Consider the following 283,369-nt stretch of genomic DNA (forward strand, 5'->3'; position numbering starts at 1 on the left):
CAAACTTAGTTGGTCTCTAAGGAGCTACTGGAAGGAAGTTTTCTATTTTATTTTAATTTTTTTTATACCCTAACGCTATAAATCCAATGTGCCCACACTCAGCAGCGGTGGAGGATTATTGTGCAGAGGATGAAGAAGTTCATGATGAACTTAGGACCCTGATAAATAGTGGGCAGGTTCCCTTTCCTGTGGGAAACCACTTTTTATAAAAAGTAAACCCCACAGTTCAACCGTATTCTAAGATAATGCTGCTTCATTAACGTTGATTAAGGGTTAGGAAAGGCTGATGATGCATTACCATTATTTAACATTATTTCATTTGCCTTTCCTAAAAATTTGCAACATAGGGAGGGCAGGAGATAATGTACAAGATGTTTAAATAAGAGCAGGTGCTAATTGATATGTGTAATATTATTTTGTTCTCTTCCTAGAAAACAAATAGGATTTTCTCTCCGCCACCCCTGGTTGGAAAAAAAATTGGAGAAGGCTGTCAAAATTCTGGTGGGCCATGTCCAATGGGAATGATGAAGTATTTAATTACATGGAGTGTGAAGGGAGAGAGGATAAACCACTTGAAAGTATGGAGTGGGGAAAGAACTTCACTGACAGTGGAAAACTTAGAATTCATCAACGGACTCACACGGGGGAGAAACCATTTGAATGCATGGATTGTGGAAAGAGCTTCAATCAGAGTGGACACCTTAGAATTCATCAACGGAGTCACACCGGGGAGAAACCATTTAAATGCATGGAGTGTGGAAAGAGCTTCAGTCAGAGTGGACACCTGAATTTACATCATCAGATTCACATGGGGGAGAAACCATTTAAATGCATGGAGTGTGGAAAGAGCTTCAGTCAGAGTGGAGATCTTAGAAAACATCAACGGACTCACACGGGGGAGAAACCATTTAAATGCATGGAGTGTGGAAAGAGCTTCACTGACAGTGGAAAACTTAGAATTCATCAACGGACTCACACGGGGGAGAAACCATTTAAATGCATGGAGTGTGGAAAGAGCTTCAGTCAGAGTGGAAACCTTAGATTTCATCAACGGACTCACACGGGGGAGAAACCATTTAAATGCATGGACTGTGGAAAGTGCTTCAGTCAGAGTGGAAACCTTAGAATACATCAACGGACTCACACGGGGGAGAAAGCATTTCAATGCATGGAGTGTGGAAAGAGCTACAGTGAGAGTGGACACCTTAGATTTCATCAACGGACTCACACGGGGGAGAAACCATTTAAATGCATGGACTGTGGAAAGTGCTTCAGTCAGAGTGGACACCTTAGAATTCATCAACGGACTCACACGGGAGAGAAACCATTTCAATGCATGGAGTGTGGAAAGAGCTTCAGTCAGAGTGGACACCTTAGAATACATCAACGGACTCACACGGGGGAGAAAGCATTTAAATGCATGGAGTGTGGAAAGAGCTTCAGTCACAGTGGACACCTTAGAATCCATCAACGGAGTCACATGGGGTGAAACCATTTAAATGCATGGAGTGTGGAAAGAGCTTCAGTCAGAGTGGAGTTCTTACAAAACATCAACAAAATCATACTGTGGAGAAACAGTATAAGTCCTAGGGAAGTGGACAGAGGTTCAGTTGAAGTGGAAGTCTTACAAACCATCCAAAGACTGAGGGGTAAGAGCTGTTAGAGTGGAAACTACAAGCCATGAATTAACTCAAAGCTAAGAAATGGTTTAAATAGAAGGAGTGTAGATTCTGCTTTGGTTATTATGGAACACTTTTTAATGTGTAGAACCTCTTTCTCTCTGAGTTGACTCTTTCACATCAATAACAGGAAATCAGTCTTAAATGCATGCAGTGTATTTGAGCTTCTGTTGTTTGTATGTAACATTGTCTAGACATGTTTTTAAAGTAATGATGGTAACATTTCACAGTAGTAAGCATAATATAATATTTAATGTACTTTTTGATAGGGGGGAGTGTGTGAGTCTGGAGTGTTGCTTCTGAATGAGGATTAACTGAGAGTGAGCTGGTTTTGGCGTTTGGTGGAGGGAGTTGGAAATGTTTGTGTCTGGGAATGGAGAGTTGCACAAAGTGGAGCTGAGACTGGTGGTGTTGCTTTGGAAGCAGAGTTAGATTAGTATTATAGGAACAGCAGCATAACTCCCACTGTTATAATTGCAATAATGGAACCATGAAGACACAGAAAGACTGAAAGCACCTACTTATATGCCCAAGGTAATCTTGAAACCCTCATCTATTATTTTGATTTATAGATATAGTGTGCATAGATATATTTGGTGATAGGAAAAATAAAATGGGTATTTAGTGGCATAACGAGGAAAGGCTCTGTTCCCAACTGCATGTCTTGCATGAGGAAGGAAGAGGTCACAGGGAAGAAGGGGCCCTACGAGAGCATCTCAAAGAAATGTGCCGGTCCCCCGGGGCACGGTGACACAAGTGCGTGTAGAAGGCTATCCCCAAAATGACACAGGGGAGAAACAATATGGATGAGTATAATGTGGAAGGAGGTTCAGGCAAGTCTGAAACCGAGAGTGCTAGGGGTCAATTTCCTCCATATCCACCAGTTGCCCCAAGGCAGGAGCCACCTCTGGGCACTCAGGATGGAAAGCCTCCCTCCACCTTTGAAACTGGACATGCTCCTAGGGTAGTGGTGCTGAACCTTTTAGAGACCAAGTACCCAAACTGCAATGCAAAACCCACTTGTTTATCACAAAGCGCCAACGCGGCAATTCTACCTGTATATCTATTTTTCCCTTGTTTGTTTCACATTTCTTCTTTATGACTACTGTTTTAATAAATAATCCTTCATAAAAGTTCTTGCATTACATTCTTCATTAATCTTTCCATTGATATGTAATGTTATGGTATAACTTAGTGCTTTTTTTTCTTTAAAAAAAACAAAAACGTTTAGGGGGTACTCAAATTTTGACTCAATAAAATCACCACCGGGGGAGGGGATCAATACAGTTCAAATTGGGAAAAATAAATACAGTGGTATGTCAGTTTTCGAACAGCTTAGTTCTCAAACTACTTGGAACCTAAATAAAAAAATTCCTTCCAGTAGCACTTTCGAGACCAACTAAGTTTGTCATTGGTCTGAGCTTTCGTGTGCATGCACACTTCTTCAGATACACTGAAACAGAAGTCACCAGAGCCTTATATATAGTGAGAGGGTGGGGAGGGGTATTACTCAGAAGGGTGGTGGGAATGGGTGATTGGCTGATAGGTGTGGTAAACCTGTTGATGACTGTTAACGTCTGCGGTTGGTATTACAGGAAAAAGCAATGGGTGAGATGGCTAGAATGAGATAAGAATCCAATATCTCTATTCAGACCAGGTCTCTCCGTGGTTTTAAGTTTGGTAATAAGTTGCAATTCAGCAACTTCTCTTTCCAGTCTATTTCTGAAATTCTTTTGTAATAAGACAGCTACTTTGAGATCTTGTATAGAATGTCCTGGGAGATTGAAGTGCTCTCCTACTGGTTTCTCTGTCTTGTGATTCCTGATGTCAGGATGTTCAGTGTATCTGAAGAAGTGTGCATGCACATGAAAGCTCATACCAATGACAAACTTAGTTGGTCTCTAAGGTGCTACTGGAAGGAATTTCTTTATTTTGTTTCGACTACGTCAGACCAACACGGCTACCTACCTGTACCTAGTACTTGGAACCTGAACACTTCGAACTCAGAAATGAGTGTTCCAGTTTTGGAACTTTCTTCAGAAGTTGAACGTGCTCTGTTCTGTGTATAACTTTGGTTTTGAGTGCCACAATTCTGTTTTCCGGGCCGGGCAGCAAGCAAGCACCCTAGGGATGTTACCCCCATCGAAAGTGCTCCTGAACAGGCTGCCTTCAGCTCCCCCAACCCACAAGGCTGGCTTCATCTCTGCCCTGCAAAAAGTATCTTGCAATGCAACCATTGGGAGGAGTTCCCACCCTCCCATCAGCCCTTTCCCCACTCTTCTGATCAGAAGAAGGAACGGGCAGGGCCGGTGCTAGGGTTTTTTGCACCCTTGGCGAGATCACCTTCTGGCGCCCCCCCCCAAGCCAATCATATTTCAAACACAGATGTTTGAACACAGAATGAAAAGCACAGAATTTGAAATTGTTGGTTTATTTTTTAAAAATTGTGAAAACAAGTCATAAAACAATTTCTGATTTATTTTCTCAAACAGAACACAGTTTTAGCAGCATATATTATAATTAATAATAATAATGGCTTAAAATATAGGAATATGTAACTTGGACATCTCTCTTTTCCACCCTCCTGAGGGGAGGAAAAACTTCATTCAAATATGTCCTGAATTGAGAGACAGTATGTTAGTTATGACTAATAATAATAATAATAATAATAATAATAATAATAATAGTGGCTAATGAATATAGTATATAAAATAGAAGCCTGTTTCCCCCTCTCATGAGATGAGCTTCCTTCAAATGTGCCCTAAATACACAGCATGTATGTGTCTGTTATAATTATTACTACAGATGCACACAAGAGCAGCTAATAAATAGGAATATATTAAATAGAAACCTATCTTCCCCCTCCTGAGGGGAGTAAAGCTTCCTTCAATCATGTATGTAAGTGTGTCTGCTGTGATTATTATTAGACACACACATTACTAATAATGTTCATATAGAAATATTTATACTTTGCTTTCCCCCAAGGGAAGCTTCCTTTAAATGCATCCTAAATAGGGAGGCAGTGTATATATAAAGAAAAGCTATTTTTTTAAAAATGATAATCCTAAAATGCAATTATTTGTGAGGGGTGGCATTACATTCGCCGCATACCATGTACGTATCTGTTGTTCTGAATAAAAATAGGCACAGGGAAACCTGCAAAGGGGGTGGCTTTACATTCGCCACATACTTTATACATACCGTATATACGTGAGTATAAGCCGACCCGAATATAAGCCGAGGCACCTAATTTTACCTCAAAAAACTGGGAAAACTTACTGACCTGAGTGCAGCTACTGGTACTGCACTGTCAGTGTCAACTTTGGGTATTTTCACACCTGAGGTTTTTCTTACTTTTAATTGTTTTATAGCCTGCTTTTCAGCTTCAAAACAAGCTCCTCAATGTGAGAAACAAAAAAGTTAAGAACTACTGTACTTATACAAAAATAAATTACCTAAAACAAAAATCATAAACAAAAAATTTTAGAGAAGCAAATCTATACATGCACTGGTAGTCATTAAAGTACCACAAGACTGTGGCTTTCATGAACCATTTCATCAGCTGCATGGCAAGCTGTTATGAGAGGCAGATATAAGAAAAAACAAAATAAGGGGTGCTACCGGTATTACAAATTCAGACTGGAAAGACTAGTAATGCAAGATGTACGGTAAGTGTTACTTTGCAGGGCACAACTTCAATTCAAGATCCACATTTTCCAAAAAAGTTATCTGAGTGGTCTCTGAATTCCTGCATTGCAGGGGGTTGGACTAGATGTCTGCAGGGCCCCTTCCAACTCTATGATTCTATAGTCGTGCCATCTATGATTCTGTGTCATTGACTGAACCTGGGACTTTCTGTGTACAAAGCATGTGTTCTACCACTGAGTTGTAAACCTCCCCCCTTTTATTTTTAAAATCCTGTTGCATTAATACTGTCACAGCTGTGTAAAGCAGCCTTTGTCAACCTGGTGCCCTCCAAGGGACTTTGAATCAGCACCAACCAGCAAGAGATTTATTGTATTGAAGTATGTATTGAAGGGGGAGAGAGCTGATATTGCAGCTATAGAACAGAAGCAAGCAAAAAAGGAGGGTGAATGAAAGAACAGTGCTCAAGAATGTGAGGGGTAGGTTTATATTGTAGCAGAGCAGAAAGAAGAACTGATTCAAGCACCAGTTCTGACATGGAGGGGGGAGGGGGACAAGCAAAGTCTCTCTCTCTGTGTGTGTGTGTGAGAGAGAGAGAGAGAGTGGCAAAGGGGGGCGGAGAGAAGAAGGATGCAATGAGGATGGGGGGGATAGAAGAAAAGGAGGACCAAGTTTGAGAGGGAAACACCGTGAGGGGGGGGGAGTGAGGCGAAAACTGAAAATCCTAAAAGGAATTTGGGGGGAGGAGGAGTGGGGAAAGAGAGAGAAGCATGGGGAAAGGGGGGGGGAGAAAATAAAAGAGAAAAGTCACTATCAGGTTTGGATTGGAAAACAGCCTTGCATCCTGTCGAATACACTTCAAATGGTAGATCTTGTTAAAGGAAACCACTTTTTAAATCATTCAAACAAAAGGTCAGAACACTCCAACATTTAATTGTTATTTCCTCCGTCCTGTCATCAAAAGGGGACAGGGAAAAGGACCTTATACATTTTATGAATAACAGACGGGACTCTTAAGACTGTATTCAGCTCCGGACTTCAAAGGCGCTATGCTAATCTGGGTTTACACTTTCAATTGACACTCTCAATTGGGGGAGATCAGATAAGACAATAGGTGTGCATTCCAAACCCGCTGGTGTTACAATGGAGTGATCAACGAAAAGCAGCCAGCAAGGAGGCTTTACTTTAACAATTAATATAAAATTGAGATTTTAACCGATTCACAAAATTCCAGTGCCAGCTCCCCTCTGCTACACAGGACTCATAAATAAAGCAAACCAAGAGCACTCAACCACCCTCCTACCCCTCTTTCCTTGGGGTGAGAGAAGAGCCCCCACCCCTTACACACCTCTCCAGCTCGACCCTGTTAGCATAACTGCAGAAGACCTGGGCCACCAAGCCCCCCCCCCAAGCCTCTGCCGGGTGTCTTCTGCCTCCGGTAGCCAGCTGTAACATGATCCAGGCTCCTTGGAGTCTGGACACGTTATCTGCAGAGTCCATTCCAGCGGTCAGCGTGATTTTGCAGCAGCAAGAAAGCAGACTCGAGAGAAGTCCTTGCATATTTACAAGCGTTTATTCTAAAGCATCTCAGAAGATAGACCAATCGTGTCTGTCTCCATCAGCAAAGCAAAAGCAAGAGAACTAACATTACAATAGTACAACAAACAGAAGTATACATCATGTGACATATTCAACATCCTCTTCCAAGCCTGTTCCTGTTTAAGGTGGAACAGAATCTACTATGAAATCCTAACAGTCCCCACCTCCGCCTCTCAAGCAGGAGAGGCAGCAGCAGCAGTTTCTCACAGCCACGCCCACCTCTCTCTTTCCCAGCAAGCGCGTCTCTTTAACCCCATCAGGGCTGGGCTGTCCGTGCCTCCGCCACCCAACTCTTCCAGCCTTGGCAAATCCACCATTTCGGAGCCAGCCAGTGGGAAGCCCCGATGGGGTTAAAGAGGCAAAAAGGGGACCGGGAGCAGAGTTGCAGCAGCAGCCAGTGCCTCGTCGGCTCTCTTTGCCCTGCAAGGCAGTGCTTCACTGTGCCCTGCAGGGAAGTGCCTCTGCAGCAGCAAACAGCAGCAGGAGCAAAAGCGGCGGCAGAGAGAGCATTTGCGAGCGGGGAGACACACCAGCGCCCCCTCCATTTCGGCGCCCTAGGCAACCGCCTAGTTGCTTAAATACACGCACCGGCCCTGCTGACATCAATACCAGGGAAGATTCTAGAGCAGACCAGTAAGCAAACGGTCTGTGAGCACCTAGAAAGCAATGCTGTGATCACTAAAAGTCAGCATGGGTTTCTGAAAAATAGGTCATGTCAGACTAATCTGATCTCATTTTTTGACAGAATTACAAGCCTGGTAGATGAAGGGAATGCTGTGGATATAGCCTATCTTGATTTCAGCAAGGCCTTTGACAAGGTGCCCCATGATATTCTTGTAAAGAAACTGGTAAAATGCGAGCTAAACAATGCTACCATTCAGTGGATTTGTAACTGGCTGACTGACTGAACCCACAAGGTGCTCATCAATGGCTCCTTCATCCTGGAGAGAAGTGACTAGTGGGGGTGCCACAGGGTTCTGTCTTGGGCCCAGTCTTATTCAACATCTTTATCAATGACTTGGATGATGGGCTTGAGGGCATCCTGAGCAAGTTTGCAGATGACACCAAATTGGGAGGGGTGGCTAATACCCCAGAGGACAGGATCACACTTCAAAATGACCTTAACAGATTAGACAACTGGGCCAAAGCAAACAAGATGAATTTTAACAAGGAGAAATGTAAAGTACTACACTTGGGCAAAACAAAAAATGAAAGGCACAAATACAGGATGGGTGACACCTGGCTTGAGAGCAGTACATGTGAAAAGGATCTAGGAGTCTTGGTAGACCACAAACTTGACATGAGTCAACAGTGTGATGCAGCAGCTAAAAAAGCCAATGCAATTCTGGGCTGCAATTCTGTATAGCATCTAGATCAAGGGAAGTAATAGTACCACTGTATTCCGCTCTGGTCAGACCTCACCTGAAATACTGTGTCCAGTTCTGGGCACCTCAGTTCAAGAAGGATACTGACAAGCTGGAACGTGTCCAGAGGAGGGCAACCAAAATGGTCAAAGGCCTGGAAACAATGCCTTACGAGGAACGGCATTCAAGGATTTCATATGGAGGAGGGAGAAAGGTTGTTTTCTGCTGCTCCAGAGAAGCGGACCCGGAGCAATGGATTCAAACTACAAGAAAGAAGCTTCCATTAGGAAGAACTTCCTGACAGTAAGAGCTGTTCGACAGTGGAATTTGCTACCAAGGAGAGTGGTGGAGTCTCCTTTTGGGGGGTCTTTAAGCGGAGGCTTGACAGCCATCTGTCAGGAATGCTTTGATGGTGTTTCCTGCTTGGCAGGGGGTTGGACTGGATGGCCCTTGTGGTCTCTCCCAACTATATGATTATATGATTCTATGCCTGCAAAGGGGGTCCCCACGAGGGCCCCTATCCCCAAGCAGGACTGGGTTTGAACCAAGCCCTCAAATCCGCTGCCCCTCGCAACACCCCCCCTCTGGGCACAGGAGACGGCCATCTGGTACGCAGGCTGAGACCCTACCTGCCCGCAGTCTGTCTCGTCAGTGTGGTTCATGCTCTAGTTATTACCCGCTTGGACTACTGCAGTGACGTCTACATGGGGCTACCTTTAAGGTGACCTGGAAACTGCAATTAATCCAGAATGTGGCAGCTAGACCGTTGACTGGGAGTGGCTGCCCGGACCATATAACACCGGTCCTGAGAGATCTGCATTGGCTCCCAGTACGTTTCCGAGCACAATTCTAAGTGTTGGTGCTGACCTTTAAAGCTCTAAATGGCCTCCGTCCTGTATACCTGAAGGAGCGTCTCCACTCCCATTGTTTAGCACAGACACTGAGATCTAGCAGTTCTCTCCCTGCAAGAAGTGAGGTTACAGGGAACCGGACAGAGGGCCTTCTTGGTAGTGGCGTCCACCCTGTGGAACACCCTCCCACCATCTGAAGGGAAGTTTTTAAATATTTAATGCTGTATAAATATATGCTATCAGGGACCCAGGTGGCGCTGTGGGTTAAACCACAGAGTCTAGGGCTTGCTGATCAGAAGGTCGGCGGTTCGAATCCCTGCAACGGGGTGAGCTCCCGTTGCTCGGTCCCAGCTCCTGCCAACTTAGCAGTTCGAAAGCATGTCAAAGTGCAAGTAGATAAATAGGTACCGCTTCGGCGGGAAGGTAAACGGCGTTTCTGTGCGCTGCTCTGGTTTGCCAGAAGCAGCTTTGTCATGCTGGCCACATGACCCGGAAGCTGTCTGCAGACAAACGCCGGCTCCCTCAGCCTATATAGCGAGATGAGCGCCGCAACCCCAGATGGTCAGGGGCCCCTTTACCTTTACCTAAATATATGTTATGTATAGTGCTGAAATTGTATGGTAACTGTAAGGGGCAGGGCTTATAGAGAACACCCCCCCCTCATCAGAAGCAGCCCATCTCCCAGCAGTCAGGAAAGCAAAGGGTCGGATGGGGAAAGTCAGGAGACGGAAAGGGAGTGCCAGACCTCTGGCAACATCCAAGAGCCCCTGCTCCACAGGCAGGAAGAGAGGGAGAGGGAAAGAGAGGACAGGAATCAGGCAGACCGCAGACCCTTCCCATAGCTGCCAAGTTTTCGCTTTTCTCGCGAGGAAGCCTATTCAGCATAAGGGAAAATCCCTGTAAAAAAGGGATAACTTGGCAGCTATGACCCTTCCCCCCCCCCCGACACCGGAATTTAGGAGGAGGAGAAAAGGGAGGAGGTTCCCGAGGCTTTTATGTTGGTCCAAATCGCGGAAGGGGGCAGTGCCGGATTCTGATTCGGAATGAGGAGACATGAAACCAGCAGCTCGCTACACTGTAAATAATGTGCACTAATAAAAACTTCTGAAAGACAAGCATGTGGAAGGTCGTTACTCAGGAGTAGTCACAACAACCCTGACAGTAACTAATAGGTAATATGAAATAAATACAGTCATATCTCGGGTTAAGTACGCTTCAGGTTGAGTACTTTCAGGTTAAGTACTCCGCGGACCCGGAAGTGTATTCTTCCGGGTTCCGCCACACACGCATCCGCAGAAGCGATCTGCGTGCTTCGCCCATGCACAAAAGTGCTCTATCGGCGCTTCGCACACGCGCGGTATTGGTGCTTGGGTTCCTGGGTGCAAATGGCACCCCGGAACCAATTAAGTACTTAACCCGAGGTACCACTGTGAATATTAATTTTTTTCATCTATAATACTGTCTTATTTATTTTATAGTACAGTACATTGATTATTGCCTTCATTATATGGATCAATGGTCTCGTTAGACAGTAAAATGCGTGGTAAATTGCTGTTTTAGGGGCTGTTTTTCATCGCCTGGAACGGATTAATCCACTTTCCATTACTTTCAACGGGAAAGTTCACTTCAGGTTAAGAACGCTTCAGGTTAAGTACAGACTTCTGGACCCAATTAAGTACTTAACCTGAGGTACCACTGCAAATAAATAAATAAATAAATAGGAGGGAGCAGACTTTAGAAATGGATCCAGGAAAAGTGACCCAGAGAGGTTTTGTAGGCAAAAGGAAAAGAGTGGAAGATTGGTTGGAAAACGAACACATAGGTTCCTGCTGCCTCTTGCATGTAAAACGAGCACTTCACCATTTGAGCTGATTGCCCAGCAGAACACCATCCAAAAGTATCCCCAAGAAGGAGACAGAACTTAGATGCCCTGCCCCTAATTGTGACAACCTGGGCTCGGTTACATCAATGCTGGAACAACACCACAAACAAACAAAAGCAAGCAGTGACAACCCACAGCTGAGATAATATCTGAAACAATGATCTCTCCAGAATCTGTGAGTTAAAACTGGAGGGCAATCCCCCGTATGCATTTGCAAAGCTAAACTTGGAAGTTACACATCAAACGTTGCTGCTGTTGTTTAGTTGTTTAGTCATGTCTGACTCTTCGTGACCCCCATGGACCAGAGCACGCCAGGCACTCCTGTCTTCCACTGCCTCCCGCAGTTTGGTCAAACTCATGTTCGTAGCTTCGAGAACACTGTCCAACCATCTCGTTCTCTGTCGTCCCCTTCTCCTTGTGCCCTCCATCTTTCCCAACATCAGGGTCTTTTACAAGGATTCTTCTCTTCTCATGAGGTGTCCAAAGTATTGCAGCCTCAGCTTCACGATCTGTCCTTCCAGTGAGCACTCAGGGCTGATTTCCTTCAGGATGGATAGGTTTGATCTTCTTGCAGTCCGTGGGACTCCCAAGAGTCTCCTCCAGCACCAGAATTCAAAAGCATCAATTCTTCGGTGATCTTTGGCCATTGGAGTAGTGGTGGCCAAGGACTGCACCCCAAAGTGTAGGATAAGGCTTGATTTTTAAGCAGTTTGTGGGTGCAATGACAGCGGCCACTCAGGGTGCAGAACTAAATAATAGTTCTGGTTGCATTTAGATGCCTCCGGTGCAAAATGGGCTCAGCTGCTTAGCAACTGGGTAGAACGACAGAAGATCACCCCAGCTCGGGTTTCCTTTTAACTGAATAAAAGACAGTAACAGGTCCACTATTTGTTAGCTGCAGTTGTGCTCTACATTTCTGCCAGGGTCTGGCCTGATCTGTGGGGTTCACCTTATCTGCTTGTGGCTCAATAAAGCTTGCCAAGTTTTTTTCCTTCCCGGATGCAGTTTGTTTTATTCGGCCACGTCTGCAAGCATGCAGAAAACAACCAAAGGAGGCTGGAAAAGGAACAGGGCCGAGGCTCAGTTGGGGAATTCAGGATTCGATCCTCCTACCTCTCGCATGCCAAGCGAGTGCTCTACCACTTGGGCTAATTCCTCAGCTGTCCAGCAGAGCCAGCCCACAGCACAAGATACAAGATGAGGCTGTTCTTCTGTCTGAGCTAATTCCCTGGCTGTCCAGCTTTGCAATATCCCTGAAAGTGGGCACAGGCCAGTTTCTGTACAGCAGGCACGTCCAACAGGTAGATTCAGGGGCGTAGCCAGGATCAAAACTAGGGGGGGGGGCAAGCCATGCTCGTTCAGGGGCGGGGCCAAGGCACAGAAGGGGAGGGGCCACAAAGTGGGCGTGGCTAAAGGGCCAACAGGCCTGATGACATCGTGGCGGTGGCAGCAGCGGCCACCTTGTGCTTCTGGGGCTGGTAGCGTTGGCGGCTACCCTGCTTGGCTGGAGAGGACGGGAGGGTCGGGCAGGCGAGAGGGGGTGGCAGGGCGGGCAAGGGCGAGGCAAGACACGGCCGCAGCCACGACGGCTCCGAGGCGTTGCTGCATATCAGCATAATATTTGAACCATGGTTCAAGCCCCACCTTAGGAAAAAAATCCTGCATTGCAGCGGGTTGGACTAGATGACCCTTGTGGTCCCTTCCGACTACAATTCTACGATTCTATTGATATATTACCATACCATATGCATCGTTCTGCTTTCTTGAATTGTCCTACTCCTAGGCATAGCAGCCAACTCCTAGAGGCCTAGGTGCCTCCCCCCCCCAATTACTGGTAAATACCGTATTTGAAAGAGTCATCCCCCCATGTTGATGGGCTTTCTATGTGGGGCTTATCTGCCCCCCCATATTTTATTAAGGATGGAAGAGGGAGGGAAGGAAGGAAGAAATAGAGAGAGAGATAACTCATATTTGTGGGTGTCTCTGGATGACGCTGTGATGCTGGAACTCTGCAGCAAGAGGACGGGAGGGTCGGGCAGGCGAGAGGGGGTGGCAGGGCGGGCGAGGGCGAGGCAAGGCATGGCCGCAGCCACGACGGCTCCGAGGCGTTGCTGCATATCAGCATAATATTTGAACCATGGTTCAAGCCCCACCTTAGGAAAAAAATCCTGCATTGCAGCGGGTTGGACTAGATGACCCTTGTGGTCCCTTCCGACTACAATTCTACGATTCTATTGATATATTACCATACCATATGCATCGTTCTGCTTTCTTGAATTGTCCTACTCCTAGGCATAGCACCTAGAGGCCTAGGTGCCTCCCCCCCCCCAATTACTGGTAAATACCGTATTTGAAAGAGTCATCCCCCCATGTTGATGGGCTTTCTATGTGGGGCTTATCTGCCCCCCCCCGTATTTTTTTAAGGATGGAAGAGGGAGGGAAGGAAGGAAGAAATAGAGAGAGGGATAACTCATATTTGTGGGTGCCTCTGGGTGACGCTGTGATGCTGGAACGCTGCATGTACAGGAGCCTTGTAAGCAGCTTTCTCTCTGCTTGATTTACAGCAGGCACGTCCAACAGGTAGATTGTGATCTACCAGTAGATCACTGGATGTCTGTGGTAGATCACTGGTAGGTCACTGGCACCCCTAAAAAAAGCTCACCCAAAATTTTCCTCCTCCCTCAAAAAAGTTGAACTATGACCTGAAGCCCTAAACAAAAATGGGCCTCCCTCCCTCCTAAAAGAAGCTCAACAAGTTTGACCTAAACCCCCCAAAACAGGGCTTCCCTTCCTTTAAAAAAAACTCAACAGCTTTGACCTGAACCCCCCAAAAGGGGGTAGATCACCCCCAGTTTTAAACTATGAGTAGATCAGAGTCTCTTGGGAGGTGGCCACCCCTGATTTACAGTATACAGATGCAGGAGGAGGGGCAGACTGGAACACCAATGCTTTTTATAAACATCACTGTGTCTGTCAAAGCTACAGCCCCCCCTTTCTTATTCACTTCTTTTTAGCCTTGCAGAGCCACCTATTCAAATTGAATCCTCTGAGTCTGCACCCTCATTAAATCGCCAATAGAACTCTTAATGCTCCTGAATGCTCATTAACAACTCCCACTTAAGAACAATAGGGTGAAATGGTCAGCTATCGAATCTTGCCTGGGGATATATGCTCCATTGTCTTAACTGCTTAACTACTGGTAGCCACTTTGCTTTATTTATTTGATGTATTTTTGTTACTGCTGTGTCCCCCCCCTCCCAGCAAGCGGAGACTTAGCTGCTCTTGCTAAAGCAAAGCCCTTTCCACTTCAGTTTTTGGAGGGGAAAAGTGCTGGTTATGGTCTGTAAAATACATTATTTTTTTTTGCTTCTAGGGGGGGGCAGCTGCCCCCTCCTGCCCCCCCTGCCTACGCCCATGGGTAGATTGTGATCTACCAGTAGATCACTGGATGTCTGTGGTAGATCACTGGTAGGTCACTGGCACCCCTAAAAAAAAGGTCACCCAAAATTTTCCTCCTCCCTAAAAAAAGTTGAACTATGACCTGAAGCCCTAAACAAAATTGGGCCTCCCTCCCTCCTAAAAGAAGCTCAACAAGTTTGACCTAACCCCCCCAAAACAGGGCTTCCCTTCCTTAAAAAAACTCAACAGCTTTGACCTGAACCCCCCCCCCCCACAAGGGGGTAGATCACTCCCAGTTTTAAACTCTGTGAGTAGATCAGAGTCTCTTGGGAGGTGGCCACCCCTGCTGTACAGAATATGACCTGAAGATGCTTTGCTCTATGCACGGCAAAAGGGAGAAATTAAGAGTCTTGACTGGAGAATGCGGGCATCGATCCCGCTACCTCTCGCATGCTAAGCGAGCGCTCTACCATTTGAGCTAATTCCACAGCTGCCCAGGAGAACCACCTCACAGTATCCTGAGTACAGGTGAGACCCAAGGTACAACTGCTCTTTGGTTTGAGTTAAATCCCCTGGCTGCCCAGACCCCACGATATCCCAAGAAAGGAAGCAGGGACCTGAAATGCTGTGGAGAACGTGAGCTGAAAAGGCGCTGCTCTAGGTTCAGCAAAAGCAAAAAGGAGCAGAAGCTGGCCTGGAGAATGCGGGCATCGATCCCGCTACCTCTCGCATGCTAAGCGAGCGCTCTACCATTTGAGCTAATTCCCCAACTGTATGGCTTCAGTGGCTCAGACATACAGAAAGAGATACGACAAAGGAAAGTGGTTCAGGGAGGCTTCTGTTTTGTCTAAAAGGAGATAAAGCCAAAAGCATGCAGATTCTCTTGGCAGACCCAACAAGGATAACATGGAAGCTAAAGAGGCACGGCAGCAGATAAGCAAAGAAGCGGCAGTAGCTGGCTGATGACACTTCAGCATTTATGCAAAAGACAATATGCTTGGGCTGAGGAGTTAGGCCAAACTTTGGCTCCTGATGATCCTGGCCAAGGGACAGCCTGTGCATGAGGCGAGGGGAAGCCATTCACCTCTGGATCCACCCCCACCCTCTTCCTGACCCCACCATGGCTTCTCCCATTGCTGACACAGCACTCCTACCCTCGCTGCTGTGCCCACAGCACCTTTCCTGCCACCATCCTGTAGCTGACACAAGATAATGCCACCAAGGCAACTATCTGTAAACAAACAATAAAGGTCCATCAAAATATCAAAAGTAGTTTCTTTCCCAAATTGGTTTTTATCTTAAACAATTGCAAACGCAGAAGAGTTCGCTATATAAACAGTGGTCATTGCATCACCGCCCTGTCCATTGTTTTATTGTGGGCACAATGACGGGGGCAGGGAGGAGGTGGGGCAGGGCCCCAGATCTGCAGAGGGGCATTGGCAGCTTGGCAGGGGCAGTGTTGGGATGATTCACTTACAGCAGCCAAACATCTCAGACTGGCTCTCATCCTGGCTGGACTCCTCGCTGCTGTCTTTCTGCAATTTGTGGTGGTGGTGCCTGAGCAGAACGGATAGCAGGTTCCTCCACCATGTCCAACCAGTCCATGATGAGAACTGAACTTTGGTCCGTTCCATTCCCTAAAAATGCTAACTAGGTTCACCACTTAAAACAAATCTCCAGGTTAATGTAAAAACTGCCTACTTCTCTGCATTTCTGTTTTCCACCTACCAAGGAACCCAACCCAATGTGCTTCACACATTCCAATTTCCTTCTTGCCATCAGTCCCAAGTGAAACTTGAAGAAGACTGCATCGTGCCTAACAGAGTCTCATTGGAATGACTGCTACCTCCACCCACATAGCACTGCCAGTGTGAAGTTACACATGGAATGCACTCTCTGATATAGCTTAGGGTGTGCTATAGACTGGCCCATGTCAAAGCCAAGTGGATGTGTCTTGAAGCCGGTACAGTCATACCTTGGCTGTCGAACGGAATCCATTTCGGAAATCTGTTCGACTTCTGAAAAAGTTCGACAACCAAGGTGTGGCTTCCGATTGGCTGCAGGAGCTTCCTGCACTCAATCAGAAGCCGTGCCAGATGTTCGGCTTCTGAAAATCGTTCGAAAACCGGAACACTCACTTCCGGTTTTTGATTGTTCAGGAGCTGAAACGTTTGAGTCGCAAAGCATTCGAGATCCACGGTACGACTGTACTGAAATAGGTTGTTCGCTGCCTTGAGGCATAAAGAAATTGAGCATACCCTACGATCTGCCACTAGATGGCAGAAGAAGATAGTTTTATCATAAAGTGAGTACTTCAGATACATTTCAGAAAATCTGTAAAGCAAACTCCATAGTGTGCCCATAAGATTGTTGAGCTACACAGAGTGTTTTCCGTCCTCAATAAAGTAGCAATTTCTCTAGCCTTGGTGAAGGATTATCCAGTCTCAGCATTGTGGAGTCCAATCTATCAACATCAGTTTTTGTTGAAATATTCTTAAGGCAAGTGTTATCCAACTCTTTCCAGTTACAGGTAGGTAGACCCAGGTGGCGCTGTGGGTTAAACCACAGAGTCTAGGGTTGCTGATCAGAAGGTCGGTGGTTCGAATCCCTGCAACGGGGTGAGCTCCCGTTGCTCGGTCCCAGTCCTGCCCACCTAGCAGTTCGAAAGCACATCAAAGTGCAAGTAGATAAATAGGGACCGCTCCGGCAGGAAAGTAAACGGCATTTCCATGCGCTGCTCTGGTTCGCCAGAAGCAGCTTTCTCATGCTGGCCACATGACCTGGAAGCTGTCTGCGGACAAACGCCGGCTCCCTCGGCCTATAGAGTGAGATGAGCGCCGCAACCCCAGAGTCGGACACGACTGGACCTGATGGTCAGGGGCCCCTTTACCTTTACCTTTAGCCGTGTTGGTCTGCCGTAGTTGAAACAAAATAAAAAAAATTCCTTCCAGTAGCACCTTAGAGACCAACTAAGTTTGTCATTGGTATGAGCTTTCGGGTATGCACACGAAAGCTCATACCAATGGCAAATTTAGTTGGTCTCTAAGGTGCTACTGGAAGGAATTTTGTTCCAACTCTTTCCAGTACACTTCCCCACCTGTCTGCAAAAAAAAGGGTAAAATTTTGGAGGCAAGAGGGTTTGTTGTGCGAGGCCTTCTGATTAACTATAACTCTGAAGCCTGAAATACGTGATTGAAACCACCAAAAAATAATGGCAGTCTAGACGTGCCCCTGATCTCCCCACCCCACCCCTTTTGGAGCCGCAACGATTGAACATGGAATGAGAAACACCAGTGACGACTTGCCATTTCTTTCTGCTGCGAATCACAAGTGGGGTGTGTGCTTTTGTTTGGTCACTGTGAGAGCAGGTTGTTGGACGAGGTGGTTGTTGGCCTGATTCAGAAGAACCCCAAGGTTCTAATGTTTATTCCCATTGAGCAGACCTGTGATTCAGTTTCTGTGCTTCCCCCCCCCAAAAAAAATTGCATTCCCAAGGCATCTCTAATGCATTCTTGGGGCACATTCCTTGTGAGTTCCTGATCAGAGCAGTCTTCTTCTGTTCTGGCTTGACAGCTGAAACGGCAGATATGAATCAAACACTGGTTCACCTGTCAGTCTTGGCCCCTTTGTTTTGTTTCAGGCAGGCTGTTTGTGTTTTTAAAAGCATCAGGTGTACATTTAATTTTTCCAAGTGCAAGCCCATTCCAAGCGTAGTGGGGGGGGGTGAGGGAGAGACGGTCATGGTAGCATCACAGTTAACGGACAATCAGTGCTGTGCACAGCAGGTGCCCATAGTAAGCTTGCAGAACCAGGTTTCTTTGACTCAGAACTCAACTCTCGGGAGCAAAGGTATATTTTGTAGAGGTGAGGAGCCTTTTTCAGCCCTTGTTCAGATGCATTCGCTTCTGGGCACTTTTCTAAAGGCCACACGGTAGGCTGGACCAGGGGCAAAAGTAGGCAGAACAAGAAGTGTGGGTTAGAAGGCATCTCAAGGCAGCCCTGTTTAGGGAAGCTTTTAATGTTTGATGGATTTCTGTATTTTACTGTTTTGTTGGAAGCCGCCCAGAGTGGCTGGGGGAACCTGGCCAGATGAGCGGGGTATAAATAAATTATTATTATTATTATTATTATTATTATTATTATTATTATTATTATTATTATTTACCTTTGTGCAATATATGACTTTCTGGTCTGGTGTTGTTATCTGAATCAATTTTGTGTTGGTGAAATCTTTGATCTTCGCAGGTGTTTATGTGCTTTTATATTCCTGTAGTACGGGGATTAGAGGGAGGACAATGAAAGCGGACTCTGCATGCCCTTTTAGCCGCTGAGAGACTTAGACTTCAAGCCTGGAAGTGTCAGGGACTGGCTGGATGAGGAAGAGAGGTGGAATCTGCCCAACCAAGCCCCCCCCCCCAAGGTGCAGAGGAGAAGGATTTCGAGGCTGGGGATTGGTGATGGGACACTGGCCACACCTCAGAGGAGGGGACGAGCTGGGAAGTGGTAGAAGCAGGGCTCTTGGGGGATAGTGAAAAGACAAGACAGCATGAAGGGGTTTCTAGTTTGGATGCAGCAGGCACTGAGGAGGGAAAGCCTGCAGAACCACTCTGACAGCTTCTCCGCTGACAGCTTGCTGGCCCCCTCTACTCCAAGAACGAGGCATTTATTGCATGTTGCCAGGGTCAGGCAGACACAGAGCGAATCCCTTGGAGCTTGCTGTCTAGAAGAAGAGCACAGAGGGAGGGGCCGGACACAAAGGGCTAGGGAGTGGAAGAGGAGCTACACGTCAGCCCAAAGAACTGCTTCATTAAGGCACGATTACTCTTTAGAAGTCCCTGTGTGTTCTTTGTCCTGATTCCCTTAATAAAGAAACTAGCTGCAAGTCAACCAAGTGTTCCCCTCTCTTTCTCTGACCTGCGAACAGCCGGCTTGCCTTGTCAGCTCCTTGACAGGAAGGATAAATACCCCCACCTTCTACAACACAATGGTCTGGAGACCTCATGGCCTCCTCCCCCCGCCGCCCCCTAGCCTTGGTGAGACAATTGCCTCAGGCGGCAGGCTGGGACAGCTGGAAACCATGGCAGAATCGGCGGCCCCCGTAACATGCCAATCACCACCACCACCTGCTCCTCTCTGGCCTCCTTTTTGCTCCCTCCAGAGTGTCGGGGCTACCCTGTCTCAGGAAAAGGCAAGGGAGACAGGGCAGGCAATGGCAAGGGGGTGCCATATTCCACTTTGCCTCAAGCGACACACCTCTACTCCTGAAGTGGATTCGGCCATTGAAATTATAACGAAGATTATAATTCTTGTTCAGGGGGTGGCCTACCGTGCTGTCGTTCCTGTCAAGGCCTTTCAGCAGGCAGGCGGGGAACACCAGTGAGTCACCTGTTAAGCCATTGTAAAAACTTCTCTTAGCCACAGGTGATACTCCCCAGCCAGAACAAAGGCCTTTCGGAGGGCAGGCATTGTTTCTAGAAACATTCACCCAGTTGCATCAAGGAGAGCAATTGTGACAACCTGGGCTCGGTTACATCATTGCTGGAACAACACCACAAACAAACAAAACCAAGCAGCGACAACCCACAGCTGAGATAATATCTGGAACAATGATCTCTCCAGAACCTGTGAGTTAAAACTGGAGGGCAACCCCCCGTATGTATTTGCAAAGCTAAACTTGAAGTTACACATCAAACATTGCTGTTGTTGTTTAGTCGTTCAGTCGTGTCCGACTCTTCGTGACTCCATGGACCATAGCACGCCAGGCACTCCTGTTTTAAACTGCCTCCTGCAGTTTGGTCAAACTCATGTTCGTAGCTTCGAGAACACTGCCCAACCATCTCATCCCCTTCTCCTTGTGCCCTCCATCTTTCTCAACATCGGGGTCTTTTCCAGGGAGTCTTCTCTTCTCATGAGGTGGCCAAAGTATTGGGGCCTCAGCTTCACGATCTGTCCTTCCAGTGAGCACTCAGGGCTGATTTCCTTCAGAATGGATAGGTTTGATCTTCTTGCAGTCCATGGGACTCTCAAGAGTCTCCTCCAGCACCATAATTCAAAAGCATCAATTCTTCGGCGATCAGCCTTCTTTATGGTCCAGCTCTCACTTCCATACATCACTACTGGGGAAACCATAGCTTTAACTATACGGACCTTTGTTGGCAAGGTGATGTCTTTGCTTTTTAAGATGCTGTCTAGGTTTGTCATTGTTTTTCTCCCAAGAAGCAGGCGTCTTTTAATTTCATGACTGCTGTCACCATCTGCATCAAACATACCCTACAACATTCCTCCCCACCCTGGGAACTCACCCTCCTTGAACTTTCCAGTGTGTGTGTGTGTGTGTGTGTGTGTGTGTGTGTGTGTGTCCCTGGCAAAGCATTTCCTATCATAAGAATGGCGAGTGCCACCACCAACACATCGACGGGACACAGCACACATGCCCTTTGTCATCCAGAGAAAACCCCTTAATCCCTTCTTTTTCATTCTTTATCTTTGGTAGATTTACCAAGTGACTTGGAAACTACAATTAATCTAGAATGCGGCTGCCAGACAAGTGACTGCTGGGAGCGACTGCCGGAATCACATAACACTAGTTCCCAGTATGTTTCCGAGCAGGATTCAAAGTGTTGGTCCTGACTTTCAAAGCCTTAAATGGCCTCATCCCAGTATACTTGAAGAGCATCTCCACCCCTGTTATTCAACCCAGACACTGAGCTCCAGCTCCAAGGGTCTTTTGGCGGTCCCCTAATTGGGAAATTATTAATGTTTGATGTTTTGTGGTGTTTTTAAATTTTGCTGGAAGCTGCCCAGAGTGGCTGAGGCAACCCAGTCAGATGGGCAGCATATAAATAATAAAAGCAATTTTAAAAAATTATAGTATGCACCTTGTCCTCATGGGGACAGTACGTGCTAATGGAGAGGGGCCTTTGGCTTATTCCAGAAGGCTTTTCTTGTGTCTATAGAGGTAGGAGTTGTTGTTCTGTTGATAATAGGCGCATGCCAGACTTAGCCATAGGTCACATGTCCTGTACTGCTACGAAATCAGTGGGAAGAAATCAGCTGGACTAGATGGGCCTGTGGCCTTGAACCACCTGTCTCATGCCCTTAATCACACCTGCAAAATAGCAGCAGCCTGGAAGTGGCCAAAGTGTGCTTAATAGAGTATTGGTAGTAAGTGTCAGGAGATTGTGATTTCAAAGCCCATCAGTGGACCTTAGAGACTCTGAAAAGAAAAGGAGGAAGAAAGACCCTTTGAAGCTGAAGTTAACCAACATCTCAGATGTAGACTGTGGCCACAAACTGGATGTGTTAATCTATAACTGCATAAAGTAAAAAGGTAAAGGGACCCCTGACCATTAGGTCCAGTCGCGGACGGCTCTGGGGTTGCGGCGCTCATCTTGCTTTATTGGCCGAGGGAGCCGGCGTACAGCTGTGGCCAGCATGACTAAGCCGCGTCTGGCAAACCAGAGCAGCACATGGAAATGCCGTTTACCTTCCCACCGGAGCAGTACCTATTTATCTACTTGCACTTTGAAGTGCTTTTGAACTGCTCTGTTGGCAGGAGCTGGGACCGAGCAATGGGAGCTCACCTCGTCGTGGGGATTCGAACTGTCGACCTTCTGATTGGCAGGCCCTACGCATAGTTGCCAAGTACCCCGTTTCCCCCGGGAAACCCTGTTTTTACTTACCTTTCCCCGGTGGTCCCCCGTATCACTCCGTCTCCCGTTTTTCTCCGTTATTTTCTCTGGCGGCCATTTCCCCCCCTGATTTGCCCTTCTATGGGCACAAAAAAGTGCATAGACGCGACTTCCGGTGTTGGCGGCGGCCATTTTTGGTGCCCATAGATGGGCGGGGCAGCACCGGAAGTTGCGTCAACGCACTTCCGGTCATGCGTAGAAGCTACTTTTGAAGCTGGCGGCTGCCATTTTTGGTGTGCATAGAAGGGCAAAGCGACACCGGAAGTTACGTCGACGCAACTTCCGGTGTCACACAGCTGCCGGTCCCGGATTCTGCAGTCCGGGACTTGGAAGGTAAGGCCCTACACCCTGTGGTTTAACCCACTGCATAAAGTAGTGCCTTGCAAAAAAGAAAGAAAGAAAAAGAAGCAAAGCCCTGTCCAGGATGGATTAAGAGAACTGTGGAAATGCAACAGCACGATGTTATCCTTCCACATTTCTGAATCGTTGTCTCAATGGAGGGAGAGGCCTGTAGGAACTCCCCGGAAGAAAACAAAGGGTTTCCTTTGTTTTTCCATGGATAACTGCCCTGGCAGAGAAAGGCGGGTGCGGGGGATACGGTACGCACCGGGTGTCAGCAGCGAGGGCGGGTGACATCGCTGTGCCACCACCCCTTGCTTGTTGTGCAAGTGGCGCCCCCGGACACTCGCTGCATGGGCGGCAGGCCACTAGGGTTGATGCTGCCACAGGCTGCTAGTGGTGCCCCCCCCCGACGCTCGTTACACAGGTGGCTAGCAGCACCCCTCCCAACGCTCGCAGTGCAGGTGGCATGCAGCTAGGGACACTTGCCATGCGGGCAGCTAGCCCTGCCCCCGTGGGCCAGCTAGCCCCACCCCTGGATCACTACAAAGGTGCAGGTAGGTATTGAGATATTAGATACTTAGACACTTAGGCATTTCTAAGTACACCCCATCAGTTCTGTTAAGAAACTGGGTTGGCACGATGCCATTATTATTATTATTATTATTATTATTATTACCCCGCCCATCTGGCTGGGTTTCCCCCGCCACTCTGGGCGGCTTCCAACAAATAACAAAATACATTAAAATATCACAGATTAAAAACTTCCCTAAACAGGGCTGCCTTTAGGTGTTTTCTAAATGTCAGGTAGTTGTTTATCTCCTTGACCTCCGATGGAAGGGCGTTCCACAGGGCGGGTGCCACTACCGAGAAGGCCCTCTGCCTGGTTCCCTGAAGCTTTGCTTCTCGCAGTGAGGGAACCGCCAGAAGGCCCTCAGCGCTGGACCTCAGTGTCCAGGCTGAACAATGGGGGTGGAGACGCTCCTTCAGGTATATAGGACCAAGGCCGTTTAGGGCTTTAAAGGTCAGCACCAACACTTTGAATGTGCTTAGAAAGCTATTTCAGCAAGGGAGCTTCGACAGAACTGCCGGTTCAAATATATAAAAGGATGTCATATAGAGGAGGGAGAAAGATTGTTTTTTGCTGCTCCAGAGAAGCGGACACGGAGCAACGGATTCAAACTACAAGAAAGAAAATTCCACCTAAACATTAGGAAGAACTTCCTGACAGTAAGAGCTGTTCGGCAGTGGAATTTGCTGCCAAGGAGTGTGGTGGAGTCTCCTTCTTTGGAGGTCTTTAAGCAGAGGCTTGACAGCCATCTGTCAGGAATGCTTTGATGGTGTTTCCTGCTTGGCAGGGGGTTGGACTGGATGGCCCTTGTGGTCTCTTCCAACTCTATGATTCTATGATTCCATGAAAAGCGGAGGCGACACAGAAATGCAAATCCCTTGACTGAGGGATATTGATTGGCATAGCTGGAGTAAAACGTTTTATTTGCACAGCCAACGCTCAGGGGTTTAGGTGGAAGAACCAACTGGTTTTTGTTCCCTCCGTTCATAATTTTTCCAATCTTAAATTCGGTTCTTCACATTTCTGCAGCCATTTGTGTTGTTGTGTGTGTGTTTGTGTGTTTAAAAAAATCCTCACGAAAATTCACCAACATTTGACACGAATTCCTCCCAACACACGCGCACGCATGCGCGCACACATACACACACACACACACACAAAAACATATTGCTAAATGTGATTTTGACTAATGTACACATTTTTGCCAGCGGTTTTCCCTAACACAACGCATTGTGTGTGTGTGATTTTTCTGAATAATGCTTTTTGTAGGGTGGGGTCGGGTAACAGGCACTGGGGATGAGTTTATGGAATCAGCGTTGGCGAGCAACTAGCACTGCAAAAAGGTGGGTAAGTGAAGATTTCAAAAGACAACTGTGTTTCAGCCTGCATATTGTTTCAGAAAAGGTGATACCGTTGGCTTCAGCCGAGACCTGAATCAAATTGCTTACTCACTGAGCTCAGTAATGATGGGAGTTGGGGAGTGTCTGGCCTTTAAGACAGTCCTGAGGCCACACCCCTTCCTTAGCCATGCCTCTTCCCCCCTGCCTTGTCACCATCCTTTAGTATTTCTGCCTGGCTGGACTTTGTCCTTTCGCTCTGATCCTGCCTCTTCCTTGCCTGGATGGAGGATAGAGAGAAATCTGTGTAAGAAGAGGTGCATCTAGGGTCCCCCGAGCCATTAACAAGGATCTGCCTCGGTGCCCCCCTCCTGAAAAAAAAACATTTTCCCCACTTTGATCTTGCTATGACAGTGAGGGTGCATCGCGACACACATATACAGTACATAATACACACCAGCAGTTAGCCTTCATACTGCCTTGCTGTTTCTGTAATATGTATTAGATTTATTTACAGTGGTACCTCTTGTTACGAACTTAATTCGTTCCAGAGGTCCGTTCTTAACCTGAGGTACCACTTTAGCTAATGGGGCCTCCTGCCGCCATGCGATTTCTGTTCTCATCCTGAGGTAAAGTTCTTAACCCGATATACAGTGGTACCTCGGTTTAAGTACACAATTGGTTCCGGAAGTCTGTACTTAACCTGAAGCGTACTTAACCTGAAGCGAACTTTCCCATTGAAAGTAATGGAAAGTGGACTAATCCGTTCCAGACGGATCCGCGGAGTACTCAATCTGAAGCGTACTTAACCCGAAGTATGGGTGTAATTGGTTCTGGAAGTCCATACTTAAACTGAAGCGTACTTAACCTGAAGCGAACTTTCCCATGGAAAGTAATGTGGATTAATCCGTTCCAGATGGGTCTGCGGAGTACTTAAACTGAAAATACTCAAACCGAAGCATACTTAAACCGAGGTATGACTGTACTACTTCTGGGTTAGCAGAGTCTGTAACCCAAAGTGTTTGTAACCTGAGGTGTTTGTAACCCGAGGTACCACTGTACAGTGGTACTTCGGTTTATGAACACAATTGGTTCCAGAAGTCTGTTCATAAACTGAAGCGTTCATAAACTGAAGCGAACTTCCCCATTGAAAGTAATGGAAAGTGGATTAATCTGTTCCAGACGGTCCGTGTAGTGCTTAAACTGAAGCGTTCATAAACTGAAGCGAACTTTCCCATTGAAAGTAATGGAAAGTGGATTAATCCATTCCAGATGGGTCCGCAGCGTTCGTAAACCGAAAATTCGTAAACCGAGGTGTTCATAAACCGAGGTTCCACTGTTTTTGTTTTTTATCTTATATTTTGGAAATGTACATCCACGTGTTTTTTTCTTTAACTTTTTTTGGGGGGCCCTAAGCTATAGCTTGTTTAGCTTATACGAAAATCTGGCATTGGCTGCAATGTTTCACCTCTTGCAGCATCGCAACAACTACCTGCCAAATATCAAGCAGGTGATATGATTGCACCAGGTGTTGCTCGGTCCAATGACTGACAAGCAGTCATGGGATAGAGGGTGGCTTTGGACACCGTGGAAGGAGAGGGTGGCCTGCGTGTCTTGCTTTGCAGAGGACGTTCCTCTAATTTGAAGGACTGGCAGTCCTCCATTTGAAAGAGGTTCCGTCCAAGGCCAGCTCAAAAAAAACCATAAGAATGAGGCGGGCTCTTTTAGAGTCACCCAATGAGATTTTGCCACATAGCATGGTAAATGTTTGCGATTTTGTGAGGACAAGTTATTCCCATAAGAACTGCTTAGAGGTTTTGACAATAAATAAGTATACAAATTTTAAAAACAGATTTTTAAATATAAGATTGACGTGCAGTTTAATAGGCAGCTTTCCATTTAAAAATAACGTATATTTTGAACTGCTTGTTTTATGTATACTTGACTCATTTTTTCAGGTCAACTTGTATTTGTCTCCTGACTTTTACTGAAAATCTTGGTGTGTATTCTTATTGTTTGTTTAAACTGATTAGCAATTTCGTGTGTGGGTGTGTGTGCCTGCCATAAGAAGGGAGAACACAGCTGGAGTGGGCAGGCACACAAGCCAGAAGCTCACATGAGATTTACAGTCGTACCTTGGTTCTTTTTATTATTATTATTATTAATTTTTATTGTTTTCATTTAGATACTCAAAACAAATGTGTACAACATCAATGTTTGATACATGTAAAAAATAAAGAAAAGCATACAAGTGTATAGGTAAAGGTAAAGGGACCCCTGACCATTAGGTCCAGTCGTGACCGACTCTGGGGTTGCGCGCTCATCTCGCATTATTGGCCGAGGGAGCCGGCGTATAGCTTCCAGGTCATGTGGCCAGCATGACAAAGCTGCTTCTGGCAAACCAGAGCAGCACATGGAAACATGGAAACGCCGTTTACCTTCCCGCTATAGCGGTTCCTATTTATCTACTTGCATTTTGATGTGCTTTCGAACTGCTAGGTTGGCAGGAGCTGGGACCGAGCAACGGGACCTCACCCCGTCACAGGGATTCGAACCGCCAACCTTCTGATCAGCAAGCCCTAGGCTCAGTGGTTTAGCCCACAGCGCCACCTGGGTCCCTACAAGTGTATACACATCTTAAATAAAATCAATTTACAAAACAAAACTTGTGTCGTATCCTATTTGCCTCTCTTTTCTTTCCTCTAAACTTCTTCTTGTTCGCTTGTTCTTTCGAACTGGACTTCCTCCTATTTCTCTCTTGGTTTTGTTTTTCCTCTTACCATTTTCGGTGCCATACTATTTCTTGCCTGTCCTTGTCCTACATCAGTTTTCATCTGTTTTTACATCTACTTTTCATATTTTTTACATATAATTTTACATATATTTATATGACGAAGGCTAAATAATTCTTCGTTGTATTTTCTAAATAATTCTACTGGTGTTTTTTATATTTTAACATATTCCTTCAGGTATTCCGCAAACTTGATCTATTCCTTTTGGTACCTTTGTTCTTTTTGATCTCTTAGTCTTCCTGTCATCCTTGCCAACTCTAGATATTCTATCATTTTCTCCCTCCATTCGTCTACATTTGGGATCTCTGGTGTCTTCCACCTTTGGGCCAAGATGACTCTCGCTGCGGTGGTGGCGTACATGAAAAGTTTATGGTCCTCCTTTTTAATCTCCCTTCCCAATATACCCAACAACATTTCTTCTGGTTTCTTTGGGAAAGTATAATGCAATAACCTTTTTAATTCATTATATATTGATTCCCAATAAACCTTTACCTTGTCACACGTCCACCAAGTACCTTGGTTCTTGAATGGAATCTGTTCCGGAAGTCCATTTGACTTCCGAAAACGTTCAGAAACCAAGGCGCGGTTTCCAGTTGGCTGCAGGAGCTTCCTGCAGCCAATCGGAAGCTGCATAAGCCACGATGGATGTTCGGCTTCCAAAAAACGTTTGCAAACCAGAACGATCACTTGTGGGTTTGCAGCGTTCGGGAGCCAAAACGTTCAAGTTACAAGGCGTTCCAGAACCAAGATACAACTGTACTTCCATTTAAATTATAGTAACTGGGCCAGGTTCAACTAACTGGTCCTGTTCGCAGGAAGTCACATGAGGGGGTCTTCTAGAGCCACAAGGCTTTCCCCCACATCTCTCCCCCCCCCCATGCCGCCCACACCTCAGCAAATTGTCTTGGAGGGGGTTGGCAGAACCCCGTCCCCTCAGAACAGAATGGGGTGGGTGGGAGAAAAGGGGAGATACTGCCATTGGGGAATGCTGAAATACTCCACAGGTGAACATTTCTAGCAACGTGATGTTGAATTCCTCCTGGCGTTTCTAAAGTCACATCTATATGTAAAAATTAGCAGTGCTATTTTTGATAAATAAAAACAAAATGTGGTCCTGGTACTCACATATTGATGACTGTCGTAGTTGCCAGCACGTAAAGGCTGCCACGGGCAACAAAAAAGGAAGAGGTGCTGGTAATCTGAACTGGTGAGCATTGCCACAAAAAAAAAAGCCCCGTAAATTAGCACAGGTAAATTTTACGCAAATAGTTGTTCTCGTTTTGGTGAAGCATTTCTTCTTTTCCGGTGACGTATAACTCTTGGCTGTTGTGAGCCAACTTTTTCTTTTTCCTTTTTAAAAAAAGAATCCTTACCTGCATCCCAGGAGTTTCTACAATTATAGGGTGTTTCCTAATCTCCCCTTTTAAAGCAAAATGCTTGAGAGAGTGATCTCTGTCTAAAGCAGGATTTCCTGGGTGATAGTTTATCTAATCCCCTTTCAGCTTGCCTTATAGCCCAGATTGGGGATCAAAGCTGTGTTGGTCACTCTTGTGGGCCATCTTTTCCTGCACCTCTCAGCAACTTTTACTGATGATTCCCTATATAGCCCACCTTTCATAGAATCATAGAATCGTAGAGTTGGAAGAGACCACAAGGGCCATCCAGTCCAACCCCCTGCCAAGCAGGAAACACCATCAAAGCATTCTTGACATATGCCTGTCAAGCCTCTGTTTAAAGACCTTAAAGAAGGAGACTCTACCACACTCCTTGGTAGCAAATTCCACTGCCGAACAGCTCTTACTGTCAGGAAGTTCTTCCTAATGTTTAGGTGGAATCTTCTTTCTTGTAGTTTGAATCCATTGCTCCGTGCCCGCTTCTCTGGAGCAGCAGAAAACAATCTTTCTCCCTCCTCTATATGACATCCTTTTATATATTTGAACATGGCTATCATATCACCCCTTAACCTTCTCTTCTCCAGGCTAAACATACCCAGCTCCCTAAGCCGTTCCTCATAAGGCATCGTTTCCAGGCCTTTGACCATTTTGGTTGCCCTCTTCTGGACATGTTCCAGCTTGTCAGTATCCTTCTTGAACTGTGGTGCCCAGAACTGGACACAGTACTCCAGGTGAGGTCTGACCAGAGCAGAATACAGTGGTACTATTACTTCCCTTGAACAGGATGCTATACTCCTATTGATGCAGCCCAGAATTGCATTGGCTTTTTTAGCTGCTGCATCACACTGTTGACTCATGTCAAGTTTGTGGTCTACCAAGACTCCTATATCCTTTTCACATGTACTGCTCTCAAGCCAAGTGTCTCCCATCCTGTATTTGTGCCTTTCATTATTTTTTTTTGCCCAAGTGTAGTACTTTACATTTCTCCTTGTTAAAATTAATCTTGTTTGCTTTGGCCCAGTTGTCTAATCTGTTAAGGTCATTTTGAAGTGTGATCCTGTCCTCTGGGTTATTAGCCACCCCTCCCAATTTGGTGTCATCTGCAAACTTGCTCAGGATGCCCTCAAGCCAAGTCATTGATAAAGATGTTGAATAAGACTGGGCGCAAGACAGAACCCTGTGGCACCCCACTGCTGCGCTCTTGCTCCCCCCCAAACTGCTTTTTGGGGTGGGAGCAAGGTGTGGGTCACGTGATTCGTCCAGGAGCACATCCAGGAAGATCAGAAAGCTCAGAAGATCAGACGATCAGAAAGAAGATCAGAAAGGTCAGAAAAAGTTGGACACAAACAAGATGGAGGTACCATTGTCAGCGGGGAAAATTGACCAGATTGAGAAACTTGGAGGTACAAGGAAATTCAGCCTTGGGTGTGGATTTTGCAAAAAGAAGATGTTAAGAATTTCTCTGCTGGATCAGGCCAAATGCATACCCTCCAACATTTCTCCGATGAAAATAGGAGTATCCTATTACTACTGCTGCTGCTACTACTACCGTACTACTACTACTACTACTACAGTGGTACCTCGGTTTTTGAACATCTCTGTTGACGAACGTTTCAGTTTTTGAATGTCATAAACATGGAAGTAAATGCTTCAGTTTTTTAACACTTTTCAGAAGTCGAACATGCCGCGCAGATTCCGTATTGAGTTTTCCATATTATATTGAGGCTTCCGTATTGAGTTTTCGGTTTTCGAACATTTCGGAACTCGAACCGTCTTCCAGAACGGATGGTGTTCGAAAACCGAGGTACCGCTGTATTATTATTATTATTATTATTATTATTATTATTATTATTATACTCTGCCCATCTGACTGGGTTGCTCCAGACATTCTGGACAGCTTCCAACATATATAAAAACATAATAAAACATTAAACATTAACAAACTTCCCTTTACAGGGCTGCCTTCAGATGTCTTCTAAAGGTTGAATAGTTATCTCCTTGGCTTGGGGGCCTCATAACTCCATACCCTCCAACGTTTCTCCGATGAAAATACGAACATCCTAAGGCAGTGATGGTGAACCTATGACATGCATGTCAGACATGACACGCAGAGCCCTCACTGCTGGCACGCGCACCATTGGCCCATGTTGTTGTTGTCCCCCCCCCATTTGTTCTCCCGCTCCTCCTACAGCTTGCCTCCGCTAGAGCTTGTCTCCGCTGTTAAAACCCGGATCCTTTTTTGTTGTTGTTGTTGCTGGTAGCCAGAGATTGGTTTTTTAACCCTTTCTGTGCTGTTTTTCTGGCGCTTTGGCAGACTATGATTGGGTGTAACAGCATTCATTTTTTAACCCGTTCTGTGCTGGGTTTTTTGGCGCTTTGGCAGACTATGTCGGTGCTGTGTGTTAGTTCCAGGGAAGGTATTATTCATCATTTATTTCTGTTCTCTTTCCCCCCAAAATGCGCAGCAGCTTTGGGGCACCCCCCAAAAAAACCTCCAAAACTTTGATCAGCAGCTCCCCCCAAAAGCTCAACAACTCTGGGCACTTTGTGATAAATAAGGGTTTTTTGGTTTGGTTAAATAATTAGTTTTTGGTTTATTAAATACAGTTATATATTACAATTATACATTTTTGTTATTTAAACTATAAATATTGTGAAATTATGGTTTTTTTCTCGAAGTGACACACCACCCGAGTTATGCTCAGTTTTTTGGTGAATTTTGACACACCAAGCTCAAAAGGTTGCCCATCACTGTCCTAAGGAAAAGTGGGACATTCTGGGATCAAAGCAGAAACTGGGATGGCTTCTGTAAATTCAGGACTGACCCTGGAAAATGGGGACACTTGGAAGGTCTGCAAAGACCCATCTAATCCAGCACCCTGTTCTCCACTTTGACCTCCCAAGTGCCTATTAGGACACTTGCAGAAAATGGCCGCCTCCACTACAACCCCGCCCCCAACCTGATGCTCCTGTTTGTGAGGGGGACAGGATGACTCTACAAAAATGTATGGGGGGCATATTCAGCCCTGCTGTAGTTCAAACACCCCAATAGTTTGGGTGTTCCTTGGCTCTGTTGGTAACCTGGGGTGTCTGCCCTGCCGTGGGAGTCACTTCGCTTGGGCAATAAGATGTCACAAGCCTTTGTTCCCTTTAAGCCCAAAATAATGAGGGGGGGGGTGTTGAGAAATGGCTAATTAGTCGTGCCCACATAAAAAACAAACTGAAATCGTCACTCCTTTGGCACAGATTTTATTCCTCTCAGTACACAGGCATAGTTATCTCCATGCCCTTCACCCATTTCCCCAAAACTTAGTCCCCTCACAGTCTTAATGAAGCCCCTCCATGCTGACTCAAGGGACCCACTCGAGAGCTCGAGAGGAATCCCCCTCGATCCCTAAGTCCAAGCCTTGAGCTCTTCCAGTCTGAGCTTTGGGTCATTGAGAACATATCGACTGGGGCTGATGGGAGCTGTGGGCCTACACGCCGACATTTTGTGTCCCTACAAGAAAGAAGATTCCACCTAAACATTAGGAAGAACTTCCTGACAGTAAGAGCTGTTCGACAGTGGAATTTGCTGCCAAGGAGTGTGGTGGAGTCTCCTTCTTTGGAGGTCTTTAAGCAGAGGCTTGACAGGCATATGTCAAGAATGCTTTGATGGTGTTTCCTGCTTGGCAGGGGGTTGGACTGGATGGCCCTTGTGGTCTCTTCCAACTCTATGATTCTATGATTCTTAATCTAGCCTCTTCCCCACCACAAGGCCCGCAGAGGCACTCTGGTGTGGCCCTTTGAGAGGGCCATCGCACCATCCCAATAGTCAAAGGGATGCGGCAGGGCAAAGGGACTTCATCCTGGCAAGTCCCTGGCAATGTCAGAGCGATCCCAGAAGGTGCTCTGACACTCGTCAGCAGGGTCGGGCGCAACCCTACTGACTCGCGCCAGGGTGCCAGTCTTAAACACAGCATTCCGGGATCCAAACAGAAGCTGGGATTGACTTCTTTTTTTCTGGGATGTCCCGGTTAAAACGAGACAATTTTTTTTGGGGGGGGATTTATGGCTATGGGTGGTCCCAAGTTGGCGAAGGCTATACTAAGTAAGACATAAATAATCTTTTGGGAATTATAGGGACAGAACTACCTAAACTGTATGGAAATTTACAGCAGCAAGAATGCTACCCGCCCCAAAATGGAAAGAAACAAACGAAGGATGGACACAAAAACTTATGGGATATGCAGAAATAGCAAAACTTAACCGGAAGAATAAGAAATAAGAAATCAAGATAACAAACTTTTAAAATAAAAGAATGGAAATGGTTTGTTGAATATTTACAGATAAATTGCAAACAGATAAAAACATTGGCAGGATTATTGTAATAACCTGCAGTTTCATAAGAGTATATATATATTAAAGTAGATAATTTAAAGAAGATAATTAAATGAGCAAATTAAATGAATTTGGATATGCAGAAGAGATAGATAGATAGATAGATAGATAGAGGACCCCAGAAAGAGGGGGAAGAAAGTCAAGCTTTGAAATGTTAAAATGATTGTAAAACTAATGAAATGTATAAATTTGAAATGTATAAATAAAAACTTTTTTAAAAGACATAAATAATTCACACCCGTGCATACTTAAATCCCTGTCCATACCAAAACTCGAGATGAGCATGGAAACTCTGGCAAACCGTGACGGTTTCACAAGACGGGGAGTGCTCTGCACGTTGTTAATTAAAAGCAGCTTAAAATAGCACAAAAGAAAAGCAGAAGTTGGAAAACAATCCAGAACATGCAAAATAAATAAATAAATTACTTGAGGTTGGCAAAAAAAAAAAAATCTCTCCAAGGCTCATGTGATGCACACCTGCTGAGAGAGGGTGTCTCATCACATGCTTGCTTGGCCACTGCAGAACTCAACACCAAGATGCAAGGGGTGTGTCTGGCACAATAAACTAACCTCCACCCACTGTCAGCTTGAAGACACTGAGGTTGTGACAGAGGACTGCCGCTGCAATATATAGGGCTGTCATGATTCAGCTCCAGCCCGTGTAGCAACAGATCTGTGGCTGGCATTTTTCGCAGCTCCCCAAGAGGTGTCGTTTTCTACCTGTCTGCCTTCCAGTTGCCTCCGTTGTGAATATTTCGGGGCTATGGCCGGGAGAGCTGCCGCTGCCTTGCTTATCACAGCATCCATCTTGCAAATAGGTAAGAAGCACGGGGAGGTGGAATGTGCTTGGACCAGACTTGCACACCCGACTGCAGCTGTGGGCATTGCTTATTTCCAATGAGGGTCTGTGAACTGCAAGGTTGGCAGGTCATTTAGGGGGAACCTTAGGATCGGTGTGTGTGTGTGTGTGTGCGCAAAGGCAGTTAGCCTCTCTAACTGGTCCTCTTCCCAGACCACAGCTTGACACCCCCTCGCTAACCCTGGTACTCACTCTTCTTGAGTGGCTGGGCTCTGATCATGCTTTCTGCTTGCCTGGATGGGAGATAAAGACGGGGATGTGAGAGTGTGCAGAGACTAGCCTACTGCACAATAATGGTTCAGTTTTGGCAAAAGATTCCTGCATCTCAGGGGGTTAGACTAGATGATCCTTGTGGTCCCTTCCAACTCCACAGTCCTGTTGTTGTTGTTGTTGTTGTTTAGTCGTTTAGTTGTGTCCAACTCTTCGTGACCCCATAGCACGCCAGGCACTCCAGTCTTCCACTGCCTCCCGCAGTTTGGTCAAACTCATGTTGGTAGCTTTGAGAACACTGTCCAACCACCTCGTCCTCTGTCGTCCCCTTCTCCTTCTGCCCTCAATCTTTCCCAGCATCAGGGTCTTTTCCAAGGATTCTTCTCTTCTCATGAAGTGGCCAAAGTATTGGAGCCTCAGCTTCACAATCTGTCCTTCCAGTGAGCACCCAGGGTTGATTTCCTTCAGAATGGATAGGTTTGATCTTCTTGCAGTCCATGGGACTCTCAAGAGTCTCCTCCAGCACCATAATTCAAAAGCATCCATTCTTCGGTGATCAGCCTTCTTTATGGTCCAGCTCTCACTTCCAGCCCAGCCCTCACTTCCTATGAATCTATAAATATATGTATTTACATATGTTGCTCAGCCCACTTTTTTAAAAAAAATATTTGATTTTTCAGCTTAAAATTTTTCAGACATAAAGCATAAAGCAAGATTCCAAGGAATCTCCTGGACTTCCATCCTCCCCTATGTGGGTCCTATTATTAACCAGTTCCTCCCGCATCTTTTATGACAATCCAAACCCTTTACTTCTTCCTTTATGCTCAGAGTCAACCTTAAAGTACAAGTGATATTCCAATCCTACTAACAATTTTAACTGTTCACAGTGGTCTTTAAGATACGTTATAATTTTTCTCCATCCCTTATTAAAATTTTGGTATTCCTGATTTCTGACTCTTCCAGTCATTTTAGCCATTTCAGCATAGTCCATCAACTTCACCTGCCATTCTTCTATGGTAGGAACTTTACCTTCTTTCCATCTTTGGGCCAGTAACATCTGTGCAGCCCGTGGTCGCATACATACATAAATAGTCTTTTCTGCTCCTTTGGGATTTCGGCACCTAAACCCACTTTGGCCCTCTGGCCATGTCAACCACGAGCATGTCTTCCACCCCCCTCCAAGTCATTGCGAACATCCGAAGGACCTATAGAAAATGTGTGCAGGAATATTTCTCCCTGGAGATCTGGTTTAAGAGAGTCCTTGAACTGTTGCCTGGCTGGAGTGAGTCTGCTGCTTCCCTCTCCTTAAAAGAGGATGGGACAAATTTATAGAGGAGGGTGAAAGGTTGTTTTCTGCTGCTCCAGAGAAGCGGACACGGAGCAATGGATTCAAACTACAAGAAAGAAGCTTCCACCTAAACATTAGGAAGAACTCCCTGACAGTAAGAGCTGTTCAACAGTGGAATTTGCTGCCAAGAAGTGTGGTGGAGTCTCCTTCTTTGGAGGTCTTTAAGCAGAGGCTTGACAGGCATATGTCAAGGATGCTTTGATGGTGTTTCCTGCTTGGCAGGGGGTTGGACTGGATGGCCCTTGTGGTCTCTTCCAACTCTATGATTCTATGATTCTAAGGCTATTGATGGCTACTTGCCATGATGGCTGTGCTCTGAATGCTTCTGAATAGCAGCTTCTGGAAACCAGAGGAGGGGAGAGGGCTCTTCTTGGGCTCAGATCCTGCTTGCTGGCTTCCAATGGACATCTGGTTAACCACTGTCAGAAAAGGATACTGTGCAAAAATGAGCCTCTGGCCTGATCCAGCAGCCTCTTCTTTTTTTTAAAAAAATATATTTTATTAATTTTCCAATTAAAACCAATTATATCACATTCATTATTTCAAATTATACACATATATATATCAATCAAACCGAATGTTATGCCAAATCGTCTAAAGAATTTTTTATTTGGGTTCCCATGCTTCAAGAAATTGGGGATTCCTCGCAACCGTCCACTGCCGTCTTTTTTCTAAAGTTCAAATCGTCCTCCAAGTTCATAATAATCCAGATCTTCCCCTTACAGTCACATAGATGTTTTCCACTTTCAACCGATTGTTTCCCAGCTGCTGAGATAAATATCAAACAAGGTTTCACAAATGTTCTTTCTCCTGTGTGGGTTAATCAGTCCAGCCTCCCCATAAATCTTCTTAGTCTGGAGCTCCCTGTTGCGTCGAAGCAGCGCCATCTTAAAAAGCTCAAATCACTTTCGTTTTCTCTCATAGCCATGAAGATTAACGATCTTTATAAAATTTACAGCTTTTCCAGGCAGAAGACCCAAACATCAAACCATAAACTCTTGGTAAATTAATGGATCTCCTTGCCCTATAGCTGAACTTAGCTTCAGGTCGCTGCTCCAATTCAAAGTGCGTCACAGCTCATAAATCCTCCGAACGCGTCCAGGACTCCTTCCGTCCGACTAGGGGGGGGGGCTTTTCTCATCGGCAACTCCACATCTTTAAAAAATATGCTCAGTAACAACAGTTTATAAAGTTCAACTCACACAGTCTTTTGCTTCTCTTTCACTCCAAACAAGCCAGGACATCGCGTCTGGGAAGGTACGAAGTAACTCATATGAATAAAAATAAAAAAAAACTCAATTCCCTTATCGCTCCGTCCCCATCAATCCTTCTTCCAGATGATATACAGCCTTTAACTCCTCTCCCTCAGCAGCATAGATTTCTCAGCAGTAAACAGCGCTTCTTCCCCTCCTTCTGAAGTATGTCCATAGATTTAAGCCTAATTATCTTCTTTAACCATGGAAATCCCCGCCATGCAGATTAGCGTCCGGGAGTCCTGGCCCTCGTAAGTGCTTTTCAGCCCAAGCTCCCCCCACTCCATAAACAGTCGGAGTGGGTCTGGGGGCATCGCGGGCCAGCGGCCCCTCTCCGTAACCCCCGGAGAGGATAGGGGGTTGCCATTTACTCCCCTAGCAACCGCCAAATTCCTTACGAAGGTCAGAGGGATGGAAAACAGGTCCGCCATTCCTGCCGGCGGAAACCGGAACCTTTTGTATTTTTATTGTTCGGCTCCTTTTGTATGATAAAGTGGCTATGACATGAATGCTAGAAGCCTCAGACAAGAGAGGGGAGTTTTGCACTTTCCCTGCCTTCCACTTTTTCAATTGCAACGCTCCTCAATCTGATCTCACCACCACCCTCTTGGGGAGGGTGATTCCCCCCCCCCCGGGAGCATCGAGGAAAGAGAGAAAACGCATCACCCCAGATGAGGACACATATTTGCGCATGACCGTTAGCAAATGCAAATTTAGAAATACCACTGGTCCTGCTAGCTAGGGTTGATGGGGAGTGCAGTCCGACAGCAGCTGGGGACCCAAGTTGGAGAACTTTGTGTGGGTCTCTGTGTGTGTTGGGTGCGGGCAGGGGTATTTATAACATTTTAAACAAAGGATTTCAATTTTAACCAATCGTGTGCATCATTATCTCATTTCATGTTCAATACGCATGCGCAATAAGCATTGCTAACTAAACTCTGGTTCTCACCGTGACCTGTTACATTGTGTTAGTATGCATGTTGGGAACCTGTGTTACGTGTAGCCATTTGTACCATGTACCAACTTATGTTCCAGCTTATGAGCTGTATCTTTGTGATTGATGTATTAGCCGTCCTTCTGTCCCAGTGGGGGGGACGGCATCTTGCCAAATCATCAGTTTCTTAAAGCAGCGGGTTACCATAACCTCTCTATTAGAAACATAACCAAGGATTTATAGGGGTTCACATTATCACATTCATTATGGCCCTTTGGGCCACTACCACATTGGGGGCTTGGGGTCCCCTCAGTATCTGGGGGCAAGGAGCCAGGTCCCCTGAATATTGAGGGGGTGGAGGAGGGCAGGTCTGGCCTTTCCAATGTGGGAAGATTCGAAGTGCACTGTGTTCTTCAGCAAGATCGTGCCGGAGGGTTGGATCTTCAGCACTCTGCCCTCTGAGGAGCCCTGAGTGCCTTTCCTGTGCCCCCTACCTTGAGAGAGAGGGACAGATAAAGAGAAGGGGTTGGTTTTTTAAAAAGAAGCTAAGTAGCTTCAAAGAACAAGCACTTCAGCCCAGACATATACAAATTGCACAACCACAAGGAAGTCGCCCAAAAAGAACCGGCAGGCAGGCGTCAGGGTGAGGTGAGTGGCAGTGTGATTTAACTCGTCCCTCCCCAGGGAGATCTCAGAGCACAAGAATCTTGCTCAAGCACTCCTTCGGGTGCTAAAGAAAACCAAGGTGTGTACGTGTGGGGTCAGCCGAGGTCATTCCCAAGGGCCCCACCCCTGACATCTGCGTAGTCAGGTTTCGAGTATGAAAAGAGATGACGTTGCTTCTCCCGGGCGCACAATCCTGTCATCGGGGTGAATGGGGTATCCCAGATCTAGCAGGGAGGAAGACCTGGGGTGACCTTCAGTTTTTAGGTGTGCAAGCTCTGCACAAATGGGGGCGTTTGAACTTGAAGAGCTCCCGAGTGGGGCTAAAGAACACTGTTGATCTCTCTTCATTTGCACCCAAACACTGTTGATCTCTCTTCATTTGTACCCAAATAAAGGCCTAGATGGGGATGAAGAGAGAGACCTGTTGGGTCCCCGGATGAGATCAGATTCTGGATGAGATCAGATTCTGTCTATCTCATCTTGTTTCCCACTATGGCCAAACAGGAGTTTCTGGGGAAACCAAGAAGGAGGCTTCGATTTTTTTTTTTTTTGCTTGTTGCTGTTATGAGCCTTACAGAATTACAGTTCCCCCTCCCCAATATTAAAATCTGTGGTACAGATGTGTCTGTAGAGGCTCGACTTCCTCTCTGGGCAGAATCCAAGGGGAAACTTAAAGGGGAAGCTGGTTGGGATGGTCAGTGCTTTGAGCTCAGCACTGGGTTTCACTTCTTCATTTCACAAAACGTAGGTGCCACGCGAAAAGAACCTCAAAGCGGTTTGCAAGCTCGCATCTCTGTGTAGATCGAGCCAAACATCACAAAGGCAGGAGCACCCTCCCCCACAACCTTTGTTCTAAGGAACCCAGACCCTGAAGGCATGTGCTGGGGCCACGAAGGTTTCTCCACACATGAAAGGCAGGGTCACAGCATGATTCTCCCTCTTTCCTCACTTTAGCCCTGGGCCAAAACATCACCGAGCCACGAATGGGGCTCCATTGCTACAAATGCGACTTCGACCGACCCTGTCCAACCTCAGAGATGAGCGTGACCTGCAATGAAGGAGAGAGCTGCAGCACCATCAGAGGACATTCAGGTTAGTGCCACTGTCCCAGGGATGGGCTTCCCTCCCTTCAGCCTCCAGCCAGGAAGCTCATTGCAGCCGTGGCCTGCCCGGAGGTGGCGTGGGGCTTCATGGGTACCCTGCAGGCCAGTCCAAATGTCTACCCCAGTTGGCAGACTGGCAGGAGGCGGAGGCAGGAGGCAGGAGAGAGGCATGGCCACCGCCCAGGCACGTCCTAGCAGGCCCTCTCCCCGGCTCCCTGTCCTTCCCTGCCTGCTGCCGGGGGTCCCTGGGTCCCAGAGTCTGGCCTGGTCTTGTTGTCTCTGGCAGGGGCCAGCAACTGTGGAGGTGCTTGCTTTCTTGCTCGGCATGCTGCTCTCCCCGCACGGTTGCGGAAGCAGTCCAGGCCCATGGCGAATGGGCAAGGAAGGAGGGAGGCGGGCAAGGGGCGATCCCAGTGCAGCCTCTCTGCAGGCATCGGGGGAATTTACCCGTCAAGGGCCGCATCAGCCGATCGAACTCTGCCCTGTGTGGGCGGGCATTCAAGCTGGCTCCAGAGGAGGGAACACTTCAGCAGTGTCGGTGGTTTGCCTGCCCCGGGCGCTGGCAGCCCATGCTATGCCACTGCCTCTGTGTTCCCCAGTAACTACCATACAGTATATATACTGCCTCTGCTGCTGGAGTTCATAGAGAGAGCGCTGTCTTGTGTCTAAATCCCCTTTTCTGAGCCAGCCTCTGTGAAATCCCTTTTTAAAGATGGGGATTAGGCAAGACCTGTGCTTGCATTCTGGGTGCCGTGCAATGATCTCATTCCCACCACCACCACCACCCCGGGCTTCGTCTCTCACAGTGACATTTCTGGCTACAACAGGCTTAACATGCCTATGTGCTCCCATTATGATCATCAGTATCTATCAGCCCTGGCACATCCTGCTGATCCTCAACCTCTGTAGGAATATAGGTACTGTCTTATATTGACAGGTAGGTAGCCATGTTGTTCTGCCGTAGTCCAAAAAAAATAAAATCCTTCCAGTAGCACCTTAGAGACAAACTAAGTTTGTCATTGGTATGAGCTATCGTGTGAATGCACACTTCTTCAGATGCACACGAAAGCTCATACCAATGACAAGCTTAGCTGGTCTCTAAGGTGCTACTGGAAGAAATTTGTTTGTTTTGTTTTGTCTTATATTGAGTGAGACAACTGGTCCATCTAGCTCAGCACTGCCTACACAGACCGGCGGCAGCTTTCTGGGATTTCAGGCAGGACTCTCCTCCAACCTGGAGATGCCGGGGATTGAACCCGCAGCCTTCTGCTTGCAAGGCAGGTGTTCTGCCACTGAGCTGCAGCCCTTGTAACTTTGCACCTGCTTGCTCCTTGCAGATTATAAAGTCCACGAATCCATCTACGGGAAGGGCTGCGTCTCCGCCAGGAAGTGCAGCGGCCTGGACAGAATCAGCTACTCCAACAACCCTTTCCGCGTCACCTACTCCTGCTGCAACACCGACTACTGCAACGGCGGCTTCTCTGGGGCACCCCGCCTCCCCTTGGTCTGTGTGGGCACTGTCTTGACCATGCTGCTTGCCTACCTCTTGTGAGACACAGAACCTGCCTGCCCTGTAAGGATACTGACCCACTCAGTGACTGGCTCCTCTTGCGCATGTCTCCTTCCGCATCCAAACAGCCAAGGCCCTGTTTCTCGTAATGGACGCCATGCCGTCCTTTCATATCTACAATGTCGCTCCCGGTTTATATCTCTGCCTTAGCTTCTGGCCTACAAATTAGCCCACTAAACTGCCACAAACCAGCTCGTTTATTATCTCCATACCAGAAGTGATCTGTCAAGTTTCCTACAGATACAGGAAACTGCTGCTCGTCCGCCTCGCTTCTCTCTCCAGCCACTGGCCGTGGCTCCGCAGGGCTTCTGGCAGCCAGTCCCGATCCTATTTATTTTATTTATTGACAGAGATCAAAACCGCTTCACGGCCAAAAGTAATTGATATCCGGACCACCTGCAGATGTTTTCCTGCCGAGTTATGGCCGCTGCCCTAACATTGACATGACAGTGAGTTGGTTTGGTGCTGCCCCCTGGTGTGCAGTTCCTGAAGTGCTGCATATCACACAAGTGTCCGTCCGTCCGTCCTTTTGTGTGGGATTTGCAAGCTACTTTTCCCCAAACAAAAGATTTTGGGAGAACTTCTTAGAACCTCACAAGGTGATCAGATTTCATGACATAGCACAGTAGTTAAGGCTGCAATCCCAGGCATGCTTTCTTGAAAGCAAACCCCATTCAATTCATTGGGACTTTCTTTCGAGTAGCCTAAACATGCGTAGGATCAGGCTGAAAGAGCCGCAAAACTTTCTGGTTCAAATGTGGCCTCGGCTAGGAATGCGGAATGTGGAACTTGGAATAATCAGGTCCCTATTCTCTAGCACTCTCTGGCTGGCACCATCTCTAGGGGGCCCCACATTTTTTTTCTGTGGGTGCCAGGCCTCCACCCCCTGCCACGACTGCTGCCCGCCACCTCTGTGGCCGCCTCTGCACACCACCCGCCGTGGCAGTGGCGGGGCCTGAGCACTAGAGGTAAGGCAGTAGGTGGTTGTGGGGGGTGGCGTGCGGAGGCAGAGGCCCCCGTCCAGTCACTGCCACAGCAGCAAAACACGAGCACTGTGCCATCATGACAGCATGGCATGATGTGACATCATGACGTCACGTCATGCCATCATGATAGGCACAGTGCACGTGTTCTGGCATCTCGTCACGTCACAACATTATTATGGCACCGCGGGGCGCACACCGAAACCACAATGTGGAGCCCAATGTCGGTGCCCCTGCTGATTGGCAACATGGAAATGATAATAATACTGACCTGCTTTACAGGTCAGGGCTGTTTGCAAAAGGGCTTTCAAACAGCCCCACACCGAGCTTTGACTGTGCGTGCCTGTTCCCAGCAGAAGAACAGGAATGTCACACCAAACCTAACCCCCACTGGCCGGTTGATGAGCGGGGAACTAAATCCTGCCCAGTTTGACTGCACCAACAAGTGCTCAGCTGTGAAACCGGTCCGTGCAGTCAACGCAGGATCAAACCCTGTCCCATCAGCTGGCGTCACCCCCTCATTGGAGGCGAAGGTAGGCATGGTTTATTTAAAATACCCTTATGGGCCAAATCCCCCACCCTAACAGGCCAAGGCTGGCCCATGAACTGGAGGTTGTTACCCACCCCTTGTTTAAACACAGATTACTACATAGGGTTAGCCTATATCGCAGGCTCTCACCAGCACAACCGTGCAAGGGAGTTGTTTTTCCTTCCCAGATTGCAATCCTTCACAAGCTCTTAGACATGTCCAGAGCTTTAAAGAAAGAAAAAACTTTCTCAAAATTGTTTTGCCTATGTCTACACCACTAGTCTTCAAAAATACAGTTATTATAATACTGTAGAAACGACGTCTCCTGCGAACAGACTGCTGGTGCACTAAAAAAAGATTGTGTATGTTTCTGTTTGTCTATCTACAATTCCCAATTAAAACATTAAAAATGTTCCTTGCAAGTATTGTTTTGCTTGAAGGGACCCATGTGAGCCTGAGAGCATGATTCTTTTGCCAGCAACAAGAACAAGTTCAAAGGAGCGGCATGAAGAGGTGCGAGGAGGAAATTCAGTTCAGTTCACATTTAAAGGCAGACATGCCCAAGTCACACTTTCCGAGACAATGTGCGAACCAAACCACAGCCACCCTTCAATATTTGCACCCCTATGAATTGTGCAGTGCAGTTCTCCAGCCAAGCAGTGTGCACAAATGACGCATATGTGAGAGAAAAATGCATAAATTACCCAGGTGGCGCTGTGGGTTAAACCACTGCGCCTAGGGCTTGCTGATCAGAAGGTCAGCGGTTTGAATCCCTGTGACGGGGTGAGCTCCCGTTGCTCGGTCCCAGCTCCTGCCAACCTAGCAGTTTGAAAGCACGTCAAAATGCAAGTAGATAAATAGGAACCGCAACAGCGGGAAGGTAAACGGCGTTTCCATTTGCTGCTCTGGTTCGCCAGAAGTGGCTTTGTCATGCTGGCCACATGACCTGGAAGCTATACGCCGGCTCCCTCGGCCAATAATGAGAGATGAGCACCGCAACCCCAGAGTCGGTCACGACTGGACCTAATGGTCAGGGGTCCCTTTACCTTTACCTAATCGCAAGGGATGCTTTGCAAAGTGTAGATGAATTTTCATGAAGACTTTTCTTTTCTTTCACAACCACTGAGCATGTGAAAACGAGGCACGACTTTAAGATAAGGTTACCTACTAGAAGAGTTTTTTCAATGAATCCGGGGATACTTTTCAACTTCAGTCGGAATGATAGTAGAAGTAGAAGAAGAGTTTGGATTTGATATCCCGCTATATCACTACCCTAAGGAGTCTCAAAGCGGCTAACAATCTCCTTTCCCTTCCTCTCCCACAACAAACACTCTGTGAGGTGAGTGGGGCTGAGAGACTTCAGAGAAGTGTGACTTGCCCAATGTCACCCAGCAGCTGCATGTGGAGGAGCGGAGACGCGAACCCGATTCCCCAGATTATGAGTCTACCGCTCTTAACCACTACACCACACTGGAAATGATTTGTAAATCCGGGGACTGTCCCCAGGAAATGGGGATGTCTGGTAACATTATTTTAAGACGGGGGGAAAATGAGAAACAGAGAGAAACATAGGTTGAGAGATTTGCACACTCCACACACACACACACTCACACCTCTGAGGTAGAAAATCCCACAAGCACCTCCTCTCTTCCTCCCTGCCAGTGAAAAGGCAACAATCTTTTGCCCTCTCAGAACGAACCATCTGAGGCAATTGCCTGTCACTGTCTAATGGTACGGCAAGCTCTTGGGTTGGAAGCAATTCCAAGCACATGGCCTTCCCCTAGAGAATCGTGGGAGCTGTCCTTTCTGAAGCGGGCTGGTCGTTGTGGCTGTGTGAGGGGCAAACACCCAGGCAGCACAAATGTTCATAGATTCCAGAATGAGGTGCTGGGACACTGTCGCTGCTGTTGTTTTAAATAAGTTTTACTCGATCCTCATTTCACAAAGAAACAATAAACAACAAATATGTCAACAACTGCAGAGAGAGGGGTCAGGATTGTCCCAGCAGTGTATCTCAAGTTATGGGTCTTTTCAGAGGTGAGTCAAAGGAAGGTGAAGTCCATGTTGGGACATTGTTGTTCTTTTGACTATCTCTTTGCAAAGGGGACCTGAAGTTTCACATATGATGAAGTTTCTTCTGGAACTGTGCATTATACTCCCTGCCATTACGTTAACACTGCTGATGTGGTTTCTGTTTTCCTTTGGGTGTCTAGATGTTTTTGCTACTGTTGATTTAAGCACTTACCCCTCCTTTTCTGAGCTGAAAAGTGCCCTACACCCCTCGTATTACTAGCAGAACACGTTTCTGCCACCACATTCTGAGCACATTACCTGTCTCTGTAGGATTTTTGTGCTTATATTCATTCCCGGGTGAGATTGTTAACACCCTTCTTCTTGTAGTCACATGCACAGCTGCATTTTGGATGTCCATGGCCGGCATCTCTCATCGCCCTCTTACATAAGATGAACTTTTCTCACAAGTTGTGAGAAAAACAGTTGGCAACTGTCCTATTCCAACCTTCAGCAATCTTATGAACTTAGAGGAAGGTATAGGCAATGGAGGCTTCAGGACTCAAACTGTCTCCTTCGGTGGATGATGGAATTTGCAGGATCCCATTCCCACCAACTCTGAGGCTGGGCTGAATCCCATGTCCTGGGGGGTGAGAGGGGAGCTGTCCAGCAATAGGAAGGGAGCTGTACAGACAAGAGTGGGGGGACAATGCTCTTGGGTGGTTGACCAGAAGGGATCTGACAGGTATACCTGATTCTGACAGGTAAAGGTAAAGGGACCCCTGATCATTAGGTCCAGTCATGGACGACTCTGGGGTTGTGGCGCTCATATCGCTTTACTGGCCAAGGGAGCCGGCATACAGCTTTCGGGTCATGTGGCCAGCATGACTGAGCCGCTTCTGGCGAACCAGAGCAGTGCACGGAAACGCCGTTTACCTTCCTGCCGGAGCAGTACTTATTTATCTATTTGCACTTTGACGTGCTTACGAACTGCTGGGTTGGCAGGAGCTGGGACCGAACAACGGGAGCTCACCCCGTCATGGGGATTCGAACCACCGACCTTCTGATCAGCAAGCCCTAGGCTCTGTGGTTTAACCAACAGCGCAACCCGCATCCCTTTTCTGACAGGTATACTAAGCTAAACCTGGCATATACCTGAAGGAGTGTCTCCACTCCCATCGTTCAGCCCAGACACTGAGGTACAGTCTGAGAGCCTTCTGGCAGTTCCCTCACTGCAAGAAGTGAGGTCTTTTCATTCACCCAACCCTTTCAAGCAACTAGCACATTTAAACAAACCAAATAATCTCAGAAAAGCTGTGTTTTGTTTTACGGGTCTGCTAACGGATAGTAATGCCTCTGCCCCCCCCCCCCAAAGTATTTTAAAAATCAAAAGTGTTATCTTGCTTGTTGTTGCTTTTGTTTACTCTTTTGTATATTCACTTGCATTTTAACATTGCATATAAGTCACACACACACACACACACACACACACACACACACACACACATTATTATTAAATTTTCTGTTTTGCAATTTAGAATATTCATTTAAACAACCTGAAAATATCAATGACTTCCCTTCTTCTACCAGACTTTTAGGAGACATCTGAAGGCAGCCCTGTTTAGGGAAGCTTTCAATGTTTAATAGAATATTGTATTTTAATGTTTTGTTGGAAGCCGCCCAGAGTGGCTGGGGAAACCCAGCCAGATGGGCGGGGTATAAATAAATACATAATAAAATTATTATTATTATTATTATTATTATTATTATTATTATTTGGTTCATTTTGCGTAACATAAATCCATGCATATTTTACATAAACCAAACCACTAAATATTCCATTATTACATCCACCAAAACATATTTACACTGTTGAATTTATCGTAATGCTGCCAAGCGTTTTCAGCTGTATAAATTTTCCCCCCATATGTTCAATTAAAGGTAAAAGTATTGAAAAAATGAAAGTGTTATGTTGCTTGTTGTTGTTCTTGTTTACCCTTTTGAGTACCTAGAAAGAAACTCTGTGATCACTAAAAGTCAGCATGGGTTTCTGAAAAATAAGTCATGTCAGACTAATCTGATCTCATTTTTTGACAGAATTACAAGCCTGGTAGATGAAGGGAATGCTGTGGATGTAGCCTATCTTGATTTCAGCAAGGCCTTTGACAAGGTGCCCCATGATATTCTTGTAAAGAAGCTGGTAAAATGCGGGCAAGACAATGTTACCATTCAGTGAATTTGTAACTGGCTGGCTGACCGGACCCAAAGGGTGCTCATCAATGGCTCCTCCTCATCCTGGAGAGTAGTGACTAGTGGGGTGCCACAGGGTTCTGTCTTGGGCCCAGTCTTATTCAACATCTTTATCAATGACTTGGATGATGGGCTTGAGGGCATCCTGAGCAAGTTTGCAGACAACACCAAATTGGGAGGGGTGGCTAATACCCCAGAGGACAGGATCACACTTCAAAATGACCTTAACAGATTAGACAACTGGGCCAAAGCAAACAAGATGAATTTTAACAAGGAGAAATGTAAAGTACTACACTTGGGCAAAAAAAATATGAAAGGCACAAATACAGGATGAGGGACACCTGGCTTGAGAGCAGTACATGTGAAAAGGATCTAGGAGTCCTGGTAGACCACAAACTTGACATGAGTCAGCAGTGTGATGCAGCAGCTAAAAAAGCCAATGCAATTCTGGGCTGCATCCATAGGAGTATAGCATCTAGATCAAGGGATAGGAGTATAGCATCTCAGTGGCAGGGGGGGGGATGAGGGGGGAGGAAGGAGGGGGGAGGTCAAACCCAGCTTAAAATGGACCCCTTTGTTCCCCAATACCCATGGGTCTCAGTGGTGGCAGAGGTGGGCTTGTGGGTGGAGGGAAAATGAAGGGACAGAGTTTATGTTGTATATTTTGTATGTGTTTTCTTTTTCTAAAAATTAATAAAAATTATTTAAAAAAAAATAGTACCACTGTATTCTGCTCTGGTCAGACCTCACCTGGAGTACTGTGTCCAGCACTGGGCACCACAGTTCAAGAAGGATACTGACAAGCTGGAACGTGTCCAGAAGAGGGCAACCAAAATGGTCAAAGGCCTGGAAATGATGCCTTATGAGGAACGGCTTAGGGAGCTGGGCATGTTTAGCCTGGAGAAGAGAAGGTTGAGGGGTGATATGATAGCCATGTTCAAATATATAAGAGGATGTCATATAGAGGAGGGAGAAAGGTTGTTTTCTGCTGCTCCAGAGAAGCGGACACGGAGCAATGGATTCAAACTACAAGAAAGAAGATTCCACCTAAACATTAGCAAGAACTTCCTGACAGTAAGAGCTGTTCGGCAGTGGAATTTGCTACCAAGGAGTGTGGTGGAGTCGCCTTCTTTGGAGGTCTTTAAGCAGAGGCTTGACAGGTATATGTCAAGAATGCTTTGATGGTGTTTCCTGCTCGGCAGGGGGTTGGACTGGATGGCCCTTGTGGTCTCTTCCAACTCTACGATTCTATGATTCTATTCTATGATTCTAATTCATTAGTTTATTTATTTATTTAAGCACAATGCATTTTGCAGTGAGAATGGCTGCTGAGCTCAGTTCGTGCTTGCTGCCTTCCCACGATATGGTAGATGTGACAGTGTAGGTGGAGCCCTAGACAGAAGTTGGGATGGTAAGGGAGAACAGAGTGTGAAACGGCCTTGCTGATAGCTCAAAGCACCTCCACAGGGTGTGCGGATCTTGCTGGTGAGAACAGGCAACTTATTGCCACTGAATGAGGTAGCTGAGAACAGTATGGCACACCCTGCTCGGGGACGACGACGGACAACAGTAGATTTTAGCCCTCTGTCATGGATGCTTGCGTTCAGATTCCTGCATTGCAGGGGGTTGGACTAGATGACCCTCAGGGTCCCTTCCAACTCCACAGTTCTATGATTTTATGCCTAGCAACAGCTTTTTAGGGGTTTCAGGCAGGGTCTGGAGATGCCAGGGATCAAACCTGGGACCTTCTGTGTGTGGAGCAAATGCTCTACCGCTCAGCCATCGCCCTTCCCCTAAAATCCATACATTTCCATGTATGTAAGCATGCCAAAAGTTCAGCCACGGCTTCTTCTTGCGGCAGCTTTCGCAAGCGGCTTGAGCAAGGTGTCTGGACAGGCCTGGTCACTCAGATTGCTTCAGAAACGATTGCATCAAGCACAGCTGCTGTTTCTGGGTATGCAGCGTCTCTTCCAAGTTGTGCATCTTTCCCTGTTCCCCAAGCAGTTTCATTCAGAGGGGCTCTGAGAAAACAGGCCTGGGGTCCTCGTCCAGTTTAAATCACCATTGAGCAAATCTTTTGCTGCTCCCATGCCTTGCCTTCAGTCTAGCACGCCATGTATGAGAAAGTGGGATAATAATAATAATAATAATAATAATAATAATAATAATAATATTTATACCCCGCCCATCTGGCTAGGTTTCCCCAGCCACTCTGGGCGGCTTCCAACCAAACATTACAAACAGTATAGCATCAAACATTAAAAACTTCCCTAAACAGGGCCGCCTTCAGTTGTCTTCTAAAAGTAAAATAGTTGCTTATTGCCTTGACATCTGCTGGGAGGCATTCCACAGGGCGGGTGCCAAACACACAAACAAACAAACAAACAAACAAACACCCGCCCAAATTCCTTGCTCTTTCTCCCACCCAGCCGACCCGAAATTACGCTCTTTCTCGTCCCCACCTCAGAGCCGTAGCTAGGGGGTGGTGAGGAAGGCCCCCACTAGGGACGCAGGCGAGGGGGGCACAAAATCAGCTAAAAATATGTCCATAAATAAAAATATTGATTATTGCCTCATAATAAAAGGTTTTAAATACAGTGGTACCTCGCTAGACGAATGCCTCGCAAGGCGAATTTTTCGCAAGGCGAATGCGTTTTGCGATTTCAATGGAGACTCGCAAGACGAATTTTTTCCCATAGGAATTTTCCCCCATAGGGTGCCTCGCAAGATGATTTTTTAATTCGTCTTGCGAGGCACCCTATGGGAAACTGCACTTCAATGCGTTCCCTATGGGAGCAGCTTCGCAAAACGAATTTTTCGCTATATGAAGCGACTCGCGGGACGAATTAAATTTGTCTTGTGAGGCACCACTGTAGTGGGTCTTTATATGATATGTGGGAGGCACGGGGGGCGCTGTGGGTTAAACCACAGAGCCTAGGGCTTGCCGATCCGAAGGTTGGCGGTTCGAATCCCCGCAACGGGGTGAGCTCCCGTTGCTCGGTCCCAGCTCCTGCCAACCTAGCAGTTCGAAAGCACGTCAAAGTGCAAGTAGATAAATAGGAACCGCTACAGCGGGAAGGTAAATGGCATTTCCGTGCGCTGCTCTGGTTCGCCAGAAGCGGCTTTGTCATGCTGGCCACATGACCTGGAAGCTGTACACCGGCTCCCTCGGCCAATAACGTGAGATGAGCGCTGCAACCCCAGAGTCGGTCACGACTGGACCTAATGGTCAGGGGTCCCTTTACCCTTTACCTGTTTTTCCCTCTCTCTTTTTTCCCTGTGCCACATTCCTAGGGGGTACAATCTGGATGGTTTTGCCAGGGCTGCAAGATCACCTAGCTACGGCTCTGCCCCACCCCACCCCAATTCCTTGTTCTCACCCAACCCTCTGGAAGCCATGCTCTTTCTCGCCTCCACCCACCCAATCTTCGTGCCGCAGCTGCCCCCACCCGCCGCCTTACCAGCTGTCTCTCAGCCACTGTCGCCACGGCAGCCAGGCCTCGGCCATAAGGCTTCTCCTGGCCTCTTCTGCCTCACCGCAGCTGGAAGAAGTCGCATTCCTGCTTCCAGTAGTGTGTTTCTGGATATGCTCTGCCCACTTCTGGATAGCAGAGGCCATGACGGAGGCTGCCACAACAGCTGCAGCCACCCCGGAGGAGGCAGTAGAGGTGAGGTAGTGCAAGCGGGACATCCCAGAATTCAAACAGAAGCTTCCATGGCTTTTGTGAATCTTGTGATGTCCCACTCCATTCGGGACTACAGAGTGGAATGACATGTTGGATCTCTTACCAAACCTTTCTGTTCAAACTTTTCCATCCCGGCAATCCTTCTGCTGTGGCCTTTTAAATTTTTTTTGCTTAGGTCTGTGAACCACCCAGGCTTACCTTCCAAGTCCCGGACTGCAGAATCCGGGACCGGCAGCCGTGTGACACCGGAAGTTGCGTCGACGTAACTTCCGGCGTCGCTTTGCCCTTCTATGGGCACCAAAATGGCCACCACTGACTTCGAAAGTCGCTTGTACGCATGTCAGGAAGTGCGTCGACGCAACTTCCGGTGTCGCTCCGCCCATCTATGGGCACCAAAAATGGCCACCGCCGACACCGGAAGTCGCGTCAATGCACTTCCAGACATGCGTAGATGCGACTTTTGAAGCCGGCGGCGACCATTTTTGGTGCCCATAGAAGGGCAAATTGGAAAGAAATAAAATGGCCGCCGGCAGGAGAAAATAACGGAGAAAAACGGGAGACGAAGTGATACGGGGGACCACCGGGAAAAGGTAAGTAAAAACGGGGGTTTCCCGGGGAAAACGGGGTACTTGGTAGCTATGCACCCAGGCGGTTCTTGGACTTACTGTTGACACTGCCATGTTTCTCAGGTGGAATACAACTTGACTGCCTCTTTTACGCCGTGAGTTCTTGCAATCCGGAATATGCCATGGGATCATTAATTTCACATGTGGACTCTTAATGCAGTGAGTGCTAACTTCTGTGTTTTATTACAGTTTTTAACCAAGGACAAAAATGTTTTCTTATGCAAGAGATTTGGACTAAATGCGTCCTGGTGGAAGAGCTTTTTATGAACCCGAGTTTGATTCCAGGGGCAGGGCTTTTGTTTTCCTCTTCTGCGTTGAATCTAACCATGTGTGGAAAAACTGAGCAGCCAAAGTTCTCTTTGCAACTTCTTCTGGCTGTGTTTTCTAGTGATGCTTTAGCCCAGCTTTAAATTGAAGCTTTACATCATCTTTGCCTTGAATTGAGCTAAGAGTTTTTTTAAAAAATTATGTTCAAGCCCACAGAACCATCAACAAGAGATTGTGGCACTTAACTTTGGAATTCTTCAAATTAGTGTACTCCTGTTACGTACTTCTCTCCTATGAAATCATTTAATGTGCCTTTCAGGAAAATAAAAACATCCTCTTGGGTCTTTTAAAATCCCATCTTTTAAAAACGAAATATGGAAAATCCAAATACTGGCTCCTCTTTTGGGGGGGAATTTCCAGCAGCAGAATACCACATTCCCTTGCCTTGATTTATTGATGGTTTTAATTCTTTCCCTCTCCAATAAATATGATTAATTAAAGTGTGAGATTAAGAGTCTCGCATTCTATTGACTGAGCTATCAGTTTAAAACAAACAACAGCACACGTGTAAAATAAATTCAAATCCAACACAGGCACCATCTGTGAATAAAACATATCCACTTAGAAGGCACCTGTCTGATACATAAAGGGAGGGATACGGTTTCCATTATGTAGTTTCTGTTTAGCAAAGAGGCAGTAGAACCCGACCCATTATGGTACAATTCTGTTAACCCTTTAGAGAACAAGCCAAACTCCTCCCCCCCCCCGGACCTCCCCAGCCCTGTGGGGCTTTACAAAGCATAGAATCATAGAATAGAATAATAGAATCATAGAGTTGGAAGAGACCACAAGGGCCATCCAGTCCAACCCCCTGCCAAGCAGGAAACACCATCAAAGCATTCTTGACATATGCCTGTCAAGCCTCTGCTTAAAGACCTCCAAAGGAGACTCCACCACACTCCTTGGTAGCAAATTCCACTGCCGAACAGCTCTTACTGTCAGGAAGTTCTTCCTAATGTTTAGGTGGAATCTTCTTTCTTGTAGTTTGAATCCATTGCTCCGTGTCCGCTTCTCTGGAGCAGCAGAAAACAACCTTTCTCCCTCCTCTATATGACATCTTTTTATATATTTGAACATGGCTATCATATCACCCCTTAACCTTCTCTTCTCCAGGCTAAACATACCCAGCTCCCTAAGCCGTTCCTCATAAGGCATCGTTTCCAGGCCTTTGACCATTTTGGTTGCCCTCTTCTGGACACATTCCAGCTTGTCTGTATCCTTCTTGGATACTGACAAGCAGCTACAGTCCTTCTGCGTGTGGACAGGCCAATTATGACAGCCATCCCTAAACAGGTTCAACACGCAGGGGCATCTTACCCACAGGCGCTAGGGGTGCGGGGCACCCTGGCGCCGGGCTCTCAGGGGCACCAGGCCGAGAGTCCGGGGCCCGAGAGTTGAGACCGGGGAAGAGCCCGCCCGTCGGCCGGAGCACCACAGCGGGCTCTTCTGCTGCGGGCGGCTCTGCACCATGAGTTTGGGGGCAACTGAGCCAGCGAGATGCTGAGGGGGCCGGTCGGGGCCGCCCTCCTGTGCATCTGGGACTGGGCAACCGGGGGGGGGCACCAGACAGATCTTTGCACCCCAGCGCCGCATATCCTTAAGAAAGCCCTGTCAACACGTGTCTTGCTTTACAGAGGAATCATAGAATCGTACAGCTGGAAGGAGCCCTGAGGATCATCTAGTCTAGGGTTGCCATATTTCAAAAAGCTCTTTTAGGAAGCCCCCCCCAATTGTTGAGCCCTTTTAAAAGAAAACCACCGGAATTGCCGAGCCATTTTTCGAATGACTTGACTAACGTCCGGCACAATCCGGCAGCCCTCTGTTTGAAGTGGTTTGGAGAGCCTAGTCGTTGTGCCATCAGGACTCTCTGTGTGTGTTTGTGTTTGTGTTTGCATGCACCCACCCAATGCCGTGAGTGGATCCCTCTCCCGCTTGCTCCAGATACCTTGCTCTCTGACTCACTCTGCCCTTGTGGTTATTCTCTGCCTCCGAGGATCATATGCCACTCAGAGGCAGGCTGTTTACTGCTGGGAGACCCACCCAGCCAACCTAGCCTCAAGTGGGTGGGGCATGCATATATATAGCACAGATGGAATAAACCCCTTCACTGACTCATAGCCACCGGGATTGCTCCTCTTGGAAAGTCTGCCATTCCCGACTCTTCTCAGCTCAGAAGCTACATGATGGCCAGGCTCCTTGTCCTGTGTGTTGCAGTTCTTGCCTGCATCGGTATTGGTAAGGCGCACGTCCAGCTTAAGTGTTTTATCCCTGTTCTTGTATATTTTCTAATGAATTTGTTTCTCATCTCTTTACCTCGCCGCCACCCACAAATTCCTTTACTTTGTGGCTTGCCAGAATCTTCTTAGCTAGTAACAATTTCTCATTCGACTGACCAAACTAGGAAATTTACCTGCAGGGAGAGCAAACTCTTTATTCTTGGTAGAAATATTCTCATAAGGGGGGGTTCAAAGGTATTGCCCTTTATATATTTGGGCAGGGGGTAACTGTCACTAAAGCTGTCATTCCCCTAGCTGCTGGATAAGAGAAGTAGAAAACTTCTGCTTTTGTGGCAAACTATGTGTTTCCCACTATATCTGAACTGGATAAAGAAATATGTTTTTTTTTAAAAAAATAATAATAATAATGGATGGATTGCACCAAAATGGGCAGCTGGGGAGGAAAAAGGTTGTTTTTTCCTGTGCCAAATAAAGGCTTGACCTTTTTTAAAAAACACAACAACAAACCCTCCAAACTGGACAGCTCTAAGGAAGACAGAGATCAAGGGCAACCCCCCACCCCCACCCCGCGCTAAATAAACTTCACACCGGATTATTTGTGAACATATGTACAATATTTTTGAATGCGATGTTGTGCAAATATTTTGTAAGTTGCTCTGAGAGCCCCTTGAGGCTATAAACTGGGATAAACGTATTCTCAATAAATACATTAAAATAGTTCTACATTGCAAACTAAAAAGGGAGGGTGGGGAATGGGCTTAGTGCCATCCCTTAGAAAATAAAGAGTCCCAGTCTCCTGGGTTTTGGCTGTTGTTGTTTAGTCGTGTCCGACTCTTCGTGACCCCATGGACCAGAGCACGCCAGGCACTCCTGTCTTCCACTGCCTCCCGCAGTTTGGTCAGACTCATGTTGCTGGCTTCGAGAACACTGTCCAACCATCTCGTCCTCTGTCGTCCCCTTCTCCTTGAGCTCTCCATCTTTCCCAACATCAGGGTCTTTTCCAGGGAGTCTTCTCTTCTCATGAGGTGTCCAAAGTGGGCTACTAAATGACAACTCTTGATCCTAGCACCTCTTTTCCCCAATCTTATCTTTGAGTTGTCAGGATGGTCTGCCTCCTCCTTATCTTTGAGTTCCCAGAGTTGTGCCCTGCAGATGTTTTGAACTACAGCTCCTACCAGCTCAGAGGGTTTACCTCTGTTAGTCTTCGGCAGGGGGGAAAAAAGTCTTGTTGCGGCATCTTAAAGACACAAATAGATTTGTGGCTCTAACTGTTGTGCATCTCTTGAACTAGGTTCTAATCTACAAAAGCTTAAGCCACAGAGTAAGCCAATGTTGTGATGTTGTTAGCTGCTGTCCCTAGGGTCACACTGGTGACAGAAGAATGGGAGAGCTGTATTTTGACGATAAACAAAAAAAACAAAGAAATCTGTTATCCTTAAAGTTGCCACAAGACTCTCTCGGGGCAAAACTTTCTCACTTGTCAAGACTGATTGATCTGAAAGTCAGCCAAGGTGGATTAAGAAGGAGATACACACATACAGATCTTTGGGAGGTATCCAAGTAAGCCTTGCTCAGAGTAGACCTTATTGAAATTAATGCACGTGACTCAGTTTTCTCCATTGGATGGGGTGGGGCTACTCTGAGTAAAACTTACTTGACTACCACCCATTCCCCCCAAAAATATATTCCAGTGGCCATTTGAAGAGGTGATTTGTTTTGCTTTTTTGCACACAGTATACCGTATTGGCTCAAATATAAGCCTCACCTTTGAAATTAGAGGGGTGGGGGTGGGGAGAGAAAGCAAAGAAAGAAAAAATACCTGAATATAAGCCGCTCCATTCCTCGCTGCTCTTGGTTGCATACTGGGGGGGGGGGGGGACGACGACAAGCCATGCTGTGTTGCCAGTGGCCTTTTCCCTTCCTCGCTCTCTCCCTTCCAGGCCTTGGGGGAGAGGATGGTGGACTACGTGTAGGGCGGGTGCCGCTTTCCCCATGCTTCTGGCTGCATACTGTAAGGTCACGAATATAAGCCGCGCCTTAACTTTTCAGGGTCGGAATTTGGGGGGGGGGAAGTGAGGCTTGTATTCAGGCCAATACGGTAGTTAAGCTGTGGAATTTGCTCCGGTAATAGGTAGTGGTAGCCCCTAACTTGGGTGGCCATAAAAAAGGACTAGACAAATTCATGGCTATCGATACCTACTAATCATGACCTTTGATCCAGCAGAGTTATTCTTGTGTTCTTATGCCCCTCTGGCCATTTGGGGATGGTCCCCCAAGACCACTTGCACAGGCAACCGATAACCTTACTGCCACGTGTTCCTATTGCGATTCAGAAGGAACCAAGGCATTACAATGTCCCCTCTCTAATTCACTTTAGCAAGCCCTGAGTGTTGTTGCTTTTTTGTAATGGCACCACCAATTGATCACCTCCCTATTGGGATCACCCGCAAACCTCCATATTTCCGCTGTGCCAAACACTGTATTTTTCTGTGTATAACACGCCCCCGTGTATAAGACGCACCCCCTATTTGGGGGGACTCGAAATTAAGAAAATGGGGGGGGGGAATTGCCCAGTTGTTGAGCTTTTGGGGGGGAGGATTGCCCAGAGTTGTTGAATCACCCGCACTACCATCGCTGACAATCTCCTGCTCACGGCAGCAACCAATCCCAGGTCCCCACTCATATATTCCGTGTATAAGAAGACCCCATTAGTCTAGCGTACTAAAACATTGTCTAATACATGGAAAACTACGGGTAATTTGCCTCCCTGGTGCTGCCTTGCCCCACCCTGCTATTTAAGAGTCACGGCTTTGAAACTCTCTTTGAAACTGTTGAGAAAGCACAGGAAAATAAGTCAAGGAGCTTAAGGAGAAAGGGGGCAGGTGGAGATCTTGAAAGCATCGGACTTAAGATGGAATGGGCGGGGGTCGTAATCAGGTAACAAGTTTCTTTTAAAAAAGAAAAGAAAAGAGGAATGCCACAGACAAGACAAAGGATATATTGTGGAATCTCTAGAGAGAGTGGTGATCTCTAGAAAACACCCATCAGGGATGGGCCAGGGATAGCTCCCGTGTTTAAAGACTAATGCATATCCAAACATGTAGCGTTTTTGTTCCTCTTCTTAAGACATCTATTTTTCCTTCCCCAACACCATCACTCACACACCGTGGTCAGCCAACTTGAGAAAAAAGAACATGAAGAGTCGAAACAAATCAGGGGGACTTTTCTTCTTCCCCAAGCACTTATTCTTCCTTTAACGATGGGTGATGGTGAGGGAAAGTCTTGGGCCCAGCCTTAAGATTACCAAATGTATTGCAGCGTTGCGTAGGCAAGGCTTCCTCCCTGGTAATCGTAAGCTGGTGTTCATCCAGGAAAGTTGATGTTCCAGTAAAAATGACTAGCCCTTAGGGTGCCACACAAAACTCAGTCGCTGGGAGTAACTTCACGCTTTTGGAACTGAGGGATATCGCACGCTTCTGCTTGCCCCGATTCTAGACAACGCAGGTCTGAGCGGTTTCCCACTCGAACCATTCCTTTCCCAGGGACAATTTGATTGCCACTTGCTCTGATTTGAGCACTAAATAGCGGTTCCCCCCCACCCAGGGGAAAGCAGCGGGATAATCCCAGGTTATTCACGGTTTCAGCCTGCACTGTTCCAGATTATGCTCTTGAGTTTTTAGAGGTGTTTTGAAATGCAGGGCTGAGAATGGGCTGTTTCCTTAACATTTCTTCAGTAAAAACAAGATAGTTTTTAAAAACAAACAAAAAAACAAAACAAAAAAACCCTCACCCTCAGCATTCACATTTCTGCTGAAATTCAGAAGTTGGCCTTGGTTTTTTTTCTATTGGCAGATGTGAATTCAAAATTCTTTGTGAGTAATAATAATAATAATAATGTATTATTTATACCCTGCCCATAATAATAATAATAATAATAATAATAATAATAATAATAATAATTTCCCCAGTCATTCTGGGCGGCTCCCAACAGAATATTAGAAACACGATAAAACATCAAACATTAAAAAACTTTAGGGAAGCTGCCTTCAGATGTCTTTTAAAAGTCAGGTAGTTGTTTATTTCCTTGACATCTGATGAGAGGGTGTTCCACAGGGTGGGCGCCACTACCAAGAAGGCCCTCTGCCTGGTTCAAAGTGCAAGTAGATAAATAGGTACCACTCCGGCGGGAAGGTAAACGTAAAGCGCATTTCTGTGCGCTGCTCTGGTTCGCCAGAAGTGGCTTAGTCATGCTGGCTACATGACCCGGAAGCTGTACACCGGCTCCCTCGGCCAGTAAAGCGAGATGAGCGGTGCAACCCCAGAGTCGTCCGCGACTGGACCTAATGGTCAGGGGTCCCTTTACCTTTACCTTTTATGTTGTATACTAACATGAGTTTGACCAATCTGCGGGAGGCAGTGGAAGACAGGAGTGCCTGGTGTGCTCTGGTCCATGGGGTCACGAAGAGTCGGACATGACTAAATGACTAAACAACAAAACAACAAATGTTGTATATCTTGCTTATCTCCCTCTCACTGACAATTAACTCATTCAATGAAGATTAACGTTGGCACTTCTTCACACAGTTAGACTTTGGGTTTTGCTCCCACAAGACATGGTGATGGACATAGACAGGATTAGGCAGATTCCTGGAAGATACAGCTATTAGTGCCTCCTAGACCCAATACCTCTGTTCTTCCTACACTGTCTGCATGCCTCTCAACATTAGTTGCTTGGAATTACAAGTGGGGAGAGCCTCATTTCTCTTTGGTTGACCACCGTGAGGTCAGGATACAGGACTAAGTGGGACTTTGGCCTAATCTTGTAGGGCTTTTCTTCCGTTCTTTTGCCACGCAAGGTGGTTCGTGTCAGGAAGCAAAAGAGCAAGATGCAAATTTCGCAATTGCGGATGAGGAAAAGAAGCAATGGGTTGCATAACCAGCTAAGTCAAGGGTGGGGAACTGGATCCAGACAGCAAGTCAGAACCTGAAGTCCCCTAATAGCTATGTTGGCCAGGCAGGACCACTTACCTGTCAATTCCCCAATATCACAATGAACTATTTTCCTTTGCAGACCAACTTGAGTTCACAGCCCATTGTCTTGGGTTGGTGAGTCACTTAGTCCCTAAAGCATTGAAATCCGTGGATTTTTGTTAGTCACCAGCTGACGCCCATTGGTTTCAATAAGTCTACTCCAAGTATGAATGATACAAACTGATGAATTGCTTCATTTATTTCATGAGTTATTGTGTTACTGTCTTAAGTACGTTTGTAGGGAGAAGGGGAGAGGGGCTTCTATCACATCACCATCACTGGGCAGACCTCCAACCACCACTGAGTGTACTAGAATCTGCTGTCGCATCTTGGGCTGGTTGCTGTTGAGTTCACGATTATCTCTGTCTGCCACACAGATGGGTGATCATGGGATCAACTCAGCACACATGTAGCTTAGAGATACACTGAGAGTCTGCGTCATTATTGACTTTCAGAGAGATTCAAAAAACATTCCTCCTTACCCAAAAGGATACTGATCCTGGCAACCCTGAGAAAATCGTTCTTAGAATGTTTTAAACTGTTTTTAGAATGTTTTTCTCCTTTTTATTATTTAAGCATTTTGCAACCGCCCCCCCCCCGGGGGGGGGGCTCTTCCTGGAGGAAGAGCAGGATATAAATGGAACAAGTCAATAAAAATAAATTTATTTGTGTGCCCTGCCCTTAGGAGTAACCACAGGTAGGCACGCCCTAAGTACCTAAATGGGAATAGATGTTTCTAGTAGGTTTCAACCAGGAGAAGAAAACCACCGTTTTGGAATTTATTACTGTAAAGACCGAGGTCGTGCTTTTCGACCGAAGTCATCATTGTGTTTGACAAGAGCTCAATGGGACTTATTGCAGGATAATAATATGTGAGATTGCAGCCCTCCGTGTATCTGCATGGATATTATTGTTTTCCTATGAGGCCCCTCTTCTGGTCCGCTTCACCTGTGGAGCTGAGAGAGAGGGTGATGAGAGAAAGAGCCTTTTCACTCACGACACCCTATTTTTGGAACAGTTATCCTCCGTTGGCTTGCTTGGCACGCTTCCTGAGCCTCCTGGCATTTTAACTACCAGATTAATACCCCCCCCCCTTTTCTCTTTTGGCCATGGCCTTCCAGATCTCCTGTTTTCAGATTTGTACTTTTAACCTAGGGCATGTTGTTTCGTTTCGTGTTGCTCTGTTGCTGGTTTCCTTGCCATTTTCTTAAACCAGCTGTTTTGAGGTGCAGGATCAGGACCAGGGCCGGCCCTATGGCAAGGCTGGGTGGCGCCGGGCCACCAGACAGCTGTGCTGCAAAATGGGGCGGGGGGGGGGGCGCCGGAGGGATCTTCGCACCACAGCGCCAGGGCGCCAGGTATGCTTAAGATGGCCCTGATCAGGACAGAACACAAGAAGAACCCATTCGGATCGGGCCAGTGGCCCATCTAGTCCAAAATCCCATTTCCACAGTGGCCAACCAGTTGCCTAGGGAAAGCCCACAAGCCACACAGGAGCGCAGGAATAATAGAATTGTAGGATTGGAAGTGACCCTGGGGGTCATCTTAGTCCCACCCCCTGCAATGCAGGAATACGTAGCTGTCCCATATGGGGATTGAACCTGCAACCTTGGTGTTACCAACACCATGCTCTAACCTCTTGAATTCCCAGGCAACTGGTATTCAGAGGGGTATTCAGAGGCAGCATACCACCTCAAATATCAGAGGCAGCACACAGCCATCCTGGCCCACGAACTTGTCTAATCCCCTTTTCAAGACTTTTAAAATGTTAGCCAGAAATATAATAAATGAAATAAATATGTAGCCCTACTGGCTTATGTTAGGGATTTAGTGTTCATTCGATCTAGGCTTTCCTCCAAAAAATATTGGGAACTGTAGTTTGCCCCCTCACAGAGCTACAGCTCTTTGCACCCTTGACAAGCTACAGTTCCTAAGATTATTTGGCGGAAGCTGTGTGGGTTTCAATGTACAGTGGAGATGTGGCCCTAGACCAACGGTCTACCTTGAAAGTTTACCCTCTGTGAGAAGATCGTTGTGGAAAGCTTGCACAATGTGCCTGAAATTCCCTTGCGTTGTGTGGCTGCTACAGAGGAATGTTATTGAGGGGTGAGAACAAGGCGTAACCCCGCAGCCTGGCCAAACTGTGTTGCCACGCCTTAGAATTCACCCCAGGCAGCTCTCTTTGCAGTGCTCAGGGATTTCCCGGCCAAACCACAACACTTCCTTGGCAAATCAAGGCTGAAAAGATTCCTGAAGGATGGAACATTTGAAGTCCACTGGTCTTGAGAGGCTGAATAATAATAATAATAATAAATAAATAAATAAATAAATAAATAAATAACATCCACTTTCCTCAGCCAGGGCCCTCCTCCAAAATGTCTTCTTCACATGGTCCACTTGAGTCATCACAATCCGGCCCCCGCCTCTTAGGGCAAGAATTCCAAAACTGCACTCATACAGAGAGAGTCGAACACCTTCAAGAATGGTTTCACAACTTGTGGGGGTTCCCCCCCCACCCCTACAATAAATTGCAATCCTCCTTCGCTTTGCAACCCAAACACGTCTCAACCAGTTTCCATGGGTCACAGTATTGTCCCGCCAGGAACTAGTTGTTGATCAAAGGCTGCCGCCCGCAGAGAAATCTGGAAATTTCTGCCTCGAGCTAAGCTGGAGTGTTGCGGTTATTTTCCCGTGGAGAACTCAGGCAGGGAAGCGCCCTGGGGGTTGTGATGATGACTCAGAAACACACGGGCACCCTTCTTTGCCAGCATCCCTACTGAGTGGAATTCTTTCAACTCGCTCGCTCGCATTTTATCGAAGAAAGCCATTGCTAAAATCTTCCCCCGTTACTCACTTGCCACACCCCGAAACATGCTGCCTGTTATGCAAACCCTTTTGGCCGTTTCTCCCTGTCTTGCGGAGAATGGAAATTAAAAAGCTGAAAAGCCGTTTTCATAAATCACAAGAACAACTGGGCCGCGACGACCGCACTACAAAAAGAGAAAAGGCGTTACGTGCAAGACTTAAACTCTGGTTATCAGGGAGGGGGAGGCGCCATAGCTGCCAAGTTTTCGCTTTTCTCGCGAGAAAGCCTATTCAGCATAAGGGAAAATCCCTGTAAAAAAGGGATAACTTGGCAGCTATGGGAGGCGCTAACGTATGGCCTTACAGATTTCATTAAAATTTTAAGAGAAGCCCCACTTGATCTGGCCTAAGAGGGGGCAACTAATCCATCATCTTCTCAGTGTGCCCAACCTGATGCCAATGGGAGAAATAAAAGTAGCACATGAAAAACTTAATTTTTATCTGTTTCTGTGGCTGGCTTCTATGCAGTAACACCAAAACATGAAGGCAGTCTTTAAATAAACATACTTAGTTGTTATAAGATTGAGGATTGGGGGGGGGGTCTTTTGGGTGTCCTCTGGGGGACCCCATCAGTCTAGCTGTCTCCTAAGCTTTAGTACTGGAATCTACTTTGTTGTATTAATGGCTCTAGCCCAGGGGTCCCCAGACTTACCCGGCTTTGGGCCGGAGGGCAGGGGAGTGCGCGCCCGTGTGCATGCGCACACACACTTACTGGCGCGGTGGCGCGCTTCCAGGTCGGAAAAAATCGCCAAGAATCGTTTGTGTGCATGCGTATGGACCTCCCCCGACCCGGAAGTGCACCGGAAATGACCTCTTCTACGCATGCGCACAAACGATTTTCGGCGCTTTTTTCCAATCTGGAACTGCGCCGCCGCACTGCGCGCCGCAAGAGCGGGCGGCGGCAGTGGGCGGCAAGGGGCGTTGCGGGCCGGATTGGGAGGCCAATTGGTTCGCATCTGGCCCGCGGACCGTAGTCTGGGGACCCCCTGCTGTAGCCAAATCTTTTAAGTGCCAGCAGCACTTCCTGAAACCATTATTTTTTCCTCCCTCCACCCTTCAGGGCAGGATGTAATTGTTATTTTCCTGCCTGAGGCTCTGTCCTCTGTGAGCTTGCCCTCACAATTCGAAGCAGTAAAAACACTGCAACACACACTTTTCTGTGCTCCAAATTGCCCTCTTGCTATTTAAAAACAAACCCAGGAACTGGTAGCGGATGCATGTGTTAGCATATAATGTGTCGTTTGGGATTGGCCCCAGAACTATACACCCTATGAACAGGGCCTCCAAATCTGATGGCGGTGCCAGGCTCAGTCATGAGGAAAAACACAGTGGGGAAGGACAGGGAGTTTTACAAACCACAGTGTGGCTTCACAGTCTGTGGGAACCACCCGGGTCAGGCAGGTGAATGCTCCCAGGTAGATTTCAGACGCTTTACTTCTCTCGTTTTCAAGGCAGAGCTTTCTGCCATCTTACCAAACAGTGTCTTGTCAGCTATGCAAAAGGATTCTGATCATCAGGGAGGGACAGCAGGCAAGCAAATATTATTTTTCCCCTCTGGCCTGACTCAGAAAATCCTGTCTCTCCCCACGAACATTGCCATCGCCGCCCTTTTCAAGGATGCGCGCAAACAGGGCATACTGCTCCAGTGTGCAGGAAACACACATTTTAGAGGCCCTGGGAAAGGTCTTGTTTTCCACGAAGGGCTGTGGTTTGGAGCAGAGCTGTTTTTTCCATACTGGGCATCCACCTCGTTCCTGTCTGCAATGTTTGCTTCTTGCAGCAAAGCTCACCGCGGGCTGTTTGCTAGTCCTGCCGACTGTTGTGTGTGTGTGTGTGCTTGAGATTATAGTGTCTTATTTGTGTGTGCCTTTGGCAGGGCATCACTTGCTTATTTAAAAGAGCTTATTTTAAACTTATTTTATTTTATTTCAAAGAGCTTATTTTGCTTATTTAAAAGAGCTGTGAGTGCCCATTATCCCACTCTGCAAAACACTGGTGACATGAGGGAATGGTGGGTTAAAGGGTGCAAAAAGCACGGGCAATTCTGACCCATGTCCCTGTATCTCTTGGGACCAAATCCTACTTGTGAGATTATATGTGAATCTTTTGTGATGGGTATGTGTGCCTTCTTAAAATGCCTACATTTGGTGGGGCATGCACCTTGGTTTCATTTTTTTCCTTATTTAAAAAGGTTTTATTAAAAAACTTTTTTCATAATGCAATGAGATAAAATAATGCAATAAAACAAGGGGGGGGAGAGAAGAAAACACAGAGTCCTCTCTCAAAGGTAGCTCTTAACCCTTTTCTCACACGGAAACTTGTGGACCGGACCCTACCGACTCCAAACCTGGGAACTTTCCTTCCTGCTCCCAGTCTCTCACCCTGGGAGGTCTTCCCCTCCCTGTATTTCCTGAAAAACAATACTATTTAGGTCTATTCAGTCAAGTAGGGTGGGTCCTTCAATTCTACAGTGTAAAGATTAGACAACATAGGCAAGACCGTGCAAGTACATTTCTATGCTATTATTATTATTTTATTATTGCATTTATTATTATTATTATTATTATTATTATTATTATTATCATCATCATTATTATAGTATTTATATTCTTTACTCCAAGGCACTCAAGGTGGCAATCATGGTTATCGTCCATTTCAGTCCCACAGCCCAAAACGTAAGAAGAGTCTGCATGGGCGTACCCAGCACGGGGCGGGGCGGGGGGCAGCTGCCCCCCTAGAAGAAAAAAAGGGGGGAAATGGTATAAACAGCTCGCGGTATGCGCTGACGTCAAAGCAGTTCACTTTCTCCGTTGGGTGCACGATCTTGCCACAGCGGGCAGGGCCATCTTAACTATACCAGGTGCCATGGTCTGGCGCCCTGCCAGGCAGGGCCAGGCACAGCGGGCAGCTGGAGAGCACGGCACAACAGGCAGGGAAGCTGCCAGCTGTGCTCCGCCTCGGCCTGCTCGGTTGAAGCGAAGTCGCAGCAGTGGCAGCAAAGCTGCCTCCGTCGAGGGAAAGTGCTGCCCTACAATGCTCCGCGGCACTTCATTTGCATGTATGCAAATGAGGTGCTGCGGAGCATTGTGGGGCAGCACTTTCTGTGTTGCGCTCTCTGTGAATTGAAGGAGTGTGGGCTGAAGTTAGCCCAGGTCCAGGTCCAGGTTTCCCTTGACGTAGGCAGCTTTGCTGCTGCTGCCTCGTTTTAGTCACCACTGCTGGTAAAGGAGCGGGCAAGGCAGAAGCACAAGCGTGGGTGGCTCCATGTGCTGCCTCGGTAATGGCTGGAAATGGGCTCCCTCCCCTCTGGGGTGTGTGGATGTTGACCACGCCTCCTGGGGGGATCGGGTGGCTGGGGTGTGTGGCTGGGGGTGGGGGCGTGGCTGGCGTGCCCCCCCCTAGTTTTAATCCTGGGAATGCCCACAAGAGTCTGATGGATCAGGCCTGTAGCCCATCTCATCCAGATTGCCACTACAGTGGTACCTTGGGTTACAAACACTTCGGGTTACAAACTCTGCTAACCCGGAAGTAGTACCTCGGGTTATGAACTTTACCCCAGAACGGAAATTGTGCAGCGGTGGCACGGCAGCAGCGGGAGGCCCCATTAGCTAAAGCAGTACCTCGGTTTAAGAACGGTTTTGGAAGTACAGAACAAATTATGTTCGTAACCCGAGGTACCTGTAAAGTTAACTATTTGTCTGGAAGCAACACTTTTCGCAACTTGTAATTAAGCCACAGTTCTAAAGACAGACAAGCCCAGATAGCTGGAACAATTGCTTTTAAAGGTCTTGCATTAGCCCGCCTCTTAGTGCGTCGTTTTCTAATCCCACCGGCAGCAATGATGGAATTAAAAGATAGACTTTTTCGTAGCTTGCTAAGTTTTCAAATGCCGCTACAGTGACAGTATTCAAAGGCTGCGTTCACCGCAGAGATCTGTTGCTCTTTTAAAGGGGGAGGGGGCTATGAATCTCTAGCAGAGATGTCTTTCTCCGTATCTGAAGCAGAGTTGCCCCCAGATTTCACTTCAAACGGAATCTGAGGCGGATCTGGAGAGCCCTTCTCGGGCAAAGCTTCCAAAGGAATTTCAAGGGGAGCAAAATGGATCTGGGCAAGATTAGTCACCATCTCTAAAGACAGCCCTATCCGTTGCCTGGCGTAGGCTGATGAGGACTGTGGTTCAAAATATCTGGAGGGCACCAGGTTGGCAGAGACAGTGTGGTGCTTGGCTCACAAATAGGCAGAGTGCTGTCACACTCCTTTTAACTGTTTTTACAACATTTTGGAAACATCTGAAGGCAGCCGTGTATAGGGAAGGGCCTTCTCGGTAGTGGCGCCCGCCCTGTGGAATGCCCTCCCATCAGATGTAAAAGAGATAAACAACTACCGGTCGGTACCTGACATTGGCTAGAAGCCACCCAGAGTAGCTGGGGCAACCCAGTCAGATGGGCAGGGTACAAACAACAAATCATTATTATTGTTATAACTGTTTTGTATGTGTTATCAGGTTGTCACAAAAGTCGGGTGCCACCCCCGATCTCTACCAGAGATGCCCAGGGTAGCTACTCCCAGCTTTTGAGGCCCCTAAGCATAATAAATATTAAAAGTAACAACACATGAAACCAAAATAAAGCAATAGAATCGAGATATTTCTTAAGGAAGAAATGCTTTTCCAGCTGGGAGAGTATGCCACAATTTGGTCTGATCCACCTAAAATAAGAAATTGCAGACCTTCTCGAAAGACAGAAAGTCAACAAATTTCTAAATCTGAGGTCCACCTTTCAGCTAGAGGCCCTGGCAAAAGGCCCCCCCTGCCCCCCCGTTAGCCCTGACCAGAGTCCTAAGACTTGTGCCCTAATGTCTGGTCAGTAGAATTCTCAATTATCTCTCTCACCTTTTGAAAATATATATTTCTCTGTGCTTCAGGATCTGCTCTGCAGTGCTTGAAATGTTCGTTCACGTTTCACGGAATGCCCTGCCATACCACCACCACCACCTGCCAAGCTGGAGAGGTTTGTGCTACCATCCGGGGATCATCAGGTAAAGATACTTCTTTAGTTTCTCAGATTATTCTCTCTCCCCCCCCCCTCAAACCCCACCCTTTCCCTACTTCTGTTGTCTGCCCTGCTGTTTCCCCCCCATAAGCTGTTCCTGGCATAATTTTGTTCCCTCCCTGAGAGAGCGTTTGGGCCAGTCCCCATGAAAAAAGTCACGTATGTGGAATAAATTACATTGCTATTTAGAGTCTACATGCATAAGCCTGGCAAAAAAAAAAAAAACCTCTCCCATTTTGTCAAAGCTGCTCAGCCATCTTAAATCTGGCTGACTCAGGTTCATTAAAAACACTGTTTATGTAAGGGAGATCCATCCGCTGAAGCCAGATAGACCAGCGTTTCTCAACCGCTGTTCCGCGGCACACTAGTGTGCCGCGAGACGCTGGCTGGTGTGCCGCGACGTGCGGCGACGAGAAGGGCGATTTGCATTGTCACGTGCCTGGCGGCCGCCAATACACACCGCTGACCCGCCGGAAAGCAATAGTTGGCAAGTGTTTCTTACAGTCATAATTATAATATAGGGCGGCACAGAGTTAAATTTTTTAACTTTTTAAATGGTGCTGTGCCTCGTGATTTTTTTCACGGAACAAGTGTGCCGTGGCCCAAAAAAGGTTGAGAAACACTGAGATAGACCCTAGTAACATGAGAAGGGGATGTGGTGCATAAGATTTCTCTGAAACGCAAGATCAAGCTTGATCCTGGTTTTTTGGGGGTGGTTTTTTTTTGCGGGGGAGGAGGGAGTCAGGCTTGTGTTTTATCGCTGGCATATTCTGCAACATGTTATTGCACAATAACAGTGCATTAGTGATGGAGATAGTCTGCTTTCGTTCGTGCTGTAGTGCAACAGAAGTGTGAGGGGGAAATAGCCAGGACATTTGTGCGATGTCAACAGGAAGTTACAGGATATGCACTGATTGGAAACGAAGCAGTGTGACCACCACAACACTTCCGTAGGCACAAACAGCAGCGAAAGAGGGATTTTGTGCGGCATCCCATGCGCGCGCACTCCGTACAGGCTGCTGCACATGCGCAGTCCGTATGGGCTGCCACTGGCGCACGGCGGCCCGTAACGGGCGGGCGGCGGGGCTCGGCTGAGTCGCGGGGGGCGCGCCGAGTGTCACCCCCTCCAGGGTCGCGCCCGGGGCGACCCCCCTCATCGCACCCCCCCTGCCAACATGCCAAAATGTTTGCCTTCCTCAACTAGGGCACCCTCCAGATGTTGTCGGGCCAAAGTTCACCATCCTCCCTAACCATTGGCCATGCTGGCCTTAGCTGTTGGAAGTAGAGAAGCTCCCAACATGTGCTGTTCGATAAAATGCACCTTATTCATTGCCTTTTGTTTGTTTGTTGTTCCTTGCTGCAGGTGGCCAGGGCCTTATCATGAGGAGGAACTGCGTTGCTGAGGAGAAATGCAACAGGAATGACACGGAGAGTTATGTGGGCCTAAAGTACACCACCACTTACTACTGCTGCCAGGGCGATTTCTGCAACTCGGCTGCCACCCTGCCCACCAGCCATCTCTCCCTGCCAATGGCTCTGGCTATGCTGGGCGTCTGGCTCATTCGCCTCCTCTAAGACCTCTCCTGAGGAGGAGGAAGCAGCAGCAATTTCCACAGGATAGCAAAAAAATAAATAAAAAGGCCCCTAAATCATAATAATCCAATCATACCAAACACTGTATCAAGTAGATTTAACCCCTTCCTTCCTTCCTTTTGTTTCTTTATACTTTTTTTAAAAGGCACTTGTTAATGAATCGTGGGTTGTGTTTCTCTCCTCCCTATCTCAAATAACAAGAACCACGTGCAAGTGGGTAAGGTTCCAGGCTGGAAGGGAGAGACTGGGGCCATGTTGGGAGAAGAAAACTTCCTTGCCTTGCCTGCCAACACTTTACCCATCCGCTTTGTTATTTTATTGCGAGAAGATGCAGAGGCGGCATTTTATTATATGTTTTTGCCGCACATCTGCGCCGGGTGCATGGCGAAATTCTCCTTACCATTTGACAGGAAGACACAAAGCCTAGTTGCGGGTCGTTTTTAACCACACATTTCACCTTGACAAGCGGTTAAAGTAAAATTCTTGTAACCGCATGGCAGTTCGCTTGTTCTCCTTGGGCACAAGTACAAAAGTTGCCTCTGCACTCGCATGTGTGTAAAAGAGTGAATATGGATGTTGATTTGTACAGCTCAGCTGTTGTGTACCGGTCGAACGTTGCGTGTGAATAAATATATCCACCTACAGCTCAACCCTGAATGAAGCGTGTAAATACCGCTAAGGATGATACAGAGAATGGTTGCGGACAACCTTTTTACCTCACATCTAACTCCTGAGGTGTGGTAAAATTCTGCTTACCGCCTGACAGAGCAATACAGAAAATGGTCGGAGATGATCAACGTGCCACACATTTCGCCACACCTGTGCCCATAGTAAAAATTATTCCTGTCCTTGGCGGGATGATACAGATGAAGAAGCTACCTCAGGGTGAGAGCGTTCACCCTGAGGTAGTTTGTCAGATCATCCGGGTGGCTTTAGACAATTGGATAACGTGTGGCATTGTGACAAAGCCATTGGCTGGTAAAGCAGTTGCCTCCATCCACTCCCTGTCTGAACTTTTTCCAGGTCCGGCAGTACCCATTTTAGGTGTGAAAGTGCCACAGAGTCCCTTGTGCTTTTTTTGCATGGGGTTTGTGAGCATGGGATCTACCTAGGCCATAGGCAGTGTACATATTTTGCCTGGGCCCCATAAAAACCCGAAACTGGACCCTCTTCCTCCCTTTCCATCTTCTTTGTATTTTCCCTTATTCTTTGTTTCTTTCTCTTGTTCCCTTCCCTTTTCACTCATTCGTGTCCAGTGCCTTTCTTTCTTTTTATAGATACGCTTTCTCCTCAGGCTTTCTTTTGGTCACCTGTTCTTGGGCCTTTTCAACCATTTACACCAGGCATCCCCAAACTTCAGCCCTCCAGATGTTTTGGACTACAATTCCCATCTTCCCCGACCACTGGTCCTGTTAGCTAGGGATCATGGGAGTTGTAGGCCAAAAATCTGGAGGGCCGCAGTTTGGGGATGCCTGATTTACACTCTGTTGCTCATTCTGCTTCTCTCTCTCTCTCTCCCTCGCTCTCTCTGTCTCTCTCATCCTTTTTTTGGATTGTTTATGGACTCTTTATGAGTTCTTTCATTTTATAGCCGCCTAGGGCGGCAAAAGGGGTGTTGTGCTCCCCTCACAACCGCCTGCGGTCTCTTTTTCACATGAATATGGCTAACCATAACCACTCCTTCCCTTCAAAGTGGCTGTGGGATCCATCACATATTTTTTGACTCTCCCCTGCCTTCTCCTGATGACAGCAGCGTGTCAATGAGGGAGACAGTTGGAGGGCGATCCCAGAGGACAGTTAAACCCCCTCCCCTCTCCCCCCCACATACAAAAAATGTGCTTTTACAACATGGGTAGTGTCCAAGTGCTTATATGCAGAAAGAGGGGGGGGGAGAAACCCTCACAAAACTTATCTGAGCTGCAAATACAGCGATGGGCTCACAGCTCCACATTTTGCCTGCCCTAGGGGTACACACACACACACACACACACACACACACACATTGAGCTTGTCCACACTTCTGCTGGTGCCACCACTTCCCCATGGGCAAACCCAGTCGTTGCGGCTGATTTGGTGCAAACGTCAGTTGGGTTTTCCTGGGGGAAGCCCAATAGGGGAAATGGAAAACTTCTCAGCCCTGACATTTGCCTCCAGCCTCATCATTTCATAGAATCGTAAGATTGTAGAGTTGGAAGGTACCCCCAAGTGCCATCTAGTCCAACCCCCTGCAATGCAGGAATCGCAGCTAAAGCATCCATTTCAAGAATCGGTTTCCTGTCTTTTCTGTTTCCCTTCACACCTTGCATGTGGACTTTCTGAAATCATCTGGAAATAGGACACTGGATTAAAATGGACCCTTTGGGCTGATCCAGTAATGTTATTCTCCTGCCTTTTAGTTCCTCAAAAACCACAATTTTTTTTTTTTGTCCACAAAACATACATTTCATGCCGGCCACATAATCAAAGATTTGGAGACAGGAGTTTGCAAATATCCAGACACTGCAGGGCATTGAATTAGGTAGGGAAATGGGTTTTGTAATTCATGTAGCAGGGGGAAATGTACTTTGGCTATGCTTTTTTTAAAAAAATAATAATCTAAACTTGTTTTCCATGTGCAAATCCAAACATGTTGATTGTTTGAAGAGGATTTTTTCCCTTCCAAAGTGTGTGTTAATTAAAGCACCTTAAATCACATATTTCTGTTTTCTCACTAGCAAAGAGCTCAAATTATTATTCATGGAAAAAATGCTTTTTTTTAGAAGAGAGGAATTTTATACTAGAGTTTTAATATTTGTTTATGAGGGCAGCGGGGAGAAGAGACATCCCCAATAGCAGGTGCAATCTCACCTTAAAGAGTTGAACACTCACTCGGGTTTCAACATTCAAATGTATTGAATTGTTCGTTTAAAAGTTGGGGGTTTGAACATGGAGGTTTCCACATGCAAAACCAAAAACGTGAGGAGGTTCCCCTCGCCGCCCTGCTTCCTCGACTTTCTTGTGGCTCCAAACAGCAACTTTTATTGTATCAAAATAAATATGATTCCTCCATATTTGATTCCTTTGTCCTTTTTCTCATTCCAACCATGGGCATAGCCAAGATTTTTGTGGGGGGGGCAGGCTTTTGTTAGGGGTGCAGAACCTCATATTTGTATTGATTTAGGGGGAGCAGCTGCAACATTGCCTTATTTTGCACCCTGCTTAAAAACACAGGCAAAGCCATTTCCAAAGCCAAGGCTGACCTCTGCTTCTGGGCCTGCACAGCTTGAGTTGCTCCTTCCAGCTGCATTCCAAGTGTCTCTATTTTCCAGGGACAATCCTGGATTTACAGAAACCGTCTTGGTTTCTGATTTGATCCTGGAATGTCCCACTTTTCCGTAGGATATTCCTATTTCCATCGGAGAAACACTCACTCGGTGGTTTGTGTTTGCCTGAGTTTGAGTCTGAACTAAGGATTCTGAGCCCCTGTGTTCTGATTCGATACATGATGTCCAATCACAGAACATTTCAGGATTTGGGCCTCTGCCATTGGCTCTTGAACTCTGAGCCGTGATTCGCAGCTTGGAAGTTTAGGCAGCCAATCACATTTGGAGTGGGAGTGGCCCATGCTTTCAGGAATGTATATAAGCAGTTGCTTTGCCCCCTTTCCCCAGTTATGTAGCTCAATAAAGGTTCTTGCTGTTATCACTATATATTGCCTTGTGGGAACCCACCTACACTTCGGACAGGTAGGTAGCTGTGTTGGTCTGACGCAGTCGAAATAAATTAAAATATTTAAAAAATTGTCCAGTAGCACCTTAGAGACCAACTAAGTTTGTTCTGGGTATAAGCTTTCATGTGCACGCAGAGTATCTCAATCTCAATATACTTTATTCGACCGATAGTCAGAAACAAAAAACATTTCTCAATACAAAGATAAACATATAAAACTGAAGGCATCAGAGGGATACATAAAAATATAAAAATATAAAACTGAAGGCATCAGAGTATCTGAAGAAGTGTGCATGCACACGAAAGCTTATATCCAGAACAAACTTAGTTGGTCTCTAAGGTGCTACTGGACAATCTTTTTAATTTTTAATTTATTCAGAAACATTGGTGGTTTCGGAGTTATCTAAGCCCCCCCCCCCGGAACCACCTGAAAGCCCTCTATAGGGATTAAAAATGTTTTATGTTTTATTATGTTTTTAAGTATGTTGTAAACCGCCCAGAGTGGCTGGGGCAACCCAGTCAGATGGGCAGAGTATAAACAGTAAAATGATTTCGGGCTGATCCTGGCGCCCCCTCGCCCCTGAACGACCATGGCTTGCCTTGCCCCACTGTGGCCCCTCCCTTCCCGTGCCTTGGCCCCGCCCCTTGCCCCCCCTAATTTTGATCCTGGGTACTGTTGACATTACAACCGCTCCTGAAATCCTGATGCTGAAAGGGTGGCCTCCCCAAATATTTGACATGAGACCATGCAGGAAACTGCTTTAAATGAAAAACGGACACAGATAATAAGATTGCTTGCAGGGAGAACTGCTTTCTGTGCCTGATCCTTCCATCTACAAGCATTATGCAGGAATCTAGGAAAGGTTTGGCAAGGTGGAAAGTCTTCCCTGGAAGGACAGACAAAATCAGATGCCTGGAAAAAGTTTATGCTGGAGGGTCATAACAGCATACAAGCTCCACTAGGTATGGTCCAGGGTTGACTGACTCATGGGGAACCAGAGGCTTTCCCTCGCCACAGCAGCCATCTCTGATCAGGTCCTGACATTCACATAGACTTGTGATGTGCCGTCCAGCTTGGAAACACCTGTGAAAGGCATATACAGAGGGATGAGTCATTCTGTTTTTCACCTACAGGTAGGTAGCCGTGTTGGTCTGAGTCGAAGCAAAATAAAAAAATTCCTTCAGTAGCACCTTAAAGACCAACTAAGTTTATATTTTTGGTATCTGTTTATATTTTGGTATCTGGTTTATATTTTGGTATCTTCAGGTATCTGAAGAAGTGTGCATGCACACGAAAGCTCATACCAAAATATAAACTTAGTTGGTCTTTAAGGTGCTACTGAAGGAATTTTTTTATTTTGTTTTTCACCTGTGTATGCTCTGGGCTTCACAATCAAAATCCCGCGCAAGATAATTATATCAAAACAAGCTGTGTTTGCCACAGCCAGAATCAATTATGCAAGTGGTTGTGTTTGCTTAGTTTGCAAAATGCATTATTCTGCTCAGAATTTTGGGGAGGGCATCAACTACTATCTGCTTCTGTTTTGAAAATAAAAAATAAAACATTTCTCTGCTGAATTCTGTGTCTGATCACAAATTCCACATCCGCTGCGCGGTAGAATTGCAGAACTTACAGAGACATGGGAGCTAAAATATTTCCGCTCTCAGAAACCCTATAACGAAACATGTAGTGTGGCTCCACAGACAGACACAGAAGCGATAAACTATTGTCCTACCCCAGGCGCGAAGATCCGCACCACGGATTCAAACCGCAGGACTTCCCCAAAAGAATCCCAGGAACTGCATAGTCCCCACCTCCCAGCTACAAATCTCAGTACCCTTGACAAACTACAGTTCCCAGGCTTACCTTCCAAGTCCCGGACTGCAGAATCCGGGACCGGCAGCCCTGTGACACCGGAAGTTGCGTCAACGTAACTTCCGGTGTCACTTTGCCCTTCTATGGGCACCAAAAATGGCCGGCACCAGCTTCGAAAGTCACTTCTACGCATGTCAGGAAGTGCATCGACGCAACTTCCGGTGTCAGTCTGCCCATCTATGGGCACCAAAAATGGCCGCCGCCGACACTAGAAGTCACATCTATGCACTTCCGGGCATGCGTAGATGCAACTTTTGAAGCTGGCGGCGGCCATTTTTGGTGCCGGCAGGAGAAAATAACGGAGAAAAACGGGAGACGAAGTGATATGGGGGACCACCGGGAAAAGGTAAGTAAAAACGGGGGTTTCCCGGGGAAAACGGGGTACTTGGCAGATATGTTCCCAGGATTCTTTGGGGGAAGAAGCCATGTGCTTGAAAAGTATGAAGTACGCTTGAGTCCAGTTCACACAGAAAGCAGATGCGGTTCCTGGACAGGGCTGAGCCACTTCAGAGGGAGGTGGGGGACTGCGTAACTGGACGCTCTCTCACTTAAAAAAATAAACAGACTTGAGGAAACTTGAGTTTCTAAGATAACCTCTCACTTCTTTTAGTTCTGTATGTGCTGTGATTTTATTTTATTTTTAATGGGAAACCATGGATTCTACATATCTGCAATCTGACACACAGACCAGTGCAGGAACAATTTTACCACCTCATCAGTTATTTGTGCAGAGTCCGTCTTACTTGCCAAACACTCCCACCTATTGGATCACAAAATTATGGCACCCTATACTTCTTCTTTTTCACTCTTATTTATTTATTTATTTATTTATTTATTTATTTATTTATTACGAGGACCAGCTCTTGAAAGTAAAATAAAAATAAAAATAAAATGGATCCCTTTGAAAGAACAGTTTCCGGGAGCGTAACGTATATAAGACGCTATGTGCAACATTTAAAAGAAAATGGTTGATTATATAACTATGCTAAAAGTTTAACCCTTAAAATAGGAGCTGCAGAAAGCTGAGCCTAGCTCGCTCGGGGTACCATATTTTGGGGAAATTCAGGCGGACTCGGGAGAAAGCCTGTGTCTGCATATTTGGGCACAGAATCTGGCGACCGCCCTGGTTATCTTCAGGTCTTTGCCTAGCAAGAGCAGGTTGTATAATTGCTTTTCCGGGAGGCTTGCTAACCTCACCAGTATGGGATCCAGGATCTCCCTTCGAGCTTCTTCATAGAGGGGGCACCTGAAGAACAAGTGCTCTGGGCTTCCTATTTCCCCTAGTGGGCATACTTTTTCACTCTTTAGCAGAAGAAGCAGGAGGACTCCTGAATTAGCAGTGGAGCATGGGAAACTGCCTTATACTGACTCAGACAATTTGGTCCATCTAGCTCAGGACTGTCTACCCTGACCGGAGGTTCCTCTCCGGGGTTTCTCTGCCAATCCTACCTGCAGATGCAGAGGAATGAAGCCAGGATATTTGACTCTGCAAACACTGGGATTTGGCACTACCCCAGGGCTGGTGTACCCCATTTTGAAATAAGTGAAATAATAAGCATGTTCGTCGAAAGAGCTTCCCACGCAATCCAGAGTTTAAAGTTCCTCTGTATCCCATCCTACTGTTGGACAACCTACAACCCTCTCTGCTCCAACTCACTAGAACTCTCCCCTAGCCAACCCAGAATTCCTTGCTCCAGCTGCATTGCCAGCCACACCCCAATTTCCTTTGCACTTTCCACCCCCACCAAATCATCATCATCATCATCATCATCTTTACCATATTTTTCAGTGTCTAACACACCCCCATGTATAAGACACCCCTATTTTTGGGGGACTCCAAATTAAGAGAATGGGGGGGAGATTGCCCAGAGTTGTTGAGCTTTTTTTTACGGGGGTGGCCCATTCTTCTGGAGCTTTTTAAAGGGGGGATTGCCAAAAATCGCTCACCTGACTGACATATGCGTCGCAAGAGCCACGTATTGTCTGCTCCCTCGGTGGCAGAAGCCGGCAATTGCCCGCCCAATTGCTGCGGTGACAGCCAATCAACAACAGCCCTTGCCACAACCATCAATAACACGCCCAGTAGCCACTGACCATCTCCAATTTGCGGCAGCAACAAATCACACGTTGTCCCCCCCCATGCACTATCTGTGTATAAGACGACCCCCAATTTTTAACATTCTTTTTTAATTTAAAAAACCTCATCATATACACGGAAAATTATGGTATATGCCAACCACCTGATCGGGTTGTCCCAGCCACTCTGCCAGGTTCCCCAGCAAAATATTACAAACGCTATAACTACAATAACATATTGTAATTTCCACACAATATCTTTTTTCTGTTTTGTTTTGTTTTCCAAATGGGTATTATTTCTTGCTCATTCTTCCTTTTTGTGTCTTACTCTGCACACTTGTAATTTTGCACGTTTTACTTTTCAATAAAGATTTTTTTAAAACAACAACAACAACACCACAATAAAACGTCAAATGTTCAAAACTTCCCTGCCTTCAGATGTCGAAACATCCTTGAGTGCAGGCACAAAAGCCAGAGATCCTCCGAGCACATACCTTTTCTGAGCTCCCCAAGGTGGGCTGGATGCTTCTGGCTGCAAGGAGAGATGGGAATCATAGAATCATAGAGTTAGAAGAGACCACAAGGGCCATCCAGTCCAACCCCCTGCCAAGCAGGAAACACCATCAAAGCATTCTTGACATATGCCTGTCAAGCCTCTGCTTAAAGACCTCCAAAGAAGGAGACTCCATCACACTCCTTGGTAGCAAATTCCACTGCCCAACAGCTCTTACTGTCAGGAAGTTCTTCCTAATGTTTAGGTGGAATCTTTTTTCTTGTAGTTTGAATCCATTGCTCCGTGTCCGCTTCTCTGGAGCAGCAGAAAACAACCTTTCTCCCTCCTCTATATGACATCCTTTTATATATTTGAGCATGGCTATCATATCACCCCTTAACCTTCTCTTCTCCAGGCTAAACATACCCAGCTCCCTAAGCCGTTCCTCATAAGGCATCGTTTCCAGGCCTTTGACCATTTTGGTTGCCCTCTTCTGGACACGTTCCAGCTTGTCAGTATCCTTCTTGAACTGTGGTGCCCAGAACTGGACACAGTACTCCAGGTGAGGTCTGACCAGAGCAGAATACGGTGGTACTATTACTTCCCTTGATCTAGATGCTATACTCCTATTGATGCAGCCCAGAATTGCATTGGCTTTTTTAGCTGCTGCACCACACTGCTGACTCATGTCAAGTTTGTGGTCTACCAAGACTCCTAGATCCTTTTCACATGTACTGCTCTCAAGATCATGTGAAGATCGACTCAAAAGGAAAGCAGAAATGCAGGTGTCCCCGTCCAGTGTCACCCACTGGCCAGCAGCGCAACGTGTCACATAGGTCTCATGCTCGCCATACATTAAAGGTAAAGGGACCCCAGACCATTAGGTCCAGTCGCGGACAACTCTGGGGTTGTGGCGCTCATCTCGCTTTACTGGCCGAGTTAACCGACGTTTGTCCGCAGACAGCTTTCAAGTCATGTGGCCAGCATGACAAAGCCGCTTCTGGCGAACCAGAGCAGCACACGGAAACACTGTTTACCTTCCCGCTGTTACCTATTTATCTATTTGCACTTTTTGGCGTGCTTTCAAACTGTTAGGTTGGCAGGAGCTGAGACCGAACAACAGGGGCTCACCCCGTCGCGGGGATTCGAACCGCCAACCTTCTGATCGGCAAGCCCTACACATTTACCACTTTAGTGACGCTTTGATGGCTGTAAGTTGTGCTTTAATGTAATTTTGATGGCTGAATGTTGTGCTTTAATGCTGTAACCTGTTCTGGGGACTTAGGGTAAAGGAAAGGTGTGGAACGAATAAAGAGACCAATAGATCACAGAGCTAACATCCTTAACAGTGTGCAGGATCCTCATGCAGTTTAAATGTCTCCCTGCTTGAAATCAAAAGTGGAATTTTACAGCTGCATCAGAAGAGTTGAGAACAAAAGGAGAGACCTCTCCAGAGTATCTCTGAGTCAGCAGAGCCGTAAGGCACAAAAGAAATCAGGAATAATTAACACGGACATAATATTTGATGAAGAATTAAAAGGACAACTGATGGAAATTAAAACCTCACACAGGAAATGGAAATTTATTTTCTTTTTGTGTATGGCGTGTTAATGTGAACGGTAACAATAAAATTTAATAATAAAAAAACACCTCACACAGGAAGAAGAAAGGAGAACTTCACTTGCGAACTTACAAACTACTATATGTGTTAATGCGAATTGAAATTAATTATTGTAGCTGTGGTATAAGGGTTTTTATCAATAATGGATTGTATTTGGTTTGAGTGATAGTCTGGAAGCAGATTTAAAGGGAATCTGACCTTGAAGTACAGCATGTGGGAAGTCACACAAAATTTGTAATTGGCTATGTAATTGATTTGTATTTGAATTGGTGTTGCTGTTTGGCATTAATATAATATGGCGCATATTGGATTTTTTGAAACTGAAAATTATTTTTTAAAAAAATTAACAAAACATATAAACGTGTGCAGGATGTGGGTTGAAGTGACCTGTGTCTGGTGTACAATAGGGGCTGGAAAGCTGTGGCCCAGAAGCCGATTGCAGGCCTTTCTGTGTGGCCCTCAGCACTCTCTCCAGACTGCCACCCCCTCACCAGTCCTGATTTGAATCCCCAAGTGGCTGGGATGTTCCCTTGAACTTGGCTGAGGCCTCTTTCCTCTTTTAACGGAGGACACAGTGGGGTGCCGGGGTGAGTACATCAGCTAGCCTACTGTGGTAAAATGTACATTTATTGAGCTGCCCTCCAACCCCGCCTACCACTGAATAGGAGCAGCATTTGTGCCTTTTCCTCCTAGAGGAACTGCTTCAGCCCCTGGGTCACTCTGTCCGGCTTTTTCTGCACCTTTCCCAGCTCTGCAATTCCCTTTTTTGAGATGCTGTGACCAGACCCATATACGCTTTTTCCAAACATGGCAGCCACACAGATTTGCACCATGGTGTGACAGTTTCAATTATTGATCCTTTTCCTTCTTATATTTCATGCAAGTTCACTGGGTCAGCTCTCAATCTTGCTCCTCGCTGGGTCCTTCAGACCAGCTATCTGCCTTTTCTTTTCTTTTTCTTTTATAAAATACCATTAATAAGAGACGCAGGTGGCGCTGTGGGTTAAACCACTGAGCCTAGGGCTTGCCGATCAGAAGGTCAGCGGTTCAAATCCCTGTGACGGGGTGAGCTCCCGTTGCTCGGTCCCAGCTCCTGCCAACCTAGCAGTTCGAAAGCACGTCAAAGTGCAAGTAGATAAATAGGTACCGCTCCAGGGAGGAGGTAAATGGCGTTTCCGTGTGCTGCTCTGGTTCGCCAGAAGCGGCTTAGTCATGCTGGCCACATGACCTGGAAGCTGTACCCCGGCTCCCTCGGCCAACAACGCGAGATGAGCGCCGCAACCCCAGAGCTAGTCACGACTGGACCTAATGATCAGGGGTCCCTTTACCTTTACCTTTACCATTAATAAACCAGCACAAGGACACTTACCTGTTTACACACCCATTCTTCACCTGGACACTCAAAACACACAAATGCCACCAATGCTTTGCAGAGGTGATGACGTCCCAAGTGCTGGCCAGTAGCCACTCTCCACAGCTGACTTCTGGCTCAAACCGACCGTGTTGGGAATGAGCAAAACTGGTTCTACAGGACTTAATGCAGTTCGTGGAAAGTTTCGTTTGTATTGAATGCAACAAGGACCCTTTGAAACCAGCCCCGCTTGGTTTACCAGCTCTGTAGCATCTTTTCTGACCAGCAACAACTCCCTATGGCAGGCATAGGCAACCTTGGCTCTCCAGATGTTTTGGAACTACAGCTCCCATAATCCCTGACCACTGGCCCTGTTAGCTAGGGATCAGTACAGTAGCTAGGGAGCTGTAGTTCCAAAACATCTGGAGAGCCAAGGTTGCCTATGCCTGCCCTATGGCCTCGATCCAAGGTCTTCCCTTCCTCTTGATGCTCACCAGCCTGGTCAGGACAATTCTCCACTTACCGACAGCTTCTCCATAGCAGCACTCCCAGCACGAATATGATTAGAGACTGGAACGTGACACAAACAGCCAGCGGGATCCAGGTGCCCCCACTTCCTTCACTTTCTGGGCATGGAGGCGTTAAGCAACCTTTTACTTTTCCTACAGGAGAGAACAAGGCCATGAAATCCTGGCTCCAGCTCCCCCCCCCAGTGCACCAGAGAATGTTGGTACTAGAGTGTCAGGATCAGGTCTGATGCGGCGCGGTGCCGGAAATGGCTTCTGCAAATGTGTAGATGTCATTTCCGGTGCACTTCCGGGTCGGCGCGACACCAGAAATAGCTTGTGCGCATGCGTATGGGAGCTCGTTCCCCCACACTATGGCCGGTGCATGCGCACAAGCTATTTCTGGTGCCACGCCGACCCAGAGATGGGCAACCGCACCGCGGTGCGCCAGTAAGAGCAGGCGGCGGGGTTATCAGGGGCTGCACAATTGGCTCACGCAGGCCGCATTTGGCCCCCGGGCCGTAGTTTGAGGACCCTGGTGGAACCGGCCCAAAGCCGGGTAAGTTTGGGGACCCCTGGTCTACACTGACTGGCAGCAGCAGATTTCAGGTAGGGGACAGTCCTATTCCTTTCCGGTGACTGAACCTGGGACCTTTGGCATGCAAAGCAGATGCATGCCCTGTTACTGAACTCGGGGTTCCTTTCCAGAATACTGGTACTATTAAACAATACAGTGTTGACCAGCTGATGCATTAGTGGGGGACACGATTCAAGCATTGGATCTAGGACCCCTCCAGACGTCTTTTTAAATTGTGCATTAGTGGTGATTTGTGCTCATGGTAGTTTTGGAGTAGGTCTATATTATCCTGCTCTCAATACAGCTTGCACCTGCAAAGGTTTTGGGGCAGACACGCGGCTTCGTTTCCAGTTGGTTGCATGTTCCACACAGCTTCCTGATAAAATTCCATTAACTTTTGATATCACGAACATTCCAGAGGTTTTGCTTTTTTGTTGTTTTTGTCTCTCATTTTGTTGTGCTGAAATGCAAAAGTGCACCACTAGATGGCAATGGCACCATAAGTAACGGTCCCAGCAGAACACTGCAGAACCAATAAAGCAGAATTATGTGTGGATGGTCAGGAATAAATCTAACCGAATGCAAGATGACTACTGTACATACACACCAAATGCAGGCAACGCGCAACTTATGCATATTTAACTTGTGCACCTTCAACTTTAGGCTTTTTTTTTTTTTTACAAAGGGTTCAGAAAGCCAGTGAGTGTCCAGGGGGAAGGACCTTAGCAATCCCACCCACCACTGAATACAAACAATTTTGGCTATGCATGCTAACCGCGGAACGTAACCCCCACCTAAGTTGTGAATCACCTATATTTAAAGCACATCCCCACCCCAAGAATCCTGGGAACAGTAGTTTACCCCTCACAAAGCTGTATTTCTCAGCACCCTTAAAAAACTACAGTTCCCAACATTCTCTGGGGTGTGTGGAAATCTGCTTTGAAGGTAAGGTGTGCAAGCAGCCTATGATTGCACCAATAAAGGTAAAAAGGTAAAGGACCCCTGGACGGTTAAGTCCAGTCAAAGGTTACTATGGGGTTGTGGCGCTCATCTCCCTTTCAGGCCGAGGGAGCTGGCATTTGTCCACAGGCAGCTTTCTGGGTCATGTGGCCAGCAGGACTAAACCACCTCTGGTACAATGAGACACCGTGGCGCAGGGCCGTCTTAAGCATACCCGGTGCCCTGGTGCGATCCCTCTGGTGCCCCCCCCTTTCCCAGAGTTGACACCCCCCCACTGGCGGTGGCGGCGGGAGCTGCGTGGGGCTCGGTGGTGATGTCTTCATCGCCTTGCGCTGCCGCCGCTGCGGCACCGCTGGCCGAGCTTCTGGGTGAGGCGCTAGGGCGCCCGACGGCTCGGCGGTGCCCGTGACCTCGCTCGTGGGGCTCTACTGCAGCGCCGGCAGCAGCGCAGCCAGAGCCGCCGCCGCAGCAGGAGCCAGAGCCGGAGCTGAGCCGGGCGCGCAGCTGGCCGCTAGCCTGGCCGCCTTCTACACGTGCTTCCAGCCGGCCCGAGGCAAAGCTGGAGCCGGAGCGGCACCGGAGCAGCGGCAGCGGCAGCAGCGCCTGGAGATCAGTGCTGGCAAGAAGCCATACGGGCCATGCCGACAAGCGCCGGAAGGTGGGCTCTGCAGAGCGAAGCAGGGTCCTAGTGCCCCTGCTCCGCTTGCTTTGCTCCCTGCTCTCCCGTGAGCGGCGTGGCTGGCGGAGGGAAAAAGGAGGCCGCCGCGCAGCTCCCCCACTTGCTGGGGCGCCCCTCAGCGCCCCCTGAGCACCCAGGCGCCATGGTGCTGCGCCACCGGGGGTCTACCTAGAGCGGAAACCAGAGCACACGGAAATGCCGTTTACCTTCCCGCCACCTATTTATCTGCTTGCACTGACGTGCTTTCGAACTGCTAGGTTGGCAGGAGCAGGCAGGTTCCGTCTTAAGCACATCTATCACCATGGTGCAAAGGTCCCTCCAGCGCCCCCTCCCTGAGCAGCAGCAGCGCAGAAGCAGGAGGGCTGCGCTTGTCTCCGGTCCCGAGCCTCCAGGGGCGCCTCTGCAAGTCCTGTCAGGGGCGCTTCTTCCCGCCGCGGCCCCGGGAACCCGAACCGGTCCAGGCACCGTGGAGGGGAGCCTTGAAGGTGTTTTCCGGTTGCTGCCTCCTCCCCCCTCCCTGTCCCCATTGACTGATGTTCTCCTGCTACGAGGAGACAGTGCAGCTGATGGCCAACTACTTGCAGCACCGTCTCGGTTGCGCCACGCTGCCACCCAGCCACACGGCCAAGATGCTGCGCCGGGAGGCTGATGAGCTGGAGAGTCGTGAGCGGCCGTTCTTCCACAGCGCCTGCACGGCGGCTGCCTTGCCCCAGGAGCTGGGCCGGGTGGCGGCACAGATGGAAGCCTAGGGCGGCCTCAACTGGGGGCCGGGTGGTGGTGCTGGCCGTGTTTGCCGGCAACTTAGCGGCGCTGGCCGAGCGCGGCATTTGCGATGAGATGGCCGCTGTGGCGGAGGCGCTGGCCGCCTACTTGGCCGGGGAGAAGTGAGAGTGGCTGGAGGCGCACAGCAGCTCGGTAAGCGCACGGTGGCGGCCCACCAATGCTGGGGCGCCCCCTAGTGGCCGGGCGCCCTGGCGCATTGCGCCACCCAGCCCAGGCCTAGAGACGGCCCTGGGAGCAGGAACCGAGCAACGGGAGCTCACCCCGTCGTGGGGATTCAAACCGCCGACCTTCTGATCAGCAAGCCCAAGAGGCTCAGTGGTTTAGCCCACAGCACCACCGGCTGTTACTGCAACAATAACATGTTGCAATCTACAGCCGTGCAAACATGTAGCCTTTGAAACACACAGGAGTCATTTCTTCACAGGGCGCTTTTGTACTAAGCAGCTTGAGACTGTACATACCTTTGTGCAATAACATTGCCTAAAGCACCAGCTACTTTCTGTGTTGTCTGTACACAGACTTAGGTGTGTTTTCAAACTAGTGTGCCACGGGGCTCTCTGTTCCCTCCCCTCAGTTAGTGATTCCGCAGCCCTTTCAAATATATGCATACAGTCATCAATATCTCAGAACTTTAGCTACCCCCTCCCTAGCAAGCGCATTCCTTGCAAAGTAGCCCAAATACAGGTGAAACTCGGAAAATTTGAATATTGTCGAAAAGTGCATTTATTTCGGTAATGCAACTTATTTTTTTATTTTTATTTTAATCTTTACAAATGCTTATTTTTGGAAATTCCACAGTAATAAAACAAATAGTTACAATAACACAAAAATAAACAAAAATAAAAATCGCTATTACATTTCATGAATTCCATTCCGTTTATAATTGACCCGCCTAATGACAAATAATTACAATTACAACAAATAAAGCCTGACATATCTTGCTTTGCATGTCATGCATCTATCTCATATATTGGTTTCACCTTTTAAGTTGCATTACTGAAATAAATGCACTTTTCGATATTCTCATTTTCCGAGTTTCACCTGTACCTAGAAAGCCCCTTACCTTGAGGAAACGGCAGCCAACCGCAGCAGCCGCACGAATCCTGTCCCCTCGCCGTCAAACGGAAGGTGATCTCCTGCTTCTCTGCAAAGCTGCACTTCATTCTTCTCTCTTTGGTCTCCTTCCCTTCCCTCAAGCAAATGTGGAGCTGAGATGCCCTTTGACCTTTGAAGATGCTGTAGCCTCCCTCCTTCTCGCCTTGCTCCCGGAGAGCTTTCTTGCCTTCCCACCAGCTCACCACAGGAATGCCTGATTCCTTGCTCAAGAAAGAGCAGCTCAGGACATAGCACACAAGATCGGACCTTCTGCTCTCCAGCATCCACTTATTGCCTGGATGGGGAAAGAAACATCTCTGATGTGCCATGTTCACTGCCAGAAGCATTCGGAACTGGGACAGGAGGTGAGACGGTCTTGGGGCCTCTCTCTTCGTTGCCAGGGATCCAGGACTGGCTGGTTCAGAGGCAGGAGGGTCCGCTAGGGTAGGGCTGGCCTAGCCAGCTCATTATCCCACCAATGGCAGTGGTTATTGGGAATAGGGAACATAGGAAGCAGGGCCGTCTTTAGCAGGTGTGGTGCCAGGGTACAAATATCCGCTCAGCGCCCCCAAATTACCACGGATAGTGAGGTGTGTGTGTGTGAAACTGCGCACTGCCAGCCATGGGGAGGGGTGTGCACAACTCTTCCCCCCCCCATGCCACTGCGGAAGAGCAATCCCCATGGAGGCTTGAGAAGGAAGCTGCACGCCCGCCAGCCAGCCATATGTTTGATGGGGTGCAGCTAGCGGGCATGCAGGGAAAGTGGAGGCCGCTGGCAAAGCCACGCAGCTCCCCCACTTGCTGGGGCGCCCCTGAGAGGCCGCCGCCCTGGCGCAACGAACCACTAAGCCGTATTGGAAAGACGGCTCTGATAGGAAACGGCCTTATACTGAGTCAAACCATCGGTCTATCTATTTCAGCATCGCCTACACTGACTGCCAGGGCCGGCCCTATGATGAGACAGAGCGAGGCAGCCGCCTCAGGCGGCAGATGCTGAGAGGTGTGGAGCGGAGAGAACATTGTTGTGCCACTTTGCCTGCTCTGCCCCTCCCAAGCTATTCCGCTGCCCTCAGGTGCGGCAGAGGCATAGGAGCCAACTCCTAGGGGCTGAGGTCCCTTCACACACACCCAATAAAATATTTGAGGGGGCGCTCATCCTGCCACAAAGATAAGAGGCATTGCCAATTAAATGGTGCGTGTGTACTGAATCTTGTGATTGATTATGTGGGGATTACCTTACTCCCCCACCGCCCCCCCTTTTTAAATTCAAGTTGGCACTCCTGGCCCTGGGTCCAGTTCCAAAGTAAGATTTAACTTGGTAGACTTCTGTACATTTAAGGAGGAGGGGAGGCACCACCTTGTCGTCTGCTTCAGGCAGAAAAATATCTTGGACCAGCCTTACTGAATGGCAGTGGCTCTCCTGGATTTCAGGCAAGGATTTTACCCAGTCCTGCCTAGAGAAAACAAGGATTGAACTGAGCTACAGTCTTATGGCCAGTGCTTTTTTTCTAGGGAGACGCAGGGGCACGCATACCCCTAAACATTTTGTGAATCTAACTTTGTGCTTATTGAGGGGCAGTTTTTCAATATGAGTAGGAAAATGAGGGTAACCCTAAACATTTTTAAAGAAAAAACCACTGCTTATGGCGCTATAGAAAGGGGTCAGAATAATATAGGAGCAGGGGATTAGAGAATTTAAATGTATTTTATTATTTTTCCATAAGACAATATACATACATACATACATACATACATACATACATACATACATACATACTCTGCCCATCTGGCTGAGTTTCCCCAGCCACTCTGGGCGGCTCCCAACAGAATAATAATAATAATAATAATAATAATAATAGTAATAGTAATAGTTGTTGTTGTTATTATTATTATTATTATTAATCAATAAAACATCAGACTATAAAAACATCCATAAACAAATGTCATAAATACTCCACATATTAGGAAAACAATAACAGGTATGAGGGGGTCCCTAAGTGCGTTTTCAGTCTCATTTAATGCTGGTCCACTCACCTGTGATGACCACCAGGTCGTAATAATTGCCCGAGCTGCACCAGTATCTGCCGTGATCGCTGTCCGTCACATTGCTAAACCGAAGGGAGTAATTTGGAAGCATGCTGAGTCGATCCCAGGCCTCTGGGAGACGAGACACGGGGCTGTTCTCCGGCTTCGAAAAGAGAGGGGTGGGTCTGCCTTGCTGCTCATGGTACCAGGAGACTTCCCCGCGTTCGCCAGAGCAGGACGGACATGAGCATGGCAGCTCCTGCGAAGAGCCTTTCTCTGCATATATCACTTGGGGGGGGGGGAGAGAAGGCTTCATTAGGCCCCAGAAGGTTAAGATACACAAGAGAGACACCTCAGATGTTTTGGACCACAGCTCACATCACCCAACATGGCCAACAACAAAGGATTTTGGGAGCCTGCAGTCCACCACACCTGGAAGACACGCCATTGGTAACCCCCTGAACTGGCATTGCCATATCTAGCATTAAAAACAGAAGAAGCTGCATTGTTTGGAGTCGTACCATTGGATTTGGGAGGGGTGGAACAGGACATTCTCTTAAAAGTTTGTTTTTTGGTCAGGCTCCCCCTGAGAGTGGACATTGGTGAACCTCAGCTGGATAATGTTAAGTGAGATGCCCTTCCATGGGTGGAGAATTTCAGCCAACACTGTGGCTCCCACCCGGCCAATTTTAAGATTGCCATGGGCTTGGCCTCTGCTCATTACAGCCCTCCTCATTGAGCCTGTCACCTCCAACATCCACAGCTATGCCCTAGCAACAGTGTTTTGTTCAGTATTACAGAGCCAAATCACTCAAACCATACCTGCCAAGTTGCTGTCAGAGAAATAAGGGACCGGGCCGGAAATAGCAGACCGGAAGTAGCGCTGCCGCCATTATGGAACTGGGCGGAGCATGCTCAGAAGTGACTTTTGATGCTGCTTTGCCCAGTTCCAAAATGGCCACCGTGCCAGAAGTCGCACTGCAGCCATTTTGGAACTGGGCAGAGCAGCATCAAAAGTCGCTTCTGAGCATGCTCCGCCCAGTTCCAAAATGGCCATCACGCCAGAATAAACCAGGGGAAAACAAAAAAAATCCGTTTTTTCAGCTAGGAACAGCTGGAAAATGGGGATTTCCTGGGGGAAACGGGAGACTTGGCAGCTAAGACTCAAACCGAGAGAATTTTTCAGAGAATATTCCCACCCCCTTGCCTTCCCAAGAACTGTTGGAGAACAATTCCCCTCCCCCCACAAACATACACACCGCTTGCTTCCTGCCCCACCCTCCGGCCAACTGAAAATAATGTGGAGAAATGTGGAAGGCCATTTGACCAGTGCGGCCCCCAGGGTGAGCCTCGGCCATCCTATGAATAATTCCTTCAAATTATACAATCGGAATCATTGAGTGGGAAGGGTTCCTGTGGGCAAGTCCAGAGCTATAGCCTCCACAGCAGCCTCTCCTTGAAGACCTCTAGCAAACTGCTCCCATTGTCAATTTTTTCCTAGCCTTAAAGAGTTTCTCCTACTACTTAAACCTACTCTCCTGCAACCTTAGATCTTGCCCAGCAGCTCTTTGGGTTTTGGAATAATCCATTTGTGTGTGTGTGTGTGTGTGTGTGTGTGTGTGTGTGTGTGTGTCTTTTTCCCCCTGCAGTCTTAATAGTCCTTTCCCAGCATGGTGCAACACACCAGCAGAGCCAGTCCCAGACCTTCCAAGAGTTCCTTCTGTCCAGGATGTACAGGAGCTGTCCTGGTTTCTGATTTGATCCCGGAATGTCCCGCTTTTCCTTAGGACATTGCTATTTTCATTGGAGAAATGTTGGAGGGTATGGAGTTATAAACACACACACACACCCCGAGCCAAGGAGATGAGTAACTATACAACCTGTAGAAGACATCTGAAGGCAGCCCTGTATAGGGAGGTTTCTAAAATGTTTAATGTTTTATTATGTTTTTATATACAGTGATACCTTGGTTCTCGAACTTAATCCGTTCTGGGAGTCCGTTTGATTCCCGAAACGGTTCGAAAAACCAAGGCGCAGCTTCCGATTGGCTGCAGAAGCTTCCTGCATTCAATCAGAAGCCGCGGAAGCCGCGTCCGACATTCATCTTCCAAAAAATGTTCGCAAACTGGAACATTCACTTCCGGGTTTGCGGTGTTCGGAAGCCGGTTTGTTCAGGAGCCAAGCCATTTGAGTACAGCGGTACCTCGTGTTAAGAACTTAATTTGTTCCGGAGGTCCATTCTTAACCTGAAACTGTTCTTAACCTGAGGTACCACTTTAGCTAATGGGGCCTCCTGCCACTGCCGCGCTGCCGCTGTGCGATTTCTGTCCTCATCCTGATGCAAAATTCTTAACCCAAGGTACTATTTCTTTTTTCTTTTTTCAAAATAATTTTTTATTGGTTTTACAGAAAAACACAACACTTTAAACACAAAAAATACAAACAAAAATAACAAGAAAAAATACAAACAAAAATAGCAAGAAAAAATAACATTACAAAAACAACGATAAGAAACACAAAATTCAAAAAACCATAATTCTTTTCCTTTAACATTGTAAAAAGGGACTTCCTCGAGTTCCCTCTGTCTGCGGTTCATTTCTCCTTTATCTTTAGCAATTTCCAATTCATTGTTTAAAATTCCTTGCAATTTCAAATCTCTCATACATCCATTTACTTAACATAATTCTCAAACCCGCAGTTTCTATAAACTTCTAAATCTAATCTCAATATACAATTTTACCATATTTTTTTAAAATAAACTTTAAAATCTTTCCACTCTTCTTCTGTCACTTCTTCTCCCCGGTCGCGTATTCTCCCGGTCATCTCAGCCAGTTCCATGTACTCCATCATTTTCATTTGCCAATCGTCCACTGTTGGTAATTCTTGGGTCTTCCAGTTCTTGGCTAGTAATACTCTTGCCGCCGTTGTGGCATACATAAAAAATGTAACATTTTTCTTGGGGATCTCTTTTCCAATTATACCCAATAGAAAGGATTCTGGTTTCTTGATAAATGTGTTTTTCAACACTCTCTTAAGTTCATTATAAATCTTCTCCCAGAAATCCCTTACTAGTGGGCAAGTCCACCACATATGATAAAAAGATCCTTCCTCTTTCCCGAGGTACTATTTCTGGGTTAGCGGAGTCTGTAACCTGAAGCGTCTGTAACCCGAGGTACCACTGTACCAAGGTACCACTGTATGTTGGAAGCTGCTCAGAGTGGCTGGGACAATCCAGCCAGATGGGCAGGGTATAAATAAGACATTTATTATTATTATCATCATCATCATCAATGATGATGATGGAATAGGATGCCCCTATTTTCATCGGCAAAATGTTGGAGGGTATGCAATCCGGTGTTCCTGCTAGTGTGTTTGCACCATGCCAACCAGCCCACCACCTCTCCCCTCCCAGTAAGCAACAGCGACCCACCTGCCAGGAAGCTATGGCAGTACCCCCACCACACCCAGGAAACTGCTTCTGATGTCTCCCCAGCAGAGCTGCCTGGCACCGCTTCCACCCCCTCCAATCCCAAATATATGCAAACCAGCCCATCACTTCTATCTCTAGATCCATGGGTTTTCATTAACGTCATTATTCCTGTCTAAAATAAATGCAATTCAGAAAGTGGGGAGAGGAATCTTACGTTCAGCACCACCAAGCTGCAAGAAGATGGCAGCCACAGCAGCAAGGGCAGCCTTGAAATTCTGAGGGCCACCATCCATTTTGGAGGGGAGATGTCTCTGGTTGGACATTGCAGGGAGCAGAATGCGTTCTTCTACCATCTGGGTTCTTACGGTGGTGTTTTGTTGACTCATACGCTGTATTTATTTTATTTCTTTCAAACATAAACTGCTGAGGCATCAAAGGAAGGCAAAGAATACAGACATCAAGCTATATCTACATCCGACATACCCTGAGGGTACTGGTAGGATGGCTTATCAATAAGGGCATGAATTTGTTTGTTGTGGGGAAGGCGGAAGTAGCAGGAGGGAGATGATATATATATAGAAAGACCATCATAGAATCATAGAGTCAGAAGAGACCACAAAGGCCATCCAGTCCAACCCCCTGCCAAGCAGGAAACACCATCAAAGCATTCTTGACAGATGCCTGTCAAGCCTCTGCTTAAAGACCTCCAAAGAAGGAGATTCCACCACACTCCTTGGTAGCAAATTCCACTGCCCAACAGCTCTTACTGTCAGGAAGTTCTTCCTAATGTTTAGGTGGCATCTTCTTTCTTGTAGTTTGAATCCGTTGCTCCGTGTCCACTTCTCTGGAGCAGCAGAAAACAACCTCTCTCCCTCCTCTATATGACATCCTTTAATATATTTGAACATGGCTATCATATCACCCCTTAACCTTCTCTTCTCCAGGCTAAACATACCCAGCTCCCTAAGCCGTTCCTCATAAGGCATCGTTTCCAGGCCTTTGACCATTTTGGTTGCCCTCTTCTGGACCATTTTGACTCAAGAAAATCACCAATGTATAGTTCAAATCGGGAGAAATAAATACAGTAAATGGACAAAAGGACAAATATTCACAAAAATGTTTAGGGGTATGCGTACCCCTGCATCCCCCCAGAAAAAAGCACTGATAATAATCATAACAACAACAACAACAACAACAACAACAACAACAACAACAACAACAACAACGTTTGTGTAAATAAGGTTGGGACTGGACTGTATGCCTAAACATCCTTAGCTGGGTTGGAATTGAATCCCACTAAACTCAGTAGGATTTATTCTCCAGCAAAATAGGGCGGCGATTCCTTTAAGGGCTAGAGCGACGCGGGCGCCCCCTTGCATTAGCGGCCCTAGAAAGCAGAAGGGAAAAGCAGGCGCCGGAATCGCGTTCTGGGAAGAAAAAGGGGGAGGGGACACCAGAAGTCTTTTGTCCCCGTTCCCTTCCTGTACGAAACCCGGAAATGTAGCTCCTCCCCACCCTCTCCCTGCCGGTGCCGTATTGGCTTCAGGTCCGTCCCAAGATGGCGAAGCTGCTGAGCTGCATTCTGGGCCCACGGCTGTACCGGGTCTACCGGGACCGGGACCCCATCAGACCCCGTCGCATCAGGGCCGAGGCAGAAGACACGTCGCAGGCCCCGCTAGAACCGTCTTGGGTGAGCTTTATCACCTCTTTTCTCCCCCCCCCTTTCGGAGACTTGGTATCTCCCACGTCACCCTTTACCTGTATAGGGTTGGGGAGCGAAACCATTACTCTTAAGGGGGTGGGCATTGCCCTGTTTTCCTTGATGTCAACGTAGAGCAGCCTGAGTCTCATGGAGAGTCCGGGATACCAGTGGGCGATACCATTAGGATTGCGGGGGAAGGGAAGGGGAAAGAGGTATGAAAAAATCCAATTACTGAGCCCCCTTATTTAAACATGGCACACGCCCATCGTGGACAGTGTCATCACTGAGGGTCTGGGGCCACCTTTCTGGGATGAGACCATCATAAAACACGAGGGTGGGGGTGTTCTGTCCTTGAGGATATTTTCCAAAACAGTGACTAGCCTCGAAGGAGGAATGGAGAGAGAACGGTAGCTGGAATATTGCATCTTTTTGTACAATACTTCTTCTGTTCCCCCTCCCCTGTTCAAAATTAGCATTGCCACAACAATATCCTTACAGTTGCATTGCAAAGATCCAACAGGTGTAACTTTTTTTTTTGACATGGCACTGTTGGGATAGAATAGGCTTCCCGTGATGAATATCTGCCTGGTGAGAATCTGTTTCTCTGTTTTTAAAAAAGATAAGCCGCATCTTTCTGTGTGAAATCCCTCAATGCACCTCTCATTTATAAGAAACAAATGGAGACAATATTTTAAAATTTAAGAAAGGAAAAGCAGAGAGAATAAAAACAAAACTACCAGCAGTTTCAAGCAGTCAGCGAGCTGGAAGGGGAGTCACCGCCAAATGCCTGGCCTGGGGATATTAAAGTGTATGCACTTGGCCCCTGCAACCTTTCAAAGTTGGTACATTTCCAGTATCTTAAAAAGAGGGTGTTCTATAGACAGGGCTGCCACCACAGTCCCCACCTGCCCAGATTCAGAAGATGGGATATCTGGAGCCAGGTCAGTGAGGAAGATTCCCAAAGATCAGACAGGTTAGGAATTAGTATAGAAAGCTGCCCTATAACTTCGTCAAACCGTTGGCCCATCTAACTCAGCCAGCGGTGCTGGGAGGCACTGATGGGAATTGCAGCCCCAAATATATGGAGGGCACCAGGTTGACTAAAGCCGGTCCACACTTCATAGCGAACACTGTCCAAGGTTTCAGGCAGGTTTCTGAAGATGCCAGCACTGAACCTTTTACATGCAAGGTTACAGTCCCTTGATTAGCTTCCATGAAACCCCAGGATTCCTGTTTGGAAATCACTGTCCTAGTTCATTACTGATGCCTCTCTGGGCAAACCTGTTGGGGGGGAAAGGCTGTATCAGTTACTGTACATGCTAGCACACACACATAGCTTGCAGCATGGGAAATGAGATATTTTTGTTTCCAAGGCTGACTTAACTTTTGCCTATATTCTTCCTGGCACACATGGCTGCAATGCCGCATCTTCCAAAAGCTGTGCCTTAGTGACTATTTTGCTTTTGACGTGTGTTTTGTACGGTGCCCTGCATCAGGAGGGCCTATCCTGCATTCCTCCAGATGTTGGACTCCCAGTTCCCATCATCCCCAGCCAACACGGCCAGTGGTCAGGAACTGTGCCAACCGTATATATTGTTAAAACCTTCCAGGTCGAGCAGGTCTGTATCTTTTAAAGATATCCATTCTTTTAGCCATACCAGGCAGGATGCCTCATAGTATAGTTTGAAATCTGGCAGTGCGAAACCACCCCTCTCTCTTTTGTCTATTAAGAGCTTGTGTTTTATCCTTGGGGGTTTCCTCATGGGTGACTGAATCGGTAGAGAGTTGAGAAATCAGACCGATGCTTGGAGGTGGTAATAGGCTGGATGCAGGCCAATAAATAGAAGCTGAATCCTGAGAATATGCCTGTGTTCCATGTCCCGAGTTTTCAAGTCAGAGAGGTGGGGAGATTGCCTGTTCAAGTCAGAGAGGTGGGGGGTTGCCCTCCTCTAGAAGGAGCAGGTCGGTCGCTATGGGGTACCCCTAGATTTGGCACTTTTCATTAGTAACGTCTTTCCATCTCTGGCTGGTTCGCCAGCCACAGCACCTTTTGGATAGAAATTACTTGGCCCCAGTACTCCATGCTCTGGTAACTTCCAGATTGGATTGTTGCACTTAGCTCTATATGGAACTACCCTTAAAGATGGCTCAGAAATTACAGCTGATCCGAAACGTAGCGGCCAAACGTAGCTGACTGGGGTTCCATTATGGATCTCGCACAACCCCTGTTTTAAAAGAGCTATACTGGTTTCCAGTTCAAGGTGCTCGTGCGGCGTTTAAAGCTCTAAACCAGGCATAGGCAACCTTGGCTCTTCAGATGTTTTGGAACTACAACTCCCATGATCCCTAGCTAACAGGGCCAGCGGTCAGGGATCATGGGAGTTGTAGTTCCAAAACATCTGGAGAGCCAAGGTTGCCTATGCCTGCTCAAAACAACTTAGACCCCAGATTATCTAAAAGACCACCTCCTCCCCTACAGACCTCCTCAGGTGTTAAGATCAGCAGAGGAGACCCTGCTAGTTGCTCCAGCACCTTCAGAAACTTGTGACTTTGGCCTAGTAGGATAAGACTTTTATCTGTGGCAGCCCCTAATAATAATAATAATAATAATAATAATAATAATAATAATAATAATTTTTATTTGTACCCCGCCCATCTGGCTGAGTCTCCCCTAAGTTGTGGCACTCCCTCCACACAGAGGTAATAAATAAAAATGGTGGCAGGTGGAGAACAAGCAACATCTTCAGGTAAAGGTACCCCTGACCATTAGGTCCATTAGGTCCAGTCGCGGACGATTCTGGGGTGTGGTGCTCATCTCGCTTTACTGGCTGAGGGAACAATACAGCTTCCGGGTCATATGGCCAGCATGACTAAGCCACTTCTGGTGAACCAGAGCAGCGCACGGAAACACCGTATACCTTCCTGCCGGAGCAGTACCTATTTATCTATTTGCACTTTGAGGTGCTTTCAAACTGCTAGGTTGGCTGTGTACCAAACGGTTAATCTAGCCACTAAAATATATTGAGTCGTCACAATACCAAGGAGGGTGTACTTATTTCTAGAGTCGCTGCTTTCTGTTTCACTTTTCATCCTCTCCTGTATTGTGCAATTCTCGTGCCTTTCTGTTTCCCAGAATTGCAATACATCACGTTGCAATACATCAGAATTGCAATACATCACGTTGTGTTTCCTGCCTTCTCTCCCCACCCCCACAGCGCCCTCAAATCTGCTCTGATAGGTTGGCTGGAAACCTAGAGCAGGTATGGGGGTGTGGGGAAGGTTTGCCGGGAGATGGGGGGGGAGGTTCTGCTGTGCTCACAGAAATTGTTCTGCGTGTGCAACGATTTTGTTGGACGCAGCCCAGTCATTACTGTCTGCCTCGAGAAGTGAGCTTAGTGCTTATTGAATTTTGAGAAACTCTGAGCTCTCCAGCCCCTCCCCAGCAAGGGAGATGGTGTGCGGTATTGAAGATGAATAAACTTGCATCCTGTATCCATAAACATCAAGCTTTGTAGAGGAAGAGCTACTAACTATATGTGTCCCCCGCCTTTCCGCCAGGGAGCAAAGGGCACCATGCATGAGGTTAATCCCTTAGCATTTAGAAGAGAACACTTTGCACTTTCTTTAACGCTGCAGCAACAGCTTACTCGCCTGCCTTGATCCTTGGCCGCTGCAGCATTGCACCATCCCATTGCAGGCTGTATATTGCATGTGAAGCTGTGCAGTGTCGCTGGCTTGAGATGCATCTAGTTTGAGGAACCTTTGGCTCTCCACATGTGCCTGAGCTATAACTCCTATCATCCCTGCAAGTGGGGCTGGCGGGAGTCGTAGTTCAGCCACACCTGGAGGGCCAAAGATTCCCCGCACTTGCCATACGTCATCATGAAAAAGATGGTGGCTAAGCTCCCCAAATGGCTGCTGTGTTCGTAGGACAGCCTTCCCCACAACCTGCTCCCCTCTACGGTAGTTGTTTTAGGCTACAACTCCCACCAGTCCCAGTAGCCCCAAGCTGCTGGAGGGCCGGACCGGGTTGGGAAGGGCTGCCCCAGGGGGCAGCCCTGGAAACAATGCAATAGAAATATGACAAGTCACTGTGGAGTCAAAACAGTGCTACCGGTAAGAATTTCTGCTTGCCTGAGGAGATGATATCCCCTCTCCTCCTTCATCCCCTGATGACGGGGGTTCTCCTGACCCTTTGGGGCTGACTGGGGAGCAGGGAGTCTAACTGCATGATCAGGAATTGTGGTTCTGGCTTCCACTGGCACAGCAATTTAATTTACAGTGGCCCACGATAATTCCAACCCACCACTGCTAGGCTAAGGCCAAGGGGCATGGCTCCCAGGTCTGTGGATGTGGCTTTTCAGACGGGTGTGTTTATTAAAGCAATCATCCCATTAAGCGTACTGTTTTTGGTGGACAGGGGGCGGGCGGGTGTGGGGGGACTCCCTGGTCCTGAATGGGGTCACTGTGCCCCTGAACGACCAGGTGCGCAGCCTGGGAGTCATTTTGGACTCACAGCTGTCCATGGAGGCGCAGGTCAATTCTGTGTCCAGGGCGGCTGTCTACCAGCTCCATCTGGTACGCAGGCTGAGACCCTACCTGCCCGCAGACTGTCTCGCCAGAGTGGTGCATGCTCTGGTTATCTCCCGCTTGGACTACTGCAATGCGCTCTACGTGGGGCTGCCTTTGAAGGTGACCTGGAAACTGCAATTAATCCAGAATGCGGCAGCTAGACTAGTGACTGGGAGTGGTCACCGGGACCACATAACACCGGTCCTGAGAGATCTACACTGGCTCCCAGTACGTTTCCGAGCACAATTCAAAGTGTTGGTACTGACCTTTAAAGCCCTAAACAGCCTCGGTCCTGTATACCTGAAGGAGCATCTCCACCCCCATCATTCAGCCTGGGCACTGAGATCCGGCGCCGAGGGCCTTCTGGCGGTTCCCTCATTGCGAGAAGTGAGGTTACAGGGAACCAGACAGAGGGCCTTCTCGGTAGTGGCACCCGCCCTGTGGAATGCCCTCCCACCAGATGTCAAGGCAATAAGCAACTATTTTACTTTTAGAAGACAACTGAAGGCGGCCCTGTTTAGGGAAGTTTTTAATGTTAGATGCTGTACTGTTTTTAATATTCGCTTGGAAGCCGCCCAGAGTGGCTGGGGAAACCCAGCCAGATGGGCGGAGTATAAATAATAAATTATTATTATTATTATTATTATTATTATTATTATTATTATTATTCTGCCCATGAGCATACATTGGAGTGAGAGCTAAGGTTTTTGGTCCAGTTCTGGATACTGTACTTTAGTATGCCTGTGTTATAAGAATTCTAAGGTCCCAAATATAAAGTAAACTGTTGCAACAGTTTAATAAAGATCAGGCTTACTAGCTGCTTTGCTTCTCAATAGTCTCTGGTTGACCTCTGTTATTTTCTCCTACCAATAGGGAACCCACTTAAGGACTCTATACGAGCTCTTGGATACCCCATAAAAGAAAAGGAGCAGGGTTTTTTCTAGATCACTTGCTCGGTTTCTCTTTCTCTCTCCCTCCCATTTTTTTGCTGTACAGTAATTATATTATTATTATTATTATTATTTAGTAAATTTGTATACCACCCCTCATTCGTAGATCTCGGGGTGGTTTGCAACATACAAATGCTTAGTCACCAGGCATGAGGCTGCAGTCCAGGCAAGAAGCCCTGAAGCCAATATGAGAAATCAGAAAGATTTCTGTGGTTTGCATGAGTAACAATATAGCATCAGTAAAAATTTCCTTTCATTTGGGAACTAGGGCCGTGTTGCCTACAGATACAAATGCAGGGGTTAATTGGTTAACTTCTTTGAAGCATCAGGTCCACCCCTCCCCCAAAAAACAAGCAAAACCATGCACCAGCTTTTCAAAAGAAAAGTGTCCTTCTCTCCCTTCCCTGCTCCAGCCTTTCTTCAAAAGACTTCAGCCCAAATTCAGCAACTGTTTTGTTTCTTTTCAACAGGAATCGTACTACCAGCCACGGACGCTTGAGAAACATGCAGACAGCATCCTTGCGCTGGTGAGCACATACTCTGTGCATTCCGTCTGCCAAAGTACTCTTTATCTTCCAGCTGTTCTAGACGACCTAGTGGCAGTGTGCTCATTCTGCAAAATGTGTTGGAAGCTTAGGGGTTTCCACTTAACTCAGGGGCGTAGCTAGCTGCTTTGGCACCCGGCACACAGGGGGGCACTGCCGCAAGCTGCCCACAGAGTCTGCCTGGTGGACGCAAGCCCCACGCTGCCGTTTCAGGCAGCATGGGGCCCCAAGCCGCTGCGTCACTCCCAGGAGAGATGCGTGGGTTGAGTGCGCTGCAGGCCAGGCCCCGTGGTAAGTGCCGCCCCCTGTGGGGGTACCGTTTTGTCACGCCCTCAGGGATGACACCCGGGGTGGGCCACATCCCCTGCACCCCCCTTCCTATGCCCCTGACTTAGCTCGCAGGTACTTCAATAGTCCCCCCATGTTAAAGCAAAGCAAAATCCCAGAAGCTTACTGCAAGTTAAATATTAAGCCATGCAGCACATCAGGGTCAGCCCAGAATATAGTCCAGTCCCTGCTGTGCTTGTTTTCTGCTGGCAGGAAGGTTTTGAGATATGTGTGTGTGTATACCAGGCATCCCCAAACTACGGCCCGCAAGCCGGATACGGCCTGAAGGACTCATTTATCTGGCCCGCAGCGACCCCTGCCACTTGCTGCTGCCGCCTGCTCTTACCGGTGCGGCGTGGCGTGACGCGGTTGCCCACTTCTGAGTCACAGGAGCACCGGAAATAGCTTGCGCACATGCGCAAGTGTCATTTCCGCCGCACTTCTGGGTCGGAGAAGGCCCATGCGCACAAGCTATTTCCGGTGCTCCTGCGACTTGGAAGTGCACCGGAAATAGCGTGTGTGCACGCCTATGGGCGCTCGCTCCCCGCCCCCCGGCCCACCGCATGATTGGCGCTGCAGGAACCGGCCCAAAGCATGGTAAGTTTGTTTGTATGTATACATACATACATACACACACACACACATACAGAGAGAGAGAGTGTGTGTGTTCAAATTGGGGAAAATAAATACAGTAAATGGACAAAGATTCACAAAATGTTTAGGAGTCTGCGTATCCCCAGAAAAAAGCTCTTTCTCTCTCTCTCTCTCTCTCTGTGTGTGTGTGTGGCAATATTCAAAACCATGATTCTGGCACATAGTGAGGTAATAGATTGATGAGATCACATTCTACACTGAACCATAGGTGGAGGGCTTAAAAAATAAAATAAAAACCAGTCTTTTTTCTTGCATGTAATAATCTAGCACGGCAGGGAAAGAATGCGTTAAACCTTTCTCCCTGTTGTACTAGTTTTCTACAGGCGTGGAGGGCTGTTTGTTTGTTTGTTTGTTTGTTTGCATAGGGAAGCATTCAAGAATCCCAGCGCACGTCCCTCACATGTTCCTCCATTCTGTGACGGTGCAATCCAGAGTGCCGTTATGATGACCCTGCATGTGTAGGACAGCTGGTGCCCCTCCCGGGGAATTTGGGTTTCCACCTCTCCTTGGCCCAGAATGTAACCTTTTGCTAAGAGGTTGTTGAGAGAAGCAAGACCTCATTAGGAGCAGCTCAGTGAAAGCATGTTTACTCGCAACCCAGTCCCCCTTGGTTTCCGCCAGTAGCCATGGATGCAGGGCTGCACTTTGCAGGCTTGATTCTCTCTGAGCATTAAACTAGCTCCCTTGGCTCCCTCCTCTCTGTTGCGTAAAACACCAGGGCCTTCATCAACGAGCCCCCAGAAATGCCTAGGAAAAGCCTGCTCTCTATGTGACTTAAGCCGTTCCTTTGCTCTGTCCCTGCAGGCTTCCGTACTGTGGTCCATTTCCTACTACTCTTCCCCGCTCGCTGTGTTTTACCTGTACAGAAAAGGTAATGGGCTGCTGCTCTATGGGCAAACTCTTTGGCAACGTGCTGCTGGCTCAAGCATAGCACTAGAAAGCTTCCGACGCTGGGAAGTTATGGGGGTGCGGGACTGTTAGCTCAGGGGTAAAGCACTTGTTTTGCATGCGGAAGGCTCCAGTTTCAATCCCCGGCCTCTCCAAGTGGGTCTTGGAAAGATTTGTATCCAAAACACGGGACGTCCGCTGCCTGTTAGGATGAACAGGGTGCAGGAGCTGCCTTACGCTATGTCAAACCTTGAATCCATGCATCTTAGGATTCTTTATACCACGTGCAGAGAAGCTACGGCTCATCAGATGTCGCTGAACTACAACTCCCACCATTCCCTGGCCATGCCCACTGGGGTTGATGGGAGTTGGTAATTCAGCAACATTGGAGGCGCCCACGCCTGGCACAACCAACCCTAAGCTACAGGGACTGGTGGGCTGACTGTGGTATAAGGCAGCGTCCCATGCAGGGAAGAAAACCGGAAACTTTTCACTACCATTGCCACCAGAAAATGGCTGGTGTGCCATGGAAAATAAATTTAAAGTTGCTGGCAAGCCAAAAGTACCCCCTGACAGCAGAGGCTGTGCACCACGTCATGTTTTTGTTTTTAAACTCTTTATTTCACGCTTTTACCCTGCATTTTCATCCTGTGAACCACCCCGAGATCTTCGGGTGAAGGGCAGTTGTCTAAATTTAATAAATAAGTAAACCTTCCTGCCGGCTCCTGTCAAGGGTGACTCTGCTCTTGTCCTTGTGTTTCATATTGTTGTTGGGTTAGTCGGGCAAGAGAAAGCACTTCTTCACACAACGCGTACTTAAAGCTGTGAAATCCACTCCTGGCAGAGGCAGCCAAGGCCAGTAATGTGGGCGTCTTCGAAAGAGGAATATTGCCAGCCTAGAGACCTCCCACAGAAGAGGCACACAAAGAAAGGTTTATATGAAGAGAGGCAGGGACACGGGTGGCGCTGTGGTCTAAGCCCCTCAGCCTCTTGGGCTTGCCAATCAGAAGGTTGGTGGTTCGAATCCCCTCTGTCCCAGCTCCTGCCAACCTAGCAGTTGGAAAGCATGCCAGGGCAAGTAGATGAATAGGTACCGCTACAGCAGGAAGGTAAATGGCGTTTCCGCGCGCTCTGGTTTCTGTCACGGTGTTCTGTTGCGCCAGAAGCGGTTTAGTCCTGCTGGCCACATGACCCGGAAAGCTGTCTGTGGACAAACGGCAGCTCCCTCGGCCTGAAAGCGAGATGAGCGCCGCAACCCCATAGTCGCCTTTGACTGGACTTCACTGTCTAGGGGTCCTTTACCTTTACCTTTATGGAGAGAGGCAGTCCCTGAGGTATTGTGGTCCAGAGCCATTTAAGGCTTTGAAGGTCAAAAACTAACGCTTTGAATTGGGCCCAGAAACTAATTGGCAGCTAGTGCAGTCGGGCCAGGACCAGCGCAATATGCTCACTGCTCCAATAAAAGTTTGTTCCTTATAGGAGATTGTTGTTCTCTCTCGGGGAACTGCCTTGCATCACGAGGCAGCTGCCATTCAAGGTCAGACAAAGGATTCCTTGTGCGCATGTTGTGTGGAGAATGACAAAGTGATTTTGCAAGGCTGCCTTCTGCCCTGCAAATGTTTCCTCAAAATTTTGGGTGTAGGGGGTTTACCCCTCCTCCACTTCCCAAAGTGCGATAGTCTCCCAGTGGTAATCTTCCTCCCTCCCGCCCTTCATATTTTGGGGAGGGGTGAAGCCGGGGCCTCCTAGTGAGTTCATAGATGGGGTGGAATTTGAATCGGTGCGGTGAGCCGCTTCCTGCATCACGACTTGGTCTGGTCTCTTAGCAACTTGGCAAATATTTTATTACACTTGGAAAACAGGCCCGTATCATTGGACGTACATTGGGCTTCCTCTTTTCAAAGCTCAGGTCAGCTTACGTAGGGCTCCCGGCTGTCTCCCATCTGGGCACTAATCATGTCATGTGTTTGTGTTTCAATTGCAAGCTGCCTTGAGCCTGTTTTCTTTAGAAAGGTGGCTAAACTCATTCAATAAGCAGCACAAGCACTACAGGAGCAGCAGGTTTTCCCAGACTGCCCGTTCCACACAGCGAGAGCCTTGCTTTTCCTACAGTTTTAGTTATACAGTGGTACCTCGACTTACGAAGACGATCCGTTCCGCGGCCGTCTTCGTAAGTCAAAGTCTTCGGTTGTCGAAGCGCCCGTTCTGCGCATGCGTGAAGCGCGATTTCATGCTTCTGTGCATGCACAGCAAAAAGACATTCGGGTTTGTCGACTTCGGAAGTTGAAACCTTCGGAAGTCGAGGTATGACTGTATTATTTTTAAAATAACTCCCGCAGCACGAGGCATTTTTAATCTTCCTAACAGCATGGTAAAACATAATTTATCCCCTCCCCCCGGATTTGTTATTGGCAGAAGAGTTTTTGTCAGTCTCTATGAATCTGAGGCTACCCTCCTCGCTCCCCCCTTTTTTGGAGGGTCGCACAAGTCTGAAGCCTTCATGGTTTCAGGTGCCAAAGTCACAATACCACTGGCCTATTGGCGACCTCACTTCTGAGACTGGTGTGGAATTCATCTTAAATGATTATTACTTTCAGTCAGCAAAGTGTCTGACACGTTGCATTGTTCCTATTTAGTTGCATGAGGTGTCCATATCCCACGTGAATAATCATTTAATGCGTCCCTCCCTTTAATCGCAGTCTCGGGTAATGAGGGCCAATAGAATACAGTGGTGCCTCAACTTACGAATTTAATCCGTTCCGAAGGCACCTTCGTAGGTCGAAAAAATTGTTAGTCAAAAAGCGCCATTGGAAACGTGATTTCCCATAGGAATGCATTGGAAATGGAAAAATTCGTAAGTCGAAGCAACCCCATCTAAAAATCGGAAGTTGAAAAAACCCTATCTAAAACCGCCGCGGTTTCCATTCAGATGTCGAGAAATTTGTAAGCGTTTGGCCATTTGCCCCATTCGTAAGTCGAAAAATTTGGTTGTCGAGTCATTCGTAAGTCGAGGTACCACTGTAGTTGCCAAAATGGGGCAAACGGGGTGAGGGGAGAGTGAGTTAACATGTTCAGAGGAGCCTTCAGCTTTGCAGAAGGACAGAAATTGTTTTTTAAAAACAACAGCAACTGAGGTCCGGGGCTGCCCGGTAGCTACAGAATAGTGATTGTTTTAAAAGAAAAATGGGTGTGTTATGCTCTGCTGGAGCCTAACAGCATATAGCATCCTGGAAAAAAGGTAGAGCCAGCTGGCAGATCCCTGAACAAAAGCATTCCTTCCAGGAAGTGAAGGTGCACAGCAACATTTTGTGGCTGGCCCCGTTTGTTGCGTTTTTCGGACCCTGCCGTCCTATTGATGTGCACAGTGCAACTGCCAAGGGTTTCAACATGCATAGGCCGGATGAATCGCGGCAATGTGACGGGTAACGGGGGCGGTGGAGGGGCCATTCTCATGCAGGCACCCCTCTGCTGGCCGCCGATGCTCTTTCATGTAAGCACGCCAAACGGGGTTGCCGACTTTCTCGTTGCAAGCCCTGTGCTCGGGAGCTGTTGCCCTTTGACCTTTGTGCACTGATGACAAATCACATGCTTGTGTGTTCTTCCCATGGGATAGAACAGGGGTAGGGAACCTAAGACCCCGGGGGCTGGATGTGGCCCATTCGCCTTCTCAATCCGGCCCGTGGACAGTCCGGGAATCAGCGTGCTTTTACATGAGTAGAATGTGTCCTTTTATTAAAAATGCATCTCTGGGTTATTTGTGGGGCATAGAAATTCGTTCTCCTCCCCCCCCCTCCAAAATATAGTCTGGCCCACCACATGGTCGGAGGGACAGTGGACCAGCCCATGGCTGGAAAAGGTTGCTGACCCCTGGGATAGAATAAAAGTTCTGAGCGCAGTTCTCGCTGTAAGAAAAGCATCCCAGGCAAAGCAGCCTCTTGAGGTTCCGAGTGCTTGTTCTGACTGCCTCCCCCTCTTTGCTTGCCTCTCTTTCCAGGGTATTTGACGATGTCGAAAGTTGTTGCTTTCTCTCACTATGCCGGGACCATGCTGCTCCTGCTGGCGGGAATCGCCTGCCTCAGAGGTGAGCGTTTCCTGGAGTCTGAAGGCTCTTGGCAGAAGAGGGGAACCTGTGCCCCCTGCCCAGTATCCCCAGACTACAACTCACGCCCTTCCTGGCTAGTGGCGATGCGCGCTGGGGCTGACGGGAGCTGGGGGTTGTATTCAGCTACGTTTTACTCAGAGCAAAGCCATTGAAATTGATAGACCCAAGTTAGCCATGTTCATTCATTTCTGCAGGTCTACTCTAAGTAGGACCAGCATTGACTGGAGCCCAACAATGTCTTGGAGACCTTATCCATTGAGTCAGGAGCCACCATGCCTTCCTTGGATTTTGGTGGCATGAAATAGTCTGATTCATATTTTTTTTATGTAGGGCCATCAATGCATTTAAGCATTTGCATGTTTCCTTCCTCGGTCTTCAGCTCACAACATGTTTGGAGGGGGGGGGGAGGAGGGAACAACCTAGAAGCTATCACACCACACCGCAATTATAAAATCAGTAAAACAGAAAGAAAACAGCAGATTAAGCAAAGTAAACATGATGGTTTGCGACCAGCTAATAACACAAAAGCAGGCTGGCTGAAATCAATGGACTTTAGTTAGTCGCCACTGATTTCAGCAAGTCTGCTTCAGATTTTGACTTACTTGGATTCAACCCACCTTGGCAGGGTAGCACAAGGGGGAAAGTCATGTCTGTGCCCCAAGGAGCTTCCAAACGACACTTCGACCGGAGAGGGAACAGGAGAACGGCCAGTAGGCAAGAACGGCAGGAATAATATTTATGATATCAAGGGGTTAAACCCAAAGGCTTCATAGAAGAGAGAGCTTTTGAGGAGGGGTGGGGATAAAGTGAGTGGGGAGGTGGTGCTTTGTGGGGGCTGAAGCAGAAGAGGCAGCTGGATGCTGTGGGGCTTCAGTCCCTGAAAGCTTTTCAAATCCAAACTCTTCTTTCCTCCTCTTTTCAGGCATCGGTCGCTGGACAAACCCCCAGTATATCCAGTTCATCACCATCCTAGAGGATGCACACCGGTATGGCACCCCTGAGCACAAGGTAAGAGTGGCTGCAATTGACAGGCCCCATCCTGATTGACTCTCAGGGCCATCCCATCACCCCCTGACTACCCTCTGGGAGCTGCACTCCCAACATCTAGAAGGCCATAGATTCCCCATTCCTGATCTGTTTAGACTTACTCCTTGCCTTTCCCTTGGCTTCTCTGTGGCTTGTAGTTTTAAGGAAGTGCTGTTCGTACCATGCTGAGGAGGACTGCACTGAGGAAGAACGGTGGGAGCCACCCCCTCCTCCTGTTCCTGATCCTGAATCTTCCTAGGAGCAATATAGAGGACAGTATAGATTTGGAACAGTACCTTGCAGAGGGGCATAGTTCAGAAGCAGAAGCCGGGAAATATTGGATGGGGAATAGCTTGGAGAAGAAACACTGGGAGAGAGATGGTTAACAGATTCACTGTCTCTGGAAAGCATCCATCCCACTTTCCCCAAGGTCAAGGAGAGCTGAGAAAGTGGCAGAACAGAAAGCACAGAGGGTACAAACTCAGGTTACAAGACATAGGAGTAATGTAGATTAATAGGGACGGAAGGGGAGTAAGCCTTAATTGGGAGCACCGTCATTCTAGAGATGCGTTCTGTTGCCTCTCGCTGTGATTATTAAAGATTCTAACTGGTAAGAAGACTCCTTTTCCTTTGTTCCGCTTATCTACGGCCAAGGGGGAAGAAGCCGATTCCCTGAAGCCTGACACATGTTCCGCAATTGATCCCGGGAAAGATTGGTTGATCCCAGGGGAAATATTGAGCGCCAACTGAAATAGGCGAAAGGTTTGCCTCCTTTCCAGTCTGTGTCTGAAAGCCCATTGAGTCAGAAGCTTTGTTGACCCATTGATTCAGCATCTACATCCGTGATTTTTCTCACGCTTTCTCTGCATTGCAGAAGAAACTTGCCAGTTACAACTTTGATTTCCGGAGCTGGCCTGTGGATTTTCGGTGGGATGACGCTACGAGTCGGTGAGTGGGTTGGGAGGAAACAGGAGTCCGTCCTCCTGGTCTCTTCTCCACTCTCCACATTCCTTACCCTTGAAGGCAGCTCTTGCTTAGGAAAAGCCAGTGTTTCCTGCTATAGGCTTCCCTTCTATAGTTAATCATGTTATGTTCCAGTAGATGTGATTAGAATGTGCATAAAGGCCCAGCAATGTGCACAATCACAGGATTGTAGAGTTGGAAGAGACCCTGAGGATCATCTATTCTAACCCCCTGCAAGGCAGGAATTTGCAGCCGTCCCATGCAGGGATTGAACCTGCAACCGTGGCATTATCAGACCACGCTCTAACCCACTGAGCTATCCAGGATCTCCAGACATATTGGAAGACACATATGAATGGCACCAGCTGGGGATTTGCATGCTAGCCAATGCATGACGTCTCCAAGTGATGTGGAAAGAGCATTCATGAATTGAGTCATTTCATACCTTTCTGGTTGGTGTGCACATTCTTCCTTGGAGACTTTGCACATTCACCGGCAAATGTGTGTAAATTCCAGCGTGTCATTTTTGCACATTACCTAGTTGGGGTACATAGCTGCCTATTTACCTCCCAGATATGCATATGTTCTCCGCTATCTCTAGGGCAACTTTCACCAACCTGTTGCCCTCCAGATGTTTGGGGCATGGAGCTGACGCGTCTTGTAGCCCTCGGAGCACCCGGAGGGCGCTAGAGAAAAGAAGTCGGGGTATTCACTTCCCACTCCCTCCTGCAGGTCAGATTCCCGAAATGTTCCCCTGTTGCGGTCAGAACCAAAGCACCGGAGTGCTGTCAACGGCTTCCTCCATGCCCTTAAAAAGCTGCCCTGCCAGATTGCCAGGTAAACCTCCTTTTTCGCTCTTTGCCCTTTTGCAAAGTGTAGCTTGGAAGCATGAGCCCCTGCCTGCTGATGCCCACAATTATCAGTGTTTGGCCTTTTGACATGCCAGGAGCCCAACTTAAACGTGCTCAAAGATTGGCTGTCTCATATTCTACTCAGCAGCTTTGATTGGTTGATTGTTCAGTACAGTGGTACCTTGGTTCTCAAACGCCTTGGTACTCAAACAACTTGGAACCCAAACACTGCAAACCCGGAAGTAAGTGTCCAGAAGCCGAACATGCTCCGTTTTGAATGTTATGCTTCTGATTTGAGTGCCACACTTCCATTTTGAGTGTTACGCTGAGGTCTGTCTGTTTTTGCTATTTGTTTTGCTTTTTTGTGGCTCTTTTTGTTTCGTTTTTGTGACTGTGTGGAACCCAGTTCAGCTACTGAATGATTGATTGTGTGACTGGAGTACACTATTTATTGTTTTCATTTTATGGACCAATGGTCTCATTAGATAGTGTAATTCATGTTAAATTGCTGATTTAAGGGTTGTTTCTAAAAGTCTGGAATGGATTAATCCATTTTGCATTACGTTCTATGGGAAAGCACGCATTGGTTTTGGAACCAACTTCCGGAACGGATTAAGTTTGAGAACCAAGCTACCACTGTACAGTGAAACCTTGGAACTTGAATGTAATCCGTTCCGGAAGACCGTTCGACTTCTGAAACGTTTGAGTTCCGAGGCGCGGCTTCCAATTGGCCGGCAGCTAGGTTTTTGCACAAGGGAAGCCACATCGGACGTTCGTGTTCCGAGGAACGTTCGAAAACTGGAGCACTTCCTTCCAGGTTTTGGGCATTCAGAAGCCAAAACGTTTGAGAATGGAGCTGTTTGAGAACCAAGGTTTGACTGTATATGAGGAGGGCTGGATATTAAGTTGAAAGGATAATGAATGAATAAATGAATGATTGGCTGGTGGGAAGAGAGTCTCTTGGACTCTTGGGTTCCTCATTGGCTGTGGTGGGAATAGGGAGGGCCAGCTAATTTTTTTAATGGTTTTTATTAAAAGATTTTCATAGTTAACAAGGGTCTCTGTTTTCAATTCATAGAGTCCTTTCTACGGGTCAGTTATATTTGCTCTGAGACACTGTTGTCATAGAGAGGGTGAGGTTGGTGGGGAGAAAGAGGGAAGATAATGAACCTTCCTTCTTTTGCTTAGTATATGTGCAGAGTTTTTGTGTCGGGGTCGCGAGGGTAAATTCTTCATTTGTCAGCTTGTTTGTTTTTGTCGGGGATGCGAGAGGTTGGGGAGCCCAGAGCATGGTTGGCTGGCGATGCAATGAGCCGCAAACTTTCCACTGAGTTTTCCAAAGCTCAGCATGGCGGCTGCATGCTTTGCAGACACCGATCCCTTATTTCTCCTTTTTTTCTTTTTTCCTTGACAGCTTCCTAGTGGCTCACACCTTTGGGCGACGCATGCTGTACCCAGGCTCTGTGTATCTACTGCAGAAGGCCCTCATGCCTATGTTGCTCCAAGGGCAGGCCCGACTGGTGGAGGAAGTGAGTGCCAGCTGGCCGAGAAGCTGTGATCAGTTTCTCCGTAGCCGGACGACACGGAAGTGCTACTTCCCGGCTTCATTTTGCACCTGGGAAGCTAAGAGGCTTAAATCCCAATCGTGCTCTGTCCCTCTTGTATGTTGCAGTGCAACGGGAAGCGAGCAAAGCTGGCGGCTTGCGATGGAAATGAAATCGACACCATGTTCATGGACCGCAGAGAGACCTTTGAGCCGCAAGGCAGGAAACTGGTGAGTTGACACCCAAGGACTAGCGCTCAAGATCTTGTTCATTCATCCAGTGCTGTGCAGGGGCAAGAGATGAAGGAAGGGTGTAATAATAATAGTAGTAGTAATCATCATCACCATCATCTATATACAGTCGTACCTCGGGTTACGACCACCTCGGTTTGCGAACAATTCGGGTTACGAACTGCGCAACCTCGGAAGTGTTTTCGCCGCGTGCGCAGAAGCGGCGCGCGCGGTCTGCGCAAAGCGCGAAGATAGCGAAAATAGCACTTTGCGCATGCGCAAAATGGCGCTTTGGGTCGCGTTCGGGTTACGAACTTTTAGGGTTACGAACTGCGATCCGGAACGGATCGTGTTCGTAACCCAAGGTATTACTGTATATAAAAATGTAAAAACGGCATGTGGGTGTGTTTCCACTTTTCACCGATAGCCTTCAAATTTGCACACAATGTCCCATACTACTGAGAGATTAATCTTATAAAGTTTGCTAAGACAGATGTCACACCTACGCCACGTAAAAACCCCAAATCCCCGTGTTACAGAACACACAACTCACCCAAAAGTGCATGCTGGGAAAAGAACCTTCCCTCTCAACAGCACCTCAGCTGCTGTTTACATACTAGGCTGAAGCCTTTACAGACTAGGCCGAATGGAGGTACTGACTCGCCTGGGTGGGGGTTGGGGGGAGGAGGGGATGGGATAGGTCAGGACACGGTGGGGCCAGTCACAGGGATGACCCAGGGGGTGGGGGGAAGAGGGGACATGATACGTCATGGATCGACACAGGGTGGTGGCAGTCACAGGGATTAGCCACGGCAACGCGTGGCAGGGCCAGCTAGTAAATATAATATAATTTATACCCCGCCCATCTGGCTGGGTTTCCCCAGGCACTCTGGGTGGCTCCCAATAGAATATTAAAAACACAATAAAACATCAAACATTAAAAACTTCCCTAAACAGGGCTGCCGTCAGATGTCTTCTAAAAGTCGGATAGTTGTTTATTTCTTTGACATCTGAAGGGAGGGCATTCCACAGGACAGGCGTCACTACCAAGAAGGCCCTCTGCCTGGTTCCTTCTCTTAGCAAGGGAACCACCAGAAGGCCCTCAGAGCTGGACCTCAGTTTCCGGACTGAACAATGGGGGTGCAGACACTCCTTCAGATTTCGCTTGCCGCAAGGTACATCTCCCGCTGGCTTCAAATGTAATAGCTTCCCTCTCTCCCTTTGTCTCTGCAGGTGATTTGCTGTGAAGGAAATGCAGGCTTTTATGAAGTTGGCTGCCTCTCCACTCCGCTGGATGGTATGCTTCAAGTCTCTCTTTCCCCCCACCAAAAAACAAAGCAAAACTGTCAGGCTTATAATGGAAGGTTCTCCTGGATCTTTTCATTGTACTGTTTGAGAGAGGGAAGCACATTTGGGCGCAACCATTCTAGTTCCATTTTTTCCAGCTTGGACAGTGTTGCTTAAGGTTCTGAGTCAAGACGTTCTGATTCCCAGAACCTGATGCAGGAATTTTTGACTGTGGTGCTGGGGACCTGTGAATTGCCTTTTTGCTGCCTCTTCAGATATTTCTGGGACTGAGCCAGAGAGCAGGGGGTTTTACCATCTGTGCAACTCTCCACTAATACGCGCCCTTCCCTGGGATGCAGAGATATGCTTGGCCCTGGTACATTCAGATCTAGCTGGGGAGAAAAAAACTGAGCTTCCCTTCTTCTGCTCCCCAAATGCTGCACTTCAGTTGCTTCTCCACTTGATAAAAAGAACGGCAATTCCTCGTTTATTGCAACTTGGAAGCGGCGCCGCATGAACAGGCTAACAAGCGAAAATGTCCTTCAGCCAAAGAAGCAGAAGCGACATTTTGTGAAGCTCGTGGGGACCTGCGTAGGGCAGAACCTGTTGCTGCTGGGCTTTCCAAGCCCTTGTTCATGAGATGCATTCCTCATAAATCAGGCCTTTGGCTGATTAACATCCGATGCCCTTTTAAAATGTGTTGTGGAAGAGGGGAGGATTATTGGGTTGTCTTTATTTTTATTATGTATTTTTAAAGTATATATTGTGATTTTCTGTTGTGGATCACCCTGAGATCCACGGGTATAGGTAAAGGGACCCCTGACCATTAGGTCCAGTCGTGACCGATTCTGGGGTTGCGGCGCTCATCTCACATTATTGGCCGAGGGAGCCGGCGTACAGCTTCCAGGTCATGTGGCCAGCATGACAAAGCCGCTTCTGGCGAACCAGAGCAGCACACGGAAACGACGTTTACCTTCCCGCCGGAGCGGTCCCTATTTATCTACTTGCACTTTGATGTGCTTTCGAACTGCTAGGTTGGCAGGAGCTGGGACTGAGCAACGGGAGCTCACCCCGTTGCAGGGATTCAAACAGTCGACCTTCTGATCGGCAAGCCCTAGGCTCTGTGGTTTAACCCACAGCGCCAGCCGCGTCCTGGGTATTAGGGCAGTATACAAATCATATCATCATCACCATCATGCCAGCCACCCATGACAGCACCTCTCCACGCTTGGGATTTCCAGCAACCGATGTTCAGAGACGGTCAAGTTAATCGCAGCTATCATGCTCAGTGACAGCCTTACCTCCCATGAATTCACCCTCTCTCTTTCTCCCTTCTAGCTGGATTCTCAGTGCTGGGATGGAATCACCCTGGATTTGCAGGCAGCACGGTGAGCTACGTCGAGACTTTAAATTGGATTACTTTTAGGGCATCCCGTGGATGTTGTCCGGATAAATCCAATTTAGGTGGACCCATTTGGAATCGGGCACAGGGACTCTGGGCGCCTGCCTACCTCCGGTGGTGAGAAAGATGTGCCCTTCCATTTGGACATTTCCTCAAGTCACTTGGAATTCTGGATATCGAGGCTTCTCTCTTACTGGTCTCTGCTTTGCACTGTCTCCCTTAATAAAAGAGAGAGCAGCACAGCAGTTGGTCTTTCCACAAGGAAGGGTAGGCCCCTGCTATCCAGTATGCGGGGATAGAATGCCATTCCATTTAGCACTGGATCAGTGCTGGAGATTCTAGCGCAAGAAACCCCAAACCCACGTCCTGGAGCATTCTATCCTTATGCAGCAAAGCAAAATTGGCAAAACGGTAGCTTTCTTCCTGAACAGAATTGCAAATGCTTCTGAACAAATAGCAACGACTCCTATTTCAAGTGGGCTTTAATTGTAGAGTTGGAAGGGGACCCCCAAGGGTCATCTAGCGCAACCCGCTGCAATTCAGGGGTCATCGTAACTGCATGTAAATTGTTTCCATGTGTTGAAGCTGCCTCTTCTCTCCTAAAGTCTCTCATTCTCTACCCGGCTTGGCTTTTTAACAATCCATAGGGGCTGACTTCAGGTTTGAGGGGGACCCTGGGCAATGCATTCACCCCCTTTCATTCGTGAGCCCTGGCAGGCAGCTGTGGCTTGGACAGCACCAGGTTTCTGTGTCCAGTCACCATCTTTGTTATCCCCAGTGCCCTCAAAGTAGCGTTCCAGTACATCGTGGGAAATTGCAACAGCATCTGGTCCTGGCCCACCTAGCGTTGCTTGAAGCATCAGGCCAGAAAATATATTTTACGGGCTGCTCAGGTCAGACACCTGTGGCAGACCCTGCTGAGGCATTCGAGCCCTGGCAGCTGTTGCCAGTTGCCAATGACAGCCCTGCAAGCACAGCAGAGTAAATTCTTGATCTCTCCTTGGGATACCATGGGTGCTTGTCTCTGAAGATTCCTCATTTGCCTAAAGAGAGCAGGCAGCCTTAAAATGCACGGTTGCTAAATCCTGTCAAATGAAATCAAGCATTTCTAGTAATTGCATCCATTCAACCCCGAGATTGACTCAGAGGGGTGAAGAGACCTCATATTGCTGCGTCTGGGACAACTGATTTTAAGCCTGTTCTGTTCTGCCTCGTAGAAACCTGAGCAGTGTTTTGCTTGCAGCTCAGGGCAGCGCTATTTGCTATTGCATGCATGTGCACACTGGGAAATGCGGGTGATCCTTGAAGGAGCTGTAATATATGGCACTGCCCTGCACCTGTTTGCACAGAAATCCCAAACTCGGAAAACCCTAAATTTCTGACATGTGTGGCTTAGAAGTGAGGCCCTGTCAGGCTTTGCGGAATCAGATCCCTCCCACAGTGGCAGCCAAGAATCAGAGAAACGATAAAAGTTCTTACCAAGCAATTTATTCAGTAATTCACAGAGAGTGATGAAGGAATGCAGCCTTCCATAAATAATGGTGTTGCTCCAAGTAAAGTCTCACCCCCTACGTCTCCCCTATTAGACGTCTCTCCTGCTTTGGCTGATCTGAGCTTTGTGCTTCTGAGCTCTCTGTTCTAATACCCTCAATGCCTGTCTGGTTCTGGGAGAAAGGGGGGGGGGTCAGGAATGCTTTCCAAGGACACGTGAGTCTGTCAGCTGTCTCTCCCCTGGTGCTGCTTCTTCCTGCTGTTCCTCTTCCAAGGTTTCCTAGCTTCTGCCCTCTGCAGCCTCTGAACTACGCCCTTCTGCAAACCACTGTTCTAAATCTATACAGTGGTGCCTTGGTTCTCAAACTTAATCCATTCTGGAAGTCCGTTCCATGCTTTTTAAAAACAACCCCTAAAACAGCAATTTAACATGAATTTTACTATTTAACGAGACCGTTGATCCATAATAGACAATGTACTGCAGTCAATCAATCAATCAATCAGTAGCTGAACTGGGTTCCACACAAGTCACAAAAACAAACAAAAAGAGCCACAAAAATGCAAAATAAATAGCAAAAACAGACAGAACTCAGCATAACACTCAAACTGATGTGTGGCACTCAAAATGGAAGTGTGGCACTCAAATCGGAAGTGTAACACTCAAAGCGGAGCACGTTCGGCTTCCGAAAAAAGTTCGCAAACCGGAACACTTGCTTCTGGGTTTGCAGTGTTTGGGTTCCAAGTTGTTTGAGTACCAAGGCGTTTGAGAACCAAGTTACCACTGTACTGTCCTCCTGTTCTCGGGAAGGTTCGGGAGAAGAGTGGGGGAGTCCCCACCATTCCTCCTCAGCCAGCCCCTGACAGGCCCCTTCTCAAGAGGCAAGCAAGCAATTGAAAACATTTGTTTGTCCCTTGTTATCTGAAGCATTTTTACCCTGCCTTTCGGCTGAGACGGTTCCCGGGACAGCTTACAAAGATCGCTTAGGTAGCCAGCCCCTGCTTTTGGCCTCTAAAAGACATGACACAAAAGGAATAGGGAAGGAGGAAGAATTGGAAAAGGAGGTTTGCATGAAGTATAAAATAAAAAAGCGAGAGGAAGCAGAGAGGAAAGCAAAGCTCTCCTTGATCATGATACCCTCCCTGCTCTCCCAAGAGTCTTCCCTCCCAGCTTCTCCTTGCGCTCACCATTTCCCTCTCCTGCCTCAGGGAGTGCCGCTGCCTCAGAATGAAGCCAACGCCATGGACGTAGTGATGCAGTATGCCATCCACCGCTTGGGCTTCTTCCCTGAGGACATCATCCTCTATGCCTGGTCCATTGGGGGCTTTACAGGTGAGAAGCACAGCTAGCCAGAGCTGTGATGGGTGGATAGGCAGGGGGAATGGGATTAGCCAGAGATGGCCTGGAACAGGCAGGAAGACGACAGTGCACGATTTGCCACTGGATTCCTGGGAATATGTGCAAGGCCTTGTGAAGGAAACCCTTCTTGAAGGCATAATGATGATGATGATGATGATGATGATGATGATGATGATAATTTATTATTTATACCCCTCCCATCTGGCTGGGTTTCCCCAGCCTCTCTGGGCAGCTCCCAACAGAATTAAAAGCAAAAACAAAACATCAAATATTAAAAGTTTCCCTAAAAAGGGCTGCTTTCAGGTGTATTCTAAAAGTCAGATAGTTGTTTATTTCCTTGACATCTGATGGGAGGGTGTTCCACAGGGTGGGCGCCACCACCGAGAAGGCCCTCTGCCTGGTTTCCTGTAGCCTCACTTCTCGCAATGAGGGAACTGCCAGAAGGCCCTCGGAGCTGGACCTGAGTGTCCAGGCTGAACGATGGGGGTGGAGATGCTCCTTCAGGTGTACTAGGCCAAGGCCGTTTAGGGCTTTAAAGGTCAGCACCAATACTTTGAATTGTGCTCGGAAACGTACTGGGAGCCAGTGTAGGTCTTTCAGGACCGGTGTTATATGGTCTTGGCGGCACACGGTGTCATCCCCCTGGGATTGGGCGAGGGGGGTATTTATGCCCAGAGATTGAAAGTCCCCCACGAGTTGACACAATGCACAATCCGCCAGTAAGTTATCCTTCTATAAGCCGGTGCAAACAAGGCACGTCCATGCCTTCAAGAAACCTTGCTAACAAACAAACGGTTCTGATGTTTCTAGCCATAAACAAGAGCGGAGAGTTGGAATGATATTATAAGTTTTGGGAGCAGCAAACCATAGGATGGGAAGGAGTCAAAACTTGGTGGCAGTCAAACAGGGGAGCAGAGTGGCGTCGAGGCTCCGTCCAGTGAACCTTTGAGTGCTCCAATAACTCCTCTGTCTCTCTCTCTTCTCTCCTCCAACCCAACAGCCACTTGGGCCGCCATGTCGTACCCGGACGTCAGTGCCCTTATTCTGGACGCCTCCTTCGATGACCTCGTTCCTCTTGCCCTCAAGGTCATGCCGGAAAGCTGGAGTAAGGGGAAGCAAGCAGAAAATGCACATCTTTTTTTTACTATGGTCAAATGCTTTCAGACCCTTTTATTTGTTTGGTTTTTAAATAAAATCCACCCCACCACAGAGAGTTAATATGCAATATTTCTCAGTGCAGGGCTTTCCACCTCCCCCCCCCCAAGTGCTCAGGCCATTCATCGTGCGCACCCTAGCAGTAACCCTTGAAAGCCTTGGTACACGTTTTGGGGGGCCGTGCTGAGATTTCAGTGGCTGCCTGTCAGTAAGTGCGTTCCCCATGATGAGATTTGAACCAGGAACTCCTGGGTCACAGCCCATGCTTATAAGGACTGTTCCCTGTTCACTAGCAGGTCATCCTGGGGGTCTCATTCTCTTCCATAATTTGGACTCAGGGGACCCCTCACCTTGATTTTTGTTCTGAGTCATGGTCATATATCTCCCCCCCCCTTTAATGTTTGCCAGGCTAGGGATAAAGTGTTTCTCCCTTTGCCACCTAAGCTCTTGTCTTCGCTATTTTAGCCATACCTTTGTGCAATATGTCACTCTGCCCCACCAAGATCCCCAGTCCTGGAGAGGCATTCGTATGGACCAGACGTCTTAGTTTACACTTCCCTTTCCATTTCCTCATAGTTTAAACCCACCAAGAGTGTGTGGTATTTGTGGTTTCTGTTGTGGCTGCTGTGTGTTTCCCCAAAGAGTAAGGGGAGGGTGTTCCTAGAGAGGATCCCACCCCCCATTTGAAGGGGATGTGGTGTTTACAAAATGTACAGGTTGAGCAGATATTTACTAGTGCATGGTAAATGTGTGCAGGCAGCGAATGTCAGCCCAGAATCCTGAAATTCTAAAAAGCTATGGGTACAGTCCTCTGGGACGTGGGTGGCACTGTGGGTTAAACCACAGAGCCTAGGGCTTGCCGATCGGAAGGTCGGCGGTTCGAATCCCCGTGATGGGGTGAGCTCCCATTGTTTGGTCCCTGCTCCTGCCCACCTAGCAGTTCGAAAGCACGTCAAAGTGCAAATAGATAAATAGGTACCGCTCCGGGGGGAAGGTAAACAGCGTTTCCGTGCACTGCTCTGGTTTGCCAGAAGCGGCTTTGTCATGCAGGCCACATAACCTGGAAGCTGTACCCCGGCTCCCTCGGACAGTAAAGCAAGATGAGCGCCGCAACCCCAGAGTCGGTCACGACTGGACCTAATGGTCAGGGGTCCCTTTACCTTTACAGTCCTCTAGATGTGTACTTTAGGGGTAAACCCCATAGATTTCAAAGGGACACGATGCTGTCTTACACAGTCAGACAAATATACAGTCTATCCTGGCACTGTCTATTCTAACGCACAGCGGATCTATAAGATTTCCCCAGCCTGGTTACCCAGAGATCCTTTTAAGTAGTGATGCCAAGACCTATACTTGAAGCCATTCACATGCAAACCCTGTTCTCTTATTGGTGGCTTATGATCCCTTTCCTTTAATGCCACATCAGTATCATACAACTGTAGAGTTGGAAGGGACCCCGAGGGTCCTCTAGTCCAACCCCCCTGCAATGCAGGAATCTCAACTAAAGCATCCATGATGGATGGCCACCCAACCTCTGCTTAAAAACCTCCAAGGAAGGAGAGTCCCATCACCTCCTAAGGGACTCCATTCTTCACCACTCTCAGCTGTGAAACCGCTTGATCCCCTTGTGTCCCTTTAATGAGAGATATATCCTAGGTGACAGGCTATCCAAAAAGGCTTAGGTGATCTATTTATTATTAATTAATGAATATTAATGATTAAATTTATATACCGCCCTATACCCACAGGTCTCAGGGCAGTTCACAACATAAAATCAAAATACAGTCGTACCTTGGTTCTTGAATTTAATCCGTTCCGGGAGTCCGTTCGACTCCCGGAACGGTTTGAAAACCAAGGTGTGGCTTCAGATTGGCTTCAGGAGCTTCCTGTATGCAATCGGAAGCCGCACGCCAGATGTTCGGCTTTTGAAAATCGTACGGAAACTGAAATGCTCACTTCTGGGTTTTGATCGTCCGGGAGCCGAAACGTACGAATTTTGAGGCATTCAGCTTCCGAGGTTCCACTGTGTAAAAACACAAAATGCATAATAAAAACAAAAACAAAAACAACCCAATAACACCCTCCCTCTCCCCAACACATTTTTAAAAGGCACTGGATGTCAATCAGCCCAAGGTCTGGTTAAAGAGGGACGTTTTTGCCTAAAGTTGTACAATGAAGGTGCCAGTCGAACTTCTCTGGGGAGGGATCTACTAATTGTCCATTTTGTCTCTGCCACTTCCTGTCAGTGAGCAGCCCTCCCTCCCACCCACCTCCACTGCACAATAAGTGGTGATTTTGGGTGGGGAAGAGTTAAGCCAGATTACTGTGAAAACTCTGGAAGAGGATTGAGTTACGGACATGCTTGCTGGTGGACGAAGCTGATCTAACGCCTTGCCTTCCTTCCATAGGGGGCTTGGTCACCAGAACTGTGAGGCAACACCTGAACCTAAACAACGGGGAACAGCTTTGCAGGTAGGCAGCAAAGGAAAAACTGGATAGTTGAAAAAGCGCCAGCAGGAAAATGAGGAGGAAGTAGCAAACAGGTTGACATCTAACCTGTGGAATAGTGAAGCTGGGTTTTGCACATCAGTGAAAAGCCAGGGTGGAAATGAGCTGGTGTTAAAAACAGGCAGGCTGGCGGCCCCCAGATGGATAGGGTGGTTTTTTCCTTCCCAGGGGAATGCAGCTGTCTGTCCGCCTTTCAAGGGGATATTTTTAGCCATCTCACCCCTTGCTTTTTCCTGTAAGACCAATTGCAGTCGTTAACAGTCGTCCACAGGTTTACCACTCCTATCAGCCAATCACCCATTCCTACCACCCTTCTGAGTAATACCCCTCCCCGCCCTCTCACTATATATAAGGGTCTGGTGACTTCTGTTTCAGTGTATCTGAAGAAGTGTGCATGCACACGAAAGCTCATACCAATGACAAACTTAGTTGGTCTCTAAGGTGCTACTGGAAGGAATTTTTCTATTTTGTTTCGACTACGTCAGACCAACACAGCTACCTACCTGTAACTAAATCTTCAGACAATGCACATGCCTTGACATGGTCTCATCCTCTTCAGATACCAGGGCCCCGTGTTGCTGGTGCGCAGAACCAAAGATGAGATCATCACTACGACGTGAGTAAAAACTGCAGTGGAGAAAAATAGCCTGCTGTCTGGCCAGCATTGCTAAGCCGTACCTGTCCCAGCTGAGATGTGAACGATGAGATAGTGGAAATGTTGCTTTTACATAATTGCTGTGCCTCAGAGAAGAGGGTGGCCTAGGGGAAAATCCTTGTCATCTTTGGTGGAATACACAAGAGTGATACAGTCCTAACTCTATGCACTTCTGGTTCTCTAGGGTTCCTGAAGACATCATGTCCAACAGAGGGAATGATTTGCTTCTGAAGTTGTTGCAGCACAGGTGAGCAGGTGTTGAAATCATAGTCTCAGCTGCACCATCTCAAAATTATTGTAGGTTCCCTTGCTCTCTCATTTTCTCCTGTATGACAATGACTGCTGCCGGGGCGAAGCTAAAACCCGCTTTAAAGGGTTCTAAAAATCAATTACATGGCGCTTTTGTGGGTTGACATGTAGCCACATACCCTGATTTTTTTTGGTAACCCCCTTTTTCCACTATCTCTTAACTTCTCCTCTGTGTCACTGCCCTCCCCTTCCCTCTGCACCCAACAATGACCCTCCTCACTTCTCTTTTTTTGTTGTTGCTGGTTGTGATCTGTTTCAACAAGCTTCTCCCTACCTCCAGGTATCCCAAAGTCATGGCCGAAGAGGGCATCCGAGTTGTACGAGAATGGCTGGAGGCTTCCACACCCATGGAGGAAGGTAAAGTTGGCAAATGCCAGGACAGGAGCAGGCAACATGGTCCGCCTCCAGGTCTGGTGAGCTACAAACTTCCCATCAGCCCCAACCAGCATGGGCAGTGGTGTGATGGAAGTTTGGGGGGCCACAACATCTGGAGGCTAATATCACGTTGCCTTTGTTGTTGTTTAGTCATTTAGTTGTGTCCAGTTCTTCATGACCCCATGGACCAGAGCACGCCAGGCACTCCTGTCTTCCACTGCCTCCCGCAGTTTGGTCAGACTCATGTTGGTGGCTTCGAGAACACTGTCCAACCATCTTGTCCTCTGTCGTCCCCTTCTCCTTGTGCCCTCCATCTTCCCCAACAACAGGGTCTTTTCCAGGGAGTCTTCTCTTCTCATGAGGTGGCCAAAGTATTGGAGCCTCAGCTTCACGATCTGTCCTTCCAGTGAGCACTCAGGGCTGATTTCCTTCAGAATGGATAGGTTTGATCTTCTTGCAGTCCATGGGACTCTCAAGAGTCCTCCAGCACCATAATTCAAAAGCATCAATTCTTCGGCGATCAGCATTCTTTATGGTCCAGCTCTCACTTCCATACGTCACTACTGGGGAAACCAGAGCTTTAACTATACGGACCTTTGTAGGCAAGGTGATGTCTCTGCTTTTTAAGATGCTGTCTAGGTTTGTCATCGCTTTTCTCCCAAGAATCACGTTGCCTGCCCTTGGGCAAATCTGTAATAGTGCCTTACGTTGGTCCAGGTATTGCACACAAGCATAAAAGTTAGCAGTGGTACAGAAGTACCTCCAAAAGCTTTAAACTTCTTCTTTTTAAAAAGCTTTCTAGGCCTGTGTTTTTGGCATTTTACCAAATGAGGCGGGGCAACACTTGATTTATAAGGGTTCAGGCTTGGGGAGGGGCACTCACATCTAGGAAGCAGCCCCCCATCACCCCATCATCATTCTTTGGGAGCAAGTTAGGGGACCGTTCTGGGGATGAGTCAGGCTGGTGTAGAGTTGCAGGTGTCTCCCCCTTCTGCAACAAGTTCCCCCCCCCCCCGCAGTGGAGTCCCAGAACCAGACAAGGCATGAAAAGGGCAGAGGAGAGTTTGGCTGCATACAGGTGCAGTCTCCAATTGCTTGGGAAAAGCTCAGGAGAGGAGGGGTCTTAGCTGTGGGGAGGTAGGGACTTTCAGTCTCTGCAACCGATGCATGGGGTAAGAAAGGCTTCCTCAACCTCGGCCCTCCAGATGTTTTGAGACTACCATTCCCATCATCCCTGACCACTGGTCCTGCTAGCTAGGGATCATGAGAGTTGTATTGTAGGCCAAAAGCATCTGGAGGGCCGAGGTTGAGGAAGCCTGGGGTAAGACCTACCGTAATGAGCTGCTTTCCTCATTTGGTCTGATGCTCAGCCAAGTGAAGATCATGGTTTGGTTTTTTTTTTTTTACTAATAAAGAGTTAATTCCAACTTTGGTTTTTTAAATGATTTTTATTAAATTTTATAGAATAACAACAAACAAGGTAAAGGTAAAGGGACCCCTGACCATTAGGTCCAGTCGTGACCAACTCTGGGGTTGCGCGCTCATCTCGCATTATTGGCCGAGGGAGCCGGCGTATAGCTTCCAGGTCATGTGGCCAGCATGACAAAGCCGCTTCTGGAACCAGAGCAGCACATGGAAACGCCGTTTACCTTCCCGCTGTAGCGGTTCCTATTTATCTACTTGCACTTTTACGTGCTTTCGAACAAAACATTAAAAATTCCACAATTCATCACATTGTTACTTTCATTATATTGGGACTTCCCTCAGTGCCCTCCTCTGCGCTACATTGTCCATTGAACACACCTAGCAGGTTCCTCTTCTAAAATCTTGAACTAAAATAAAAAGAAAATCTATAACTATCCATTCTATCTATCTTATGCTTTACCGAAAACCTAACTATACTTCCTTAAAGGCAAATACTGCAATATTTCTTCAGATACTCTCTAGATTTCTTCCAATCTTCTTCTACCTTCTCCTCCTTCTGGTCGCGGATCCTTCCAGTCATCTCGACGAGTTCCATGTAATCCAACATCTTCATCTGCCAGTCATGTATAGTAGGCATCTCTTGCAGTTTCCAAAATTTGGCTATTAGTAATCTGGCTGCTGTTGTGGCATACAAAAAGAATGTACAATCTTTCTTTGGGATCTCATCTCTTACAATTCCAAGCAAAAAGGCTTCTGGTTTTTAAGAATTAATTCCAACTTTGAACGGTGTGATTTACTGCCGGCTTTCTCTTTGACAACCGCAGTTGCTCAACAGAAGGGAATAGCACCCTCTGTACAATAGCGTGGGGGGAACCTCTGGACCAGGAGCTGTATGCAACCATTCTGTTAGCCCCTCTAGACTCTCCCTGGCCCATACAACTTTGCCCAGCTGGAATGTGTCTGCGAACCCTGATCACTCTGACAACGCCTCTTGCTTGCCTGAATGGATGACGAGAGGGACGTGGGAATGTTTATCAAAACTTTCCCACTGTGCAAAGATTTTTTTTTTAAAAAAATACTCCCTCTTTTCCCTGGCCCTGCCCACCGGCGGCATATGGATACTGGAAGGTTCCCAGCAGAGAATGCAGCCTGTCAACTGAAATGCATTCCCCATTGGCATGCTCAGTTGTCTTTTTAAAAAGAAGGTGTGTGGCCAAAGATGAGAGAGAGAGAGTGGGGCTAAAGTTGGACCCAAATTAACCGCATCTGCAAGGGAAAAAAGTTATTAAATAAACTAGAATTCCCAGATGTGCCACAGTGTGTCAAGAAACTTGCCATGTGGCCGCTAGGGCAGCGCACTTGGCTCTGAAAACCTACCGACATTCAGGCAGCCAGGCCCTCACTCGCTCTAACTTCTTCCTTCTTCCTGCAGCCTCTGTTTATAGCCGCTACGAAGTGGAGGATGACTGGTGCCTGTCTGTCCTGAAGTCGTACAAAGCCGAAGATGGAGACGATTTCCCCTGGAGTGTCGGTGAGGCCTGTGCTAGAGGGGGAAAGAGCAACCAGGAGGGAATAACGAGGAAGGGAAATGGAAACGGGTTATGGGATAATGACCAATCGGGCTTGAACTGGCTAGCGGCCACGTTAGCCGCCAGAAGAGTAAGGATGAGGATGATTGGCCGGGGGCGTTGTCCTTCATGGTACCTGTCCGGGAATTAGCCAGTGACTAACTTGGAGCCACTCGTCCCTTTGAACGTAACTTGACCAATGGGGAGTTTAGAACAGACCACTCAGTGTTGGAATGGGTGGGTGTGAGAGGTGCCAATGAAGACTATTTGAAGGGGGAAAACTTGAGTGGCAATTATCCACGAGGAAGTTGAAAACTTTAGGAATGGGCCCCAATAGTAAGTGGAGCAGATAATGCAGGAAACTGGTCAGCTGTATATATAATTTCCCCCCAAAACCCAACAATTTTAATGAATTTTCATTGATTTTTATACAAATTAAGTTTTCCAATAAAAATGCAGTTTGACTTCCCTCCCCCCTTTATGTGATATCTTATTTTTAAATTTTCATTACTGCATCTCTCACTCAGTTCTGCTTAATTAATTACTCCCTTTCTCTTCCTTAGTAAATATGTAACTGCTTGTTTTAGATTAGTCCTGCTAATGAGCTTAGTTGTTTACAAAAGCTTTTTTCAGACATTCCATTAATCTTCCCCATTCTTTTTTTAAAGTTCTTGGTTTCTTATTCTTCCAGCAAGTTTTGCCATTTCAGCTTAGTCCATTAATTTGATCTGCCCCTCCTCCTTGGATGGAACGGTGTCTAGGCTGGCTCATGATGCCTGGGAAAGCATATGAGGTGGGGCCAATGAAACCAGGACCTGGGGGTTAAAATGTAAGAGGGTCCTTTCTGGCTCATGCCAAAGGTCCGTCTAGCCTAGCATCCCATTTCCTTCAATGGGCGACCAGAGGCCTGTGGGAAGCCCCCAAGCAGAGCATGAACACAAGACAACTCTACTCACTTGTTTTCCCCAGTAACTGGTAGTCGGCGTCACGTTGCCTCTGAATGTGGAAATGACGAGTCCTTATCGATAACCCTATTTCCCACTGATTGTTTATTTCATAAAACTTATACACACTGCCTGATTGCAAAACAAAACCCCAAAGCGGTTTAGGGAAAGGTAAAGAACCCCTGGACGGTTAAGTCCAGTCGAATTCGACTATGGGGTTGCGGCACTCATCTCGCCTCCAGGTCCACAGACAGCTTTCCGGGTCGTGCGGCCAGCATGACTAAACCACTTCTGGCACAGCAGGACACTGTGACGGAAATCAGGGCGCATGGAAACGCCGTTTACCTTCCCGCCACAGTGACCTATTTATCTACTTGCATTGGTGTGCTTTTGAACTGCTAGGTTGTCAGGAGCTAGGACCGAGCAACGGGAGCTTTCCCCGTCGAGGGATTCGAACCACCAACCTTCCGTTCGGCAAGCCTGAGAGGCTGAGTGGTTTAGACCACAGCGCCACCCGCTGCGGCAGTTTACAAATAGATGAAACCATAAAATCAGAGAAAGATTGAAACCATACTTTAAAACATAGGAAAGTTAAAATACTCAATCAGCTTAAAATTACCTCGGCTTGCTTATTAGCCTGCTTTGCAGTTTTAGCTTCTCCTGTGGGCTGAGAGCTAGCTATTCTGTGGTTTTGTTATCACGGTTTGTATGGTGTTGTATCTCCCCCTTCCCTCACCCCTCTGGTATCTGTACAGATGTAGAGTGGGTAGTAAATTATGCGGTTTTAAAGCCATCTATCCCCACATTTTGTGGTATCAAATTATCCCCATAGAAGAGGCAAGCTGGACTGTGTTGGGTTGACTATACTAGTCCTGGGTGCCTGTTTCAATCCCGTTAACCTCATCCCTTTATTCTTTTTTTTCCAAACAAGGTGATGACATGACGTCTGAAGGAAGACGGCAGCTTGCACTGTTCCTGGTGAGTTCCGAGACACATCGCCCCTCCTCAATTGCCCTGTTGGAGCTAGGGCTGTCTATTTATTTAGGGTTCTTGTATACCGCTTTCCATGATGAATGACCACAAAGCTCTTCAGATCTCAGGGTCCTGCCTTCGGCATCATCCCCAGGATGCCATGCAGTGAATGGTCCTGAGATTTAAGAGTCTCATGTTCTACCGACTAAGCCAGGGCTTTCCAAACTTGGGTCTCCAGCTGCTTTTGGACAACAAACAACAAACAACAACAACAACAATTTATTTGTACCCCGCCCATCTGGCTGGGTTTCCCCAGCCACTCTGGGTGGCTTCCAACAAAGATTTAAAATACATTAACATTTCACACATTAAAAACTTCCCTGAACAGGGCTGCCTTCAGATATCTTCTAAATGTCTGGTAGTTATTTATCTCTTTGACATCTGATGGGAGGACATTCCACAGGGCAGGTGCCACTACCGAGAAGGCCCCCTGCCTGGTTCCCTGTAGCTTTGCTTCTTGCAGTAAGGGAACTGCCAGAAGGCCCTCGGCGCTGGACCTCAGTGTCCGGGCAGAACGATGGGGGTGGAGACGCTCCTTCAGGTATACAGGACCGAGGCCGTATAGGAGTTTAAAGGTCAACACCAACACTTTGAATTCTGCTCCCATCGTCCATAGCTACGGTAGTAGGACCAGTGGTCAGGTATGATGGGAATTGTAGTCCAAAAACAGCCAGAGACCCAAGTCTGGAAAGCCCTGGCAGATGAGATGGAATCCTCTTCCTCTAGGTCAGGGATTGGGGACGTCACCAGATGTTACTGGACTCCCAGCTCCCATCAGCCATGGTCAGCATGACCAATGGTCAGGGATGTTGGGAGCTGGAGTCCATCAACATACAGAGGACCAAATGGAGCACATGGCTTGTTCCATCACTGCTGACTGTGATCGCTCTCTATTGGCTTGAAATGGCCCCTTTCGGCATGAAGGGGGCAGATCACTCTTGAAGTAGGCATGGCAACTGCCATCAGCCCTTGCCTGGGTTCAGTGTAAGTGGAACTGGCCTCAAGGGAAAGGGGCCCTGGGAAGCAGTGGCCTGTGTGCTGGTATTGTGGTCTGCCCTGCAGGCAGCAAAACCCAAATGCTTGTTTACAAAGCTGTTGTCCTACCAACCTTACTGTATGCTTGTGAAACATGGACCGCTTATAAATGCCATCTCCAACTCCTCGAAAGATTCCGTCAACGGTGTCTCTGAAAATTTCTCCACATCACTTGGGAAGACAGGCGAACTAATATCAGTGTACTGGAAGAAGCAAAGATCACCAGTGTCGAAGCAATGATTCTTCAACATCAACTCCGTTGGACTGGTCATGTTGTGCGGATGCCTGATGATCGTCTTCCAAAGCAACTACTCTATTCCAAACTTAAAAATGGAAAGTGTAATGCTGGTGGTCAACAAAAGAGGTTTAAAGACTGTCTCAAGGCAAATCTTTAAAACTGGGAAACACTGGGAAACAACTGGGAAACACTGGCTTGTGAGCACTCCAGTTGGAGAACAGCCTTTACCAAAGGTGTCATGGGCTTTGAAGAAACTCGATCTCAGGACGCAAGGGAGAAATGTGCTAAGAGGAAGGTGCGCTTGGCAAACCCTCACCGTGATCAACTCCCGCCTGGAAACCAATGTCCCCACTGTGGAAGGACGTGTAGATCCAGAATTGGCCTCCACAGTCATTTACGGACTCACTGTTAAGACCGTGTTCATGGAAGACAATCTTACTCTGCTACGAGTGATCATCAAAGCAGAAAATTGTGGTCTGCCCAGCAGGCAACAAAAGCAGTTCTGGGTTTTGCCTGGGGAGAAGGGAGGAGTTTGATTCTCATGTTAATATAATTTGTGCTTCCCAGCACAAACCAAAACACTACCGTCCTTCAAAATTCACAAATGTGTACATATTGGTGAAAATAACATACAAAAATGTGTTAATGGGGGGGAGTTGCTTGCAAAAACTTATTAGGCATAATTATATGCAAACCCTGTTGATTAGGAGAAAGAAAAAATTTGTGGAGACTTTTAAAAGAATAAAACAAAATTGCAAACTGTGCAGAAACATGAACTGAAAACAGGAGAAAGGAGAAATTTGCCCACCCCTAGTTTCACCTCTGACCAGTTTTTTTTGGGGGGGGAGCAGCAGAGATCACAAAGCTCAGCATCTTTTCCTGTATGTTCTTGCCCTCGGATTGTGTCCTTCCATTCCTCCCCCTCCTCCCCCCCCGTGTCCTCACAATTGGTTACTGATTCTCCGGCAAAGCTAGAGGATTATTGCTTCCGTTGCCCAAGTTTGCATGTTGTTTCCCCACTCCCTTCCTCATCCCATCCTTGGAAATCCATTTTAACCTTGTTTTCTCTCCTTCCTCACTCCACAGGCCCGGAAGCACCTCCAAAATTTTGAAGCGACGCACTGCACACCGCTCCCTCCCCAGGAATTTCACCTCCCTTGGAGCTTATAGCACCTCCATCACCCCTGCGCCAATCAAGGCCTCCTGTATTGGCATCTGCCCATCCCACGTAGTGCATCTGCTCTTCTTTTGTGTGTGTGTGAGTGAGTCTGATCATCTCTGCTACCCTTCCACTGCAAGCTGTAAATCTGCTTCCTCTCCCCTGTAATATTTATCCTCCAAAACCCTCCTTCGCCCAGAAAATAAAACCACACACAGTTGTAGAGGTTCACAATAAAGATGGTATTTTTTTATACTTACTGAGTCTTTTCCTAGCCCATGTAAGTCGGTAAAGGTGGGTGGTGAGTAAGGGGCCTGCCAGCATTACTGTATGCTTGCGAAACACGGACCACTTATAAACACCATCTCTTAGAAGATTCCATCAACGGTGTCTCCCAAAAAGAATTCACATCACTTGGGAAGACAGGCAAACTAATGCCAGTGTACTGGAAGAGGCAAAGATCACCAGTGTCGAAGCAATGATTCTTCAACATCAACTTGGTTGGACTGGCCATGTTGTGCAGATGCCTGATTATCGTCCTCCAAAGCAACTACTCTATTCCAAACTAAAAAAATGGAAAGCATAATACTTGTGGTCAACAAAATATGGTTAAAGACTCTCTCAAGATGTAGCAGTCCTGAGTGGGACTCCCAGGCTGAAGGAAACTTCACCACGCAGCAATAGAGAAAAGTAAAGTAATTTATTGTTTGCTGACAGCAAGCAGTGACTCAGGATACTTCCTAAAAAATTGAGCCCCAGAGCATCAGTGCTCTGGGTTTATATACCTTTTCCAGACAACATTTGGCATTACAAATGTAAACCAATAAAGCATGGACACAATAAGCTTCCGTATGTCCTTTTAAGACTACATGACAGCAGTACATGTGAAAAGGATCTAGGAGTCTTGGTAGACTACAAACTTGACATGAGTCAACAGTGTGATGCAGCAGCTAAAAAAGCCAATGCAATTCTGGGCTGCATCAATAGGAGTATAGCATCCTGTTCAAGGGAAGTAATAGTACCACTGTATTCTGCTCTGGTCAGACCTCACCTGGAGTACTGTGTCCAGTTCTGGGCACCACAATTCAAGAAGGATACTGACAAGCTGGAACGTGTCCAAAAGAGGGCAACCAAAATGGTCAAAGGCCTGGAAACGATGCCTTATGAGGAACGGCTTAGGGAGCTGGGTATGTTTAGCCTGGAGAAGAGAAGGTTAAGTGTTCAAATATATAAAAGGATGTCATATAGAGGAGGGTGAAAGGTTGTTTTCTGCTGCTCCAGAGAAGTGGACACGGAGCAATGGATTCAAACTACAAGAAAGAAGATTCCACCTAAACATTAGGAAGAACTTCCTGACAGTAAGAGCTGTTCGGCAGTGGAATTTGCTACCAAGGAGTGTGGTGGAGTCTCCTTCTTTGGAGGTCTTTAAGCAGAGGCTTGACAGCCATCTGTCAGGAATGCTTTGATGGTGTTTCCTGCTTGGCAGGGGGTTGGACTGGATGGCCCTTGTGGTCTCTTCCAACTCTATGATTCTATGATTCTTCCTCTTCTAAGAAAAACTTAGCATTTCTATAGCATACCCATATAAAGCACTTCCTTAGCATACCCATATAAGGCACTTCCTTAGAGCTGTGGTTGGTATCTAATGCAAAAAAAACCCCTTACGTATCAAGCATCCTGCTGGCCATCAAATAGAACATATCCTGACCTTCTGCTGTATAAACATCCTATCTGGTCTCATGCCCTTGATGGCAGAACATTCCGTCTAACAGATGGCATACTGAAAACACAGCTAAAATACAAAGGCAAATCTACAAAAGGTAGTATAAACACTGACAACTGGGAAACACTGGCCTGCAAGTGCTCCAATTGGAGAACAGCCTTTACCAAAGGTGCCGTGGGCTTTGAAGACGCTCAAACTCCGGACGAAAGGAAGAAACGTGCTAAGAGGAAGGCACACTTGGCAAACCCTCACCGTGACTTATGTCTCCACTGTGGAAGGACGTGTGGATCCAGAACTGGCCTCCACAGTCACTTACGGACTCACAAGTGATCTCCAAAGAAGAAGAACAACAAACTACCTGTGCAATACTAAGGCAATTCTCTGGAGACGGAGGGAAGAGATGACGCTTTTTATCACTGGCGTTAAGTGGGGCATCTTGAAACTATTTTTTTTTTGCCTTCCTCCTCAAACCAACTTAGCAGGGCTAAGGTTAAAGATGGGGGAAAGCTCCTCTGGCCAGGGGGCCACCAACTTGAGTGCTTTTAAGACACGTTTAGGCAAATTGGAGGGAAAGGTTGCTGACCGTTACCAGCCACAAATTATGGGTTCTGTTTGGTTTTAAAAAGTATATGCACTGCCCTCTCGCAAAATACCAGGCCAGTGCACAGCGATATGGTTGGCATCTGTCTGTCTCGAAAGAGAGCGGATTGCGCCTTTGGAGGTGGAGTCAAACCACTTGGGAATCGCAGCGCCTGCTGTGGCTGCAGAGACTCGTAACTGCTGCCTCCTGCGTTGTTTTTGCTGTGTTAGCACCAACTTCACCTGTCTGGGGCACCAGCCTGGGCAGTTCGTATGGAGGCAGTAGTTACGAGTTTCAGTGAATAGGAGGCCCTGATGGTCTCTGCCCATTGCTGGGGGCTGCCCTCGGGGGTCTCCTAGGCTCCTCTTCCCCCTTGATGGCCTTTGATTCCCAGTTCAAACATCAGGTGAGGTTGATTTGATTCCCACCCGCCTTGTTCCTAATGTAGATATTCATTCACCCATTGTTCCCTGGCAGGGTGCCAATACCATTATTGGGTTTGCCTCAGGCGCCAAAATGCCTTGTGCCAGCTCTGGCAGCAAGTGAGACAGAGATACCCCGGCAAGGCATCGGCCCAAGAGAGCGGACACAGGCCATGAACTCACCCGCTGCACCAATTCTGCTTCCCAGAAAGTGGGTTTTCTCTTTGACATCCCGAAGCTCAGCAAAAACAAAATGAAAAACGGGACTAATCCAATTCTATTTTTTTTAAAAAAATATATATTTTTTTTAATTTTCCAATTAAAACCAATTATATCACATTCAATATTTCAAATTATACACATATATATATCAATCAAACCGAATGTTATGCCAAATCATCTAAAGAATTTTTTATTTGGGTTCCCATGCTTCAAGAAATTGGGAATTCCTCGCAACTGTCCACTGCCGTCTTTTTTCTAAAGTTCAAATCGTCCTCCAAGTTCATAATAATCCAGATCTTCCCCTTACAGTCACATAGATGTTTTCCACTTTCATCCGATTGTTTCCCAGCCGCTGAGCTAAATATCAAACAAAGTTTCACAGATGTTCTTTCTCCTGTGTGAGTTAATCAGTCCAGCCTCCCCATAAATCTTCTTAATGGAGCTCCTTGTTGCATCGAAGCAGCCCGAAGCAGCGCCATCTCAAAAAGCTCAAATCACTTTCGCTTTCTCTCACAGCCATGAAGATTCACGATCATTATAGAATTTACAGCTTTTTCAGGCAGGAGACCCAAACATCAAACCATAAACTCTTGGTAAATTAATGGATCTCCTTGCCCTATAGCTGAACTTAGCTTCAGGTCGCTGCTCCAATTTAAAGTGCGTCACAACTCATAAATCCTCCGAGCGCGTCCAGAACTCCTTCCGCCCGACTAGGGGGAGGCTTTTCTCATCGGCAACTCCACATCTTTAAAAAAAATATGCTCAGTAACAACAGTTATAAAGTTCAACTCACACAGTCTTTTGCTTCTCTTTCACTCCAAACAAGCCAGGACATCGCGTCCGGGAAGGTACGAGGCAACAATATGAAGGAAAAAAAAAAAAAAAAACTTCCCTTATCGCTCCGTCCCCATCAATCCTTCTTCCAGATGCAGTACAATCTTTGACTCCTCTCCTTTCAGCAGCATAAATTTCTCAGCAGTAAACAGCGCTTCTTCCCCTCCTTCTGAAGTATGTCCATAGATTTAAGCCTAATTATCTTCTTTAACCATGGAAATCCCCGCCATGCAGATTAGCGTCCGGGAGTCCTGGCCCTCGTAAGTGCTCAGCCCAAGCTCCCCCCACTCCAAAAACAGTCGGAGTGGGTCTGGGGGCATCGCGGGCCAGCGGCCCCTCTCCGTAACCCCCGGGAGGGTAGGGGGTTGCCATTTACTCCCCTAGCAACCGCCAAATTCCTTACGAAGGTCAGAGAGATGGAAAACAGGTCCGCCATTCCTGCAGGCGGAAACCGGAAGCCGGGACTAATCCAATTCTAGGCTGCGCCAAGAGTGTTGAGGTCGAAGGGTATACGACTAGAGAAGCAGCGTTAGGTGGGCCAATGTTTGCATAGCTTAACGCCCTTCTTGTTATAGGTCTGTGGTTCCGCACTGCTCAAAATGGTGATTCGGCATAAAATCCAATTTATGCAAAGTCAGCAAAGACGGCACAGCAGAATTTGTAAGAGTGTAGAGACCACTTCCAGGGCGGACAGCTGCAATCGCTTGGAGCATCTCTTAAGTGCTGAAACAAACAAAGATTGCACTGTTCACGGTGACAGTCGTCGCCCCCCCCCCCCCCGGGTCCTATATGTTCTTTCCTTGTAAAACCTAGAATATGGCAACAACAAAAAAGTTTGGCTTCATTCATTGCACCCTCATTGGCACTTTAATGTCTCTCTTTTTAGTTGCCCTCTACACCCTCATTCCACTTGCAAATTTGCAGGTGCCCTTGTTGTGGAAAAGCAAAGTTAGGCAAAAACAGGCCAGTTTAGTAGCCGCAGGGTGCTAACAACTTTTTTTAATTGTCTTTATTTCTTAATTAAAAATTTACATATCAACACAAATTATTTCAACATAACATAATCAAACATAATCGATAATAACACAACATTACATACCATAATCAAACATAATCAGTACAAAAAAAGCACAAAAAAGAGGAGAAAAGGGAAAAGAAAAAGAAAAAAATCGAATTAAATAGAAAAAAGGAAAAAGATAAGAACAAAAAAAAATACCTCCAAACATTTAATATCGGTTCCCTTATTATATGAAATTTCTTCTGTCATTTAGATTCTTTATCATATCTCACATGTTATTGTCTTTTATATTATTAATTACTTATTCAGCTTATGCATTTTAATTTAAACAGATCACCCATTTTGAACTTATACCTTCTTTATAGAAAAAGTCTTCCACCACCTTTTTTGAAGGTGGTGGGGAGGGATCCCGCAAAGTAACATTCCACACTGCACCATTTTGTTGCATCTCCCACGTGTCATATAATGAAAGCATTCATTTGCTCCCTGTTTATGGTATCCTCATCATAGCTGCCAAGTTATCCCTTTTTTAAAGGGATTTTCCCTTATGCTGAATAGGCTTCCTCGCGAGAAAAGGGAAAACTTGGCAGCTATGATCCTCATACTGTTGCTTGGCCATCTCTGTTCAAGGCACTATGATACCACTTTTATCAGTCGTGGCTTTACCATCCTGGGAATTGTAGTTTATTAAAGGTGCTGAGAGTTCTTGAGAGGCTACAATTCCCAGAGTTCCCTAGGAAGAGGGATTGGTTGCTAAAGCACTCTGGGAATCGTAGCTCTGGGAGGAGGAATAGGGGTTTTCTAACAACCCTCAGCTGCCATAACAAACTACAGTTCCCAAGATTATTTTGGGGGGTGGTGGAAGCCATGACCATAAAAAGTAGTATCATAATACTTTATATGTATAGTGCTGTTTGCTAAAGAGGTTCGCCCAAGTGGTAAAATGACTGAATTTTAAACCCTGCTGGTTTTATGAGGACCCATCCTCAGATGGTAACGTCTATTACAGACCCTCCCTATTTTTCCAGGGATGTCCCTGATTTAGAGAAGCCATCCCAGTTTCTGATTTGATCCCGGAATGTCCCACTTTCCCTTAGGATGTCCCTATTTCATTGCAGAAATATTGGAGGGTGTGGAGTTCTATGACCCCCGAGCGGTCTGAAGGCAATCCTGTATAGGGAAGGTGTTTTTTATGTTTAATGTTTTCTTACATTTTTATATATGTTGGAAGCTGCCCAGAGTGGCTGGGGCAACCCAGTTGTGTGGGGTATAAATAGTACAATTATCATTACGGAATGGGACATCTCGGAAGGTGTGCTATCATTTCAAAACGTGGTGAATGTCGTACTTCGGAATTTGGTAGCATCTTCCATCAGGAACAGAGTGTTGTTTTCCTAAAGCCCTCAGAGATGAGGAAGAGGGGCATAAATAGAAAAAAAAAAACCCTTTTTCCAATATGTTTTTAATATTTTCTCATATTCATTGACATCAAACAAATTATAATCAACATATATACAACAAATAGCTTTGCCAAGCTTTGACTTCCCCCTCTCCCTCAGCAGGTAATCTATTTCAATCTACTCGCACATTTTATCACTTTTCAATACCAAATCAACATTGTAGGATCTATTACAATCCTGCCAGTGTTTTTAAATTCTTATAATTATCCTTCACATAGTCCACAAATTTACTCCACTCTTTATTGAATTTCGTATCATCCCGTTCCCGGATTCTCCACGTCAGTTTGGCCATTTCCATATAATCCAACACCTTCGCCTGCCACTCTGCAATCGAGGATAACTCTTGAGATTTCCATTTTTGGGCGAATAGAAAATAATCCTAAATGACTGTGAGCCAGCCTTCCAGGCTCTCATTCTCCTCTCCGGCGAAGAAGAGAAGAAGAGTTTGGATTTGATATCCCGCTTTATCACTACCCTAAGGAGTCTCCAAGCAGCTAACATTCTCCTTTCCCTTCCGCCCCCACAACAAACACTCTGTGAGGTGAGTGAGGCTGAGAGACTTCAGAGAAGTATGACTAGCCCATAGCTGCCAAGTCTCCCGTTTCCCCCGGGAAACCCCCGTTTTTACTTACCTTTTCCCGGTGGTCCCCCGTATCACTTCGTCTCCCGTTTTCTCCATTATTTTCTCCTGCCGGCAGCCATTTTTTTCTGATTTGCCCTTCTTTGGGCACAAAAAATGGCTGCCGGCGGCTTCAAAAGTCGCCTCAACGCATGACCGGACGTGCGTAGATGTGACTTCCGGTGTCGGCCATTTTGGTGCCTATAGATGGGCGGCCCGACACCGGAAGTTGCGTCAATGCACTTCCGGTCATGCGTAGAAGCTACTTTTGAAGCCGGCGGTGGCCATTTTTGGTGCCCATAGAAGGGCAAAGCGACACCGGAAGTTACGTCGACGCAACTTCCAGTGTCACACGGCTGCCGGTCCCGGATTCTGCAGTCCGGAACTTGGAAGGTAAGGACTAGCCCAAGGTCACCCAGCAGCTGCATGTGGAGGAGCGGAGACACGAACCCGGTTCCCCAGATTATGAGCCTACCGCTCTTAACCACTACACCACACTGGCTCACATCCAGTTATACTGTGTCTGCCGGGAGGTGATTAAATGTAGCTCTTTTCCCTTTGACTTTTCTTAGAAATGCCCAAGACACCACCACAGGGAGAGATAACATTTCTTGGTGAATAATGCTTTCCTTCCTGTTCAGCGCAGTTCACCCTCTCGCTTCGGGAATTATTGTTATGAAATAAATGGCAGAGCACTGAACAATATGGAGTTTTGTTGGCTGAGGATACTGATAGGATTATTCGTCCTGAGGAAAGAGAACGGTAATAGATCCTTCTGTGAGGATCAAGAAGGAGAAGGATGGGTGGTGGTTGGGAGAAGATGTCATTTGGCCCCGAATGTTTGCTTCCCAAACACGGATGTAATCAGCAGGATTATTTTATTTCTTTATATATAGGATTTTTTTGGGATTTTTTTGGTAAGTGAAAGGTTTGGCATGGGAGAACAGAGAACAGGACACAGATCTGTATGGTTAAATAATGAAAAGTGGGCGCCGTGTTGATGCTTGTGAATAAAGCGTTTGAAGAATCCTGGCATGGAGGGGTCTGCTGTTGCCAAGTCAGAAAGTGACTGAGAGGAAGGGCAGGGCAGGAATACGAGGCTTTTGGGGAATTATAGGGACAGAACTACCTAAATTTATTCATGTATGCAACTGCAGTGGCAATAATGTTACTTGCCCAAAATCTGAAAGAAGAAGTCCCAGCAAAATTTTATTGTTTAAATTTTATTTTTATTTTTATTTTAAATTTTATACCCAGCAAAAGAAGACTGAATACAAAAACTTATGGAAAATGCAGAAATGGCGAAACTCACCAGAAAAAAGAGAAACGAAATCGAGATAACAAACTTTTTAATGAAAGAATGGAAATGGTTTATTGAATATTTACAAATAAACAGATAAGAACATTGGCAGGGTTGTTGTAATAACCTGCAGTTTTATATGAGTATATATTTAAAGTAGATGGATAAATGAGTAAGTTAAGATTAATTTGGAACATGCAAAAAATATAAAATAAAATAAAGGGACCGCAGAAAGAGAGGGGAAGGAAGTCAAGTTTAGAAACGTTAAAATGATTGTAAAAATATTGAAATGTATAAAATTGAAAATCATAAATGGAAGAAATAAAGGAAGACAAGGCTCAAATAAACCAGACAGCAGACTCTCCAAAGCAAAAATTGAATCAAGAGGGCGGATCAAAGTCACAGCTCAGTGGCAGAACACCTGCCTCGCATCCAGAAGTTTCCAGGTTCAATCCCTGGACTTTCTAGGTAGGGCTGGGATATAATCGTGTGTGAAATCCCAGAGAGCTGCTGCCAGCCAGTGTAGACACTGCTAAGCCAGATGGACTGATGGTCTGACTCGGTATAAAGCAGCTGCCTTTGTTGCTTGGGGGGGGGGGCTTGCAAGTGTGGGGTGAGGAGGGATGGGGCTTGGGCAGAGGAGACGTCAAGACTTCCATTTCTCTTCTCCACCAGCTTTCGTCCCCGAGAGAATTGTCCGCGCTTCTGGGGAGCAGGCCACGCTTCCCTGCGAGTCCGTGAGCCCCCGAACCCGTTGGTTTTGGCTCCCTCTGAGTTCCAGGTGTGCTGAGGTCCAAAGGGGTTACGTAGAAATAACCTGGAGCCTTACTGGAAATGAAGTGGCTCCTATTCGGTTCAAGGAGCGGCTGGCAAACCAGACATCAGGGTCCCTGGCCCTCCGGAATCTGGTCATGAGCGATTCAGGCACCTACGTCTGCCGTTTGCCCAACGGCTTGGAGACTCGTACCGTGCTGGAGGTGACCGCAGGTACCGGTATGTTTCTCAAATAATAACAAGAGTCTGCCTTCTCTCCAATGACCTTCAAACATGGGACTTCTTGAAATAGAAGCAGTGCCAGATTTACAAACACAGTGGTACCTCGACAACCGAACGATTCGATTTCCGAAGGTTGTGACTTCCGAAGGTGACAACCCTGGGAGTCTTTTTGCCCCGCGTGTAGTTCTGCGCCTGTGCAAAGCGGTGCGCGCGGTCGGCGCAGGCGCAGAAGTGGCGCTTTGACAACCGAAGACTTCGACTTACGAAGACGGCCGTGGAACGGATCATCTTCCTAAGTCGAGGTACCACTTTACACTAAACAAGCTGTAGCTTAGGGCCCCACTCTCTTGGGGGCCCCCAAAAAAATTAAAGGAGGAAAAAACTGGATGTAAATTTCCAAAATATAAGATAAAAAAAACAAATAAAATAAAACCTACATACAGCAACAGTGTTTGGTGTTGCGTAGGCTCCTATGATGTAAGACATGGGCCCTCAATCATTTTAAGTTAGAGCTTAATAATTATTTCACTATTAATATACTTCTTCTTAATTGCATTTCACTATTAATATACTACTTCTTAACTGTACTTCAATTCAACAATTACTTAAATCTGGCCCTGAATAGAAGAGTGGCCTCTGTAACACAGAAGACAAGGCCACCTTGTTCTTGGCTTGCGACAGAATTACAGATTTGGAGAGTTGGAAGGGACCCCGGGGGTCATCTAGTCCAACCCCCTGCAGTGCAGGAATCTTATTGCCCAAGTGGGGGCTGTTAAAAAGGCTCATCCCTCGTGCACCATCTTGCTTTCCATTTGGCTAATACGTCTCTCCTTCCTTTCTTGATCTCTGCTCTTCTTCTTTTTTTAAAAAAAAATTTATTCGGTTTTCAGATTAAAATTTTACAGCCATGTATCCAACATACAACATTGAAACAAGATTCCAGAGAATCTCCTGGACTTCCCTCCTCCCCATTGTGTGTCCTACTGTTACTCATTTCCTCCTGCATCTTTTATAATAATCCAAATCTTTTACTTCTCCATTGTATCCAAAATTCACCATTAAATTACAAGTGTTATCCCAATCCTATCACTGTAACAATTTTAACGGTTTACAATGGTTTTTAAGGTAAGTTATAAAATTTCCCCATTCCCCATTCCCTATTAAAATTTTGGTCTTCCCGGTATCTGATTCTTCTGGTCATTTTAGCCATTTCGGCATAATCCATCAACTTGGCTTGCCATCCTTCTCTGGTAGGGACTTTTATCTTCTTTCCATATCTGGGGATCTCTGCTCTTTTTATCATGGCCTTTTATCCTCTTCTCACAGCAGCTGCAAGCCCACCATCTTAAGCTATAGGAAGGCAGCTAGCAAAAAATTAGCATAATAAATGCAGCCACTTCTAGGATCTCTCCCACAAGTGCCCTCAGCCAAGCGATGCTGTTCATCAGGCCAGGTGCTGGCACACAGCACCCTTGTGTTTCTGCTGGGTCCCAGTACCTTGACAGCACCCCTTCTGACTCCTAGCACTGACCCTTGCCTTGGAATGGCCAAGTGAGTCATCATAGTCAACTCCGCACAATTCTGTTCATTGACAGCGCTATGGCGCCACATTGAGAGTCATGGCTTCCCCCAAAGGATTCTGGGAGCTGCGGTTTGTTAAGGGCGCTGAGAGTTCTTGGGAGACCCCTGTTCCCTTCACAGAGCTACAATTCCCAGAGTTCCTTGGGAAGAGGGGTTGACCACTCCGAGGAAAAGCACCCTTAATGAGCTTTATAATGCTTTAAAATTATAGTGTGGATTTGGCCCGTGTATAATTGCTCCAGTAGGGGCATTGTGAGTAAGGTTTAATGGCAGATCAGAGATGCCCTCCATTGCTAGCAAAAAAAGGCCAGAACCATAGAGGTCGACGTACATGGGGGCGTCTTATACACAGGGAAATATGGTACTTTCCTGAGGACCTCTTTGAACCTGGAGCTCGGCCTGCTAATTTGTTCCCTTTTCCTCTTCTCTCCCCAGGCTGCCACAACAACGTCTTCGTCTCCTTCTGGTGGCTCAACGCCTCCTCTTTGCGACTCAGCTGCCGTCACTGCCGCTCGCCAGGCAACTTCAAGCCAAACTCTTTTCGCTGGATGCTAAACTCAAAACCGCTGGGCAACGAGCACTGGTTCGAGAAGAGCAATTTCGGGTCCTTTGTCCAATTACTGTCCACCCGGCGGAGGGCTTGGGGGCGCTGGGAATGTCACTCTCTTGCCAATCACACTTGGGTATCTGAAATTTGCTTGGAGCCACCCGTCCGAGAGAAGGGCGCAGGTAATTTTGAAATACTCTGTGCGGTTGTCTAGCTTACATCCAGCCTCTGTATTAAAGCAAGCATGGAAAACCTGTGGCCCTCCAGATGTTCTTTGACTACAACTCCTATCCTCCCTGGCCATTGGCTGATGCTGGCTGGGGTTGATGGGAGTTGGAGTCCAAAAACATCTGGAAGGCCACAGGTTTCCCCACCTAGGCCCTGAAGACTTGCGCAGAAAAGGAAGACTGCAGTAGGTACAGCTTTTTTCCATCTCAGTGCCAAAGGGAGGGAAGAAATCCCACCTAGTGCAACGCTACTTATTCCATTTGATTTGATAAGATTGACATACCACTTAAATCAACAGGAACCTCTAAGCATTTTGTGTATAAAACAATACCTACCTTGCAAGTGTCCTGGTAAAACCAAGATATCCCATTTTCAGGCAAAAGCATGATGGCCGTTTTGGGCGCTGCGATCCCACACAATTTATCCCGCCCCAGAAAAAGCACTTTTGCAGGGGCTCAATCTTTCACAGTGCCCCAAAATGGCTTTTGTGGTGTAGTGGTTAAGAGCAGTAGATTCATAATCATAGAATCATAGAGTTGGAAGAGACCACAAGGGCCATCCAGTCCAACCCCCTGCCAAGCAGGAAACACCATCAAAGCATTCTTGACATATGCCTGTCAAGCCTCTGCTTAAAGACCTCCAAAGAAGGAGACTCCACCACACTTCTTGGCAGCAAATTCCACTGTCGAACAGCTCTTACTGTCAGGAAGTTCTTCCTAATGTTTAGGTGGAATCTTCTTTCTTGTAGTTTGAATCCATTGCTCCGTGTCCACTTCTCTGGCGCAGCAGAGAATCTGGGGAACCGGGTTCTCGTCTCCGTTCCTCCACACGCAGCTGCTGGGTGACCTTGGGCTAGTCACACTTCTCTGAAGTCTCTCAGCCCCACTCACCTCACAGAGTGTTTGTTGTGGGGGAGGAAGGGAAAAGAGAATGCTAGCCACTTTGAGACTCCTTAGGGTAGTGATAAAGCAGGATATCAAATCCAAACTCCTCCTCCTCCTCCTCCTCCTCCTCCTCCTCCTCCTCCTCCTCCTCCTCCTCCTCCTCTTCTTTTGGGGGGCTCCATGCTCTCATGTGAGAGCACGCCTCCCAAAAAAGCGTGTCTTTTGGGCTCCATGATCTTACGTGCGTCATGCGCGGAAGCATGTCTAGGAAGATGTGGGTCCCAGTTTTGGGACCCAACTTATTGGAGGGTATGACAATATGAAATATCCATCTCCCTTCTCCTCACCCTACTACAACACCACTGTGGTGACCTAGCTGCTCTCAGAAGTCTGTGGTCATGCTGTAGTTCTCAGTGCCATCTGTGGGCTATCAAGGGAACTGCAGCGTGATGACATACTTACATTTTTTGTTATATGTGTAGCAATAAGCAGTGTTAATAATAATAATAATAATAATAATAATAATAATAATAATAATTTATTTTTTATACCCCGCCCATCTGGCTGGGGTTCCCCAGTCACTCTGGGCGGCTTCCAGCAGAATATTAAAATGATTCATCCAGTATTAAAAGCTTCCCTAAACAGGGCTGCCTTCAGATGTCTTCTAAAAGTCAGATAGTTGTTTAATTCTTTGACATCTGATGGGAGGGCGCTCCACACGGCGGGCACCACTACCGAGAAGGCCCTGTGCCTGGTTCACTGTAACTTTGCTTCTCGCAGGGAGGGAACCGCCAGAAGCCCCTCAGAGCTGGACCTCAGTGTCCGGGCTGAACGATGGGGGTGAAGACGCTCCTTCAGGTACGTACAAAAAGTTGAGGTTTCAGCTCCCCAGGAAGTTCAACTAAAAAAAGGTTTGGTGGAGCAGGTCAGGAAACAACCACACACACACAATAAAATGGCATGCCATTTTGGCTGGGTCGGCTTGCCTAAATGAAAATGCTTTCAGTTATGTGAATCTTGGATGCACAAGAGCCAGGCCTGTAGACCTGAGATGGATTGTCTCCTACTATCCCTTGACAAAAGTGCTATTCCCAGCATCTCAGGGCTGGTATTCCACCACGAGGGATCAATTATGTTACAGAGGTTCAGGAGTGAGGACCAACCAAAGATATTGCCAGAGCACCTGCAGAAGATCCCAAGTCCATAGGAGCATATGAAGCTGCTAATGCAGAGTCATGCTATTGGACCATCTAACTCAGGATGGAGATTCCTGCTTTGCAGGGGGTTGGACTAGATGACCCTCAGGGTCCCTTCCAACTCTGCAATTCTATGAATCTATGACTGCTTACACTGGCTGGCCTTCTTGCTTCCAAGGAAGGCCAACGGGCGATTTTGAGGTTAGGGTGAAAATCACCGTTTGTTCCTCATTTCAAAACAATATCCAAACCCTTCCCTGAAGGTTCTGCTTCTGCTGAGCAGCCTCCCTATTTGGTGTCATTTCTCTCGCCAAGTCCTGCCACTGCCAAGACAACGGACGCTGCGCCTGCAGAAGCCGGTGGAGTGAAGGGCACCAAAATCTGGATTTGGGCCTTGCTGCTCCTTGGTCTGGCTCTGGTCCTGGCTGCTTTTGGAACAGCCGTGTGGATGTGGAGGAGGCAGCCAGCAACCAGGTGAGTCATGGACCCCTGACCATTAGATCCAGTCGTGACCAACTCTGGGGTTGCGGCGCTCATCTCGCATTATTGGCTGAGGGAGCTGGCGTACAGCTTCCAGCTCATGTGGCCAGCATGACAAAGCCGCTTCTGGCAAACCAGAGCAGCACACGGAAACGCCGTTTACCTTCCCGCTTGGTGCGGTACCTATTTATCTACTTGCACTTTGACGTGCTTTCGAACTGCTAGGTTGGCAGGAGCTGGGACCGAGCAACGGGAGCTCACCCCGTCGCGGGGATTCGAACCGCCGACCTTCTGATCAGCAAGCCTTAGGCTCTGTGGTTTAACCCACAGCGCCACCCACGTCCGTGGATGGACTTGGCGGCGGTGAACGCAGTGCTGTCTGGTGTCCATGGAGCCTGATAGGGTGGGAGACAAGGAGCTCAACAGTAGGTGGTGCCAAAGCCAATGACAGGAGAAGCCAACTCATTCAAGTTTAGTCCTCATCCACCAAGGTCAACGCTGAGACTAAGGAGGAAGAAGCTGACAACCGTGGTGGAGCTTGGGGGTCTAAAATTTAAGCAATGTGGACTAAATTTGCTTCTGGAGCTCCTCCAGGATTAGGGGCCCTGAAGTTTTAGCTTCATGAGTTTCAGAGTAGATCCACCCCTGGGGCTGATGGGAGTTGAACAATATCTGGCGAGCCATCGGTTCCCTCATCCCTGCAGCAGACAGACCAGTACTCTGACATTTTAATGTAAGACAGTTTCATATCCCTGCTCTATGTTGACACACATCTGGGCCTTCCTGTTAATACCAGGCGGGGTTAAGATCAAAACAACCCCTTAGAACCAGCAGGTATAATGAAATGGCACTTGTATTATGATGGCATCGTAGTGTGTCATTCTCAATCCCCATCATGGATAGGGGAAAAACACACATTATGAAGACTTAATGACTTAATAAACAGGTGCAGGAGAAATGGAGAGTTTAGTTCAGAGTACCGCTGTTGCTGATGTTGCCATGTCGACCATAAAATGTATGTAGCCCTAAGACCCCTGCAATTTTCTTTCCAGGAAGCAGAGAGGAAGAAAGGAGAGGGCAGGTGAGGAATGAATGAGAAGTTCTTCCTTTTGCCATTTAACAAAAGCTTCGTCTCCACCTCCATCATTCTGCCCAGACACTGAGGTCCAGCACCGAGTGCCTTCTGGCGGTTCCCTCGTTGCGAGAAGCCAAGTTGTAGGGAACTAGGCAGAGGGCCTTCTCGGTGGTGGCGCCTGCCCTGTGGAACGCCCTCCCAACAGATGTCAAAGAGGGAAACAACTACCAGACTTTTAGAAGACATCTGAAGGCAGCCCTGTTCAGGGAGGCTTTTAATGTTTAATTGATTATTATTTTTCTGTTGGAAGCTGCCCAGAGTGGCTGGGGAAACCCGGCCAGATGGGCGGGGTATAAATAATACATTATTATTATTATTATTATTATTATTATTATTATTATTATTATTATTATTATTCGTCTTCCAAACTGTTCAGTGGTCAGGGGTTGGTGGGAGATGCACTCCTCCAACAATATCTGGAGAGCATCGTGTTGGGAGAAGGGATCTTTCCTCGTGAAATTCCCACAGTGGGGAGTTCCACAAACGGCCCAGAGAGATTGCACTGATAAACGATTTCATGTTTGTTTCATCCCACTGGTCACGGCGACCCCAAGGCTGCGCTTCTGTGATAAATCCAGCCAGAGTGAACGAGGAACTTTACAAGAGGAAGAGTCTGGAGGAGGTAAATACCGGCTGGGCATTCCTGGCGGAGCTCGGGGCTAGGATATAAGTCGGGGCAGGCGCGCTGCACATTCCACTCCCTAAATCGCCCTTTCTCTTTTCTTGCCGGCTTCTCCTCCCAGGGACCTGCTTCCCTTCATTATGCACAACTGGAATATCCCCGGAGGAAATCCGCCTCTGCTTGCACTCAAGACAGCAGCACGGTGTACGCGGTCATTGTCTGACGCCGTGACTTCCGACACCCACACTTTAACATTGGCAACCACAACTTCTACATCTCCTCGGCACAGTTCCTTTTGCTGCTTCCTCTCAAAGCCTCCGGAAACAGTGAACAAGAGGTTCCCACATATGACTTTTGCTCCTCAGGCTCCATGTCCCCAAAAGCCACCCCAGCCTCCTGCTTCCTTTAAACAGGCCTGCTTTTTGTCACTTTATCTGCTTGCTGCCCCCCCCTCTGGCTGTGTACAAACTATAAAAGAAAAAGAAAAAGCTCAACAACTTTGTTCGGATTTTCACTTTGGGGAATATGGCAACCCTATTTTAAAACATATTCAAAGCGCATTCTTGCCCCCTCAAAGAATTCTGGGCCTTGTGGTTTGTTAAAGCGGTGCTGTGAACTGCAACTCTGTGGGGGGTAAACTACAGCTCCCAGAATTCTTTGAGGGAATGATGGTGCTTCTAAGGCGTTTCAAAAGGTATAGTGTGTGGGCACGGCATGCGTGCGCGCGCACACACACACCCCTTTCCCATCAAATGCTTTCTCTTCTTTAAATCACAGTCAGGGCCAGATTAAGACCTTTAGAGGCCCTAAGCACTGAAAATGTCATGGTGCAGCCCGCCACGTCATTCAAAATGAAAACCATGCTAAACCGTAAAATAAACTTTTTTTTAAAAAAAAAAGTAAAACATTGCAACACATGATTTCCTCACATTATTTCCATTTGTATCTATACTGGTAGGTGCCCCCTGGTTTAGGTAGGAATAAGTAATAAATAAAAATAGAACGGGGGGGGGGGCAGGGCAAGGGTGTGGAGTGGACTGTAAAGAAAATTCTGATTTTCTCCCCCATTATGACTACTTCAATCATTTTTCAAAAAATCAAATGTCAAATTATTATTATTATTTCTTAATTTTTTGTGCTCCTGCTTTTCTGGTGTCCTGAGCATGTGCTTAGCTGTACTGTTGGTTCATCCAGTACTACATAAAGTCATACGAGAGTTGTTGTTAACTACCACCAAACCCCTTACATCCATTTTCCTTCCATCAGCTGATAAGAATGGATGCAAGTTCCCAGTGGGGTTTTTTTTTAAAACCACTCTTTTGCACAGAGGAGTTTTTGCACAAAGCAGCTGCATTAAAAAATAAAAATAAAAAATGCCCCTGCAGGCAAGGAAGGAAAGGAAGAAACAGGCTTTCATGAGAGAAACTCCAAATCCTTGCTGGACTTGGAGCAGCAGCAGTTGTTGTTGTTGTTGATTATTATTATTATTATTATTATTAGTAGTAGTAGTAGTGCTTTCCCCCCTCAACGGTATGCAATACCGGCACCTTTTTTTTCTAGCGAAAAAAAGCACTGATTACAATCATTACTTCTGCCGTTTTGTGCCGATCTGGAATATTGAGGAAATGTTATTAAAAAATGAAAGAAGAAGAGTTTGGATTTGATACCCCTCTTTACCCGAAGGAGTCTCAAAGCAGCTAACATTCTCCTTTCCCTTCCTCCCCCACAACAAACACTCTGTGAGGTGAGTGAGGCTGAGAGACTTCAGAGAAGTGTGACTAGCCCAAGGTCACCCAGCAGCTGCATGTGGAGGAGCGGGGAATCGAACCCGGTTCCCCAGATTACAAGCCTACCGCTCTTAACCACTACACCACACTGGGTCTCAATCAAAGGTGTCCAGGCATCTACAGAAATGCCTCAGTGCATGCCCAAAAAAGACCTCACGTTTCCTGGCAGGAAGAAACACAGGTTTACTGATCATGACTGAGGCTGTTTGCCTGCTCCTCTTTCCTTTGCATCTGGTGTGTGTGCACAGAAAATAGTAGATCTACCTGACGGCCAACCCATGGAGACATTGCTATGCATCTCTAAGTATTATTATTGAGTGATTATGAAATGGTTGTATAATCTTAGCAGGTTGTGGAATTTTAGAAGGAGTATGGCTGTGACCATCACGAAGCGGCACTTCTGAACTTGCCACTGCGCAATTCACAGGAGACAGAAATATATTGCAGTGCGTGTGGTTTCTAATATTTTGTAATCCAAAGGCAGGAAATTTCATTTCAAATGGCCGCCACTTGTCCGCCTTCTCTGACCCCAATAGTTCACGGCTGCTAACACTTCCTGCTCACACTTCTTCAGATGGTGTCCTGTCAAGCTTCCCTGGCACCCGGAGCTGTTAAAACGTTTGCAGAAATTCCTAAGTTCGTTGGAAGGAATTGTTTCCACTCGCGATCCTTGAAATGCGCAGCAGCAGCAACAACTAGCCAACCCTCTGGGTTAAGTCGTTCTTGGGCATTTCGGCGTATACAACCGTTGGCGTCCCGTTATGCATCTTAGTCTGGCACCCTCCAGCCTCTCTGAACTCTAGAGCTGAGTATTCGATTTGATCGGCTCCCTGGATGGCATTGGGTAGGGAAAGAGAAAAGAGACACAAGGCATAAACAGATAGTTTTAAGAAACAGCCTGGCTAGATCAGACCAAAGACCGATCTTGTCCAGTATCCTTTTGGCCACAAGGGTCAGGCGGGTGCCAATGGGAAGCCTGCAAGCTGAACTTTCTATATTTATTTATTTAATATCCTACCTTTCCTCTGAGATCAAGTGACATGTACATGAATCTTTCCCGTCCCCAAAACAATCCTGTGAGGTAAAAGGTAAAGGTAAAGGGACCACTGACCATTAGGTCCAGTCGTGACCGACTCTGGGGTTGTGGTGCTCATCTCACGTTATTGGCTGAGGGAGCCGGCATACAACTTCCGGGTCATGTGGCCAGCATGACTAAGCCGCTTCTGGCGAACCAGAGCAGCACACGGAAACGCCGTTTACCTTCCCGCTGTAGCTGTACCTATTTATCTACTTGCACCTTGTGTTCTGGGTTCAGGCTCCACACAGGAAGTTGGGGACTTAACTGGTTTCTGAACAGGGTTGTTCCCCCCCCCCCCCCAAGATCCCATGTTCTTAGAGGGTCTCTAATGAATGTATACTTAACTTATTCCAGCTGAAGAAGAATTGTCGAAACAGGGCCCTGTCCTGGTATATACACTTCATCTGACGTATAAAGGTAAAGGGACCCCTGACCATTAGGTCCAGTCATGACTGACTCTGGGGTTGCGGCGCTCATCTTGCTTTATTGGCCGAGGGAGCCGGCGTCCAGCTTCCAGGTCATGTGGCTAGCATAACAAAGCCACTTCTGGCGAACCAGAGCAGCGCACGGAAACGCCGTTTACCTTCCCGCTGTAGTGGTACCTATTTATCTACTTGCACTTTGAGGTGCTTTTGAACTGCTAGGTTGGCAGGAGCTGGGACCGAGCAACGGGAGCTCACCCCGTCGCAGGGATTCGAACCGCCGACCTTCTGATCGGCAAGCCCTAGGCTCTGTGGTTTAACCCACAGTGCCACCTGCGTCCCTGTGAGGTAGTTTAGGCCAAAAGCGTGTGGTTGGCCCAAATGGCTCAAGGTCATCCAGGGAATGGTATAAAGAAGTGTGAGATACAGCAATTAATGATAAATTAATGTGCGCTATCAAAGTAAGAAGGGGGAAATGGAAGAGAAATGACTTTGACGAAATAGGGAAGATATTTGTGGAATTTGTAGAAAGGGGTCAAACCATCTCAAGAAGTAGTTTGGTGTTTTTTGGAAAGTTGGATAGTTATGATAAATAATGGTCTCAGGGGTGGGATCTACATTTTTATTTGTATTATTATTACTTTGTTTAATTTTTTTTTAAAAAAAATAAAGGTCACCCAGTGGACTTCATGACTAAGTGGGGATTTGAACCCTGATCTTTATTAAGCCTTTTACCCAAACCAACCCCTCAAGTCCTATAACAATAGGAACAAGTCCCCAGTTTATCCTCAGAAGGAACAGGAGAAGTTACCCTGTTGGAAGTTACCTCCATGTAGGTGTGGTCTTCCATTCCAGGTTCTGCTTCCTCTCTTCTCTTTGAAGATCCTTCTGGTCCTGGAATCGAAAGAAGGGCATAAGACAGGGAGAATGAACCCACAGCCCTGGGGATTGGACTCCAACTCCCATCATCCTCATGCAATAATTGCCGCGTCAGAAAGAGCCATAAGTAAGACAAAAGCCTTGCAACTCACCAGCTGGGTCCTTGCTCCCTTGCATTTCCTTCGCCTTCGTAGTCTCACTGGGGATGAAAAGAATGACAGAGAAATGCTTTCTGCGCGTTAGCTGTTCAGAGTTCATTCAGACAGAAGAAATGTGCTGTGTTTGAGTGGGCATTTTATATAACCACCAACAACACACTTCTGATAAGGCACAGTAAATTGAGACTCTGACCATACAGCTCCAACTGTATGCTAGTTCAAGATTGGCTAGTTACATTTTAGATGCTTGAGCCGAGTCATGGCTTTCAAAGCATGTGATGACAGGGCAGAGATCCTGAGACGGTGCAAGTCCACAGCATCTGGTTGGAGACCAGGGGTTGTATCCAGGGGACCCATTGAAATCAATAAACCTAAGTCAGTTGTGTCCATTGCTGTCAATGGGTATGTTCTAGGTATGAGTAGCATTGGATATGACCCTAGATTTCAAGGAGACGAAAGTTCTGGGGTGACAGAGCACATATTTATCAGACTCTGAGAGACTGATAAATTTGGTCACATAACAGAGTTGGATCTTAGCTTGGACCAATAGCGAGAAAAATTCCATCTCTGATGTAAGTGGACTAGGGGAAAAATTCTTGGAATTTCTGAGAATGCTTCCACTTTAGTGCCAACTTTCCATTACGTAAAAGCTAGTCTTTTCTGTCCACTTGGGTCATTGCAAAAATAAAAAGATCAAACTTGGAATGTGGATTCAGAAATAAAACCAAGGATATTTGCCTATTCATGAGTTCTTCTAAGGCATATTGAACCTCAGCATCTCTAGGTGGCGCTGTTGGTCTGATTGTATCAGAATATAAATGTATGTGGGTGGGGACATGGGTGACGCTGTGGTCTAAACGACAGAGCCTAGGGCTTGCCGATCTGAAGGTCGGCGGTTTGAATCCCTGCGACGGGGTAAGCTCCCGTTGCTCGGTCCCAGCTCCTGCCAACCTAGCAGTTTGAAAGCACATCAAAGTGCAAGTAGATGAATAGGTACCACTACAGTGGGAAGGGAAACGATGTTTCCGTGCGCTGCTCTGGTTCGCCAGAAGTGGCTTAGTCATGCTAGCCACATGACCCGGAAGCTGTATGCCGGCTCCCTCGGCCAATAAAGCAAGATGAGCGTGGTGGAGTCTGCTTCTTTGGAGGTCTTTAAGGAGAGGCTTGACGGGCATATGTCAAGAATGCTTTGATGGTGTTTCCTGCTTGGCAGGGGGTTGGACTGGATGGCCCTTGTGGTCTCTTCCAACTCTATGATTCTATGATTCTATGAGCGCCGCAACCCCAGAGTTGTCTGCGAATGGACCTAACGGTCAGGGGTCCCTTTACCTTTTAAATGTATGTTACATCTTCATGGTTGCGTGGAGACATATTGAATTCTTTCAGAAACCAGTATTTTGCAGACACACACTGATGTTTTCATAGACTGGAAACTCCAGTCTAAACAACATACATAAAAAACCCAAATTTCAGTACCTGATGCTGTGTGAGCGACGATTCCTGCAGATGAGGAATACAACAACTCCCACCAAGATGAGTGCAAGGATTCCAGCAACGCAGCCCCCAATTATACGCGGGTCAGCCGTATCCCCTACATCAGTGTGGGGGGGGGGACGACAACCAGCTTAGAAATGCAAACACCACATTGGGCAGGAGGAAGATGGGGTGGGGCAGTTTTATATTCAAAGGGGACTCCCACCCCCAAAATTCCCCTCCCCACCTGCCCTTTCTCCTGAATGCCTCCCCATTCTTTTTCAAAGCTGAGCAAAAACAACCCTTTGGCTTTGCTCTAACTGAGGGGTGTGGAGTCTTTGGTTCTCTGGATGTTGCTGAACTTCAACTCCCCCTAACCCTGGCCATTGGTCATGCTTGCTGAGGCTGATGGGATATACCTGGAAGGCCAAAGTTTCCCCACCCCTGCTGTAAATGTATCTCTATGCTGGGAAAAGCAGCTCCTATTACAATACGTAGGAATATGATTTGTACGTATGAATAAGCCATCACAGATAAAACACAATAGGTCTCTTACACGGCCTCGGACCAGTATACCTGAAGGAATGTCTCCACCCCCATCATTCAGCCCGGAAACTGAGGTCCAGCTCCAAGGGCCTTCTGGTGGGTCCCTCACTGCAAGAAGCGAAGTTACAGGGAACCAGGCAGAGGGCCTTCTTAGTAGTGGCGCCCACCCTGTGGAACACCCTCCCTTCAGATGTCAAGGAAATAAACAACTATCTGACTTTTAGACATCTGAATCTGAAAGCAGCCCTGTTTAGGGAAGTTTTTAATGCTTGATCTTTTATCGTGTTTTTAATGGTCTGTTGGGAGCCACCCAGAGTGGCTGGCGAAACCCAGCCAGATGGGCAGGGTATGATATTATTATTATTATTATTATTATTATTATTATTATTACAACATCACATTACCACTGAAAGGTCAAACTTCTCAGTTGAGAGTCGGTCCACATGTTCAGCTTGCAGCCACCAAGGAATGACCGAATGAATGAGTTATAAGAAACCTTGGAATGAACACTCATGGATGAACTGGGCCCATTTATCGTAGCTAAAATGTCTACAAGCCTTTGCCAAACTCGACACTCACCTTCCAGATGAGAGTTTGGCTCAGACGGCGTGCCATCCTTCATTCTTGGATTTTCTAAATTGCCTTCCAAACAGTAGCCATTCTGACAGGCAGGATGAGAACAGTTCCAGAGACCATAATGGCGTCTTGAAAATTGTTTTATTGTTACGACGTTCCTTATTTCCCGGATATCTGTATTGTTGGATACTGGCACGCCATTTTGAGTCCAGGTGATCTTCATGTCGCGATCAGATTTATCCTCTCTCTGGTCCTTACAGGAATTACAGGAGAGGGTTACCGAACCATGGTGTCGAGGGGGTAGGGCAGAAGGTCTGACATCAATTCCATTTTCTTTATCTGACATAAATGAACGAATGAATAAGAACGATGAAATATACTTGGAGTCGAGAGTGAATTTATTCAGCTTGTAGTAGCAAAAGAAGAATGGCTCTTTCCCCAAAACATCTGCTATATATACATTATTTACACAATGGGCCTTGTGTGATTGGCTACTTCAAGGATGCTCCTGTAGGCCAATCAGGTTGCGGATTCACTTCCTCCAGAAGCCTGATTGGCTGCTCCGGCAGGCCAATCAGGTTGTTGATTCACTTCCACCTGGAGCTGGATTGGGTGGTTCCTGCGGACCAATCAGACTGCTGCATTCTGGATCCTATTGTTCTAGGATTCAGCTCAGTACATAACAAACGATCAGACCAGGGGATCTGACCTCAGTTCTTCCCGTGACCGAATTTCCTCCTATGCTATTCCTCTAACAGAGACTATGGTTCCTTCATCCCAAATACTCTACAGTTGGGGTCCTGATCACACTTCCTTCCACCCCTCCATTGTGGCAGTGTTGGGAAAAAGAAAACAGATTAACATTACATTGGGGTGAGCAGAGACGTTTAAATCTCTCTGTCCAGCACAGTGTTCTGATGGGGTTACAAATGGCTCTCGTCCTTCGACATCAGATCACTCAATTTTGCCCCAGCCTACTCTGGGCAGCTTCCAACATATATAAAAACATAACAAAACATTAAACTTTTTATATATATATATAAAACTTCCCTATGCAGGGCTGCCTTGGGATGTCTTCCAAAGGTTGTATAGTGTTACTTATTTCCGTGGCTCAGCAGGTCACATAACTCCATACTCTCCAACATTTCAAATAGGGACGTCCTAAGGAAAAGCGGGACATTCTGGGATCAAATCACAAACCAGGGTGGCTTCTGTAAATCCAGGACCATCCCTGGAAAATCGGGAGACTTGGAGGGTCTGAAATCATATGAGCTCATGTTGCATCCACACCACAAATTTAAAGCTCATTCTACTTTTAACGGTTACTTACAGCTTCCCCAAAGGAATACTGGGAACTGTATTTTGTTCAGGGTGCTGGGCATTGTCGCTCTGGGAGGGGTCTCCTAACAAACCTCAGCACCTTTGACAAGTAAGAAGAGTTTGGATTTGATATCCCGCTTTATCACTACCCGAAGGAATCTCAAAGCGGCTAACATTCTCCTTTCCCTTCCTCACCCACAACAAACACTCTGTGAGGTGAGTGAGGCTGAGAGACTTCAGAGAAGTGTGACTAGCCCAAGGTCACCCAGCAGCTGCATGTGGAGGAGGAGGGAAGCGAACCCGGTTCCCCAGATTACAAATCCACTGCTCTTAACCACTACACCACACTGGCTCCCAGGATTCTTTGAGAGATGACTTCTTGGCAGTGGTGCCCGCCCTGTGGAACACCCTCCCATCAGATGTCAAGGAAATGAACAACTATCTGACTTTTAGAAGACAACTGAAGGCAGCCCTGTTTAGGGAAGTTTTTAATGGTTGATGTTTTATCGTGTTTTTAAAATTCTGTTGGGAGCCACCCAGAGTGGCTGGGGGAACCCAGCCGGATGGGCGGGGTATATAAAGTTTATTATTATTATTATTATTATTATTATTATTATTATTATTAACTATTAAACCGGTATAACGCTGCATTTAATGTGGATCTGTCCTATGTGCATCTAAGCCCCACCCAGGGCCAGATTTAGGTTTGATGAGGCCCTATGCTCCTGAAGGTAATGGGGCCCTTTATATGTCCAGCTGTCCTTTGTCAACAACAAATTGTCGCTGTTTTTCATGTTGAATATATGCTATATGGTAATTTATGGACCTATTAGGTATCTAAAGCCATTTGCACATAACAAAATATGTATTTTATCAAAGTAATTGTTGAACTGAAATATAATTAAGAAGAAGTATATTATTAGTGAGAGGTTGTTTTGGGGGGGGGGCAAGAGAGTGGGGCCCTAAGCTATAGCTTGTTAACTTACACAGTCAAACCTCGGTTTAAGTACGCCTTGGTTTGAGTATTTTCAGTTTAAGTACTCCACGGACCGTCTGGAACGGACTAATCCACTTTCCATTACTTTCAATGGGAAAGTTCGCTTCAGGTGAAGTACGCTTCAGGTTAAGTATGGACTTCCAGAACCAATTACACTCATACTTCGGGTTAAGTACGCTTCAGGTTGAGTACTCCGCGGACCCGTCTGGAATGGATTAATCCACTTTCCATTACTTTCAATGGGAAAGTTCAGGTTAAGTACAGACTTCCGGAAAGCCACTTCCGCATCTCACGGAGGTGGTGTTGTGGGCGTGGCCAGAGCGATCGCTCGCAATGGGGGCTTAGCGCTCAGCCCCCTTGCGAGACGGGAGTTCCCGCCTCCGTCATACCCGGTGCTGACCAATAGGGTCGGCCGGGAAGCGGGGCTTCCCTCCTTTTAAACTAGCTGGAGGCGGGAACCTAGCTTGGCGGTTAGGCATTGGAAATTTGCATAAAAGAAGAAAGGGGGCAGATTACGTCATCAGCTGCCCACAAATTGGAGATTTAACCCGTTAAAGGGGTTCCGGGGGCGTTAGCTTTGTCCTGAGCCTGCGGAGGTCAGGGCCTTATGGCACCCCCCAACGGTGGCCACAGGAGGTGTTCCAGTAGATGTACATCATTAGGCTCCTTCTGGTGGTTAATTTCTCCCAGACTGTAACACATGGGTTACAGTCGGATATAGCCTGTTAGGTTCCAATGCCTAAGCCAATACCGCTCAACATCCGTAACCAATAAAGTTGTGGCCTTTTCGCCCACTTAAAATTCATTTCACTGTGTCTTGTGTCTTATTTCCTGGGGAGCAAGGGACATCGCCACACAACCAATTGTGTTTGTAAACCGAGGAACCACTGTCTGTAAATCTGGCACTGGCCCCACCCACACTGCTGTGTAACCTCATGGTATTTTTACCAAGCTCCACTGAGACGGAGATCTTTGACGAATTTTTGTTGCCATTGGAACAGTAGAAAGTGCCCGAGTCGTTCATGTGGAGGCTTTTGAGGACGAGAATTAAGTTCCCCTTTCCCTTTTCTCCTTGCTTTTCTGCTTGCCGTTGAAACCGCTCCAGTAGCAGCAGGTCTTCTCCGGCAGAAGTTGTAGAGAATATTTCCTTCTTGCCTCCATGGCTGAAGCCAGCACAGATGGGGTAACGCGGAATCCAGTACCAAGTCAGTCTGGGCCCCTCAAGTGGGCAGGGAATTTTGACCTCTTCTCCAGCCTCCACAGAAAGCCCTGCTATGAGTTAATTTGTATGTTTAGATAGATAGATAGATAGATAGATAGATAGATAGATAGATAGATAGAGTGGTACCTCGCAAGACAAAATTAATTCGTTCCACAAGTCGTTTCGTGTGGCGATAATTTCGTCTTGCGAAGCGCGGTTTCCCATAGGAATGCACTGAAATTTAATTACTGCGAGAAGCAAACCTACAGGGAACCAGGCAGAGGGCCTTCTTGGTAGTGGCACCCGCCCTGTGGAACGCCCTCCCATCGGAGGTCAGAGAGATAAACAACTACCTGACATTTAGAAAATACCTAAAGGCAGCCCTGTTTAGGGAAGTTTTTAGTCTGTGATATTCTAATGTATTTTAATGTGTGTTGGAAGCCGCCCAGAGTGGCGGGGGGGGGGGACCCGGCCAGATGGGCGGGGTATAAATAATATACAGTGGTACCTCAGTTTATGAACACAATTGGTTCCGGAAGTCTGTTCATAAACTGAAGCGTTCATAAACTGAAGTGAACTTTCCCATTCAAAGTAATGGAAAGTGGATTAATCTGTTCCAGATGGTCCATGGAGTACTTAAACTGAAGCGTTCATAAACTGAAGCGAACTTTCCCATTGAAAGTAATGGAAAGGGGATTAATCCGTTCCAGACGGGTCTGCGGAGTAAGCGTACTTAACCCGAAGCATGGGTGTAATTGGTTCCAGAAGTCTGTTCATAAACTGAAGTGTTCATAAACTGAAGTGAACTTTCCCATTGAAAGTAATGGAAAGTGAATTAATCCGCTCCAGATGGGTCTGCGGCGTTCGTAAACTGAAAATTCGTAAACCGAGGTGTTCATAAACCGAGGTTCCACTGTATTATTATTATTATTATTATTATTATTATTATTATTATTATTATGATGATGATGCACCATTTTTCTGGGTCCTTCCTACCTCCTTGCAAGGAGGGGAGGGAACCCTGTTGCAACAGAAAAATAAATATCTGTCTTGCTTTCACTGCATCCTGTTGTTCAAAGAGGGACAGATTTGATGAAGTGAACATGTGTGAGGGCCGACCAAAGTTGTTGAGGTTTTTTTTTAGGATTTTACCCCAGGGGCCGGATTAAATCATCCAGCGGGCTGCATTAGGCCCCCGAAACCGACTTTGGACATGCCTGACGTAGAGGTCTTAGTCCCTTGGGGAGTTGGGCAGCAAAAGTAAAAACAAAAAACAAAAACACCTATTTTTTCTATAACAACAGCAGCAATACTGACACCATACAAATATATGCTAAGAAATGAAGAAATAAGTAAAGAAGTTGGAGTTCTTGACTAAAGATCCCACAGAAATAGTAGAAAGGCAAAACTCAGGCCACCGTAGTAATGTATCCCTGATAGTGGTTCAAATGATACAATAGTTTCAAATAGTCTTTTCTGTAGTTGGATTTATTAATAGAAGTTTATATGTCAGATAAGGGGACCCGGGTGGCGCTGTGGGTTAAACCACAGAGCCTAGGGCTTGCCGATCAGAAGGTCGGCGGTTCGAATCCCCACAACGGGGTGAGCTCCCATTGCTCGGTCCCAGCTCCTGCCCACCTAGCAGTTCGAAAGCACCTCAAAGTGCAAGTAGATAAATAGGTACCACTACAGCGGGAAGGTAAACGGCGTTTCCGTGCGCTGCTCTGGTTCGCCAGAAGTGGCTTTGTTATGCTAGCCACATGACCTGGAAGCTATACGCCGGCTCCCTCGGCCAATAAAGCAAGATGAGCGCCGCAACCCCAGAGTCGGTCACGACTGGACCTAATGGTCAGGGGTCCCTTTACCTTTATACGTCAGATGAAGTGTATATACCAGGACAGGGCCCTGTTTCGACAATTCTTCTTCAGCTGGAATAAGTTAAGTATACATTCATTAGAGACCCTCTAAGAACATGGGATCTTGGGGGGGGGGGAACAACCCTGTTCAGAAACCAGTTAAGTCCCCAACTTCCTGTGTGGAGCCTGAACCCAGAACACAAGGTTCACACAGTTGCCGCCTCCTAACGGGTGCACATCCAGCTATTTTGTTCAAGGCAGAAGAGCAGGGGCCAGTTGAAAAATGAGCAAACCCTCTTCTCCAGCTCGAATAAATGAATTGCCTCCAAGTGATCAGCTAAGGTCTCCTGCCTCAAAGTTTCCTTGCCCCTTCCTGAGAAGGGTTTGCAGCTTACCCCTGTGAGCGTCTGTCTTCAAAACAGCCAGGGCGGTGGCGGCCAGAATTAAGAAAGGAAAGGGCTTCACGGGGGAAAGCGGAGAGGGGGATTCTCCAACCATGCCTTTCCGCAGCACAGCAGCTTCTGCTTCTCAAGAGGAACTGTGGCAAGAACATGCAAGAGGGAGGCCACAAAACTCGGCAGCAGAGTGGATGAGAAAGAGGAAGGGCAGGACGGATCTCTATGAGGAAACATGACTCCAGGCTGCCCAAACAGACTGTGAGTGGATAGCGTAATTATACTGTTTGGCCACCAGGTGGCTCTGGACTAAATTATATCTAGACTGAGTCTGGGGCTTCTTGAGTCTGTTTTGTTCTTTTAGGAGAGGGGCGATCAAAATTCCTATCCGGCTTCTTGAGTTGTATGTTCTCTTAAGCCTCCCGTGACAGGGCTGGGTGTGTTTGTTTAAAAATGTTTTAAGATAACGGCAAATACATTTATTTATTTATTTATTTATTTATTTATTTATTTATACCCCGCCCTGCCACTCTGGGCGGCTCCCAACAGAATTAAAAGCACAATGGAACATCACACACTTAAAAACTTCCCTGAACAGGATTGCCTTCAGATGTCTTCTAAAAGTCAGATGGTTGTTTATTTCCTTGACATCTGATGGGAGGGCATTCCATAGAGCGGGTGCCACCACCGAGAAGGCCCTCTGCAAACGGAACAGACGAAACTAGACGAAACCATCATTAGAAAGCCCAAGCGTCACAATGGGTGTGGGATTGTGATGTTCCATGGGCTAAAATGGGGTTGCAGCAGTGAAGCTGCAGGGCCAAGCAGAGGGATTAAATCATAGAATCATGAAAATCGTGGAGATGGAATGGACCCTGAGGGTCATCTAGTCCAACCCCCTTCAATGCAGGAATGTGTAGGTGGCCCATATGGGGATTGAACCCCACGACCTCGGCATGATTAGCACCCTGCTCTAACCGACTGATAATGTTTTATAAGAGTAATTAATTAATTTATAGACCGCAATTAATTTATGGACAGCAGGGCAGTTTTCAACAGGGAAACACAAAATAAAAACACAAAATACATAACATGAGAGCGAGAAATCCCACCTATAATTAACCGATTAATGCAACCATTAAGCTTCAAATGTCTTTTGTGAAAATGAAAAAAAAGGGCACCAAGGCTAGCTTTCTATCAGCAAGACCAGTTCACAAAACTTCAAGCATTGGAAAAAAAACTTATTTCTAAGCATTGGGGGGGGGAACTGTCTTTCCAATGTTCTGTTACAGTGAACAGTGTGTGATGCCTCTAACCATTTGTCATCGCTGCCCTTCAGAAGAACCATAAGGAAGTAACCTCCTCCCCACCCCAAAAAAGCACTGTTAGGACTATAAAAATGCTAAATGTGAAATGAATAGAAAACCAGGGTGCTAGTTGTCCGGAACCCTAAACAGGAGCACTGCACGCTGCAACATTTTGTTGCACATGCCACTTCTATGCCTTCAGATCGGGGTTCTAAATATGAATTTCCCCCTTTTGAGCTGGGGTTCTTAATCTGCGCTTCATGAACCCCTGGCATAAGTGTCTATGGACGGGCTACAGGAAGCCCCATCTATCAGTGCAATAAAATTGTCTGCAAAATTCTCTGTGTATGTATCTACCGTATATGCGGTGTGTGTGTCCATAGCTTTCATCAGATTCTCAAAGGAGTCTGTGACCCAAAACATGTTAAGAAGCACTGCTTTTGAGGGAGGAAAATCTCCCTTCTTGTTGCTGTTACGGTATTACCGTAAATGCTGAGGATTCAGGGGCTCAGGCTGTCTGGTTACAGCATCTCATCTAGAAGTTCACAATTAACCTTCTGCCCACAAGTAACTCATTGCTGACTGATGTAAGTATTTCCACAATGGGGGTTTCTTGACTCCCTTTAAGATTTTCTTTCCATGTGGTTGAGAGTTTCCTCCCCCTCCCCCAGCGCAACACAGAAAGTAGGCATGGTGTGCGTTTTAGCAGGGCCTGGAAATTTGCAGTTGTCCTGGGGCGGGGAGTCCCTCTGGTCGACACGTAAGCCATACGATGATGACAGCAAATGTGGCAACAGATGGGGGGGCGAGAGATCACCTGAAATTTACCACCAGAGCTTCCTTTTCTCACTTCTTGCTTCTGCTTTTCTGACCTGAGTGGCTCCCCGCCCCTTCCTCCTTCTTGATCTTGGAGATATTTATATTTTACCTGGTTCACAGCTGGCCCAGGCAGGTGAGTGGGTGAGTAAACTTAACTTTAGGTTGCCAACTGACCGGAATAAAACCAATTTGCACTTTTTACGGTCACTTGAGATGCAAGTATTTTAACTGGTAAACCTAAGGAGCTTGACTTCACACACACACACACACACACACACACACACACACACACACACACCCTAAGGCATATTGTCTCCCACCTCTTCCCTGCCTTTTCTCGAAAGTAAAAAGCCCCCAAATACTGCAGTCTTTCCTCCATCCCCTTGATCATTTTTTCGGAACCTGTTCTCCGAACCCTGCAATATCCTCTTTGTACTGAGATGGCCAGAACAACCGTACTCAGCATTCAAAGTATCCCAAGCGAGCAATTCCCCTCCGTTTCAGCTTTGAGGGGATGGGGAGAGAAGCACCCACCGTTTGAGAATCACCCGAGTATCTGATCCATACTCCAGATTAAATCACCCCTGCATTGATCACATTAGTGCTTAAAGCGTGGGTAGGCAAACTGGTGCTGGAGGAGACTCTTGAGAGTCCCATGGACTGCAAGAAGATCAAACCTATCCATTCTGAAGGAAATCAGCCCTGAGTGCTCACTGGAAGGACAGATCGTGAAGCTGAGGCTGCAATACTTTGGCCACCTCATGAGAAGAGAAGACTCCTTGGAAAAGACCCTGATGTTGGGAAAGATTGAGGGCACTAGGAGAAGGGGACAACAGAGGACGAGATGGTTGGACAGTGTTCTCGAAGCTACCAACATGAGTCTGACCAAACTGCGGGAGGCAGTGGAAGACACGAGTGCCGGGCGTGCTCTGGTCCATGGGATCATGACGAGTCGGACACGACTAAACAACAACAGGCAAACTAAGATCCGGGGGCCGGATCTGGCCCAATTGCCTTCTCAATCCGGCACACGGATGGTCCGGGAATCAGTGTGTTTTTACAGGAACAGAATGTGTCCACTCCTTTTATTTAAAATGCATCTCTGGGATATTTGTGGGGATTAAGAATTCGTTCATTTATTTATTTTTTCCAAAATATAGCCCAGCCCCCCCCCACAGGGTCTGAGGGACAGTGGACCGTACCCCTGCTGAAAAAGTTTGCTGACCCCTGGTTAAAGCCTTAGATGATTTAGGCCCCCAAAAGGTGGAAGACCACCTTTTTCTCTACAGACCCTCCTGTCCTGGGTGTTACAATCAGGAGGTGGAGGAAAGGGTGTCCTCTTGGTAGTTCCACCACCCTCAGACGTTCAAGGGAGACAACCTGGGCAAGGGCCTTCTCTGTGGAAGCCCCTAAGTTCCCTCCCCACAAAGGTGTGTCTGGCACCTTCATTATATCATTTCTGTGGCATGCTGAAGGCTTATCTCTTTACCCAGCCTGCTATCGCCAAGTTTCATATATTTTCAGAACCTAGCCCCTTGACTAAATTTCCCAAAACTGTCTTTTAAAATCACTTCCGCCCTTCCTGGGACCTTGTGGTGAATAGCAGGTAAGAAATCACAGCAATACAGGTGTGATCTCAGAGGGGCAGATCTGCAAGGGCAGGGAGACTCGTTATCTGTATTTAGACATATGGCAATTGTTTTGAGAATCATAAGGTCTTAGATATAAAATAAATGTTCATAAATGTACCAGGCAAACAAATATATAAATCATGTGTCTGAAATAGTACAGGAGAACAATCCTGAAGTCATTTTGACTCCTAAATTGACCTCAAATATTTCTCTGCAAGGAGGAAAGAAATGGGAAAAGCTTTCTAATTGTCTTTGGACTGTAGGAGCTTACACCTCCCTTTTCTAATACTGTCTGGCAAGTATCTGTTTAGCTGAGCACACTATCAATATGTGTAAGACAGGCATCCCCAAACTTCGGCCCTCCAGATGTTTTGGACTACAATTCCCATCATCCCTGATCACTGGTCCTGTTACCTAGGGATCATGGGAGTTGTAAGCCAAAACATCTGGAGGGCCGCAGTTTGGGGATGCCTGGTGTAAGAGATTCAGGAACTGAGTATTTTCCATCACAAAAAAATGGCCAGACTGCCCAGAAAATGCAATCAGTGACCATTATCAGGTATCTGGCAGACAGTATTTCTGCTGTAGACCGCCTCCTCTGCTATTGACCGCCTCCTTCTGTGATGTATGTATGATGTTTCAGGGGGGTGGTCTTGGGCTACAGGGTGGGCAATTTCAAAAGTCTGTATAAGAGGTTGCACACCATTGTTCTGGGTTCCTCCTCCCTCCTGTGTTTGGGTGTGTGTGTGAGAGAGACCCTGTTGCAACAGTTTAATAAAGATCAGGCTTACTAGCCACTTTGCTTTTCAATATTCTCTGGTTGGCCTCTGTTATTTTCTCCTACCAATAGAGAACCTACATAAGGACTCTATACGGGCTCTTGGGAAAAGGAGCAGTTTTTTTTCCTGAAATACACCATTATTTCTGGGTAATTAAATAAACCAGGGTAGAAAGGCGAAATCTTGCTGCTCAGTCCTTATACTGAGCCACAGCACTGGTCCATCTATCTTAGTGTTGTCTGCACTGACTGGCAGTAGCTCTCCGGAGCTTCAAGCAGGGGACATTCTCAGCCCTACCTGACAGCCATCCATCGTGATGCGTTAGTTGCAGGGGGTTGGACTGGATGACTCCGTGGGGCCCCTTCCAACTCTGTGATTCTACGATTCGACATGCAACACTTGTGCTTTCCCCCAACGAGTTACTTACCACCCTCCTGAAGGTGGCTGAGCAAGTTAAATCGAAAGCGCTCTTTGTTTTCGGTTCTGATTTTGATTTTGATTTGGCATGACGACTTCCCAGCTCTGGGATTCCCCCACCCAGTGGCTGTGACAACCTCCTCAGCCAACCAATCAGGTTTCCCTGCCCACTCTGCTTGGGTACATCCAAGGAGGGGAAAAAGTTAGTCCTGCTTTCAGATGGGAAGCCAGAAAGCTTCAGAAAGAGAGAGGCACATGCCGGGCATCTTCAGGATCCAGGCAGACAATGAGGTACATGGTTGGTGGCAGGAGGGGAAGGCAGCATATACCATGTTTTCAGGGCTGGAGGGTGGATGGATGTCAGCACAGGTGACTTTTTAGTCGAAAGAAAAGGCAAGCAGCAGGTGACATGCTAGAGCAGGCACCCCCAAACTCGGCCCTCCAGATGTTTTGGGACTACAATCCCCATCATCCCTGACCACTGGTCCTGTTAGCTAGGGATGATGGGAGTTGTAGTCCCAAAACATCTGGAGGGCCGAGTTTGGGGGTGCCTGTGCTAGAGGTTTCTAGCAGTGTATGGCACGGGGCAAGCATAGAGAGTTTTTTCCCCTCCCTCTCTCCCCCGACGCTAGACCTCGCGAACCTCCAAAGAAGCTGAAGGTTTGAAGATTCGGGACAGGTAAAAGAAAGCGCTTTTTCATGGGTCGCATAGCTGGAGCTATGGAACTCACTGCCACAGGAAGCAGCGATGGCCGCCAATTTGGATGGCTTTAAAAGACTGGATGAATTCATGCTCTGAGGAGGGCTTGAATCCTGCCTGCGGGTTTCCCGGGATAGCTCATTTGGTAGAACAAGAGACTCTTAATCTCTGGGTAGTGGGTTTGAGCCTTGTGTTGGGAAAAAGGGGTTGGACTAGATGACCCCTGGGGTCCCTTCCAACTCAGCAATTCTATGATTCTTATTTTATCTGGTTGGCCACTGTGAGAAAAAGGATGCTGGAGCAAAGGGATCTTTGGCCTGATCCAGTGTTCTTATGTCCTTGATGGAAAGGGGGCTGGGGGGAGGTAAGTGTTAGCTCCCTGTGTCTTAGGGAAGTCTGGGCAATTGGTCCATCAGCTCAGCATTTTATGCTGTATTAGTGGAGCTCTGGGGTTTTGATCAGCAGTCTCTCCCAGCCCTACTGGGACATAGAATCGCAGAATTGTAGAGTTGGAAGCAAACCCTGAGGATCATCTAGTCCAACCCCCTGCAAGGCAGGAATAATAATAATAATAATAATAATAATAATAATAATAATAATAATAATTTATTTATACCCCGCCCATCTGGCTGGGTTTCCCCAGCTGGGTCTGGGCGGCTCCCAACAGAATATTAAAAACACAATTAAAAAAAATGATAAATGTACGACTTTCCCCTATGGGGATCAAACCTGCAACTTTGGCACCATCAGCACCATGTTCCAGCCAACTGAGCTGCCCATGGCAGATTTCAGGAACAGAACCTGTATGCAAAGGAGATCTAACTGCCGCTTCCTCAAAGGCCCAAAAGCCTGCATTCAGTGGCATGGCTCAGCTGTGGGATAAAGAAGAGGAGGCAAGGTTTGAGGGCCCATGATGACAGCTACCTTGCTTAGTCCCCCCCCCCCCCCCTTAAGCATAAAATGTTTTGTGCGCCGCCCGGGAATCGAACCCGGGTCGCAAGAATGGGAATCTTGCATGATACCACTACACCAGCAGCGCTGGCGACAGCTACCTTACTGAAGCTAAAGGGGTTTGTGTCCGGTCAGAGCCTGGATGGGAGACTGCCTGGGAAACTCATGCATTCAGCCTTGAATTTTACGATGGAAAAAGGCAGGACATAAATGTGCTAAAGAAAAAGAAGAGGGCCTCGGAGCACTTGCAGTTATTCCCTTTCCTCCTAAAATATCCAAATCTAAGCCAGGATTTACAGGCACAGCTTTTCTGTGGGAGCACGGCCGCAGGATCAGCTCTGCCCCTCCCTTCTCCTTCTCAAAAACTAAATTTGGGAAGGATTGCAATTGATGAGACCTGTCCCACCAACAGAGGCCAAAAACACTTTAAAATCCTTTGAATGAAGGGCCTAAAGCCTGGGTAAAGAAAGTTTTTGCCTGGCGCTTAAAGAACTCCCAGTGGTTACACGGTGGCAAAGAGAAAATACTCTGCACATGCTCAAAGGAACGCCGTCGATTGTTCGAATCCTCGTGCGACAAGACTGCAGCTGGAAACCGTGGCCCGGGGTGAAGCTATGAGTTGAACTAAGTGTGGGAGGGGGGCAGAGAAATGGGGAAGATGCCAAATTCAGTCCCCAGCATTTCCACAACACGTAGGGCTGGGGATTCCCAGAGTGGTTTAACGCTCAATTCCTCTTCACAGGGAGCTCTGGGAATGGGAGAGGAATAGAGGTCTCCTAATTCAAAGCACCTTTATCAAATGACTGCTCCCAGAATTCTTTGTGGGGGGGGAGCTGTTCGATGGAGGTTTTAACTTGGGTGGATGCAGTATTATTTGGAGATTTGTTAATTGTTAGTTGGATTTTTGTATCTGTAGGCTGGAGTATTGTTTAGGGCAGGCACCCCCAAACTTCGGCCCTCCATTTGTTGTTTTGGACTACAATTCCCATAATCCCTGACCACTGGTCCTCTTAGCCAGGGATCATGGGAGTTGTAGGCCAAAACATCTGGAGGGCGGCAGTTTGGGGATGCCTGGTTAAGGGGCTTTTGTTGGGGAGTATATTGTTTATTAGTGTGTATACATGAGTACGGTTAATTGTTTGGATTGTTTTGATTGTGCTTGGAATATTCTGATTATGTACAGGGTGAGTCCTTTAAGAGAGGCCCAGGGGTTACAGAGTACAGACGTTCCATGGGGCCTTTTTTAAAAGACTCACCCTGTATTTTGTGCTTTTATTATTTTATGTATTTTGTGCTTTTATTATTTTGATTATGTATTTTGTGCGTTTATTATTTTGATGGTGTATTTTGTGCTTCGTATATTGTAACTTTGACCTACGGGTACAGTGGTACCTCAGGTTACAGACGCTTCAGGTTACAGACGCTTCAGGTTACAGACTCCGCTAACCCAGAAATAGTACCTCAGGTTAAGAACTTTACCTCAGGATGAGAACAGAAATCGCGCAGCAGGAGGCCCCATTAGCTAAAGTGGTACCTCAGGTTAAGAGCAGTTTCAGGTTAAGAACAGACCTCCGGATTGAATTAAGTTCTTAACCCGAGGTACCACTGTATAGGATACGGTTACCAGACGTCCCCATTTCTCGGGGACAGTCCCCAGATTTACAAATCAGTCCCCATACAAAATCCATTGAAATTGAAAAGTGTCCCTGGATCCATTGGGGGGGGGAAATCTGGTAACCTTAGTATAGGATGGTATACAAATCAATAATAATAATAATTAATAGAAGTGGCATCACAGCGCTTTAAATGTATGGTCGTAAACATGGTCCAAGCAACTCTCCCCCTCTGGAAAATGTCTGTGTGCTTGCCTGAGGTCCTTCCTTCTTCCTGAAAGCTGGGGAATTACATTTTGCCGCTGCCTCCATCCATCCAGCCACTCGCTGCTTCCCCTCCCCTGCGCACCTCAGAAGTGGGGTTCCCCTGGGGCTCTCTCCCCCCTGACCACAGAAAAAAAAAATCCTGACGCTTGATGTCATCTGGTGACAAAACTGAGTGGAATAAAAACGTCGGCTGCGTTTTGGGGGGGGGGGAGAAACAGTGATCTCCTCGCATGACTGGTAGGAATGTTGGGGGAAACCCAGAATGTTTGAACTGCAGCCTGAGTAACTAAAAACAAGGGGGAATCCCAAAGTGGGACTCCCAGGTACAATAGCAGGAGCCAGGGAGGGGATGCAAAACGGCTGTAATCATTTGCAGAGGATCTTACCCTATACTGTGCTTGTGGCAGTTAGAAACCTCTGGCAGGGACTTAACGGCAAAGCGGCCAGCAGTCTTTACTCCGTGGAGGGAAGGAGAGGTTGTCCCCTTCTTCCCTGGCAGAGAGGTGGGACACCATTTTTTGTTTCACCTCAGGCAGTGGGGGCCAAACTTGGCCCTCCAGCTGTTCTTGGACTACAACTCCCATCATCCCTAGCTAACAGGACCAGTGGTCAAGGATGATGGGAATTGTAGTCCCAAAACAGCAGGCGACAATTTTGGGCCGGCCCCGCCGCCAATCCACCAGTTGCTGATGCAGGTTTTATGCCGCTCGAGTCAGGAAGAGAGCAGAGAGAATTGCTGTAGATCAGGCATCCCCAAACTTTGGCCCTCCAGATGTTTTGGACTACAATTCCCATCATCCCTGACCACTGGTCCTGTTAGCTAGGGATCATGGGAGTTGTAGGCCAAAACATCTGGAGGGCCGCAGTTTGGGGATGCCTGCTGTAGACCCTTCGCATCCTGGTCATTACCTGTTTGATTTACTCCCATCCGGACGTTGGTACAGGACTCTATATACAAAAACGTCTGGGCACAGGAATAGCTTTCTTCCTTGTGCCATCAAATTGTTGAATCTGTAGTTGTGGGCGAAAGGGAGGCCAGTTGGTGGTATGGGGTCTTTTCGCTGTGCTGTTGTATTGCGAGGGGAATAGTGTTTGTATGAGGTACGTTTTTTCTTTACATTGCAATGTAGTCGAAGCAAAATTCCAAGTATGGTTGACACTTGGCCAATAAATTATTCTATTCTATTCTATTCTATTCTAGTGGAGCCTCAGAGGCACTGTGCCATCAGACCATAAGAGATGGGCATAGTCTTCCTGTCTTGCTCGAAGTATCAGGCTGGCCACTGTGAGAAGCAGGATATTGGACTACGTAGGCCTGAGCTGCCGGGACTGGTCTTGACCTTTCTTTTCTTTTCTTTACTTTCTTGCTTTGCAGCTGTGAAATGTCCTCACCTGAATGCCTAAAGGAGAAAGGAATTGAGCTCCTCACCCATTTTGACAAGGTGGGTCTTAAGGAGATGAAAGATGATAGGTCCTTCCTTCTTCCTGAAAGCTGGGGAATTACATTTCGCCACTGCCTCCATCCACCCATCCACCCGCTGCTTCCCCTCCTGCCCACCTAGCAGTTCAAAAGCACGTCAAAGTGCAAGTAGATAAATAGGTACCACTCTGACGGGAAGGTAAACAGCATTTCCGTGCGCTGCTCTGGTTCTCCAGAAGTGGCTTTGTCATGCTGGCCACATAACCTGGAAGCTGTACGCCGGCTCCCTCGGCCAGTAAAGCGAGATGAGCACCGCAACCCCAGAGTTGGCCACGACTGGACCTAATGGTCAGGGGTCCCTTTACCTTTAGCTTTAATTTCAAGGTGTGTCAGATTGTGTGCATGCCCATACCAGTTTGCAAACGTGCTACCCCTATACAGGCAAGTCTGTGTTGTGGCGCCATGAGCGTTCCCTCCCTCCATCCAAAATGACAATGGGCGATGCTCTCCTGCAGGTTAGCCTTCGGTATCAGCAGGCTCCCGATGAACAAGTAGTTGGAACCGTGGCGTCCCAGCACTCGCACCTGCTCGGGGCTTTGCACCAGTTATCGGGTCTCGACAAGCTGTGGGAGAGGCTAAAATCCGACCTTCCATGTAAGCAGAAGCTGGGCGAGCTGGAAACACGGCAGAAGACCTTGGAGAACATTGTCTCGGTTTTGAGTCGGGAGCTGGGCAGGAGAGAGGAGGCCCCTTCAAATGCCCTCGGAGAAGCCATGGCCAGGATCCTTTACCTGGAGGAGAAGGTAGGAGACAGTCTCATGAAACACAAGAGTAGGAATGGGGAGCCTATGGGCCTGCAGATTTTCTTGGGCTATGACTCCCCTGTTCCCTGACCATTGGCTATGCTGGTGCAAACTGGAATCTGGCCATATCTGGAAGGATGCACCTGTCCCCACAACAGACCTTCTGCAATGTTATTTAGCATTTGTTGGCATCCATCTGTCTCGAGAGACAATGGCGTGTGCCTCCAGCAGTGATGTCAAACTGCTGCTTTAGCAGCACCAAAGTGACCTCCCTGGGATGCAAGCCTGGGCAGTGTGCATGGAGGTCCTGGGCTGCTGAAGATATGTACAAGGCACATATTCAGCCACCTTAGGGACTCCATTCTGGATCTGTGTAGGGTTTATTCCTTAGCATTTATAAGGGCACTACTGGAACTTTCAAAGCAGCTCTGCTACATCAGCAGGTGGAGGAGCCTTATCTTCCCATGCCTGGAGGGTCAAATTTGACAGGTGGGTAGGGCTGCCCTCCTGTCAATCACCTGGCACCTTAGTGGTACCGGGTGACACTGTGATTTGAAAAACCCCTTGCCGTGCAGGGGTCTACATAAATCAAAGGCCGTGCTGCGTCCTGTGCCACCCCCCCCCCAGGCAGGCCCCTACCTCCACTTGGCAATGTTGGTTATTTGGTGGGGGATTTTTTGGGGGGGGGTAGTGGTGCTAAGTGGTAAAGTAAAAACCCCTTGCCGTGCAGGGGCCTACATAAATCAAAGGCTGTGCTGCGGCCTGTGATCCATGCACTTGTCCTCTCCCTAGGGGCCTGGCAGGGGCCTAGGGGTCTGATAATAGCTGCCTTGGTGGTTTCAGTTGCTTGGTTGATGATGTCATTTGGTTTGTGGGTGTGGCTTAGATTTCACAGGGAGGGGTGGAGGAGGGTATTTCGCCACTTGAGGGTGCTGTTTGACTTGGTGGTAAGCCAGGTCTGTACCTGCCCAGGTGTGTTATTTGAGGGGTTTTTGTCCCCAACAACCCTCGGGGAGTGGCCTGGATCGTTGTGTCAAAATTTCAGGGCGATCGGTCAAGCAGTTACAGAGAAAAGTGGAAAACGCAGTTTCACGATTTTTACATTTTTATATATATAGATTATTTTGCAAAACACTGGTCCAGATGAAACAATGATATAACTTTGCATTAGGAAATTTCCTCTGTTACTGAAGGTATGAATGAATAATTCGATGCGAAAGACTTTGAGGAAGAGCCTTGGCTCAGTGACAGAGCACAAATTTTGCTGCCAGTCAGGGTTTCCCAAATGTGGATCTCCAGCTGTTTATGGACTACAACTCCCATCGTCCCTAGCTAGCAGGACCGAGGTCAGGGATGATGGGAACTGTAGTCCAAAAACAGTTGGAGACCCAAGTGTTGGGAAACCCTGGTGTGGACAATACTGATTGGTCTGAGGCAGCTCCTCTCATGTCCCTATGAGCATTTTTGCTTTATGTTCTGTTCACCTCACACTCAAATGGACAGCAGCTTCTTGACAACACTCCGTTCATTTCCTTTTTTTAAAAAAAAATCTCTTTATTTAGGTTCTTTAAAATGTTACAAAATAGGGGGGGAAGAAAGCAGAGAAAAAGATAAGAAATAATAAGAAAAACATATAAACGTATAAGACAATAACAGAGCTTATAAAATTTCAATCAAGTAACATAAACAAATAATATGAACAAAGGAAAAAAACCAAATACATAATTTACAAAACAAATAAAACATAACATAACATAAATTGACTCCCTAATGTTTGTACACCACTTCTCTTTTAACTTTCTCTTATCTTGCTTTATCTAAATAATTATTTACACAGATTCTCTATATTTCCCTGCGCATCTTTCAATTTAAGCAAATCACCAATTCAGTATTTATATCTTCTTTAATCAGATAGTCCTCAACATATTTCCATTCGATTTTACACTTCTGCTTGGGAATATTTCTGATTGCTGCAGTCATTTTGGCTAAGTTCATGAACTCTACCAAATTTTCCTGCCATTCAAGGATCGTCGGAATTCCCCCCCCCTCCAATTCTGGGCGACGAGTAGCCTGGCTGCTGCGCAGGCATACAAGAGTACGTTTTTCCTATCTTCTGGGAAATTATCTGGCACCATGCTCAACAGGAATAGTTCTTATCTGATGAAGTGTGCATGCACACGAAAGCTCATACCAAAATAAAAACTTAGTTGGTCTTTAAGGTGCTACTGAAGGAATTTTTTTATTTTGTTTCGACTCAGACTCAGTTCTGGTTTATTTTCAAACGTTACTTTTAGCATCTTTTTTATTTTTTCAAATACTTTATTCCAAAATAAAGTGAATTTTTCCACATTGCCACCAGCAATGATAATAATTTCCAATTTTCTCCGGACATTTCCAACATTTATTCGAATTTGTTGTTGTTGTTGTTGTTTAGTCGTTTAGTCATGTCCGACTCTTCGTGACCCCATGGACCAGAGCACGCCAGGCACTCCTGTCTTCTTATTCGAATTACTCTTAGGTATTTTGGCATTTTTTTCCTGGTGTCAGGTGCCACCTATAGACTAATTTTAACATATTCTCTTTTATCCCTGCGCACGCTGTGAACCTCATTTCCTTCCAGGTGCAACAACAAGACTCCCTCTTGACCCTGAAGGATGTGATGATCAGCAACTTAGCATCCCGCCTCCAGACCTTGGAGCAAACCACGTACGATGGGTGTTTCTTTTGGAAAGTCCCCGAGGTGGGACTCAGGCTGCAGGAGGTGCAAGCAGGAAACAGGCCTGCCCTGTATTCCCCCGGTGAGTTGACCTGAAAGCACGAGGAGGAAAGAAACGCAAAGGGTGGTTCTGGTTTTGTAAGAATTGTTCCCTGCGAAGAGGGGCCAGTTCTTAAACCACTCTGGGAACTGTATCTCTGGGAGGAGAATAGGGGCTCCCCAACAATTCCCAGGACCCTTAACAAACTACAGCTCCCAGAATCCATGACTGTGGTGTGAACATGGCCTTGATGTTACTTGGGAGACTCAGGGAAGGGATGTGAGTCACTACCAGTGGTGCCTCTCCATCTCCAGCCCAGCTTGGGACGAACTAAATTTAGCCACTCGGGTACCGTAACCCGGGGATGCGGGTGGTGCTGTGGGTTAAACCACAGAGCCTAGCGCTTGATGCTCAGAAGGTTGGCGGTTCTGCGACGGGGTGAGCTCCTGTTGTTCGGTCCCAGCTCCTGCCAACCTAGCAGTTCGAAAGTACGTCATAGTGCAAGTAGATAAACAGGTACAGCGGAAAGGTAAACGGTGTTTCTGTGCGCTGCTCTGGTTCGCCAGAAGCGGCTTAGTCATGCTGGCCACATGACCCGGAAGCTGTACGCCGGCTCCCTTGGTCAATAACGCGAGATGAGCGCCGCAACCCCAGAGTCGGTCATGACTGGACCTAATGGTCAGGGGTCCCTTTACCCTTTACCTTTACCATAACCCTATAAGTTTTCATTTCTTAGTGCAGAAAGTATTGATCTTATATGTAGAGATCTTTCCTATTCTACTTAATTCAAGAGGGTTCTGGAAGCTTCTCTGTGTCAAAGAAACAAGCAGAAGGCTCATGATGTTTGAGTTATTCCTTCAGAGAAGCTGAGTATAGCTGGCCTACACTGGTTCTGTTATCTCTCTTATGTCAAGGTCATGCTGACTATAAAAATAGGCCAGAAGGAGCCTGGGTTTCACTTTCTCTCTCTCTCTCTTCCTTCTGATGTGGTGTTCCGTACATAGCATGCTTAGTGTTAAGGTTTAGACCTATTATAAGTTATTGTAAGTTTAATTTAAGTCTGTTGCAACTGGATTTCCTATGGACAGTGCCAATCCTGAATGTTTTGGATTTGTGACCATTATGCTCATTTGCCTTCAGTAGCAGTAAAGCTCTGTCGGATGAAATATAATTGCCTCTGGTCTATTTTGGGGCTAATCCTGCAATGTGCTTCAGTTTTTACTCTGCCAACTGTACACACTGGAATTTGCTCTGGATCAATATTGAGTAGAATTCCAGGACAATTCCCCCTCCTAGGAATCCTCTGGTCGAAAGAGTAGCCTCCTGGGGCTACTTTTCATTTAAAATGCAAGCCTCTATACCAGGAACAGCCCGATTCTTCAATCTGTACAAATTATGCAAGTGTATTTAGCAGAGCCATCTTTTTGACGCCACCTGTTTTCTTCCCTTTTGCCCCCAAAGCGTTTTACACCAGCCGCTACGGTTACAAGCTCTGCCTCAAGCTGTTCCTGAATGGAGACGGGGCAGGAGCAGGTAGCCACCTCTCGCTTTTCCTCGTTCTGATGAGAGGAGAATATGACTTCCATCTCAAATGGCCTTTCCGGCATAAGGTACGGGGGATTTGTGCCGGGGGTATAAAGGTAAAGGTAAAGGGACCCCTGACCATTAGGCCCAGTTGCGGACGACTCTGGGGTTGTGGCGCTCATCTCGCATTATTGGCCGAGGAAGGCGGCGTACAGCTTCCGAGTCATGTGGCCAGCATGACTAAGCCGCTTCTGGCGAACCAGAGCAGCGCATGGAGACGCCGTTTACCTTCCCGCTGTAGCGGTGCCTATTTATCTACTTGCACTTTGATGTGCTTTTGAACTGCTAGGTGGGCAGGAGCTGGGACCAAGCAACGGGAGCTCACCCCGTCGCGGGGATTCGAACCGCCGACCTGATCGGCAAGCCCTAGGCTCTGTGGTTTAACCCAAAGCGCCACCCGTGTCCCTGCTGGGGGTATAGGAGAGCCGAATAAGAACTGCAAGGCAGCGGTGTGGAGCCTGTAACCTTCCAAGCATTGCTAGACTCCAGTTCCCATCATCCCTGACTAGCTGGAGTTGAGGGGAGTTGGAACCCAACAACCGGTGTTAGAAATTAGCCAGGCGCGTTTTGCGACTGGTGCCAGTCCAACTATGACCACGGGGAAATCTTGGGATGCCAGGCTGGTGACCGACATTTCCATTTGACTGGTCTCCAGCTTTCTTAAGCAGGCAAGCAGAAGGGCTTATTTACCGCCTTCATTTCCCACTTTCTCTCTCCAAGTAATACATGGTTCACTCCTCTCCTCAGTTAATCTCTACAACAATCCTGCGAGGTAGGTTAAGTGAGTTTCCCGACTGAGTGGGGATTTGAACCCTGACCTCCCAAGTCCTAGTCCAACACTCTAACCACTACACCTCACTCGCTTCTCAGAGTTCTTCTGCTAGGGGGCAGCTATGGAAATTAAGTCGGTAAATAAATATGGGGGAAGCAAAATGTCACCAAAGGTGGATCTACATGAAGGCGGTGGGTGGGTGGGGGAACCACTATGAATCAGTTGGAAATTAGATTGTTATAACAACAACAAACCCTATGGAAAAAGCATATAAAAATGTCCTGCTCTCTGGCGCCATCTGGTGTTGCATGTTTATAGCATGTACAAATCATTGTTTCTTTCCTAAAGTTGCTGTGTGTTTTTAGAGAAGAATCGGAAATATTTTCCTTGAAGCTGGAATTTGTTTTATTCTGGATTGTTTCACTTGATGTTTCAATCTTTTGCAAACTACTTTGATATGTTTACCCCCCTTTAAAATATAAAGCGGCATAAAAATGAAATCAATAATAATAATAATAATAATAATAATAAACTCCATGGAGGACGGTGCCTAGACATGCCGTTGTGGTTTAAGGTTCCATTTGGCAATGAGCTCATATATCTAACACTGCCCACGACGTATGAAAGGCCACCCAGAAGCTGTGGTGGTTACAATTTATTTGACATTTGTAATTGAGAGGCTTGCCTTCTTTTGCCCTCTCCCCCAGGTCACCTTCACTCTCCTAGATCAAGTCAACAAGCGCCACATCTCCACCTCGTTCCGCCCCTTGGAGATGTCATCCTCCTTCCAGCGCCCCACGGGCGAAGCCAATGTGGCCAGCGGCCTGCCGGAGTTTTGCCCCTTGAACGTGCTCCACGCCCCAGGGACTACCTATATCCATAACGACACATTAGCCATTCAAGCTGTGATAGACACAAAGGCTTAGACTTTGGGTGACTGTCGCCTTCCTACCATATGGCTGCTGCTCTGAGAGGCCGTGGTGGCAAGTTTCCAAACAGGTCTGCCCAAAGGGAGCCTTTGCTGCAATCTTCACAGTCTCTTCTCAAACGGGGTGCGACTGGAAAAAGAAAAAAGGAAACCTTTGGAAGCTTCCCTTGTCCCCCCCAAAACGCTAGTAAGACAGGGCAGTGAGCGCTCTGTGCCATCCGAAGAAGAAAGTAAATTCAGCACCCAAAACATGGCAGGTTCTATAAACTTAGTAATTTATTCCAATAGCTGTGTAGCGCTTTCGTGTAAAATCCAGGCTGTTACGGCATGGATGAAAGGCGTGAACTTAAAAGAGTGCCTGCCTTAATTCTAGTATCTCAACAGGTAAAGCTTTCCCCCCTCCCTGCAGCACTATGCCAAGACTGCACCTGATGGATTTCTGCCTGCTGTACCTGAAACCAGCGACCCACCAAGCTGGTGTTGTGCCCTGCCAGTGGTCTGATAGGCCTTCAGTTTTCGTTTCCCTTGCCTTCTTAGGCCTGCAAGATCAGGGAGGTTGTCGTTACCTGAAAAGACCACAATACATGATGGTCTCCTCGGAAGCGCAGCGTAGCACCATCAGTCTTGTTTGTAGGCACCCAGAACTTTTGGCCATTAAAGTATTGAGATATGAGGTCTAATTCCCTTGTACTATGGTGGGTAAGATTTGTGCTTTTTATAAGTATGGATGGATGAGCATTTGTAGGTGGTTGTTTTTCCCCCAAGTGGCTTGGATGCGTTCCGCCGTTATTTGTCTCTTACTAAATTTGTAATTGCTCTGGAACACATTTGTGTGAAAGGCAATGGGAAAATGATCATCATGACAATTGCAACGACAGTAAATGATGTGCCGCAGTCACGACTGTGCTAAAAACAGGCCCCAGCTCCATTCACTTGCCGAGGCCTCGCTCAAGATCGCTACCACAGAAATACACCATTTCCGGCAGGAATCTTTAAAAAGAGGAATTAAAATTACTGTTTTTCATTACTAAAAGAATTCCTTCCAGTAGCACCTTAGAGACCAACTAAGTTTGTCATTGGTATGAGCTTTCGTGTACATGCACACTTCTTCAGATACACTGAAACAGAAGTCACCAGACCCTTATATATAGTGAGAGGGTGGGGAGGGGTATTACTCAGGAGGGTGGTGGGAATGGGTGATTGACTGATAGGAGTGGAAACCCGTTGATGACTGTTAACGACTGCAATTGGTCTTGCAGGAAAAAGCAAGGGGTGAGATGGCTAGAAATAGCTTTATGATGTATAATGACATAAGAATCCAATGTCTCTATTCAGACCAGGTCTCTCCATGGTTTTAAGTTTGGTAATAAGTTGCGATTCAGCAACTTCTCTTTCCAGTCTATTTCTGATTTTCTTTTGTAATAGGACAGCTACTTTGAGATCTTGTGTAGAATATTGATCTTTTTCCTTCTAACAGCCATCTCAAGATGATGTACATTGAAGATAATTAACAACGCAGAAACAGAAGGGTTTTTTTTCCAGCCGGAACTCAGTTCCGCCAGCTCTCAGGTGGGCACTGTTGGCATTATAAGAGGAATCGCTCATGGGGAATCCTGGCACCTCTTTTCCCCGGAAAAATAGCAATATACACACACACACACACAACTAAAACCATGCAACATAGACACTTGTGGTAAAGACCCGGTTATCTGTCTGAGAAAGTCTGTCACAACAGAACTGTCTTCGGATGTTTCCAGAAGTTGGCCATCTGTCGTATCTCAACATGAATGCTATTTTGCAGAGCAAGGGCAACCAAATGGCCGTTAGTGGAAATAGGTTGCCAACCACATTGGTGCGTACACACACACACCTCAAGTGGATGGACCTATAATAACTACACAATGCAAACGGTTACCACTTCCTTTCACATGCCCCCTTCCATTGTTATAGGGTCCAAAATTCAACATTGTTACAATGTGACACCTGGAATAGGATGTGATTAGCATCCCTCCCCCTCAAAAAAAGATATTATTATTATTATTATTATTATTATTATTATTATTATTATTGAATTTATATACTGCCCTATACCCGGAGGTCTCAGGGCGGTTCACAAAAAACAATAACCCAATAATACCTACCCCCCCCCCAAAAGAGCCACATTTTAAAAGGGTATAGGATATTGATCAGGTCAACCAAAGGCCTGGTTAAAAGGAATGTTTTTGCCTGGCAGCTAAAGGTGTATGAAGGCGCCAAGCAAACTTCCCTGGGGAGAGCATTCCACAGACGGGGAGCCACTGCAGAGAAGGCCCCGTTCTCGTGTTGCCACCCTCCGGATCTCTCAAGGAGGAGGCACACGAAGGAAGGCCCCAGAGGGTGATCTCAGATAGGTTCGTATGGAAAGAGGTAGTCCTTGAGGTATTGTGTTCCTGAGCTGTTAAAGACATTGCATTAATTACATTAAAGCAGAACCTCCCTGTGTTGAAGAGGCTTAGTCCACATGCCTTACACTCCGGAACCTAGCTTCCCCACCCATCCCACAGCAAAAGCCAAAAAGACTTATCAAGACGGTGACTTGGTTCAATCTTTTTTTATTATTAATTGTTTCAATTGATTCCACAAGGGGTTAAAGAGGCAGTGAGTGAATCTAAAGTCCTACATCCGTCAAAACGCCTAACTCCCCCCCCAACAGAGGGCGCTCCCTCTACAGATTTCAAGAACATTCCTACGACCGTGCCCCCCACCCCACTTCTGCCCCCTAACTACGTTACACAAAACACATACAACAGCGCCACTTGGAAGGAAGCAGAGCTCCTCGCCAACCCGTTGTTTTAATCTAGCTGCTCCTGTGTGGCTGCGCCGGCCTTGCAGAGAGGTTATCTGTTGAGGGTGGCAGTGGGGGAAGCCATTGTTTTGAGTTTGGGGAGCGTGGGTCTGATTCCGAACTCCCAGTCCCCAAACTGCAGCACCATAAAGAGATGGATGTGGCAGGCCAAGCAGTCACAGAAGGAAAATCTGCAGAGGTCATTCCAGATCAGGGATTGTTGAACCTGTGGAACTTGTTGGACTCCAACTCCCATCAGCCCCTGCCAGCATGGCCAACGGTCAAGCATGATGGGAGCTGTAGTCCAACAACATTCTCATTCTAGTTATTGAGGAACGGGGGGGGGGGGAAGAGTGGCTCTAGGGACACCTTCCTACACCTGACACGAATCATCAGGTGTTGAGATTCGAAACTGAACAGGAGACCCCCTAGTCTCACAACCATCCATCGTAATGTTGCCTGGTTCTTTAGCACTTGGATCACCTCAAACAATCAAACACATTGACAGCTAATTACGTCCCACCTGCTCATGTCTCCTGCTCACCAGTTCTTCCAACATGGCGGCTATGAAAGAGAAATGGCCACCATCTTGGGTCTAGTCCTCACAATGGACGCATCCCTTAAGTGCCTTCCAAGATGGCTGCCCACCAATGTTTCTCAGCACCCGGTTTAATAACACGTCCCCCTCAGCGACGAAGGGAGAGCAATGCTGCTCTTTAACGGTCCGTAACAGGCTACAAACTTGAGAGAACCTCACTATAAAAAACCCCCAGCAATCGTTGATTAAAGAGCTAGAACTTCAGGTTTCCTGCCGATGGCTTTTTCTTCAGCACTTGGAGCAAAGTTGAGCACGTATCTACTTTGGGGTAAAAAAAATTATGTATCCGTAAAGCGTACACTGTAGAAGACAGGAGATAAAAGAGACTCGTGTGGCTCCGTGGAAGCGAAGATCCAATGTAAATAAAAGAGAGAAACTGCAAGATTTAAGGCCGGTCAAATTAGCGTGTTTGGAGGTGTCCTTGCCCCACAAGGAAGCTAAGGGGAGAGAAAGTGGGGTGTCTGCACAAAGGAACCAAGAGAAGGGGTTCCTCTTGAGGGAATGCAAGAACCTGTGTTTTATTGTGGGGTTCGATAGGCACTAGATCTCCAGCTTCTTGTTGATGAGAAGAGAGCAGGAACTGAGAGTCCCACCAAGTTTGGCCACCTCAGTGCAAGCCGCAGGGATGAGGGTGTAGTCCGGAAGCTTCTGGAAGGGCTGCGAGAGGAGGCAGAGAGAAACCGGTTAGACCTCTTCCCAAAGCTATCTCCGTCCCTGCAGTGACCAAGCCACACCTGAAGCTCATGAAAAGGCAGACGGTTTTGCGCAGGGAGACAGAGCACACAGAATGGCTAGAAAGCTTGCAAAAGGCCATGCTCGAAGGTCAACGCATGACCTTTTGGCCATTACAGCATCTCAAATTCTGCCCCAAAAAGAATTGACATAAATACGTACAGTCGTACCTCGGTTCCCAAACGCCTTGGGAGTTGAACGTTCCAGCTCCCAAATGATCGAAAACCAGAAGTGAGTGTTCTGGTTTTCGAATGCTGTTTTCTTTCTTTTTTTGTTTTTGGGGAAGTCGAATGTCCGGCGCGGCTTCTGCTATTGTTTCCCATTGGAAACCAATTCTGCTTGGTTTCCAAACGTTTCAGAAGTCGAACGAACTTCCGGAATGGATTCCATTCGACTTCCGAGGTTCGACTGTACAGTATTGCTTTAATTGTTATGCATTTTTAACTGGCTAGGGTTTATGTTTTTAATACTTTGAGATGGAATTGCTTTGTTGAGTATTTTAATTAGGTATGGATTTTAACCTTGCAAGCTACTTAGATGCCATTTTGGCAAGTAAGTGGCACATTTTTATTTATGATTTTTTATTATTATTATTATTATTAATCCTAGATGCAATCCTCCTCCTCCTCCTCGTCCTTGCAGCCTGCACACCCGGTCCAGGGATATAAAATAATAATAATAATAATAATAATAATAATAATAATAATAATAATAATAATTTATTATTTATACCCCGCCCATCTGGCTGGGTTTCCCCAGCCACTCTGGGCGGCTTCCAACAGAAACATTAAAATACACTAATTTCTTAAACATTAAAAGCCTCCCTAAATATAAACCCAACCCTTCCCACCCCACCCCACCCCACCAGGTAAGGCACTCTTTCTCCTTACTTGTACGCTGTTGGGATATTCCTCAACACTGCGATGCAGAAGCACACTGCTCTTCTGACCAAGCCGAGCATAGATGCAATTCGCAGCCGGGTCATCTGGCACCGTCAGTGTTTCATAGTGGTGATCGGTCAATTGTTCCATGGTCTTCAACGAAAGAGGGTGGTGGGAAGAGAAGGGAGAAGTTCATTAACAGAGGGACTGAGGAGTAGGCCTTCACATGAGCCCCAAAGCAACTGACCAACGTCAAAACCAAGAAAGATAAGTTCAAAAAACAACACAGAGTAAAGAGCAAAGGCAGAGACCTCTTCTCCTAACTGGAAGAGCTGGTCACCCCAATAATGTGGTTTCAGGAAGAGCACAGATAGCGGGAACCAGTCGCATCTCCACAGGGATGCCGCTCCACAGAACAGGGGCGGCTACGCAAAAGGCCCTGCTTCAACTTATTGCTTATTCTTATTGCTTATTCTTCACAAATACAAAATATGTATATCATATAAAACATCCCATACCGTACCATACAATATATATATTAAACTTACATACATTATATGCAGCAGAGCAAACACAATACTGAAAACCATCATTGCTTATCTTTTTTCTTTTTCCTGCTATTACCACCCTTAAATAAGGAGAAATTGAGGTACAGTAAAGGGGGGGAGAAAAGAAAAGAAAAGAAAAAGAAGAGAGAGAGAAAGTTTATACAGTGGTACCTCTACTTACGAATTTAATGCGTTCCGAACGCACATTCGTAAGTCGAAAAAATTTGTAAATCGAATCCCATAGGAATGCATTGGGAGAAAAAATTCGTAAGTCGAAGCAATCCTATCTAAAAATTCGTAAGTAGGAAAAATCCTATCTAAACCGCATCCAAGATGGCGAATGGAGCTCCATTTGTAAGTAGAAACATTCGTAAGTAGAGGTACCACTGTACTTCCTGTTAACTCCACGTGTATAGACTTATTCTTTATACTTGAATGTCATTACCATTAGTACAAACTTCTGAAACTATTTTTCTAATACATTCTTATTTCCTTTTGCATCCTAACAATTATATTTCAACTCTGTTTCGTTTTAGTATCACTCAAAAGCTGTCATGGGCATTACATTTTTACTATATTGGCCCTGCTTCAACTTTCTGTGGGGTGTGGCTTCTGGTATCTGTGGGGTGTGAAGGAACAACTCTCATACGGGACTCAGAAGGGATAAAGGCTTTCTTGGAGTGGAGAGGAGGTGGAGCCAAGTAGCCCACCTAACCCAGCATCCTGTTCTCACAGTGGCCAATCAGATGCCCCAAAGGGAAGCAGGAAATGAGCGTAACAGTGTTCTCCACTCCTGCCTTGCCGCTCTTTCTCGGGAGAGGCCCCCCTGGGAGGTTGTAGACATTACCTTCATGGCTTTCTTGGCCACGTCGCTGCTGCCAATGACAACCGTTTCAGAGCCAGCCATGCTGCAGAATCTGCGGAGGTGCAACGTACCCGAGACAGGAACTGTAGACACCGCAAAATCCTGCACAGAGACATTCCGTAAGACTTCCGGGCGTCCATGCCACACAGTTGAAACCAAGAGCTCCACCCACTCACCCATTCTTCCCCTGCACAGGACTGAAAAAGGGCAGGGGTGATACAAGTCCCAACAAGAGACGAATGGCTGATGAAGATGATGGGCTATGCCGAAAAGGTGAAAATGACCAGGAAAATCAGAAACCAGGAACTTTAAGAAGGAACGGGGGGGGGGGGGGGATGACAACGTACTTAAGAGAACACTGTAAACAACTAAAAACTTTGGCAGGATTTGAGTAACGCTTGTAATGTACTAAAAAGTAAGTTAAAATGGATTATTTAAGAAAAATAGAGAACATATGTGAAGCAGTTGAAAAAAGATTGAAAATTGTAACCATGGAAGGGTGGAAGAGTCTAAGGATTCGGGGAATTCTAAATGATGATGGTGATGTTTAACGCTTGAATTGAAATTTGCAATGTAAAACTAATAAAAAAAGATTATAAGAATAGAAAAGGGCAGGGGTGAGAAACCAATGGGAGGCTCCATACAGGTTTCTAACAGGGAACTGCTGATGAGGTGATTTTTCTCCTGCAAGTAAAGCCCTAAATGACCTCATCCCAGTATACCTGAAGGAGCATCTCCACCCTCATCATTCAGCCTGGACACTGAGGTCCAGCGCCGAGGGCCTTCTGGTGGTTCCCTCACTGCAAGAAGTGAGGTTACAGGGAAGCAGGCAGAGGGCCTTCTCGGTAGTGGCACCCGCCCTGTGGAATGCCCTCCCATCAGATGTCAAGGAAATAAACAACTATCCGACTTTTAGAAGACATCTGAAGGCAGCCCTATTTAAGGAAGTTTGTAATGTTTGATGCTTTATTATGTTTTTATATCTGATTGAAGCCAGTCTGATGAGTAGGGTACAAATACAACAACAACAAACAACAAACAACAAACAACAAACAACAACAACAACAACAACAACAACAACAACAACAACAACAACAACAACAACAACAACAACAACTCATTTGGAGCTTTCTTTTTATACCTGAGGATCACACAGGGTGAGACTAATTATATGGCTGTGAGCTGCTGAAAAATATTTCTATTTTGGTAGTCGCCCTTTCACAACGTGGGGGAGCAGCATGTTTTATAAATTTATCCAAACGCACAGGCAAAGGAAAATTAGAAAGAAATGCAGCCCCCCCCCTCCACCACCAGCCAATAGTTGCTTTTTCAGTGGGTTAAGGAAGAATCGCAATATGAGGACAAGGATATGGTTAGGAACTGTTCATCAGAGCTCCAAGGGTGTCACACATTCTGTGGGTGTGCTTATGATATGTGGGTCACATTGGGACGTGGAGCGAGGAAAAATAGCTGAGGAGACAGTGGAAAGGTTAAGCAGTAGGGAGGAAAGAAGTCTCTGTTCATTTCTTGAATAGTTTTCAACGTGGGGGATCTCAGTAGAAGTTGGCTCAGCAGCGGCCTTGAAAGACAGATTATCAATCTTCCCTTTAATGTGCCACCACAGGAGACTACTGGTTATATTTCCGGGGCACTCCATCTATTCATGCGGAGCGTTGGGGGGTCCAACAGATGAACTAAACATGCGCCAGCCTTGTGAATAAGGCTGCAAAAATGTTTTACTAGTCTGCTGGGGGTTGGCAGAGGAAGGGCAGAGAGTTCCATCCCTCCTGCAGCAGTCTGCTCAAGAAGTTGCACAGAACTGCCTACACTCGCCTGCAGGCAATATCCTTGTCACTTACGGGTACCAGGCTGCTGCTTAAATGGAAGGTTGCTGTACACCTTAGAACTGGGGTGGATCTGATTGCTAAGAACTGAAAACTACAAACATTACCAACGATTGACGACTGGCAGATGAAGATGATGGAATTTATGGAACTGGCTGAGATGACCGGAAGAATCCGCAACCAGGGAGAGGAAGCGATGGAACAAGAATGGAAAGACTTTAAACTGTATTTAAAAATATATGCTAAAGTACCATATTAGATCAGAAATTAAGTTGTAAATAAACTGTGGAATTTAGGATTTTGCGATTTGATAGGAAGAAAATAAGGATAGGTAAGGTGATGAAAATGATGTAGAATTTGCTAAATATAAATGTGTTAAAGAACCACAGGGAGGGAAACCCGAGGAGGTCCCATTATACCATGTGAAGTGATATGAGAATTGTTACTGTATCTGTTTTCTTTTCTTTTTTCCTTATATATTGTTATTTTTGTGAAAACACTAATAAAAATATTTTTTAAAAAAAGAACTGGGGTGGGAAGCAGAAGCAGAATAGCAACAACTGAATAGCTAGGAACCACAACTGCGCAGGTTTGGGGCAGGGATGTAGGGAAGGTTTACCATATTTTTCACTCCATAAGACACACTTTTTTCCTCCTAAAAAGTAAGAGGAAATTATGTGTGTCTTATGGAGCAAATGTGTGGTCCCTGGAGCCAAATTGCCCAGGGGCGAAAGGCAGGTCGTGCTTTTTTTTTTTTTTTTAGAAAGAGCTAAAGGCTAACAAGAGGGGAAGAGAGCATTGAAAGGAACCCACTCAGCAGCTGATTGCAAGAGATCGGGGAGGGAGATAAGGGAGCTAGCTCCCTTCCCGGCCCCTTGCCTAAGGCCTCAGTTGTTGTCTGCAGAGGGAGGCATGTGACTGGCTGATTAGCTTATCTATCTGGAAACTGTAGAAATGGGTCCCTTTCCTTTCCTAGAGAAGCTGCAGAACTGTGAGTTGAACCCCATAAAAACAGGACTTTTCCCTTTGCAAGAAAACTCAACAGCTTTGAGCTGATCCTAAAAAATGGAGCTTTCCCCCTTTGCAAAAAAAGATGCACAACTGTGAGCTGACCCCCCCCCCAAAAAAAACAGGGCTTTTCCCATTCGCAAAAAAGCTGCACAACTTTGAGCTGATCCTTTAAAAATATGGAGCTTTCCCCCTTTGCAAAACCAGCTTCCTCAAATATTTAATTGGGGGGGGGCAAGGCACCTAGGCCTCTAGGAGTTGGCTGCTATGCCTAGGAAAATTCAAGAAAGCAAAATATTTTTTTTCTTGTTTTCCTCCTCTAAAAACTAGGTGTGTCCTATGGTGAGGTGCGCCCTATGGAGCAAAATAAAATACGGTAGTTCCAAGATTCCAGCTCACCCTGAAAGCATCCGCAACCATCTCTGCTCCTCTGTGATTAGTCCACTTGGAAATGCCCACGAAGAACTCTCTACCTGTAAAAGGCATTAAGAAGATGGAGAATACCAGAACCAGCAATAAGTCAAGGAGCAAGCCAGATTCCTGAGCATTAGCTCTCCCCAGACCCGCATAACAATGCTGCTTTAGCTCTTTCCATCTCAGATCTGACTACGACTGCAGCCTTAAAGCTACAATCGTGGAATGTATGTGGAGAGGAGAGAGGGCTTCATTTGCACCAGGCTTCTGCCCTAAAATGCCTTTACAAATAGCAAGAGGCAGTCCTGGAACATACAGGTGAAACTCGGAAAATTAGAATATCGTCGAAAAGTGCATTTATTTCAGTAATGCAACTTATGATTATTATTTATTTTTATTATTATTACAAATGCTTTCCTTTGGAAATTCCACAGTAATAAAACAAATAGTTACAATAAAATAAAACAAACAAAAATAAACATCGCTATTACATTTCATTAATTATATTCCATTTATAATAATGATAATGATAATGATAATAATAATAATAATAATAATAATAATAATAATAATATTTTTTATTTGTACCCCGCCCTTCCCAGTCAAGACTGGGCTCAGGGCAGCTAACAACAAATAATATCAACACAAGTATAAAAGAAACAATTCAGTTAAAATGCAGATTAATACAATGTTAAAATTCAATTTTAAAATTAAAAATCTACGAATAAGATAAAACCATTATGAAATAAAACCTTAGGGGAGGGTAACCGTGGGGTCAGACTGCGTCAGTCCGAAGGCCAAACGGAACAGCTCTGAACAGAGCATTCCACCAGGTCGGGGCCAGTACTGAGAAGGCCCTGGTCCTGGTCGAGGCCAGCCTAACCACCTTGTGACTCGGGATCTCCAATATGTTATTATTTGTGGACCTTAATGTCCTCTGTGGGTCATACCGGGAGAGGCGGTCCCGCAGGTACGAGGTATTGACCCGCCTAACGACAAATAATTACAATTACAACAAATAAAGGCTTGACATATCTTGCTTTGCATGTCATGCATCGATCTCATATATTGGTTTCACCTTTTAAGTTGCATTACTGAAATAAGTGCACTTTTCCCACGATATTCTAATTTTCCGAGTTTCACCTGTACAGATCCATACTGGCGAGAGAGCCTCTGAGCATGCATTAAGTGCAGCTCCCTCCCTCCTTGAATGCCCACCTGCAGACATCTGGGATTGGAGGGCAAAGGATTTTCAGGCCAGTGTCTATGACTTCCAGGCAGCTTTGAGTGGTGTGTGTGTGTGTGTGTGTGTGTTTTATTAGAACAGAAACTAACCAGCCACCAGGGGTGGGGGGAAACCCTCAACAGAATCTCATCAAGTTCTCCCCTATGCTTTGTGCTACCATCATCATTTACATGGCACTTCCAATATGAAAAGTGGTTTCGAAGGCTTAGTCACCCTTACCGCAGAACAAAGAAATAAAAACCCTGTGGTGTACTTACTAATTCCCATTTTATCGGAGGCAAAGTTCCCTCCATCTTCTGGACCTCCCCCCTCCTGAGATAAGGGCCACCGTCCTCAGGGACAGAGGAGTCATTTACCTGTGAACAGGACATCGCTCCCATCCAAGGTGGCTCCTTCATCCGTAACCTCCACCACTCGCAGTTTTAGCTCCTCCAAGACCTTCTTGACGCTGCTGATCTGGAAAAGCAGCAGGGATAGAGGAAGAGATCAGACATTTTCTAGCGCATCCGCTTTTCTTAACACCTCTTCATGCAACTCTCAACCCAGGCTCGGCCTAGTATACCTGAAGGAGCGTCTCCACCCCATCATTCTGCCCGGACACTGAGGTCCAGCACTGAGGGCCTTCTGGCAGTTCCCTCCCTGCAAGAAGCGAAGTTACAGAGAACCAGGTAGAGGGCCTTCCCGGTAGTGGCGCTCACCCTGTGGAACACCTTCCCACCAGAAAATAAACAACCATCCTTCGGGATAAAGGTAACGGTAAAGGGACCCCTGGCCATTAGGTCCAGTCGTGACCGACTCTGGGGTTGCGGCGCTCATCTCGCTTTACTGGCCGAGGGAGCCGGCGTACAGCATCCAGGTCATGTGACCAGCATGACTAAGCCGCTTCTGGCGAACCAGAGCAGCACACGGAAACGCTGTTTACCTTCCCGCTGTAGCAGTACCTATTTATCTACTTGCACTTTGACGTGCTTTCGAACTGCTAGGTTGGCAGGAGCAGGGACCGAGCAACGGGAGCTCACCCCGTCGCAGGGATTCAAACCGCCGACCTTCTGATCGGCAAGCCCTAGGCTCTGTGGTTTAACCCACAGCGCAACCCGTGTCCTTCGGGATATGTAAGCTAAATTGCCTCGGGCAGCAAAATGTCTTGGGCCAAGCCAACACTGTGTCAACATGATAATGTGTGTACAGAGTAGTCAGCAAACTGGATCTATTGTGGGGCCTTTGCTTCAATATTTTCCAACTTGCACAAGAGCCTTTTTTTAAGGACCCCCCGAGCTTGCTCCAAGGGAAACTCAGTACTTTTCACGTTCCTTTTATTTAAGCTGCAGAAAGGCATTCTGCAAATGCTTGGAAGCCCTTTTCTAAGGGTTTCAAAAGGCTAACTCCGTTCTGCTGAGGCGGGTGGGGAAGGCATTCCGCGCATGCTCAGAGACACCAAAAATGAGGAGTTTTTTAAAAAAACAAAAACAAACCAGAAACAAAATAAAGATGGCAGCCTTGTAATGTACAGAATATGGCATGGAAACAACAGTTAGACCTTCATGGATGAAGGTGCTCCAAAAGAGAGGAGAGCAATATATTTATTTTAACTAAAAGCATAAGAAGAAAAGCACAAGACAGAGAGAGAGATCTGGCAGTAATTAGTGCAGAGAGGCAAGAAAATGTGGACCCTTTCCACTTTAAGGGGTGCCAAATATTCTCCAGGGCTTGGGTGGAGTGTGTATAGACACTTCTATATTCGGCACACTGCACTGGAGGAGGGAGATGGGTCATGAGAATGGCGGGTGGCCGGGCGGGTGGGAATGCGGCACGATGCCAACTGGCGAGGCAACCACTCAGGCAGCTTGCCTCTATGCTCCGAGGACACGGGTGAGATTAGTCCCAGAGGTTCCTACAGAGGAACAGATGGGACCTGCGATTGACAGGGTTTAACTAACAGCTAGCTGCCGACCGGCTGCTCCCCCCCCTGCCCCCCACCCTTTTGAAGGCAGCAAATCTACTAGGAAGGGATTGGAACCTTAACAGGGCAATGCTGTGCATGTTTACTCAAGAGCAAGACTCGGCCACAGATGAGGCTGGCAAATGTATTTACCGTAAGGCCGTTTGCAGCCCCATGGAAGGACAAACTTTGAGAACGCTCCCGACTTATTCCTGTGACCTTACCACACCCTCAATAACGGCCCGTTAAAATTAAAAATCAACCCTAGCACAAGCACTGTGCTTATAAACGGGCATCAGAGGCTTTAAAGGGAGGGCGCATGCTCACTGCTAGGCTAGTAAATAGCCGTTTCCTGGTCAGCCAGGGTGCTTCAAAACTACCTCCAGGCAACCAGGTGGGTACATTTTGCGGGGAGTGGGAGAGAAATGGCTTCCGGCGAATAAAAAGTGTATGCTCGTAAGACGACCGGCAACCTCGGCAGATTTATTTGCAAGGTGATTCAGCACAAACGAATTGAACAGCTTACCTCGTCCCGCCGCGACGGCACCCATGGCCGCGTGAGCAGCGCGGTGTCTCCCTGTATCACTGCCAGGTCCCCCACCAGCGTGGAGCAGGGGAGTCCCTCGTCCGCAGCCAGTTCAATGACCTGCAGCCCTAGCTTCTGGCGCAAGATGCCCGTGTAGACGCCGTACTGCCGGTGGGCCTTGGCCAGGTCCACAGGCTCAGCCCCGCCATCGGACGTGTCTGCCGCTGTCTCTGCCGTGCCAAAGGAGGAAGGGATGCAGCGGACAATGGCATGGGTATACTTGCCAAAGGAGGAGACGCTGGCCATGGTCTGGAAGGGAGGCACAGAGGAATGAACCGTTGAGCTGGCTGGCTGGCAAGCTGCTCCTCTCGCTGAAGTCTGAGAGACAATACAATGAATTGGCCCGGTCAGCTCTTGAGAACGAGGGAGAACCACTTCAGTGAGCTTCCTGGCCCAGTGGGGACTTGAACCTTGGTCTCACGAGTCCTAGTCCAACACATACCCTCCAACTCCCGGATTGAAAAATCCGGGATCAGTGGCGGCGCAGCACCGGAAGTCACTTCTACGCATGTCCAGACATGTGTAGAAGCGACTTCCTGTGCCGGCGCCGCTCTGCACATGTCTGGGCACCGGAAATAGGGCGGCACCGGAAGTTGCTTCTATGCATGTCCAGAGATGCGTAGAAGGGACTTCCGGTGCCGGGCCGCCCGTGTCTGCATGTCTGGGCACCAGAAATCTGCGCATGTCCAGACATGCACAGACAGCTGGTAGCCGGGACATGGCCTCCGGCAGGAGCTTTACAGGACATTTACGGGATATAATCAATTCGGGATAACAGCGGGAAACGGTAACAAAATACGGGGGATTCCCATGAAAAACGGGAGACTTGGCAGCTATGGCCCAACACACCAACCACTGCACTGAGAGTCAGCATGACAGGAAGCCAGGAAGTTCTGGGTTCAAATACCTGCTCGGTCATGAAGCTCACCAAACCTGTCATGCCGTATCGGGCCTACCCACCTCATAGGGGTGTTGCAATGATAAAGGGGAGGGGGGTCTCTCCATGCCCTGAGCTTTCTTAGGGGAGGAGCAGGGTATATACCCAGCTGTGCGTGACTCAAACGCGTCTGTCATTCTAGAACGAGCGGTTGGGTCCATTTAACAAGTATTTCCCAGGAAATGTTAGGATACCGTTTCCGAAGGCATAAGATGGCTGGCAAACAGCATGGCTGGGGGACAAAGGTTGGGAGTAGGGCTGGGCAACACCAGCTTTTCGTCGCTATGTGTCGCCAGGCAAACATTGCGATATACTGACCCATCGCAATGCTGAAAAGCAGAGGGAGGAACAAGCTGCAGTGGTGGTTTCACCCCAGAGCCTTGCAGGGCCAGGACCAACACAGCTTGTTCTTCCCTCTGCACGCCGGGTGCTGGCAGTAGAGGGACCCAGGAGGAATTGCGGTTTCACTTTCAATACACCGCTGGGTGAAGGCGCCTATTGCGCTCTGGCCCTCAAACCAGTCTGGGCATGGCAATGAATCACTACAATGCTCAGGGCTGCTCAATAGGTTAGTCTTAAGCGAGCCCCTTCTTCCAAATGATTCACCTCTGAGCTATTCATTCATTCATTCATTCGATCTCTTGCCCTTCACTATAAGGGTCCCAGGACGAGTGGAAACAGCAAAGTCAGAATAATGTAAAAATATAATAAAAACATCCAACCATACACAACAATCACTGGGCTGTGGCGATGAGAAACACCCAGCCATGTACACACCCTATTATCAAAGGAAAAGTTCTGGTTAATTGAAGAAAAGTGCTGGAATCGCAAACACAGTCTTCTATTCATAACAACAACAATATTGATATGCCACTTAATGCCAAAATAAGCTTCTAAGCCGTATGTGAAGTACACATAGAAGATACACAAACATGGAAGTAGGAACATGCATAATTAAAACGTCTCCACCTCCATCGTTCTGCCCGGGCACCGAGGGCCTTCTGGCGGTTCCCTCGTTATGAGAAGCCAAGTTGCAGGGAACTAGGCAGAGGGCCTTCTCGGTGGTGGCGCCCGCCCTGTGGAACGCCCTCCCAACAGATGTCAAAGAGGAAAATAACTACCAGACTTTTAGAAGACATCTGAAGACCAGCCCTGTTCAGGGAGGCTTTTAATGTTTAATAGATTACTGTGTTTTATTTTTCTGTTGGAAGCCGCCCAGAGTGGCTGGGGAAACCCAGCCAGATGGGCGGGGTATAAATAATAAATTATTATTATTATTATTATTATTATTATTATTATTATTATTATTATTACATTCCTAATTAAAATAAGCAATAAGACAGTCCCGTTAAAAACAACACAGCAATTAAAACAGGAGGCTCACATCGGAAGATCAAGGGAGCACCAGTGTAAACAGCTGCCTTTCCAAAAGCCAGCAGAATGCCAATACAGTACGGATGGAGCCTCTCGTACGCAGAGACAGACCCCTGGCCCTACTAGCCTGCTATTGCTAGTCAATTCATAGGGGACGTGGTGGTGCTGTGGTTTAAACTACTGAACCTCTTGGGCTTGCCAAACAGAAGGTCGGCGGTTCGAATCCCCATGACGGGTTAGCTCCCGTTGCTCCGTCCCAGCTCCTGCTAACCTAGCAGTTTGAAAGCACACCATTGCAAGTAGATAAATAGGTACCGCTGCGGCGGGAAGGTAAACGGCATTTCTGTGCGCTCTGGCTTCCGTCACAGAGTCCCATTGCACCAGAAGTGGTTTAGTCATGCTGGCCACATGACCTGGAAAACTGCCTGCGGACAAACACCGACTCCCTTGGCTTGAAAAGCAAGATGAGTCCTGCACCTTAGAGTTGGATTTGACTGGACTTAACCATCCAGGGGTCCTTTAACTTTATCTATAGTCAATTCTATAGCAAGAATTGATGCTTTTGAATTATGGTGCTGGAGGAGACTCTTGAGAGTCCCATGGACTGCAAGAAGATCAAACCTATCCATTCTGAAGGAAATCAGCCCATAGCGCTCACTGGAAGGACAGATCGTGAAGCTGAGGCTCCAATACTTTGGCCACCTCATGAGAAGAGAAGACTCCCTGGAAAAGACCCTGATGTTGGGAAAGATTGAGGGCACAAGGTGAAGGGGAGACAGAGGACGAGATGGTTGGACAGTGTTATCGAAGCCACGAACATGAGTCTGACCAAACTGCGGGAGACAGTGCAAGACAGGAGTGCCTGGTGTACTCTGGTCCATGGAGTCACGAAGAGTCGGACATGACTAAACGACTAAACAACAACAAAAGTAGCAGCTGTCAGCCACAGAAAGGGGATGAGTACCTATTACCTCAGGCTTTCCCAAAGGCATGGGGGGAAATGTACCCATTGCCCCATTCCAGACTGTGCAGAAAATGAAGCTAGGAATCTAGTTGAGGATTGCATCCCCTGCTCTCTTCTATTGGATTGTGTGTGTGTGTGTGTGTGTGTGTGTGTGTGTGTGTGTGTGTGGAGTAGGTCCCAGATCAAAGGTTCTAAGGTTCCAGCAGCTCCCAGCTTCCTGGGAGGTTTCAAACAGTCTTCCAAAGGCCAATCAATAGCGCCACAGGACAATAATAGATTCCACTCAAGCACCAAGCTGATTAGGTAATTGCTTCCAAAAGGAAGCCAATCAGCAAATCAATGCCCTGCGTTTGGGACTGGCCGCTGGGCTGTTGCTGCTCATTGCACAAATCAGTCACGAGCTGAGCACTGAACAGCCCAACATCTGGAACTTTTCAGCATTCTTTAGAGCACACACACAAAACCAAGGCGTACAATTTTACATGCACAAGGCTTGCGAAAATTTGGTTCCAAGTACTGTACACAGATGCTGCCAGACGACATCTCTGGGGCCGAGCAGAAATATCCATAGGTCAAGGGGCACCACTTCAGTGGCCTGCAGAGCTCTTTGCTGCAATTTATGCAAACTACCCAAATCGGCACCAGTTCCATCCTTTTAGCAGATTGCAAAGACCCGGGCAGCATTAGCACAGAGTCTGAGGAATGCTCACGTGAGCTGCTCCAGTTTGGTTTGCAAAGTTCAGCGCGTGAGGGGCCTGATCTTTGCAAATTCCAGTGCAAACTGACCTGATCCACAGTCCAGGTTGGAATGCTGTTAACCTTTGGATTTTGCACGTCTCCGGCTTTTGCAAAATGTGTGTTTTAGGATCAAATCTGTTTAGAAAGGTGTGTTTTGAGCGAAAATATTTAAATACACACACACACACACACACACACACACACACACACACACACACACCTGCAGATTTTCCATACTGACATTTGCAAACTGTTGCAGAAATGGGGTGGACCTGTACGTGGATTGATACAAACCCGAAACAGACTGATCCATCCATTCCTGTGTGTTATGCATGCCTCCAAATCCCATCAATTGAGTTTTCTACTGCCCACCCTGGATTTCAGAGTTTCCTCGTTTTCTTTCCATGCAGTAAAGGTAAAGGTAAAGGGACCCCTGACCATTAGGTCCAGTCGTGACCGACTCTGGGGTTGCGGCGCTTATCTCGCGTTATTGGCCGAGGGAGCCGGCGTACAGCTTCCAGGTCATGTGGCCAGCATGACAAAGCCGCTTCTGGCAAACCAGAGCAGCACATGGAAACGCCGTTTACCTTCCCGCTGTAGCGGTTCCTATTTATCTACTTGCATTTTGACGTGCTTTCAAACTGCTAGGTTGGCAGGAGCAGGGACCAAGCAACGGGAGCTCACCCCGTCACAGGGATTCGAACCGCCGACCTTCTGATCAGCAAGCCCTAGGCTCAGTGGTTTAACCCACTGCACCACCTGGGTCCTTCCATGCAGTAGAAATCCTCAATTGTTCAATTCCCAAATGCTTTCCAAAGTACTTGGGGGGGGGAGAGAACACCCCATGCACAGCTTTCAGTTCCACATCTTCTCTAGTCTTCTATACAGTGGTACCTCGGTTTACAAACAGTCCTGTTTACGAACGCCTCCGTTTATGAGCGCCGTGGACCCAGAAGTGTTTACATCCGGGTTCCACAGCATTGGATGCACAGACGCGATCTGCGCAGCTCGCACATGCGCAGAAGCACTTTATTGGCGCTTCAGGCATGCGCAGTGCAAATCACTTTTGGGGAGCGAATGCCTCCGTTTACGAATGCCTCCGTGGAACAGACTGCATTCGTAAACCGAGGTTCCACTGTACTGCATTAGGGGTGAGCAGACTATGGGCTTTTGGGATCTAGTAGAAACCTGTGGGACCCAGGTGGCGCTGTGGTTAAACCACTGAGCCTAGGGCTTGCTGATCAGAAGGGCGGCGGTTCGAATCCCTGTGACGGGGTGAGCTCCCATTGCTTGGTCCCAGCTCCTGCCAACCTAGCAGTTCGAAAGCACGTCAAAATGCAAGTAGATAAATAGGAACCGCTACAGCAGGAAGGTAAACGTCGTTTCCATGTGCTGCTCTGGTTTGCCAGAAGCGGCTTAGTCATGCTGGCCACATGACCTAGAAGCTGTCTGCGGACAAATGCTGGCTCCCTCGGCCAGTAAAGCGAGATGAGCGCCGCAACCACAGAGTCGTCCGCGACTGGACCTAATGGTCAGGGGTCCCTGTACCTTTACCTAGAAACCTGTAATCCCTCAACAAGAGTGTGCAGAGGAGGGCAACCAAGATGAGAGAAGAGTCTGGAAGCTAAGCCTTATGAGGAGCGGTTGAAGGAGCTGGGAAAGTTTAGCCTGGGAAAGAGGAGACTGAGAGGAGATAGCTGACAATGGGTATCCTATCTCAAGGGCTGTCCTATGGAAGATGGAGCAAGCTTGTTTTCTCTGCCCTGGAGGGGAAGACTCGAACCAATGGATTCAAGTTACAAGAAAAGAGATTCTGATTAAAACACCAGGAAAAACTAAGAGCTGTTTGACAGTGGAACTCTCTCCCTCGGGAGGCTGTGGACTCTCCTTCCTTGGAGGTTTTGAAGCAGAGCTTGGGTGGCCATCTGTCATGGGTGCTTTAGCTGAGACACCTCCATTGCAGGGGGTTGGACTAGATCAGGCCTCCCCAAACCGCCCTGGCAGGTGCTTTTCCAGCCATTCTGCCATTATTAATAGGGGGGGGGAATAGGGATATACCGGTAGGTGCAGGTGACAAACACAAACAACCAACCTCCAGAGGGAAAAACAGGGCTCATATGGCAGGACTCTAATTGGCCCATTCCGGACGGAGGCATCCTAGGCAACTGCCTGGCCAGGTGTAGTGGCTGACGTGAGCCGCAATAAGCCAGCTCCCCACCGATTTATAAAACCAGCTTATAAAAAAATGAGGGGCTATGTGTTTGCATCTCTCTCTTTATATAGATCGTGGAAGCATGCAAGAAAATTGTTGAAACTTCATGAAATTACAAAACCGTATTTTTTAAAAAAAACAAAACAAAACCTGAGAACAAATGAAGAACACGGAAACAAATCAATTCTCTAAAAACAGAAGCACCGTCAGCAGGAGGATAAGGCTACCGGTGGCTACTACTAGCCACAATGACTATGTTTCACCTCGCACCCTGGGGAAGGTCACACTCGGTGCTGCTAAACAGGGTGGTTTGACTTCACCCCCCCAGAGGCACACTCCAATGCTTCTCGAGACAGACAGGTGCCAACAACCACCATTGCCAAAGGGAAGCATGACTCTGAATGGTAGTTGGTGAGATTCGAAAGTGGGGAAGAGAGACTGGCTTGCAGGCTTCGCACGGGGGCACCTGGGTGGCTGCTAAGATAACAGGCTGCTGGACTAGATGGGGCCCCCTTTGGCCTGATCCAGCAGAGCTCGTCTTAAGTTCCCCCTCAAGGCATCTTAGCATTTTTATTCACAGATGACCCTCTCCCCCCCCCCGCCGTCCCCTCCATAAAAGGTAGCTAAGTTTCCTCCCATCACAGAAGTCCCATCATCTAGATCAGGCATCCCCAAGCTGCGGCCCTCCAGATGTTTTGGCCTACAACTCCCATGATCCCTAGCTAACAGGACCAGTGGTCGGGGAAGATGGGAATTGTAGTCCAAAACATCTGGAGGGCCGAAGTTTGGGGGTGCCTGATCTAGACAGCCTAGTAATCCTTGCTTACAGATCTGCTGGGTTCCGTGGTGAACTTCCAGCCGTTTTCCAAAACAGAAGCACAACACGGTGTTCTCCGAAAAGAAGAAAGAGAAGGTTCTTTTTATTGTATGTGGTGGTCCTTGTAGTAAGGTTAAAGCTTACTGGGGAACGATATATAATGAATTGAAAATGATGTTTAAAATACCGTATTTTCCCGTGTGTAAGATACCCCTGTGTATAAGACGCCCCCTATTTTGGGGGACTCAAAATTAAGAAAATGCACTATGCACTTCTTCGGCGATCACTCATAGCCAAGTAAGATTGTCTTCCATAAAGACAGTTTTAACAATGAGTTCATAGGTGACTGTGGAGGCCCATTCTGGATCCACACATCCTTCCACAGTGGGGACACTGGTTTCCGGGCGGGAGTTGATCACGATGTGGATTTGCCAAGCGTGCCTTCCTCTTAGCACGTTTCTCCCTTGCATCCCGAGTTCGAGTGTCTTCAAAGCCTATGACACCTTTGGTAAAGGCTGTTCTCCCGTGTATAAGACCACCCCTTATTTTAAACTTCAAAAAAATAGGAAAAAATGTAGTCTTATACATGGAAAAACACAGTAACTTTTATTTAAAACAAACCAGAAGCCTTCCTTTTGGGAATTATAGGGACAGAATTACCTAAATTGTATAGATATTTCTTCATCTATGCAAGAATGTTACTTGCCCCAAAATGGAAAGAAGACATCCCAGCTGTTTTCCAAAACAGAAGCACAACATGGTGCTCTCCGGAAAGGAATTTCCAATTTCTGCACTAAAAATAAAAAATTAATAGCCAGCTCGACAGGGATTAAGCTGATGTGTCACAAATACTTCTTCAAGGCAGGGACACCCTGACTCATCTGCCTGAACTCCACTCCTCATCATGTCCCAATTCCTGCTCCACTTCACGGTGGCCCAACATTTCTATATATTTACGTTGTATCATAAGTGGAGGAGATGCTACAATCCTACATACACTCAGCGGAACTTGCCTCTTGAGTAAGCTAGCATAAGTTTTCATGTAATTACAGTATTTATTGGAGCACTTATGCCCACCTTTCTAAGGCAGAAGGAAATTCAAGGAGGCTTTCGAATGGGGATGTCATAAATAATAACCTCTCTTTCTGATGTTCAGCGGTGAGTGTCACAGCAGCCATCCATACACAAGAGGTATCAGCAAGAGGTACTATTCTGTTCTGCTTTTATTCATATGCAAACCACATGCAAGATGGAAGTGTAGGATACAAATGCTTTAAAAGAACCAATAAATAAAACCCAGGGTTTGCAAATGTAACCCACCTGCAAAAATTGGGGGGAGATGCTACAGAATATCAATTGATGGTTTGGCGGGTGGGGGACAGAAAATCAGGAGGAAATGAGTTACAGGTAGGTAGCTGTGTTGGTCTGAGTCGAAGCAAAATAGAAAAAAAATCCTTCAGTAGCACCTTAAGGACCAACTAAGTTTTTATTTTGGTATGAGCTTTCGTGCGCATGCACACTTCTTCAGATACCTGAAGTTATCTGAAGGTATCTGAAGAAGTGTGCATGCACACGAAAGCTCATACCAAAATAAAAACTTAGTTGGTCTTTAAGGTGCTACTGAAGGAGGAAACGAGAAAGTGAACAGAGGACAGTGGTACCTCGGGTTACAAACACTTCGGGTTACAGACTCCGCTAACCTGGAAGTAGTACCTCGGGTTAAGAACTTTACCTCAGGATGAGAACAGAAATCGCGCGGCGGCGGCAACGGGAGCCCCCATTAGCTAAAGTGGTACCTCAGGTTAAGAACAGTTTCAGATTAAGAACGGACCTCCAGAACGAATTAAGTTCGTACGGTAACCAGAGGTACCACTGTATTCTGAGAGGGGCCACTCTAAAATGCAATGTTTTGTTACAGGTCTTGCTTGTAGCAGTAATAATAGTAATAGTAATAATAGTAGCAGTATACCTGAAAGAGCATCTCCACCCCCATCGTTCTGCCCAGACACTGAGGCCCAGCACCGAGGGCCTTCTGGCGGTTCCCTCATTGCGAGAAGAAGCCAAGTTGCAGGGAACCAGGCAGAGGGCCTTCTCGGTGGTGGCACCCGCCCTGTGGAACGCCCTCCCACCAGAGGTCAAAGAGAAAAGCAGCTTACTGTACCAGATTTTTAGAAGACATCTGAAGGCAGCCTTGTTTAGGGAGGCTTTTTAATGTTTAATCAATAATTTTATTTTTCTGTTGGAAGCCGCCCAGAGTGGCTGGGGAAACCCAGCCAGATGGGCGGGGTATAAATAATAAATTATTATTATTAATTATTATTATCATTATCATTTTAAAAAAAACAACTATTATTACCAGTAGACAGATCCCTGTCCCCAAGGAGCTTACAATCTAAAACAGGCAATGTGGAAGGCAACAAAGTAGGGGGTGGCAAACCTCAGGATCAGGGGCCAAGTGGCCCTTCGGGCTTTCCATCTGGCCCCCAGCACGTTCCCCAAGGCATGCCCCTCACCAGCCCTGTCTCCACTTTATACTCCAGTCCTTGTGCCTGGCTGCAACGTGGCCTTCAATCCTGAGAGTGACCTTTGCTTGCCTGAATGGGTGCATGTGTGTGTGTGCGTCAAAACATCTTATCTATGTGGCTGGAATGTAGCTTATAGTAGGAAGGTAAGAAGAGCCGCTGTCCTCCCCACAAAATTACCTCCAGCCCCACCAATTGCTACCATGGAAAACCCAGGTTTCCCTTGTTTAAACTCGGGGTGGGGGAGGGTTTCTCCCGCCCTGCAACAGAAGAGCGAGGAAGGAGGAAGAACAGCAAGGAACCCCAATTCCCCCTTAAAAATAAAATGTTGTATCCAATGTTAATCCTACTCAGAGTGTACTAATTTAAGTTCATGAGCACAACTGAAGTTATTGATTTCAGTGGGTCTAACTCTGAGTAGATGCTCAGCTCTTAGTCTCCTCTTTTTCACCTAAACATACCCAACTCCCTCAACCATTCCTCATAAGGTTTGGTTTCCAGAACCTTGATCATCTTGGTCACCCTCCTCTGCACACATTCTAGCTTGTCAATATCCTTTTTAAATTGTGGCACCCAGAACTGGATACAGCACTCCAGGTGTGGGCTGACAAAGGCAAGTGGGACTAATGCTTCCCTTCATGTGGACACTATACTTCTGTTGAGGCAGCCTATAATAGCATTAGCTCAACACATATATGGTCCATTGACTGGTGTGGTTAAGGCAGTGTTTCTCAACCTTTTTTGGGCCAAGGCACACTTGTTCCATGAAAAAAATCACGAGGCACACCACCATTAAAAAAGTTAAAAAATTTAACTCTGTGCCGCCCTAAATTGACTATATAATTATGACTGTAAGAAACACTTGCCAATTGCTGTGTTGGTTGCAATCTCCTGTAATAAGGCTTCACAAGCCGCTGATTTCTCTGCCAGCACAATCCTTTGCTCAGCAAGTGTTCAGGTTGAGCTCATCCAGCCAGGTTCTTTAAGTTTGTCTAAAACCACCCTCCCGTGGTGGTGGCTGTTGAGAGCTGCGCTCGCTCCGCGTCGTGACCCGGCCGGCTTCCTTTCCGGCGGGTCAGTGTTGCTTATTGGCGGCTGCCAGGCATGTGACAATGCAAATCGCCCTTCTCGTCGCGGCACACCAGCCAGCGTCTCGTGGCACACTAGTGTGCCGCGGAACAGCGGTTGAGAAACGCTGGGTTAAGGCATGCAGGTTTGCCTGCTGTTCAGTTCTGTGCTAAGATAACCCACCTTAGGAGAGTATGATGCAAGGCCAAATGACAATCTCACTTATCTTTTAGATAGAAATACACAACCAACAGAGATCTCTATATTTGTTGTTTAGTCATTTAGTCGTGTCCAACTCTTCGTGACCCCATGGACCAGAGCACGCCAGGCACTCCTGTCTTCCACTGCCTCCCGCAGTTTGGTCAGACTCGTGTTCGTAGCTTCGAGAACACTGTCCAACCATCTCATCCTCTGTCGTCCCCTTCTCTTTGTGCCCTCCATCTTTCCCAACATCAGGGTCTTTTCCAGGGAGGTGGCCAAAGTATTGGAGCCTCAGCTTCAGGATCTGTCCTTCCAGTGAGCGCTCAGGGCTGATTTCCTTCAGAATGGATAGGTTTGATCTTCTTGCAGTCCATGGGACTCTCAAGAGTCTCCTCCAGCACCATAATTCAAAAGCATCAATTCTTCGGCGATCCGGAACCAATTGTGTACTTAAACCGAGGTACCACTGTAATCCAGAGGTGCATTTTAAATAAAAGGACATATTCTACTCATGTAAAAACATGCTGGTTTCTGGACCATCCGTGGGCCGGATTGAGAAGGCGATTGGGCCACATCCGGCCCACGGGCCTTAGGTTGCCTACCCCTGTTCTAACCCCTGCGATACTGTACAGTATTACTGCTTTGGCATTCCACAGCCATGTTTGATCCTCCCAAGTTTTCCATCCTCCTTAATTTCAGCCCCACCTTCCCACGAACCCCGTTGCACAGATGGCAGTTATGGACCAGAGGTCCGTTTAGTGTTAATCTTAAGAGATTGGAGATGAGAGGAAGCAGACTCTGAGCGAGCCGGCCTCCCGATGTTAACACAACCCTTATCTCCGGCGGCTCATTCCGGTCAAAATGCAGCAACAAACAGCGCTTCCTTTGTTTTGGCCAAGAAGCGGTTCTCAGCGGGAAAGGGGGATGGGGAGGAACCCCCTGCTTCACCCAAAATCCCCACACAGACACACACACAGAGAGAGAGACTATCCTCCTCACGGGCTGGGACAGCGAAGTCACCAGCCAAGGTCAGCGAGGGTCACTAATGGAGGCCAGTCTTGCAGCTGGGGGCGTTTAGCCAAAGGAAAGCAGGAGCCCACAGAGGAAGGCCGTGCAAGCCAAGGGGAGCAGCCAGGATGCGCTAAGGCGGAAAAAATGTGACACATGTTTCTGTTTAAATTCATGTCGGAGGGATAAAGAGGAGGGGTGGGCGGAGGGGAGGGAAGACAAGAGAGAGGCAGAGGGAAAGGAAAACAATGGGATTTGCAAGCAGCAGAGATACCCAGAAGGTTGTCTCGCCCCTCTGCGCACAACGAGGGCCTCCGCCTTCTCCTCAGCCACCACACACCCAAACTCCACAAGCAAAAGCAAAACTAACTCCCAAGGCTCCTTGGGGCAACTGCTCTAGGGGAATATTTGTGAAGCAGACACAGGAAATAGTTTTCTCCCTTGCAAAAGGGAGAATCTCTTTTCCGCGGGCAAGCAACCAGAAGGCAGGCCTTTGGGGTTTGCTGGTCCCATGCTGCGGGACGCTCTTCCAGCAGAGTCGGGCATTTAGCTTTCGGGTATCCCTCAAGGAGGTTTTCATGCTGTGCCTGCGCTGTTATTCAGACCATTGTTGAGGAGTCAGCCCAGTCCCTTTGATGATTCCTCTGTACTGCTTTTGATGGCTTCTGTGATGTTTTCAGGAAGCGGCCAGGCCTGGCTCAGTCCACCTGGGTCTTCTGTTATGAAGGCAGCGGTTCACCCGAGTTTCAGACAGGGAGTCTTTCCCCTGCCCTATCAGGAGATGCTGGAGACCAAGCACTGACGCCTTCTGGATGCAAAGCAGTTGCTCTGCACTCACTCATCTACGCCTTTCCAGTACTTTTCTGTTGTCCCGGAGGGTAGGATCCAAACCAACAAGAATCAAATGACAGCTCCAACTAAACCAGGCGTTGGCAACGTTTTCTGCCCGTGGGCCGGAGGATTCCCACAGACTATCATCCGTGGGCGGGACATGGGCCACACAGGCGCAGAAGCGATTTCCGGTGCCGTGCTGCCCATGTCCCAAACACTGGAAATGGCTTCTGCGCATGTCTGCGGCTGTGCATAAGCGATTTCCGGTGCTGGCTGCCCATTTCCAAAATGTCTGCAGCACCAGAAATCACTTCTGCGGCTGCGTAGACGCAATTTCCGGCACCGATCGGCGAGTCCCCGCGCTGCGCTGGTTTACCGCAGCGCGCGGAGGACTTGCCAAGCGGGCGGCTTGGTTCACGGGCGGCCCGTGGGCCAGATAAACGACCTCCATGGGCCGGAGGTTGCCGATGCCTGAACTAAACGCTGGGAAGAACATTCTGATGGCAAGAGCTGTTTTACAGTGGAAGAGTCTGTCTTGGAAGGTGGCAGACTCTCCTTCACTGGAGATACTTAGAGTTTGGATTGCACAGAAATAAATAGAGCAGGGCCACATTCACACCGCATATTTAAAACACTACGATACCACTTTAAACAGTCATAGCTTCCTCCAAAGAATTCTGGGAGCTGTACTTCTTCAAGGGTGCTAAGAGTTGTTCCCCTCACAGAGCCCCAATTCCCAGAGTGGTTTAACAGTCCGATCCCTCTCCCCAGGGAACTCTAGGAATTGTATCTTTGGGTGAGGAATACGGTTCTCCAAGAAAACCGGAGCATCCTTCATAAACTACAGCTCCCAGGATTCTTTGGGAGAAGCCATGATTCTTAAGGCGGAGCTGCGAATGTATGGATGTGGGCAAGATGAATCTGTCAAGATTCCCTCCTGCCATGCAGCAGCTGTGCCCTTCTTGTTAACTCTACACACAAAAAGCAGCAGGGCAGCGGCATGTCAATCAAAAATTAAGCAGGGCTCATGTTACAGTTCCTGAAAAATAATACAATATGCTTGAGAGGCTGTGTGTCATAGTGATGCGAGTGCCAGACTAGGCCCAGGGATAATTGAGGGTCAAATCGCTGCTCATTTCAGAAGCTCATCAGATGTCATTGAGCCATTAACACACCCAAGAGGTTTGGTGCCATGCTAAAACCGGAGGTGGCAGAAGCTAGCTATGCTCCCTGGAAGAAAGGCAGGATGAAAATATAGCCACTGTTCTAGCAACAGCAATACATCTGGTGTAGAACCACCAAACTCATGTTTACTCAGACATATGTTGAATAGAGCTTATTCCCCATGTTACCTGCGGGCAGGGGCTGGACTGGAGTCTAAATTTGGTTGCTGGTGTGACTGGGAGTCCTAAGAGCCAAATGAAAACAAAATACAGTTGTACCTTGGTTTGCGAACGCCTTGGTACTCAGACGTTTTGGCTCCCGAACGCCGCAAACCTGGAAGTGAGTGCTCCGGTTTGCAAATGTTCTTTGGAACCCGAACGTCTGGTGTGGCTTCCATGGCTTCTGATTGGCTGCAGGAGCTTCCTGCAGCCAACTGGAAGCTGTGCCTTGGTTTGGTTGGCCACTGTGACAGCCTGTAAAACCAACTCGGCAAACTGATGTGGCTTCCACATCTTCCGATTGGCTGCAGGGCAAAAAAAATCGGCAAGAAAAAGAGAGATCGTCTTAAGTTGGAGCCGTGAAAGAGCTCACTTCCGCTTCCCATGCACATCCCCTGTCGAAACCTTCAAGCCCACAGAGATTCCCGCCACGAGCCAGCTGGAATTATTTGTCCCTGAGGTGGACTCTACATTCTCCGTCTCAGTGTGTTTGTCACACACACACACACACACACACACACACACACACACACACACACACACAAGTTTATCAAGAAGCAGTTTAGCTAACCAACAGCAAAGCAGCTCAAAGCGCCAGCCTCCCCGGACGCACATATCGACACACACTTTCCCCAACAGGAATCATAAAGCACAGAAGCAATCAGAGAACGAACAGCAAAAATACAACACCAAGCGAGAAAAACCAGGAAAGGGCCTCTGGGTGGAATATAAGCCTTGTCAAGAAAAGAGATATGTATTCGCCACTTCCTTAAAAAACATGTTTCGGCAATGGTTCCTTCCCTCCCCATTTTGCCTCCTGACCTGCTAACTCATTGTTTCTCTGCTGTCTAAGACCAGAACCGGAGCTGGCCGTGACATACCTGCACCCCAATTCCTTCCTCTCTCCAAAGAAAAGGCTGATCCCGATCCAGCGGATTCTTTTTATTGGTTTGGTTTAGTTCTGATCATGCGGGATCAGAAGTAATAAACTTGGGACTTATTGCACTCCTCCTCTGCCTCTTGAACTCTTGAGTACAGTCAGCTCCACAGCTGGCCTGGAGAACTGTTCCACCCATTGCCAAAAAACTGTTTTAAAATCTTGGGAAGCCTAGGGAGGACGCTTCAAGAGCAAAGTTGGCAGGCTTTAATTGTATATCCACAAATGAACACACAGAGGCACCTCTAGCTAGGAATGTTTTCTGTACCAACCCACCTGTCAGGGCTTTGCCTGAGTCCAGACCCAACTCTGTAAATTGGTTTCAAAGACACAATTGAGCCCAAACCAAGTTATGTATTTGCTTACGGCATTTGCATCTAGCTTTTCCTCCAAGCAGGGACGTGGGTGGCGCTGTGGGTTAAACCACAGAGCCTAGGGCTTGCCGATCAGAAGGTCAGTGGTTCAAATCCCCGCCATGGGGTGAGCTCCCGTTGCTCAGTCCCTGCTCCTGCCAACCTAGCAGTTTGAAAGCACATCAAAGTGCAAGTAGATAAATAGGTATCGCTACAGCGGGAAGGTAAACGGCGTTTCCGTGCGCTGCTCTGGTTCACCAGAAAGCGGCTTTGTCATGCTGGCCACATGACCTGGAAGCTGTACGCTGGCTCCCTCGGCCAATAACGCGAGATGAGCGCCGCAACCCCAGAGTCAGTCACGACTGGACCTAATGGTCAGGAGTCCCTTTACCTTTACTTTCCTCCAAGGAGCTCACGCCAACGTATAATAGTTATTACCCTGACCTCTCACTTCACCATCACAACAGTCCTGTAGGGCAGACTAGGGCTGAGAGAGCAAGTGAGTGGCTGGCCCAAAGCCATTGAGACAGGTTCCTGACCACGTGAAGCATCATTAGCCACAGGATTCCCCTTGCTTGCTCTAACCACTACACTGACATGTGAAGCAATTTCTCTTCCCAAACTTGGCTTTCAACCCCCTGACATCTCCACCATATGGGTATCCTTGGACCTGCCCTGACTTCACACACTTAATCCCACATCCCGTATAATTCTATCAGTTACATTTTATCTGCCCAATCTAAATGAATTTCCGGAACCAAATTGCTTTTTCTGTGCAGCCTGAGCAGGAGAAAAAGAGGTCAAAATAGGTCAATAAATATGTATACTGTCCCTGGATTGCATCAAGCGACTTTTCTTCTTTAACTTCTCAAAGTTCTTAACCTAGATTCAAGGTTGTCATCTGAACTAGCCGGATGCTTAATCAATCACAGTCAGTCCATCAGAACCATCTTCCCTAAAAATGGCAACGAGACATTCAAGTTTTGCCGACTGCAACCTTGGTTTCAGGAGCCATTTGGCGCCTAGCTTATATATCTGAGTTTCTAACAATATTGTGATTAATTAACAGGGCAACCCTATACATGCCTTCTAAACAGTAAGCCCCACTTTAAAACAAAAAACAAAAAACAGTAAGCCCCACTGATGCCAGTGGAACTTACCCACAGCCATGGACACCACAGGACTTTTTCCCAGGGTGGGAGATGCTAAATTTTTCCAGGGGGGCAAAATAAAACACTTAAGGAGGAGGAGCAGGCAATTCTTTTCACACAAAGAAAACAGAAGAGTGTCTATCCATATTGTCTCATATCACAGGTTCTAAAAATGCTGGAAACTTTTATTTAAGAAAGCTGAGAGTTGGGGTCACACTTCTTCGATGGGACGGACACTGCTTCCTTGCATGCACGCACCCTGTGTACAACCATGCCCCCAGGTAAGTAGGTATAGAATAGCAGCCTTCGGTAATAAGCAGAATACAAAAAAAGCCCAGTATCCATATATTATTTGGAAAATCAATTTGACAAGCTACAAACTTTTTACCCGCCGAGATCGATACATTCCTACTGTGCAAATATTTCAATAAATAACAAGGAGAAAACAAGAGCCCATGAAACACACTGCAGTCGACAGCGTTCAGCCTCTTTACACCCGGCTTCAGCAGCCACTATGATGGAGAACACCATTAAGGTGAGGAAGCTCACCCTGGAACCAACAGGACTCCAGAGAGAACGATTCAGGAAGGAGCATCGGAAGTGTCGTATACCATTGACAGCCAGCTCAGTGCTAGGAAGGGCCAGGGCAGGGCTGTGGCTCAGTGGCAGAGAATCTGCCTTGCAAGCAGAAGGTCCCAGGTTCAATCCCAGACATCTCCAGGTAGGAGATGGGAGAGAGCCCTGCTGGAACCTGGGAGGGCCGCTGCCAGTCAGTAGATGGTACAGAGCTAGATGGACCAATGGTCAGATGAAATACAGGGCAGCTTCCTATATTCTTATGTGCCAGCAGAAAATTCAGGGTGTGTTGGCACCACCTAACCCAACCTACTGTGTGCACGTTTTTTGGAAATCAAGCACCATCTGCAACACACCTGCCCGGGACTCCACGCTTCTTTCCTTCTCACCACAACCTCAGAACACAGCGATTTCAGCAACTCTGCAACGCCCTGGAACTTTAAAAAAGCCTTCTGGCAAAAGTTTCACCCAATCCTACTCCTGCTGAAAAAGGAACCCAGGAATCCTGGTCAACAAGACACTCTCAAAGTCTGGAGAGGAAGATGACACAGAAGGCCAAAGGAAAACAGCTGGAGGAGGCTGGGAGGACCTAGCCGGCAAAAGCCAGGACTCCTGGGTTTCACCAACGCAGCTGAAGCCCCTCTGGAATTCGCCCCCTGCCTCTCCCATTAAACAGGTGGATTTGGTTGTGCTGTGCCCTGTCTGGCACTTTTCTCCAACCAGGTACGAACCATACCTGTGTTTTCCCAAAGGATCCCCGTTCCAGCTTCCCCCTTCCCAGCACGCTTAGACGCCTGCTCCGCCACGAACTGGCTCCAATCCTCCGTGTGCCGCCACCTGCAGTCCCAGTCCCGGACCAGTAGAAACCAGGACTCTTGGCTCTCGATCGCCACCCACCCACCCACCTACCCAAAAAAGCCACACCCCCACGAGCCTCTCCCACCCAGAGGAGCCTCGGCTTCCCCTTGTTCTGCTGGCCTGACTTACACACCCATCTCCCAGGATCTGGAAACCCAAGATCGCTCTTGTCAGTCCCCACCCCTCCCCACCGCCGACCATGGGTCAGATTGACCCCACTCCTCCTCCAAAGCCGCCTTGCTCTAACCTCCTGCTAGCTGCGCACCCCCAGAGCCCCCAAACTGTCCAAAGGACCCAGGCGTCCCGATTCCCTCCCACCCTGGTCCCTAGACCCAGCCCCCCCAAAATAGCCAAACAAAACTGGGAATAGACACCACCACCCCTGCTATGACCTATCCTACCAGACCCCGTGGAAGGGGTGGGACCGAGAAGTCCTCCATCCCAGAGACATCTCTATTGACATATCCAGCCTGCTAGATCCCCTTCGCCTAGGGAACCCAGGCGTCCTAGCTCAACCAGAGCCCCCCACCCACCCAAAAAGAAACCACCCCGGCGCCCCCGTGCCCCTCTCACCTCTCGCAGGGCGCTTCCATCCACCAGGCGCCTCCCCGCCAGAGAATGTATGGGGGGGGAGGGCGCCGCCGCTCTCGGGATGGGGAGCTTTTGTGGGGCGGGCAGGCAGGCGATCACAGCCCGCGCGCTTTCCCGGGCCCCGTCGGTGCCGGCGGGAGCGGGGAGCAGGGGTCCCGGCTGGGCTCCGTCACCCCCGAAAGCGAGCGCGGCTGGGCGGGGGGCGCGGCGCCGACTTCGCCATTGCTAGCGCAGCGCGGGGCTGGGATTTCATTGTCTCGAGGCTGGGGCGGGGAGGAGGGCGGGGCTTCGGGACGCCCCTCCCCTCCCGAGGGGGTTAAAAGCAAGCGCTGACTCCCCCGCCCCCACCAGTTCTTCCCCACCTTCCCGCTCCAGTTCTTTGCTCCAGGTGGATTCGATCGTCTCCAAAAAGTGGGCAATATTGATAATCGTTAGATGGAGTGGAACTGAGGGGCGGGGGGGGGGAGTGGGACGTCACGTGGAGAATTCTTTTGTCACACTAGAATCCTTCTTAGAGACCCTTGTGGTTTAATGTGTATATATATTATTCCTTCCTTGGAGCCACACCCTTTCCCCGTGCTTAAGTTTTTTTTATCGCCTGCCTTCCTGCTTAGAAATGGGATGTTATGTGTCCTTTTCGTAGGACGCAGCGAGCAAACAAGTGAGCGAGCCTTCCAGTTTCACAGAACTATTTTCTCTTACAGAATTTATATACCGCCCAGGCAGGGATTTACACTCCAACCCTGTTCAATTCTATGATTCTGTGATTAACCCTGTCACCTCATGATCCCTGATTATGTAACAACAAGCTGAGATTTGTCGGTGGGTTGGGGACCCTGCACATGCTTCCTTGTGTCTTTATCGTGCCAGGTATTCTGGGCTTGGCATTGAAAACAAATGGCAGTGCTGAGCTGTGTGTCCCTGATTTGGTGGGGGGGGATTGGTCCCTTGGGATAAGGATATTATGATGTGTTTAGGATTGTTAAGGGGAGAGAGCTGCTCTTTTACCTTGGGAGGTTAGTGTTTTTAGGATGTTGGAATTGGGGGGGGGTGTTTTTCTGGAAAGTTGCTGCTTTCTGACGCTTCCAGTTGTAACATATAAAGTCCTTTTTTTCAAATAATATTTATTCGTTTTTGAACACCACAAAATACAAAAAATCACCAAAAAACAAAAACAAGAAGACAAAAAGCAAAAAGAAAACATGGGCGTAGGCAGGGGGGCAGGAGGGGGCAGCTGCCCCCCCCTAAAAGCAAAAAAATTAATGTATTTTACAGACCATAACCAGCACTTTTCCCCTTCAAAAACTGAAGTGGAAAGGGCTTTGCTTTAGCAAGAGCAGCTAAGTCTCCGCTTGCTGGGGGGGGGGGGAGGACACAGCAGTAACAAAAACACATCAAATAAATAAAGCAAAGTGGCTACCAGTAGTTAAGCAGTTAAGACAATGGGGCATATATCCCCAGGCAAGATTCGATAGCTGACCATTTCACCCTATTGTTCTTAAGTGGGAGTTGTTAATGAGCATTCAGGAGCATTAAGAGTTCTATTGGCGATTTAATGAGGGTGCAGACTCAGAGGATTCAATTTGACTAAGGTGGCTCTGCAAGGCTAAACAGAAGTGAATAAGAAAGGGGGGAGGCTGTAGCTTTGACAGACACAGTGATGTTTATAAAAAGCATTGGTGTTCCAGTCTGCCCCTCCTCCTGCATCTGTATACTGTAAATCAGGGGTGGCCACCTCCCAAGAGACTCTGATCTACTCAGAGTTTAAAACTGGGGGTGATCTACCCCCTTTTGGGGGGTTCAGGTCAAAGCTGTTGAGTTTTTTTTAAAGGAAGGGAAGCCCTGTTTTTTGGGGTTTAGGTCAAACTTGTTGAGCTTCTTTTAGGAGGGAGGGAGGCCCATTTTTGTTTAGGGCTTCAGGTCATAGTTCAACTTTTTTGAGGGAGGAGGAAAATTTTGGGTGAGCTTTTTTTAGGGGTGCCAGTGACCTACCAGTGATCTACCACAGACATCCAGTGATCTACTGGTAGATCACAATCTACCTGTTGGACGTGCCTGCTGTAAATCAAGCAGAGAGAAAGCTGCTTACAAGGCTCCTGTACATGCAGAGTTCCAGCATCACAGCGTCACCCAGAGGCACCCACAAATATGAGTTATCCCTCTCTATTTCTTCCTTCCTTCCCTCCCTCTTCCATCCTTAATAAAATACGGGGGGGGGAGATAAGCCCCACATAGAAAGCCCATCAACATGGGGGGATGACTCTTTCAAATACGGTATTTACCAGTAATTGGGGGGGGGGGGGCGGGAGGCACCTAGGCCTCTAGGAGTTGGCTGCTATGCCTAGGAGTAGGACAATTCAAGAAAGCAGAACGATGCATATGCTATGGCTATATATCAATAGAATCGTAGAATTGTAGTCGGAAGGGACCACAAGGGTCATCTAGTCCAACCCGCTGCAATGCAGGATTTTTTTCCTAAGGTGGGGCTTGAACCATGGTTGAAATATTATGCTGATATGCAGCAACGCCTCGGAGCCGTCGTGGCTGCGGCCATGCCTTGCCTCGCCCTCGCCCGCCCTGCCACCCCCTCTCGCCTGCCCGACCCTCCCGTCCTCTTGCTGCAGAGTTCCAGCATCACAGCGTCATCCAGAGACACCCACAAATATGAGTTATCTCTCTCTCTATTTCTTCCTTCCTTCCCTCCCTCTTCCATCCTTAATAAAATACGGGGGGAGGCAGATAAGCCCCACATAGAAAGCCCATCAACATGGGGGGATGACTCTTTCAAATACGGTATTTACCAGTAATTGGGGGTGGGGAGAGGCACCTAGGCCTCTAGGAGTTGGCTGCTATGCCTAGGAGTAGGACAATTCAAGAAAGCAGAACGATGCATATGGTATGGTAATATATCAATAGAATCGTAGAATTGTAGTCGGAAGGGACCACAAGGGTCATCTAGTCCAACCCGCTGCAATGCAGGATTTTTTTCCTAAGGTGGGGCTTGAACCATGGTTGAAATATTATGCTGATATGCAGCAACGCCTCGGAGCTGTCGTGGCTGCGGCCGTGTCTTGCCTCACCCTCGCTCGCCCTGCCACCCCCTCTCGCCTGCCCGACCCTCCCGTCCTCTCCAGCCAAGCAGGGTAGCCGCCAACGCTGCCAGCCCCAGAAGCACAAGGTGGCCGCTGCTGCCACCGCCACAATGTCATCAGGCCCGCTGGCCCTTTAGCCCCGCCCACTTCGTGGCCCCTCCCCTTCTGTGCCTTGGCCCCGCCCCTGAATGACCATGGCTTGCCCCCCCCTAGTTTTGATCCTGGCTACGCCCCTGAAAGAAAACATAAAAAAGAAAAACATATCAATTCTAACATTATTTACTTAACATTGCAGACTTCCTCAATTCCCCCCACACTGGGTCCATATTTAAATCCAAATTAAGCAGTTTTCATATTATATCTTTCATCATTTTACACGTTTTTATCATTATCTCTCAACTATTTTTATTCTAGAAACATCAACTATCTTAATCCTAAAATTCACCAATTAATCCAAATCTAACTTTTATTTTCCCATCCATCTACCTTCTGATTTCTCCCTTAGCCTAAAATTTATTCCCAATTTTTTTCCATAAACTTAAATATTACTTCTTCTATCCTAATAACATTTAAACACTTGAATCTAATTCAACATCTTGAATCTTGAATCTAATTGAATCTTGAATCTAATTCAACACATAACATATAAAGTCCTAAACAGACTGGAGCAAAAGGTTTCTAAATGATCTCCTTTAAGCGTTAGCATCTCAGCTCTCAAAGTATCCCACACCAAACTCACCTGGCACCTTTGATATTATTACCTATTAGATGTCAAGCAATCAATTAGAATTTTGATCAGCTGCAACTGCTTCTTTTAATGTAAAAGCTTTCTTGCAATTCTGATATTTTTGAAATAAAACTAAACAGATAAATACAAGTTATTCGAGAGTTGCTTTGAGCTTTATTATCAGCATAACAGATGCCCCCCACATCATCATCCTCCTTGTAGGAAATCTGTTGACTTATTGATTATTATTATTTTACAGGTGCAACTAGGGTTGCCAGACTCAATAGAGGACAGGACTTCTGTGCCTTTAATTGCCCTGCTCTCTTTTAAGTCTGGAAACCTTAAAGAGAAACCAGCAGACCCTTTATTCTCTTTCAGGTTTCCAGACTCAAAAGAGAGCAGGGCAATTAAAGGCACAGAAGTCCTGTCCTCTATTGAGTCTGGCAACCCTAGACGCAACCTGTGAAAACTTATCTGGTGCCCACAAAAATTGTCTGCACAGATGGTTTTCCTATTCTCCCTATTTGTGGATAGCCCTTGATGGTCATGTTGAGCTTCGGCATTTCTAGAAGGTGGTAAAACCACCGGGCGTGGAAAGGTCTAGAATCCATCCCGGAGACTCAGACCCACGAAGGCAGAGTTCCTTCCTGTCTTAAGGAAGAAATGGATATTCACTGGGAGCATGTTATGAAAAGGTACTGAAGAAGAGAGAGAAAATGTTAATGCCACTAGAAACCGAATCTGGAAGAGGAAACTGCACAGAGTTTTCTGGTGGAAACTCAGGTACACCTACTTAATGTAATGACATAAAAGTCCCAGGTAACGATAGCCCCTTGTGCAAAATCCCCAAAGCATTTTGAATGGAATAATGGCATTTACTGGCCAACAGGGTGCACACCTCCAGGCAAGAATATGAGTGGCCCTCTGGAAACAGGCACCTCCAAACTTCTGCCCTCCAGATGTTTTGGACTACAATTCCCATCTTCCCTGACCACTGGTCCTGTTAGCTAGGGATCTCATGGGAGTTGTAGGCCAAAACATCTGGAGGGACAAAGTTTGGGGATGCCTGCTCCAGAACATCCTGCAATTGTCCAGCAGACTCCAGAACATAGTGAAAGGAAGTAAATCTTTAAAGGCTACTGCAATCATCTGGTGCCACGAGAGGGAATTTTTTAAGGAACTCGTAAAGCAGGCATCTCTAGGAGCCCCTTACTCTTAACAACCCAATGCTTGCAGAACATGGAGAACTTACTGCAAAGACTTAAGAATTGCCAGGAGACATCTGGAAATGTAGTGGTGCCCTCTCCCCAAAACACAACTTCTGGAGAGACGCAGAAGTCTCTGATCTACATGAAGCGAAGAAACAACCAGTGGTTTGCCATGGATGCGACGCCTCCTATCAGAGAAAGCATTGGGACATTTGTCAAGCTACTTCCTGCCACCATCGCGAGATTGGGGCTCTGCTGTTGCTATATAAATAGATGCTTGGTGTGAGGTGCAAGAGGAGCCCACAAGCTTTTGTGATTTTGCATGTTCCCTCTCCTGGACCGCCTTCTGGTCCTGCTCTTCCTGCTCTCATAGCTTCCCTGGAGCTGGTGGTGGTCTTGCTGCTCCTCGTGGAGATGGCCCAGGTACTTCTCATCCTGGGGTCGCACGTTCTGCTCTTTGGCGCGCTCTCAGCGCTGATGTGGTCTCAGGAGCTCCGGAAGCTGCTGCTGCTCAGGGTGATGCTGAAGGTGGTGCAGCAGTTGCTATGGTAACTGGAGAGGTGCCCCTCAGAGGCCCCCAAAGCTTCCCTGTCCCTGCCCTGATCTTGGACTCTACTTAGGCCAGTCTCCCCCAACCCATCACTAGCTGAAATGAGAGCCAGTGACACATGCATAGGGTTGGAGTCAACGGAGTCCTACTCAGAGGAGACCCACTGAAATTAATAAGCCGAAGTTAGCCGGGGTCTGTTGATTTCAATGGGTCTGTTCTGAGTAGGCATTGCATCGAACCCATGCATAGCTGTTCCCAAGACTTTCCAGAAAGCTAAGTTAGAGGCAGTGCAGTCGGTCTGGCCCCAGACCTTTGTGGGTCTGTGGACTGCAGACCCTCAGTGGAACTCTTAATACTTCCAAGTGTGTGTTTTTATTTTAATGATTCCTTCAAAGGGCTTTTTTCCATTCTGGGTAATGATACTATTGGGTAGCAGGAACATATAATACTACACGCATACACAGTCCACATTGTGAGAACTGAAGTCTCGAGATTCTTTTGCAATGAACAGGCTGGGTGAAATGTTCTCCCAGTGGAAATGCCATGCCGTTGTTGCCTGGCCTAAATGTGGGCCAGAGGCGAATATCAAAATGTCTGTGGGGGTGGGAAGTGGAATGTGGTGAACTGACCACGGAGGACAATATTTACCGCAGTTCATGGAGAATATCGGCACTGGCGTTTTCCGCATGGATAGTGTTTTAAATCAACGCGATGGGCCTCATCAGTGTCTTTCCTAATGGAAGGAATCACAGCCGTTAGTGATGCCAGATGACTAGTATTTTTGAGCATCCATCCTGATTGGCTTGAATGGTGTTTACCTGTCTTCCTGTTAACCCCGTGTTTCTCCAACTCAGGCCCCTAGCAGTTGATGGACTACAACTCCCATCATCCCTGACCACTGGTCCTGCTAATCTAGGGATGATGGGAGTTGGAGTCCAACAGCAGCTAGGGACCCAAGTTGGAGAAACACTGCGTTGCTTCTCCCGCTACTTCCCTAACTGCAAAAGTCCGTTTTTTAAAAAAGAAAAAAGACTGAGTCCTCGGGCAAAAGCCTTTCTGCCCACTTTGATTGCACAAACCTAAAGTTGACTCCCGACAATTTGCAGGTGGCCTCTGTGGTGTTTTAAGGTGCTTCACATCAGTCATGTGACGCTGTCTCTGCTACTGCACCTCATTGCTCAGTCTCTCTGTTGCTCTTATCCAGAGAACAACAGAGCATCCCAGTAACGTGAGCATGATACCCAAGTCCTTTACCAAGCTCATCTCTGTGGAAACGAAGATAACAAGGTGACACGTCTGCACTTGTGGGGCTCCTCGCATTCTGTGGATCAGAACATGTGTGGGCTTCGCTCCCAGAGACAGGCAGGAAGGAGGGAACGTACTTATCAGTCAGCTTGTGTTTTGCTGTTTATGTTATCAGAGTGTCTGTTCAAGCCATCTGTGTGTGTGTTCAGATTTCCCACCAGCCCCCTTTTTTGTGGGTGTAATGTGTCTATGTGTCGACTTCAGGCTCGACTCTCTCCTGCAAGATGGGCTTGTGCCTCTGCATTGCGTAACTACCGGGTAGTTGTGCCTTTCCTTCTTCCTTTACTTTGTGTAGCCGGTTGACTTGGTGCGCTTATGCATGAGTATTGTGCTCGGTTTGATTCCCTGCGCTCCCGTGTTTTGTCTTACCGGGGGGGGAGGGAATTGCAAGGACCTGAACAAGAGCTGTGTTTGTGATGTTGGCTTGTTAATTGCTTGCCCACAGGTCTGGAGATGGAATCTAAAGCATGGGCAAGCGTGGGTCAGAAATAACTATGCACACACACACACACCACACAAACACACACAAACACAAACACACACACTGTTTCTGCAACTTCAGTTCCCATTGCCAAAGAGGCAAGCTCCACTGCCTTTTTAGCTGTGGAAAGTGCTCCAGCAAAATGGGTATCAGAGGCGGTTGCCAGGGTCAGGTCAGTAATGATTCACAAGGCGCCAGCAAAGTTCACTCTTTATTCAAAGAAACAAAACAGCTCAGGCCTAGTGAGCACAGCAACTCTTCCCAGTAGATCTTGCCCCAATGAGGCAGTTGCCAGGACTGAAGGTCCCCACCTTCCCACCGATCCTTAAGTCTTCTCCTCCCTTGGTTCATTCCCAAGCATTCAGAGACTCTTTCGTGTTGTCTGTCTTTGCTCCGCCCTCTTCATGCCTCTTTGGGTTCTGAGAGACCAGGGGAAATGCGAGCTGCCCATTGCAGGAGGAGAAAACACCAGTGCCTTTTCACCAGCCGGACTCATCTCTGTCTCTAGGCCCTCCTCCTTTCCATCCTCTGCTTCTGCCTCTTGTTCTAGACTGCTCTCTGTCACAGCCTCTTCCTGCTCACTAAACCCTGTTACCTTTTCAGCTTCTGACACCTCCTCCTCCCAGTCTTCTCACTCTCTTCCTCTGACCACTTGCTGTCACACATCCAGCAAGCATACCTGCCTCTTTCATGGATCTCGGCCTTCGTATTTTATCACTTGTGCTCCGAGGGCTGTGCTGGGATGCATCTGTGGCTTTTGTATAGCTCAGTTCTGAGTTTTTGTATAGAAACTGCACAACTATGATTGAGTAGCAATTTTTCTAGAAAAAAAGAGGAGCCAGGGCTCTCTTGCTCTCTTGGAATGGCAGTGGCGCCCACCTGAGAGGTGCCGGAGCTGAACTCCGGCTGTAAAAATAAATTTTAAAAGCCCCGGGGATGTCTGTTAGTCTTGCTGGAGTGTTTGCATTGCATTTAGAAAGTTTTCCTCGTGTCAGCGGGGATGGGCATGTAGACTTGCAGCTGTTAACTCGGAGAACTGCAGAAATTTGCAGCAGGTTGCATATAAACGGCCAGGCCCACAAGACAGACAATGTTTACTGTTGGTGGTTAAACAATGAAAAAGCAGACAACCTTGAGACACATGGGCATTCCTGCACAGAAAGGCCAAAGCTTTCATAAAATTGCATTCATAAAAATTGCCAGCAGGGCTGACACAGTGAAGAGGCCAAAGGCGAATTTATTTAGGGGGGAGGTCTCGGTCTGAACATGCAACAGGGAGTTCGAGAACTTCAGCTTCCATCGCTCCCTGCCAGAATGGCTAATGGGGAGGGATGATGGGTTTTGTAGTCAAACAACACCAACACAGAGTTGAGGGGGGAAAGCCACTTCAGTTTGCATTTAAAGAAAAACCTACCTAATCCACACTTTCTGAAAAACTATGTGAACTGAAACACCGCCATTTTAAAAAAATCCACGCTTCTCTGAATTTTGCAATGCAGTTCTATAGTCAAGTAACATGTACAAAAACACAAGCGCTAGGGTAAAAATGCACATATTACTGAAAATAGTGTGCCCCAAAATGTGTTCTATATAGGGAAATTTCTTCTTGTAGCTGTTTAAAGGGGAATGCTAGTACTCCAAATGTATGGTTTGGGTGGGGTCTTGCTTCAACGCTGGTGACAGGATAGTGCCCTGCACCGCACTTGAGGCAGCTGGCCAGAGATTGGTGGGGTCCAGGAAAGACCCTTTGGCAACAGGTAGGAATGGCAAAGGGGGCCTTTGGAGGAACAGCCGGGAGCGGCTGTTGTTACCACCCATCACCTCCTGCTGCCTGAGGCAGTTGCTTCACTGTGCCTAACAGTAGGGCCAGCCCTGACACAGAGACACAGACAAGGAGACAAAAAGCAACAGGAAGCTCTGTGTTTTGAGCTAAAAGGAGAAAGACACCATGTGATCCACGGCAAAAGAAAGATCAGTTGAGAGAGAAAGAGAGGGCACAGGAAGACAACAATATGCGTCACTGTTCCTTTTTGCCTGCTGCCAATAAAAATCCGCACAGAACCTTGTGCACAGCACAACGTGTGGATTTGGCAGGGTCTTTATTTACTTCCAAGTTCCTAGTCCTCATTGCAAAGCATAGAGGGTGGTGTCAGGGCAAAGGCTGAAGTATTCATGACAAGATTCATGCTCCGCAGCTGCATTCCCCTACTCATCCTCATCTAGATTATCCCCACCTCTTTTTCTTTAACAAACTTTTTTTTGCTGATGGGGGGAACCCCTGCAGAAACCCAAGCTAGACTAAGGAGATCAGATAGGGTGGATGTTCTGAAACAGGCCCCTTTTTTTATTCACGCTTGAGGTCTTAATTGGTACTGAGACAGAAAAAGATCAGAGTCGCACACAGCTTGGACTTCCAGTATTTCGGTTAAAATGCAACATTGGTCCATTTTGTGACTGTAATTCTCGTATTCTTGCAGAATGTGGTGTTGCTCCGTCCTTTATTCTCTTAATTACTGGAAGTTAAGAGTGACAACCAACTCAATTTAACGAGAGCAAGCTGGTATTGAGCCTTGTAGACAGGTGCTGTCAATTAACTGTGTGCCATCATGGAATAAGTCAGGGTGAAGATCTTCTAGCCTGGGGGGCAAATCTGCTGGATTCCACACACCCCTCACACAAGGAGGGCTGTGGAGGAACCGATCACCCCTGTTATCACCCAATTGGAACGTGTGGATTTTGTTGGCTGTCAGTTGACTGATATGCTCCCCCTCCCAGGCAGGAAGCTGTCCAGTGCTGAACAACTTCCCCACTGAGCAAGGATGGCGTTGAAAGTACAGATCAGGCTGTGTTTTCAAAAGCTCTCCTGTAGCAGAAGAGGTCCCTTTTTAGGTGTGTGTGGGCCCAATCAATTTCCCACCCCTCTGTGCCAATATCTCCTGTTAGGAAAAGAAGAAAGTTCCCTGCCCCTGCTTTTGTTGGATATATAACAGCAGAGATCATTGAATGTGAAACTTAAGGGTTAAATCCACTGTCGTTAAAGTGAGCTAGCCGGGCAGGGTGGACGTGTTATGTAGCAACCAGGCAAAGTAGCATGATCTTTCCTGAAGCAGCACGTACACAGGCCTATCTTAGCCATAGAGGCAAGTGGCGCGGGGAACCACGGTGCCGTGCGTTGGAGGGCACCAGGGAAGAGATGCGGGGGCCACGGAGGAGGTGATTGGCGGCGGAGAGCCGGGCGCGCAGCGGTCAGCCCTCCCTCCGCCTGCCCCTCTCCGGCTGGTGTGCGCACCCCGCCTGGTGTGCCGCAATTGGTGGCTGGAGCGCTTCTCCAGCCTGCCACAGCAGCCAGCTAGCTCCCTCAGGGGGCGCCCTGCTGCTTCGTGACGGAGGGTGGGGAGCGCGGAGGCAAACCGGCAGCAAGCGGCGGCGGCTGTGGAGAAGAGTGGCGGCGGAGAGAGCCCCACTGCCTTTTCCCACAGCCCTGTGCCTGCTGCTGCCGCCTCCTCCTCCTCTGCCTCCTCCTTCCCATCCCAACCGCCATCGATCTTCCAGCCGGCTTCTGTCTTTGTTTCCCTCCCTCCCCAACGGCGCCCTCTGCCTCAGGCTAAATTTTGGGAAGGGAGGGGGCGCCGGAGGGACCTTTGCGCCACGGCGCTGGATGTGGTTAAGACGGGCCTGGCTGTGTAGTCCTGAGGGAGTTTTCCCTTTGTTCCAGTTCATAAGTTTGTTCTTCTAGCCAAAGGCCATGACAAACTTGTATTAAGCAATAGTATTAATAAAATCCCCGGGACCCACGTGGTGCTGTGGTTAAACCACTGAGCCTAGGGCTTGCTGATCAGAAGGTCGGCGGTTCGAATCCCTGTGACGGGGTGAGCTCCCGTTGCTTGGTCCCAGCTCCTGCCAACCTAGCAGTTCGAAAGCACGTCAAAATGCAAGTAGATAAATAGGAACCACTACAGCGGGAAGGTAAACGGCGTTTCCATGTGCTGCTCTGGTTTGCCAAAAGCGGCTTTGTCATGCTGGCACATGTCCCGGAAGCTATACGTCGGCTCCCTTGGCCAATAATGCGAGATGAGTGCGCAACCCCAGAGTCGGTCACGACTGGACCTAATGGTCAGGGGTCCCTTTACCTTTATTAATAAAATAATAACAAAGCATACATCCATAATATTAAAAAGTCTGCAAAGACTTTGCCGGGTTCCTGAGCATTAAAACACAGTTTCCCTTGTGCGTAGTTCCGATTGCTTTGTATGTTTGTTTGAGTGTTTTCCTGCTATGTGCAAAGCCTGAAGTCGGAAAGACAAACCCTCTCTGTTTTTTCCTCCCCAGCTATACACTGTTTTGCTTCTGTTTCCTCAGGAAAGTGTTATCCAGGTTTTTGTCTCTGGGCTCTGCATTATTTAAGTGACTTTGCTGACAGTCTTAAGTACTGCTTCCAGTACTTCCTCCCCTTCCTCTCTTTCCTGTGACAAGAAACCCTGCCGCAGGCCTGCATTTAGTGCCCTGCTAGGGAGGCGGGCAACAGAATCACAAACTTGTTTATGGTACCCAAACGCGTGGTGCCTGACTCAGTAAGCAGGACATCACTGTGCTGTATCCCCTTGGGAACAGTTTATAACATCAGCAGAACTGAAGTGTGCGTTTATTTGTTGATTTTCGTAATTTACAGCCCTCCCTCCGTATGTAGACCTCAGGGGCAGGTTTCTCGTAACATCAAGCAATGGGATTTTAAAATCAGTTAGTGGGGGAAACCACAAAAAGCTATGACAGAAACAAGAGCTTAAATCATACTGCAGAACGACACACAAGTTGCGGTGTATTGATTATTATTATTATTTTAAAAAATCATTTTTCTTTGATTCTACAAATACAAAATCATAATCTAATTACATATCCATATGTAGAGAGCCCTGCTCTGAGAGTACAGCTGATTCAAATATGCTGGTGGCCGCAGCCTGAAATCATACAGTCTTGGGGGGGGGGGTGTCATCACATTCTCCTGCTGAACTGGCTCTTGCTGTTTTCCATAGCAGGGGTCAGACAGCCACTCGCCCTCAGGTCAGACCGTCAGGGAGCCCTGCAGAAGCTTTGCTCTCCCTTGGGAAGCATTCGGCTCGATGCTCTCGCTTGAATTATTCAGAACCTTTGGTGTCCATTTTAGCTGCGCCTCTGTTTTTCTGTTTGGGGTTTCATCTCTCTCTCTCTCTCTCTCTCTCTCTCTCTCTCTCTCTCTCTCTCTCTCTCTCTCTCTCTCTCTCTCTCTCCCCCCCATATTAGTGCTTTTTAAGCAGTTGTCTTCTTCTTCTTCTTTGGCAATCACTCGTAGCCGAGTAAGATTGTGGATTTCTTTAAAGTAGATTAGTTGTAGAACCAATTCCAACATGGAAGACAACCTGAGGTTCTCGTGGCTGTGATCAAAACAGCTGGAATAATAAAAAATCAAAACGTGTTGGGTGGGTTTCTTTTCTACTTCCAGATGTGGTGTGTCGGGAACTGCTAGGAGCGATGCCTCAATGCCTTCCAGACCAGCAAGGTCTTCACGTGGCCTCAGATACAGCATAAGAGTGGGCATTGAGCAAGTCTCCATGAGAACGACACAATGGACGACTTCCTCTCCTGGCAGCCTCCCACCTTCGAAAGGGCTGTGGCTGAGTGATTTCAGAGTACATGTTCTGCACATGCAGAAGGTCCCAGGTTTCAGATCCTGGCATTTCCAGATAAGTTCGAAGCCCCTGAAGGAGCACTCCAATAAAATACTGAGCCAGACAGATGAATACTCTAGTTCAGTGGTTTTCAGCCAGGGTGCCATGGCACCCCAGGGTTCCTTGAATGATGGTCAGGGCTGCCATGGGCAACCCTGGCCTCTGTCCCTCTTTCTTTCCTTCCCTCCCTCCTCTAATGCCCTCTTGCATCTCTGCCTCCCAAAGGATCACACAGCTGTTTGCAGCAGCCCTGCTTCTTCTCAAGGTCAGGTGCGTGCCTCACGTTTACCTTTGGCGAGTCTCCGTTGTGCCACTGAGGCTGGGGGCATCCACTTGACTGGCCCCTGTGGAGCAGTGTGAGGAGGAACCTCTCTTTGGGATGGGGGGGGAGCTCAGAGATCAGGGGGGGCGGCAGCGGCTGCCCGGAGGACTCCCAAGGAAAGGGGAGAGGAGAGGAGGCTGAGGGAACACCCCACAAGGGTGGGTGTTCGAAAAAGGGTGAGAGGCTGCCGGCTCTGCAGGCAAGGGGTGAGAAGACTGGGCTCCTGAGCCCCACAAGAGTGCCGCAGAAAGGATGCCGTCGCTCAGGGGAGCCGTGGCCTGAAAAAGGTCAAAAACCTTTGCCGCTTCCATTGTTCTCCTCATGCCAGAGGGCAAAGACCATTTGAGGTGGGTTACCGTAGATGTGGGACACGGGTGGAGCTGTGGTCTAAACCACAGAGCCTAGGGCTTGCCGATCAGAAGGTCGGCGGTTCGAATCCCCGCAACGGGGAGAGCTCCTGTTGCTCAGTCCCAGCTCCTGCCCACCTAGCAGTTCGAAAGCACGTCAAAGTGCAAGTAGATAAATAGCGGGAAGGTGAATGGCGTCAGGGCCGGCTCTACGTAGACCCCCGGGGGCGCAGGGCACCATGGCGCTGGCCCGGCAGGAGGGCGCCGCGAGCTGCGCCCGCCCGCTGGCCGGCCAGTCCGCCGGTCCGCTGCGCAGCTGCGCTGGGAAACGGGGCGGGAGGGCGCCGGAGAGACCGCGCTGTGCCTGCCCGCCCACCCGCCCGCCGCGCAGCAGCGCCGCGCCCACCCGCCCACCGGCACACCATGGCGACAGGGACGCTTAAGACGGCGCTGAATGGCGTTTCCGTGTGCTGCTCTGTTTCGCCAGAAGCGGCATAGTCATGCTAGCCACATGACCTGGAAGCTGTACACCAGCTCCCTTGGCCAATAAAACGAGATGAGCGCCGCAACCCCAGAGTCGTACGCGAGTGGACCTAATGGTCAGGGGTCCCTTTACCTTTACCTTACCATAGATGCTCGAGGGTGTGTCTAGATCTGCGTAGGAGCAGGTGTTTTTTCAGATATCTGAAGGCGTCTGTCCTCCGATCGTGCCACACTTCATTCTTTGGTGCGCTGTTCTGCACATGGCTGTCTTGAAATGTGTAGCTGAACTAGGTGACAGTGTGGAGTCTGTGAAGGAGAAGGAAGTCTGTAGGCTGAATAGGGAGCAAAAGGTTTGCCCGGCCTGCATCTGTTATCAGAGAGACGTTTCAGGAGGGCTTTGGCGGGGGCGGGGGAATAGCACTTCCCCAGCCCCCCAACCTCATGTTAGACCACCATGTGATACTTCCACAGGGGCACGTGTCTTCTCAGCTGGCTGGCTGCTTCCATACACTGAGTGCCTGTTGTTATAAACAGTGAAATGGGCCTCTTTCGAGTCGCTAGGCATGCCAAAGGCATAAATCCTTCAAGAGAGAGAGAGAGAGAGGCGACATGATCTGCATTGGTAATCTTGCTGGGGTTGTAATGAGATTTTAAACAGCAACCCAAGGTAGTGGTTCCTTTGGAGAAGGACTGCAAAAAGGTCCCGTGTCCAGTCCCCGGCTTTTCCAGTAGAAAAAGGACCTCAGCAGCAGAGAGAAGCAGCTCCTCGGGTTCTTGTTTGGCAGGTGGGATTCAATCCCCCTATTGCCGAATTGAGGCCATGCAATTAAAGTGGATTTGGTGCTCTCGTGCAACAAACCCACTCCCCTCCTCCCCGAAGGAAATCTGACTTTTTGCTGCAAAGGAAGAGGTGGGGGAAAGGCACCCAAACTGTGCATAGCTGTCAAGTTCTCCCTTTTTTATAAGGGAAATTCCATTATGCCGGATAGGATTCCTCGCGAGAAAAGGGAAAACTTAACAGCTATGAAACTGTGGCATAACCATTTTATTGACTTGGCTTTATTTAAGCGGACGTTTCCCCCGAGGGGTTTAGCAGTCAATCCCTTTCCCCAGGGAACTCTGGGAATTGTTACCTATGCGAGGGGAACTGTGGGGCAGGGGGGGGGAGTACCCTAACAACTCTCAGCCCCCTTAACAAACTACCCTTCCCAGAATGCTTTGGGGGAAGCTGTGTCTGTCTGAAGTGGTGCGATGCTGTTTTGAATGTATAGTGCAGATGGGGACCAATGCGTAGAAAGAAATCTCTGAAGGTGAGCGGTGGAAATTCAGCCTACACCTGTTGCTCCATGCACTCCATGCACTCTGGCCCTGCCCACTAATCGCATGTGGCCCGTGGAAGGTTCCGGAAGGGGGCCATCAGATCGACAAAAGTTCCGTACCCCTGCTTTAAAAAGTTGCTGAGGATTTGGAGACCCTTTGCCTTTTAGCTTAATCCGTTATGAATCCAGAAATTTCAGGTGCTTGGTCAAATGCCCTGGGTTTAGCTAGGGGCAGGGGTGGAAGGGAGACGGAGAATTAACTGCCTCCCTCTTCTGTGTTTGTTCCAGGGGCCGCAATTCTCCTGTTACGGGGTGCCTGCGGCCCCAACGTGATTTGTGTGCACACAGGCTGAGCCAGAGGCTGCTGTTGTTGACGCTCGCTTTCGCTGACGTCTTGCCTGCCTCGCCCAGCAGGCTCGGAGCCAAGTCAATTAGGCCCGTTAATCCCAAATCCCTGGAGCTTTGGATCATGAGAGCAAGCAGTCATTGAATCTGGCACACGAGCTCTGTGCAGCTGAAGGCCCTTAGTTCCAACCTGCCGTAGCTCCTTCTCTATCCAGCTTCAAGGGGTATCGGGATTAAAGGGGCTATTCTTAACCATCGTCTTTAGGCCCCGAGTTCGATTTCTGAAACACTCTGCGGTTTCCTCTGATGGCAGACAGCTTACCTGGACCCCATCAGAACCAGGCAGAGCCACACTCAAATCTAGTTAGTTTCAGCCTTCGAAGCCTTAGGGAGCTCTTCTTTTTCACATCAATTTACCTGCCAAGGAACCGCCTTCGAAATGCTCCAGGGTCTTCTGAGACGTGGGCACCTCCTGGCAGCCTGTTTATTCAGCATCCATCATGATTTACTTGTGCAGTGGTTACGCTATGTAAATCCCTGTGTATACTGTTTTAGACCAGAGTATCTCAAAGACTCTGATGCTTTTGAATTATGGTGCTGGAGGAGACTCTTGAGAGCCATGGACTGCAAGGAGATCAAGCCTATCCATTCTGAAAGAAATCAGCCCTGAGTGCTCACTGGAAGGACAGATCGTGAAGCTGAGGCTCCAATACTTTGGCCACCTCATGAGAAGAGAAGACTCCCTGGAAAAGACCCTGATGTTGGGAAAGATGGAGGGCACAAGGAGAAGGGGATGACAGAGGACGAGATGGTGGGACAGTGTTCTCGAAGCTACGAACATGAGTTTGACCAAACTGCGGGAGGCAGTGGAAGACAGGAGTGCTTGGCGTGCTCTGGTCCATGGGGTCACGAAGAGTCGGACATAACTAAACGACTAAACAACAACATCTAAAAAACTGCCTTCTAGCCCAGCCTTTGAGGTGATCAGTACAGCTCAGGACCACAATACCTCCAGGAACACATCTCCCTATGCAAACCATCCTGGACGCTGTGATCATAATTGGAGTCCTTTCCATACCTGCCAAGTTGCTGTCGGAGAAATAATACTGCCGGAAGTAGCTGCCGCCATTTTGGAACTGGGTGGAGCATGCTCAGAAGTGACTCCCGCAGTCTGGTATAATAATAATAATAATAATAATAATAATAATAATAATAATAATTTATTTATACCCCGCCATTCTGGCTGGGTTTCCCCAGCCACTCTGGCCGGCTTCCAGCAAAATATTAAAATACAATGATTCATCGAATATTAAGAGCTTCCCTAAACAGGGCTGCCTTCAAATGTCTTCTAAAAGTCAGATAGTTATTTCTTTGACATCTGGTGGGAGGGCGTTCCATAGGGCAGGCGCCACTACCGAGAAGGCCCTCTGGCTGGTTCCCTGTAACATCACTTCCCGCAATGAGGGAACCACCAGAAGCCCCTCGGAGCGGGACCTCAGTGTCCGGGCTGGACGATGGGGGTGGAGATGCTCCTTCAGGTATAGTGGGCCGAGGCTGGGTAGGGCTTTAAAGGTCAGCACCAACACTTTGAATTGTGCCCGGAAACATACTAGGAAGGAGAGGAGGAGGAGGAGGAGGAAGAAGAAGAAGAAGAAGAAGAAGAAGAAGAAGAAGAAGAAGAAGAAGAAGGGGAGGAGGAGGAGGAGGAAGAAGAAGAAGAAGAAGAAGAAGAAGAAGAAGAAGAAGAAGAAGAAGAAGAAGAAGAAGAAGAAGAAGAAGAAGAAGAAGAAGAAGAAGAAGTTCTGAGTCCTTCGCCTCAGTGTGATACTTACTGATGCAAAACAAGACTTATGAGGAATGGCTGAAGAAGCTGGGTATATTTAGCCTGGAAAAGAGAAGGCTGAGAGGAGATATGATAGCCATCTTCAAATCAAGTTGCAGAAAAGGAGATTCCGACTATAGACATACCAAAAAACTTTCTCACAGTAAAAGCTGTTCGACAGTGGAACGGTCTCCCTTGGGAGTTTGTGGGCTCTCCTTTAAAGCAGAGGTTGGATGGCCACCTGTCATGGATGCTTTAGGATTCTCAGGATTCCTGTATTGCAGGGGTGGGACTAGATGACCCTTGGTTCCCTTCCAACTCTTAAGATTCTATGATTCCATGATTCATGGGCCTTCTTGATAGAAACACCCTGGTTGGCTTCAAGAGGGTGGCCGAACACTTATTTCTTACTTCCGAGTTATTTACTTCTTCCTACTTACTTGCCAGTGAACATGCATAGGGTTTCACCTTTAAAATTTTAACAGATACAAGCTACTTAAAAAGGGAGCAGGCCATTTTTCAAGCAGAGTGTTCACCGTTACGAAGGAAACTCTGAGGAAAGGGGGGTTTCCAAGGAAGCCTGAGGTTCTTGCCACCGCTTGAAAAGCACTGCTCTCCTCAGTTTCTGCCTTTCCGGCCTCTTCTAAGCCCGGATGTTAAATTAATGTTAATCACATGAAGGAGGCTGCTAATTAGTGGGGTGGAAAACTTTAAAAAGGGACCCTCTGCCTAGCCCAGTCAGGCAGTGCAAGAGCCAGAGCGACAGGATAAGGCAAAAGATGAAGGTCGTGTTTTTGGTCAGCTGCGCAACCCTCCTCCTCCTACCATCAGGTAAGTAGAAGTTAACTGGCGGGCCTCACCCAATCCTATACCCTCTTACTTCTGAGTAGCAGCGGGGGAGAAATTCGACTCCATTCACATTTAAAAGTGGCTCTACCTTAATCCACACCTCCCAAAAATAATTTGTAAACCAAATCAAAACCACCCTTCAAAATCCGTGCCTTTCTGAATTTTGCAATGATGATGATGATGATGATGATCATAATAATAATAATAATAATAATAATAATAATAATTAAAAAAAATTATACCCCACCCATCTGGCCGGGTTTCCCCCACCACTCTGGGCGGCTTCCAACAAAGATTTAAAATACATTAAAATGTCACACATTAAAAACTTCCCTGAACAGGGCTGCCTTCAGATGTCTTCTAAATGTCAGGTAGTTGTTTATCTCTTTGACATCTGATGGGAGGGCGTTCCACAGGGTTCCCTGTAACCTCGCTTCTCGCAGGGAGGGAACTGCCAGAAGGCCCTCAGCTCTGGACCTCAGTGTCCGGGCTGAACGATAGGGGTGGAGACGCTCCTTCCGGTATACTGGACCGAGGCCGTTTAGGGCTTTAAAGGTCAGCACCAACACTTTGAATTGTGCTCAGAAATGTACTGGGAGCCAATGTAGGTCTTTCAGGACCAGTGTTATGTGGTCTCAGCGGCTGCCCCCAATCACCAGTCTAGCTGCACTTTTCCAGCACAGTAATATGTTCAAAAATGAACATTATCTGGGGGAGGGGGGGATTTGCTTTTAAATGCATATATTTGTGAAAATAGCATGCAAAGATGCATTGTGTTAGGAAAAGGGACTCGCGAAAATGTGTACATTGGGCAAAAATTCATACACGGATGCGTTCATTAGGATAAATTTGCTCTGAGATGCAGATGGATTTTCATGGAAATCACAAAGCGACATCGGGACCTGGGGAACTTAAAGCCTAGAAGGATGAGAAATGGGGGTTAACTGAAATTGCCCTTCCCTGATCCCGAGCAAACAAGTGTGGGATTGTACTGTGAGCAACTAATTTTGAGCAGAGGTCCAGGTACACTGTGGGATTTTTGGATAGCTGGCTGCACGGGCGTACCCAGGATCAAAACTGGGGTGGGGGGCAAGAGAGGGGAAGAGAGAGGGAAGGAGGGAGGGAGGAGGGAGGGAGGGAGGGAAGAGAGAGAAGGGAGGGAGGGAGGAAGAGAAGAGAAGAGAAAAGGAGTGAAGAGGAGTTTTGGATTTGATATCCCACTTTATCACCACCCGAAAGAGTCTCAAAGCGGCTCACAATCTCCTTTCCCTTCCTCCCCCACAACAAACACTCTGTGAGGTGAGTGGGGCTGAGAGACTTCAGAGAAGTGTGACTTGCCCAAGGTCACCCAGCAGCTTCATGTGGAGGAGCGGAGACGCGAACCCGGTTCCCCAGATTACGAGTCTACCGCTCTTAACCACTACACCACACTGGCTCTCGAAGGAAGGAAGGAAGGAAGGAAGGAAGGAAGGAAGGAAGGAAGGAAGGAAGGAAGGAAGGGAGGGAGGGAGGGAGGGAGGGAGGGAGGGAGGGAGGGAGGGGGAGAGAGAGAGAGAGAGAGAAGGAAGGAAGGAAGGAAGGAAGGGAAAGGAAAGGAAGGGAAGGGAGGGGTGAGAGAGAAAAGGGAGTGAGGGAGAGAGAAAAAGGAAGGAAGGAAGAGGGGGGAAGGATGGATGGATGGAAGGAAGGATGGAGCTCCCGTCTGCCCCCCCAGCTCAGGCTGCTCTTCCCCCCCCCCACGTTCCTGTCGCTGGCTGCAGCTGTGGAGGGGACACAAACAGCCCGATTTCCATAACCCGCAGCGACTTTTCCCCTTCAGTTTTCGGAGGGGAAAAGTGTGGGTTATGGTCCGTAAAATACGGTTAAAAATTGCTTCTGGGGGGGCAGCTCCCCCCCCGCGCCCCTCGCTGGGTACGCCCATGGCTGGATGCAAATATAAAGAAAATACTTGGGAATGCATTCCTGACAACATACGGATGGGTTGATGTTTCAGGCTGATTGAGTTGAAAAAGAATTATTCTCTTTATGCTTGGCTAGCTGATGACTTTTGTGATGGTTCCCTGATTGCTTCGCTGAATGTTCATGCATTGTGGATTGTATATAATTTCTGTTGTCTACTGGTTTCGCTCTTAGGTTTGCTGTAACCTTGTGTATAAGTGTATATGAACAAGTTTTTATTGATTCTTTGCCTGGTTTTTTTTAAAAAAATATGGAAAGTCTTGATAAACTGTTCTCTCTTTAAAACATTTTTTTAAATTTCATACTGTTTCAGCTCCTGTGGTGTTAACCGGAGCCTTACAGGCAGGAATGTAGTCAGTAAAGTTTTCCCAGGCGTGAAGCTAAAGGGATGGGAGAAGTTTAAATGGTGACAAGAGCAGAGCTGGAACAGTGGAAAAGCGGGGAGCCTAGCAGAGAGATACCCTGTTCCCCCTATTTTAAGACGTAGTCATAAAATAAGCCATAGCAGGATTTTTAAGCATTCAAGGAATATAAGCCATACCCCGAAAATAAGACATAGTGTTAGGCGCAGCAGCAATGCCGGCCGCGGCAGGAGGAGGGGGGGAATAAGACATCCTCTGAAAATAAGCCATAGTGTGTGTTTTTTGAGGAAAAATAAATATAAGACGGTGTCTTATTTTCAGAGAAACGGTATATGTGGGGATGAGGAATGCCTGATCAGCATTTGGGATCACGGAGGGCTGTGATTGAAACTGTGGACCTCCTCAGCCATAAGGCAAACACAGTACAAAAATAACAACTCTTTGTACACTATGCCATCAACATACAGGGGCTTTACACTATAAGAAAGAGGGCAGATCCTTGCCCCAAGGAGCTTACAATCAAGTTGGCACAAGGGAGGCCATAACAGGAGGAAAGGGGCAGAGCCATAGCTCAGAGACAGAAAATCTGCCTTTCATGCAGAAGGCCAGACCCTCCAAGTGTCCCAATTTTCTAGGGACATCCCTGGATTTACAGAAGCCGTCCTGGTTTCTGATTTGATCCCGGAATGTCCCGCTTTTCCTTAGGACGTCCTGATTTTCATCAGAGAAATGTTGGAGGATATGGAGTTACGCAAACCCCCGAGCCAAGAAGATAAGTAACAATACAACTTTCAGATGAAATCTGAAGACAGCCCCTCATAGGGAAGATTTTTTTTTAATGTTTAATGTTTCATTATTTTGATATATGTTGGAAGCCACCCAGAGTGGGCAGGGCAATAATAATAATAATAATAATAATAATAATAATAATAATAATACAGTGGTACCTCAGTTGTCAAACATAATCCATTCCAGAAGACAGTTCGACTTCTGAAACGTTCGACAACCAAGGCGCAAAGGGCAGTCGGCAAAGTCAGTGGGGAAAATGGGGAAAAAATGCAGAGTAAGCCATTCGACTTCCGTAAAGCGTTCAAAAATGGAAACAGTTACTTCCGGGTTTTCTATAATCTGGCAATCCTCCACATGGAAAAGGAAAAGTCACATGCAGAACTAAGAGGGGGAAATGCTTTGGGAGAAGAGGGAAGTACTTGGGGTCCCCACCCAGGACACCCCAAAGCTGAAGGCTGCTGGGCTGTGATCCTTCTGCAATAAGGCTCTTTTCATTGAAACAAAATTTTAAAAATCCTTCCAGTAGAGACCAACTAAGTTTGTCATTGGTATGAGCTTTTGTGTGCATGCACAGTTCTTCAGATACATTTTCATTGAGTTATCAAAGTAAGATGTTCTGGAATAAAGCAACAGCTGTTCGGCATAATAAGGGAGTTCCTTTAGAGCAAGAAGCATCTGGCAGAGCTGGAGGAGGAGGAGGAGGAGGCCTGCTTGCCCACGAGGAAGTAATCTTATCCTGAGATTAATGGGATTTGGAAGAAAATGTTTCCCCCTTGTGGAAGTAAGGAGGACTAACAGCAGCTGTGTTGTGATAACCTGGTTACTGATGTCATGAATACTCAAACTATGCTCGTGTTGCATGCATTTAATTGAATCGTCATAAACTGTTCCATGTGGGTCAATATCCAAAGTGGTACTCGAAGTAAACCTATTGAAAGCAATGTCCTTAAGTCACTTAAGTGAAGGCGGTGAAGGTCCTGTGTGAGTGTCTGGAGGCGGTTGGAGGTTGAATCCTGACAAGACAGAAGTACTGTTTGTGGGGGAAAGGAGGCGGGCAGGTGTGGGGGACTCTCTGGTCCTGAATGGGGTAACTGTGCCCCTGAAGGACCAGGTGCGCAGCCTGGGAGTCATTTTGGACTCACAGCTGTCCATGGAGGCGCAGGTTAATTCTGTATCCAGGGCAGCTGTTTATCAGCTCCATCTGGTACGCAGGCTGAGACCCAACCTGCCCGCGGACTGTCTCGCCAGAGTGGTACATGCTCTAGTTATCTCTCACTTGGACTACTGCAATGCACTCTACGTGGGGCTACCTTTGAAGGTGACCTGGAAACTACTCGGTCCAGTATACCTGAAGGAGCGTCTCCACCCCCATCGTTCTGCCCGGACACTGAGGTCCAACGCCGAGGGCCTTCTGGCGGTTCCCTCGCTGCGAGAAGCCAAGTTTGCCTGGTTCCCTGCCGAGGGCCTTCTCGTTAGTGGCGCGCGCCCTGTGGAACGCCCTCCCACCAGATGTCAAAAAGAAAAATAACTACCAGACTTTTAGAGGACATCTGAAGGCAGCCCTGTTTAGGGAGGCTTTTTAATGTTTAATCGATTATTTTATTTTATTTTTCTGTTGGAAGCCGCCCAGATGGGTGGGGTATAATTAATAAATTATTATTATTATTATTATTATTATTATTATTATTATTATTATTAACTCCACCGACTTCTCTGCTCTGTGTACGACTGATGCCAGCTATCAGCCACCATAGCTGGAAAACCCATTCAAATGGTGCATCTTGTGATCTATTATGTGGGGTGGGGCTTACCTGGGCACATCCCCCCCCAAAACATATTTTATTCAAGTTGGCACCCCTAAAAAAGTGAGTTCTTGTAGATATCTTTATTGAATTTTCTGTTATACAATTTAGAATACTCACTTAAGCATCCTTAAAATATCAGTGGCTTCCCTTCTTCTCTTTCCATGGTTCGTTTTGCATACCATAAATCCCTGCATACTTTACAAAAACTAAACCATTCAATATTCCATTATTGCATCCATCAGAACTTATTTACACTGTTGGCTTTATCATAATGCTGCCAACATTTTCAGGTGTACACAATTCCCCCCGTATATTCATTAAACATTTTCCAATCTTCTCTAAACATATGTTCTTCTTGTTCTCTAATTCTTTATGTTAATGGTCAAAGGCCTGGAAACGATGCCTTATGAGGAACGACTTAGGGAGCTGGGTATGTTTAGCCTGGTGAAGAGAAGGTTCAGGGGTGGTATGATAGCCATGTTCAAATATATAAAAGGATGTCATATAGAGGAGGGAGAAAGGTTGTTTTCTGCTGCTCCAGAGAAGCGGACACAGAGCAATGGATTCAAACTACAAGAAAGAAGATTCCACCTAAACATTAGGAAGAACTTCCTGACAGTAAGAGCTGTTTGGCAGTGGAATTTGCTACCAAGGAGTGTGGTGGAGTCTCTTTCTTTGGAGGTCTTTAAGCAGAGGCTTGACAGGCATATGCCAAGAATGCTTTGTTGGTGTTTCCTGCTTGGCAGGGGGTTGGACTGGATGGCCCTTGTGGTCTCTTCCAACTATGATTCTATGATTCTAAGTCTGCAAGCTGTGCATATTCCGTCAGCTTAAATTGTCATTCTTCTTTAGTTGGGACCTCACTCATTTTCCATTTTGGGGTTCACAAAACACAGGCCACAGTAGTAGCATATAAACTTATGCCAACTATTGCCCGGCTGAGACTGATGGGAACTGTAGTCCAAAATACATGGAAGCTCGAACCCCTGACCCTGAGATTAAGAATTCCATGCTCAACCGACTCATCTATCCATGTTTCATTGAATTGTGAAATTGTTTTGTGATAACTTCATAAGAGGCAGTTCAAAAATGAAACAGGTTTTTTAGAATTATTGGCTACCATTTTTCTACACCTGGAATATTCGGCCTCTGGATATCTGGATACTGTTGGACTCCAATTCCCATCAGCCCCAGGCAGCTTGGGCAATGGGCAAGAGTGACAGGAGTTGTAGTCCAACACCTGCAGGAGGCAAGAAGTTGCCCACCCCTGGTCCGCACCACTGTGCCAACAAAGAGCTATGGTTTTCAGTACTTTGTGCCTTAAGGCCACCATTGTTCTTTGCTTTCAGGATCCGCCTTGCGATGCTACACCTGCCTGTTCCCTACCATCTCCCCGCTGGACTGCCTGAAGTTCCCCACACCATGTGGCCCGTCTCAGAGATGCCTCACGTCCGTCATCAGAGGGCACAGAGGTTCTGCTGCCAGATTTGCTTTTGCCAATAGTTTTGATGTTTTGATCCTGCTTTTGTCAAGGCCAGAGAAAGAAAGCCTGGGAATGTGGGAGGAAAAAGAGGAGGGAATGTTTTCAGAGACGGACAGGGAGCAGCCCTGAACTTCTGAAGCTACCACTCCCTCTAGTACAGCCTTTCTCAACCTTGGGTCCCCAGATGTTGTTGGACTACAACTCCTATCATCCCTGACCACTGATCCTGCTAGCTAGGGGTGATGGGAGTTGTAGTCCAACAACATCTGGGGAGCCAAAGTTGAGAAAGACTGCTCTAGTAGCAAACTCAAAATAATTAGTGCTAATAGAAATGGGGAGACAAAAACAGGCCCAGTAAGAAACAAAGGGGAAAGCACCAACATGCTCTGGGGGAACCTGGATTTTATTTTGCTTTATTATTTCTTAGATTTATGTACCACCTTTGCAGGAAGTGGTTTGTCCACTGTGCTTGTCCATTACGCTCAGGAGTACAATCGTACTTTGGATCCTGAACACCTTGTATCCTGAACACCTTGCGCCAGAAGTGGTTCAGTCTTGCTGGTCACATGACCCGGAAAGCTGTCTGTGGACAAACACTGGCTCCCTTGGCCTGAAAAGCGAGATGAGCGCCACAACTCTATAGTCGCCTTTGACTGGATTTAACCATCCAGGGGTCCTTTACCTTTTTTTTTACTGTTAGTAACAATTCCTGTTTGCAGTTGGTATACTCCTGCTGCGGCAAACGAGGGAAAGCAGCACACAACGTTATCATGGGGGAGAGAGAGGGGCAGCTTCCTTTCCCTCACTTTTAATGAACTGGAAACTTTGCATGCAGAATGTTCCAGGTTCAAATCCCTGGCCTTTCCAGGTTAGGGTTGGGAATGTCCCTGTGTGAATCCCCGGAGAGTTGCTGCCATAGACAATATTGAGCAAGATGGACCCAAGGATCTGACTCGGTATAACTCAGCTTCCTGAGTTGGCCCATTCCCTTCCTCATGCAACATGGCCCAGACCATGGAAAATTTAGGAGATTCCTGGTGGAAAACACAGAGTAATTTTTCTGCAATTGTAATGTACCGGAGGGTTTCGAATCGTAATTTTATAGACTCCCCATAGACCAACTGAACGAAGCTCACAGGCCACAGTTGGGAAACCCGTGATTTCAGGCGTTCACTTTTCATGTCTATGAAAAGGAAGAAATGGGCGCATGTGGGATTCCCCCTGATCATTCTGTTCACCCTCATCTCTGATCTATTTTCCTCAGGTGCCTTGGAACTGGTTATCTACGAGAAGACCTGTGGGGATCCTTCGATGTGTGGGGCCCATGGCACCCGACCCATTCTGGGAACCAATTTCACCTTTTATTCTTCCTGCTGTGACACTGACCTGTGCAACTCAGCAGCCAGGGGGCTGAGCCTTTTCTGGGGGCAAGCCGCACTGATCCCCCTGTCAGTCATCCTGGTCAACCTCCAGTGAGAGCCATCCCCCAAAGCAGCCATGCCCCAGGGTGTGAGATGACTCAGGACCAGCCACCACATAATGCTGCTTGCTCTCGGCCCCTGAGAACCAAAAATGCTCTGGAAGAAGTCTAAATAACAACTTTCCTGGTTTCCCATCGCTTTTTTCATCTCTTTCTCTGGGTTATCTTCTTAACTGCAATTTGTGCATGGAAATTTATTTTTTTTAACCCCCCTCCCCCCCAAAAAAACACACACACACAACTGTATCCAGCTATCTGATGCCACAATTGGCTTTGCATTAGAAATAAGGGGGGAATTTGGTAGGATGGGAGAAATAGTGCGACGCATGCCTTTCCTCTTTCATTGCCCTTTCAAAATTCAGAGTGTAAGCTGCTTGGGGGCAGAGCCCTGTTTGTTTGTTGAAGCCTTCCTCAACCCAGTGCTTGGACTATAATTCCCATGAGAGTTGAATCATAGAATTGTAGAGCTGGCAGGGACCCCGAGAGTCATCTAGTCCAACCCCCTACGAGGGAGGAATCTCAACTAAAGCAGTGTTTCTCAACCTTTTTTGGGCCAAGGCACACTTGTTCCATGAAAAAAATCTCGAGGCACACCACCATTAAAAAAGTTAAAAAATTTAACTCTGTGCCGCCCTATATTGACTATATAATTGTGACTGTAAGAAACACTTGCCAAAAAGATAGTAATTTGTGTCTCACTTAAGATTGTATTTTTAAAGTTTGGTTGTTAATTTAAAAGAAATAGTGAAGCTTTTGTTTCATTAGTTTGATGAATAAAAATGATGTCCTTTTATGATTATGTACTCAATAAATGGGGGTTTTTTGGGGGGGGGAGGAATTCCCTGGATGCGCACTATAATGAAATGTGTGGCGTACACCTATGCAAAATTGTTTTGCTGGGATTCTCGACAGGAAGTGCTGTGTCATTAATCGAAATGATTTAGCCTGCCTAAAATGAAAATACGTGTTAATATCATGACAGACTTATGCTGAAGAGTTTACTTTTCATCAATAAAAGTTTAAACACACCTACACGGAGTTCAGAGCCCCGCCGAGGGAGGAGGAGGAGGAGCGGACCCAGCGACACACCCGCCCCGCGGCCGCCTGCTTGGATCCCAGCCGGGTGCGCGGCGGCAGCCATGGCGGGAGAAGGGCCGCCGGCGGGAGCCGAGCACCTGCCTTGACGGCCCCTGGGCGCCCCGTGAGCTGCGCCGGGCTACCAACGTCGGGAGAAGGAGACCTGGCTGGCAGAGTCGGGAGACCATGAGAGCGTCAGCCCTGCCCCCTCCCACACAGCGCGGACTCCGGCGGGCGCCTCGTGGCCGTCTGGAGGGTGCCGGACGACTCCCGACGTTCGGGAGAAACCGCCGGAGTCCACAGCTGCGCTTTGCGCATGCGCAAAGGACTCCCGAACGTCGGGAGCGTCAGCCCCTGCCCCCTACCACACAGCGCGGCTGTGATGACGGGCGCCTCAGGCGCCGCACGGCTCGGGAGTCGGGCACAACTGCCGCAGGCGCAGCGGCTCGGCGCCCCTGGCAGCCCGGCACCCTGGTGCATTGCGGGCGACAATCACCCTTCTCGTCACCGCACGCCGCTTGGCAAATCCACACCATGATCAATTCCCGCCTGGAAACCAATGTGGAAGGACGTGTGGATCCAGAATTGGCCTTGGATCCAGACAAATCTTACTCAGCTACGAGTGATCGCTGAAGAAGAAGAAAGACTTTATTGTCACTGTACCACTTGTTTACAGTGAGATTAAACAAGCCCCCCCCCCCAATCTCTCAGTCCTTGTTTCACTCTGGGTGCTGTCATACGACCACCAACCCCAAACGTCAGCTGCAATGTTGCTGTCTTCCATTCAGCAGCCTCACGGCCCATGGGTAGAAACTGTTCTTTAACCTGTTGGCGCAGCTTATGATGCTTCTATATCTCCTGCTCGAATGTTCCTCGCTCTTCTGAGGCAATGGTCTCCCGCAATAACATCTAGCAGAATCCGGGGACAGCCCACGATATTGTGGGCTGTCTTCACCACCCTCCGTAGGGACTCTCTGTCCGTGGCTGCAAACCAGCATACCACACTTTATGAAATAAATATAATGAATAAGTCTAGCTACATCTGGAGGGCAGAAGGCTAGGAAAAGGTGGGTTTTGTTGTACTCTGGATGCACCACATGCCACTGGTACGTAACAGCAACAACCGCCTTGAACTGTGGAATTTCCTACAAGATTTCGGAGACAATGGTTTCCCACTCCCACCCATTAGCAAGGGGAAGGAATCCTTCAGAAAGCAAGCTAAACCTCAAAAACAAAAAAACACAAACCACTGGAGGTTTTCGAGGGCACTTTGTTAAGGATTACTTAGTTATAGAATGCCCTGGCTTAAAAAAAGCGGGGTGGGTGGGTTCCTGTTTTAGTTTTAGGTATCATCTAGCTAGGGGGCATTATTCCCAATGCCACACAGCACAACTCTCCCAACAACTCTCACCACCCCTAAAAAGCAACAGCTCCCAGGATTCTTTGGGAGAAGCCGTGACTGTTTAAACTGGTACAACCCTGCTTTAAATGTGTAGTGCAGCCCACTTGGGCATTTAACACTAATAATCATGTGGCAGTTAGTGGCTGGTGTTGATAAAATCTGAGATACCGCTGGTGTTTCTAGTCACCTGACCAGAAGCAGCCAACCAGAGTTCTTTCAGCCACCAGCAGCAGGACCAATCGGTGGGGTCTCTCAAAACCCAGTCAGTCTACTTAATTAGCCAATCAGAACATTTTACCGCCACTCCTCAAATACTTAAGATTCCTATGGTATCACCCTCAAATTTTGCCTAACTACCCAATTAAGATTCCTCAGTACTACAGAAGCAGCCAGATATTTCAGTAGCCATTCATTGGTTCCCCACTATTTTCAGGAGTGAGGAGGCAGGAAAAGCACTCGGGTTTAATATTTTTACAAATGTGTACTTTTATTTTATTCTTGTTCTTACTGAAATTCAAATCACTTCCCCCCCTCCCAGAAATTAAGTCATTCTCCCTCCTCCCCCCTCCCCCCAAACTTAAGTACATACATAAAAATACCCTCCAATAGGCCCAACCCCAGACCCCAATATCCCTGCCACGGAAACCCTACGTCCCTTTTTCCAACTCTCCGAAGTTTGTTATTTCAAAGCTTTGGCAACCAGCTCATAAGCTAATTCGATCTCTTCGTCGTCTGGGCAGGTGCTGGCAAACTCCTCCCGGGCGTAAGCATTCTTGAGATAGCGGTGGATGCCAAGGAATGCCTCGGGGATGGTAAAGTCGCGGTACTTCTTGCACACCACCTGTTGAGACGGGGAGATCAAACATAATTTTGGCAACATCGCGTATGAATGAATCAGGCCCGCATGCGTTCCGAGATTCCACACAAGAAGGAATTTGGTAATAGGTGCAGAACTTAGAATTCAGTAAAAATCAAAGCATTCTGCCTGCTTGCGAAAGTCTGCCTGCTTGTGTGTTTCAAAACAGGACAGATAACATCTCACACAATACCCCTGTTCAAGTGTTATTGTTGCCGTGTTTATTAACACAGAAGGGACACAGCCAATGAGATTGGCTGCACTCCACATTTGAAGCTGTATCATACCACTGTAAACAGTCATTTCTTCCCCCAAGGAATCCTGGGAGCTGCAGTTTGTTAAGGGTGCTGAGAGTCATTAAACAATCCCTGTTTAATGACTCTCAGCACCCAAAACAATCCCTCACAGAGCTACAGTTCCCAGAGCAGTTTTTAACCATCAATGCCTCTGGGAACTGTAGCTCTGCTAATGTAACAAGGGTCTCCTCCCAGCAACACTCAGCAACCATAGCAAACTGCTTTGAATATGTAGTGCAGTTGGGGCCTTTGTGGATGAAGTTAATTCCACCCCCCCCCCTCACTGTAGCTTGATTTCAAGAAAGACCAATGATTCAAATAGCCATGTTCAAATATATAAAAGGATGTCATATAGAGGAGGGAGAAAGGATGTTTTCTGCTGCTTCAGAGAAGCGGACACGGAGCAATGGATTCAAACTACAAGAAAGAAGATTCCACCAAAACATTAGAAAGAACTTCCTGACAGTAAGAGCTGTTCGGCAGTGGAATTTGCTACCAAGGAGTGTGGTGGAGTCTCCTTCTTTGGAGGTCTTTAAGCTCAAACCTCACCCAACAGCTTTCCACGCTTATATTTTGATAAGTTATTTAGATCTTTTAGTATCCATCTACCCAGGTACTTAACAGGAGAATCCTTCCCCAGAAATGCATATGTTTTTTGCCATTTTGTCCTTAGAAGAGTGGTTTCAATTAAAACCCAGCCCCATGCAAGATCTGGTCAGGTTAATTTTTATAAGCTGAGACTCAGGGAATATGAAGTCCCAATTTAACTTGCTCCGCTGGGGAAAGCCCTCTTAACTCCCAGATCACATCCAACCCTCCTGGCCTTACGGGAGTTGGGGGTGGAGTGGGGGCTGGAGGAGGAGCAAAAGAAGAGGTTTTCACCTTGACGATGTGAAGCTTGGGCAGAAGATTGCAGTCGGCCAACGTGAGCTCATCCCCGTCGAGGAATTTGCGGCGGGACTGACCCTCGTCCTCCGCACTGTTCTCGTCCACCTCCTCCGGTAGTGGCGTTGTCAAATAAATATCCAGCACCTTCAACGCTTTCAGCAAACCTTTCTCGAGATCTAAGAAATAAGGAGAGGACGGGCAGGGGGAGGGGGGGGGAGGAATGAATGGAACCAATGTAAAGCCAAGGAGTAACGAGGGAAAACATCAGAAAGGGTTCAAGGAGCATCTAAATTGGAAAGGGAGCCATTAGGATTTGAGGCAAGAGGGAGAGACAGAGGGAGTCAATGGCATCCAAGAAAAAGAGAAGGACAGGGCCAGTGAGATTAAGGAATTAAGGCACCACCTGCATTTTAGGCAATGTCATACTACTTTAAATGGTTGTGATCCCCCCCCAAGGAATTATGGGAGGTGTAATTTGTTAGGGGTGCCAAGAGTCACCCTATTCCCCTCACAGGGCTACAAATCCCAGAGTGGTTTAACGATTGATCCCTCTTTTCAAGGAACTTTGGGAATCATAGCACTGGAGGAGAAAAAGGGTCTTAGCACCTTTCTCTTCTTCTTCTTCCAAGAACCTTGAAAGGGAAAGGAGGGAAGTCGTTGAATGTATGGGTATAATGCAGGGTGGATTTGATTTAAATCAACTTGATTCAAATCACAATTTAAATCACTAGTCAGTAAGACTGGATTTAAATCATTTTTTTATAAAAAAAAATTTACAGAAAGACATTCTTGCTGGTATAATCTTAGGACAGTGGTGCCTCGCTAGACGAAATTAATTCGTTCCACGGGTCTTTTCTTATAGCAAAAAATTCGTCTAGCGAATCCCATAGGAATGCACTGAATTTTTTTTGAATTTTTTTTGCCCATAGGAACGCATTAATTGAATTTCAATGCATTCCTATGGGAAACCGCGATTCGCTAGACGAATTTTTCGTAAAACACATTTGTCTAGCGAGGCAACCTCCGCTCGAAAAATCCTTTCATTAAGCGGAAATTTTGTTAAGCAGGGCATTCGTTAAGCGAGGCACCACTGTAATTACAACCAAATGAAGGTTTCATTTTTGGAATAATAAATTTTCAGAGTAAAATTATTGATTTGGTTATACTATTAGAAATACATAGCTGTACTTTATTGGAAGGAGAAAAATCATTTCCTTCATAACAATTTAAACAATTTATTTAACTGAAACAATAAGATTATAGCATATGTATCCATGTTTGTTAACTGATGTGGTTAAACAATAATAAAAAAACAAGACTGAGTTTTAGCACACGTGAAAAACAAATCTTATTTCCTGGTGAATAGCCTTTGGACTATAATGTAACTTAAATAGAAAACTATCTTTAGTTTTTTCCTCCAAAGGCATTTTATTTTAAAAATCTGATTTACTAAAAAAGAAATCGATTTAAAAATAATAATCCAATTTTATTTATTTATTCGTTCATTCATTCATTCATTCATTTCATTGATTTTTATCCACCCTGGTATAATGAAAGATGTTACTGTGGAATTGTAAAACCTCGAAACTTTAATAAAAAAAATTAAAAATGGGGGGGGGGCTCTCAGCACCCTTAAAAAGCTATAGCTCCCAGGATTCATACGCAATAACCTAGATCAGGCATCCCCAAACTCGGCCCTCCAGATGTTTTGGGACTACACCTCCCATCATCCCTAGCTAACAGGACCAGTGGTTAGGGATGATGGGAATTGTAGTCCCAAAACATCTGGAGGGCCGAGTTTGGGGATGCCTGACCTAGATGAATCCTACCCAATTAAAGCGCAGATGCAAGCAAGCAGCAACTGAAGTCCATGGAGGAAAGAAGCCAGTGAGAACGAAAGGATATCTCAGTTGGTTGACTGAGAGGCCTGGGAAAGAAGGGGCCAACAGAATTGAAAAAGACCAATATGAGAATCAAAACACTTGAGAAGAGGCCACCCAGTGAGGATTTGGGGGCCAAGATGCTCACTGGAGTTCTGCCCCGGATTTGAGTTCTTGATATAGGCAGAGAACTTGGCAAAGACGTCAAGGCCAGCTGTGTTAGATTCGGGGTTACGGGCAGCCAACTTGGGGTACCTGTGGGAGAGAAGGCAGATTTATCATCAACCATGAAGTGGCCTCGCTTAGTGGTGTCACCCGCAACTCCTCCTAGAGAGCCAGCGACCCCCTTTCCCTAACCAGCTCCCCTACATCCACAAAAATTATTGAAAAGCATTGAAAGTACTCAATAAACGGAGGTTCTGCCCCCTGCCCCTCAGCAGAAGCCTACCCCCTTGAGGGGGTGATCTCCTAAAAAATGCTTATTATTATTATTATTATTATTATTATTATTATTATTATTATTATTATTTCTACCCCGCCCATCTGGCTGGGTTTCCCCAGCCATTCTGGGTGGCGTCCAACAAAAGATTTAAAATACATTAAAACATCAATCATTAAAAACGTCCCTAAACAGGGCTGCCTTCAGATGTCTTCTAAAAGTCAGATAGTTGTTAATTTCCTTGACATCTGATGATAGGGCGTTCCACAGGGCAGGCGCCACTACCGAGAAGGCCCTCTGCCTGCTTCCCCCGTAACCTCACTTCTCGCAGGGAGGGACCCGCCAGAAGGCCCTCGGAGCTGGACCTCGGTGCCCGGGCTGGACGATGGAGGTATAAACGCTCCTTCAGGTATGCAATATTATTCCTTGGTATGCCCATGACCAGCCCAATTGCCTCATATAATTCTTACTTGGGAGGGCAAAGGACCTCCTCAAGGAACTCTTCAATCTTGTTAGTGTCTGTATGAACCTCGGTCCCGTACATCAGGAACGGGAGCTGACCTCCGGGGCAGAGTTTCTGCACCGTCTCAGTCCTCCTACAAGGAAGAGAAGAGGAAGAGGAACATATTAAGAGTGCTTGAAACTGCGGGAAAAACCTGGAGCAAAGATACGCGATGCTGGCCGGACGGAGACATGCACGTGTGAGTCCGTAGCAAAAGGGAGGGCGCCCTAGGGTGCCCCGTGGCAATTTCTACCCACCTCTTGGTGTCCACCGTGGTGACATTGAAGGTCACACCCTTGAGCCAAAGGACCATGAAGAGTCTCTGGGAGAAGGGGCAGTTCCCGATCTTGGCTCCATCGCTGCCAGCCTGAGAAAATAAAGCCAAAACATTGAGACCTAAGCTTCAGTCTAACTCTGCCGTTCTATAATTCAATGACTAGACCCGCCTTTAGCCTAATCCAGCTCATCTTATGTAAATAATAATCATTATTATTAATAATAATAATTATTATTAAATATACCCCGCCCATCTGGCTGGGTTTCCCCAGCCACTCTGCTGGCTAACTCCGCAGCCTTGGGATGCTACCTGAAACATAGCTTAAGTATAAGCCTACTTTTTCAGCACCAAAAATGTGCTGAAAAAGCCATCCTCGGCTTATATTTGAGTGAGGCGGGCGGCAGCGGAGAAAGGCACAGGACCTGGGGTTTGGAGAAGCGCTGCGCTGTGACTCTCCGAACCCCCGTCCTATGCCTGCTCTGCGCGAGGCGGTGGGGAGAAGCGGTGAGGAAGGGATCCTTCCTCGCCGCTTCTCCCCACCCCCACCCCGCCACCAACAGCTGGGAAAGGCATAGGGTGGTATTTATTTTTATTTTTGAAATTTACCAGTAGCTGCTGCATTTCCCACCCTCGGCTTATACTCAAGTCATTACGTTTTCCCAGTTTTTTGAGGTAAAATTAGGTGCCTCGCATTATATTCGGGTCGGCTTATACTCGAGTATATAGGCAATTCCAGAAACGTAGCTAAAGTAATTTCCGCTGCAAGCCCGAGAGAGGGCAGTGTTTTACGAGAGTCAGAATCACTGTGCTTTTTACCAGCGACTTGGCCTTCAGGAAGCCACAAAAGCATGTCGGGAAGGGCTGAGACTGACTTGCAACTTGAAATTCCCAGGCGTCAAAAAATTGTTATTTATATATGCCACTACTGCAGCCGGTGTTTTGTTAGCCCAGAAACTGGAAAATGAGCGAGGTCCCAACCAAAGAAGGATGGCAAATTAAGCTGACAATGTGCAGCTTTCAGACTTAACATATAGAATAAGAGAACAAGAACAACAATATACGTTTAGAGAAGATTGGAAAACGTTTATTGAACGTATGGGAAATAACGGTGTACAGCTGAAAACGCCGGCAGCATTAAGATAAATCCAACAGTGTAAATAAGTTCTGATGGCTGTAATAATGGAAGGCCGAATGGTTTAGTTTCTGTAAAATATTCAGGGATTTATTATATGTAAAATGAGCCATGGAAAGAGAAGGGAAGTCATTGATATCTTAAGGATGTAAAAATGAGTACCATATAAGACGACTGGGCATATAAAGACGACCCCCAACTTTTCCAGTTAAAATATAGAGTTTGGGATATACTCGCCGTATAAGAAATACGTCCCGGTGTATAAGACGACCCCCGACTTTTGAGAAGATTTTCCTGGGTTAAAGAGTAGTCTTATACGCAGGAATATACAGGACTTTAACTTGTAAAACAAAAAATTTAATAAAAATGAGAGAGAGAGAGAGAGAGAGAGAGAGACTTGCAACCACTAGAGGGAGACAGTGGCATACGAAATGCCACAATACCTTCTACCAGGTAGTATATGCTCTTTGCACCCAAACCCTTTTAAAACAACAACACAATTAAAAAAAAATTCTTCAGATACCTGAAAGAAGTGTGCATGCACACGAAAGCTCATACCAATGACAAACTTAGTTGGTCTCTAAGGTGCTACTGGAAGGAATTTTGTTTGTTTGTTTGTTTCGACTACCTGTAACAACAACAACAGAGTTGCCCTGTTCCGAAGTGGCTGTAAATCACAGCACTTGTGATTGGGCAGCATGCTTTCTGCAGGTTTCGGTCTCTCCCTGCAGGCTGGGAGCTCCTGCTGAACCTTGATCTCTGTTTAGCTTGCCACACAGGAGTCATTAACTAAGAAGGTTTATCAGCTGGGCTCTATACAACTTCCTGGGAGGGCTCAGAGCGCAGGCCTGCCTGCAGCAGGATTTCTCCTAGTCCAAAATTAGGAGACACATAGGGGGATCCGTGAGGCCAAACTGCACTGAAAAGGACGCCACGCTCAAGGGAGGCAGCCTTAACGGCGCTGTTTTTATTGTCTTTTACTCCGCGGTTGATGACGTACTGTATTTTTCGCTCCATAAGGCACACTTTTTTCCTCCCAAAAAAGCAAGGGGAAATGTCTGTGCGTCTTATGGAGCAAATGCATGGTCCCTGGAGCCAAATTGCCCAGGGGCGAAAAGCAGATCCTGCTTTAAAAAAGGGGGGGGGGAGAGGGAAAGAGGCAGTTGAAAGGAACCCGCTCAGCAGCTGATTGCAAGAGATCCGGGAGGGAAATAATAATAATATTTTTTATTTATACCCCGCCCATTAAAATACACTAATTTCTTAAAATTAAAAGCTTCCCTGAGAAAAGAGCGCTAGCTCCTTTCCAGGTCCCGCTCCCTTGCCCAGGCCTCCATTGTTGAATGTTCTGCAGACAGAGGCTGCAGCGACATGTGACTGGCTGATTAGATTATCTGTCTGGAAACTATAGAAATGGCTCCCTTTCCTTTCCTAAAGAAAATGCAGAATTGTGAGTTGAACCCCATAAAAACAGGGTTTTTTCCCTTTGCAAGGTAAGCTCAGCAACTCAGCTGATCCTCAAAAATGGAGCTTTCCCCCTTTGCAAAAGAAGCTGTACAACTTTGAGCTGATGCTCAAAAAAATTGAGCTTTTCCCCTTTCCTCCTCTAAAAATTAGGTGCGTCTTTTGGTCAGGTGAGTCTTATGGAGTGAAAAATACTGTGCTTTAGATGCAATGTGCTCTTGCGTGCAACCCCAGCCAGAATGGCCAAGCTTGTGTCAAGCCAGCACCCCTGGAGACAGTGGGCTGCATAGGCAACAGGGATCTCTTATCAACAGTTGCCAAGGGAAGGAAGATCTCTTCCTCTAGTAACCCATAGTCAGGGTGGAGATAAGATTAATCATCTTCCATGGAGGACTACGGCCACCAACCGTTGCCATTGGAACAAATGGGCTTCCCCAGACATCCTCCAGAAAGTTGAGTTGCTGCATCAGTGAACTAAAATGGAAGGGAATGGGTGAATTCAGTTCGGGTGACTATCATATCTACTACTGTGGGCAAGAATCCTGTGGAAGAAATGGAGTGGCCCTCATAGTCAACAAAAGAGTGGCAAAAGCTGTGATGGGATGCAATCTCAAAAATGACAGAATGATCTCGATACGAATCCAAGGCAGACCTTTTAACATCACAGTAATCCAAGTTTATGCACCAACTACCGGTGCTGAAGAAACTTAAAATGACCAGTTCTATGAAGACTTAAAACACCTTCTAGAAATGACACCAAAGAAGGATGTTCTTCTCATTACAGGGGATTGGAATGCTAAAGTAGGGAATCAAGAGATAAAAGGAACAACTGGCAAGTTTGGCCTTGGAGTTCAAAATGAAGCAGGGCAAAGGCTAATAGAGTTCTGTCAAGAGAACAAGCTGGTCATCACAAACACTCTCTTCCAACAACACAAGAGACGACTCTACACATGGATATCACCAAATGGGCAGCATCGAAATCAGATTGATTATATTCTCTGCAGCCAAAGATGGAGAAGCTCTATACAGTCAGAAAAAACAAGACCTGGAGCTGACTGTAACTCAGATCATCAGCTTCTTATAGCAAAATTCCAGCTTAAACTGAAGAAAGTAGGAAAAACCACTGGGCCAGTAAGATACAATCTGAATCAAATCCCTTATGAATACACAGTGGAAGTGAGGAACAGGTTTAAGGATTTAGATTTGGTGGACAGAGTGCCTGAAGAACTATGGATGGAGGCTCGTAACATTATACAGGAGGCAGCAACGAAAACCATCCCAAGGAAAAGGAAATGCAAGAAAGCAAAATGGCTGTCCAACGAGGCCTTACAAATAGCGGAGGAGAGGAGGCAAGCAAAATGCAAGGGAGATAGGGAAAGATACAGGAAACTGAATGCAGATTTCCAAAAAACAGCAAGGAGAGACAAGAGGGTCTTCTTAAATGAGCAATGCAAAGAAATAGAGGAAAACAATAGAATGGGGAAAACCAGAGATCTGTTCAATAAAATTGGAGATATGAAAGGAACATTTCGTACAAAGATTACCATAATCAAGGACAAAAGTGGTAAGGACCTAACAGAAGCAGAAGACATCAAGAAGAGGTGGCAAGAATACACAGAGGAATTATACCAGAAAGATATGGAGGTCTCGTACACCCCAGGTAGTGTGGTTGCTGACCTTGAGCCAGACATCTTGGAGAGTGAAGTCAAATGGGCCTTAGAAAGCACTGCTAATAACAAGGCCAGTGGAAGTGATGATATTCCAGCTGAACTATTTAAAATTTTAAAAGATGATGCTGTTAAGGTGCTACACCCAATATGCCAGCAAGTTTGGAAAACTCAGCAATGGCCAGAGGATTGGAGAAGATCAGTCTACATCCCAATTCCAAAGAAGGGCAGTGCCAAAGAATGCTCCAACTACCGCACAATTGCCCTCATTTCACACGCTAGCAAGGTTATGCTTAAAATTCTACAAGGCAGGCTTAGGCAGTATGTGGACCGAGAACTCCCAGAAGTGCAAGCTGGATTTAGAAAGGGCAGAGGAACCAGAGACCAAATAGCAAACATGCGCTGGATTATGGAGAAAGCTAGAGAGTTCCAGAAAAACGTCTACTTCTGCTTCATTGACTATGCAAAAGCCTTTGACTGTGTCGACCACAGCAAACTATGGCAAGTTCTTAAAGAAATGGGAGTGCCTGATCACCTCATCTGTCTCCTGAGAAATCTCTATGTGGGACAAGAAGCTACAGTTAGAACTGGATATGGAACAACGGATTGGTTCAAAATTGGGAAAGGAGTACGACAAGGTTGTATATTGTCTCCCTGCTTATTTAACTTATATGCAGAATTCATCATGCGAAAGGCTGGACTAGATGAATCCCAAGCAGGAATTAAGATTGCCGGAAGAAATATCAACAACCTCAGATATGCAGATGACACAACCTTGATGGCAGAAAGTGAGGAGGAATTAAAGAACCTTTTAATGAGGGTGAAAGAGGAGAGCGCAAAATATGGTCTGAAGCTCAACATCAAAAAAACCAAGATCATGGCCACTGGTCCCATCACCTCCTGGCAAATAGAAGGGGAAGAAATGGAGGCAGTGAGAGATTTTACTTTCTTGGGCTCCTTGATCACTGCAGATGGTGACAGCAGTCACGAAATTAAAAGACGCCTGCTTCTTGGGAGAAAAGCAATGACAAACCTAGACAGCATCTTAAAAAGCAGAGACATCACCTTGCCGACAAAGGTCCGTATAGTTAAAGCTATGGTTTTCCCAGTAGTGATGTATGGAAGTGAGAGCTGGACCATAAAGAAGGCTGATCGCCGAAGAATTGATGCTTTTGAATTATGGTGCTGGAGGAGACTCTTGAGAGTCCCATGGACTGCTAGAAGATCAAACCTATCCATTCTTAAGGAAATCAGCCCTGAGTGCTCCCTGGAAGGACAGATCGTGAAGCTGAGGCTCCAATACTTTGGCCACCTCATGAGAAGAGAAGAATCCTTGGAAAAGACCCTGATGTTGGGAAAGATTGAGGGCACTAGGAGAAGGGGACGTCAGAGGACAAGATGGTTGGACAGTGTTCTCGAAGCTACGAACATGAGTTTGACCAAACTACGGGAGGCAGTGGAAGACAGGAGTGCCTGGCGTGCTATGGTCCATGGGGTCACGAAGAGTCGGACACGACTAAACGACTAAACAACAACAACAAACATGGTGCAGCCAGTTCCTACTTCTTTTTGTTTGTTTAGTCATTTAGTTGTGTCCAACTCTTCGTGACCCCATGGACCAGAGCACGCCAGGCACTCCTGTCTTCCACTGCCTCCCGCAGTTTGGTCAAACTCATGTTCGTAGCTTCGAGAACACTGTCCAACCATCTCATCCTCTGTCGTCCCCTTCTCCTTGTGCCCTCAATCTTTCCCAACATCAGGGTCTTTTCCAATGATTCTTCTCTTCTCATGAGGTGGCCAAAGTATTGGAGCCTCAGCTTCAGGATCTGTCCTTCCAGTGAGCACTCAGGGCTGATTTCCTTCAGAATGGATAGGTCGGATCTTCTTGCAGTCCATGGGACTCTCAAGAGTCTCCTCCAGCACCATAATTCAAAAGCATCAATTCTTCAATCAAATCAGTTCCTACTTCTAGTACTCAGCAATGGTTCCCCTCAGCCGCCGCCAGCCTGGCAGGCACAAGGGACAAGAAGTTGCTATAGAAATGCCCAAACACAAAGGCGTGCGGAACCAGCCATCAATCAAAATGGCCTCCGGACTTAAGAACGGCTCCACAATGTCGAGCGGTTGTTTGGTATTTTTGGCAATTCGCTATCCCCGTGCAAACCAAAAACAAACGAAAACCCACATCTAAAATTCTTTGAAAACCTGACTCAGGTTGCAGAAGACATTAGGCTGACATAACCGTCTCCATTTTTCGACTGTCACTGTGCAAGATATACTCAGGGTAGCAAAAATAATAAATAAAATAAAATAAAAGCCTGCTCCTGCACCTTTCATATTTGTACAGAAGAGGGAACTCCAGTGCAACCCTGTCATGCAAGCTGCATGGGGCTTCTGAGCAAGCATTAGCAAATTTGCTTAAACTTAAATAATTAGATTTCTATCCTGTCGTTCTTCGCAAAGGAGCCCAAGGTGGCAAGCACATCTGTGATAAAACAAAACGATTTTAAAGAAAACAAAAACGTATTCAAAAACCCTAAAAGTATCTAAAAGGTTTTTTTTAAAAAAAAAAACTAAACCCAATTTTAAAGTGAGATTTAAAAAAACAACAACTATTAAATCAGCAACAGGGAACTTGTGGCCCTTTAGGTACTGTCAGGACTTCAACAGCCATCAGCCCCAGCTAGAACGGCCAGTGGCAACAGTGAGGGATGCTGAGAGTTATATAGTCTAGCAATATCAGTTTTTCCCATCCCTGTAATTAAAGGTGCAAGAGAGCCCTGTTTCCTTTTGCATCCAGCCACACTGCCAATTTCCCATGACTCAACAGACTGCAATTTCGACGGGCATCCCAGTTGCATGAGAAGTTCTGATGGCAAGAGGAATCTGGCAATCCAGGGAAGAAGAAGAAAAAACCCTTCTCCTCTTTTTTACTTTCAAAATTTCCAAACAGAAAATTAATAATTTTTAAAAGGCCGCAAGCGCTTTCCCCAGAATATTTTGCATGCCATATGTACCATACATTTCAAAGCATATGACTTACACCACCTTCCAAGAATCTTGGGAATTGTAGTTTATTGAGAGTGCTGGGAAGCATAGCTCTGTGGTGGAGTAAACCAGCATTTCTCAACCGCTGTTCCACGGCACACTAGTGTGCCGCGAGACGCTGGCTGGTGTGCCGCGACGTGCGGCGACGAGAAGGGCGATTTGCATTGTCACATGCCTGGCGGCCGCCAATACACAACCTTATCCGCCGGAAAGCAATATTTCTCCTCCTCTTTCCCAAAGCTCAGTGCAAACGAGCCTGGTGGCCGCCAATAGGCAGCGCTGACCCGCCGGAAAGCAATATTTCTCCTCCTCTTTCCCAAAGCTCAATGCAAACGAGCCTGGCGGCCGCCAATATACAGCACTGACCCGCCGGAAAGCAATATTTGGCAAGTGTTTCTTACAGTCATAATTATAATATAGGGCGGCACGGAGTTAAATTTTTTAACTTTTTTAATGGTGGTGTGCCTCGTGATTTTTTTCACGGAACAAGTGTGCCGTGGCCCAAAAAAGGTTGAGAAACACTGGAGTAAACTACAGTTCCCAGGATTCTTTGCAGGGAAGCCATGACTGTGCAAAGTTCTAGAAATATATGCAACCAGGAGCCCCACCAACATTTCCCACCCTAAATAATCCCCAGTGCCTTTTCCTAACCACTTTCTGCCATCGTGATTAATTGTTCTTATGGCAACCCTGCCCTTTCCTTTCTTCCAGGGACTAGCATGTTTTAAGTTTTTTTAAAAAAACAAAAAACCACGACTCTCCGGCTGCTAAATCGGGCGCAGAAACAAAACCGCAAACCCTTACATGGGAAAAAGAGAGAGAGGTGCCCTTCCCTGGAAAAAGATCAAGCAAGAATGAGCCATAAAAATGATAAGTCAACTAGCTTCTGGAGAAAATGTGTGCATGAGGATGGGAGGGTGGAGATAAAGTCACATGATTTCCCGGTGCCTAGTCGTCAGAGACAAGGGGGGATTTCTCAAGCTGACATCATTCTGAGACTTAGAAGTATTTAAAAACAAATACCAAGGAGATGTTCATTTCAGCCTTTGAACAGCAGTCAGGAAATTCCACTATGGGCTGTCAGAAATTACTCAGCCACCCAACACCCCCTTATCTCCACCTAATACATTTCACTCTTCATCCATTCCCAAGGAACCCAGAAGCCCTTGCCACAGACATTCAACCCCACTCTAAATAATTGCGCCAGGAGGGGAGAACCTCACCTTCACTGGTCCTGCTGAAACGCGCCCTTGAACTCTGATAAGGAATCCTGCTTGTCTGAATGGAAGGCATAGAGGGAGGGGTGTGTGAGTGCATGTAGAAACCAGCCTACCCTACGGAGGACAATTGCCCTCCTCACTTTTGCTCTGCTACATGGCCCTCAAAAGGCTGCCTGGGAGGGAATGCAGCCCTCAAGGGGGAGAAGGTTGCCCACCCTGAATTAGGTCCTACTCCACTTGGGACGCGGGTGGCGCTGTGGTCTAAACCACTGAGCCTTGGGCTTGCCGGTCGGAAGGCCGGTGGTTCGAACCCCCGGGATGGGGTGAGCTCCCGTTGCTCGGTCCCAGCTCCTGCCAACCTAGCAGTTCGAAAGCACGTCAAAGTGCAAGTAGATAAATAGGTACCACTTCAGCAGGAAGGCAAACGGCGTTTCCATGTGCTGCTCTGGTTTTGCCAGAAGCGGCTTAGTCATGCTGGCCACATGACCCGGAAAAACTGTCTGCAGACAAACACTGGCTCGCTCGGCCGGTAAAGCGAGATGAGCGCTGCAACCCCAGAGTCATTTGTGACTCGACTTAACTGTCAGGGGTCCTTTACTCGGGCCTCGGTCCAGTATACCTGAAGGAGCGTCTCCACCCCCATCGTTCTGCCCGGACACTGAGGTCCAGTACTGAGGGCCTTCTGGCGGTTCCCTCATTGTGAGAAGCCAAGTTGCAGGGAACCAGGCAGAGGGCCTTCTCGGTGGTGGCGCCCACCCTGTGGCACGCCCTCCCATCAGATGTCAAAAAAGAAAACAGCTACCAAATTTTTAGAAGACATCTGAAGGCAGCCCTGTTTAGGGAGGCTTTTAATGTTTAATAGATTATTTTATTTCATTTTTCTGTTGGAAGTCGCCCAGAGTGGCTGGGGAAACCCAGCCGGATGGGCGGGGTATAAATAATATATTATTATTAGTATTATTAGTATTATTATTTACCACTCCTCTTAGGAGAATCCAGGAATCCCAACCCTTAATTTTACTTGCCAAATGCTACTCCCCAAGCCAGCACTTGGTGTAGCTGAGGAAAGGTTGACAACCATGCTAAGGACGGGACTCCTACCCTCAAAGTGGGATACCCGGCCACTCTCTCTATTCTAATCCCCTAAAAATGGCAATTAGGGACACTTCTTCATCGCCACGGCTTATTCCCTTTCACAAATTCCTTCCAACCTTCGGATCCACTTGATCCCTCAAGCTCCTTTCCCGCAAAGGCAGCCCAGACCAGCAAACGCCCACCAATGAGACTACGTAATCTGAAAAGGCATATCCTTCAAGGTGGAACCCTCTTAAGGTCCAAGGGCCACCGGGCAACTTTCGGGAGGCCACATCAGCAGCAGTGGGCGGGGCCAAGAGTAAAAGTGGGTGGAGCACCAGATATGAATTTTTCCCTGCTCATAGGTTTAAACAAATTCCTTCCTCCATTCAGGCAAGGGAGAGGCATGAACAGAGTTCAAGGGCCCATTCCAGCCAGCGATGACACCAGCATTTCTGGAGAAATGACATTTTACAGATGCTAAATATAGGCAGAGGGGGAAGCAAAAGCGGGGATCCCTATTTCCGTCTCTCTCTCTCTCTTTTCCACTAGAGCACACAGGCAGAAAAGGCATTGTAAGGAGACTTTGTTCCCAAGCTCCACCCCTTTGCTCTCCTCTTGAAGCCAAGCCTCCTGGCACCCTTCCCGTCTCTAAGCCAATATTTATGTATTTGCATTTCGCACCATGACGAGAGCAGCTGAGCTTAAAGCACACGTACAACATCTTCTGCCTGGAAAGGGGGTAAAAATGAAAAACTGGAAATGACACTTTCAAGTTTGCCCCTCCTGACCAGTGTTAGAAACTCTGGCCCCCAAAGCCTTGTTTCTCAAAGGGTGGACTGGCTGGGATTGATTCTCAGTCAAACACCTGATAAGCTTGCTCACAACTTTCTGACATTTGCGGCCGGATCAAGCAAAATTTATTAATTGTAGTTGTTTTGGTAGGTGGCATTTTTATTTGCCAAATTGCTTCGAGGGACCCAGGTGGCGCTGTGGGCTAAACCACTGAGCCTAGGGCTTGCTGATCAGAAGGTCGGCGGTTTGAATCCCTGTGACAGGGTGAGCTCCCGTTGCTTGGTCCCAGCTCCTGCCAACCTAGCAGTTCGAAAGCACGTCAAAATGCAAGTAGATAAATAGGAACCGCTACAGCGGGAAGGTAAACGGCGTTTCCATGTGCTGCTCTGGTTTGCCAGAAGTGGCTTTGTCATGCTGACCACATGACCTGGAAGCTATACGCCGGCTCCCTCGGCCAATAATGCGAGATGAGCGCGCAACCCCAGAGTCGGTCACGACTGGACCTAATGGTCAGGGGTCCCTGGAATTCAATTAAATCGACCAACAAATAAATAAATATACTGTCTTTCTGAAACGCCCCTCCCCCCCAAAAAAAATTGGACTAACATAGCTAAATTTCATAATTTTTTATTGGTAGATGGCATGGTCAACTGTAAAAAGAAGATGGGGAACCAGGCAGAGGGCCTTCTCGGTAGTGGTGGCCGCCTTGTGGAATGCCCTCCCATCCGATGTCAAGGAAATAAACAACTACTGTACCTGACTTTCAGAAGACATCGGAAGGCAGCCCTGTTTAGGGTAGTTTTTAATGTTTGATGTTTTACTTTGCTTTTAATTCTGTTGGGAGCTGCCCAGAGTGGCTGGGGAAACCCAGCCAGATGGGCGGGGTATAAATTTATTATCATCATTATCATAATCTTGTATCCTTAATAGGAGAGGGGATTTCAGCAGGTACAGCCTTTCCATGCAGCTAGTAAAGGGGCCTGTTGTCTTTGTCCATGGAGTTTTCTTGGCAGAGATACTGGAGTGGCTTGCCAGTTCCTTCTCCAGGTGGATCACGTTTAGTCAAAACTCTCCACTATGACCTGTCCATCTTGGGTGGCCTTGCATGGCATAGCTCATAGCTTCTCTGAGTTATTCAAGCCCCTTCGCCATGACAAGGCATTGATCCATGAAGCTATGGTTTTCCCAGTAGTGATGTATGGAAGTGAGAGCTGGACCATACAGAAGGCTGATCGCCGAAGAATTGATGCTTTTGAATTATGGTGCTGGAGGAGACTCTTGAGAGTCCCATGGACTGCAAGAAGATCAAACCTATCCATTCTGAAGGAAATCAGCCCTGAGTGCTCACTGGAAGGACAGATGGTGAAGCTGAGGCTCCAATACTTTGGTTCCCTCATGAGAAGAGAAGACTCCCTGGAAAAGACCCTGATGTTGGGAAATATTGAGGGCACAAGGAGAAGGGGACGACAGAGGATGAGATGGTCGGACAGTGTTCTCGAAGCTACGAACATGAGTTTGACCAAACTGCGGGAGGCAGTGGAAGACAGGAGTGCCTGGCGTGCTATGGTCCATGGGGTCACGAAGAGTCGGACACGACTAAACGACTAAACAACAAGTAAAGGGGCAGGATCCCTCTCCCCTTTTGCATCTGACCAACCTAAAAGTAGACTCTCCTTCTTCCCTCCCCACCCCCAACTCAAAGAACCCAGGACTCCAGATTCCAAGTCCTCTTTCTGGGCTCAGATTAGTTCAGAGTACACTCACGCTAACAGAACCAAGAATAATTTGCTGGGCTTGATAACACTCTACCTCTGCCACAGCCTTTGGCCTAATCCAGGAAAGATACAGAAGCAAATTGAGTGACAACAGACTCCAGCACATGCGTACAGTCTGCGAGAGTGTTCCTGCCCACACACTCACACACACCCAGCAGCCGGTGCTCAGATCAAATGCAACTCGGACAATAAAAACAAGGAGAGGGAGGGATGAAAAGCTGGCAGCAAGCTACCCTGTGAAGCAATGATTCCAGGGAACAGGGAGGGAGGCAATGTGGAGTTTCTGTTAGGTGCCACAAATATGCAGAATGCACCTGCTGAATCAGGGAGATCCAGATTCTGCACTAGGGTTAATTAATGCAAATTGTGCAACATTCCAGAAGCTGTGTGCACACCTAAGAAGGATGTGGCAAGCTGAAGTGAGCGCCGCTGCAGAGCCCTGAAAGCAATGCTCCCATCATCCCTGACCACTGGCCCTGTTAGCTAGGGACATAGCTGCCAAGTCTCCCGTATTCCCCGGGAAATCCCCGTTTTTACAGCTGTTCCTAGATGAAAAAACGGATTTTTTTGTTTTTCCCCGGTTTATTCTGGCGCGGCGGCCATTTTGGAACTGGGCGGAGCATGCTCAGAAGCGACTTGGGATGCTGCTCTGCCCAGTTCCAAAATGGCTGCAGTGCGACTTCTGGCGCGACGGCCATTTTGGAACTGGGCAAAGCAGCATCAAAAGTCACTTCTGAGCATGCTCCGCCCAGTTCCAAAATGGCGGCAGCGCTACTTCCCGTCTGCTATTTCCGCCCGGTCCCTTATTTCTCCGACAGCAACTTGGCAGGTATGGCTAGGGATGATGGGAGTTGTAGTCCCAAAACATCTGGAGGGCCGAGTTTGCCTATGCCGGGTATACACAGAGGAGGATCCATCCGGGATCAAGGCTTCCGCCCAGAGCTGCCAATTTCACTTGCTGCCAAGGTGCCTTCCACAGCCTTCCATGCAGCCAGAAATCCTGCGAGGAGCTCACATCTGTGCGAGAGACCCCGGAAAAGCAGCGCTGGCTCCAGGATTTGTGGCATTTCTTGACCTTTCAGCAGGCAAATCAGAGAGCTTCAGCTGCTGCTCCCATCCCCCCTCTTTCCTTGCCTGCCATAATAAGAGCCCTGACTGCAGGTGCAGGTAAATTTGCTGCGAGCAAAGAGGCCAAATGCAAAAAGAAAAGGGAAAAAAGAAGAAGGTGCTTCTGTGCCTTTAATAGTTCTGTAGGAGAGGGAATCTCAGCAGTGGCTTGCAGGGGAGAGGCCTGGTTAATCTACCTCAGCCTGCCCACAACCTGGCTGTCATCTTACAACCAGTACGGGAGTGGCACTATCTTGTCACCTCCCTCCTCCAGGGTTTCACTGCTGCCCCTGCAGTGCTCATCTTGTGCAAGGGAATTCCATGGTTTCTGCCTGTGCCGCGTTTCCTCCTTTCGCCTGTAATAACACCTGCCCTTTAAATAGCACTCTAGGTGCATTACCTTGCTGTAACAACACCTAGTAACGCAGGTCAATATTATTACCCCCTGCGTGGAAGACAAGGGTGGGGACCTGCGAGCAATCGAAAGTAAGCTTGCTTACTTTACAATGTAAATTGTATTTTAACCAATTGCTTTTCTTTCTTTGTGTCTTATTGTAATTTTACGGGTGTCCGCCACCCTGAGCCCGGTTTCAACTGGGGAGGGCGAGGTATAAAGAAAAATTTATTGTTGTTATTTATTTATTTCACCTGAGAAGTCCCTGGCTTCAGTGCTTTCTCCTCCCCACCCCATATATATTCTATTAAATGTTCTATTCTACATTTTAGAGTACTGTATATTCCTGCGTATAAGACTACTTTTTAAACCCAGGAAAATCTTCTCAAAAGTCAGGGTTGTATTTCTTATACAGCGAGTATATCCCAAACTCTATATTTTAACTGGAAAAGTTGGGGGTCGTCTTATACGCCCAGTTGTCTTATACGCCGGAATATACAGTATTCATTTAAACAACCTTAAAGTATCAGTGACTTCCCTTCTTCTCTTTCTGTGGTTCATTTTGCATAACAAAACTCCCTGCATACTTTACATAAATTAAACCAGGGGTCCCCAAACTACGGCCCCCCGGGCCGGATGAGGCCCAATTGGCCTCCCAATCCGGCCCGCGACGACCCCCGCCGCCCGCTCTTACGGCGCGCGGCGCGGATCTTCAAAATCGGCAAAAAATCGCCAAAAATCCTTTGTGCGCATGCGTATGGGCCTCTCCCGACCCAGAAGAGGTCATTTCCAATGCACTTCCGGGTCAGGGGAGGCCCATACGCATGCGCACAAGCGATTTTCGGAGATTTTTTTCTGACCGTGTGCGTGTGCGCATGCGCACGGGCGCGCACTCCCCCGCCCTCCGGCCCGCTGCGCGGTCGGCGCGGCGGGCACTGGCCCGAAGCCCAGTAAGTCTGGGGACCCCTGAATTAAACCATTCAGGATTCCATTATTACATCCATCAAAACTTATTTATACTGTTGAATTTATCTTAATGCCTCCAGCGTTTTCAAGTGTACACAATTTCCCCCCATATACTCAATAAACATTTTCCAATCTTCTCTAAACATGTTCTTCTTGTTCTCTTATTCTATACATTAGGTCTGCAAGTTGTGCATATTCCATCAGTTTTAAGTTGCCATTCTTCTTTAGCTGGGACCTCACTCGTTTTCCATTTGGGGGCTAACGAAACACGGGCCTCGGTAATGGCATATATAAATAACTTTTTCTGACACCTGCAAATTTCCATCTGAATTATCCCCAACAAAAAGGACTCGGTTGTTGTTTTCTTTTTTGGAAAAGTACTTTAAAACATTTTTTCCCCAATTCATTGCAAATCATTTCCCAATACTCTGCAGCTTGAGTCCTTTAAGAAGAGCTCACCTAGAATTAGATCAGGCACACCTATAGCCCAGCATCCTAGTCTCACAGCGATGAACCCGATACCAGTGGCTGGTATTCAGAAGCAATACCGTTTCTGACTGTTGTGGCAGAGCCTAGCTACCATGGGTAGTAGCCACCGATGGCTTGATCCTCCATTAATTTGTCTAGTCCTCTTTTAAAGCCACTGTGCTACATCCTTATCCCACAGGTTCCGGAGCACAAGGCTGCAGGTTCGATCCCTGGCCTCTCCAGTTAAAAGGGTGATAGGGAAAGACCTCTCCCCAGGACCCAGAAGCGTGTCTACCTGCCAGAGTTGACAAGACTGGCCTAGATAGCAAATAGTTTGACCTCTATTTAATAATAATAATAATAATATAAAAAAATATTTATACATACATACATACCCCACCGATCTGGCTGGGTTTCCCCAGCCACTCTGGGCAGCTCCCAACAGAATATTAAAAACATGATAAAACATCAAACATTAAAAACTTCCCTAAACAGGGCTGCCTTCAGGTGTCTTCTACAAGTCAGATAGTTGCTTATTTTTTTGACATCTGATGGGAGGGTGCCACCACCGAGAAGGCCCTCTGCCTGGTTCCCTATAACCTTGCTTCTCGCAAGTGAGGGAACCACCAGAAGGCCCTTGGAGATGGACCTCAGTGTCCAGGCTGAACGATGGTGGTAGAGATGCTCCTTCAGAGGTTGTATCTGTCATGGATGCTTTAGCTGAGATTCCTGCATTGCAGGGGGTTGGACTAGGTGACCATCGGGTCCCCTTCCAACTTCACAGTTCTATGATCCCCCCCCTACAAATTAAGTTGCCAGAGCCAATGACCAATGCTAGTCCTACTTAAGAGTAGACCCTGCAGTTAACGGACATAGCTAACTTAGACCCATTTGTTTCAATCAATGGGCCTACTCAAGAGTAGGAGCTTAGTTGGGCACAACCCATGATCACATGCATCTGTCGCATGGTCACGTGTCTGCAGAAGTACGGTACTAAAACAAAAAAATGAAAAGGTCAGATTGCAGCTAAAAGAGAAGAAGTCAAACACTGGTCATCTGAAACCAGGACCGTTGACAGTTCATCCCCGTAACTTCTTGGCTTCTGTGTGATTAACGGATCAAGTTAAGTAATTTTAGCCGTTTATTGCAAAACGGCTCTATTGAGACTGCTTCTCTGAAGTCTGAAACGGATTCAAAGAAATCCGCTTCAGACTGGCTTCAGGAGCATATTTGCAAGGTCTGATCCAGCAGGAATCTTCTAATCGTTTTCCGTGCTGGGAAAGACTTCCTCCTTTAAGGAGAGAAACAGGCCAATGTCCATTTTATAGGTAGGGAATCCTGCGTGCGTGTCAGTTTTCCACCTTTGAACAGAGCCCCTGCAGAATGCACTCAATTTATCACCTGGAAGGTACCTTCCAGCGAGTCAGACCACTTGGATCACCCAGCTCAGTTTTGCCTGCACTGGCTGGCAGCTGCTCTCCAGGGTTGCTGCAGACCTGGGACCTTCTGCCCTGCAAAGCGCTGAGCCGCCGCAGCCCTTCCTGACTCTGCTCGCTACTTGCTAGAGACTGCCAAAAGCCTTGAGACTCTGCTGCTTTTCTTCTCCCCAAACCCTCCTCGCCTTTGCCGGCTGCTCTCTCCACTGAATCCAGTGATGGGGAAAGCAGCTGAGAAAACAACCCTTCCTCCAGCCCTTCCTGCCAAAGACGACAGGCAGCCAGGAGGCGTCCTTGAAACAGAAATCCAAGACGGACAGGGGAAGATGTGGCTGAGAGGGAGAGACCAGAAGTCCCCCAGTACAGCTCCACCCCAGGCCTGCACAACTTATTTGACCTGTTTATAACAATGTGCTGACTGCCTTTCTAAATACTCCTGCCAGCCTTGGATCCAACCTTGGAGTGAGTTGTGGAAGCAGCACTGTTGCCAGTGCCACACGATACTCATCCCACATTCGTAAGAACTTGATCTTTCAGTGTGTGGTCACACCCATACATTGGAACTCCCTGCCTATAGGCATCAGGCAGGCGTCTTCAATATTCTCTTTCCAGCGCCTGCTAAAAAGTTTTTGGTTTACCAAGCCTATCCAAGTATGTAGAATGCTGGCATGTGTCTTAATCTGGTTGACTTTTATTTATTTATTTATTTTTTAAAAGGTTTTAAATACAGTGGCGCCTCGCTAGACAAATTTAATTCGTTCCACGGGTCTTTTCTTATAATGAAAAAATTCATCTAGCGAATCCCATAGGAATGCATTGAATTTTTTTTGAATTTTTTTTTTACCATAGGAACGCATTAATTGAATTTCAATGCATTCCTATGGGAAACCGCGATTCGCTAGACGAAAACGAATTCGTCTAGCGAGCCAACCTCCGCTAGAAAAAACCTTTCGTTAAGCGAAAATTTTGTTAAGCAGGGCATTCGTTAAGCGAGGCACCACTGTAGTTGGTTTTAAATGTTATAGTTCACACACATACACACACACACCCTTTTTTGTAAACCACTAGGGAGGTGGTGGTTGTTTTTACAATCAAGCAGTATATAAATCTTATGGAACAAATGTTCAACCAATGAAGTTTAATAACTCGGACCATAAAGCAATATCTTCCCGGTACGTTTCCTAGCACAATTCAAAGTGTTGGTGCTGAACTTTAAAGCCCTAAACGGCCTCGGCGCGGTATACCTGAAGGAGCATCTCCACCCCCATCGTTCAGCCCGGACACTGAGGTCCACCTCCGAGGGCCTTCTAGCGGTTCCCTCACTGTGAGAAGCAAGGTTACAGAGAACTAGGAAGAGGGCCTTCTCGGTGGAACGCCCTCCCATCAGATGTCAAGGAAATAAACAACTTTCTGACTTTTGGAAGACATCTGAAGGCAGCCCTGTTTAGGGAAACAACTATACCCCAGACGGGCGGGGTATAAATATTATTAGTATTATTATTATACCAATGAGAAGACAGTGGCACAAAATTAAAACCCATTGAGGCAAAAGAAAATTACACTGCCAAACAATTAATAGATTTTACAGGGAGGATGTTCCAATAGGTATTTGGAAGAAGCAATCCACTCCATCTTTGGGGGCGGGGGGCGGGGAGAGGTATCTGGCACAGGATATCCATTCATGAAAGTTCCTGTTATAAGAAAGCTTGGGAAGGTGCCATAAAAATGAAAACATGGAGGATAAAACTAGCAAGGGCTACTGGCCACAATGGTTACATTATTCCTCGATAGCAAGCCATGGAATTCCAGTTCCTGAGAAATACAGATGGGCAGATTGCTCTTGTGTTCAGATCCTGATTACAAGGTTTCCCATAGGACACAGTGAGAACAGGATGCTGGCCGAGATGGGCCACTAGCCTGATCCAGCAGGGCTCACCTTCTGTATTATTCTTTTTTTGAGGTAAAGGTAAAGGGACCCCTGACCATTAGGTCCAGTTGCGGACAACTCTGGGGTTGCGGTGCTCATCTTGCTTTACTGGCCGAGGGAGCCGGCGTACAGCTTCCAGGTCATGTGGCCAGCATGACAAAGCCGCTTCTGGCGAACCAGAGCAGCGCACGGAAACACTGTTCACCTTCCCGCTGTAGTGGTACCTATTTATCTACTTGCACTTTGAGGTGCTTTCGAAGGTGCTAGGTTGGCAGGCGCAGGGACCGAGCAACGGGAGCTCACCCCGTCGCGGGGATTCGAACCGCCGACCTTCTGATCGGCAAGCCCTAGGCTCTGTGGTTTAACTCTTTTTAAGACTCTTTAAAAAGCTGGTGAAATATACCTGGTGTCAGAACCAAAAGGTTTACTGTAAAAAAAAAATTGGGAAAGTTATCACTGGCAGTGGAATGGGAGGCAAAGTCATGTTTATTCGTAACATGACACACCAGAGGCAATACCTAAGTGAGGAGTGGTTTAGTTGCACGTGATTTATTGAAGCAATTCAGTTTGCTGAACCAGCCAACAGGCTTCACAATTAATTATTACCCTTGACAAGCTTCCTAACCTGCCCTTCGCCATAAATGGGGCACACCACAGCATTTAAAATTATACCGTGCAGTTTGCAGATATTGTGCACAAATGAGTAGCCATTCCGGGAAGGTACTAATGTGAATTATGTATTTGTGAGTGGTGTCCCACGGACTCCCTATTCAACTTGCTGATTTATCCTCTGTGCTGCTAACGCAGGCAAATACAGCAGCTTCTTGCCAGCCACCGCTCCCCTGTTGCCCCATTCAATCACCACAATAGGGCTATTTTTTAGCCCCTCTGCCGCATGACTGGGAAAACAAAGAGCTCACCTGAGATGCTTCCAAGCTATCGATCACTAGGCTGCCTCGTAATAAAAATGGCCCCCAACACAACAGACAATTCTCGTTGGAGGGTAAACCTTGCTTGGAACAAAACATTCCCGATGAATTAAGACCCTCACAGAGGGGACTTTGGCATGGTATTCAAACAGCATCTGTTTGCTGACAGGATCAGGGTGTTTGGATGAAAAACGGAGACTTTAAACACACAAACACATGCATCTAGACAGAGACGTCTGGAGAAAACGTCTGTCTATATAACTCTCCCCCATACTCAAGGTCAGACTATTTTGTCCATTGAGTCTGCTACTGTCTAAAAAGGGGGTGCCAATGTAGTGCCCACAAGCACCATAAAAAACCCCAACAGCCTTTGCTGGTGGCCCCCTGGCAAGGCTCCCGGACTGTGGAGTTTCTTTAAAAAAGGTGGGTGGAGAGAAATTAACTATCCAACCCACCCCAGAAAGAAAGCTACAAAGCACAGTGTGCAAGTACCATTCAAAGCGATTTCTCTATTAAAGTTCCTTTATCCGATACATTAGTTCCACACAGAACATTTGCAACAATAACAGGCGGCTAACAGATTGAGGTTGAATCCTGACAAGGCAGAAGTACTGTTTGTGGGGGACGGGGGACGGGCGGGTGTGGGGGACTCCCTGGTCCTGAATGGGGTCACTGTGCCCCTGAAGGACCAGGTGCGCAGCCTGGGAGTCATTTTGGACTCACAGCTGTCCATGGAGGCGCAGGTCAATTCTGTGTCCAGGGCGGCTGTCTACCAGCTCCATCTAGTACGCAGGCTGAGACCCTACCTGGCCGCAGACTGTCTCACCAGAGTGGTGCATGCTCTAGTTATCTCCCGCTTGGACTACTGCAATGCGCTCTACGTGGGGCTACCTTTGAAGGTGACCCGGAAACTGCAATTAATCCAGAATGTGGCAGCTAGACTGGTGACTGGGTGTGGCCGCCGAGACCACATAACACCAGTCCTAAGAGACCTACATTGACTCTCAGTATGTTTCCAAGCACAATTCAAAGTGTTGGTGTTGACCTTTAAAGCCCTAAACGACCTCGGTCCTGTATACCTGAAGCAGCGTCTCCACCCCCATTGTTCAGCCTGGACACTGAGGTCCAGCGCTGAGGGCCTTCTGGCGGTTCCCTCACTGCGAGAAGCAAAGCTACAGGGAACCAGGCAGAGGGCCTTTTCGGTAGTGGCGCCCGGCCTGTGGAACGCCCTCCCATCGGAGGTCAAGGAGATAAACAACTACCTGACTGTTAGAAAACACCTAAAGGCAGCCCTGTTTAGGGAAGTTTTTAATCTGTGATATTTTAATGTATTTTGCTATTTGTTGGAAGCCGCCCAGAGTGGTGGGGGAAACCCGGCCAGATGGGCGGTGTATAAATAATAAATAATAATAATAACAGTAACAGGCATGTCTACTCAGAAGTCCCATTCAGTTTAATAAGAGAGCTTTACTCCCAAGAAAGTGGGTATGGGAAAGCAGCCTATGTTTGGTTTCAGGTTGGCAGGGGGTGGAATGGAGTTCTTGTGCCCTTAACAGCTGTACAACAGGCGGAAATTCAATAGGTTAAGCCTTTTCCTGTATGCAAATGCAATTCTGGGGAAAGCGTCGCCATCTCTCCAATTTTGAGTTATGCTATCTCCCCACCCCACCCTAAAAAAGCAGTCTTTTTTGTGGCTGGCACTCACAGAATACTCTCAAAATTCTGGTCCAAAAAGGTTGACGACCTGTGGTCTATGACTAGCTGTGGCTCCTCAAGGTCTTTCCTTTCATCTGCTAAGATCTGCAGGGTTGTAGCTCAGTAGGAGAACATCTGCCTTGCCTGAATAAGGACCCAGGTTCAATCCCCAGCATCACTAGATAGGGCTGGGAAAGACCCCTGCCTGACACTCTAGATGGAGACCCGCTGCCAGCCAGTGTCAAGAACACTGGGCTTCATGCACCAATGCTCTGAACTGGAATAAGGGCAGCTATCCATCTCCTAAGGACTGAATTATTGAAACTGTATACAAAATTGTGCACCGTCACTGAGCTGGCCAAACACACCTGGCCAAACACACCCGAGATGTGTGTTTTCAGCCCCCAGCCCCTTATTCCAGTGTCTGTGCTCTGTTTCAGGTGTTGTTTAATTCTGAATTTTAAATTCCTGCAACCCACCCAGGCATCAGCCAGAGAAGAGAAGGTCATAAATTTAGTAAGTGACAATAATATGCTCCCAGCTCTCTTAATCGACCAGAGACAGTTCCAATATTCTGCTACCTGTTCCTGGTGAATTAGATTTTGCCCCTAATTTTCCATTCGTGGAAATCTGAAGAACAGTTTTTAATTTTTATTTAAAATAGAAGTGTAAGCATACATATGCACACGTGCAAACGCGCGCGCGCCCCATTAGTTCACTGCTTCCCCTTTCTCTACGCCCCCATAGCTACTTATCTAGATAGCAGAAGTTGCTAAAAAGGATCTCAGTTGCAGCTAGGAATGCTTGGGGAATTTATCAGTGAATTCTGAGAGGAGCTGGCCAGATCTCCACCTCAGGGACCCGCTTGTAGATCAGGACACCGGTCGCTTTTAGGTTCTGCACCTCTCGGCTCAAAAGCATGCCCAAACAGCACGTAAAATGCATACTTAGAAAGGCACAATTTGTGAGAAAAACACACTCTGTGTGTCTGCATCTGTATTTATTTCTATTTTGACAAACAAAGCTTCTTAGATTAAAGCAAAACAGGACGGGAAATGCTGATGCCTGACCATACACACAAAACCAACACAGGCCAGAAATAAAGACTAATTCACCAACCCCCCTAACTGTAGCCTAAGCTCAGTTCAGTCAGATCCATTACTATGTGATATTAAGGATTCTGTTAAGCAAGGGCTGTGTGTTTGTTCGTTTTACACACACACACACTGAAACAGTTGTGGGGTTTTGGTTTACTTCTTAAATCAGTCCAGGACTGACTATGGCAGCGTAACTGAATGCAACACAACACAAGGAGAAAATAGCCTTCAGCAATATATTGCAGGAAGGAATTCACTATAGCGCTAGGGCAGTCATTCTGTCAGTGCAAACATTTCAGCTTGCCAGGTGAAATGATCCCCTCCTGCTGTTTTGGGGTTCTCCTGATCCCCACAAGCCAATTCCGGAGGGGGGGAGCCCCACCGCACTAGCAACTGCTTCTGCAACTGTGACTTTTAAAAACATAATTTGAGAGCTGAGAGGACCCCTAAAAGGTAAAGGGATCCCTGACCGTTAGGTCCAGTCATGGACGACTCTGGGGTTGCGGCACTCATCTCGCTTTACTGGCCGAAGGAGCCGGCGTACAGCTTCCGGCTCATGTGGCCAGCATGAATAAGCTGCTTCTGGCGAACTAGAGCAGCGCATGGAAACGCCGTTTACCTTCCCGCTATAGCGGTTCCTATTTATCTACTTGCACTTTGACATGCTTTTGAACTGCTAGGTTGGCAGGAGCTGGGACCGAGCAACGGGAGCTCACCCCGTCGCAGGGATTCGAACCGCCGACCTTCTGATCGGCAAGCCCTAGGCTCAGTGGTTTAACCCACAGCGCCACCCGCATCCCGGGGCAGGACATGGCTATCTGGTTACAGGTAGGTAGCCGTGTTGGTCTGTCGTAGTCAAAACAAAATAAAAAAAATTCCTTCCAGTAGCACCTTAGAGACCAACTAAGTTTGTCATAGGTATGAGCTTTAGACCACAGCGCCACCCGCGTCCCTGTGACTTTTAAAAACATAATTTGAGAGCTGGGAGGACCCCTAAGGCTCATCTATTCCAACCCCCCTGCTCAATGAAGGACTTTACGGGGGGTGGGATGAGAAGGAATTTGCAGTGTAAGGAAAAACAGGGGTGTTTTCATTTGCAAAACACGACGCACTGGCAATGTCATGGGAGTTGCTTCTCTGTACAGCAATCCCCATGCTGCCAGGGTAGCACATGTGAATCCGGCAAACACATGGCCAAGGGGGGAAAGAAGAGGGGTGGCCCCACACACTTTCAGCTCTGACCCTGCCTGCTGCTACTATGCAATCTCCAGTGCATCCCACCCACCCACCCCAAACGCCACTGTGGGAATGCAGCGCTCAACAGAGAAAAGATTGCCCACGCCTATGTAAAACTAGCCAACCTGCACGCACAAAATATAACTGCTGCCCAGATTAGGAGTGAGACATTTCCAGCCTCTGGGCCGCTTTAGGCTCTCCAGGCCTCCTCCACATTTGGCTAACAACAACAACAACAACAAATTTTTATTTATACCCCGCCCTCCCCAGTCAAAACCGGGCTCAGGGCGGCTCACACCAATAAAATTACAATAAAACATAAAAAGCAATTGATTAAAATACAGTATTAAAATTTAAAATGCAGCCTGGTTTTAAGTAGTCCATAAATCCAAGCCATGAGGGAGGAAAACACAGGGGTCAAGACTGAATCCAACCCAAAGGCCAGGCGGAACAGCTCTGTCTTGCAGGCCCTGCGGAAAGATGACAAATCCCGCAGGGCCCTGGTCTCCTGTGAAAGAGCGTTCCACCAAGTTGGGGCCAATACTGAAAAGGCCCTGGCCCTAGTTGAGGCCAATCTAGCCACCTTATGGCTCGGGATCTCCAGAACATTGTTGTTTGTGGACCTTAAGGTCCTCCGCGGGGCATACCAGGAGAGGCGGCCCCGTAGGTACAAGGACATTAACCCCAAGCCCACCTGTCCTAGAGCTGATGTCCTTTATGATGAGAGGCAGCTGGCTGGGCTATTGGGGTCAGGTTGCTGATTGTCTGGGCTTGCAAAGCCTCACATATCAGCTGATGCTCAAGGCCTGCTTAAGCTTTGCTTCTGGCCCTTTGCAAGCCACACTGATCAGCTGATTGGCAGCGCAGGCATAAACAAGTCACCCGACAGAGTTGTGACGATTGACATGGGGAGATAACAGGCCAACCCACTAGCCACATCCGGTCCCTCACACCTGGCTTTGATGGACCAGATCAAATTCCATCTGGTCCAATATTATGCTCCAACAGCAACCAACCAGAGATGCCTCTTTTGGGATATACAGATTCCGCATGAAGTTCAAGTTTTGCTAGTATGGTAGACTGGTAGACCTTAGCTAAAGAATGCATCTAAGCCAGAGGCCATCACACCTTGCAATATAAAATACCACTGATTTAATTATGCATTGTGCAAGGGACACACATTTCAAGCAGTGCCCTTCAAGTAGAGCGAGGCAGCTCGTTCCTTTCTACCCTACCACATTTTAAAGGGAGAACCATGTTTTGAAAACATGTGTCCTCAATTCAGCCACAGTCACCACTGATATATACATTGGGAAGTTTCTGACAGCAAGAGCTGTTCGACCGTGGAACGGACTCCCTTTGGAGGTTGTGGAATCTCCTTTGTTGTGGGTTTAAAAGCAGAGGCTGGGTGATCATCTGTCACGGACGCTTGAGCAGAAATTCAACATATAAGGTATTATTGGAAGAGGAAAATAACAAACTTAAATTGAAAGAATATAAGGAAGTTAAAAAACATTTCAACGATTGATTCCCTGCAATATTTTCAAACTAATCATAAACAAAAAGGATTTGAGAAAGAAATTTCAAGACTGGATGAGTACTTAATCCACTCTAAAAGTAAATATATTTCAAAATTATATGATTTGCTCCTAGAATGGGAGGTAAAGGAGGAGCAAGGAAAGACAGTGATGGTAAAGTGGGCTGTGGGAAAGAGATATCAAATTTACGGCATGCTATAATTTAAGAGAGAATGTAATGAAAATGCAATACAGATGGTACCTGACCCCGGTCAGACTGGCAAAAATGTATAAAAACTGTAGTGATGTCTGTTGGAGATGCAACAACGGGGCAGGAACCTTTCTACACATGTGGTGGGAGTGCAAAGAGATAGTGGGATTCTGGCAAAATATCTAGAACGAATTGAAAAAGATGTTTAGATTTTCATTTGAAAAAAACCCAGAATCCTTTCTCCTAGGTATCATGTCAGCGGAAATAAACATAACGGTCAGACCAATATTTATGTTATTGATTGCCAAAAATTGGGAAAGCAGCAGCGTCCCAACTAAAACAGACTGGCTATCTAAAATGATGGAATACTTCCATATTGCCAAAGCAACAGGGAGGATAAGAGGAGATGTGGTACAAAAAGTGAATAAGGAGTGGGCTATCTTTAAGGAATACATCAAAATTTATGTGGAAAAAAATAGAATTTCTGACAGATATTGAGTGAATCCAGAAAATGATTAGAGTGAAAGGAGAGCAAAGTCAAGATAGAAGAAGAGATTAAAGAAATAAAGAAATGTGTTTAAGCTAGTTGGAAAAATAAAGTAGCGTTAACAAGAATGGCTGGAAGTCAAGTCACTTGGTGGGTGTCTGTGTGGGGTAGGTGTGTAGGTATGTTGATAAGTATAGTATAGGTAGGTATTATATAGAGTAATGTAGGTATGTTTTATGCTATGAATATAAGGTGGTGTGTTGTGTATGTGTATTGTGCAAATGTAAATGTAAATTTTAATAAAATAAAATATAAATATAAAAGATGCTTGAGCAGAGATTGCTGCATTGCAGGGGGTTGGACTAGATGACCCTCGGGGTCCCTTGCAACTCTGCAGTGCTGTGATTCTCTAATATCCCCAGGCAAGTCAATTACCTTTCAGCACCAGTTTCTCCACCTACAGAATTCAAACAATAAGCCTGACCTACCTTCGCAGGCTATTATAATGGAGAAATGGTGTTTACTTGCTCTAAGCCTTCAGGTTTGGGCAAGGTTAAAATAAATTAAATTCTACACTGGCCTACTTTAGATCAAACATTTGAACATATGCTCCTTTTTTGCCTGTCTACTCCCTTCTTGACAAAAGTACACAGTCCCTCCTGTCCCTAAACCATGTGATGTTTGTCATAGGAGAAATGACCTTTTAATTCCTCTCAGGGAAATGTCAGGGCCTGTCAGTGCTCTACTGTGGGGACCTTCCCCTTGAACAAGTAAAATGCTTATGAACATTCCATATCAGCGGTCCCCAAACTATGGCCCGGGGGCCGCATACGGCCCACGAGGCTCTTTTATGCGGCCCCCGGCAACTCCCGCCGCAGCTGCCCACTCCGACCCGGAAAAGCGACGGAAAACGCTTGCACGTGTGCACAAGCGTGTCATTTCCGGTGTACTTCCAGGTCAGAGGAGGCTCCTGCACATGCGCAGAAGCTATTTCCAGCGCTTTCCTGGTCGGGAGTGTGCCAGAAATAGCGTATGCGCATGGGCGCTCCCCCGCCCTCCGGCCCGAAGCCGGGCAAGTTTGGGGACCCCTGTTCCATGTCATCACAGAGCCCGAGTCCAATGCTGAGAATGAGTTTATATCCTCACATATATTTTTTTGCAATTTCTGTGCTGCACTTATATAAATAAAGCAGCCATTACCAACAAGGGCTCCACAAATCCACTTGCCAGCTCTCTGCTAAGGCATACTTTTAGGAAACAAATTCTAGGAAGATCCCATGCCCGGAGAACTGGGTGGGGTGTCGCCTGATCCTGCCCTGCGCCTTGGAGAGGCTCAGGAAGCTTAGGCGAGCTCTCTGAAACATAGCAGGAATTCTGAAAGTTGCCTTATAGAGAGCCAGCCTCTTGCTCCATCCAGTTCAGCATTGCTTACATCAGCCTTTGCCAGCTTTGTTGTTGTTGTTTAGTCGTTTAGTCGTGTCCGACTCTTTGTGACCCCATGGACCAGAGCACGGCAGGCACTCCTGTCTTCCACTGCCTCCCGCAGTTTGGTCAAACTCATGTTCGTAGCTTCGAGAACACTGTCCAACCATCTTGTCCTCTGTCGTCCCCTTCTCCTAGTGCCCTCCATCTTTCCCAGCATCAGGGTCTTTTCCAGGGAGTCTTCTCTTCTCATGAGGTGGCCAAAGTATTGGAGCCTCAGCTTCACGATCTGTCCTTCCAGTGAGCACTCAGGGCTGATTTCCTTCAAAATGGATAGGTTTGATCTTCTTGCAGTCCATGGGACTCTCAAGAGTCTCCTCCAGCACCATAATCCAAAAGCATCCATTCTTCGGCGATCAACCTTCTTCATGGCACCAAATGCTTTGGACTACAATTCCCATCAGCCTCAGCTACAGTGACTCGCAGCAGGCAACCAGGGTTACATACAGGAATCTTTCCCCAGTATTAACCTGGGGATAGAACCTAGGACCTTCTGAATGCAAAGCAGATTGCTCAACCACCAGTGTGTCAGCCTGGACCTTTTTACCATGGTCTTCTTGAAGAGGGCAAGGTTTAACTGGCCTCCCAAATTTGTGGTTCTCTGGTTACTGATCTCCCCTTCTTTTTCTTTCTCATCTTCCAGGAAATTTCTGGACTGCTTGTTTGAATATTCCTCAGAATATGACAATGCCTTATTACAACACAACACTATTTGCCTGCTCAGCATCCCATGCTAAGTGTGAAGGGGAGGGAGGGAAGCAACTTCCCCTTTCATATTAAAATGACAAACGTTCCTGTTTTGTTTATTATCTGCTACCCGCCTGCCCAGGTTTTTGAAAAACAAATACACACCTATATAGGTTCTCTGCAAGTGTTAGAAACTCAAGGTATATATGCTAGGCGCCAAATTGCTCCTTAAACCAGGGTTACAGTCACCAAAGCAGAATGCCTAGTTGCCATTTTGGAGCCGGGTGGCTCAAAGGTTTTATTTTTCAAGGAGACTTTTGGTTCCTGAAATTTGTTCTGATTGTGCGGTGGAATCTTTGTTCTGATTGTTTAGGTGGAATCTTCTTTCCTATAATCTTCTACGTTTATAAAAATTCTGTAGCGACCCAGGAGACAAACCAAGCTATTTTGTCAGGCCTGGGATTAGTCTTCTAGGTTAAGGGAGCATGGCAGAGATGTGTAAGATTTTGAGCAGTGTAGAAAAAGTGGGAAAGGATTTCTCCCTCTTTCATAATGCCAGACCTGGGGGCACCCAAGGAAGCTGAACGTTGGAAAATTCAGGACAGACAAAAGAAAGCCGTTATTCACACAGCGCATCATTAAACTAAGGAATCAGTTTCCCAAAAGAGGGAGTGACGGGTACCAACTGGGTGGTTTTGAAAAGAATATTAGACAAAAATCATGGAGGATCAGATTATCACCGGATGCGACACCAGCATTTGGCTGGTCAGTATGGGAACAAGAGGCTGGGCTAGGTCTTTGGCCTGGTTCAGCAGGCCTCATCTTATGAGGGAAACCTGGAAACAAAACCAGGGGAAGCTGAAAGAGGCAGTAAGGCATAAGGAACATGCAAAGCTCCTTACTCCTTCTCCTGGACGGGAAGTCGGGTCTATAGAAAAAGACCATTTTTATTTCAACGTTTTGTGATTACTCTTTGGTATATTATTTTTCTTTTTGTTTTGTGTTGATGTATATGGATCATTAGGGACGCGGGTGGCGCTGTGGGTTAAGCCACTGAGCCTGGGGCTTGCTGATCAGAAGGTTGGCGGTCCGAATCCCCACGACGGGGTGAGCTCCCGTTGCTCGGTCCCTGCTCCTGCCAACCTAGCAGTTTGAAAGCATGTCAAAGTGCAAGTAGATAAATAGGTTTAGGAAGAACTTCCTGACAGTAAGAGCTGTTCGACAGTGGAATTTGCTGCCAAGGAGTGTGGTGGAGTTTCCTTTTTTGGAGGTCTTTAAGCGGAGGCTTGACAGCCACCTGTCAGGAATGCTTTGATGGTGTTTCCTGCTTGGCAGGGGGTTGGACTGGATGGCCCTTGTGGTCTCTTCCAACTCTATGATTCTAGGTACCGCTCCAGCGGGAAGGTAAACGGCGTTTCTCTGCGCTGCTCTGGTTCGCCAGAAGCGGCTTTGTCATGCTGGCCACATGACCTGGAAGCTGTACGCCGGCTCCCTCGGCCAATAAAGCGAGATGAGCGCCGCCGCAACCCCAGAGTCAGTCACGACTGGACCTAATGGTCAGGGGTCTCTTTACCCTTTATACGGATCATTGTCTTTCTTGGTGTGTTAAAGTGAAAATAAAAGAAAAAGAACATGTATATATCCTGACACAAAGTGCATGCAGCCAAACACCCTGTTCCCAACAATCGTCAGCCAGATTATTCTGCGATGCTTACAAAGCAGTTAACACCCCTCACCCTTTTCCTCAGTATCGTGTTCATCCCTGCACCGTTCTGAAAGGTAAGGAGGAAAAGGCCACAGAACCTCAGTCTCCCAATTTCAGGCACGTAGGCCAGTTGTTTTAATACCTGAATGGCCTGGGAATATGACCTGGGTCCATCTGGAATTTAAAAACCACTGCTGGCTGCCCTCTGGACCTTTAGCAGAGGTTACATCCTATTGGAAACCCACGCATCAAAAGAAACCCGCTGGCTTGCAGAACAACCCAAAAAGCGACAGAGCTTGAAAGCTTAACGAGCTCCGGAAACAAAAAACTTTAATGAGCTCCGGAAATCAAAAGCTGCAAAGGCGGTGCTTTGTCTTAACTCCGCCTGCCTGAGAAAAGTGCCAGCAGACATGAGCTAGGAATGAGTAAAGGGTCTTAATATGAAGGTAGGCAAGAGGGTGGGTGGGTTGCCAGGACAGGAAAGACTGCATGTTGCCAAATGCTTCAGGGAAGCAACACAACCAGACAACACCTGCTTTGCATGCAGAAACACCTGCCTCCAGTTTTAGGTAGCATGGTTAGGAAAGACCACCCACCCCTAGACCTTGGAGAACCATTGCTTGCTGGCCGGCATAGTGGTTAAAACAAACTTGGCCAAACTTGGCACCTCCAGCTGTTTTGGGACTACAACTCCCATCATCCCTAGCTAACAGGACCAGTGGTCAGGGATGATGGGAATTGTAGTCCCAAAATAGCTGGACAGGCCAAGTTTGGCCATGCCTGGGTTAGCGTGTCAGTCTAGGGCAGACGTCCCCAAACTTCGGCCCTCCAGATGTTTTGGACTACAATTCCCATCTTCCCCGACCACTGGCCCTGTTAGCTAGGGATCATGGGAGTTGTAGGCCAAAACACCTGGAGGGCCGCAGTTTGGGGGGCTTGGTCTAGGGCCTGGGAGAGCAGGGCTCAAATCCCTGCTCCACCATGAAGCCCACCAGGTGACCCTGATCTAATCACTGCCTCTCAGTCTAACCCAGCGTTTCCCAACCTTGGGCCGCCAGCTGTTTTTGGACTACAACTCCCATCATCCCTAGCTAGCAAGACCAGTGGTCAGGAATGATGGGAATTGTAGTCCGAAAACAGCTGGAAGCCCAAGGTTGGGAAACACTGGTCTAACTGAACTTGCAAGGTTGCTGTCAGGATAACATGAGGAGTAGGACTAGGTATAACGCCCCAAGCATTTGGGAAGAAAGGAGGGCCAAATATGCAGCGATATAGTATATAAAATAAAAAAACAAGCACCAGGCTAGATAGACTTGTATTCTGACTCAATACATAAGGCAGCTTCATATGTTTTCCATGTTACAGAGGCAGAGAGATCGTCAACTGTGGCACAGTGAGGATTCTGCAAGGGAGATGCAACATGAAAACAGCGGCTCGTTCAGATTCCAAAAACGGCGCACTGCACTGAAAATAAAACTGCAACAAAACAGTTTTGGTTTTTTTTGCAGCATTTGACGCAATTGCACGAAGCGATTTCTGCTTTTGTCATGCATACCTGGACCATGGGCCCATTTAATTGTTTAACAAAAATATAGCAACCCACTGGACAGGGGAGGCAAGGCATCGATGGCGTTGCGGAAGAAACACCTGGAGGGTGATATGCTCAGTGGTGCCCTTGTAAGATGAGGGTGTCGCTTTGGGGGGGGGGGGATGCTAAGAGAAGCAGCAGTTGGTGGGAAATACTGAAATGTGAGCTGAAATGGCACAGTTGAGCCTTACCATGAATGCCAGGAGCCTTGTGGGCAATGGGTAGGAGAAAAGTGAGGGCGAGGGGGGAGAAGAACGTATTTCACAGGCACCCATTCTTCTCTCTTTTAGTGTTAAGGCAGGGGTGGGGGGACTTTTTCCAGGCTGAAGGCCGCATTCCCTTCTGGGGGCCGCACACCAGCGGTGGTTGTGGCCAGAGGCAAAAGAAGGTCCATAGATTCATAGAATTGTAGAGAATCTGAGGATAACCTAGCCCAGGGGGCAACAAACTTTTTCAGCGGGGGGCCAGTCCACTGTTCCTCAGACCTTGTGGGGGGCCGGACTATATTTTGGAGAGAAAAAATTATGCAAGAGCACCACGAGCCCCGGTGGATGCTTACCTGTGTCTTGTGAGCAGCAGGGGCTGGCGGCGGCAGGATAGACTATGAGTGGCATAAAAGGGCTCCAGAGAGGGGCTGCTTTAAATGGCCAGCCCCCTTCCTCCTCTAGGCAGGGCAGGGAGGAGCCAGGAGGAGGGAGGGAGGGAGGAGGCGCTGCTGCTGCTGAGGGAAGCAGAGGGAAAGAACGTGCGTGCTGGCGATCCACGTGGCAATTCCCAGACCGCCCGCGAGCCAGATCCAGACTTGGGCCTGATCCGGCCCCCGGGCCTTAGTTTGCCGACCCATGATGTAGCCCAACACCCTGCAATGCAGGAATACGCGATGCAATGAATGCCAAATTTGCCTTTGTGTGGTAGGCTAGTTTCCACCCAAGCTGCTCACACGGCCAGCCCTCTCTATCCCCCATCCATGGAAGCATGACCAGTGTCCAAGGGCACATTGACTCCCAGGGTGAAGGCCCCACATTCCTGATTGAAACAAACGCTGCCAAATATACGTATGCAACTCAAAAGCACTCGTGGCTAGCAGGCTGCGGAGCCACAAATCAAAAGAGGACCGAGGTTGCCTGACACCACACTCCCACTACGCAGGGTTGCGACAGGCCCTACACCGCTCCCGTTGCAAGTCTGGACACTGAGCCAGCTGGTGCAAATATGGGAAGCAACTAACCATTCCGTTTACCAAAGGGTCCCCAAAGGCCTGAATGGAAGGAAGCAATGGAGGCAGGAGGAAGGTACCGATTTAAGAAGGCGGGACAGAGACACCACCACGCAGTGCGTGCCAATGTCCAGTCCCCAAAAGCTTCAGCTAAACGTAGCCTCGGGTTAAGAGGTGAGGGTGAAGACCTGAGATCTTGGGCAGCCTCAAACAGTCACAGCAGGGTGAATATAGGACTAGAAGCCTGACTCAATCCCAATCCTAGGCCCAAATCCAATGTACAAGATCATACTGATTCCTTGGGGAAGAGCCATAACTCAGCAGCTCAAGAATGCAGAAGGTCCTGGTTGCAATCCCCGGCATCTCTAGGTAGGACTGGAAGATATTTTTGCCTGGAGCCTTGCAGAACTGCTGCCAGTCCGTGCGGACAATGCCAAACTAGACAGGTGGTTAGCCTGACATGGTATGAAGCAGCACTACTTTCAGAGCGCTGAAGAAGCAGGCAGGGTATACCTGAACCGCCATACCACATCCTGGCCCCCAAGAGCCCTCCTGCTCCTGTCTAGAGATGCCACACCCCTTCCTGCAGAAGCGGGTTGGCCATCTATGGACCAGAAGCACAGAAGGCATGGGACCATTGCAACTTCATCAAAAAGGGGGTAGGTTTGCCTCGCCTTTGAGAACACACTTTCCACGCAGCTCCCGGGCAATGGATGTGTGCCAAAAATGCCAAAGGCCCTCGTCATCCAGTGCAGCTAAGAGTGTCAGACCAGGACCGGGAAGACCAGAGTTTGACTCAGCCACTCAAGTGGACTGAGTGACCTCATGGCAATTATTACTGCCTCTCGGCCAAACCTACTGCACAAGGCTGTGGCAAGAGGAGGGAAAGATGTGGGGCTGGGACCATTTTTACATCACTTTGTGGTCCTTGGAGGAAAAATGGGGGGGGGAGATGTAACCTTTCCCACCTCTTTTCTAACTTGCTACTGCCACTTCCAAAATAAGATTGATATCAAATAAAGGTTTAAAAAAACAAACAAACAAACCACACACACACAAAAATCAGGAAAGCAATTTCTGACCAGCAACACCATCTAGGATTTGGGGACAGAAACTCAAGCAAAACGGGCACCTCCCTCGCCCACCCAAATGTGGCAATGCCCATCATCACGTGCAGGAGGGGCAACGCACTTAAAAACAACCAGGTCCAGAGATTAACATTAAAGACATCCAGCCACACTTTTGGGCAGCCTTTCCCCCCTTCTTTATTTTTAGAGTTGCCGCATGTTTCTTTGTTTCTCTCCGGCTGCAACAGAAAGGCGACTCCCCCCCCCCCCGCCCCGTCCCCGAACCTCAAGCCAAGCGCCTTAAACAAAAGTTTTGTTTTTGTTTTTTTAAACTCTCGGCCATTCTCACGCTACAAGGCGCCGAGATAGCCAGACAGATAACCGTCAGGGGAAGTATTTTTAAGAAAAGAAAGGAAGGAAACAGAAGTGTGTGCCCAAGAAGGGTGGGGCGGCGGGGGCTTCTTCTCGGCTCCCTTTGGGCTTCCACTTACCCAGCCGGGGAGGAAGTGAGGAGAGGGGGGGCAAGGATCGGGTGCGTCTTTTCCCCAGAGAGGGAGCTCTTTTTAATATATATATTTAATATTTAATATTCAATATAGCCTATGTATTTAAAAATGATTTTTTTAAGCTTCCACGCTCTCCGATTCCCTGCAAGGAAAGGAGGCGCAGGGAAGGCGCGCGCAGGGCGCAGCGACGTTCCTCTTACCTTGACGAAGAGCTCGACTTGAGGCTGCTCCTCGGCCATGTCGAGGGAGGCTGGGCGCGCTGGGGTTGGGGGGGCCGGAGGGAAGCTGCTTTGGGGGGTCAAGGAGAAGTTTCGGTGGATTTAAGGGAGAGGACGACGGACCGCGCCGATCGGCTCAAAAAGAGAAAGAAAAGCAAGCCTCTCGCAACTTCAAGCAACTTCCCTCCGCGGCTCCGGGCCACGCCCAGGAACTGAGCCCGGGCGAGCCGTGAGTCACCGAGGATGGGCGGATGGGAGCACAGCGCGGGTGGAGGGAGAGAGGGCGGGAGGGAGAGAGAGAGGGGACCAGCCCCGGCTAGGGGGGCCGTGGAGCAGACGCGGGGTGGGATTCTCTCTTGCGCCAGCCTGCTTCGCTTCGCCCTCTCCTCCGATTTCGCTCCCCTTTTCTACTTTCTCAGCCTCTTCCTTAAACCCTAAAGCAGGGGCGAAACTAGGCTTCATTTCACCTGGGTCAAGCATAGCTGCCAAGTTATCCCTTTTTTACAGGGATTTTCCCTTATGCTGAATAGGCTTCCTCGCGAGAAAAGGGAAAACTTGGCAGCTATGGGGTCAAAGTTGTTGTGGTCTCTGATAGTAAGGTTAAAGCTTACTCGGAAATGGTGTATAATGAAATGAAAAGGATGTTTAAAATAACGTGGTTTTTTTTAAAAAAAAATAACAACAACCCAGCAGCCTTTCTTTTGGGAATTATAGGGACAGAACTACTTAAACCAGGCATTGCCAAACTCGGCCTTCCAAATGTTTTGGGACTACAACTCCCATCATCCCTAGCTAACAGGACCAGTGGTCAGGGATGGTGGGAATTGAACTGTAGTCCCAAAACGTGTGGGACGCGGGTGGCGCTGTGGGTTAAACCACAGAGCCTAGGGCAGGCATCCCCAAACTGCGGCCCTACAGATGTTTTGGCCTACAACTCCCATGATCCCTAGCTAACAGGACCTGTGGTCAGGGATGATGGGAACTGTAGTCGAAAACATCTGGAGGGCCGAAGTTTGGGGGATGCCTGGCCTAGGGCTTGCCGATCAGAAGGTCGGTGGTTCGAATCCCTCGGCCAATAACACGAGATGAGTGCCGCCGCAACCCCAGAGTCAGTCACGACTGGATCTAATGGTCAGGGGTCCCTTTACCTTTTACCCAAAACATCTGGAGGGCCGAGTTTGGCCATGCCTGACTTAAAACTGTATAGAAACATATTCATGCATGCGACTACAGCAGCAAGAATGTGACTTGCCCCAAAATGGAAAGAAAATGGATGCAAAAAGTTCCGGAATATGCAGAAATGGCGAAACTTACCAGAAGAATAAGAAATCAAGATAACAAACTTTTTATAACAGGATGGAAATGGTTTATTGAATATTGACAGATAAATTGTAAACAGATCAGAACATTGGCAGGATTCTTGTAATAACCTGGAGTTTCATAAGAGTATATATTTAAAGAAGGTGAATGAATGAGCAAATATTTGGATATGCAGGAGATATTAAAAATTAATTTAAGGAACCACAGAAAGAGGGGGAAGGAAGTCAAGCTTTGAAATATCAAAATGATTGTAAAATCAGTGAAATGTATAAACCTGAGGAGTATATATATATATATATATATATATATATATATATAATAAGTTTGGGAGTGGTTGAGTCAACTGAACATATTCTTTTGACCTGCCCTTTTTATGCAGACCTTAGACAAAAACTTATAGACCCACTCCTATGCTAACTTAGCCCTGTAGCCAGAGAAAGAAAGGTTTTGTTTTAATTGAATAATGTTACTGGAACAACAACCTCCTTGGTGGCCAAATCTCTTTTTTTTGGTCCTTAAGCGTCAAAAGGTTAAAATTGACAGCGCCGACATGGGTCTAAATGTATAGCCTAATTTATTGTCGGTTTCAGTTTTAATTTTTTTTAGATGTTTAGATGTTAAATGTCTAGATGTTTTAAATTTTGTATGGATAAATGTTTATTTCTGACTGGCGGTCGAATAAAAATTGAATTGAATAATAATAAGTTTGGCACGCACCACCCACCCGGTTGGGAGGCCCCTCTGGAAGCTGTTTCACCCAGCGCAAAAAAACCCCCAGCTAGCCCCCCCAACCCCTTGTAGCTACGGAGGACACTCAATTGATAGCTTGTTCCCCCCCCAAAAAAATGCAGGGATGTGGGGGGACCTGTGACTCTCCAGGTGTTCACAGCGCAGCATCCCGAGGGCCACAGGCCTCTGCCCCCCCCATGCCATCCCTGTTTTAAAGCATAAAAGTGGCCCGCCTCTTTCCATGGGCCACGGCGACATAAGCGCCTCTGTTTGCCCTGTTGCGGCTGATCCAACAGGTTTCTCAGGCTCTGGGTATGTTACAAAAGCCTGCCAGTCCTGTTGAGCTGAGGGCAGAGTTTCCCAGAGGCGCGGGACTCCGTCTCCCAAGCTTATGCTGGCCAATGTAAAGCACTTTTTAGGTGGGGGGGAGATAGTCTTGCTGAAATCAAAGCGACTGCGGGGAGGGGCAGTGTCTGCTCCACAAGCAGAAGGTCCCAGGTTCAATCCCCACCCCCGAGCATCTCCATCAGGGACTGGACGAGTCTCAAACTCTTGGGAGCCTACACCGTCACTCAGTGTTGACAATATTGAACCCTCCACTTCAATATGAAGGCGCTTCCCCTTTTCCTCTTTGTTTCTACAGTAAAAACCTGGGTTTGTCACTCAGCTGAGAGCTGTAGCCAATGCGCAGCCCTCTCTGGCAAAGCGTATTTGCACATTTCATGCCTTGCAATGGCCCACATTTGTTGCAATATATATATATATATATATATATATATATATATATATATATACGGTAAGCTCGCCTAAATGTACACCTTAAAAAAGGGAGAGTAATTTATGGCCTTCTAATCCAGTGTTTCTCAACCTTTTTTGGGCCACGGCACACTTGTTCCGTGAAAAAAATCACGAGGCACACCACCATTAAAAAAGTTAAAAAAATTAACTCTGTGCCGCCCTATATTATAATTATGACTGTAAGAAACACTTGCCAAATATTGCTTTCCGGCGGGTCAGTGTTGTGTATTGGCGGCCGCCAGGCTCGTTTGCACTGAGCTTTGGGAAAGAGGAGGAGAAATATTGCTTTCCGGCGGGTCAGTGTTGTTTATTGGCGGCCGCCAGGCACGTGACAATGCAAATCGCCCTTCTCGTCGCCGCACGTCGCGGCACACCAGCCAGTGTCTCACGGCACACTAGTGTGCCGCGGAACAGTGGTTGAGAAACGCTGTTCTAATCAATAGGCTTCCTTTACATAATTAAAAGAAGGGTGCTGGAGGTTTATAGAACTGGTGTGGAGACAATGGTTAAGACAAGCACGGAAATTTGGAGCCAGGCCTTGAATTTGACTTCTTGGTGGATTTGGGACCTGGCAGAGAAAGGGTTACTTCTCCGCGCAGCATCTAACAAGCTTGTGGGATTCGTTGCCACAACATGCTGCCTTAAAAAAAATAAAGGCAAGACAAGACAAATTTATTGAGGACACCTAAGTGGAAGCCGTACATTTAGAAACAGAACACCCTCTTGTTGGGGGTTAAACAACAATCTTGCCCTGCTTGTAAATGTCTCACAATATCCAGCTAGCATCCAGCTAGCAACAGGGCTGGCTAGGCCTTTTGAGCTATTTTCCCTTCGGAGAAAGGAACACAAAAATCCTCTTGCTCCCATTCTCTCCAATCTTCTCTTTCATCCCCTTGTTCTTACTAATCCCTCGTTATTACAAAATAATTACTACTACAGTTATGATTACTACCCCACATTGTTACTAAAATGCCTGTCACGATGGCGTTTATGTGTCTATGTCAGAAGGGAAGGGCCTGCGAACAATCAAAGATAAGTGCCTTGAGTGCAGAACTGGGGCACAAAGAACCTTTGGTTCTCCAGATGCGACTGGACTACAACTCCCATCACCCCCTGACCGTTGGCTGCGCTGGCTGGGGCTGATGGGAGTTGGAGTCCAACCGCATCTGGAGCGCCGCAGCTTCTTCCCATCCTTCGTATGGAACGTCTAGCCCGGTGTTTCCCAAACTTGGGTCTCCAGCTGGTTTTGGACTACAACTCCCATCATCCCTAGCTAGCAAGACCAGTGCTCAGGGATGATGGAATTTGTAGTCTGAAAACAGCTGGAGACCCAAGTTTGGGAAACACTGGCCTAGCCTCTGCTATTGCTCATTCTGACAGGATTCAGCAGGAGCCCCTCAGAAAGAAAGCTAACCCTAGCATACCCAGTGGCACCATCCGGACTGAGCATTTAAAGCAGTTTCACGCCGCATCGAACAGACATGGCTTCCCCCAAAGAATCTCAAGAACTGCAGGATCTGTCCTTCCAGTGAGCACTCAGGGTTGATTTCCTTCAGAATGGATAGCTTTGATCTTCTTGCAGGCCATGGGACTCTCAAGAGTCTCCTCCAGCACCATAATTCAAAAGTATCAATTCTTTGGCGAACCAGAATTGTTAGGAGGCCCCTATTCCTCTCGCAGACCGACACTTCCGAGAGTGGAGCTTCAAGGGTCTTGAAGGGCTAAGGGTTCCCCATTTGTGGAATGCTCTCCCCAAGAAGACTTGCCTGGCACCGTCATTCTATATCTTTAGGTGCCAGGCAAAAACCTTCCTCTGTAACCAGACCTTTGGCCTTTATCTCAAAGTGGGTGGGATGTTTTTAATGTATTTTTATTTTTATTTTTCCCCCGGGTTTGATGTATCCATGGCAGGGTTGGTTGTACAGTGGTACCTTGGTTCTCAAACACCTTGGTTCTCAAACGCCTTGGTTCTCAAACGCCGAAAACCTGGAAGTAAGTGTTCCAGTTTTCGAACGTTTTTCGGAAGCCGAACATCCGATGTGGCTGCCAGCTATTGTTTCCAGGGCACCTGCACCAATCAGAAGCTGCGCCTTGGTTTTTCAACATTTTGGAAGTCAAACGGACTTCCGGAACGGATTAAGTTTGGCGCTTTTTTGCCATTTATTTTGCGATTTTGTTTTTGAGGCTTTTTTGGTTAATTTGTTTTTGTGACTGTGTGGAACCCAGTTCAGCTACTGATTGATTGATTGATTGATTGATTGTGTGACTGCGGAAATGGATAAAAGCCCCCCCTCCAAACACTGACTACCATCAGTGCAGGTAAGAATTTATTTATTTATTTTAATTTTTATCATCTACAATACTGTCTAATTTATTTTATAGTACAGTACTGTACATTGAGTATTGCTTTCATTTTATGGATCAATGGTTCGTTAGATAGTAAAAAATCATGTTAAATTGCTGTTTTAGGGGTTGTTTTTAAAAGTCTGGAACGGATTAATCCATTTTGCATTACTTTCTATGGGAAAGCGCGCGCCTTGGTTTTGGAACACTTTGGTTCTGGAACGGACTTCCGGAACGGATTAAGTTTGAGAACCAAGGTACCACTGTAAGTCGCTTTGGGTTTCCTTGGGCAAGTTAAGGCGACTAACAAATTTAATAAATGATAATCATAATATGATTTGAATTATGATGAATTCTGGTGCTGGAGGAGACTCTTGAGAGTCCCATGGACTGCAAGACGATCAAACCTATCCATTCTGAAGGAAATCAGCCCTGAGTGCTCACTGGAAGGACAGATCCTGAAGCTGAGGCTCCAGTGCTTTGCTTTGGCCACCTCATGAGAAGAGAAGACTCCCTAGAAAAGACCCTGATGATGGGAAAGATTGAGGGCACAAGGAGAAGGGGACGACAGAGGACGAGATGGTTGGACAGTGTTCTCGAAGCTACGAACATGAGTTTGACCAAACTGCAGGAGGCGGTGGAAGACAGGAGTGCCTGACGTGCTATGGTCCATGGGGTCACGAAGAGTCGGACACGACTAAACGACTAAACAACAATCATAATACACGCCGAGAACCAGCAAAGCCTAAACACGTTTGCCTGGGAAGAAGCCCCATTGGATGCAATGTGTGTCTGGGTTCAGCCTTGTCCATACCTCAGAGATCCTGTTGAGCAAGGCAAGCTGAGTTCTCCAGCTGATCTCCACACAGTGAGGAGCTATCAGATCCAGACATACCTGCCCCTAGGGCAGGAGGTTTTCTGACTAGCTTTCTTACACACACACACACACACACACACACACACACACCTTCTCCCCCAGACCCACAGGAACAAAGGAGATGGCAAGCCATAAGTCAACTTCAGTCCCTGCCAAAGCTCCTCCCCTGGGAGGCTCCTCAGGAGCTGGGAGGAGAAGTACTTGTACATGGAAATTGCACTCGCGCCAGATATTTCTTGAATGAGAGCCAGGGAAGAGGTAGCATGCCAGCTCCTGTATCGGTTCCCTGTACAAGCTGCTTCCTTGCTGGCCTTCCTGGCCTGGGGGAAATAAAAGTGGGGCTTATTTCTGAATAGACATACCGAGGGTGGAGCCAAGTTAAAAGTCTTGCACCCAGATCAGGGAGACCTGGATTCCTTCCACGTCCAGCCATGTCGCTCCTTCCTGTTTTGTAAATATAGGCGTTTGCTGTGATTTCCCCCCCCAACGCTTAGCAACATCTATAGCTATAAAATGGAGGGGGTGTAGCTGTGTCCGTTTTACAAACTCGTCGCAATGCAAGGAGGCAAAGGTTAAGGAGGCAAAGGTACATTGATGGGAATGTGCTGAGAGCTGCCTTTAAGAGGAAGGGCGAGATGTAAACATGATAAATACATACATGTATTAACTTAAGCCCTTGCTTCTGCTCACATGTAGGTCCTGAGCTAGCTGCCGTTTCCCAGCCTGGCCTGTCTCACAGGATTGTTGCGAGGCTCCTTAGAGAAAGGCTGAGATTCAATTTAAAGAAATGATTCTGCTTCTTTAGGGAGGCCGGCCTTGCATTTTGGTAGTCTCAGGGCATCTCACTGCTGCTTTCTTAAAGGTAAAGGGACCCCTGACCATTAGGTCCAGTCGTGACCGACTCTGGGGTTGCGCGCTCATCTCGCATTATTGGCCGAGGGAGCCGGCGTATAGCTTCCAGGTCATGTGGCCAGCATGACAAAGCCGCTTCTGGCAAACCAGAGCAGCACATGGAAACACCGTTTACCATCCCACTGCAGCGGTTCCTATTTATCTACTTGCATTTTGACGTGTTTTCTGCTAGGTTGGCAGGAGCTGGGACCAAGCAACGGGAGCTCACCCCGTCCCAGGAATTCGAACCGCCGACCTTCTGATCAGCAAGCCCTAGGCTCAGTGGTTTAACCACAGCGCCACCTGGGTCCCTTTCTTAGACAGGCGTAAATGCCGTCTCCTCAGTCTGGGGAGCCCTGGGAATCTCTGCAGGTAGATGTGGCTGTTATAACATAATTCCCAGAATTCTCTGCAGCTAGATGCGGCTGTTACAGCATAACTAGTAAAGATACCCGCTTAGTGCCGTGCGGTATGTAAGGAAACCCAATTTGGTAGTTAAAAAGTGGGGAGATAACAGTTCCCCTTTGGATAAAGTAACGTGCAACAAACCTCTGAACGACAGGTGTCTTGCTATGGGATACAGCAGTTGTATAAACAAGCTTTTACACTTCACACACAGATGAATAGGAGCATAGGAAGCGGTTTTGCAACGAGTCAGAACATTGGTACACCTAGCTCAGTATTGTCATCACAAACTGGCAGCATTCTTCAGGGGATCAGGCAGAAAGTTTTTCCCTGTTCTTCCCGGAGTTGCCAGGGATTGAAGCTAGGACCACCGAGCTACACCCCTTTCAAAATGTATAAAATATGTGGATTGAACTACCTTCTGTTGCATAAAAAGCAAGCAAAGTTTTTAGTGACATAAAACTTTTCTTCATGGTAAGAACATTGGTGTTACTCAAATTTTTAACAGACAACAAAAATAAGTGCAAGAAAGGTTATCCCTCTTATTCTGTGGGCTCCTGTGCAAGACCAAATTGTAAATAATTGCCTTTCCCAGTTAAGAACAATCTGTTTCCTCCTCATATTCATTTCTGCTGAGACATACCCCAGCCCTGGGGCTTGTGTAGTGATGTGTAGTGATGTGCTGAGGGTGCCTCCGAACATGTGCAAAGTGTATTTTCCTTCCTTCTTCGCAGAGTTACATCACAGCCTGCCTGGATGAAAGGAATTTGACTTCCACGCAGACTTGAATCCTTATACTAGTCAGACAACTGATCGATGTTCAGTCCAACTGATCGATGTTCTTTCACCTTCCAGGACTCCTGGGTTCTCAAGTGGGTAAGTTTTATATTTTTAATGGATTTATTTCCTACACATATAGACATGTCATCAAGGGATCGCACAGCAATCAGTAAAACAATCCATTAATCAAAATCCAAATAAGTGTGTGTGTGTGTCAGTGTTTGTGTTTGTGTTTTAACAGAAAGAGGTAAAAAGTTAAATTCAACAAATACAGGTGAAACTCGGAAAATTAGAATATCGTCGAAAAGTGCATTTATTTCAGTAACGCAACTTAAAAGGTGAAACCAATATATGAGATAGATGCATGACATGCAAAGCAAGATATTTCAAGCCTTTATTTGTTGTAATTGTAATTATTTGTCGTTAGGCGGGTCAATTATAAATGGAATGTAATTAATGAAATGTAATAGCGCTGTTTATTTTTGTATTATTGTAACTATTTGTTTTATTACTGTGGGATTTCCAAAAGAAAGCATTTGTAAATATAAAAATAATAAGTTGCATTACTGAAATAAATGCGCTTTTTGACGATATTCTAATTTTCCGAGTTTCACCTGTAGATGTAACACAACAATAACATATTCACATATATAATGGACAGATAATCTTGTGTAGCTAAGACTGACGAATCCTGGGAGGGAAAGAGGCTCAGAATCGCATTGGGTTCAGCTCCTCAGCCATGACTCTTAACTCCCCTGACTTATACAGACAGGAAACTGCCAAGAGAGGGATGCAGGTGGGTGTGGACTTGAAACAGCACAATAAACCTCTGTGCACTCCAATGAATGGGAGACTGGCTGGCCACAAGCCACATCCTTTAAAACAGCCCATCATTCACTTCTAGGTTCTGTTATGGGGGGGGGGGGAGAAAAACATGGGGTGGAAGGGAAGAAATAACAAATATATATATTCCTCTCTCCCCCCCTCCCCCTTGAAAGCAGAGTGGCATTCCTGGGGAGGGGAGGGGGGCTTCACTACTGGCACCAGTATGGCACTAGGGGGCGCTATTGTGCAGGAGGCACAATTTGGAAGAAGCTGATCCAGGCCAGATTTTCCAAAGAGCTACTGGTTGCAGATTTCCTCTTCCTCCGCCCTCTAGTTTTAGGGAAGGTTTGCCAAAACCTCTGGTTCTGGCTTAGAAGAAAGGGGAAAAGTTGGAGAGGTAGGAGAGGATTAGATCAGGGCTCAAAGCACCATCAGGGGATGGCCCCTCATCTTGTCCTTCTCTCTTTCTTTTCCCTCTTCTCTCTCTCTCTCTGTAATGTTGGGTTAACAGGGTGCCACCCTTCCCTTTCTCAGGCAAACGTTTCAGGGAGTGTGAATTGGGAACTTTCGCCTTTGTAAACCACTTAGAGTTCTGTTTAAATATAAGCAGTATATAATTCATCCAAATAAATAAATAAATAAATAGATGTCAACTGAATCAGATTTCTCCTCCAACCCTAATGTAATGCAACTTATTGTTTTTTTTTTTAATTTTTACAAATGCTTTCTTCTGGAACTTCCGCAGTAAAAAAACAAATAGTTACAATAATACAAAAACAAACAAAAATAAACATCACTATTACATTTCATACTGAAATTATTACATTTTGTTACTGAAATAAATTTTTCGACGATATTCTAATTTTCCGAGTTTCACCTGTAGTTCCTCTCCTGCCCATTCTATTCTCACAACCACCCTGTGAGGTTGGCTAGGTCTGCCCCAAGGTCACTGAGTGGGGATTTGAACCCTGGTCGCCTGGGCCAACACTCTATAAGCACTGCACAATACTAACACACACTTTTGCAAAGGCACATCACTATAAATGTTGTGTCTTAATGTTATTTCATTAATATATACATTTTAATGCACCCTTTGCCCTTGCATCTGAATTTTTTGTACACGTTCCTTGGCTGGCGAACTGTGTTGCAAAATCCAGAGGAATGCAAAATTCAAAGAATGGCTGTGTTTCGGTTCGCCTAACGTTTCAGGAAGTGTGAATTGGGAACTTTCGCCTTTGTAAACCACTTAGAGTTTTGTTTAAATATAAGCAGTATATAATTCGTCCAAATAAATAAATAAATAGATGTCAACTGAATCAGATTTCTCCTCCAACCCTAATGTACAGGTGAAACTCGGAAAATTAGAATATCATCGAAAAGTGCATTTATTTCAGTAACGCAACTTAAAAGATGAAACCAATATATGAGATAGATGTATGACATGCATGGCAAGATATGCCAGGCCTTTATTTGTTGTAATTGTAATTATTTGTCGTTAGGCAGGTCAATTATAAATGAAATGTAATTAATGAAAAGTAATAGCAATGTTTATTTTTGTTTATTTTTGTATTATTGTAACTATTTGTTTTATTACTGTGGAATTTCCAAAAGTAAGGATTTGTAAAAATTAAAAGAAAAATAAAAAATAAAAAGTTGCATTACTGAAATAAATGCACTTTCCGATGATATTCTAATTTTCCAAGTTTCACCTGTAGACCTCCACCCCATTGCTGGAGGAGAGCAGAATACAAGAGTGAAATGCTGGGACTCCTCCACACATCCTGTTTATTTTGCATTCATCCTGGTTTGCCTGCACAAAGCTAATGCCGAGGTTAGACTATGTCTGGCCTTTATGAAGCATCCATTCCCATTTCTTTGCATTGAGGTTATGCAACAATATGCATTCATCCTGATTTGCTATTGCAGTGCTTGTACACCTTCCTTACCACCCCAACCTGCCCATGTATTTTAATGTTGCAACCCAACCTGGGACCTTAGGGTGAAGGGCGAGTAATTCATAATAATGACCAGAAAAAGTGAAAAATTGCAAACTAAAGTTACATGCCTGGGTGGGCCTGCTGGCAGGAAAACATTTTTAGCAGGAACCGAACACAGAACAGTGAATGGGCAGGGAGTTCTGGGGTGTAGGTGCTGCCACACGAAAGGATCGATTTCTTACAAGTGCATAATGAACCCTGCAAAAGGGCCAGTTCTGCAGATCAAAGCACAAACTTCCTCTCTACTTTTCTGAGTCCCCAACTGCTTTTCAAAGAGCCTCTTTTAGAAAAACAAAACAAAAAAAACCCAGATATCCCATTAAACAGATATTCATCCCTTTTGCACAGCTCATATTCTAAGGCCCTTGGGAAGAGCCGGCATCCTTGGGAAGAGCCATATTCTAAGGCCCTTGGGAAGAGCCGGCACCCCTCCCCAAATGATGCTTTTCAAGCCTGGCTTCCAGGATCACTGTTCTCTGTGTCCATAAGGAACACATCAGCAGGAAACAAAGGCTGCAGTAGAAATTCCAAAGAATTGCAGGTAGCACCTGTTCTCTTGACCACTACCGTGTTTCCCCTTTTTTAATACGTAGTCAGAAAGTAAGCCATGGCAGGGTTTTTAACCATTTGAGAGCTATAAGACATACCCCGAAAATAAGCCATACTTCCGCACCAGCTAGCAGGACCCAGCATGCCGGCCGCGACAGGAGGAGGAAGCCTGCCGGGTCGGGTCAGTGCCCGGAAGCGGCGGTGGCTGCTTTAGTGCCAATAAAGCGTGCAGCAGTGCCGCACGGAGCACCAGCCAGCAGGACCCAGCTCCTGCAATGCCGGCCGCGGCAGGAGGAGGAAGCCTGTGGGGTCGGGTGGGTGCCCAGAAGCGGTGGCGGCTGCAGCGCTGACAAAGCGTGAAGCAGCGCCGCACGAAGCACCAAGGGCACGAGCGGCAGGAGGAAAGAGAGAGAGGCTCGTTACTTGCGGCACTTTAAGAGAAGCAGCCAGAACCGATCTCCATATTCCGAGCCTCCCTTTTGCGCGTGCGGGCATGTTAAAGCCCCGATCACTTCACTCCCCACTTCTTCCTCGCCATCCCTCCCTTTCACGCATTGCCTTGACCCCGCAGCCCCCCTCCCTGGCCATCTTCCCCTAAGTGCAGCGCTGCTTCGTGAGCGCTGCAGCCGCACGCTCTCTGTGTGTGCTGCAGCCGCACGCTCTCTGTGTGTGCGCGTGTCTCTTTCTTTCTCTCCCTGTGCGTCCGTCTCTGTGTGTGTGTGTGTGTGTGTGTGCGCGCGCGCGTCTCTCTCTCTCCCCCCCCGTGCGTCTCTGTGTGTGTGTGTTTGTGCGCGTCTCTTTCTTTCTCTCCCCGTGCATCCGTCTCTCTCTGTGTGTGTGTTTGTGCGCGTCTCTTTCTTTCTCTCCCCCGTGCGTCCG

At 47.3% G+C, this 283,369-nt stretch overlaps 10 protein-coding genes, 2 non-coding genes and 1 pseudogene across 16 annotated transcripts; 7 read left to right on the forward strand and 6 right to left on the reverse strand.

The window, feature by feature from the left end:
* LOC132591585 (zinc finger protein 14-like) overlaps positions 1-2,069 on the forward strand; it is a 61,854-nt pseudogene extending 59,785 nt beyond the window's left edge.
* A 13,045-nt stretch (positions 2,070-15,114) lies between these two features.
* On the reverse strand, positions 15,115-15,187 carry TRNAA-AGC (transfer RNA alanine (anticodon AGC)). Its single transcript has one exon. It is a non-coding gene; the product is annotated as a tRNA-Ala (tRNA).
* An 18,261-nt stretch (positions 15,188-33,448) lies between these two features.
* LOC118076127 (sperm acrosome membrane-associated protein 4-like) lies at positions 33,449-42,819 on the forward strand. Its single transcript, XM_035098716.2, has 3 exons — positions 33,449-33,741; positions 39,148-39,285; positions 40,634-42,819. The coding sequence occupies exons 1-3, from the start codon at positions 33,687-33,689 to the stop codon at positions 40,846-40,848; spliced, it is 408 nt and encodes a 135-aa protein (XP_034954607.1). The 5' UTR covers positions 33,449-33,686; the 3' UTR covers positions 40,849-42,819.
* Positions 42,820-53,355: 10,536 nt separating this feature from the next.
* LOC118080966 (sperm acrosome membrane-associated protein 4) lies at positions 53,356-71,104 on the forward strand. The gene is made up of 3 exons (XM_035107037.2): positions 53,356-53,512; positions 66,334-66,447; positions 67,825-71,104. The coding sequence occupies exons 1-3, from the start codon at positions 53,458-53,460 to the stop codon at positions 68,034-68,036; spliced, it is 381 nt and encodes a 126-aa protein (XP_034962928.1). The 5' UTR covers positions 53,356-53,457; the 3' UTR covers positions 68,037-71,104.
* Positions 71,105-72,545: 1,441 nt separating this feature from the next.
* Positions 72,546-89,620, reverse strand: LY6G6F (lymphocyte antigen 6 family member G6F). The gene is made up of 6 exons (XM_035098704.2): positions 89,449-89,620; positions 85,814-86,092; positions 83,748-84,074; positions 79,703-79,841; positions 76,209-76,246; positions 72,546-72,846 (listed from the first exon to the last, which is right to left on the reverse strand). Exons 1-6 carry the CDS (start codon positions 89,618-89,620, stop codon positions 72,794-72,796), a joined length of 1,008 nt encoding a protein of 335 aa, XP_034954595.2. The 3' UTR covers positions 72,546-72,793.
* A 1,111-nt stretch (positions 89,621-90,731) lies between these two features.
* Positions 90,732-125,783, forward strand: ABHD16A (abhydrolase domain containing 16A, phospholipase). Its single transcript, XM_035107034.2, has 20 exons — positions 90,732-90,924; positions 96,929-96,985; positions 98,789-98,855; positions 102,867-102,953; positions 103,897-103,982; positions 104,875-104,948; positions 105,696-105,800; positions 107,229-107,343; positions 107,487-107,588; positions 108,822-108,885; positions 110,214-110,263; positions 112,975-113,098; positions 114,126-114,230; positions 116,689-116,752; positions 117,348-117,404; positions 117,628-117,690; positions 118,033-118,109; positions 120,985-121,083; positions 122,996-123,042; positions 125,456-125,783. The coding sequence occupies exons 1-20, from the start codon at positions 90,793-90,795 to the stop codon at positions 125,537-125,539; spliced, it is 1,659 nt and encodes a 552-aa protein (XP_034962925.2). The 5' UTR covers positions 90,732-90,792; the 3' UTR covers positions 125,540-125,783.
* A 7,289-nt stretch (positions 125,784-133,072) lies between these two features.
* LOC118076117 (uncharacterized) lies at positions 133,073-141,789 on the forward strand. 2 transcript variants are annotated; one of them, XM_060270954.1, is made up of 8 exons: positions 133,073-133,168; positions 134,382-134,699; positions 136,719-137,012; positions 138,723-138,800; positions 139,402-139,612; positions 140,671-140,699; positions 141,308-141,375; positions 141,497-141,789. In XM_060270954.1, the coding sequence occupies exons 1-8, from the start codon at positions 133,111-133,113 to the stop codon at positions 141,596-141,598; spliced, it is 1,158 nt and encodes a 385-aa protein (XP_060126937.1). In that variant the 5' UTR covers positions 133,073-133,110; the 3' UTR covers positions 141,599-141,789. The 2 variants fall into 2 exon arrangements, with proteins under 2 accessions (XP_060126937.1, XP_060126938.1); XM_060270955.1 differs by having other exon boundaries at positions 134,382-134,693.
* Positions 141,790-148,305: 6,516 nt separating this feature from the next.
* Positions 148,306-154,183, reverse strand: LOC132591618 (megakaryocyte and platelet inhibitory receptor G6b-like). Its single transcript, XM_060270956.1, has 3 exons — positions 154,064-154,183; positions 151,560-151,883; positions 148,306-149,455 (listed from the first exon to the last, which is right to left on the reverse strand). The coding sequence occupies exons 1-3, from the start codon at positions 154,164-154,166 to the stop codon at positions 149,406-149,408; spliced, it is 477 nt and encodes a 158-aa protein (XP_060126939.1). The 5' UTR covers positions 154,167-154,183; the 3' UTR covers positions 148,306-149,405.
* A 6,501-nt stretch (positions 154,184-160,684) lies between these two features.
* TRNAG-CCC (transfer RNA glycine (anticodon CCC)) lies at positions 160,685-160,755 on the reverse strand. Its single transcript has one exon. It is a non-coding gene; the product is annotated as a tRNA-Gly (tRNA).
* A 3,677-nt stretch (positions 160,756-164,432) lies between these two features.
* On the forward strand, positions 164,433-171,024 carry LOC118076102 (TNF receptor-associated factor 1-like). The gene is made up of 4 exons (XM_035098654.2): positions 164,433-164,770; positions 167,391-167,568; positions 168,988-169,136; positions 170,590-171,024. The coding sequence occupies exons 1-4, from the start codon at positions 164,456-164,458 to the stop codon at positions 170,806-170,808; spliced, it is 861 nt and encodes a 286-aa protein (XP_034954545.2). The 5' UTR covers positions 164,433-164,455; the 3' UTR covers positions 170,809-171,024.
* A 2,361-nt stretch (positions 171,025-173,385) lies between these two features.
* DDAH2 (DDAH family member 2, ADMA-independent) lies at positions 173,386-203,081 on the reverse strand. Of its 4 annotated transcripts, none has more exons than XM_060271151.1 (7): positions 202,798-203,081; positions 184,236-184,544; positions 182,127-182,226; positions 180,510-180,583; positions 177,241-177,360; positions 175,855-175,998; positions 173,386-174,889 (listed from the first exon to the last, which is right to left on the reverse strand). In XM_060271151.1, exons 2-7 carry the CDS (start codon positions 184,539-184,541, stop codon positions 174,773-174,775), a joined length of 861 nt encoding a protein of 286 aa, XP_060127134.1. In that variant the 5' UTR covers positions 184,542-184,544; positions 202,798-203,081; the 3' UTR covers positions 173,386-174,772. The 4 variants fall into 4 exon arrangements, with proteins under 4 accessions (XP_060127134.1, XP_060127135.1, XP_060127136.1 ...); XM_060271152.1 differs by having other exon boundaries at positions 184,236-184,613; XM_060271153.1 differs by lacking the exon at positions 202,798-203,081 and adding an exon at positions 202,103-202,212.
* An 18,145-nt stretch (positions 203,082-221,226) lies between these two features.
* On the forward strand, positions 221,227-229,451 carry LOC132591682 (protein Bouncer-like). The gene is made up of 3 exons (XM_060271154.1): positions 221,227-221,349; positions 227,632-227,754; positions 229,030-229,451. Exons 1-3 carry the CDS (start codon positions 221,298-221,300, stop codon positions 229,239-229,241), a joined length of 387 nt encoding a protein of 128 aa, XP_060127137.1. The 5' UTR covers positions 221,227-221,297; the 3' UTR covers positions 229,242-229,451.
* Positions 229,452-232,185: 2,734 nt separating this feature from the next.
* CLIC1 (chloride intracellular channel 1) lies at positions 232,186-271,186 on the reverse strand. Its single transcript, XM_035107032.2, has 6 exons — positions 270,959-271,186; positions 236,843-236,952; positions 236,554-236,679; positions 235,793-235,899; positions 233,759-233,940; positions 232,186-232,565 (listed from the first exon to the last, which is right to left on the reverse strand). The coding sequence occupies exons 1-6, from the start codon at positions 270,995-270,997 to the stop codon at positions 232,404-232,406; spliced, it is 726 nt and encodes a 241-aa protein (XP_034962923.1). The 5' UTR covers positions 270,998-271,186; the 3' UTR covers positions 232,186-232,403.
* Positions 271,187-283,369: the final 12,183 nt, after the last annotated feature.

Source organism: Zootoca vivipara, chromosome 2, assembly GCF_963506605.1.
Source record: "Zootoca vivipara chromosome 2, rZooViv1.1, whole genome shotgun sequence".
NCBI lineage: Eukaryota > Metazoa > Chordata > Lepidosauria > Squamata > Lacertidae > Zootoca > Zootoca vivipara.

What these genes read in the sequence shown, in the direction of transcription:
- DDAH2 (XM_060271151.1), bottom strand. Translation starts at nt 184,541, where the DNA reads ATGGCCAGCGTCTCCTCCTTTGGCAAGTATACCCATGCCATTGTCCGC. An exon ending in TGGTTGCGGATGCTTTCAGG is followed by an intron (nt 177,361 to 180,509) that starts GTGAGCTGGAAT and finishes GTCTCTGTGCAG; the next exon opens with GATTTTGCGGTGTCTACAGT. An exon ending in TGGCCAAGAAAGCCATGAAG is followed by an intron (nt 175,999 to 177,240) that starts GTAATGTCTACA and finishes CTTTCGTTGAAG; the next exon opens with ACCATGGAACAATTGACCGA.
- LY6G6F (XM_035098704.2), bottom strand. Translation starts at nt 89,620, where the DNA reads ATGAGTCAACAAAACACCACCGTAAGAACCCAGATGGTAGAAGAACGC. An exon ending in GCAGCTTGGTGGTGCTGAAC is followed by an intron (nt 86,093 to 89,448) that starts GTAAGATTCCTC and finishes CCCCCCCCCAAG; the next exon opens with TGATATATGCAGAGAAAGGC. An exon ending in CGACCTGGTGGTCATCACAG is followed by an intron (nt 84,075 to 85,813) that starts GTGAGTGGACCA and finishes TTCCCCATCCAG; the next exon opens with GCAATAAGTGGATGCTGGAG.
- LOC132591618 (XM_060270956.1), bottom strand. Translation starts at nt 154,166, where the DNA reads ATGGTTGGAGAATCCCCCTCTCCGCTTTCCCCCGTGAAGCCCTTTCCT. An exon ending in GAAGACAGACGCTCACAGGG is followed by an intron (nt 151,884 to 154,063) that starts GTAAGCTGCAAA and finishes ATTAACTCATAG; the next exon opens with CAGGGCTTTCTGTGGAGGCT. An exon ending in CTCCGTCTCAGTGGAGCTTG is followed by an intron (nt 149,456 to 151,559) that starts GTAAAAATACCA and finishes GCTTTTCCTTAG; the next exon opens with GACGTCCCTATTTGAAATGT.
- LOC118076117 (XM_060270954.1), top strand. Translation starts at nt 133,111, where the DNA reads ATGGAGTTTTGTTGGCTGAGGATACTGATAGGATTATTCGTCCTGAGG. An exon ending in CGTCCTGAGGAAAGAGAACG is followed by an intron (nt 133,169 to 134,381) that starts GTAATAGATCCT and finishes CTTCTCCACCAG; the next exon opens with CTTTCGTCCCCGAGAGAATT. An exon ending in AGAGGAAGAGTCTGGAGGAG is followed by an intron (nt 141,376 to 141,496) that starts GTAAATACCGGC and finishes TTCTCCTCCCAG; the next exon opens with GGACCTGCTTCCCTTCATTA.
- LOC132591682 (XM_060271154.1), top strand. Translation starts at nt 221,298, where the DNA reads ATGAAGGTCGTGTTTTTGGTCAGCTGCGCAACCCTCCTCCTCCTACCA. An exon ending in CCTCCTCCTCCTACCATCAG is followed by an intron (nt 221,350 to 227,631) that starts GTAAGTAGAAGT and finishes CTTTGCTTTCAG; the next exon opens with GATCCGCCTTGCGATGCTAC. An exon ending in CGTCATCAGAGGGCACAGAG is followed by an intron (nt 227,755 to 229,029) that starts GTTCTGCTGCCA and finishes TATTTTCCTCAG; the next exon opens with GTGCCTTGGAACTGGTTATC.
- LOC118076127 (XM_035098716.2), top strand. Translation starts at nt 33,687, where the DNA reads ATGGCCGGGAGAGCTGCCGCTGCCTTGCTTATCACAGCATCCATCTTG. An exon ending in AGCATCCATCTTGCAAATAG is followed by an intron (nt 33,742 to 39,147) that starts GTAAGAAGCACG and finishes TCCTCACTTTAG; the next exon opens with CCCTGGGCCAAAACATCACC. An exon ending in CACCATCAGAGGACATTCAG is followed by an intron (nt 39,286 to 40,633) that starts GTTAGTGCCACT and finishes TGCTCCTTGCAG; the next exon opens with ATTATAAAGTCCACGAATCC.
- ABHD16A (XM_035107034.2), top strand. Translation starts at nt 90,793, where the DNA reads ATGGCGAAGCTGCTGAGCTGCATTCTGGGCCCACGGCTGTACCGGGTC. An exon ending in GTCCATTGGGGGCTTTACAG is followed by an intron (nt 113,099 to 114,125) that starts GTGAGAAGCACA and finishes CCAACCCAACAG; the next exon opens with CCACTTGGGCCGCCATGTCG. An exon ending in CGATTTCCCCTGGAGTGTCG is followed by an intron (nt 121,084 to 122,995) that starts GTGAGGCCTGTG and finishes TTTCCAAACAAG; the next exon opens with GTGATGACATGACGTCTGAA.
- LOC118080966 (XM_035107037.2), top strand. Translation starts at nt 53,458, where the DNA reads ATGATGGCCAGGCTCCTTGTCCTGTGTGTTGCAGTTCTTGCCTGCATC. An exon ending in TCTTGCCTGCATCGGTATTG is followed by an intron (nt 53,513 to 66,333) that starts GTAAGGCGCACG and finishes TCTGTGCTTCAG; the next exon opens with GATCTGCTCTGCAGTGCTTG. An exon ending in TACCATCCGGGGATCATCAG is followed by an intron (nt 66,448 to 67,824) that starts GTAAAGATACTT and finishes TCCTTGCTGCAG; the next exon opens with GTGGCCAGGGCCTTATCATG.
- LOC118076102 (XM_035098654.2), top strand. Translation starts at nt 164,456, where the DNA reads ATGACAATGGGCGATGCTCTCCTGCAGGTTAGCCTTCGGTATCAGCAG. An exon ending in GCCTGCCCTGTATTCCCCCG is followed by an intron (nt 167,569 to 168,987) that starts GTGAGTTGACCT and finishes TTGCCCCCAAAG; the next exon opens with CGTTTTACACCAGCCGCTAC. An exon ending in AATGGCCTTTCCGGCATAAG is followed by an intron (nt 169,137 to 170,589) that starts GTACGGGGGATT and finishes CCTCTCCCCCAG; the next exon opens with GTCACCTTCACTCTCCTAGA.
- CLIC1 (XM_035107032.2), bottom strand. Translation starts at nt 270,997, where the DNA reads ATGGCCGAGGAGCAGCCTCAAGTCGAGCTCTTCGTCAAG. An exon ending in ACCACGGTGGACACCAAGAG is followed by an intron (nt 236,680 to 236,842) that starts GTGGGTAGAAAT and finishes TCTTCCTTGTAG; the next exon opens with GAGGACTGAGACGGTGCAGA. An exon ending in AAATCCGGGGCAGAACTCCA is followed by an intron (nt 233,941 to 235,792) that starts GTGAGCATCTTG and finishes CTTATTTCTTAG; the next exon opens with ATCTCGAGAAAGGTTTGCTG.